The 288,358-nt window shown below is 35.0% G+C and overlaps 5 protein-coding genes across 5 annotated transcripts; 2 read left to right on the top strand and 3 right to left on the bottom strand.

Annotated features, from left to right (window-relative positions):
- Positions 1–27,637: 27,637 nt before the first annotated feature.
- Positions 27,638–38,675, top strand: LOC132544753 (protocadherin beta-11-like). Its single transcript, XM_060208402.1, has 4 exons — positions 27,638–30,298; positions 33,669–33,782; positions 37,458–37,566; positions 38,147–38,675. Exons 1-4 carry the CDS (start codon positions 27,638–27,640, stop codon positions 38,653–38,655), a joined length of 3,393 nt encoding a protein of 1,130 aa, XP_060064385.1. The 3' UTR covers positions 38,656–38,675.
- A 12,631-nt stretch (positions 38,676–51,306) lies between these two features.
- LOC132544785 (mucin-3A-like) lies at positions 51,307–65,063 on the bottom strand. The gene is made up of 2 exons (XM_060208430.1): positions 63,327–65,063; positions 51,307–52,143 (listed from the first exon to the last, which is right to left on the bottom strand). The coding sequence occupies exons 1-2, from the start codon at positions 65,061–65,063 to the stop codon at positions 51,307–51,309; spliced, it is 2,574 nt and encodes an 857-aa protein (XP_060064413.1).
- On the top strand, positions 56,702–178,693 carry LOC132544711 (uncharacterized). The gene is made up of 28 exons (XM_060208352.1): positions 56,702–57,117; positions 78,223–78,479; positions 119,183–119,423; positions 123,967–124,098; positions 124,445–124,570; positions 126,358–126,514; positions 127,657–127,789; positions 128,248–128,382; positions 130,169–130,272; positions 130,756–130,880; positions 131,476–131,723; positions 131,977–132,177; positions 133,185–133,352; positions 135,530–135,715; positions 153,123–153,327; positions 159,324–159,455; positions 159,944–160,087; positions 161,703–161,952; positions 162,277–162,412; positions 162,694–162,932; positions 167,234–167,358; positions 167,645–167,889; positions 168,219–168,419; positions 169,178–169,351; positions 169,904–170,045; positions 172,549–172,704; positions 174,082–174,332; positions 176,524–178,693. The coding sequence occupies exons 2-28, from the start codon at positions 78,228–78,230 to the stop codon at positions 176,635–176,637; spliced, it is 4,722 nt and encodes a 1,573-aa protein (XP_060064335.1). The 5' UTR covers positions 56,702–57,117; positions 78,223–78,227; the 3' UTR covers positions 176,638–178,693.
- Positions 178,694–209,560: 30,867 nt separating this feature from the next.
- Positions 209,561–216,960, bottom strand: LOC132544735 (methylmalonic aciduria type A protein, mitochondrial-like). Its single transcript, XM_060208385.1, has 7 exons — positions 216,905–216,960; positions 214,735–215,297; positions 214,322–214,444; positions 213,236–213,406; positions 212,455–212,541; positions 211,153–211,301; positions 209,561–209,916 (listed from the first exon to the last, which is right to left on the bottom strand). The coding sequence occupies exons 2-7, from the start codon at positions 215,264–215,266 to the stop codon at positions 209,629–209,631; spliced, it is 1,350 nt and encodes a 449-aa protein (XP_060064368.1). The 5' UTR covers positions 215,267–215,297; positions 216,905–216,960; the 3' UTR covers positions 209,561–209,628.
- Positions 216,961–226,934: 9,974 nt separating this feature from the next.
- LOC132544736 (glutamate receptor 2-like) lies at positions 226,935–286,670 on the bottom strand. The gene is made up of 18 exons (XM_060208386.1): positions 286,580–286,670; positions 256,762–256,863; positions 254,758–254,907; positions 243,305–243,553; positions 242,198–242,391; positions 240,812–240,865; positions 240,323–240,481; positions 239,234–239,455; positions 238,225–238,437; positions 237,906–237,975; positions 236,841–236,977; positions 236,257–236,609; positions 235,813–236,011; positions 234,191–234,435; positions 231,443–231,551; positions 228,988–229,122; positions 228,233–228,373; positions 226,935–227,603 (listed from the first exon to the last, which is right to left on the bottom strand). The coding sequence occupies exons 1-18, from the start codon at positions 286,668–286,670 to the stop codon at positions 227,532–227,534; spliced, it is 2,895 nt and encodes a 964-aa protein (XP_060064369.1). The 3' UTR covers positions 226,935–227,531.
- Between the last annotated feature and the right edge of the window lie 1,688 nt (positions 286,671–288,358).

Genomic DNA, 288,358 nt, shown 5'->3' with positions numbered 1-288,358 from the left:
AAGCATGTAATTGCTGTCTATGTTATATATTTTGTATTGGGTAAAAAATGCATTAAAGTGATATGCTACCCAATTTTTAGAGTTATCTCCCTTAAAATCAAATTCCTAATTACTACTCATAAAAAATATTAAATCAGTTTTATAGTAAAAAGTATATTTGGTAACAAAATTTATAAACCACACTGTGTAAGCCAAAGGTGTTAAAATTTTGTGTAGTAATTGGTGAATATCTTATCATCACATACATTCAGAAATTCTATACCAAAGTACACTCAATTAATTTCATCGATTCTTTGTCCTGATTACATATGTGATTATTGAGGTATATTTGCCATGAAATTACCCGTAAAATCAATGCAGGGTTTCCATAATTGAAACTGAAACAATATCATAAACAGGAAAACAGATTTTTTTTCAAGTTTTTAATCAGAATGTTCCACCTGTTGAGTTCTTTGTCAGAATGCTGTGATATCGCCATACTGGAGAATGTATGTTTCCCTGTGGAAAGAAGATTGACAGGATAAACATGTTCAATTACTGTTCTGCAGTAAATTAAAAAAAAACTGACCTGAGATTAATAGCATTTACAATTATCAAGGTTTTTCTCTGGTGTTTTAAAATGACATCTGATTAATGTTACTTTTTCAAAATCAATTTTACTAAAAACCAAATAAAAAGAATGAGTCTCTAAAATGTAACTAATTGAATTTTAATTGATAAAACATCCATTACACTTGTACATATTTCTTTCAGATTGTGTTGATTTCTGTTTTAGTAATAAAATGTAACTGACAGAGTCGTGGAAATTGATAGTATAGTAACACAAATGTAACTGACAGAGTCGTGGAAATTGATAGTATAGTAACACAAATGTAACTGACAGAGTCGTGGAAATTGATAGTATAGTAACACAAATGTAACTGACAGAGTCGTGGAAATTGATAGTATAGTAACACAAATGTAACTGACAGAGTCATGGAAATTGATAGTATAGTAACACAAATGTAACTGACAGAGTCGTGGAAATTGATAGTATAGTAACACAAATGTAACTGATAGAGCTTGTTCTTTAATGGACATTTAGGCCATTGCTATATTGATTAATTTGCTTTTAATGAATTTAATCATTAATTTTTTTTCTACAAAATAAGTAACGTACACACTTAGATTACAACACATTTTATGTATATTTCGAAAATAATTTTGAAATTGGAATAATTAAATGAATTTTTTTTTTCAACTTTTTCATTTTTACTTTCTTCACCTTAGTAGTTGTCATATTTATGAATGGATCAGCTTTTGACGAGAAATTATATGAAGTATGATCAAGTCACACAATTTTCGACTTTAAACTATTTAATGATTGGGTTTGATTAACTTTCTAATGTCTATTGAGATTACTATTAGTAAGTTAGTCCTATTTGTTAAGTAGTATGTGTGTAGCTGACAAACCAGGATGCTTGTACCTAATCAGATCACCTGTGATTTTTACCTGGTCTTGGTCCTATCCTACTATTGTAACGTGACAGCTTTAGCCTCAAGGCACCTGTGACCGACCGACTGTGGGCGGAGCCTGTATATGGCTTGCTTACAAGCCTACTATTACAATACCATATACCCTAACCTCTGTAGACTTACACTGTGTATATCTGTGTGTTGTAATATCTGTTACGGTTAGTACATTTTCATGAATTTGTGATTCAAGCTGGGAATTACACTGTGGATGTCACTAAGGTAACTATTAAATAGCACAAATTGTGATAAGCTGTAATTTGTGAAATTTAATCCAAATTTGGATTTTCAAATTCATTGAAGTATTTTTTTTCTCGTTTGGCTTGTTTTTGCTGGTAAGTGATGCTGTTAAACCAATATGAATCAACACTACCTACAATATATCAAGATCAAAATTTAATTCCAAGTTGGCAGAATTTATCAATTTTAACAAAATGTGACATGGTAATTACAGTAAAAATTATGTATTATTTAACGACTTGTAACTATTTAAAATACATTGACAACAGTCAAATTGTTTCCATGTGAATATTTAACTGTCTGAAAAGAGAATTTAATAGTGATATTGAATATCTCTTGCAGAGTTCAGTTTCAGGAGAATGTATGTGATATATCTGATGGATGATTAGTTAAGGTTAGGCATTTAAACTTTCATCGCTAACTTTAAGGTCAAATTTCTGACACAGCAGTTTCCTATAAGATCATTGTCACAAAGTGTCTGGCTCGTACTTGTGACTCTGAACAGACCTCGTTGATTTTATCAGAAACGTTGTTATTATCATAACTCTGTTATTTTGTCGTAAGTGTTCGGAAACAATGACAGCGTTTGTTACTAAAACATGACCTCAAGTTTTAAAAGGACAAAATTTATGACTGTCAGAAATGTTTTTAACGTATGATTGAGTGTTTTGAAAAAAATGCTTTGCTTTAAAATTATGTCAAAACAAAATATCCATATTACTTTCAGTACACTACTTTTATGTAGAAATATGGTTATATACATATGGATGCTATACCAGAAAAAAGAGGCAGAACATTTATCATGAGTTATTCACTAACTGGACCTAAGCAGTATATAAATTGTTGTGGTGGGTAAATATATGTTTCTTGTCTATGTATTTAGTGTTAACAAAGACTTACTTCTGACCTTGTTGTTAGAGAGATATATTTTCCATGGAGTCTGGACACACGCTTTTTTTTCATTATTTTTTACTGTGCCTTACTTACTAGTCTTGTGTGCTGGTTTATAAAGAATTTAGAAACTGACCAGTGTTTAGCTGACCACACAAGGGAAGGTTTAAAGTGATCCTGTAAGGTAACATAATTAACACTGGTTTCATTAATGTTCTCTATCATTTCAGAGAGAATTTTTTCTAATATATTACATATTATAACACAGTGATGTTTTTTTTTAATTTATTTTAAAGCTTCTTGCTGTTGTAAAAATTATTCCTATTTCATTGCAAAAGTTCATTGTTCTGTCTATAATTAGATTTGATAATTCAATTCCACATTGGAACAAATCGGAGATGTTTTTACTTATATTATCAGATTTAGATTCAGCATTCTGATGATAAAATATGGATTACAGAAATAATCTCAGTTTGAATTCTGTGATAAATTCTACGGCTGATGTTACACTGAGTTTGTTTTAATTCTGTGATACGACTGATGTAACACTGAGTTTGTTTTAATTCTGTGATACGACTGATGTAACACTGAGTTTGTTTTAATTCTGTGATACGACTGATGTAACACTGAGTTTGTTTTAATTCTGTGATACGACTGATGTAACACTGAGTTTGTTTTAATTCTGTGATACACTGAGTTTGTTTTAATTCTGTGATACGACACTGAGTTTGTTTTAACACTGAGTTTGTTTTTCTGTGATACGATTCTGTGATACGACTGATGTAACACTGAGTTTGTTTTAATTCTGTGATACGTGATGTACACTGAGTTTGTTTTAATTCTGTGATACGACTGATGTAACACTGAGTTTGTTTTAATTCTGTGATAACGTTACACTGAGTTTGTTTTAATTCTGATGTTACACTGAGTTTGTTTTAATTCTGTGATACGACTGATGTTACACTGAGTTTGTTTTAATTCTGTGATACGACTGATGTAACACTGAGTTTGTTTTAATTCTGTGATACGACTGATGTTACACTGAGTTTGTTTTAATTCTGTGATACGACTGATGTAACACTGAGTTTGTTTTAATTCTGTGATAAATTCTACGACTGATGTTACACTGAGTTTGTTTTAATTCTGTGATACGACTGATGTAACACTGAGTTTGTTTTAATTCTGTGATACGACTGATGTAACACTGAGTTTGTTTTAATTCTGTGATAAATTCTGAGTTTGTTTTAATTCTGTGATACGACTGATGTAACACTGAGTTTGTTTTAATTCTGTGATAAATTCTACGACTGATGTAACACTGAGTTTGTTTTAATTCTGTGATAAATTCTACGGCTGATGTTACACTGAGTTTGTTTTAATTCTGTGATACGACTGATGTAACACTGAGTTTGTTTTAATTCTGTGATACGGCTGATGTTACACTGAGTTTGTTTTAATTCTGTGATACGACTGATGTAACACTGAGTTTGTTTTAATTCTGTGATACGACTGATGTAACACTGAGTTTGTTTTAATTCTGTGATAAATTCTACGACTGATGTTACACTGAGTTTGTTTTAATTCTGTGATACGACTGATGTAACACTGAGTTTGTTTTAATTCTGTGATACGACTGATGTTTGTGTTAGTCCTCCGGACTATTGACTCAAATCATTGGATCTTAGAAAATATTTACAACAATTGTGAGAACAAGTTTTTCCAACATCCCATATGGATGTGTGTACGGGGTCTTTCTGTGGTCAGGCAAGTCACTTCTTACCTTTTAAAGTCCAATCCAGGATTTGAACCCCGGACTTCTAGGTGAAAGGCGAGTTTGTTACCACTGTGCCACCTGACTATTAATCCTCTTGTAGAGGTTGTCTGATCATATGGATGTCAGATTACAAAAGTTGCTTAACTGTACACATTTACAGCTTATTGAGGCTGTGGGTGAATGACAATGAAACCTTGCTGTAATGTTTGGAGTTAGATTCCAGATTGAGCAGGTTTTTGTTTGGACAGGTTAAGTTACCCCAGGACTATCTTACACATCGCTGACTCACTGTTCATGTTAATTTTTCCCAGACATTATGCAAAAAATGTAAAATAATTAGACACAATTGTATCATAAAAATTTAATTGTTGAAATATTATTCAGTCATTTAAAAAGAAAATTGCAAAATTTCTTAACCTTGAAAATTGACAGCTTTACAGTAAACTGCAGATTTGATGAGCAGTTTCCGGTCATGTGTTCATCATCCATTACCACAGACTCCGTTTTTCATGTACAAGAACAATGGAATTGATTGAAATGTATTCTAAACTCCAATATCAAATTTTGTGACCTGAAGTTTGTGTAAACTTTGTCCATGTGTTATATGTAATGGTGGTCAATATTTCTATTATCAAGTCTCCTGAGAAATGTCCACTACATGTTTGTTTTAGCCGTTGGTCAATTGTACTTTTATAAACATTCAAATTGATTTTTAACAACTTGGTCTGTATATACAACAACTTTTCTTTTTCAGAACTATTTTTAGAAATCAGAATTTTACTCTGTTGTAAAGTAATACAGGTCTCGTACGAGATGTATTATAATTTAGAGGGTGAAGTAACATTTGTTAGATAGTTTTGTAGGTCATTTTTCCAGTCAACACATGGACATGAAATCTGGTACTTTGAATGTACTGCCTGGTCAAACGTCCATAACTCGTTATACTCAGGTTTAAATAATTAATGAACCTCTGTTGTAGTGTGGCCTTTGTGGAACAGGTGAGGACAGTTTTATGTAATTGTTTGGTTCCTGAGTTAATGGTTTTATCAGTTACCTCTAAGTGACCAAAGGTCGTAGTGAGAATCAGACCCAAGGTCGTAGTGAGAATCAGGCCAAAGGTCGTAGTGAGAATCAGACCCAAGGTCGTAGTGAGAATCAAACCCAAAGTCATAGTGAGAATCAGACCAAAGGTCTTAGTGAGAATCAGATGTAAGGTCGTAGCGAGAATCAGAACAAAGGTCGTAGCGGGAATCAGACCAAAGGTCGTAGTGAGAATCAGACCCAAGGTCGTAGTGAGAATCAGACCAAAGGACGTGGTGAGAATCAGCTGAGATTCTAAATAAATGAGATTCATGAAAGACTAGTCTGGTTTAGATTAAAGAAAATATTTTCTGATGAACTATTTCATGAATTGCTGTGGTAATAGTTCAGTGTGAATTTTGTTGTGTCAGTTTAGACAGGTTTGCATTTGTTGTGTCAGTATAGACAGGTTTTCATTTGTTGTGTCAGTTTAGACAGGTTTGCAGTATCAAAAACCAGTGTTTCCAAGTTTGTTGTGTCATTTTAAGCAGGCCTAACATAAGGCAAGCTATGAAGTTGATTTAACGTTAAGTGAAGGTCACAGAGAGAGAGAGAGAAAAAAACTGCTCAAGGTCAGCCAAAACATATGCCAAATGAGAGAGATATGTGCAGGGAATAGAAACTTAAAAAGGAAAGAGACTATACATAAATATTGTAGGTAGCTAGAGGTTGTTTTGTAAGCAAAGGCCACAAAGATAATCTGTTTCCTCATGAAGTCATCCATTGAAATGGTAGTTAGACCAATCATTTTCATGGAGTATGAAAACGTGCGTGGATCTGAAATGGTTACTTCCAGAATCAAATTTTATTTCAAGAATTCAATTAAGACATTTCAGTATTAAGAGGTTAGTGTTTTTAGTGCACTTTACCACATTTTTGGTTAAAGTACAACTCTGAAAGTTTTAATTTTCAGACCCCGGATAGTTCAACGCGTTTATCTAATAAATATGTGAGCCTTATTATCATACTGAGAAACATTAATTAATTTTAAAAATGCCTTGCAGCTGTGTTGAGATTTATGCAGCGGTATAATTCATAATTCATCCGATGGTGACAATCTCACCTGCCCAGAACAATTAGAGGACGAGTAAACTAATGGTCGCTACGCTAATATATATATATACCTACCTGACAACTGATTTAATTAAGTAATTTTATCGTTATTTGATTTATTCTGTGACATATGTGTCAAAAGAAACGTAGGGAAGTATTGAAACTATTTCACGTACAACCTGACTTTGGAATATATAAATTGCACTGCTAAGATATCTAAGACAACATTTATTTGACAATCTGTCACGTCTAGTTGTTTATGTACTTGTGTTGAAGCATATTTCAAAAATATTTTAATTCTGGGAAATATGAATCAGGCATCATCAGACTTTGTACAAAGAAGACTGCAGCAGGAAGGATAAGTGGTTGTTATGAAATAGCAGAGTATTCAGTTTTACTTAACAACTATATATTGTACCTGGGCTTATGTCCATATATCTATATATTGTACCTGGGCTTATATCCATATATGGACATTTATTGTTAGATTAATACCAGATATGTCTAGTCATGAAGCATTGTTAATGTCTTAATATATAAAATACAATATGTTTTACTAAATATATCGATTATCATCATGTCACGGTTTCCAGAATTTATATGTGAGTCTGTGGGAGAATTCTAACCACCCAAGTAATATTACACATCACATGATAAAGTCTGTCAGAAATGAATTAAGAAGACTGGTTTTTAGTTCATAGTATATCTCACTCGGGTCTTTCTGCCTAATTTTTATTGACTCGTAACTTCAATTTTTACGACTGAAAGAGAACTTTTACCTTTTTCTACAAAGCAAACTTGTAACTTTGAGAACTAATTTTGAAAATTGAATTTGACACAATGTAGTAGACAGTTGGAGGTCTTTAGTTAAAACACCAGTCACACTGAACAAAAGATAAAATCACTAATTTCTTAGTTCAATTGATCAGAAAAAATGCCAACAAATGTATTTCAACCGTGATATTTTTGCATTATATTGTCCTAAACGGGTCACTCGGTAGAAAGGGGGCAAGCTAGTTATTAAGACTGTTAATAGGGTGTTGCTCTCCGCTCGGTTTGAGATTTGGTTTTTTAAAAATAAACAGTGAATTATGACTATCAAAGTTGTCTTCTGTGGAGTTAATGATCAGGATGTATGTTCTGCAGATTGCCCTTTACAGAATATAACGTGTTTCAATAATAATCATATTGGTTGACATTTTCCAATATCCAGCGGCACCTATAACAAAAAAAAAATTGTTTACAGACACATTTAAACTGGCAGGCTATGACCTCCTGAACAGTCAAGTCCTGTTCTGTAAAACGGTACAGCAGAAAGGTACGGCTATTATTGTGACCCCTCAAGGAAACAGTCATTTAATGTCAATAGTTATCTGTATCAGGCGATAGCCAATTTATTTAATTATACCGTTCTGGACTTTCTTTCATTCTGGAGAGTTTGTATTTTGACAATATGGTATTTTTTTTTTGTATCAAATCATTTATAATGTTGAGAAATACCTTGTATAATGTTTACTTTTGAAGTCTGTATTCTTCACAAGAAAGCTATATGGAATGAGATGAGTGTTGTGATTGATCAAAGTCCGGTTTATAGTCGGATATCTGTAGTAATATTAGATGACACCAAATATTGATATTGAAATTCTACTTCAGCTTTAAAAGATTAGATATTACCGGTAATACTAATATCATCAGGATTTGGTCTCGATCTGTAACACAAATTATTGTTGTGTCATTGGAGCTATAAACAGATAGATATCATTTGATTGACCAATCAGCATATGTTTTGTTCTTACTGCTGGCTGGTATATCTCCAACAGATGTTCATAATGAAGTATTATTTTACCAATCCAGGAAGTTCTCAAAGTTAAGCTAGATTTAGAATCTTAAATTTCACAATGGCATGTTAAACTATATTTTTTATTTTTATATACTGGGTATAAACATTTTTTTTTCAATCTTGTTGTCAAGGATCCTAGAATTTAAAGGAGCAGTTCTCAGACGCTTTGTTCTTTCCATTTGATATGGAAATCACTGATAAAAGGAATCAAGTGCCAGGAGGTTTTGGGTCTTGACTTCCTGGTGATCAGCAATATTCTCTCCTAGTCGGCTCTGCTGGTCTTGATGACAGTGGCCAAGGTGTGAAAAGTCAGTGACTTTGTAATAATGTGTTCTGGACAAACGTTTTAAAGAAAAAATATGGTTTTCTGATCACCTGCAATTCATTGTCTGAAAAATCGTAAAAAAGAAAAGAAAAACGATTAAACATGGCCCACAATAAGATGATCTTTATAGCGACAATTGTCTTGAAAAAGAACCACTCAGTGCTTTTTTGTGCGATTCACATATTTCAGATTTACTTACATTTCCATGCAGTCACCATCTTTTTACAGTATGAAATGATCAGAATTTAACATTAGATTACTCCTGTGGAGTTTAAAGTTTGTATTCTTGGTTAAACACTCGGGCATGTTAACCACTATGCCCCAGCCCAGTATGTGGTGATATCTTACAGATGACCTCTGACCTTATGCGAATCTTTTATCCATACATGCTTTTACATGTCTTCATTTCATAGCGCTTGGTCATAAAAGAAATCAATGTTTCGTTAATAAGACATTTTAATATTTTCTCACCTGTATGAAAATGAATCTCTAGGCAGGTATACTGAAATTGAATCAAATACATATTAATACTACAGTTTAAGGCAGGTGAATTTATCATTATGATATTAATTGGAAATGCTTAGACCCTGCTGTTTCTGTGGGGTGGTAAGTAAAGGACCCACCAACCTGCTGGGTATATAGAAAGCTGAGATTCACTACGGCACGGCCGTGTACCCTCTTCAGGAAATGATATGTCAGAACTCTTTTGTACTTGGAGTTTGACACCTAGGGTGCAACATTACCTCTCTGTTTGACAACCATTAGAATGAAACACTCGTGGCAATTGAAATGGAGAAAAAAATAAAGATTGAATCGGAGCATAACAGAGATGGTAGTTTCCACTGATGACTAAATAATAATGGAACCATTGTTATTGAATGGCAGATTCTAAATAAAATCCTTGTAGAGGAACGTGATTTCGTTTGGTGCAAAGTTTGCTCAGTATTTTGACAAGTATTTCAAGTAGGCTAACTATAGTCGGTGAGTATTAATTAGAGTCAGGACTAAGATATTCACAAAACTTTCTAAAATACACTTCTCAAGTTGGACATAGCTTCACCAGGTGTTTTTAACTAATCATGTCTTTGAGAGGATCGTATCAAAGGTAAAAGTGAGTGTACATTGTCCGTCGACGCAAACGGGACCCACAACAGGAAAGGTTCAAGAGTATCAAAGTTTGAAGAGTTCCGAAAACATACAACGCTTGTTAGACTGTGTTATTATATTGAAATTCGGGTCTCTGTGCTTCTTATCCTAGTGGTATGTAAACAGATGTAAGTGGTATCGCAATTAAAGCTCGAGAGGTTTGTTTCTTACTGATATAGAGCTTCGTACTGCTGGTGATCACTCTGACATGTGTGCAAAAGATGTTTTGTTGTTATCTGTCTGAAATAAACAACAATCAAACAGAATCACAGTTCAGATTCTAGACCTGGGAAGTACAGATAAAAATAATAGATAAAAATATTAAAATGACTGGCCTAACTCTGATCCTAAATCATCTCATTTGTCCATTTGTAAACCTAATGTAACCCTGGTATATTCTAGCCACAATGTACAATATTTAGCTTGATCGTTTGAGTGCAAGACTACAAATTTAGAGGTCTGTGGTTTGAATCCTGACGGAGGCACTGAAATAGGTAATACCCCTGTTACCTTGACATAACGTGATTTAGGAACATGGTGGACAGTTCAGAACTTTCTGTTATGAGAAATAAAGGACTGCTATATTTCATGTATAAGTGATTCAAGGTGTGTCGTAAGTTAGTTGTGTTGACATATATTTTTTTAAACATATGTTTCAGATTTACTTTTATTCTCAAAATTTTCTTCTTCATCTTCTGACTTTTAAACTTTAATATAAATCTAAAATTGTATGAAAATATGTAAGAATAAAATCTAAAATTTAAAATATTTAATAAATGATATTACATGTGTCAGTCCCCTGTAAGAAATGTAAACATATTTGTGAAATCTATTATCAAGAATTACAACTATCTAATGTATGCATATCAACATTTTTTTTATGCTTTAAGAACTTTTTTTATTTGGTCATAAAAACATCATTAACATATGTTATATCATATGTCCTGCATGAGTGTTTTCTTAATTGAATAAAAATATGGAATCATTCTTTTGATGTTTGATATATAAAGATGATAATCTTTTTATTTATATTTTTACAAAAGAATGTGAAATCATTGGTAAACATTGTAAGACAACATTATCTGTTTGATAAATCTGTAGTGTTACAACATGTACCTAACTAGAAACATGTAATTGATTAAAATCACAGTTTATTTACTGATAAGAATCATTAATTACTGTTTAAATGTTTACATATGACATAACAACTGTATCATCCATCTCCTTTTAATCTCACCATACCTGGTCTGTCTACATTACATTTTATTTTCATTAACCTGAGGGGCCATTGCCCCAACACATGGGTGTTATCTCATTGATTGTCTGTCCGAATATGGTGAGATCTTTATCTCCATGTCTGGGAAGTCTTTCCCTGACTTCCACCATTTTCTCTTTGTTGCCTGGAACTTTGTGTGTGTGTGTCGTGAAGGACCTCCAGTAGAACATCATTTAAGACATGTTTGGATATTTGGAGATTTTATGTATATTGTTGCCAAATTGTCGTTCAATCTGGTGAACATCACTTACAAAGTTTATGCAGGTAAAAGTGTAATTAAGATAAATATCTTGTTTACTTCCTGTCCACTACATAACATCATTGATCTATTTAAAACACTTTAAATCTTTATGAGATCTATTTCTAATACTTTGAAATACTACTTCTAATACTTTGAAATATTAGGAAATTTGGTCTAAGATAGAAAATTGTCTTTAACAAATTTTAAATTTAGTTTGTTTTCATTGTGTTTTAATATAAAACAGTGATGTTTTTATAAGCTTGTTGGTTGAGCCAATCTAAGTCTGGTTCACTGGTTCCACTTCCAGCAGCGTTATTGTACACCGTACTATAAATTTTAGTTAGAATGTATTTTGCGCTGTTGTTAGAAATGCTCAGAAAACTTTGAACCCCATGTATTAATAGGTTTTAGAGATTTCACATACTGACAGTAACACCAACAGTCGGTATCAAGCAGTGTTACATACTTTCCTAAAGTCAGGTGTCACACCCCCTTCTATTGAATTATCTCTATAGGTGTGGTCAAGTGTCCAAATTACCCCACAAGTGGACACAAGTAATGGTCAAAATATTTAAGAGGCTCTAGTCAGTCATGGTCATCAATTAGTTGAGAAGACCTTGAAATATCCTGATAGTGGACAGTACCAAGTTGACAATGCCTTTGAAGTAATACTGTCTCATTGTTTTTAGGGCATACTTAATTTTGGTGAATTTGTTGTCTTAGATTCAATATTGACGTTTTTAATTTTCAAATTCATCTTTCTATAGTTTATAAATTTGGTCTTTAATCTTTTTTCCTGTGGAGCTTACTCTAAATTGAAAGTGAAATATTTGACCGTGAATTATTGCACATTAATCAAAAATCTTTAAAAGTTCTTGTAAGAAATATAAAATGTAGCAATGACATATAGTTTTGATACTATTTGGAAAGTAATCTTTGAAAACAAGTTCTGCTCTTTATAGATGATTAATCAATTCTACACAAAAAAAGAAAGAAAGAAAATACAACTTCATACACGGAAGGTTGTACTCAAAATATTTTTCTTTATTTTTTCTCGTTTTAAGTTGTACTGCATACATTCAAAACACTGCATGGTTATACCTTTAATCCTTTCAATTTCTCAGTCGAAATCGACAGACTATGAAATGAAACCAATCTCTTAAAAAAATTTTCATTCCTTTGTAATTTGATACTATTTTTTTGTGAAGAAATGTCTTTTTATGAAAACAACAAAACATAAAATTCACTTCTAAAGGAAGAAATCTTGACAATAATTTATTGAAACTTGATATAAAACCAGGGTGTTATTTCTATTGAAACTGATATTATAAGCCAAGCGGTAGGTCTCCTGTATCGCTGTACCTCTCTATGCCTATATTCATATTCTGTTGATCATGTTGTGCATTTTCCTTTCATTTAAGGTCACTCTTTGCAAGACAGGTGAGATTGCTTTATGGGCGACATGGTGTAGCATCCTTAACTTCGAAGCAGAAGAGTTCCTCAAGCATATGAGCACTTAAAGGGCATCAGTTACACACTATAAAAAGGTACTGTTCTTGTGCAGCCAAGATTTCACTTTGAAAATGAAACATTACCTCTCATCACATTGACTCTGGTATAAATTTAAATCAAGGCTTTTTTAGTATGACAGTAAAGAGTAAAACAAGAAGATGCAGGGGTTCCTTGTGAAAGTTTTTTATGAGGGACAAGTCGTGTGACATCCATTTTATCAGGTAAATTAAGATCCATGTATTGTATTAGGTAACTTGTTTACGTCAAATGGAAGAGATGTTTAGCTGTTTCCTTTAAGGTTTAAGGTTTTGGTTTGGGTCGTTAACACTATAAACTAAGTACTGGAAGGTTTTTGTCAGTGTGGGTTACTTAATTGTTGGTGATGAATTTAGACCAGACTACATAAAAAATACTTTCCTGTCTCCATGAGATCATGCTTATAAAACGAAATTTAAAAAAAAAAGAACAAATACATGAAACAAAAATTAAAATTCAAGAATATACCATCCTAATTGATATGTAAAAGATGTCATTTTTAGGGGCCATCTTGGATTTGTCAATTAATGTTTGTAATTGACAAAATATTTTTTATCCAATTTCTTTATTAGCGTTTTTTAGAAAATAAAGCTTTAAAAGAAATGGAAAATGTTTCTTAGACAAAATTTCTTTTTCACAAAGAATTATACGAGAAATGATCGACTAAAGTGGACACGATGATGACACTTGTTCCTACACAGGTCTGCTGTCTGTCTCAGTCAGTGTGGTCAAGCTGTGAATATGAGTCATTTTTACAGTATATGTTGACTTCATTTGTGGTACAAAGTATTGTGGTATAGGAAACACATTTATCTGACTACAGTAATAATGGCTATTTGTTTGTATAAAGTTAGCATCAAGTTTATAAACACACTCCCTCTGGTCAAGCGGGGTGGTCAAGCTTTGACCACTCTAACTTTAATTTGATGAAGTAGATAGTAGAAGCATGGTTAGCATACATTTGGAAAAAAAGTAAAGTTTGGTTTTGAAATGACACTTTAGTCTTCAATCTTAAATTTTTCTTTTAATTCCAAAAATTGACCGAAACTTCAAGTCTGTATGTCTTTAAAAAAAAAGCATTTGGAGTTAATACAAATTACAACCAAAAATGAACATTTGTTTGTTGAAAATTTGAACGGAAGCTGACAAAACATTTTTGTGGTTGTGATGTTTTGTTGTCTACAGTTACATTTGAGTGTGTCCACTGTCCCTTTGTCCCCTATTCTAGATGTTTGGTTACATTTTACTGGTCAGCTGTGATATTTGCTTCTCCTGATCTATTGTCCAGTTTGTTTCTTTATCTGCCTTTGTCCATCCACGCCGCCTTCATTCTGACCACAAATACCTGGACAAACATTGGTCAGTACTAAGTCAACTCTATCATCCTGTCTTTCCATGCAGAACTTAATTACTTGTAACAACACCTGGTGATGATACAAAACTTTTATTTAAAGAAACAAACACCTTTCCTTGGGTTTCTCTCATTATTGTTACCTGTAGATATTGCTATTTTCTCCAGGTAAATGTTAATTGTACCTGTGTCCTAACTTCATTACCTGACTGACTACATTCCCTTTCACTCAATTATGTCACAATGTGTTTGTTCTAATTGGGGAGACATCTCGGACACCTTGTGTCTGTTAGCTTTCTTGGGTCAATTTTCACAGGTACAATGTAAATTCTTATAAAGACAAGTTCAAAGTGTCATGTTGGTATTAAAACCCCACATTATTGTCCTGACTCCAACAGTAGAAGCTACGGTCAGTGTTTACTTATTTCTGATGTCATCAATACAGTCATGCAGTCATTGCTAATGTTATAGGTAAGATTTTAAATATTTTCATTTGAAATTTTAAAATAATGTCTAAATTTCACACCCAAAATTCTGGTGATTTTTTATGTTTAATTAGAGATTGACGTCCACCAGGATACATGTAATGTATTCCTAAGCTTTAAGTCTATTTTTAAAGCAAATTTCTCAGGTCTTGCCTCAGGAACTATCAAATATTCTTTAATACAAAAATATACATTTTATCGTTTTCTATCAGGGATGTTTCTAGTGTATAATGTCCCTGGTTCTATATGTTACAAACCCATATTTTATTGTGTTGTACTTTTGATTTAAATATGAAACCAAACATCAGAACATTTTTTTATATATCATTATGACTTGTGATCTTCCAACATTTAAGTAGATATAGAAAATTTGATTATAACAAGTCTACATATATTTACCTACAAAACTTTATGATTACCGTAGTAAAACTGAAGATAAAGTAAGCGGTAGGACGAGGCCTAAAAATGATGTAACATTGAAAATGTATATAAAAATTCTACTTTACTGAAATCATTATCGTAAAATTTCTATTACTGAATTACAGATTATTGATATAAGTAAAGATTAAAGTCAAAAGTATTATTACATAAAATAGTTAACTTTTTATTACTAAATGACTTTAAGGAACGATGATTGGATTATTATTGATATAAAGTCTTTAGGTTTAATCTCCCAAACAATGGGTAAGTTATGGACTTTAGTTTAGAATTCCACCATTATGACATAATCGGTGATATTTCATTCGTTCTGATACAAGTTTAAGAGACGATAATCTACGCACAACATATGACACCCTGTCGTGTCATTGTGTAAGTGTCACCTGTTAATCTGTGATAGCTTTTTCTTCCGTTGTCCAGTATAGATCCCTACTTTTGTGTTTAGTGGTCATGCAGTCTTGACTAGCTACATGTCCAAACGAATGGTCAGTGAGTGGACACAATCTGATTAGGTCACTTATTAGTAATCATAGATACATTCATCGATTATTAAATTTCACCGGAAGATTAATACAGATTTGACTTTGAGATTTTGGAATACCTAACACACTGGGCGGTTTAGGAAGCTCTTGACTTACGTAGGGTGAGAAAGCCCATCAGTAAACACTGGTATCACCCGGATTTTGACAGAAGCTTTCCCTGCGGAGTGATTGGTTTGAAGAAGCTTAGGATCATAGTAAAGCACGGATTACTAAATGTTTATATACATATAGGAATTGCACCTGATTGGATGTTGTAAGCATGACGTGCTGTCGTTTGTAGTGTGTCAAAGATATTTTGTAGTGATGCTAATTAATATAATAGTAGTTGCAAGTCAGTTACAGTAAAAATTTTATTTTAAAACTGAAAAGGATTAACCGTTTAGGAACCTAGAAGGTAAGCTTGTCATATTTACAGTTTTCTTAATGTCTGTTTTTTTTTTGTCAAAAAATTGTTACAGAAATTCACATAGGTCAGTGGGATCTCTCTGGTCACTTTAACTTATTATCTTACAATTAAAAAATATATCAGCTTATTCCTTCTGCTAATTATTATAAGTCTGTAATTCTGCAAAACAATATATTTTATTGTAGATATTAATCAGTAAGGTTTCGGTGAAACATTATTGCAATTTTAATATTGTATAGCATTTTAATTTGAATACTTGATAAATTTATCAAAACATTTGTAATTTTGGTTATTTAGCATTTTATCATGTGTAAAAAACAAAAGATGAAATTGTATGGGATGATGTGATAAGATCATTAAGTTGGGTTGTCAGTCTGGAAGTCTCTAGACGAGGTAATTACACGGCCTCTCTCGTGAGTTTATCCTACATTTTTATCATGTAATTCCATCAGTTTTATCTCCTTACCATAATTCTGTCACCCATCTTGTCAACTGTAGGCAGAATTAAGAAACTAAGCTTCCATTTTTACCTTCATGTTCACCTGTAATTAGTAAAGCTCCTGAAGATTTCCAAGGTTATCGTGTAGATCCTGAGTCGTGGAAACTGATGATTAATTAACCTGTCTAGAGAGTGTTTTGTTAGCTTAATAGATTTCTTTTTAATTTTCTGTTTTAAGTATTTGTTTAATATTAAGATTAAATACTGGTTAAAATTTTGGTCTACTACTGTAATAATCTTACTGTCATTCCTCTATTAGTAAAGAATTGAAAAGATTGGAATTAAGATAAATTAAAATGATCTTATTTAAGCTGACTGAGACAGGGACAGATTTATATGTGCTATGTCTCTGCCTTACAGATGCAAGTGGCTAAAAATTCAAAGAAAAAATAAGGACACTACAGGCATCACAAAAATCATTCTAGCTTGATGTGTACATGTGGGCTGTTTTAAAGAACACCAAAATTTTTTTTCTGTTAATTTTAGAAAATTTTGCAAATTTTTTATTCATTTTCAGAAACTTAGTTATATCATTTGCTTTAGAATAACTTATTAGCAATTGTCAATTAAAAAAAAAAACATCATTAGAAATAAAGAATAACAATACAACAATAAACATACAAGGTTTCATTTTTAATACATGACCTTATTTGGTAGGCATAATTTTCTTTCCCACACACATTAAGATCTACCTCGTTTGAGGACTCTAAGACTTTACCTATAATACCTACCTGTTGCTATAATACAGGTAATCAGTTAATACATTAATCCACATGGCACATTGTTATTATGAGGTATTAATAGTGCCTTATTATAAAAACACAGGTATGAGTCATACCTGTTCATTACCGTACAGATTACATCTATATATCTACATTGTATGTCCGTTAAAGTAATTTACACTTACTTCAACTCTCAGGGTCGGTGAAACATGAAACAGCCAGTGGTTTAAAACTTTTAGCCGTTAAGACAAATCCCATTTTAAAATCAATATTAATCTCATATGATTGTGATTTTGGTATTTTTTGGTCTGTATTAGTAACTTTGTAGTTTTGAGCGCACGCAAGGTTTAAACATGTACCAAAAGTTAACCTGGTTTTAATCTTTAATATATAATCTCATCAACTTTTCAGATTAAAACGAAAGAACAGACGATTTAAGAAGCCTGAGAATTATTTTCAGGTTTTTAGGTACTTGTAAATATTGTATTACTTCAGAACTGGTCAATATCTCGGATTCTAGTGTGCAGTTTTTTTTTAGGGGTTAAATTTTTGGCCCTTACAGAAAATATAGAACTTTCTTGATGTTTTATGTAGATAATAGAGTTTTAAATTAAGAGACACATTGTTTCCTGTGTGTATTTAAAGGCTAAGAATAAAATATGATATTTTTATTTTACCAGTAAGCTATTTGTGAATTATGAGACAGTTTCTAATTGAATGTTTTTATTTTGTAATTTCCAAAGTTTTTTTCTAACAGTCAAGCAATCATCTTTGTTACGTGGTTTGAAACTTTCTTCAAGATAAAATACGACTCAAGTATTTAAGGTTACAATTCAGGAAATTTATTTATCAATTAACATAAAATAAAATTGTTCTACAATGAAAGAGTTGTTATAAAAGATGTCAGTCTCCCAATAGTCAGTCCAGTGTAGACTGATGGTCAGTCCAGTGTAGGTTGATGGTCAGTCCAGTGTAGGTTGATGGTCAGTCTAGTGTAGGTTGATGGTCAATCTAATATATGTTGATGATATAGTTGTATGGTATTAAAAAGACCTCAGTTGAGAAATGAAAAAATACATAGTAAAAACATAGACGCTCAGAAAGAAATGTACTTGTTGAGGTTGAAAGCTTTGGTATTGTCAGTTTATATCTAATACTGCACTATATAAAATATAAAAAACAAAAAGTGGAACTTCCAATAAATCAAAGAGACATTTTATATATGGGCCATGTAAGGTGTTTTAACTGAAAATGTAACTTTATAAGGACATAACATCAGTATTCTAACATCCCTTGATTTCAACATCCCCCAGTTGCCCTACACGTAGGTACATCTGCTGTGAAGTGTCACTTAAATACAATTTCTTGTTTGGACGTTCTTTGTGGTCAATTTGATAAAGAAATCTTCATCTTTATGAAGTGGTCAATTATACCACTGACTGAACCTTAATTGAATTTGGTGAATTGACCATGTGACAAATTTGCTGTGAAGTGGAATCTGTTGACCGTGTCGAGAAACTAATATAGCTCTTGTCATGAAAGGTACGTCTGCATGACGATGCATTAAGCTAAGATCTCGGACGTCTTGACCGATGCCCCACAGCATGTCCATACAGCTTCAAATCTCAAGTTGTCGCCAAGTTTTCATCAGATAACCTCTAACTGATTTTTCAGGTGATGAATATGTATTGTAATTTAAATCCACTTATATCTTGATAGTTTGTCTAAAGTCATGATCGTCATGTTTTCTATTCTCAGTAACACTATTGTACTGATGGCTCAGAGTCAATGATTCCAATAGTTAAATGCAAATGAAATGTTCTATAAAGGTTTTTACTTCAATAGGTATTTTCTCAAACAAATTGATATGAAGTTTCTCAAATATTTGGTTGTGTTTCATATTGGTTAGGAAAATGATCAGTTAAAGGGCAATTTTTTTATCACAAAAATGCTGGCTACTTTGTAGATTTTTACACTTGGTATGGAATATCTACAGGTGTTCGTTGGATGAATTATAAAGTTCAGTATATTTGTTTTAAAAAACATTGGTTGAATATTGATAGAAAATGTTGATTATCAAATATAGATAGTCTTTTTAACATCTTTTGGAACAGGGGAGATAACCTGAATATTTAATTACCTATAGTCTATAATTGGGATATAATTGATCACACCTGTCAATTTATCAATATACACCTTTCTTACATACCTGGAGAAATTCCAACACCTGTTTCAATTAGTTGACTTAAAGATTTCCTTCATTTAACTAATCATTTTAGGTAAAACTAATGATTAATTTGTTCAGATATTTTAAAGAGAGAACAAAATATCAGTTTAATTATCTCTTATAATGAATATATGTTAAAGTGTTCATTTTAATAAAAAAAAAACTAATTAGGTAATTATTATTGAATATGTCATAATTTACTGTCACCTGACATATGTCAAGCTGTTTTTACATCTGCTGCTACCTGAGACAATTAGCAATTGTCTTTGTTTGTATAAAAAGAACAATGCATTTAAGTACAAATATAAACATTTCAGAGATAGGTAAACAAAATCTATACAGTGTCTGTCTGAACGGTTCCATATGGTGTCTAAAGCAAACGCTGCCTTATCATTAATTAGGATTTTTGGTGCAGAAAACTTCAAAAATAAAACAAAGCTTTAAACTCTTGTGAATTCTTTTGTATCATGAGCCCAATTTTTGCACAATATATATGTCGTTTGTTCAAAGTTTTCTACAAAGCATTTTGTATCACTGTGTTTGTTCAGATATGTGATGTCAACGTTGAAACACCAAAAATTAAAACAACATATTGTCATGTTTTGTCAGCTTTGTTCTATCACTGATGTAAGCTTAATTGTGAAAATCAAAAGAAAAATCGAAATTTGAGATTTTATGGATGAAAAATATCATATTTGACAGACGAAACAAAATGAAAATTTGTGACTTAATCTATCATTGCTTTGTGGCAGTTTGTTAAAGTATCACTAGAACACATAGAAACTAAATTAGAAATAATTTGATTCTCATCTCAAAAATTGTAACATAACATTAATGTGTGTTATTACAAATGTGAAAACCCATTTTACAATCATTTTCAAGCAAATTTGAATATTGTTGATGATAAATTGTTAAACTATTTGGAAATTAATCTAACAATACTTAGGTCCTGGGATAGATTTGTGTTCTTGCACCTGATGTTCCTCTCCGGAATAACCATACACAATTGTTGAGGGAACAGAAGATATATTTTTTGAAAGACTTGTTGAAAAATAGCATAAAACAAAAAGATAAAAAAAACACTGAAAAAGATGCTGGTCAAGATATAACAGTTTAGATTTAGGTGTGATATGTTCTACTGTTTCAAAATTATCTTATGGTCCATCTCATGTCACGCACGAAGGGGACGAAATGTTCACAGCTTTTGTCTTAATCAGTATAGATGTTATACATTGTTGTCACTGTATTGTCAAATTCATTGTCGTGATTCAGTGGTCATGTGTCGTCAGTCTACTGTTTATTGCGTCTGATCCATAAGATTGTGTGTGTGTTGAAAACCGCTCATAACTGACTTTGTGACGGAGCGTGACGTTGTAAATGTGACAATAATACAAGAAGTTTGGTTGATAGCGTGAGACAAAAATATGCTTTATCAAGGAGGTCTGCGCTCTTCTGCTTTTTAGGCTGTTTTTAGTCATTGGGCAAATGGTTGAGTGTTTGGTTGTGGGTAATTAGCTCATTATTTGGCTATATTCCACTTCTGTTTCGATGACAAGTCTCATGATTTTGTTTCATCTAAGGATTTGGTAAGTGTTCGTTACATTTCCTAAGTTTTAATATTAAACATTTTTGCAGTCATTTTGAAACTTTTTACTATAATTTGAAAGGTCTGTCCAATGGATAACATAGACAGTTAAATGATTATTGTATTGCTGATATTTTTCCTCATTGCCAGCTTTAAGTAATATTTATCATTTAATTTTTAAGCAAACTTCAGGAGGACCTGATCCATTCCTGATGGCTGTGTGATATAAAAGCATGTTAAATGATATTCATTATCATGTGTGACTGTGGTCATAGGTTTGAATCCTAGCCTCACTTTAGCCTGTGAGATACATAAAAACTAATATATACAGCAAAATTTATAGACACAGACTTTAATCATCATCTTTTGAAAACAAAAGAAGGGTGTTTAGGACACTACCTTGTTGAAGTCCATGCAGGCCCATCAAATAGAGAAGTGGTTGTTTCTGAATATATTTCTTTAAAAAAATTTAACAAATTAAATTATAAAATCTCTGGTATAGCTGTACCAAATTATCTTACTGATATTGTATATATTATAATGTTGTCACATGATGTATGGAAATGTAATAAGTGGAAAGGAGAGAAAGAAGTGAGTATTTATGTGAACATTACGTGAGTATCCATGCAGATTTCACTGGTAAAAGCTTACAACCTCTGGAAGCCTTATAAGGTCGGAGGGAAATCTGATTTTCAGGTTTTCTATACAAATCTGGACAGGAATGGATGATATGTTGATGTATCATTTGATAAAACATATCTTATATAAGATTAAAACATAGATGGTTTACTGTTTTTAATTATGAAATATGATTACTAGAGCACTTGTTGAAAGGTCAAAAAAGTGCAGGGTTTGGAGACAGGTAGATAGCTAGGTATATCCTGTGTGATATAGGTACGTGGTTTTTCTTACCAGTGTCTGTATTGTCTGGAGGAATAAGACTTTCAATGTCTGACACAAAAACATATACCAATAACTTCCTTTAATGGAGCTGTCTCATTTCAATGCTATTTAATATTAATTCATTGTCAGAAAGCAGAAAGGATCTAGTTTTGTCTGGTTGTTTGTATACTATCTTAAACCTTAATGTCTGATTGTCCATTTAAAAAAATGGACTCTGATAATGTAACTCCAGTAAGGATGCAGTTATTAGGGCTCGACTGAATCTGATTTAACACAATAGGCTTTGTATTCATATAATTATAACATTATATAGTAAGATGTATTAAATCTTTAATGGAGAATCTATCCTTTACTTTTTTTGAGAACTATACTGTGTACAATGACTATCTAATTCTACAAACACTCAGGTTTAATTTCCTATTAGTGCAGTTAGATTGTTACACCAAGCAGCAAGTCTGTTGTGAAAATCTGGATTTCAGAATCAAATTTATCAACTGAATTACACACTTTTTTTGTGTCGCAGTTGGTCATTCATCCTGGCTTGCGTCTGGCGACACGTTTGGTGATAATTCGCTCACGTCTGTTATTCATATGAAATAAGTGGGATGGACAGTCGGTGATGGTTTATATGCAGTGGGTGTCACCTTTTATTGGACAGCCATTTGTGGAGTCTTTGTAGGATGTCACATTTTAAAGCCAATTTATGGCTAATTGACTGCTGCACTCTGTCGGGGCTGAACTCATCTTTTCAGATGAAACAGCCAATTTTCACGAGGTTCATTTGATTGGTCATCATTGATAGAAAGGACTGAATGGCAAGGGGTCAGTTTCAGACCCTTTCAGTAATACTTCAAATCTCTAACACATCCCTCGGGTCTAAGACTAGTTAGGATGCCTGTTAAGGAGAAGAACGGAAATTTGAATTCAGAATGCATCCTTACATACGAGAATACAGGTTGGGGTCATATTTCTTAAGGTCAGTATCCAGAAAAGAAATGTTGTCAACTTACCTAGCCAAAATGGATCTTTGATGCTAACACTTAAAAGGTTGAAGGGGTATATTGTAAATCAGATCTGCAATATAGATAGAACCTTAAGGCAATGCATGGTGGCATCAGGCTATTGAGAATTAGGGTGTCTGGTGCTAATCCCTTCTTGTCACTTCAAAAGATAAATGTTTTTTAGGGATTAGTGTTAAGTGCAGTGTTGTAAAGGGTAGTTAATCCCTAGTCCCTCTAGGTGGACCCCAAAAGGGACCATCCAAGCTGTCATCATTAATCTTGAGGAATTAAGGTTCACTTTCAATTGCCTTATTGTATCATTGTGATGTCCTTCAAAAATCAAAGTGTTTGTTCAGAACTTCTGGATTTAGAATGTGTTTCAATGTGATGGGGTCTATGACAAGCTGGAAACAGATATGCACTTTGTGGAAGGTAGCAGATGACAGATTTGAAAAATCTTTGAATCATTATTTGTCAGAGAATGGATTTGTGTCAGAAATGTAAGTTGAAATTTGAAGTGTCAAAAAAAGAATATATGTACATAAGTTATGATATGATGAACAAACATTTATTGGAGCCAGATCGTCAGCACGGTATACACACAGGTAGGGTCTAGTTTGTACAGCTATACGTTAATTTGGTTAAATATTTGTATAACTTTCGGCCTCTTTGTGTATCTTACACAGCAACACTAAAGTTTGATATTTTATTGACAAATTTAAAGTAAACGAGACAGTAACACATTACTTGCCAAAGGGAAAATTTTAAGTAACTGTCTTGTTTGTGTATATTACTCATTGACAATAGCTGAGACACTTTGCTATTATCGTAAAGTGACCAGGCAAGCATGCACGATGAACGATTGTATAAAAACGGCCTGTCTGCTTGATTGTGGTTTTCTAACCTGTCATTGTCACAGATTTAGGTCTCTTAACAGGTTTTTTTTATCATGATAAATTTTGATAAATATTGTGTAAGACAACTTCTTAGTAAAGTCATCTATTTTGTAGTCACTGTTTTTTACTACATTTATCAACATGATAAAGAGAATTTTGTATCACGCATATATAAGTATGATGAATATATGTGACCTTGATATTCATTAATGATTTAGTAATTTATTGAAATAAATTGTATTTTTCGATTCTGGGTCTGACCCATATTTACTAAATGAACTTTTAAATAATTCAAATTTAAGCTAATTTATTGATAGTGTAAATATATCTGGTATATTTTAATCATTAAAATGGGTTTATGGAAAACTTACATACTTAATCTGTTTTAAAAATTCATAGAGTTTTGGAGGTTTCAGATTTTCTCTCAGTTTGAAACTTCATGAATAAGATCAGATGTTAAAACAAAGCAGACATCTTAATCACAGAGCTCCCTCCTTGATAACACTGACAACATTTTTCAGTTTTATTTGAAGTTGGTTTTACACTAATCACATCATGTGTTTACTTATGTAGAGCTGTGTAAAGATGCCTTTCTCCCTTTCCATGCTATCTCTGTCACAGGAAGGGCAGACAACCATTTACCGGGTAGTGTTACATAACACGGTCAAGCCATGGGCTGCTGGGGAAACTAAAAAATTTCAGGACCTTTGTTGGACTTAGTGTGGTGACAGAATGACGAAGTTCATGTGTGCTTGTGGAAACGAATGTAATCCCCTATTTGTATGTCTGGTCCCTAAGATTGTTTTCTGATGACCGTGGATGAGTAATTAGCAAGTCTATTGGGGAAGGGGAAGGTCCTGTTATCAACTGTTGATGAATAAGATGTTATTTTACCTCCATGTAGGGTTCATTAGGAACGCTCTGTACTGAAGATTTCTGATGATCTGAAAATTGAAATTTGTAATTAATATTGTACGATTGATATCACAAAATTGCTAACAATTTGATAATCTTTTGACAAATCATCTTCATTTAAGAAGTAATTAAGTTGTTTCATTCTCTGACTTGTGTGTTTCTTACTCATGTTTCCACTCAACTTGTTGTGATTGTGTAGCTGTCTGATGTTTTCTTGTCACCGATAATCACCAAACTTTCACTGTTGGTATAATAGCTGGCTATAAGTGGCCGAAAGACGGTCGTAATTATTGTTTCTTTTTTAAAGAAAACAAAGACATATACCACCACTGAGATGAATTATTTCTGGTGACAAACAATCAAACAATTTCCTCAAGTGTGTTGGATCAGAAAAGAATATTTAAAAGTGAAGAATGTTGTCAGGTTAACAGAAAGGTTGATTGTGAAACAAACACTTGAAATAAACAACTGATAAGCCTTGAGATTTGTTGACGGAGTGACCGCTGGTACATTCTGCCATCAGCAGCATGTATCCGGCCACGTATGACCACAGGTATCATGGTTGGTCAGTGCTGGAATACCTGTACCTGTACAGGTAAAGTTGTGGCTGGTGTTCAGGTGTAGCTCGTTACCTTTAAGATACACCTGAGAGAGCACAAGACGAATCATTCAGGTACACACAGTACAACACTCAAGGAGGACATACAGTTGTGTGAAGGAGTGGGGATGTATTTGAAACACACCTATATTTCCATGTAAAAACAAATAATGTTTCTCAATCATTTTGTGCACAAAGGAAATTGATACTAGTCAGATGTGTTCATACAAGAGGCTGTCTCTTACTATCACGGATACCACAGGTATTTACAATCAGAAATTTATTTACATACATACAGCTGTGTTGATATATGAAATGAGATTTCAGCCAATGTTCATTGCATCTGTTAATGGTATATATGTCATGACAGTTGGAATATATTTCATATGTGTTGCCATGGTATTACCTGTAAATTAATCAGTGGAAATGAATGTTACATATATAGATATTTACTTATGATTCCAGCTGATTAATTTCAAATTTGTGATGTGGAGATGCTGTGTAGGATCATACAGGCTTTAATTATGTCCATGCTGTATACAGTAACATCAATGGCTTGTCTCAGAGATCTTTGAATTATTTGATCATTGTTTGATGACATCAAAATCAGATGGTTTTCAATTAATGGTTGCAAACATTATTTGAAGTGAATTTTGGATTGTTTAGAATAAACAGGTAAATAAATACAGGGTATTTAGAGAAACTGGAAGGGTTTTCCCCTCTCATGATTATTTAGACCAAATTTCAAAACTCATGTTTTGAAAGAAAGAATCACTGAGCAGTTTAAAATTGTAAAAAACGTAAATTTGACACTCAATAGATGTAGTTCATAAATCATAAAATAATTTACATTATACACATGTATATTTGGAAGTGCTTTTTTAAAATAATTTTTCTTCAGATATTTCAGTTATTAAGAAAATAATAAAAAAAGTAATTAAGAATTGTTAACAAATTTAGCATAATGTTATAATCTATAAGATTATACTGTGTACTGTAATGATGTTCTTAAAACAACCATAGTATTATGACAGTTTATACAAATATATCTGATCATTTAAGGAGATACTCTCACATTTGGTTGCTAATAGTGGCAATTTTTAGGTTTATTGTTCAAAGTTTTATTCAAATTTTATTGCATGAAACACAGTCTGTTGCTTTGAAATTTGTGATCTTAAGTGAATGACAGAAAATTGCCACAGTCTCAGTCCCCTTCTTCCCTCGTCCTCCCCCTCATCTCCCCCTCCCCCTCATTTCCCCCCTCCCCCTCATCTCCCCCTTTTTTCAGCTTATGTTTAGTGTTTGATTTGACCAAAAAATCAACAAAAATTACCTGGGAAAGTTTCATTTTTTCTCCAGAGAATTTTGGACATTAATTAGCCATGAGTATCGTTACTCGATCTGTTAGCAGTTCTAACCCCCAAACTAGTCAAGTGTTTACACTGCTAACGACACTTATATGGATTTCTCACCCTGTGTTTCGCAGTCAACAAAACGGAGCAAATATTGTCAAATAAGCTTCTTGTTTACCTTCAACATACAAGAGCATCCTCTGTAACTACTACAGTTCCGTCGAATACTGTTTCTTCTTTTCAAATTTTTGTAATTGCCTTTTCTATCAAAATGACCAAATGTTGACATTTTTAAACCCGAAACAAACTTGGACGGTTTGGTGTTAGATGTATCTGTAATCACACAGAGGGATTATTCACCATTTATAAAACCTTTGTGTCGATAAATCTAAAGCTGATCTGAGTCATCGGTGCGTTTTGAGGTATTAAGAAAGGGTCAGCACTTTACAAGAACACTAAATAGAAGTTTCTGTTATTCCAAAAACTGTAACTTAGAAGAAAATATGATGGATTTTCAATAAATTGAATTATTTTAAGTTGTGTATTAAAAAATAGAATTGATGAATTATAAATCTTTTTTGTTATTATATAAAAGTAAACAAATTTGCTTTTTCTGTTCTGAAAAGGTAATTAGTGTTTATCTGATTTCTAAACCCTATTTTCTTTCTTCCACAGGAATCTGTTTTGATGAAGGAGGAATTCTCTATGAAATAACAATGCTAGAAACTCTGAGGTCATGACCAGGAAACACAGAAGGAAATAAAAACATAACTGGACAAAAAAGATTAAATATGGCTAATATTCATATATTCCTCCTTTTCTCGATGTTTTTTTGGAATCGGTGTCTGGCAAACCAACCAAACATTACATTTCCATTGCAAGAAGAAATGCCAAATAATACGATGATTGGGAGCATCATAGAAGAACTAGATCTAGCAACCAAACTGGAACCCAGCGTCCTTGATAGAATCCAATTTAGATTCATGGATGGGTCTGCCATTCCAAATTTATTTCGCATTGAAAGCGATAGCAGTAAGATTTTTACTACAGGAGTTATAAATCGTGAAGATGAAAGCGTTTGTAAGTTTAAAGTAGAGTGTTTCTTTGATTTCGAGGTATTAGTTGGAACACCTTCATCGTCCGATTATTTTGAAATTATTACCATCCGCATCAATATCACGGATAAAAATGATAATACACCAACATTTTCTAGATCATTAATTGTCTTAAATATTTCGGAATCAACTGCTGTACACAAAAGTTTTCTAATCGAAAGTGCACAGGATTTAGATCGTGGTGTGAATAATTCTATACAATCGTATGAACTTGTTTCTCTACAAGCACAATCTGACTTTGTTCTCCACCAGGAAGCAAACGCAATAGATTTCATTTTAAACTTGGAGGTAGACAAGGAACTTGACTACGAACGACAAACAAATTATGAACTTATCCTATTGGCAAGGGATGGGGGTGTTCCATCCCGTACTGGAACTCTCACTATTCAAGTTAACATTTTGGATGAAAATGACAACAAACCTATTTTCAAAGACCCCTCTGTGAACATTACAGTTACTGAAGATCTTCAGCCAAACAGCCTCATTTTCACAATGGATGCTACTGATAAAGATTCTGGAAAACTGGGTGAGGTTTTTTATCGGTTACGGAAATCACAGCCCCAGGAAATATACGAACTCTTTGAAATTGGAGAAGATGACGGGCAGTTAACGGTGAAAGGAACCTTATCCTATCAACCAGGAAAGGTATACACAATAATAATCGAGGCCTCAGACAAGGGCAGTAACCCTCTTGTGTCCTCTGCTGTTGTAAGACTAACAGTGCGGGACTCTGGAAATAATGCACCAAAGATAAGCCTCAGTTTTATATCAGATAAGTATCCAGACAAGGTTGAGATCTGCGAATGTGCGGAATTACAAATGTTTGTCGCTCTCATCCAGGTTTCTGATATAGATACAGGAGCTAATGGTGAGGTAACCTGTTCTACATTCAGTACATATTTCGGACTTTCTAGTTTTGGAAACCAAAGATATAAGGTCATAGTTCAACACAAACTGGACAGAGAGTCGATTCCAGAACATAATATCACAGTTACATGTCGCGACAAAGGAACGCCACAACTGGATGGGTCAGTTACTTTCACAGTTATCGTATCCGACGACAATGACAATCCACCCAAATTTTCGCAGCATTACTACAGCATTAGCATGGAGGAAAACAATGCTCCTGGTCAAGAGGTTATCCAGGTTTCTGCTACAGATGATGATATTGGGGAGAACGGCGTTGTGAGTTATGCTATAGATCCACCTACAGATCTACGATTTGAAATTGATTCAATTACAGGTGTGGTTCGTGCCAACATGGTGTTTGATAGAGAGGCTACTGCTCATGTGACCTTGAGTGTCATTGCTATGGACAACGGATCAGCACAGCTCAACGCTACAGCAACTGTTGTGATAGATATCATTGACCAAAATGACAGAGATCCAGAATTTCTTAAAAGCATTTTCCCATTCAGAATCTCAGAAAATCTCCCTGCAGAAACACCTGTTGGTTCAGTAACTGCTGTAGATGAAGACCAAAGTTCCAATGGTGAAGTGAAGTACAGATTTCCACCAGGTTTTGATGTCTATTCTGTTCCATTTGTTATATATCCTAGTGGTGAGATCAAAACCACAAAAGAGCTTGACCGTGAAGACCTCAGTCGATACGACTTTGCTGTCGAAGCCTACGATCAGGGAAATCCATCAAGAACTGGGTCAACACAGGTTGTAATTACAGTTACTGATAGCAATGACAATACCCCACAGTTCATATTTCCAAACGAGGAAAATTACACAATCTCCATCCCTCACACAACTCCTGAAGACAGTATCATCGCTTCCATTCAGGCTTATGATATGGACGATGGTGAAAACGGAAAAGTCATGTTCTTCATCAGAAGAGGGGATGTTGATAATATGTTTTATCTGAATCATGAAACTGGGAGTCTTCATATCCGTAGGACTTTTGAATTTCACGAGGATAAGCAATATACTCTGACCTTAGAGGTCAAAGATCGTGGGTCACCCATTGTTCAATCCAAGGATCGTGACCTCCACATTATAGTGAGATATGTTAACACTACAACGATGGTGACGACACCTCAGGACGCTGATAAATTTGTGCTCATTGTCGTTTCTGTTGTGTGTGTAACTGTCGTGCTCTCCATTGGCTTAATTGCAGTAATTTGTGTGCTACGTAAACGGGAAAAAGACAAAAATAATAATCCAGAGTTATCTTTCCCTACTCAGTGTACAAGTATACCTAACCTGTATGACGAACCTAATCCATCGTCACAAGGGAAATCAAAGGCGAAAGCAAAAGTGAGCTTTTCTCTGGATTCAAAGTCTCAGTTCACGAAGAATCAGCTGTTACAGAAACTGACAGGCTCACCAGTAAGTATACCTCTTCCTCAGTCCCACAACAATGTTATAGTGTCAAACAGATGCCATGAGAGTAGCCTCCCCTCAACATTGTTATAGTGTCAAACAGATGCCATGAGAGTAGCCTCCCCTCAACAATGTTATAGTGTCAAACAGATGCCATGAGAGTAGCCTCCCCTCAACAATGTTATAGTGTCAAACAGATGCCATGAGAGTAGCCTCCCCTCAACGATGTTATAGTGTCAAACAGATGCCATGAGAGAAGCCTCCCCTCAACAATGTTATAGTGTCAAACAGATGCCATGAGAGTAGCCTCCCCTCAACAATGTTATAGTGTCAAACAGAAACCTTGAGAGTAGCCTCCCCTGACATTTCACTCCTGCTGTGTAGTTGTTCCGTCAATGATGTGCTTTTGTAAGAGTTTTACAGAAATAGTGTTACTAACCATTCTAAGAGTATAAATCTAACAGAAAAGGTTTTAATATAGACAAAATTTGTCATTCAGCTTCCAAACTTCGTATATCAATAAATAAAAAATATTTCAAAATAAATATTGGTGTAGAGGTATATTAATGCTTAGAAAATGTAATGACAGAATGAACAGACAAGAAGTCTGCTTGAATTCAATATTAGTTTAACTACAATTATCAAAAAAATATTTTTTTAGATAAAATTATGACAGTTTGAATTTATTGACATTTGCTTTGTATAAAATAACACCTTCATGTTTGTAGAGTAGTCAAAGGTGGTTTTTATCTCATATCATTACTTTTCTTTTTCTAATGCTATGTAAATGGAAAACTGGAAAATTGATAATTTTTTGTAAATAAAGAAATATTGTTTTGGACAAAAAAAAATGTATAAGTCATCGGAAACATGACTAAACGCAACCTACGCCAAACAGGAAAGAAATATGTATCGGAAAATCTTTGAGTGTAAAATATACACAATAGTTTTCATTAGTACAAAAGGTTTTTTTTTAACACATAACAATACGTCTCTAACACAAAAGGTGTCGACAAAATCTGCTGGCGCAAAAAAATAAACCTTCATATGTGCGAACAAATCTTGAATACGGTGTCAAAGATTTTCTATCTAGATAAAGAATGGTGTGAACGATCCAACTTGATGAACCGAACGATGGATTACTTTGGTTCTCGTAGGGCGACTCTTTTGTCTACTTCTACACAAGTCATTTGTGACTAACACAACGAGACAGACTGAAATCTCAAACTTTTGTCTTCCAGTAATAAGTGTTGTTCATTTATTGTCTTGTCCAAACCTCCCAACAAGAAATCTAACACCGTCTTGTGAAGTATATTTTTCTCAGAGATAGGTGTACAAAATAAATAAAAAAGTCCAAAGATAAATTGGCTGTTAATTAGATTACTGTCTTAAATCAAGAAATGGGTTTTCCCAATAATAACTGAATTTCTGTATTTATGCCTTTTAATGTCACTGTTTGGTAAATATCACATTTTAAGGACAAGTGATATGAAATAGACTTTGTTGTATTTAGAATGTTTAGATTATGTCTTGTGTTAGATACTTGGTAGAATGATTGCCTTAAAGAAAAGTGTTTTATCTCAAGTTCAAAGTGTATACTACTACTGTATCAAATATCCTTAATTTAAAAGTACACACTTTTGTATTGTTCATTACAACAAAACCCACACACTATCATTTAAAGTCAAACAGTTCAATACTAAATATAAGTAGGCGTGTGAGTTTTCCTCACTAAGAAGTGGATTGAAATCATTTTTATAATGACAGAGAAAATAGATAAAATGGCCTTGTTAATTCATGGAAACTCTCTAGATCTTCCGTCCGTTTCTCAGGAACGTTAGAAACTAAACGAAAAACATCAAAGGAAATACTGTGTAGAGTTCTAATTTATTATACATGAATGTGTTTAAGAATTTTCCAGTATTTTGATAAACAAAAGTTGAATATATACACAAATAAAAAAGTATATGTTAGGAGACCACCAGCCAGGATATGTCCTATATCAGTTTAATACAAGGAGGCTATGATGGGTACAACAGTTGCCTTCCCACTTGTCGTCAGGTCTGACCGATCACAAACTTGTGGTCAATATAATATATATCAGAACCTGAGATCTTGGGGATGTCTGGAGGACAAAAACTTATCTAAAATGGTTGACCAATCAGATTCATCGTGGCCAATAACCCATGGCAGCTGAAGCTTTAAAGATAAAATAGACGAACGTTTTGTTTGCTTGGAGCTGGTCGACGTCAGTTTCAGTTTTCCTCCGGACACTTCTCCTTTTTTATCTGCCTATTTCATCATCAATAATTTGCATATCTTTCCGAGATCTTGCCAGAGGATACGACAAACAATAGAGATGTTTGTTTCGGCCGTAATGTTCCCTTTTTTTGCATATTTATCGTGTACAATGAAAGTCAATACGGTGTTGCTATGACAATGTATTTTTAATAAATACTTACCGGAGGGTAAGCCATCAAACATTTAGGTGATCTCGAATGGATTGTCCTCTGTTGTTATAGGGAATAAGTAGAAATGGACATAATTTAAAAACGTAGAATCACAATTTTTAAATAGTTCTTTTGAAAATGGTTGGTTCATTAGAATTATAGCTTGCTATAAAAGTTTTTCTATAGATAAACAATGTTTACTTGTACCAAAAACTTGTTCCAATGCAAATCGATGAACGTAAAAATTACCAATGAAATGTTCTCTGGGGATGGCTCGACTCAAACCATATAGACTGTTTGTTCAATCTATACAAGGTACATTAACGCTTCCCATCCCACCAGATATGTCTACTTACCGTCGTATAATTTGAGGGAGTTTCCTGCCCATTGTGTGAATGTACACGGTTGAGGATTACTTGCACAAAACGCTCTCTTATATGTTCTTTTTGAGAAACAAAGACGCGTGATAAGCTATATTGTAATGGAATTGGAGACAAGTAGTAAAAGCATTGTTGTTGAAATAGAACAGTTTGGCTTTTTGACCTTCCCTACTCATATCTTCATCTTTAAGGTTTTCAGGATAAAATCTGGAGCTTTACAAAGGTGAAGATGTCTTTGTTGTCTGTTTTCTCATGTTTTTGTTGTTGATTACCGTGGTGACTTTACGTTACTAAGTTGCCGATTATTTGATAAGAAGTGTTAAATAATATGCAGTGTCCTGTTTACTCAACCACGACCCCTTTCAACCCAGGGTAGCGATTTGAAACTTCTCCGAATCTAAAGAGAAGTGATGAAAAACAAAGATATTGTTTCAGGGTTTTCCCCTCGATTGAACAAGAAATGGTTTGAAAAAGAGAAAAGAAATGTTAGAGATTTTATTCTTGATAGCTGTCAGTAGCCAATTGTCTAATTTTGAATTGTTTCAGACTGGGAACAAGCCAGAAGTAAAAGACACAGAGAAACTCGTAGTACACCTACCCAGTGGACAGAAATACCCGCCAAGTCACCCAGAAAAACTCAACAACTACCACCAAAAACAGGTAAAAATGGCAAAACTTACCCCGTGTCTGCCCGACCTACCTGTACCCTCCACCCTTCAGACTTTCTGAATAAGCTTACCCCATATCTCCCTGACCTACCTGTACCCTCTACCCCTCAGACTTTCTACGTAATCCTACCCAAATGTTGCTCAGAATTGTCAGACTCTATAGATCTAATTTTAATAGAAATAAATAAATAAATAAAAACATAGTACTAGTAATCATACACCTTCATCATTACACCACCATGGACTTCTTCCTCCTACACCATCCTCCTCTCCCCATTCTTTGTCACCCCCTCCCCAACTTGCCAAACTCTTAAAAATAAGAAAAAATGTCCATTATAACTAGAATTTCTTGACATATGTCAGCAGTGGAAGACCAGGGTCTCTTGTTCTGCTATACACACTTGTGATTGACAATCTGATGTGAATTGTGACACCACAGCAGGTCAGATTTCAAAATATTGCATGTGTGTGTCGTTTGTATATATCTGCAATATCACATATCTGTTGAGTTACATAAACCAGGCAACATCTGCCATGGCGACGTAGGATTGTTAAAAAAAAGTGTTTCATATTCATTTGTCTGAAATAATATATGAATTTCAGCAACAGTAGAATTTCAAACTCAGAAGAATTTGTTATAAATATAGTTTGTATAATTAGTTAACTGTTCAGCAAAGGTATCCTTTCTTTATGAAGTTACCAGTGTGACAATAATTATGTTTTAAATTTGTCCACCTGAACTGATTGTCAAAGAAATCTGCAATATAATTGTTTAATAAGCATATTATATTAAATTTTATTGGCAATATTGAGTAAATTGGCTTAAATATTGTGTCAACAAATTAAATTTAGCCTTCTTTCTCTTGGGAATTTCTCTGTGTACATAGCTTATTTTTACTGACCCCTAAATCGTCCATTTTATGTGATATTGTGTACGATAAAACTACTATAAAATAGGGATTGAACATGCATCGATGTACCTGTCAACAGACAAAGTACTGTCGCCGTAATAAACCACCTGTGGATCCTACGAATATTACACGCAGATTAAATGCGGAGACCTGGTTTTTTCCGGTTCATTTCTGATCGCATCTCGTTTAAAGTAATTCTGAAATAGACTATTAGATACAGTGGATATATTCCATTGTTATCTGGCCATTGTTACCTCTAGATGTGATTTATTTCTCATGATCTGCTGAAGGAAAGTCAAACATGGTTTCAAAGCATATGAATGAGTGAATCTCTAGCTTCATAAAACGCCGTAATCTTCCCTTGTAACATGTGGTGAGAGATCTACAAATATAAACATTCTGTCAGACGTGTACACTTCAGTGTTTAAGTCTTGGTTGATGGCTGTATAAACCTTAAGTTATGTACTTTATTTGTGTGTTAATGGTTTCCTTTGGAAAGTTCCCTTCAGGTATTGTTTTAACCTAATTAACACCCTGATTTTTTAAGCAGTGAAGAAAAATTAGAGTGGTGATACATAACTTTTTTTTTTTTTTCAAAATCTTTCATCATTACATAAATTCTCAATTCAAATTAATCATCAGTATTTAGAAATGGATGTTTTTTTTTTTGTTTTTTTTTCAAAATTGTTTATCAATAAATAAATTTCCTATTCAAATAAATCATCAGTATTAGCTTTATTCAGTATTGAGGACATTAGAAAAAAATCATAGATACTGATTAGGTTAAATATGGTAATATAGGGTATTCATTAATTAGGTAATATGTTAATAAACTATTTTCAGATTGTTCTAAATCCTATTTTACTGTAGGCAGATGTACATAAATAAGACTTATTTCAAAACAACAACAAAAGAATAAGCATTGAAAGACTTTTAAAATCAAAACACAAAACTGATGAAAGCAGGTTAAAAAATGTGTAGGTCTGTTGAACAAGAATGGAAAATCAATGGAGTGTTTATATTTCATTTACTGAATTGGATTTTTAATTTTTTTGTGACAGACTTGAGTTTTATATCACATACTTTTCCTTTACAGAAGTATGGAATTCTAATTTAGGTGTAATAAGTTGCAATATATGAACAACTATTTGATAACAGAGATAAGATATCTATCTGTGGTTTCATTGAGAGGAAGAACGTGTGTTGATAAATCCTGTTTATTTGTCAACATTTATTGATATCTAAATATGCAGGCAGGCCGATCCTTTATAACGGGTAAACAATTTGACAGTAGGCTCAATAATGTGGTGACATTTTCAGGGTAAAGAAAGTTTAGATTAGGTCTGTAAAGTCGGAGAGGATTTCAGGCTTTAGATACTGTGTTAGAAATATTGATCACATTTTTGACAATACAGTCAGTCACTCTGCTCATGTTGAATATTTCCTTAATAGAAATCGCGCTGTGATCTGTAATGTGGTTTATCATCTCTGCGTTGATTTTACAAGATGGTGTTCGTGCTCGTTGAAATGTTCAAGTACCCAATGAAGACGTGATGATTCAACTAGAACTGTGTAACTTTGATTCCGAATTTTATCTCATATTGAATAGGATAAAATAGAGTATTTCTTTGCTTAAATACAAAGATAGACCAGAAATATATACAAGGTTCTTGAGAAGAAAAAAGAGTGATATGTTTTAACAATTTATTTACTGAATTGACTTTGTGACTTTTCATGTAAAATGGAACTGTCCTTTCTGTCTTTTGATTATTTATAACAGATTAACAGAGGAGAATTGAATGTCATGCTCCATTAATATCGATGTTACTCTAAATGTCAATGATGGCGACGATAAAAAAAAATACAAAATCTAATATTGATATAAACAACAATATGTATAAATCAGACATCCATTTGAAGCTTATGCTGTTGTTAAAAAATGATCAAGAATGCTTAATGTTCTGTTGCTAGTCGTTAATACTTTGTCGTGCCATTTCATCCGGAAATGGAAATCATTTTCCCCTGAATGTCAGTGCTGGTGACTTCCTCGGCTATCTCCCCATATTAAACGAAGGATAACGGGATAAAAACCTAGCATTTCCATAGCCTACTTTCCTGTCCAGTGTAATTTTGCACCTGAATGATTTTTCATAACAGGATAATTTCACAAAATCAATGAAATTGGTTAAAAGTGGGGAAAATGACATGAAATGGACCACAACATTTTTCGCTTAATTCTGTCGCGGCATGATACTTAATTCCCGTAAATGTGATGGATTTAGCCATCAATAATCTTCAGGTTATATGTGAAAAAGACATCCCAGGTGTCCATTGACATAGGTTAGAGGTGATTACAGCACCCCTGTAGTTTGTATGGGGAGGTTTCGGACTATGCCCACAAGGGGAGGTTATTAGAGGTCTGAATTCATCATGGAGCATCCAAGGAAATGTGCTTCACACTTGGGGATAGATGAAGTCTTGATTGTCAAGGGAAAATGAATAATATGTAAAAATGCATTTGATGTCAGAATCGCATGCTTATATAGGCATTTCACTGAGAAATTCTAACATATACTCTGTATACATAGATTACAATTTTGTACTTGTACTTTTCAGTATAAATTCAAAGATCTTGAAAAGAAGATGTCCCAAAACAGCAATTTTTTTATGTGAAAGAGAAGGATCTTCATAAAAATTCTCTGTTTTATATTTCATATTAAGTTGTTTTTTTAAACAATCTTTTTGGTGTTTTTCAGGTGGTAGTGTCCAAATCTCACCAAGAAGAGAGTTTAAGCGAGTCGTCAGGGGAGACACTTCCATCAGACAGTGGACATGGAGGAAGTGAAGAAGATTTTTCACATGCAGGTATGTGTCTCAATTTATTTTGGATAAAATTGTCTCTTACCTGTGTTAAAGTTAAAATTACCCCCTTGAATTAGATTAAAATTCAGCTTTATCCTTTCATGGATTACTGCATGACACATTAAGACAAGATACACCCTTAAGTTTACTTACTGTGAAATCAGATGTTTTCATGGGTCTCAATTTTTGTGGTTTTTGTAAAATATTACTACTTCCTGAACATTTGATTTTGAAGATCTACATGAAGCTCAATATATCTACTTAAACTAATTGAATCAGTTTGTAAAATATGATGAAATATAAATTGTATTTTCAAAATTAATGAAAATAAATCTGCTACGAAAATGAATGTTTTGAAGGTAAATGGAGTAAATAGATAATAAAAATGTAAACACCATGATCTTAATTTACTTAACAAGTACCTGTCTCAAAGTTCAATGGAACCATACGTCATTAATAGTGCTATAATTGTCAGAACTTCATACCTGTATTATATAAAGTTCTCAGATCCAGTAAGTACTTACAGTGATGTATTAATTGATCGGTTGGGATTATTTTTCATGTGAATGATGTCTATTTTCAGATAATCAAAATACTTTCGAACTGAATCCACTGTTTGCCCAGGGGAAGGACACGCCTGGAATATATGTGATACGACAACATAGTCATGGTGGCAATTCTGACGTTCCTATTACAAAACCTCTGAAAAATCACAACCGATACTCATTGCCGCCAGGCATCAAAGTGCCAAGTGCTCCTGTAAAAAACTCTAATCGTTACTTAGACGACAGTTTATTAACCTCTAGTGTGAATTCAACAATGTGCTCTACAAATCGTAGTCAAAATTCACATAAAAACAATTCAAATAATGTGAATACTTTGCCTACGATATTTGACTTGCAATCAAAAGGCCATTCCAGTTTTGATTTTGGGAGTGGTTCATTGTTTTATGGTAAAGATTTAACACTTGGCAGCCAAAGTGCACACAGTAGAGACGATGATGAGGTCACAACCACGTCAGGGAGTTATACGATAAATCCTGACGAATTAGATGAGGATTTTTCCATTCGGCCAAACGACCTCTATGTATGAAGGACAGTATTTGTGAAATAGTGTGCTATATATTGGTTCGGGTCATAACAGTTTGGAACAGATTTATGGAATGGAAGATAATATGGTGCAATATTGGATTAAAAGTTGTATGATGTCTGGAAGTCATAATCGATACGGGAAAATACAGCAACAATAACGCCTACCTCAGGGAGACACAATCCAGTCAGTAGATCGCCAGCCTTGTTGAAACCTTTCCAAGAAATACTGATGGTAAGATTACTATAATGTTTAAAAAATTTCCAAGTTGAAAGGAATTTTGATATCTGATTTATATTAATGGAAAAAGTAGATAACCAACTTCAATCGCCAGATTTCAAAGCAGTATAAACTGGTATCCCTTACAGCTGGTTGCTAATATGATCAGATCTGCTAGACAGGCTGTTATCAGTGCACAGTTCACATGCTAAAATCAAGAGTGACAATATCAGGAGTGACAATATCAGGGGTGACAATATCAGGGGTGACAATAAGGGAAAATTCATATTATAGATATTTTGATATTGTGTTAATAAAAGGCAAAATTGTTAAGAAAAAATAAAAGGTAGAATGAAGGTTTAACATGGTGTGGCCCTGAGTACATTTTTACACCAGTTTAGAATAAATGCTCCTTGAAGTATGAAAGTACCATGACAATTGTTTCTGATATTAAAATATAACAATTATTTTGTTTTATTTCAGATAACAAATACATTGGATGACTAACCAGGATAGAAGTATGATGTAACCAAGAAAATTTCATCACCCTGCAGAGAAATGCACAAGATACTAATGTGTACATATATTGAATTAAAAAATATGATCAATAAATGTAGAAGTTCAAGACTTATATAAGATCTCTAAGGAAAACTTCCTTTCATTTTACAAGAAAAATGTGAAATTTACATTTGAAAATGATTATTAGGAATTTCTTCATAAACTGGAATTGTCTATCTAAAAGTGATGGATTAAGTGAACAATGTGCCATAAGATAGTGCTGATGAGATAATTATATATAATCTGTCACATTTCTAATTATCATTTATATAAAATCCTGATGTTTATACCTGTAGATATTAATTGGAAACTGACAATATTGATTTAGTAAAGAAATTGCTGAAAGTAAGAAAAATCAATATAATATCCTGTTTTCAGTTTGGTTGGTGCTGCTGGGATGATAACTGAAATTTGAGGGGGAAATGTTCCAAGATGATTTATGTAGAAAAAGAACATAGTGTTGGGGCTGTATGCATGACAGAGAAAAAAACCAGAAATTTAGTCAGAAGGAAAAAGTGAGCACATTAGATGAAGAGGAAGAAGACTTTAGCACAATGAATTGAGATCCAGCAAAAACCAAAGTTATATATGTGAATGTGATATATGAATTATCCCTTTTTTTACTGTATTACAAATGTGTTCAAATATTTATCCTTGGTAAATGTTGGGTGATTAATACCCATAGCTTCTGTGTTCTAATATGGCTGTCAGCTTTACTTACTGTGTTAAGTATACTATTTTTATACTGCCTGTCCAGTAATGGGTTTTTTCCTTTACACCAATTTGGGCAGAAAATTATAAAACATTTATATTTATAAAATGTTTCCTAATGATGAGACATTTATTCAGGATCATTTGGATGACTGACAAAAAAGTACCAAATACAAAGTTTTCAGATAATTGGAAACAAAAAAAAAAAATAAAATTTTGTATGTAAAAAAAGAAATAAGGAACACCATTTACTTGTGTTGAAAGAGTGAAAGATAAAGGGATCTGAAAGAGAGAAAAATTAGAGTATTTTTGAAAAACATAATTTTCTATATAGTAATAGTCTAACTGTTATTGAAAGAGTGGAGGAAGAAGAAAGAGATAGACAGACAGACTTAGACACTAAAAAGACTGAATGATAGACAAAAAGATATTTGATTAGGAAATCTTGATATCAGATCTTTCAATATTTGTACAATTTCATTGGTCAGTGTTGATATCATAACATGGCTTTCAACCAATGAATACAGTTCGGGCGGCTATATATATGTTTTATATCATATTTCTTTTATTTCCTATAAGAACTTAATATGACTTATGAATCTGTTACATTTTCGTATATTAATCCTTTGTGTTGGAGAAATTAGTTCTGATGTTCCAACTCTTGTTGTTATTGTTACCAATACTGTACGTGTCAATTTATTTGTGTTAAAGCAAAATTTTCGAAGAAGATATGCAATAAATTGCAGCATGTGCATGTATTATATAAAATTACAAATAAAAAAAAAATTTAAGAAAATTACAACAATAAAAATTTATAAAACAATATCCGTCAGCTTTGTGTTGTTTGTTGATATCATTGTATTTGTTGTTCAGGTTATTTTTTTTTCTCCACAGCTTCATTAGATGTGTCAATAAAAACATTTTTCCAAACATCAATGACAATTTTCAATTTACCAATGCGGTCTGATTTTAAACTGTAGCTGTAAAATAGCAAGGAGTAATAAGGATATCCTAATCATGATGGAGTTCGAACTTACAACCTCTAACTCTCCGAGAGCACCTGAAGATGTAGCGTTAGCAGTGAAGGAAAACAATAATATGTTTAGCTGCAATTATTGAGCCCTTTCAAATTCAGTGCAAAATTCAATAAATATTTCTACTACAAAAATACCTGCTGGACTTTTGAATCTGTTGACCATTTTGCATACCAAATGTTTGTTAATCTGATATTTGATAAGACCGTGTTGCGAGTATGTACTCATCACAAGAATATTAATTAATAGTCCACAGAAAATACATTTCACTTAGAAGTGATTTTCTTCTGTAATCAAATAACTAGTGAAGATTTATGCAGATTGATCTGTAGATTTCTCTCAGTATCACTCCTCTGATGGTTCACTTCGAAACAATAAAATACCTGTACTGAGGACTAATCACAAGATCTATTGTTAGTCATATATACATACAGACAGCATAATTGGAGACAGGAAAACAGGTGTGTTAATTCTCAGTAGAGAAGGTACACAGGTTCTACAGTAATGGAAGTATAATTTCCTTTAGGACTGTTTGCTGTTAAAATCACCTGTTAGAACTGCAAGAGAACTTTGAGGATAACGTGCAACGACTGAAGAGGAATTTGAAGAAAACTGACTATCTATAGCTTTAACATTGTCACATGGTCAAGTCATGTGTTTTCATCATTGGATACAGATGAACCTCATTATCTCTACCTCACATCAGTCAAAAATATGTTTTTATAAGTCAAAGGCTCTGTGTATTCAAAGAACTTTGTTGGTCCTGGTCAGTAAACTTTACATCAAATATTCAAACTCACTTATGTGGAATACTCAGATAAGTTCTTCCACAATCCAGGTGACTAGGAGATAACAAGGTTGGTATATCTAATCATCCAGCTGGCATTGAAATAATCACAGAGAATATTCACAGAAAAGTACTTTTTCTCTGCACTGGAACACAAATGTGAAAGATTAAAACTATGGTAGAATATATATGTAATCCAGAGATAGGTCAGGACTGGTAGAGGTAAGTCAGGACTGGTAGAGGTGAGTCAGGACTGGTCAGGACTGGTAGAGATAAGTCAGAACTGGTAGAGGTAAGTCAGGACTGGTAGAGATAAGTCAGGACTGGTACAGATAAGTCAGGACTGGTCAGGATTGGAAGAGATAGGTCAGGATTGGTACAGATAAGTCAGGACTGGAAGAGATAAGTCAGGACTGGTAGAGGTAAGTCAGGACTGGTAGAGACGAGTCAGGACTGGTAGAGACAAGTCAGGACTGGTAGAGATAAGTCAGGACTGGTAGAGGTAAGTCAGGACTGGTAGAGGTGAGTCAGGACTGGTCAGGACTGGTAGAGATAAGTCAGAACTGGTAGAGGTAAGTCAGGACTGGTAGAGATAAGTCAGGATTGGAAGAGATAAGTCAGGATTGGTAGAGATAAGTCAGGACTGGTAGAGATAAGTCAGGATTGGTAGAGATAAGTCAGGACTGGTAGAGGTAAGTCAGGACTGGTAGAGATAAGTCAGGATTGGTAGAGATAAGTCAGGACTGGTCAGGACTGGTAGAGATAAGTCAGGACTGGTAGAGGTAAGTCAGGACTGGTAGAGATAAGTCAGGATTGGTAGAGATAAGTCAGGACTGGTAGAGATAAGTCAGGATTGGTAGAGATAAGTCAGGACTGGTAGAGGTAAGTCAGGATTGGTAGAGATAAGTCAGGACTGGTAGAGATAAGTCAGGATTGGTAGAGATAAGTCAGGACTGGTCAGGACTGGTAGAGATAAGTCAGTATTGGTAGAGATAAGTCAGGATTGGTAGAGATAAGTCAGGACTGGTAGAGGTAAGTCAGGACTGGTCAGGACTGGTCAGGACTGGTAGAGATAAGTCAGGACTGGTAGAGGTAAGTCAGGACTGGTAGAGACGAGTTAGGACTGGTAGAGATAAGTAAGGATATGTCATGATTACTTCTATATTATGTTTTTACCAATCAAAGAGAGGCAATTCATTTGGTTGCAAAGAAAAGATGTATTTTTGGTTATGATATCCTGTATTTTGATTTAGGTTTAACTTTCCTCAATTATCAATGGCCTCCTTGTTTGTCCCGATATGAGGAACAGATTGATTAAAGACACCGGTATCAATGATGTGAACAGTGGAGACAAACTATCTCAATGTTAGGTGATCTGTTAACTTTTCAGATTATACTTTTATGGCACAAAACATCACAAATCAAGAGCATCTTATATAATAAGTATTTGTGGGACATACCAGACATTGTGTCATGGAGGGAAAGCCCAGATCATGTTCAGTCTCGGTTTTAACTTTATGTGGGACATACCAGGCTTTGTGTCATGGAGGGAAAGCCCAGATCATTTTCTTTTAACGGTTTTAACTTTGATTAATCATTTCGCAAATCAAATTTTGTTAAATGGTAGCATGGGTGTAATGTAGCCAACACGTGAACAATCATGGTGAGATTTTATCATTTACTTCCACGTATTGACAGCTAAATGTGATTAAGGGGAAATAACTCAAACAGTCTTTACACCACTACACTATGGAATAGTACCACTACATGGGGAAACATTAGTTGTATCCAATGTAATGCCATTATAATGCTTAATCTGTTACGTTACATTAGTAAATATATCATATTGAACTTGTGCCTCAAATTTTAACATTCCGATATCATCACCTTTTCCAGATTATTAGACATAAATCAAACCAAGTAGATAGCTCGCGAGACGTCTGTAATAACCCGACTAAAGTACATCCACACTAAAGAAAAACCTCCGCAACAGGAACATAGCAAACTTCGAGTTTTAAAATATAGTAAGCAAAAACTCCCGAGAGTATAAATAATCGCGAAAATGGAAATTCTCCCAAAATAGAATAAGCAAAATAAAGATAGGTTCACGAAATAGGAACGCTACAAGTATACAAAAATATCCCGAAATAAGTACCTCAGAGTGAGCTCCCAAAATAGATTCCTTCACGAAATATTAAAGTGCAACAAGTCTAAGTAACATATATATTGATGAAAGGACAATATAAACAGCCACTATACACGGATGATTCAATTGCCTTTATTATAAAGAATTTTGTAACTGGTGAGTACACTGAATCACGGAGGCGAAAAATCCGTCAACCAACCAACAGTCGACAGAACACTGACGGTCGTCGGTGAGACGATACCCGACATGGAGGAGTCGCGGAGACGGAAAACCTGTCAACCAACCAACAGTCGACAGAACACTGACGGTCGTCGGTGAGACGATACCCGACATGGAAGAGTCGCGGAAACGGAAAACCCGTCAACCAACCAACAGTCGACAGAACACTGACGGTCGTCGGTGAGACGATACCCGACATGGAAGAGTCGCGGAGACGGAAAACCCGTCAACCAACCAACAGTCGACAGAACACTGACGGTCGTCGGTGAGACGATACCGGCACACGGGAGGAGTCACGGAGACGGAAAACCTGTCCACCAACCAACAGTCGACAGAACACTGACGGTCGTCGGTGAGACGATACCGGCACACGGGAGGAGTCACGGAGGCGAAAAACCCGTCAACCAACCAACAGTCGACAGAACACTGACGGTCGTCGGTGAGACGATACCCGACATGGAGAGTCGCGGAGACGGAAAACCTGTCAACCAACCAACAGTCGACAGAACACTGACAGTTGTCGGTGAGACGATACCGGGACACGGGAGGAGTCACGGAGGCGAAAAACCTGTCAACCGGTCAATCAATCACTTATAAGACACGTCGTCAGAACAATGACGTTCGTCGGTGAGACGATACCCGGAGACGGAGGACATGGAGACGGAAAACCAGTCAATCAATCTTAGATTAGATACCCTCACTAGAATCACGGAGACAACAGGCAACGTGGACCTGTATGTTCATCATCAACAAACAGTATTACAGAATAGGAGATACTATACTATATAGGAGAAACTATAGCTAGTGTCCTTACATCTGATCTCTTCGGTACTGAACCACCAATCTCATAATAAAAATAAATTGAAAAAAAAGAGATGAACTGTCATTCGTCTTATAAACTTGCACATTTACTTACAGGACGTAATAGAAAAGACCTTTGTAATCTAGGTAAATATTTACAATCAAGTTTATTATTACGTTCAACTCAAGTCTAATATTTCTGACTAGTATTTCTGTCAAGTCTAATATTTCTGACTAGTATTTCTGTCAAGTCTAATATTTCTGTCTAGTATTTCTGACAAGTATAATATTTCTGTCTAATATTTCTGTCTAGTATTTCTGTCAAGTCTAATATTTCTGTCTAGTATTTCTGTCAAGTCTAATATTTCTGTCTAATATTTCTGTCAAGTATAATATTTCTGTCTAGTATTTCTGTCAAGTCTAATATTTCTGACTAGTATTTCTGTCAAATATTTCTGTCTAATATTTCTGTCTAGTATTTCTGTCAAGTCTAATATTTCTGTCTAGTATTTCTGTCAAGTATAATATTTCTGTCAAGTATAATATTTCTGTCTAGTATTTCTGCCAAGTATAATATTTCTGTCTAGTATTTCTGTCAAGTATAATATTTCTGTCTAGTATTTCTGTCAAGTCTAGTATTTCTGTCATGTCTAATATTTTTTCACGTTCTGTAAAATTATATGTCCGGCACAATTAAAATAATAACTAATATATCTTCATACCATTATGTGTATTTATCTGTCTGCCAGTTTGTCGGTGTTTTTTTCCTATCTTGTACGATGTATGTCTATCGAATATCTAAATGTACATTGCATTCTTTTGTATTTTACTGATAAAATTATGAGTAGTAAGGCACTGACTTAAATATTCAAAATCTGCACCAAAAGTGAATAAACAATATGATACACAAAAGGATAAATAGTTATAGAGGACAGTTATAACAAATAGAGTCTAATCACCTGATCCAAGAAGGTGTCATTTGATGGAGAAGTAATTAGTCTCCGGGACAGAGACTCGCAGCAGAGTGTAGAAAGGGGGACAGGTAAAAACACTGAACAGATTCTCTCCAGATCCGGGGCAGAGACTCACAGAAGGGTGTAGTAAGGGGGACATGTAAAACCATATAGGTTCTCTCAATATCCGGGCCAGAGACTCACAGCAGGGTGTAGAAAGGGGAACAGGTAAATACATACAGTATCTCTCCAGATCCGGGACAGGGACTCGCAGCAAGGTGTAGAAAGGGGGACAGAACATACAGGTTCTCTCCAGATCCGGAGGCCATTTTAGGCTCCCGTCATTTCTATTTCTTATAAAGTAAATGAAATGTTCCTTGTGATCTATAAGTCACCACACGGACTTATATATCTTCTAATCTGATCTGATAGTAATTTGAGGTTATGTTTTACTTTCTAAATGACATTTTAAATTATGGGACAGTCGATGTTGTGATTTTCTGACTACGCTCCGAAGAAAAAATATAGGTCGTCATCCTAAGCGGGATAAACATGCTATAAAAATTGTGTATAATTATTGAAATAATTATCACAGTTTTGTTAATTAATCAGACAAAAATGTGGCTCATCAGATATAATCGTCATTCGGTAAAAGATAATGATATTCACGCCTTGCGGAATGATACACCGAATGAGAAATCCAGTACGACACGAGCGATGTTAGTACTTCATACTGACTGACCAATGACGTTTGTTTTAAAACGTATAAAGATTGGTGTTATATAATCTTCATTGTCTATTAGGCATGTCCATGATGTCGACATGTATTGTACGTAGAATTATTTGACATCAGCTAATTAAACAGTAGATGTCTAATATTCGAGACGGAAACAGGTAACAAGTCATGTACACGTGAATTTCACGCGTGATTACAAATATGTCGGTGGTCATAGTGCTTAATTCATACCTATATATATGTAGTTCTTGATGTCATCAGGTAAGACCAATACTTTTAAGCAAAAGATTTGACACTGCAACATAACCTCTGATGACATTTTTTCTGTCCTGAACAGGTTGGGATCGCACGTGATCTGGGGAAGTCGAGAGTATCTCGCTTTCGCGAGAATTCTCTGTATTTTACAAGTGATTGAACACAATATAAAACCCCAAATTTTCCGAATGACGACCCTTTACAGGTAAGTGATAAATAGTACACAATTTGACTCACCAGTACAAAAATCTATATACTGAGAGAATGTAACGAAGTTTCAGTGCATTCTCACAAATGTAAACAGATTAATTCATATGAGTAGGATGCAATTGTACCCATGCATTATCACTTACCAAAGCCAAGAAAGGTCAAATTTCGAAGAAAAAAATATCAAATCGTGTTATTACGCCAATAAGAAATAATTACACCTTTCAAAGGCTTTAGTAAAGAACTGAACAGAAGCAATGCAATTGTATTCTTACCTGTAAAAGTCATTATAACAACTTTTTTCGCGGTAATACGACCTTTGAAAGGCTTTATTATGACTTTATTCCTGTTGTTATGCGTTATGCTTTTATTCACGTAATAACAGGATTTTATATTTTTTTTCTTTGAATTTTGACCTTTCTAGGCTTTCTAATCACTTCTGTCAGCATTACGTCAAATTTAGAATTCTTGGCTGCTACCAATACAAAGATCTCTATAATGTAAACAAAGTAAACGGGACATCTATAGTTATCCATGTCCTATATACCTGGTCATAGGCAGGTTTCAATTCATATGAATATGATAAATCGTACCCCTGCATCAGCACACCTGTCAGCATTACGCCTAATTTAGAATTCTTGGCTGCTTAGGACTCGCTAGCTAATCCTCATTTTCTATATTACTTAAATGCATCCCTGTGCTCAGAATGTTGATTAATATTTCCAATGTGCAGTAAACTCGTTCAACATGGATATTATGGCTAGCTCTTTTAACATTTAATACTATTTCTTCTTAAGGTGAAATTTGCATTTAATTTATTTCACTTCTGTTTATAATAATAATAAATAATAATAATGTTTAGTTCATTTTGCCTTAAATTGAATTAATTCTGTGGATTATGTTTTTTTTTTTTCACCAAATAAAAGTATAAAAATATTCCCTTAAGAGGAAATAGGATTAAATGTTTGGGTTGCCATAGTATGGAGTCAGCTGACCATCTCAGTACATAGATACTAATCCATTAGTGGCTAATGGAGTTTTCCCATGTAATGAATTGGATTCAATTGTTACTTATGTAAAGGTGAAACAAAGACATGATTTGTTAATCCCATCAAAGCCCTGAGAAGGTGAAACAAAGACATGATTTGTTAATCCCATCAAAGCCCTGAGAAGGTGAAACAAAGACATGATTTGTTAATCCCATCAAAGCCCTGAGAAGGTGAAACAAAGACATGATTTGTTAACCCCATCAAAGCCCTGAGAAGGTGAAACAAAGACATGTTTTGTTAACCCCATCAAAGCCTTGAGAAGGTGAAACAAAGACATGATTTGTTAACCCCATCAAAGCCCTGAGAAGGTGAAACAAAGACATGATTTGTTAACCCCATCAAAGCCCTGAGAAGGTGAAACAAAGACATGATTTGTTAACCCCATCAAAGCCCTGAGAAGGTGAAACAAAGACATGATTTGTTAATCTGTGTATGCAGTCACTCAGGGGATCTGCCTTATGGATAAATAAGTGAATTTAACTGCTTTTTCTCCAAGTCTTTGGTAGAGGGGAGGCAACTCCAGCTGACTCTGATAATGAACCAAACTTGTGATTCTCTAGCCCATCAGGTGATAGGTTGTTCCAATTACTGCCCCTTGTCTGTCATTCTTCACTTGCTGTCTTTTGTAGACAGTTCTTGTTATATTTATTGTTTGATAAGTACTAGATGAGTCATTCCCAAATATGTACACTCCCCATTGTCCCTGGTTGTCGATCAGACTGATAGGAAAAACAAAATTTCGACTGCTGGCCATATTGGACTTTTGAAAGGTGAAGTTTGTCTTTGTTATTTCTCAGTTTGTAAGGTACATCTTTGTCAAATTTCATAAATGAACTCCCCTCGGTCCCTAGTTGTGCATTGTCCAATTTTAGACTCATCTGAAAAACAAAATGGCCACCTGTTGGCCATGTTGGATTTGAAAGTTGAAGTACGTTCTTATTCTCAAATTTCATATGAAGAGTCTCCTTGGTCCTCCTTTATGCATTGTCTATTATGGGACATGCAGCCATATTTTATTTTGAAAGCTGAAGCTTGTTACATATTACAGTATAAATCTATATATAGACCAACCTTGGTCCCTAGTTGTGTATCTTAAGTTTTTGGACTGATCGTGATCACGAAAAATTATGTCTTACCAGATGGCCACATTGAATTTTAATGGTTGAAATTTGTTATCATGTTTTCTTGGACGAAGTGTGTGATTGAAGCGTGTAGGAGATCTAGCTGTGGGAGTTAACTGGAGTACCTGGGGAAAACCCACATGGTCGGGCAGGTGACCCCATACCATTTCACATTCATACCGGGAAATTGAACCATAAATGCCTAGGTGTAACAAGAGTTTGTTAAACACTATGCCACCTGACCACTCTATTAAGATACATAGGTTCCCCTTGGTCCCTAGTTTTTCATCTTTGATTTTTGGAAGATGTGAAGAAAAAAGAAATTATCGACTTGATTAAGAACTAGTAGATATAAGATGGTGGGCCTGAAAATCCTTCCAAGTACACTGGATAATAGTTTGATGGTATGATGTATTACAAGTACCTATACACTCAAACACATTTACTAGGACTTCATTAGTCTTCTTAAAATTCAGTCCTAGTTTCTGCCATGTCGCCAGATCACTGACGTTTGTAGGTGAGACAATGACTGGAGATGGGGCAAGTTGTCCACTCTGATTCAGTCGCGTCTCCATGTCGCCAGATCACTGACGTTTGTAGGTCAATGTCGCTAGAACACTGACGTTTGTAGGTGAGACAACCTCTAGAGGTAGGACAAGTTGTCCACTCTGATTCAGTCATGTCTCCATGTTACCAAAACACTGACGTTTGTAGGTGAGACAACGACTGGCGGTGGGACGAGTTGTCCACTCTGATTCATTCACGTCTCAACGTCACCAGAACACCAACGTTTGTAGGTGAGACAACGCCTAGAGGTGGGACAAGTCAAGGTGATGAAAACCCATAACCAACCAAACGACCAATTCATTGATCACAGTTACCATACTTACTTGTGATCCCAGTAATCATTTAACTTGATGATTTACGTGTTAGATCACAGAAATTGTCTCTGGTAGAACTATGATGACTGTCCATTAGGCCTCTTGAATTGACCCAAATTTGATTTTTGTAAACTTACATTGGGACGGTCTTTAAATAAAGTTATTAGATGTACTTAGAGTAACACAATTGAATTATAGATGAGATTTTGTTGAACATGATGTTTAAACGACCATTTTCACGACGAGTTTGAGATAGGTATATTGATGAATGCTGTTGGGTTTTACTTGTTCCTTGTCTGCAGTCTCAACACAATCAATGCCTGGTGGAGCAGTCTTCACAGCTTTGAAGCCACAATCTTGTCTTAGCATTCAATGTTGAAATCAATATTCCTGGCTGCATCTATAAAACTTCATTCAACAACAAAATCTCGTAATTAGATACTGAATTAGAAATGTACTAGATAAGATCAATATTTTCGATATATTTAGTGTAAATATGTTGATGAAGTTGATTAACATTTTTTTGAAATAACTATATTTTTTGTGATTTTATCATACAGAAGAAAGCTGTTGCTCTTTTAACTGTTACTATATAACAGCTGTGAAAAGTGAATGTCCGGAGATTACTTATACCCTCGCACGGACCGTGGAGGGATATAACGTTATGTTCAAACATATGTATGTACCTATGACGTATGAATATATTGTATGTATATATGTATGTATGTATATATATATGTGTGTGTGTGTGTGTGTGTGTGTGTTGTTTTTTTTTCTTTGTTTGTTTGTTTACTTTTTGTCATTGCTCTAGCAACTTTATTCTGCAACCAAATATAGTAAAACTTGAAATACTGGTTTGAGTTTAGGGTGCCAAGGTCAATCTTAAGGTCACTGTTACTACTAATAGAAACTCTTAAGATGCAACACAACTTCATTATAAATGGGAGCGAGGGATTTGTATTGTTTCCAATGTCTTGTTATTTACATATGTGTGTTATGGACTGGGTGGAACTGGTCTGGGTGGAACTGGTCTGGGTGAAACTGGTCTGAGTGGAACTGGTCTGAGTTTGAGTAGAACTGGTCTGGGTGAAACTGGTCTGAGTGTGAGTGGAACTGGTCTGAGTGGAACTGGTCTGGGTAGAACTGGTCTGAGTGGAACTGGTCTGGGTGGAACTGGTCTGGGTGGAACTGGTCTGAGTGGAACTGGTCTGAGTGGAACTGGTCTGAGTGTGATTGGAACTGGTCTGGGTGGAACTGGACTGAGTGGAACTGGTCTGGGTGGAACTGGACTGAGTGGAACTGGTCTGAGTGGAACTGGTCTGAGTGTGAGTGGAACTGGTCAGAGTGGAACTGGTCTGGGTGGAACTGGTCTGGGTGGAACTGGTCTGAGTGGAACTGGTCTGAGTGGAACTGGTCTGAGTGTGATTGGAACTGGTCTGGGTGGAACTGGACTGAGTGGAACTGGTCTGGGTGGAACTGGTCTGAGTGGAACTGGTCTGAGTGGAACTGGTCTGAGTGGAACTGGTCTGAGTGTGATTGGAACTGGTCTGGGTGGAACTGGACTGAGTGGAACTGGTCTGGGTGGAACTGGACTGAGTGGAACTGGTCTGAGTGTGAGTGGAACTGGTCTGAGTGGAACTGGTCTGAGTGGAACTGGTCTGAGTGTGATTGGAACTGGTCTGAGTGGAACTGGTCAGAGTGGAACTGGTCTGGGTGGAACTGGACTGAGTGGAACTGGTCTGAGTGGAACTGGTCTGGGTGGAACTGGACTGAGTGGAACTGGTCTGATTGGAACTGGACTCATTTTCCTGTTTCTAGTATATTTGATGATTATTACCAAGTGAAGCCCGTGATAAAGTGAACTGTAGTTCATTTCACTATTATAATGTATTGAACCCCACTATGGTAAAGTGAACTGTGGTTCATTTCACCATCATAATGTATTGAACCCCACTATGGTAAAGTGAACTGTAGTTCATTTCCCCATTATAATGTATTGAACCCCACTTTGGTAAAGTGAACTGTGGTTCATTTCACCATTATAATGTATTGAACCCCACTATGGTAAAGTGAACTGTGGTTCATTTCACCATTATAATGTATTGAACCCCACTATGGTAAAGTGAACTGTGGTTCATTTCACCATTATAATGTATTGAACCCCACTATGGTAAAGTGAACTGTGGTTCATTTCCCCATTATAATGTATTGAACCCCACTTTGGTAAAGTGAACTGTGGTTCATTTCCCCATTATAATGTATTGAACCCCACTTTGGTAAAGTGAACTGTGGTTCATTTCACCATTATAATGTATTGAACCCCACTATGGTAAAGTGAACTGTGGTTCATTTCACCATCATAATGTATTGAACCCCACTATGGTAAAGTGAACTGTGGTTCATTTCACCATTATAATGTATTGAACCCCACTATGGTAAAGTGAACTGTGGTTCATTTCACCATTATAATGTATTGAACCCCACTATGGTAAAGTGAACTGTGGTTCATTTCCCCATTATAATGTATTGAACCCCACTATGGTAAAGTGAACTGTGGTTCATTTCACCATTATAATGTATTGAACCCCACTATGGTAAAGTGAACTGTGGTTCATTTCACCATTATAATGTATTGAACCCCACTATGGTAAAGTGAACTGTGGTTCATTTCACCATTATAATGTATTGAACCCCACTATGGTAAAGTGAACTGTGGTTCATTTCACCATTATAATGTATTGAACCCCACTATGGTAAAGTGAACTGTGGTTCATTTCACCATTATAATGTATTGAACCCCACTATGGTAAAGTGAACTGTGGTTCATTTCACCATTATAATGTATTGAACCCCACTATGGTATAGTGAAGCCACTTTACACTTTGTTTTCAGTTGATGTTTCTTACTGTTTTATCAATTTACTTTTGATCTTTCATACATAATAAAACAAGAAATTAACAAGGGTGGGGACCAATGGTTCACTTCACCATTATGGTATTCTGACCCCGGTTCATTTCACCATAATTCACAATGCATCAGTGTTGAAACTCGGTTTGGTAATGAATTTTTCCACTCCTATTACTTATGTAGATGTTGCTGGCGAGACTTGTGAAGGACGCACGGTTTGTTACTACTGATATCAGGGTGTGTTTCCTTACAGCAATCAATGCTCCTTCTCCAATAACCAATTATCATTTCATCTACCACTTATTATTATGACCTGGTGTACAGGATCTGTACTACAATGTAATTAAGATAATTGTAGGATTGTATTGTGTAACCTATCATTTGATGATTTTCTAAGGAGGAATGTTTGGTCCACCATCGAAATGGTGAGCTATACAAATCACACGATGTCCACGGTCCGTTTGTCTGTAATGAATTTCTGTTGTAGCTATTTCTTGAGAAGTACTTGATGGATCTTTTTCAAATTCCCTTGATCCCCAGTTGTATTCTTTTTTTTTATTATGGGAGTAGTCAGAAAAACAATATGGCTGACAGGTGGCCACCTTGGATTTTGACTTGAAAGATTATCATCACTTTTTCTTAAAGTGCAGGATCATTCTCAAATTTCGTATTAAGGTCCATAGTTGTGCCCACAGGATTTTCAGGACTGATCAGAAAATCAATATGTTTAACAGCTGACCATTTTGGATTCAACAGATATTATTTTAACTTGTTTTTGAAAGAAATTTTCAAATTTTGTTTGATTAAGAGGAAAGAATAAAGAAAAGAAGAGAAAAGATTTTGCCTGTATCAGATCCTTGTGGATTAGTCTACAAGTTGTCTATATACATGCTGACCCTAATTGTCTCTGAATTCTTTTCGTGATATGATACTTTCTATTCTGGCCTGGAATCTCTTAACTCCAGTCATTTTATGTGTTTTGTAGGTTGGGATGTAGAGACTTAACATTCAAAAGGAACTTCACCTGGTAAACTACATTTATATCAAAGTTTTATTTTCAGTACATACTCAGCTCTTATTGTTTGTGTCTAGCATTATCTCCCCTATTAACTCACTAAATACTGAAATAATATCGGTATTTTTCCAGTATTAAGTTTAGGAATTGATGCAGTATATCTATATCATAGAAGATGCAGACATGTAACAGTAGCTTCGTTCTCATTGGGTACAGTAAACAGATCTTATTTGATTTGATTTTTTAGTGTAGTTGTTATTTGCGCAAATTCGCATGATGATATATAAATAACTTTCAGAAATTACAATTAATGTAATCAAATTTTAATAAAAGTTTTCAGCAGGAAATTTAGCTAAATGAGATTAATGCAAATTTACATTCAATTTATTAATTACAGTATGTGAATTTTGTTTTGGATCAAATTTAGGAATTTCAGTTTTAAGGAAACCTTTATACTGTCATTTAAAGTTGGGGCTGTTAAATGTTTCATTGTAACCTTTCAGACATTGTCCTTGTCTCTGATTAGTAAAAAGTAACCTGTGTATTGGGACAACCTCAGTATGCGGTCCACCTTCTGTTCTCAATATAGCAACATCATTCCAGGGGGGTAAGATAGGTTTAACTCAGGTGAACATATTATTGGTTATATCTGAAACACCAGAGGGACTGTAAGCTATGTTAAATCATTTCCAACAGTACTGCCAAAATTGGAAATTAGGAGTGAACACAGAGAAAACTAAAATTGTCATTTTTTCTAAAAGAAAGAATAAATCTAGAAATAGTTTTTTACTTTACAATAACAAACTTGATATACAAAGCTCGTTCCCCTACCTAGGAGTTCTTTTTAATTACAATGGTAGTTTTGCCGCGGCAAAAAACACTTGTCTGAGCAAGCTCGAAAAGCCCTGTTTGTAGTATACCGAAAAATCAGAAATATTGATTTACTGCTTGATTTGAAATTGAAATTATTTGATGCATTGGTATCCCCGATTTTATTATATTCAAGTGAAATATGGGGATATGAGAACTGTTATCTTATTGAAAAGATACATTTACAATTTTGTAAGAGAATTTTGGGGTTGAAGAAAAGTACAACCAATTTTATGGTCTACAGAGAAATCGGAAGATACCCTATTACTATAGATACTAAATTGGTACTCACTAATCCTGAATGAGAATAAATTATCAAGTTGCATGTATAAATTGATGTATTCACTCAACGAAACAGGCCAAATAGAATTCAAATGGATAAACTGCATCAAAAATATTTTAAACAGTGTTGGATTAGGTCATGTATGGATGTTTCAGAGAACTTAATTACCACATATCAATTTTTTAAAATCTGAAGTTGCTCAGAGACTGAAGGACCAGTTTGTCCAATCTTGGTTTGACGAAATGGAAAAATCGTCCAGAGGACAAGTATATAGTATTTTCAAAAATGAATTTGGTATTGAAGACTATTTATTACGGTTGAATAAAAAAGATGCAGAATTTATCTGTAAATTCAGAACAGCAAATGTTAAATTACCGGTAGAATTAGGTAGATGGAGAGGGATACAACATCTTGATCGAGTATGTCCCATGTGTAATAATGGTATAGGAGATGAGTTTCATTTTTTATTTTTGTGTAATAATGATGAAATAAAACAGCTAAGACTGAAGTATATCCGGGGATACTACTGTAAATATCCTAACCAATACAAAATGAAAGGGATGTTCACAGTCTTTAATAAAAAGTTATTGATGAATGTAAGCATGTTTATCCTACGATTGTCATACATTTTATAATGCGACTGCGTTAATTGTTAGCATTGATTGTCCTAGATGTTTGTTTGAGCTGCTTACAATGTATGTTTTCGGAAATCAACAAATATATAACATGTTTATAACTATGGCTGCCTGTCATGTACTAAAAATGTTTCAATATGTATGACCTCTTGTCACACATTGTTGTTGTCTGAGAGAAATAAAAATCTTGAAATCTTGAAATCTTGGTTTTATATTTGTGCCTCTGATATACACAGGTATATGAAAATGATGGTAAGAATACAGAAGTGTAGTATTTACTTACTGTCCTTATTGTTAGAATTACTACAACTTCACCATATTTTTATTGTAGTAGGATGTTAGAACACATATACACTCTCATTCAGTAATTTTTCCATGTAGACCCCCAAACAAAACCAAGTAACTGGATTTTTTTCAGACTGAAATAACCTTTCTAAGAAAATTGGTAGTTATTTGGTACTTTATGTGCATGGATTAGATAGAATTGTGATAAAGTGATTCAGAATATAAGATAAAAAGCTGTCTTATCGGTAAATATTTACAAGGATTAATACGGCACAACAAGCAGCATTGGGTCTGAGCATTACTTGTTGCATGTACACACACAGGGTATGGATTATATAAAAAAACAATAACAAGCTGACACAAGTGTCTTGCAGTACAAGGATATGTACAATTCTTCCAAGAGTCTCGTGTAGCCTTGGAAAAGCTACACCATCATCATTAATCCAAATATTGAATAGAAGACATTGCTATTGAAGCAGAGATGTTGTAGAGAATTTCCCTATAGCTCAGCAGATTTTCAGGATGTGGTACGTGTAAGGGATGACTGCAATGAAACCGTCAGCCAGCATATGTTGGTGCACCACGATGACTCGCCACAGGAGTAGAATTGTAGATGTCATCATGAGGTCATCAGTGTTTCTGTGTGTGTGGCGAGAGGCATGATATTTCACTGTAGCCACTGGTCAACATAAACAGGGCCAAGATATCAGTACAGTCGCAATCATGTAGGACCAACAGGTATCCAGGTGTCACTACAACATCGTTAGACATTATCCCAGGAAACACAAACCAGGTAAGATATCTTGTGTTTTTACCATGTGACAACATAAAGGTTTAAATCTAAAGTATTTTTTTAATGTTGAACGGGGAATGATCTTCATAAGTTATTGTTTATCTATCTTCATGCAAAACAAAATCATTATCATTAAAGATCTTAGCAGTTACTGTATATTTGTTAATCTTATAGATTAAAACAAGGAAGGATAGTGAAGAAAGATGTGTGAGGGTGGGTGATGGGGTGATGGGGTGGGGTGATGGGGTAGTGTGAGGGTGGGGTGAGGTTGGGGTGAGGGTGTGTGATGGGGTGGTGTGAGGGTGTGTGATGGGGTGTGATGGTTTGATGTGAGGGTGTGTGATGGGGTGGTGTGAAGGTGGGGTGATGGGGTAGTGTGAGGCAGGGGTCTGGAAAAATATTTTAAACCACTAGGCACAGAACTGGTGGGATGCAAAATTTACTCATCCGGATTTGAAATTTACTCGTCCAAATTCAGCTATGAAATGGCAACTTAATCAGCAAGGATGTGACATGTGACTTTTTTTCTATTTTTATTTGAAGTTTTAGTGAAAACAATTATGCATTGATGGCTGCTTTGCGTCAGACCTTCAAGATTTATGCCTAGCCGTAGTGTTTGTTTACATCCCGACTGACTCGATGCTGTTAAATACAGACCGGTACATGTTGGTACCGCCTGAGAGCACCTGACATCAGTATGACCAGGGGAAAATGACTAAGGTATTCTGAATGATATATTTGACGTCATGGGAGTTCTGGTGTAATCAAAAGTTAGAGTGCAGACTGGAATATTTTGTTTTTGAAGTACTGTAAACACGTTTCTTTGTTTTAAATCTTCTTTACATTTTTATTGAAATTTAAGTTGTAACATTAATATCATTCGAAAAGAGCACTTGTCCGACACACGACTGACAAAGATAAATCCATGACGACTGGGACTCCTATGTGAGGGTGGGGTGATGGGATGGGGTCAGTTTGGGGTGATGGGGTTTGGTGTTGGAATGGTGTGAGGGTGGGGTGATGGGGTGGTGTGATGGTTAGATGTGAGGGCGTATAATGGGGTGGAGTGATGGGGTGGAATGAGGGTGTGTGATGGGGTGGGGTGAGGGTGTGTGATGGGGTGGAGTGATGGGGTGGGTTGAGGGTGTGTGATGGGGTGGTGTGAAGGTGGGGTGATGGGGTGGGGTGATGGTTTGATGTGAGGGTTGATGATGTCATGGTGTGAGGGTGTGTTATGGGGTGGAGTGATGGGGTGGGGTGAGGTTGTGTGATGGGGTGGGGTGAGGGTGTGTGATGGGGTGGTGTGAAGGCGGGGTGATGGGGTGGGGTGAGGGTATGTGATTGGGTGGAGTGATGGGGTGGTGTGAGGGTGTGTGATTGGGTGGAGTGAAGGGGTGGGGTGAGGGTGTGTGAAGGGGTGGAGTGATGGGGTGGGGTGATGGTTTGATGTGAGGGTTGATGATGTCATGGTGTGAGGGTGTGTGATGGGGTGGAGTGATGGGGTGGGGTGAGGGTGTGTGATGGGGTGGAGTGATGGGGTGGGGTGAGGGTGTGTGGTGGGGTGGTGTGAAGGTGGGGTGATGGGGTGAGGTGAGGGTGTGTGATGGGGTGGAGTGATGGGTTGGTGTGAGGGTGTGTGATGGGGTGGAGTGATGGGGTGGGGTGAGGGTGTGTGAAGGGGTGGAGTGATGGGGTGGTGTAAGGGTGTGTGATGGGGTGGAGTGATGGGATGGGGTGATGGGGTGGGATGATGGGGTGGGGTGAGGATGGGGTGATGGCTTGGGGTGAGGGTCCTTTATTTTGGCATCCATTTATTAGACATTTAAGTATTGTCTAAACATCTTTATAATTTTGTGTGTATCATCACAGATATATTGAAGGTTCCTTCTACTTGTACTTTCTTTGTTCAGGATAGAAATTTGACAAGGTGTTGGATACTGACAGAAAATAAGACAAAACCTTTGTGTCACTAACAGCCATCACAGATAAACGTAAAACACATCATTGTGAGCTATGTCGTAGATATGTCTTGTATTTTGGCTGCGATGTCCTTTTAGTCAATTAAGCCTACTACTGTAATTACTATACAGAATTTTTGGCAGTTGTTTACATTTCTGCTCCACTGTAATGAATACCTACAGACAAATGAAATACATAACATTGTATCGGATGGGTCGTAATAATTGTAGTTTGGCTCCTATAGAGGATATCTATAGCCTTTTGTACATGTCATGTTACTAAATTCAAACTAACATTTTATGGTGTTGTTACAAGTAAGTGCCAAGATAAGTAGCCAACACTTACCCCTTGTGTGTTCTTGATGTCTTTCTTTATCCACATCAACATCCACAGATGTTACAGCTGATAAAGAATTTGGTTACAAATTGTGTTCTGATTGAATATGCTAAAATATCCTTTGTGTATTTAGCATTAACAACTGAACACAAAGCTGAACAGTCAACTTACTTAACCTTTTTACAAAGGCCACCTTTTTGGTTCCCATTGTAATGCTGTTCAGAGTAACTGAACCTCTGTATGAAGGTTACCTGTGTATAAGGTCACCTGTGTATAAAGGTCACTTTTTGTAGACAGGTTTGACTGCACATAGTATTTAATCTAAGAATTTTTCATCAATTATGTCAACTCAATTACGTCAATATAAACTTTATTTGTTTAACAACAGTTGCAAAACAAACTTGAAGCTTATCTTAAGCACTCTAGTTGGCCGGGGTGGAAGCTTACATAGGGTCTTTCCACAGGAAGAAACTGGAGTACCCGGGGAAAACCCACATGGTTGGGCAGGTGACCCCTTACCTTTTCACATCCATTCCAGGAACCAAACCCTGGACGGCTAGATGACAGGCGAGTGCGTTACCACTGCACCACCTGCCCACCCGTTACCAATTACATAATGGTGGTTGAGTGATATTATACAATAAAATTAGACGTACATGATAGTGCACATGCAGATGTCAATAATAGACACAAAAGTTATGTGTGACAAAAGAAGGATGGTAAGTACCATATAAATCAAGAATCAGCTACATGAATCACTCTTAGAAAGTATCTTTCCTGCATTAACGTCTTTTACAAAGCTTTTAATAGGAAATCGTTACAGAAATTGTGGCAAATGTCCTTCACCGAGATATTTTTCAATAATGTTTCATATGGACAAAGTTTGTAAAGACAAATGCTGTGCAAGTAGGGTGTCATGGCAATCTAATTGATCAATTCCAAATGGTTCACCTGGCAAAACATCACTTTTGGTTCAAGTGTTGAAAAATGGTAGGTCAGGCTTTGAGTTGTGTCCCCTGACCAAGATGAAACCAATGTGTATAAAGTTAGTATGTGCTGTTCTCATCTGACATTTTGCTTTATCTAAAGACTGTCTAGCCTATAAAATGTGTCATGCTACTTTTGTCATACTTCAAAGAAAAACTGTAGCATTCTGATTGGTCAGATTACAACTGTAAATGTCGCTTCTACTAGGGTACACAAAATAGTCGAGTCTGACAGGATATATCTGTAAGGTTCCCTGTTATGTTATGTACAAGCATGAACCCTTAACATTAAAACATTTATTTACCATGTCAGAATTCACAGTTTTCAAATCTGTAATTGTAAGCAATTTTTTGTTGAATGGTCCCAAAGGCTTAAAGCCTTGCATTCTGCATTCTAAAGAAGTTCCATAGTTACAGAAAATGATACTGTTGATGTTAAAAACTGAATGATGTTAACTAGACTTAGATTCTAAAGAAGTTCCCTAGTAACAGAAAATCATATTGTCGATGCTAAAAACTGAATGACGTTAACTGGACTCACATTCTAAAGAAGTTCCCTAGAAGTGGAAAATGATGTTCACTATGCCATCCTGAAATGTAGTACATGAGGAAAAATTCCACAAAATGTTATATTAAGCACCCCACTTTGACTCTTAGTATAACTCTATATAACCAGGTATATAAAACACAAAATTCTAAGATATATTTGATGGGATTTATTTTATGTTTCTTCTAGTCAAACATGACTTTTATACACATACACAACCCTAAAAAGCAATGAAGAAAAAAACCTGAACTCTAGCCATGTTTGTCAAAATTTTAAATCCTGTAAAATTTATCAAGCAAACTGCTTTGAAAACCTGATAATCTCAATATGAATGATCGCTACAACCAGTTGTCAATGTTCCATTGAAAACCAATTCTGAAAACATTTGTCACAATTCGTTTGCATTTAAAAAATAATTATTCATGAGTGCTGTTGCACGCTCTGCCAGTAATTATGTTTGCTATATAGTGTTGCTGTTTGATGGTAGATATGATATTGTTCCGTCAGACCTGTGGTTACAATGAATGACAATATAGTGATGTTGTAACATTCAGCCACATACATACGCTAGCCAACATTATTTACACAATAAAAGGAGAAATTTGACATTTCACATATTTTCCATGCATTCACAATTTTTGTTATTATTTGTAAAAAAGATAAGAATGTACTCATAATAATTAGTGTGCTCCTAAAAAGAGAAAGAGGGAACAGATTTGTAAGGATGAAGACGAGCTTTTAAAAGTGGCCCAATGGGCCTGCACAGATTACTACATCATCTTTTAACATCATTGGTATTTATCCCAAGAACCTACTAGCTAAATATGATGTTAAGTCCTTTGGGATCAAACAAATTTGAACCCTTTTACTTTGAATGTAGGCCAAGGACATTTCTTTCCTAGAAACCTATCAGTCAAGCATCCAAATTCTAGGTCTTCTTGTTCAGGAGAAGAAGTTGTTTTAATGCTTCTGAAATAAAGAATGTAGGTCAAGGTCATTTCTTTTCACATACTTTCTTGGCTTTATCATGGAAATCGGTCATATATCAAAATTCAAGGCCTTTTGTTTATGGAGAATAAGTTAAAGGTTTTCAAAATTAAGCCCCAGTGAACTTGAGTATAGGTCAAGGTAATTTCTTTTCTTTTCTTTCAGAAAATTGTTGATGGCGCTGGAGTGGTTTCATTCATTGAGGGAATTTCAACAGAGTTCACATACTTATAAAGCACCATAATATCATGTACAAGATTAAGTTTCAGGGTTATGGAGTCGAGGACAAGGTTACAATTTCAATTTACAGAGAATGGCTTCATTCCTCACAGGATTTTGATCAAACCTCACACACTTCCAAATGAATTTCTGGGATGTTGGTTCAAGGTGAAGGACATTTACTATTTTTAGATACTAATTGTCAGTTCTCTAGCAGTTTCATTCCCTGAGGGATTGTCAATCTTCACACACTTTTCATTCACTTAACTATTTTGAACAATGTTGAGTTTGTGAGTTGTTGGGTCAAGGTCACTAACTAATTCACTTCTTAAGGGATTCAATTAAACATGACACATTTCTGAAGCATCCCTCCTACTACATCATTACAGTGTAACAGCTTGTAGGGAAGGGAGGTAGAGGACATGTATAGTTTTACTCAGTAACATATAATGCTTGATTCTCCAACTGCCCATCCTCCATGTCTGAATCTACCACAATACTCTAGTTGTGTACAGATAAACATGTATAGGAGTGGATGTTAAATGGAGCCCAATGCTGCTTTGGTATTTTACCATTACATCACTGACTGGCAGGGATAATTGCTTCGATTTGTTGTAGCAAGACTTTTCCTCATAAAAAGTAAGGAGATCTGACTAATAGCGTGAGTAACTAAAGAATACATTTACAAGTGATAAAATTCTGACACTTAAAAGCCAGTGTAACAAGTGAAACAATCACTATCTGATGACAATTACACTTCTCTCATATTTCTATCATGGTTGTAGAATTTTTTCTTGACAACCACCTATAATATAACTAATACCTGTGTATAACAGCTGCCTATGATATAACTTATACCTGTGTATAACAGCCACCTATAATATAACCAATACCTGTGTATAACAGCCACCTATAATAAATACCGGTGTATAACAGCCACATATAATATAACAACTACCTGTGTATAACAGACACCTATAACACCTACCAGTGTATAACAACCTATAATATAACTAATACCTGTATATAACAGCCACCTATAATATAACTAATACCTGTGTATAACAGCCACCTATAATGTAATTAATAACTGTATAACAGCCACCTATAATAAAACTAATACCTGTATATAACAGCCACCTATGATATAACTAATACCTGTATATAACAGTCACCATGTATCCTTTCTCTGTGCCCCACAGGGTGTCAGAGCAGTAAGGTTTCACCATGTATCCTTTCTCTGTGCCCCACAGGGTGTCAGAGTAGTAAGGTTTTACTGTGTATCCTTTCTCTGTGCCCCACAGGATGTCAGAGTAGTAAGGTTTCACCATGTATCCTTTCTCTGTGCCCCACAGGGTGTCAGAGTAGTAAGGTTTCACCATGTATCCTTTCTCTGTGCCCCACAGGGTGTCAGAGTAGTAAGGTGTTACTGTGTATCCTTTCTCTGTGCCCCACAGGATGTCAGAGTAGTAAGGTTTTACTGTGTATGCTTTCTCTGTGCCCCACAGGGTGTCGGAGTAGTAAGGTTTCCCCATGTATCCTTTCTCTGTGTCCCACAGGGTGTCAGAGTAGTAAGGTTTTACCGTGTATCCTTTCTCTGTGCCCCACAGGGTGTCAGAGTAGTAAGATTTCACCATGTATCCTTTCTCTGTGCCCCACAGGGTGTCAGAGTAGTAAGGTTTCACCATGTATCCTTTCTCTGTGCCCCACTGGGTGTCAGAGTAGTAAGGTTTTACCGTGTATCCTTTCTCTGTGCCCCACTGGGTGTCAGAGTAGTAAGGTTTTACTGTGTATCTTTTCTCTGTGCCCCACAGGGTGTCAGAGTAGTAAGGTTTTACTGTGTATCTTTTCTCTGTGCCCCACAGGGTGTCAGAGTAGTAAGGTTTTACTGTGTATCCTTTCTCTGTGCCCCACAGGGTGTCTGAGTAGTAAGGTGTTACTGTGTATCCTTTCTCTGTGCCCCACAGGGTGTCAGAGTAGTAAGGTGTTACTGTGTATCCTTTCTCTGTGCCCCACAGGGTGTCAGAGTAGTAAGGTTTCACCATGTATCCTTTCTCTGTGCCCCACAGGGTGTCAGAGTAGTAAGGTTTCACCATGTATCCTTTCTCTGTGCCCCACAGGGTGTCAGAGTAGTAAGGTTTTACCGTGTATCCTTTCTCTGTGCCCCACAGGTTGTCAGAGTAGTAAGGTGTTACTGTGTATCCTTTCTCTGTGCCCCACAGGGTGTCAGAGTAGTAAGGTTTCACCATGTATCCTTTCTCTGTGCCCCACAGGGTGTCAGAGTAGTAAGGTGTTACTGTGTATCCTTTCTCTGTGCCCCACAGGGTGTCAGAGTAGTAAGGTTTCACCATGTATCCTTTCTCTGTGCCCCACAGGTTGTCTGAGTAGTAAGGTGTTACTGTGTATCCTTTCTCTGTGCCCCACAGGGTGTCAGAGTAGTGAGGTTTCACCATGTATCCTTTCTCTGTGCCCCACAGGGTGTCAGAGTAGTAAGGTTTCACCATGTATCCTTTCTCTGTGCCCCACAGGGTGTCAGAGTAGTAAGGTTTCACCATGTATCCTTTCTCTGTGCCCCACAGGGTGTCAGAGTAGTAAGGTTTCACCATGTATCCTTTCTCTGTGCCCAACAGGGTGTCAGAGTAGTAAGGTTTCACCATGTATCCTTTCTCTGTGCCCAACAGGGTGTCAGAGTAGTAAGGTTTCACCATGTATCCTTTCTCTGTGCCCCACAGGGTGTCAGAGTAGTAAGGTTTCACCATGTATCCTTTCTCTGTGCCCCACAGGGTGTCAGAGTAGTAAGGTTTCACCATGTATCCTTTCTCTGTGCCCCACAGGGTGTCAGAGTAGTAAGGTTTCACCATGTATCCTTTCTCTGTGCCCAACAGGGTGCCAGAGTAGTAAGGTTTCACCATGTATCCTTTCTCTGTGCCCCACAGGGTGTCAGAGTAGTAAGGTTTTACTGTGTATATCGGTGTCCTGTATATTATGACCAATAAGTGTAAACACTAGAATGACCTAATGATATATATTTAAAACAGTCCTATATAGCCCTAAAGTTTGTAACAGTATAACAGTATATATAGATAGGCTCCTATTTTGTAAATGTCTGAGGAAGATTGTGCCCACATAGCCAGATTCAGTCCCGAACAATTGATCACCATTCTCTAATGTTTCCTGCTGGTGAAATTTGCAAACACCCAGACATTTTGGTTACATCAATACTGTCGATAGAAGTAAATCATAGCTTCCCAATATTGCAGTGACAGCATTATCTTGCCAGAAATTTCTCATGTTCTGTGAAGATGGCAAGATGGTAAGTGGTGTCCTTCATCCTCCCAAAAAATTCCTGCTGCAACATTTTGGTTCAACATGGGTCTAATTTCTACTTTAAGGTATTACGGATGTACTGTGAAGAATTTTAAACTTTAACAAAACATGAATATTTAAGATTCTTCATCTTTTAAAAAATTTCATGATTTTTTTGTCCTCAGGTTAAAAAAATATAGGTATACGTACTGCTATATCCTCCTACACTTGATTCTACTCCAAATCCTTAGAGGGTTCACTATCTAGAGTGACATTTTCTAAAATATAAATTGCATTCACTGAATGTTTAATTTCAAAACTTTCTAAATTAGTTTGAATTTTCAAATGAATTAATTGTGTTGTGTTTATAGTTGATATTTGTTAAAAGAATGATTAATGTCTACAGTCTGACCGTGTTAAAAGAATGATTAATGTCTACAGTCTGACCGTGTTAAAAGAATGATTAATGTCTACAGTCTGACCCTGTTAAATGAATGATTAATGTCTACAGTCTGACCCTGTTAAATGAATGATTAATGTCTACAGTCTGACCCTGTTAAATGAATGATTAATGTCTACAGTCTGACCCTGTTAAATGAATGACTTCACTTTTTCATCAAAAACAAAATACAGTCAATTCAATGATACCAGAGCTAAATAGGAAGGAAGGATCAGCCTATAAACTACAGCAATCAGGGGTAAAAATTGTATAGAAAGCAAGGAAAATAGTAATTCTATCCACAGATATACGTGTTTAGATTCATCAAAGTGATCCATTCTGCACGTGTGGAAATATGAAGTCTCTTTACATAATCGACCGTATTTGCTTGAACCTGGCTGAGGACACCCTTTACAGTTGTTGCCAAGGCAACAGTCAAGGAAAGTTTGTCAGTTGCACGATTAGGAACACAAGGCTGAAAAAAAAACAATTATTCTATGTTGCAAATTGAATGCTTTAAACACATTTCAACTAGTGGTTAGGTATACTGGTCTCACATTACAAAACTTGCAGGTCTTAAGCCAAGATAGCGAAAAAATGAAAAACTTTTGTTCCTGTCAGCATCCATTGATATCACACTTTTTGAGTAGATGTGGATGCTACATTTTTTTTTTCTAGGACATTGTTATCAACACAAAGATCTAATCTAAGCTTATATCTAGGCCTCCTTGTTTCTATACCAAGATAATCAAGGCAAATTATACATTTTTCTTCAATCTTTCTTTTTCTGTCTGGAATGGCTAGAGACAGCATACAAATTATGGGCACTTACGAATACTGTCAATGTAAATGTGAACCAAAGATGGCTGGGGTCAGAAACCTAGGAAATTTGACTGGCAGTTCTTAATTACACCCCAGCCAAGGAGGCTGTCTGGATTTTTAAAATACAGGTAGATCTCTAAAGCCACAAATATGTATCACTTGGCAAATTAACAAGAGATTCAGAAAATTTCTGAGAAAATTTCCACTTGGTAATAATGCAAGTGTGCTTCAGCTAAATAATATCTAAGAAATACTTGGTGGAAATATCAAATCAAATAAAGCTCAATTAAGTGTGTCCCACTTTAAATACAAATTGATGTTATACAAAGTTTAGAAGTCTGTCACGAAAAAACTGTGACCAATCTGCATACTCAAATGTACAGGTGTAGTTAGCATGTTAACAGGTCAAGTGTGATGTGGCACATTCTATGTGCTTTTTGTGACATCATATCACAGGTAGAATGCATGTGTTTAGTCATTTGAAGGCTAGCGGTGTAGTATGAATAGAGCTTATAAGTATAAAGATTTTCTGACATCAGTTTAGCAAAAATCATAAATGCGTGATATCATGTATATTACAGATAAGTTCATTTTTACTATATGTTAAATAACTTTACATTTTAAATCAAAGGATTTCAGTCAGATTTGGATGAGAATATCAATGAATGAATAGGAAGGGGAACATCCTGGGATGAAAGGGGATGAATTTTGAATTTACAATTGAAGGTGAGACTTCATTAAACCTTGACAATGTGATTAGGAGAAGTGTATTGGAGTGTTTTTCAAGCATTGGATTTGCTATGATTTGGCTGATGTGAAATGAAAAAGGTTGTGTCGTTAACACTGAAAAGTTGTAGAGTGATGAAGGCCCTTTGGGCCTCTTGTCCAGTATATGGTATAGACATGGACAGTTGAAGTAAAACCAGTATATCTAGCTCCATATAGTGTGTAAACGAAATGTCAACATCAAATTACAGGACGGATATATGTCATGTTATCAAGGTTTACGTTTAAAGTTCAGCCTTCGTTAAGTCCTATTGATAGGCCAGCAGTTGTAAAGATGGATAATTGATTAGTAATATGGTAATATTATCATCTGCTAAATTTTCAATTTTTACAGCGTTCATTACAAGTATAACAACAGACTACCAGGAAGTGATTATAGAACAGCTCGTACAACTTCGCTTTTGTCTCTGTCATATTTTGATAAGCAGTTTGTAGGCAATTTCTCCTTGAGATAATGTCAGTTAATTCAGTTGTAACAAAACAAATTGTTATTTTGAAAATTTGGTGATTAGTTAAAATATCAGTAATATAAATGATAAGTGATGTTTACGATAATCCAGGATCAATACATTAGATAAATCTACATTTAGTGATGTTTACGATAGTCCAGGATCAATACATTAGATAAATCTACATTCAGCGATGTTTACGATAGTCCAGGATCAATACATTAGATAAATCTACATTCAGTGATGTTTACAATAGTTCAGGATCAATACATTAGATAAATCTACATTCAGTGATGTTTACGATAGTCCAGGATCAATACATTAGATCAATCTTCATTTAGCAATGTTTAAGATGGTCCCAGATCAATACATTAGATAAATCTACATTCAGTGATGTTTACGATAGTCCAGGATCAATACATTAGATAAATCTACATTCAGCGATGTTTAAGATGGTCCCAGATCAATACATTAGATAGAGAAATCTACATTCAGTGATGTTTACAGTAGTCCAGGATCAATACATTAGATAAATCTACATTCAGCGATGTTTAAGATGGTCCCAGATCAATACATTAGATGGATAAATCTACATTGAGTGATGTTTACGATAGTCCAGGATCAATACATTAGATAAATCTACATTCAGCAATGTTTACGATAGTCCAGGATCAATATATTAGATAGATAAATCTACATTCAGCAATGTTTATGATAGTCCAGGATCAATACATTAGATAAATCTACATTCAGTGATGTTTACAGTAGTCCAGGATCAATACATTAGATAAATCTACATTCAGTGATGTTTACGATAATCCAGGATCAATACATTAGATAAATCTACATTCAGTGATGTTTACGATAGGCCAGGATCAATACATTAGATAAATCTACATTCAGCAATGTTTACGATAGTCCAGGATCAATATATTAGATAGATAAATCTACATTCAGCGATGTTTATGATAGTCCAGGATCAATACATTAGATAAATCTACATTCAGTGATGTTTACAGTAGTCCAGGATCAATACATTAGATAAATCTACATTCAGTGATGTTTACGATAATCCAGGATCAATACATTAGATAAATCTACATTCAGTGATGTTTACGATAGTCCAGGATCAATACATTAGATATATAAATCTACCTTTAGTGATGTTTACGATAGTCCAGGATCAATACATTAGATAAATCTACATTCAGTGATGTTTACAGTAGTCCAGGATCAATACATTAAATAAATCTACATTCAGCGATGTTTACGATAGGCCAGGATCAATACATTAGATATATAAATCTACCTTTAGTGATGTTTACGATAGTCCAGGATCAATACATTAGATAAATCTACATTCAGTGATGTTTACGATAGTCCAGGATCAATACATTAGATAAATCTACATTCAGTGATGTTTACGATAGTCTAGGATTAATAAATTAGATAGATAAATCTCGGTCCATTTGATATTAGTTTTACATGACTTAATATCATGATGAATATTTCAAGACTTGTTAAGATGTCTTGGTTTACCAAACAAGATTAAAGGTGGACGTAGGGGATGGGCCATGATTCAGCGATTATTCTGTAGAGGATGTGACCTTCCCATAGAATTGTGAAGCAATAACAACCAGGACGATGGTTCTCTCCCACTCTGTTTGGAGTTGTTTACTTGTGGGCGTTGTATAGATTATATGTGATCTGTAGGAGTACTGTTTGTCACACACCCCCAGCTGTGGTGGCTTATTATTTAGTTTCAAGTTGGTTGAGTATTACCATCACTAGACAAAATTCAAGGTCAATTAAACATTTGACTGACAGCTAATGTTACTGCACCATTACAGACACACCTTTAGAGATGTTGTGTTGTAGTCCGGAATGATACCATTAAAGAATTGTAATACAGATATTACCCTGACTATTAAATTGTCAAACTTGGGTAAAGGAAGAATTGCAAATAATTTACCAGAATGTCTAAAAGTCAAGCCGTGATATTATTTCTATATTGCCCAAGTTGCCCAAGTGAAACCCCCTTAATATCATGTTCTATTTGTAAGGGGGAAATGTGATAATAAGTGGAATGTGACATTAACAGATGTGACATTAAATAGGTTCCCCTGTATAAATACTATGATAATATTCAGATATCATTGATAATGGAAGTATTTATACGATTATGTAATAGAGGTCTTTATTGATATTTTCTTGCCTCTACTAGCATTCGAACCTGTAACCTGGTTTACTAGCCTAGCGCTCTCCAATTGAGTTAAAGGGAAATTCTCTCTAATCCAGCAGTGCATAACAGTTTCTATTTACCAAGAGAATCTATTTCCCCTCCAGGCATGAATTGTCTGTGTTGTTTACAATGCGTAACAGCAATGCTTACAGTGCTTGCATAAGTACTGTTTCTACCAGTGAACATTATTTATTCAATGCTTCCACAAAGATTTGAACCCGGGACTTCTGCTTTCAAGCATTCATTTGTAACACTGAGTTGAACAAGCTGAGGAGCTAAAGTTCTGTTTAGCTGAATGGTTTAATGTTGCTAGTATGTAATGGAGGGTTACATTTGTGTGAAGGTATTATTGATTTCTGGTATATCTATATCTTTATGTAAAGATATTGATATCCACAGTATTTAAATATTTACGGGAAGATAAAGATATCGATGGAATGTTTAAAAATGTTCGGGACCAGATGATATTTTAGATATTGAAATGTCTGTGTGATATAGAACCAGTAGATATTTTAGATATTGAAATGTCTGTGTGATATAGAACCAGATGATATTTTAGATATTGAAATGTCTTCCCCTGTGTGATATAGAACCTGTAGATATTTTAGATATTGAAATGTCTGTGTGATATAGAACCTGTAGATATTTTAGATATTGAAATGTGTCTGTGATATAGAACCAGTAGATATTTTAGATATTGAAATGTCTGTGTGATATAGAACCAGATGATATTTTAGATATTGAAATGTCTGTGTGATATAGAACCAGTAGATATTTTAGATATTGAAATGTCTGTGATATAGAACCTGTAGATATTTTAGATATTGAAATGTCTGTGTGATATAGAACCAGTAGATATTTTAGATATTGAAATGTCTGTGTGATATAGAACCAGTAGATATTTTAGATATTGAAATGTCTGTGTGATATAGAACCAGTAGATATTTTAGATATTGAAATGTCTGTGTGATATAGAACCAGATGATATTTTAGATATTGAAATGTCTGTGTGATATAGAACCTGTAGATATTTTAGATATTGAAATGTCTGTGATATAGAACCTGTAGATATTTTAGATATTGAAATGTCTGTGATATTGAACCTGTAGATATTTTAGATATTGAAATGTCTGTGTGATATAGAACCTGTAGATATTTTAGATATTGAAATGTCTGTGTGATATAGAACCTGTAGATATTTTAGATATTGAAATGTCTCTGTGATATAGAACCAGATGATATTGAAATGTCTGTGTGATATTTAGATATTGAATTGTGTCTGTGTGATATAGAACCAGTAGATATTTTAGATATTGAATATGTCTGTGTGATATAGAACCAGTAGATATTTTAGATATTGAAATGTCGTGATATAGAACCAGTAGATATTTTAGATATTGAAATGTCTGTGATATAGAACCTGTAGATATTTTAGATATTGAATTGTCTCTGTGATATAGAACCTGTAGATATTTTAGATATTGAAATGTCTGTGATATGGAACCAGTAGATATTTTAGATATTGAAATGTCTGTGATATGGAACCAGTAGATATTTTAGATATTGAAATGTCTGTGATATAGAACCTGTAGATATTTTAGATATTGAAATGTCTGTGTGATATAGAACCTGTAGATATTTTAGATATTGAAATGTCTCTGTGATATAGAACCTTATTTTAGATATTGAAATGTCTGTGTGATATAGATATATTTTAGATATTGAAATGTCTGTGTGATATAGATATATTTAGATATTGAAATGTCTGTGATATAGAACCTGTAGATATTTTAGATATTGAAATGTCTGTGTGATATAGAACCTGTAGATATTTTAGATATTGAAATGTCTGTGTGATATAGAACCAGTAGATATTTTAGATATTGAAATGTCTGTGTGATATAGAACCAGTAGATATTTTAGATATTGAAATGTCTGTGTGATATAGAACCTGTAGATATTTTAGATATTGAAATGTCTGTGTGATATAGAACCAGTAGATATTTTAGATATTGAAATGTCTGTGTGATATAGAACCAGTAGATATTTTAGATATTGAAATGTCTGTGTGATATAGAACCAGATGATATTTTAGATATTGAAATGTCTGTGATATAGAACCAGTAGATATTTTAGATATTGAAATGTCTGTGTGATATAGAACCTGTAGATATTTTAGATATTGAAATGTCTGTGTGATATAGAACCAGTATATTTTAGATATTGAAATGTCTGTGTGTGTCTGTGTGATATAGAACCTGTAGATATTTTAGATATTGAAATGTCTGTGATATAGAACCAGTAGATATTTTAGATATTGAAATGTCTGTGTGATATAGAACCTGTAGATATTTTAGATATTGAAATGTCTGTGTCTGTGTGATATAGAACCAGTAGATATTTTAGATATTGAAATGTCTGTGTGATATAGAACCAGTAGATATTTTAGATATTGAAATGTCTGTGTGATATAGAACCTGTAGATATTTTAGATATTGAAATGTCTGTGTGATATAGAACCAGTAGATATTTTAGATATTGAAATGTCTGTGTGATATAGAACCTGTGAAATGAAATGTCTGTGTGATATTGAACCTGTAGATATTTTAGATATTGAAATGTCTGTGTGATATAGAACCTGTAGATATTTTAGATATTGAATTGTCTCTGTGATATAGAACCTGTAGATATTTTAGATATTGAAATGTCTGTGTGATATAGAACCAGATGATATTTTAGATATTGAAATGTCTGTGTGATATTGAACCTGTAGATATTTTAGATATTGAAATGTCTGTGTGATATAGAACCTGTAGATATTTTAGATATTGAAATGTCTGTGTGATATAGAACCAGATGATATTTTAGATATTGAAATGTCTGTGTGATATAGAACCAGTAGATATTTTAGATATTGAAATGTCTGTGATATAGAACCAGTAGATATTTTAGATATTGAAATGTCTGTGTGATATAGAACCAGTAGATATTTTAGATATTGAAATGTCTGTGTGATATAGAACCAGATGATATTTTAGATATTGAATTGTCTTTGTGATATAGAACCTGTAGATATTTTAGATATTGAAATGTCTCTGTGATATAGAACCAGTAGATATTTTAGATATTGAAATGTCTGTGTGATATAGAACCTGAAATATATTTTAGATATTGAATTGTCTCTGTGATATTGAACCTGTAGATATTTTAGATATTGAAATGTCTGTGATATAGAACCAGTAGATATTTTAGATATTGAAATGTCTGTGTGATATAGAACCTGTAGATATTTTAGATATTGAAATGTCTGTGTGATATAGAACCAGATGATATTTTAGATATTGATATATTTAGATATTTTAGATATTGAAATGTCTGTGTGATATAGAACCTGATAGATATTGAAATTTGTGTGATATAGATATTGAAATGTCTGTGTGATATAGAACCAGTAGATATTTTAGATATTGAAATGTCTGTGTGATATAGAACCTGTAGATATTTTAGATATTGAAATGTCTGTGATATAGAACCAGTATGATATTTTAGATATTGAAATGTCTGTGTAATATAGAACCTGTAGATATTTTAGATATAGAAATGTCTGTGATATAGAAACTGTAGATAAATTAGATATTGAAATGTCTGTGATATAGAACCTGTAGATATTTTAGATATTGAAATGTCTGTGATATAGAACCTGTAGATAATTTAGATATTGAAATGTCTGTGATATAGAACCAGATGATATTTTAGATATTGAAATGTCTGTGTGATATAGAACCTGTAGATATTTTAGATATTGAAATGTCTGTGATATAGAACCTGTATATGATATTGAAATGTCTGTGATATAGAACCTGTAGATAATTTAGATATTGAAATGTCTGTGATATAGAACCTGTAGATATTTTAGATATTGAAATGTCTGTGTGATATAGAACCTGTAGATATTTTAGATATTGAAATGTCTGTGATATAGAACCTGTAGATAATTTAGATATTGAAATGTCTGTGATATAGAACCTGTAGATAATTTAGATATTGAAATGTCTGTGATATAGAACCTGTAGATAATTTAGATATTGAAATGTCTGTGATATAGAACCAGATGATATTTTAGATATTGAAATGTCTGTGATATAGATATAGATATATTTTAGATATTGAAATGTCTGTGATATAGAACCTGTAGATAATTTAGATATTGAAATGTCTGTGATATAGAACCAGATGATATTTTAGATATTGAAATGTCTGTGATATGGAACCAGTAGATATTTTAGATATTGAAATGTCTGTGATATAGAACCAGATGATATTTTAGATATTTTAGATATTGAAATGTCTGTGTGATATAGAACCTGTAGATATTTTAGATATTGAAATGTCTAATTTGTGTGATATAGAACCTGTAGATATTTTAGATATTGAAATGTCTGTGATATAGAACCTGTAGATATTTTAGATATTGAAATTTCTGTGTGATATACAACCTGTAGATATTTTAGATATTGAAATGTCTGTGATATAGAACCTGTAGATATTTTAGATATTGAAATGTCTGTGATATGGAACCAGTAGATATTTTAGATATTGAAATGTCTGTGTGATATAGAACCAGTAGATATTTTAGATATTGAAATGTCTGTGATATAGAACCAGATGATATTTTAGATATTGAAATGTCTGTGATATAGAACCAGATGATATTTTAGATATTGAAATGTCTGTGTGATATAGAACCTGTAGATATTTTAGATATTGAAATGTCTGTGATAAACCAGATGATATTTTAGATATTGAAATGTCTGTGTGATATAGATATTGAATTGAAATGTCTGTGATATAGAACCAGTAGATATTTTAGATATTGAAATGTCTCTGTGATATAGAACCAGTAGATATTTTAGATATTGAAATGTCTGTGTGATATAGAACCTGTAGATATTTTAGATATTGAAATGTCTCTGTGATATAGAACCTGTAGATATTTTAGATATTGAAATGTCTGTGTGATATAGAACCTGTAGATATTTTAGATATTGAAATGTCTGTGATATAGAACCTGTATTTTAGATATTGAAATGTCTGTGTGATATAGAACCTGTAGATATTTTAGATATTGAAATGTCTGTGTGATATAGAACCAGTAGATATTTTAGATATTGAAATGTCTGTGATATAGAACCAGATGATATTTTAGATATTGAAATGTCTGTGTGATATAGAACCTGTAGATATTTTAGATATTGAAATGTCTGTGATATAGAACCAGATGATATTTTAGATATTGAAATGTCTGTGTGATATAGAACCTGTAGATATTTTAGATATTGAAATGTCTGTGTGATATAGAACCTGTAGATATTTTAGATATTGAAATGTCTGTGATATAGAACCAGATATATTTTAGATATTGAAATGTCTGTGTGATATAGAACCAGTAGATATTTTAGATATTGAAATGTCTGTGTGATATAGAACCAGTGATATTTTAGATATTGAAATGTCTGTGTGATATAGAACCCAGTAGATATTTTAGATATTGAAATGTCTGTGTGATATAGAACCTGTAGATATTTTAGATATTGAAATGTCTGTGATATGGAACCAGTAGATATTTTAGATATTGAAATGTCTGTGATATAGAACCAGATGATATTTTAGATATTGAAATGTCTGTGATATAGAACCAGATGATATTTTAGATATTGAAATGTCTGTGTGATATAGAACCTGTAGATTTTAGATATTTGTCTGTGTGATATTGAAATGATATTGAAATGTCTGTGATATAGAACCAGATGATATTTTAGATATTGAAATGTCTGTGTGATATAGAACCAGATGATATTTTAGATATTGAATTGTCTCTGTGATATAGAACCAGTAGATATTTTAGATATTGAAATGTCTGTGATATAGAACCAGTAGATATATGTCTGTGTGATTTTCCGATATTTTAGAAAGAGATATAGATGTGGTATTTTAGATATTGAAATGTCTGGGATATAGATACCAGTAGATATTTTAGATATTGAAATGTCTGTGATATAGTGTAAATATTTTCCGATATTTGTCTTGTCATATAAATTCCGCTATGATATACAAAAAAAAATATTGATTGTCGACATGAACTAAATGGCGGTATTGTAGAATGGTACATGCCGTTTAGACATAGTGGCTGATAAAGTTATCTACATCATAACAATATATAAATGTCTGTGTGATATAGAATATACAAAAAAAAATATTGATTGTCGACATGAACTTATAACTAGATATATATATAGGTGTTTGAAACAACTGTGGTGTTTGAAACATGGAGACTAATGACAGGAGATCAAAACATTATTCCATCCGAATAACAGCACCTTTTTTTTGCACGGAAATCATCGGTACAATACTCTACTACTTTTTATCCAAAAACGTAAATGATTCATGCATGATTTTTTTCTCAAATAGCCGAGGGAATGGCATTTACGAGTCATTATACAATGTGATATTGACCGTTATTTGCAGGTAAAAAATTATCAGAGGTGGTATGATTGTAAAGCCTTGCTCTAACTGCTGAAGAACGTTTCATCTGGAAATCAATGAGATTTCTGATAACCTATAACCAACCAGCGTATTGAGAAATTTTGTTTGGTCCAGTAGAAATCTTTCTAGTGTTCTCATTTATCGATTGCCAAACTTGTACAATTCAGTGAAGAGTTCAATTTACTTGGGCCCACACTGATGGCTTTTGACCTATCAGCAGCCTACGGGAATTGTACATGTAGACAAAATGCCAATTACTTTTGTTCAGGCTTTCAATACAGTTAAAGAGATCCGATTTGCTCTGCTGAAGGATTGGTACAAGCGTTGGATTTTAAATAGTGTTTTCAGGTTCGGTGGATAGCGAACTCAATTTAAAGATTTCAGAGCTAGAAAAACAGAATGCTTCCAGGTTCACAAGATTTAGGTATGGTTAATAGTATACTTTATATTTACAACAGTTTGGTTTTAAGTGAAATATCATGTTCTTGATGTCAGATTTGACAGTAAATGCTGTGATGACATCGCCTGAAGATTTAGGCAGTACTATTCAAGATTTACTTTTAGGATAAATACAATTTATGTGATGTGGAAAATTATCCTATATTTTTGTTGAACTTGACCACAAACCAAATGTATGATAAATGACATTGAGACTCCTAGCTGTCAAATAAATGTTTCTGTTTCTGGAAACTTATGGTTATTTCTTCAGACTAGTTGTGTTGCCCCAGAGGAGAAAACTTCAGTTGTCGTGTAATTTATGTTTCTGTCTAATCCTGATTCTTATAATTAGAAATTTTTTTTTTATAAGGTTTCTGTTACTTTTAACTCCTCTGTAAAATCAACACAACTTCAAAGTTTCAACTTGCTAGAAATTTATAGCTTTCCTGTTGCTATGGTTACTATATTGAAATCTGACCCACTCGTAACTGTCTGTCCTAAGTGTTTTTTACTCCATGCTTAAATTTTGTCATGTAATTGATTGGTAGTTGTTAAAAAACATATTTTAGGGGTGAAGTGGTGAGAACTGTGAATTAAATTATCATGGGCTTCACAACACATGTATACTGATACTAGGTTATCAGTTATTGTATTGTATGTTCAGAAGTGAACTGTTGGTCGACACCACTAGGAAAACTTGTCTGAAAATCTAATTGTTGAAATATACGCTGGCTTATCACTTCAGTCATTGACACTGACAACAGATAACTTAATGTTCTTTTACTGCGCTGGTTATATGTATGGGAATGGTTGGCAGAAAGAACTAACATTTAACACAGGAGTTAAACTACAAGAATAATGGGGAAATGTGTATAAAGTCATTCCAACAGTTTGTTTTGAATAAGGAAGAGGCCCAGCATGATGAAATGTAGAGATAATACCACATGTAATGTTCTGAATGACCTGGACATTATTTCTAGTTCAGTAAGATAGTGGATCATTAATATTTGTGATGTTAATTTGTATGTATACTTTATGTTCCCTAGGAGACATGAAAATCTGTACTGGGAAGGATAGCTGTGTCATGGAGGATAAGACTGGGCTCCCTGGTGGTGACGATCCCCTGGAGTGTGGCGACAAACCTCTGTCCTTCATGACACCTCCCAAGGGCAAAAAACAAGTGACACTCTCTCTGGAGGCTGGTGGAGGTGAAGACTTTCCGGAGGATGAAATGAATGAGTTTGAAAATGATGGTGATGAAGCTTATGATGATGTGTTTTTACCGGATGATTACAGTGATCAGGCAAGTGTCACTTATGAATAGTAATTATTTGTATCTGTTCACTGTCAAGGTCAAAGTTGAACAGGTAAGAAATTTTCAACCTAACTGATGCAAAAAAAGTACTCTCAAGTTTATTTATTTTCTCAGTGCACGACTACAGGTCAAATTGTAATGTTCTCAACTAGAACTTGTGAGTTGCCTTGTTGTCTTATTCACAGATTTGTCCCACAGATTTAAGTAGTTGAAATTTAAATTTAATCAAAACTTGCGTAAGTTATACACCTGGTTGACATCTGACTGTAACACTTGTGATGATGATTATGTCTCCCCATGGTTTATATAATAATGATTACCATTCTTTTGGTTCTGTATATGGTTTATATAATAATAATTACCATTCTTTTGGTTCTGTATATGGTTTATATAATAATAATTACCATTATTTTGGTTCTGTATATGGTTATATAATAATAATTACCATTATTTTGGTTCTGTATATGGTTTATATAATAATAATTACCATTCTTTTGGTTCTGTATATGGTTTATATAATAATAATTACCATTATTTTGGTTCTGTATATGGTTTATATAATAATAATTACCATTATTTTGGTTCTGTATCTTCCAACAATTTCTTGTTCACCTTGTTATCCCTTTTAAAACCATTGAAATTTTTGTGAAAAAACTAACAATATACTTGCATCGTCTAAAGCCAACATGGGGTGCCATTATGTTACTGTAGCCTTGACCTCAAGGTCAGAGGTTAGATCAAAGCAAATTTTTACAATAATATCTTGTCTGGATGACAACTTAAAAGTTATCTTACTGAAAGTTACTGAACATCTTTATCATTGACTAACAAAATGCATTGCTTGGTTATGTGATCATTGGAACATTGATCTCGAGGTCAAAGGTCAAATTTTCTCACAAAATTGAGTAAGAATAGTAAAATGTTTTGATTTTTTATTCTTGCACATCCAACCTACTACAAAAGTGGCTAATGTGCCTAATTGTTCATATTGAGAGACATATGTTTCTTGTTCTTTAAATCAATTCTCGTGTAGACTTAATTAGTAAGGACAATCAAAAATGACCTTTATGTGTGTACTTCTAAGGAGATTCAACATTCCTTCTTAAATATAATAATTGCAACGTTTAAAGTTATTTGTCTGTGAGTTACTCCATAAGAGAGGTGATAGTGCTTTTCTTTATGATACTGAGAGGATGAAATGCCTGTTCTCATGATTATGGGTGTCGTGCTATTGTGTTCAAGTAATATTTCACCTTCCTAAATCATAGAATCTTCATTATCAGCAAATGTTGTTTCCAGGACTTTAAATCTCAAATAAACAAATACATCTTCAGTTTCCATTGTAATCTGCGCCACCTATCATTTTCAATTACCAGTATCGTCTTTGATTTTGAAGTCTTCTGTCAGTGTAGGGAATTAGGCTTGTGTAACGTGATTACAGCAGTAATGAGAAGCAGTGTTGATTGCTGACTTGTAGAAGAAACTAATTATATGTACCTGTGTGTTCAAACACTAGCTATATATATATAGTAAAGACAATCAATCTACAGAATCTCAGAAAGTGGAAGGTGGTAATTTTCAGATCTGTAGATTAGTGTAGGTAACACTTTGTAAGATTCTTACTCTAACTTCACTTTTCTTGTTCTCATAGGCAACAACATTCCGTCATTTCTGGGGATTTTTTTGGTTGCCTGAAAAGGCAACATATAGGATTAATGTAAATACATTAGTAATCAGCTTCCAGACCGGCAATCCTGAAGCTGGAGTTTCCGTGTGATAGTACGTCATGTTCCATGGGCACAGTAAAAGTAGGCTGTATAGTATTTAGTACGTCATATTCCTTGGGCACAATAAAAGTAAGCTGTATCGTATTTATGGTTTCTGAGCTTTCGTGGGACATTGAACCCTTTTGTGTGTTGTCTTTAAATAATGTACAAAAATTTCCAGACAGTATTACTGGTGAAGGATACTTTTTTACATTGTAAAAATAGCAATACTTGTAAGTGTCAATGACTCATTAGAGTTGTAAATCTCAATATGGCCCTCACTTATGTACCCAGTTAAGCCTAAGCAGTGTATTGATGTAGATTTACTTGGGAAGCTGTCTGACTTATGCTTACATGGTGGTCAATTCATTTTGTCTGTACACAATAGTATTTCTGTAATTGTATTCCCTGGGAACAATGAAATTTCTGTGATCTGATTGGCTAGAATAATTGGAGGTTTCCATGGCCTTTGTTTGTTTTACCTTCAGATTAAAATTACTGTGATCTGATTGGCTGGAATAATTTTAGGTTTCTATGTTCCAGCTTTACTTGTTATGTCATCAACTGAAACGCCATCTTCATAATTGACACTTGAGTTGACTTTCTTGTTGCGGTATCTTGTTTTGAAACATCTGGTTATCAGCATTGATATATTTTGAAGTAATGATCAGAAATCTACCTGATATCATGATTACCTCAACCAGCACAATTCATGCATATTTAATGATACTGCCGCAATCTGATCAATAGTGCAACTGCAGTCTATGTTTTGCATTTCATCCCTTCAACATGTGAGAAAAGGAATTCATTTTGCCAAGTGTATACAAATGACATGCACTTTCTTTAAATTCTCATGGGGAATAATGATGTCATCCCACTTCTCGAGATTCATCAAAGCTCTTAAGTGTTTTGCATCTTCTTGAATTTCATATTTTGATTTTTGGCTTAAAAAGAATGCAGTTTCTATCTTTAATATTTATTTAAAGATTTAGCACAACTAAACATTTCAGTAGTCATTCTTTGACTTTCTATAAAAACATCTCATGGGTACAAAATTAAACACCTCATAAAGCAAGGCTATCCATAGCAAACATCTCAGTAACATAGACTTAACTTAAAGCACAATTAATCAAACATCTCAGTAACCTAGACTTAACTTAAAGCATAATTAATGAAACATCTCAGTAACCTAGACTTAACTTAAAGCACAATTAATGAAACATCTCAGTAACATAGACTTAACTTAAAGCATAATTAATGAAACATCTCAGTAACCTAGACTTAACTTAAAGCATAATTAATCAAACATCTCAGTAACCTCGACTTAACTTAAAGCATAATTAATCAAACATCTCAGTAACCTAGACTTAACTTAAAGCATAATTAATCAAACATCTCAGTAACCTAGACTTAACTTAAAGCATAATTAATGAAACATCTCAGTAACCTAGACTTAACTTAAAGCACAATTAATGAAACATCTCAGTAACCTAGACTTAACTTAAAGCATAATTAATGAAACATCTCAGTAACCTAGACTTAACTTAAAGCATAATTAATGAAACATCTCAGTAACCTAGACTTAACTTAAAGCATAATTAATGAAACATCTCAGTAACCTAGACTTAACTTAAAGCATAATTAATCAAACATCTCAGTAACCTAGATTAACTTAAAGCATAATTAATGAAACATCTCAGTAACCTAGACTTAACTTAAAGCATAATTAATGAAACATCTCAGTAACCTAGACTTAACTTAAAGCATAATTAATCAAACATCTCAGTAACCTAGACTTAACTTAAAGCATAATTAATGAAACATCTCAGTAAACTAGACTTAACTTAAAGCATAATTAATGAAACATCTCAGTAACCTAGACTTTACTTAAAGCATAATTAATCAGACATCTCAGTAACCTAGACTTAACTTAAAGCATAATTAATCAGACATCTCAGTAACCTAGACTTAACTTAAAGCATAATTAATCAAACATCTCAGTAACCTGGACTTAACTTAAAGCATAATTAATCAGACATCTCAGTAACCTAGACTTAACTTAAAGCATAATTAATGAAACATCTCAGTAACCTAGACTTAACTTAAAGCATAATTAATGAAACATCTCAGTAACCTAGACTTAACTTAAAGCATAATTAATCAAACATCTCAGTAACCTGGACTTAACTTAAAGCATAATTAATCAGACATCTCAGTAACCTAGACTTAACTTAAAGCATAATTAATGAAACATCTCAGTAACCTAGACTTTACTTAAAGCACAAATAATGAGTATTTCATTAACAAAGACTTTTCAAAACAAACAATACAGTAACCAAGGAATGTTTGCTTTAGATACATGCCTGTTATCACTAATACCAGTCAATCAACCACTGTAAGGATATTCCTGATTTTTATGTCCCTGGTAATTTTCAGAGGGAGCATATTGTTGCTGGTTTTTCCGTCCCTCCTTCTATCTTTCAATTTGTCTTTTTTTGTCAGGAGCTTAACTCTGCACACTCTTAATCAAGGGTCATAAAACATCATTCAAATTAGGATAATGAGGATTGGTCACACTAACAAGTTGTGCAGTGTACCAAATACATGGTAAGCCCCTTAATTACTGAATTGTTTCCCTTTGTTAAAATTTTGTGTTGATTTGACACAATTATTTCCCTTTGAAATTTGTGTTAATAAAACATTGATAATGACATGATTTAAGTGAAGATGTCACTAATCACCAAGTGCTTTAATGTACAAGACACACTGGACAAACAGAAAAAGTAGCATCGTAGGGAATGTAAGATTTCCTTGTCATATCTTAATGTAAAAGAAAAAAAAACATTTGGCCAGATCAAAGCATTGATTAAAAATTGATTGACAGGACTTTAAGACAGCTATATGAAGATGATTAAGCCTGACTTCCGTATTACACAATTGAATTGCCAGAAATTTTCTGATGACATGTTTCTATCATACATGCATTATTGTGAGCAGCTTAATTTCCCAAGTGTGTGATTCTAGACTGAAGAAGGTCATTCCCACGAGAGAGGCACTGAGTTATTTGATTTGAGTCATAAATATTGATTTACAGTTTTCACGTACAGTGCATGTGTGTTATATCCTGCTATAAAGATCAGATGATCAAAAAATGTATTTTATTAAATATATCTCTTGTCAGCAAATCTTATATAAAAAGAGAATTTCTTTTTCTCTCTACCTTCAATATGCAGGGGAGTCAGACGTTTGTGTTGATTCTGTTTCTAATATAATTGCCTTATGAAGTATACTTATATAGTATAAATTAAATAGGGCCTATACAGTTATTTTTGGGAATAATTACAATCAAAATATACAGAAGAACCTGTTCAATCTGAAATAGAAATTCCTAAAGCAATCCATGCTCAGGACCTTTTGTTAGATATTCATTATCTTGTTCATTCATTATTAGCCAATCAGATTGCTGATCATTAGAGAAAGTGATTAGTTTACCAATCAGAATACTGATCAATAGAGAAAGTGATTAGTTGACCAATCAGATTGTTGATCATTAGACAAGGTTATTAGTTATCCAATCAGATTGTTGATCATTAGATGAAGTAATTGGTTATCCAATCAGATTGTTGATCATTAGACGAAGTAATTGGTTATCCAATCAGATTGTTGATCATTAGACGAAGTAATTGGTTATCCATTCAGATTGTTGATGTTGGGTAATGAGGTAAGAAAAAAGAAGGACATAGGTGTTTTCTAAGTTGAGAGAGAGCTGGCAACATCAATAGCTTAATATAAATTTCTTATGTGTGTATTCAACACTGCGGTCCCTTTTAGGTGTACAGATATACCAAACGATGAACTAGCAGTTCTTATCTACTTTTGTTACCATTTTTATCTGGCTTGTAATGAAAAGTCATAGAAGCTAGGCTGAGGCAGTCCTTTTCTAGCCCTGATAGTGTCATCAACATTTCACTTTAAAGTTCAGAGTTTAGATCCAATGCTTGGAAAGTATTCAGTCCAACTTTAACCAACCTTAGCACTAGGACACAAGTGAGATCGCTTGTTAGTTCATGTTTTACATCAATATGTGAACGTGATAACACATCTATATTGTTTACATAATAGGAATTCAAATTAACTGGGAAATTTGGAATTTTGCAGAGGAGACGTAATTTTAATGTATTTTGCACAAGAATTAATTTTAAATAAATTCTGGTGAATCCTGCAGTAAATTAGTGCTGTGGATTCTCCCTAATTAGTTTCATTATAATTATTAACACACTTCAGAACACATGGATGATTCATTTTGAATGCTGCCATGAAAATTGGTTTCAGTATACTGCCTTCCTCCATAGTGGGGTATATAGTAATCATATTCTATCTGTGTATGAGTATGTGCGCTATTGATAACATTTGTACAGGATAGCTTGTGAACCTGTTGATAGATATGGTTCAGCATATTCACACCATAACATTATACCACCAGTGTCTACAACTAATTAGATTTAGTTAGATTTACACCATAACATTATACCACCAGTGTTTACAACTAATTAGATTTAGTTAGATTTACACCATAACATTATACCACCAGTGTCTACAACTAATTAGATTTACACCATAACATTATACCACCAGTGTCTACAACTAATTAGATTTAGTTAGATTTACACCATAACATTATACCACCAGTGTCTACAACTAATTAGATTTACACCATAACATTATACCACCAGTGTCTACAACTAATTAGATTTAGTTAGATTTACACCATAACATTATACCACCAGTGTCTACAACTAATTAGATTTACACCATAACATTATACCACCAGTGTCTACAACTAATTAGATTTACACCATAACATTATACCACCAGTGTCTACAACTAATTAGATTTAGTTAGATTTACACCATAACATTATACCACCAGTGTCTACAACTAATTAGATTTACACCATAACATTATACCACCAGTGTCTACAACTAATTAGATTTACACCATAACACCATACCACCAGTGTCTACAACTAATTAGATTTAGTTAGATTTACACCATAACATTATACCACCAGTGTCTACAACTAATTAGATTTACACCATAACACCATACCACCAGTGTCTACAACTAATTAGATTTAGTTAGATTTACACCATAACATTATACCACCAGTGTCTACAACTAATTAGATTTACACCATAACATTATACCACCAGTGTCTACAACTAATTAGATTTAGTTAGATTTACACCATAACATTATACCACCAGTGTCTACAACTAATTAGATTTACACCATAACATTATACCACCAGTGTCTACAACTAATTAGATTTAGTTAGATTTACACCATAACATTATACCACCAGTGTCTACAACTAATTAGATTTACACCATAACATTATACCACCAGTGTCTACAACTAATTAGATTTAGTTAGATTTACACCATAACATTATACCACCAGTGTCTACAACTAATTAGATTTACACCATAACATTATACCACCAGTGTCTACAACTAATTAGATTTACACCATATAATTATACCACAAGTGACTACAACTAATTAGATTTACACCATAACATTATACCACCAGTGTCTACAACTAATTAGATTTACACCATAACATTATACCACAAGTGACTACAACTAATTAGATTTACACCATAACATTATACCACCAGTGTCTACAACTAATTAGATTTACACCATAACATTATACCACCAGTGTCTACAACTAATTAGATTTAGTTAGATTTACACCATAACATTATACCACCAGTGTCTACAACTAATTAGATTTACACCATAATATTATACCACCAGTGTTTACAACTAATTAGATTTACACCATAACATTATACCACCAGTGTCTACAACTAGTTAGATTTACACCATAACATTATACCACCAGTGTCTACAACTAATTAGATTTAGTTAGATTTACACCATAACATTATACCACCAGTGTCTACAACTAATTAGATTTACACCATAACATTATACCACCAGTGTCTACAACTAATTAGATTTACACCATAACATTATACCACCAGTGTCTACAACTAATTAGATTTACACCATAACATTATACCACCAGTGTCTACAACTAATTAGATTTACACCATAACATTATACCACCAGTGTCTACAACTAATTAGATTTAGTTAGATTTACACCATAACATTATACCACCAGTGTCTACAACTAATTAGATTTACACCATAACATTATACCACCAGTGTTTACAACTAATTAGATTTACACCATAACATTATACCACCAGTGTCTACAACTAGTTAGATTTACACCATAACATTATACCACCAGTGTCTACAACTAATTAGATTTAGTTAGATTTACACCATAACATTATACCACCAGTGTCTACAACTAATTAGATTTACACCATAACATTATACCACCAGTGTCTACAACTAATTAGATTTACACCATAACATTATACCACCAGTGTCTACAACTAATTAGATTTAGTTAGATTTACACCATAACATTATACCACCAGTGTCTACAACTAATTAGATTTAGTTAGATTTACACCATAACATTATACCACCAGTGTCTACAACTAATTAGATTTAGTTAGATTTACACCATAACATTATACCACCAGTGTCTACAACTAATTAGATTTACACCATAACATTATACCACCAGTGTCTACAACTAATTAGATTTAGTTAGATTTACACCATAACATTATACCACCAGTGTCTACAACTAATTAGATTTACACCATAACATTATACCACCAGTGTCTACAACTAATTAGATTTAGTTAGATTTACACCATAACATTATACCACCAGTGTCTACAACTAATTAGATTTACACCATAACATTATACCACCAGTGTCTACAACTAATTAGATTTACACCATAACATCATACCACCTGTGTCTACAACTAATTAGATTTAGTTAGATTTACACCATAACATTATACCACCAGTGTCTACAACTAATTAGATTTACACCATAACATTATACCACCAGTGTCTACAACTAATTAGATTTACACCATAACATTATACCACCAGTGTCTACAACTAATTAGATTTACACCATAACATTATACCACCAGTGTCTACAACTAATTAGATTTAGTTAGATTTACACCATAACATTATACCACCAGTGTCTACAACTAATTGATTTACACCATAACATTATACCACCAGTGTCTACAACTAATTAGATTTACACCATAACATTATACCACCAGTGTCTACAACTAATTAGATTTAGTTAGATTTACACCATAACATTATACCACCAGTGTCTACAACTAATTAGATTTGCACCATAACATTATACCACAAGTGACTACAACTAATTAGATTTATACCATAACATTATACCACCAGTGTCTACAACTAATTAGATTTATACCATAACATTATACCACCAGTGTCTACAACTAATTAGATTTACACCATAACATTATACCACCAGTGTCTACAACTAATTAGATTTAGTTAGATTTACACCATAACATTATACCACCAGTGTCTACAACTAATTAGATTTACACCATAACATTATACCACCAGTGTCTACAACTAATTAGATTTACACCATAATATTATACCACCAGTGTTTACAACTAATTAGATTTACACCATAACATTATACCACCAGTGTCTACAACTAATTAGATTTAGTAAGATTTACACCATAACATTATACCACCAGTGTCTACAACTAGTTAGATTTACACCATAACATTATACCACCAGTGTCTACAACTAATTAGATTTAGTTAGATTTACACCATAACATTATACCACCAGTGTCTACAACTAATTAGATTTACACCATAACAGTATACCACCAGTGTCTACAACTAATTAGATTTAGTTAGATTTACACCATAACATTATACCACCAGTGTCTACAACTAATTAGATTTACACCATAACATTATACCACCAGTGTCTACAACTAATTAGATTTACACCATAACATTATACCACCAGTGTCTACAACTAATTAGATTTACACCATAACATTATACCACCAGTGTCTACAACTAATTAGATTTACACCATAACATTATACCACCAGTGTCTACAACTAATTAGATTTAGTTAGATTTACACCATAACATTATACCACCAGTGTCTACAACTAATTAGATTTAGTTAGATTTACACCATAACATTATACCACCAGTGTCTACAACTAATTAGATTTACACCATAACATTATACCACCAGTGTCTACAACTAATTAGATTTAGTTAGATTTACACCATAACATTATACCACCAGTGTCTACAACTAATTAGATTTACACCATAACATTATACCACCAGTGTCTACAACTAATTAGATTTAGTTAGATTTACACCATAACATTATACCACCAGTGTCTACAACTAATTAGATTTACACCATAACATTATACCACCAGTGTCTACAACTAATTAGATTTAGTTAGATTTACACCATAACATTATACCACCAGTGTCTACAACTAATTAGATTTACACCATAACATTATACCACCAGTGTCTACAACTAATTAGATTTACACCATAACATTATACCACCAGTGTCTACAACTAATTAGATTTACACCATAACATTATACCACCAGTGTCTACAACTAATTAGATTTACACCATAACATTATACCACCAGTGTCTACAACTAATTAGATTTACACCATAACATTATACCACCAGTGTCTACAACTAATTAGATTTAGTTAGATTTACACCATAACATTATACCACCAGTGTCTACAACTAATTAGATTTACACCATAACATTATACCACCAGTGTCTACAACTAATTAGATTTAGTTAGATTTACACCATAACATTATACCACCAGTGTCTACAACTAATTAGATTTACACCATAACATTATACCACCAGTGTCTACAACTAATTAGATTTACACCATAACATTATACCACCAGTGTCTACAACTAATTAGATTTAGTTAGATTTACACCATAACATTATACCACCAGTGTCTACAACTAATTAGATTTACACCATAACATTATACCACCAGTGTCTACAACTAATTAGATTTACACCATAACATTATACCACCAGTGTCTACAACTAATTAGATTTAGTTAGATTTACACCATAACATTATACCACCAGTGACTACAACTAATTGGATTTAGTTAGATTTACACCATAACATTATACCACCAGTGTCTACAACTAATTAGATTTACACCATAACATTATACCACCAGTGTCTACAACTAATTAGATTTACACCATAACATTATACCACAAGTGTCTACAACTAATTAGATTTAGTTAGATTTACACCATAACATTATACCACCAGTGACTACAACTAATTAGATTTAGTTAGATTTACACCATAACATTATACGACCAGTGTCTACAACTAATTAGATTTACACCATAACATTATACCACCAGTGACTACAACTAATTAGATTTAGTTAGATTTACACCATAACATTATACCACCAGTGTCTACAACTAATTAGATTTAGTAAATAACATTATACCACCAGTGTCTACAACTAATTAGATTAACACCATAACAGTATACCACAAGTGACTACAATTAATTTGGAAATGGTTGATCAAGTTGAAGGTCAAAGGTCACTTATGATGACTTGTGACAATTTTTTGCTTTTGTAATGGAACCATGTATGAAACTGGTTACACCTTTCCCTTCATCAGTGACAGGTTTTGTCAGCTTTCATTGCAGGCATCATGTGTTTTATACAATGTTACCCTTATGTGGGTAAATACAACGAGTAATTGGTAAAATATTTTGGATTCAAAGTTGGCATTCTGCATTGTCATCTGACCTGAAGGGCCAAGACAACCTAATGCCATCTTGCTTTGTCTGTCTTCATGTGTCATATGTAACCTTTTACTACAAAATACTTCTATTTCCATATCCCTGAACAGATTTGAACTGAATTTGGTCAGAAATATCACTGGGTATGGCTAATAATCATTTTCATTATTGAAGATATTGTAATTCCCAAGGAATGAAGGGTTGAGGCCAGTCTGGAGATATTGGGGAAATTTGGCTTTAAAATTTTTCTGCTTTTCTATGATTTAACAGATATCAGACAAATACAGCCTGAAACACCATTGAGGAAGGGTTATCATTTTTCAGAATTGCTGAATCGTTCACATATTTTTTAGCCCACCATCATCAGATGGTGGGGTATTCAAATCGCCCTGCCGTCCGTGGTCGGTGGTCCGTCGTCCGTCCGTCTGTCCGTCTGTAAACAATTCTTGTTACTGCTATTTCAGGAAAAGTACTCGATGGATCTTTCTCAAATTTCATATGCAGGTTCCCCTTGGTCCCTAGTTGTGCATTGTACCTTTTTTGGACTGATTTGAATTCAAGATGGCCGACAAGTGGCCAACTTGGATTTTGGAAGTAAAAGTTTGTTATCGCTATTTCTGAGAAAGTACTGGATGGATCTTTCTCAAATTTCATATGCAGGGTCCCCTTGGTCCCTAGTTGTGCATTGTACCTTTTTTGAACTGATTCGAATTCAAGATGGCCGACAGGTGGCCATCTTGGATTTTGGAAGTAAAAGTTTGTTACCGCTATTTCTGAGAAAGTACTGGATGGATCTTTCTCAAATTTCATATGCAGGTTCTCCTTGGTCCCTAGTTGTGCATTGTACCTTTTTTGGACTGATTCGAATTCAAGATGGCCGACAGGCAGCCATCTTTGATTTTGGATATAAAAGTTTGTTACTGCTATTTCTTGGAAAGTACTGGATGGATCTTTCTCAAATTTCATATGCAGTTTCCCCTTTGTCCCTAGTTTTGCATTGTTCCTTTTTTGGACTGATTCGAATTCAAGATGGCCATCAGGTGGCCATCTTGGATTTTGAATGTAAAAGTTTGTTACTGCTATTTCTTGGAAAGTACTGGATGGATCTTTCTCAAATTTCATATGCAGTTTCCCCTTTGTCCCTAGTTTTGCATTGTTCCTTTTTTGGACTGAGTTCATGAACATTTACAAGATGGCCATCAAAAAATGGCATCTTGGATTTTGAATGTAAAAGTTTGTTACTGCTATTTCTTGGAAAGTACTGGATGGATCTTTCTCAAATTTCATATGCAGGTTTCCCTTGGTCCCTAGTTGTGCATGGTACCTTTTTGGACTGATCTGAAATCAAGATGGCTGACAGGCAGCCATCTTGGATTTTGAGAGTAAAATCTTGTTACTGCTATATCTTAGGAAGTACTGGATGGATCCTTCTGATATTTCATAGATGCAGGTTACCTTTGGTTCCCTAGTTGTGCATTGTACCTTTTTTGGACAGATTTGAAATCAAGGTGGCCCACAGGCAGCCATCTTGGATGTCGACAGTAATACAGCACAAGCATATTGTCCATTATCCACCTGTAACTGACTGCTATCTAATAATACTTTGGGATCTTTTTCAAATGATATTTGCTAATAGGTGCTTAATAAAAATATCTTGTGCCATCATTGAGTACATTCAATGAAGACCAGTTCATGAACATTTACAACACCTGTAACAAACAAACAAAAATTAAACAAATCTTCAAGAACTGAAAACAGATCCTCAAATGGTGGGCGCCAAGATCCCTCTGGGATCTCTTGTTTTATTAGCCAACCGTCATCAGATGGTGGACTATACAATACGCTCTGCCACCTTGGTCCGTGGTCTGTGGTCCTTCTTTTTTGTTATTGCTATTTCTTGAGGAATCTCAGATGGATCTTACTTAGATTGCATATGTAGGCTCCCGTTAGTCCCTAGTTGTGCACATTTGATTTTGATACTGATCAAACAAACAAAATAGCCAACAGACAGCCATCTTTGATTTTTTCAATGCAGTTTGTTATCGCTTGTGAGGTACTGAATGGATCTCTCTCAAATTTGATTTTGGGTCTGATAAAAAAGAAAAACAAGATGGCCAAAACAGGCAGCGATCATGGATTTTGACTTTGAAAGTTTATTATCACTATTTCTTGTACATGTGTACCTAATACAGTGGAGAGAGTTACATGTCTGTTTTAGTGAAGTGGGACATATTTACCTTATACAGTGGAGAGTTACATGTCTGTTTTAGTGAAGTGGGACATATTTACCTTATACAGTGGAGAGAGTTACATGTCTGTTTTAGTGAAGTGGGACATATTTACCTTATACAGTGGAGAGTTACATGTCTGTTTTAGTGAAGTGGGACATATTTACCTTATACAGTGGAGAGAGTTACATGTCTGTTTTAGTGAAGTGGGACATATTTACCTTATACAGCGGAGAGAGTTACATGTCTGTTTTGGTAAAGTGGGACATATTTACCTTATACAGTGGAGAGAGTTACATGTCTGTTTTAGTGAAGTGGGACATATTTACCTTATACAGTGGGGAGAGTGACATGTCTGTTTTAGTGAAGTGGGACATATTTACCTTATACAGCGGAGAGAGTTACATGTCTGTTTTAGTGAAGTGGGACATATTTACCTTATACAGTGGGGAGAGTTACATGTCTGTTTTAGTGAAGTGGGACATATTTACCTTATACAGTGGAGAGTTACATGTCTGTTTTAGTGAAGTGGGACATATTTACCTTATACAGTGGGGAGAGTTACATGTCTGTTTTAGTGAAGTGGGACATATTTACCTTATACAGTGGAGAGAGTTACATGTCTGTTTTAGTGAAGTGGGACATATTTACCTTATACAGTGGGGAGAGTTACATTTTATGTGTTTATTGTTTTGTCTAGATGTGATGTATATACACATGTCTGACTGTAAAATATTTTGTGTAATAAAAGTTTCCACGGCTGATTAGAAGTTACACAGAATCTCATTAAATATTGATGGAATACACATAATTGGAGGGGTTTCCTGCATCACAATGTCATGACTAGACCTGAACTTTGGCAAAGATGTAATTTTATCATCTAATATTATCACACTGGCTAGGAAACCTTATAGACTGCAAAATCATTTTCCCCATTGTATGATATAATATTAATCATCAGAAGTATCTTTACAATTTGTATGTCGTGGGCAGTCAGCTTTAAATTTAGATCAACACAGTAAATATTGATTTAGGAGAAGTATCTAATGCTATTTTGTAATCTTCATGATCTGTCCTGTGATAAGTGAATCAGACTTATCAAATTACAATGACATTATAAAGTAAATAGCTCTACAAATACAGATAAGGGTGGGCTTATTAGCAGACATGTGCTTATTGTCAGGTAGATACCTGCTCAGAGTTTAGCACATTATACTTAAGCACATGGAAACTTGAAACACTTACACTAGCATTGTTATAAAGAACATTAAACCCTATGATTGTAATTGGTTCAGTTAAAATAGCTCTACAAATACAGATATAGGTGGGCTTATTAGCAGACATGGGCTTATTGTCGGGTAGATACCTGCTCAGAATTTAGCACATCATACACAAGCACATGGAAACTTGAAACACTTACACTAGCATTGTTATAAAGAACATTAAACCCTATGATTGTAATTGGTTCAGTTAAAATAGCTCTACAAATACAGATATAGGTGGGCTTATTAGCAGACATGGGCTTATTGTTGGGTAGATACCTGCTCAGAATTTAGCACATCATACACAAGCACATGGAAACTTGAAACACTTACACTAGCATTGTTATAAAGAACATTAAACCCTATGATTATGATTGGTTCAGTTTTAGGAAATGCTAAGATAATATTGCTATTTGAACAGGTACAGGAAATGGTTCAGTTCATTATAGTGCATTATGGGATTTTCAGAAAAATCGTTAACATGTATTTTTTGGGTATTAAACAAAAGGTTTGTGTGTGAATATTGATTTGGCGATGGGATTTCATGGCTGAGTGATATACAGGGTAATTAAACTGATACAAGAATATTGATGTGAGACAGGTTCCCTTATCAGTAACACGGCACTGAGTTGTGTGCACTCTGTATACATCACACAGGTACATGGCTACTTCTTGTATAACACTTCAGTATTATTACTGTCCTGTAAAAGGTCAAACTCTAATGTCAAGTGTTTGGTGCCAGTGTTAAAGACATTATATCCTGTTCACTGTATAGGGATAGAGATTCCAGTTGATAAATCCACACCTTAATGCTATGTTGAGGTTTAATAATAAACAATATGAGGTGAGCTTTTGTAACAATGGTTGTACTCTTGTTTGTCTACTTGGCAAAAATTAAAATGAAAATATTTTCAGAATCTATGGATAACCTATGTATGACAAAAAATCTTTTGTGATTTCATTACAAAAAATCTCAGAGTTAAAATCATCAAGTTAAAGGACAAATGTTTTGTCCTGACATTAGATAAATATCAGAGTATATTGAAAAACAGACTTCTGTTGATTGATTAACACATTGTTTCATTACTAAGATGGTTGGTCTCATTATCAAACATACCAGATTTATCCTTTAATAAGCTGAGGTCTCTTACAGGTTCTATCTGTAATAAGCCCAAGTGTCTCAGATGTACTGTCAGTAGTAAGCTGATGGTACACAGATGTCAGTAGTAAGCTGATGGTACACAGATGTACTGTCAGTAGTAAGCTGATGGTACACAGATGTACTGTCAGTAGTAAGCTGATGGTACACAGATGTCAGTAGTAAGCTGATGGTACACAGATGTACTGTCAGTAGTAAGCTGATGGTACACAGATGTACTGTCAGTAGTAAGCTGATGGTACACAAATGTACTGTCAGTAGTAAGCTGATGGTACACAGATGTCAGTAGTAAGCTGATGGAACACAGATGTACTGTCAGTAGTAAGCTGATGGTACACAGATGTACTGTCAGTAGTAAGCTGATGGTACACGGATGTACTGTCTGTAGTAAGCTGATGGTACACAGATGTCAGTAGTAAGCTGATGGAACACAGATGTACTGTCAGTAGTAAGCTGATGGTACACAGATGTACTGTCAGTAGTAAGCTGATGGTACACAATTGTACTGTCAGTAGTAAGCTTATGGTACTCAGATGTACTGTCAGTAGTAAGCTGATGGTACACAGATTTACTGTCTGTAGTAAGCTGATGGTACACAGATGTCAGTAGTAAGCTGATGGAACACATATGTACTGTCAGTAGTAAGCTGATGGTACACAGATGTACTGTCAGTAGTAAGCTAATGGTACACAGATGTACTGTCTGTAGTAAGCTGATGATACACAGATGTACTGTCAGTAGTAAGCTGATGGTACACAGATGTACTGCCTGTAGGAAGCTAATGGTACACAGATGTACTGACAGTAGTAAGCTAATGGTACACAGATGTACTGTCAGTAGTAAGCTGACGGTACACAGATTTACTGTCAGTAGTAAGCTGATGGTACACAGATGTACTGTCAGTAGTAAGCTGATGGTACACAGATGTCAGTAGTAAGCTGATGGAACACAGATGTACTGTCAGTAGTAAGCTGATGGTACACAGATGTACTGTCAGTTGTAAGCTGATGGTACACAGATGTACTGTCAGTAGTAAGCTGATGGTACACAGATGTACTGCCTGTAGTAAGCTAATGGTACACAGATGTACTGACAGTAGTAAGCTAATGGTACACAGATGTACTGTCAGTAGTAAGCTAATGGTACACAGATGTACTGTCAGTAGTAAGCTGATGGTACACAGATGTACTGTCAGTAGTAAGCTGATGGTACACAGATGTACTGTCAGTTGTAAGCTGATGGTACACAGATGTACTGTCAGTAGTAAGCTGATGGTACACAGATGTACTGCCTGTAGTAAGCTAATGGTACACAGATGTACTGACAGTAGTAAGCTAATGGTACACAGATGTACTGTCAGTAGTAAGCTGATGGTACACAGATTTTACTGTCAGTAGTAAGCTGATGGTACACAGATGTCAGTAGTAAGCTGATGGAACACAGATGTACTGTCAGTAGTAAGCTGATGGTACACAGATGTACTGTCTGTAGTAAGCTGATGGTACACAGATGTCAGTAGTAAGCTGATGGAACACAGATGTACTGTCAGTAGTAAGCTGATGGTACACAGATGTACTGTCAGTAGTAAGCTGATGGAACACAGATGTACTGTCAGTAGTAAGCTGATGGTACACAGATGTACTGTCAGTTGTAAGCTGATGGTACACAGATGTACTGTCTGTAGTAAGCTGATGGTACACAGATGTACTGTCAGTAGTAAGCTGATGGTACACAGATTTACTGTCAGTAGTAAGCTGATGGTACACAGATGTACTGTCAGTAGTAAGCTGATGGTACACAGATGTACTGTCAGTAGTAAGCTGATGGTACACAATTGTACTGTCAGTAGTAAGCTTATGGTACTCAGATGTACTGTCAGTAGTAAGCTGATGGTACACAGATGTCAGTAGTAAGCTGATGGAACACAGATGTACTGTCTGTAGTAAGCTGATGGTACACGGATGTACTGTCTGTAGTAAGCTGATGGTACACGGATGTACTGTCTGTAGTAAGCTGATGGTACACAGATGTCAGTAGTAAGCTGATGGAACACAGATGTACTGTCAGTAGTAAGCTGATGGTACACAGATGTACTGTCAGTAGTAAGCTGATGGTACACAATTGTACTGTCAGTAGTAAGCTGATGGTACACAATTGTACTGTCAGTAGTAAGCTTATGGTACACAGATGTACTGTCAGTAGTAAGCTGATGGTACACAGATTTACTGTCTGTAGTAAGCTGATGGTACACAGATGTCAGTAGTAAGCTGATGGAACACATATGTACTGTCAGTAGTAAGCTGATGGTACACAGATGTACTGTCAGTAGTAAGCTAATGGTACACAGATGTACTGTCTGTAGTAAGCTGATGATACACAGATGTACTGTCAGTAGTAAGCTGATGGTACACAGATGTACTGCCTGTAGGAAGCTAATGGTACACAGATGTACAGACAGTAGTAAGCTAATGGTACACAGATGTACTGTCAGTAGTAAGCTGACGGTACACAGATTTACTGTCAGTAGTAAGCTGATGGTACACAGATGTACTGTCAGTAGTAAGCTGATGGTACACAGATGTCAGTAGTAAGCTGATGGAACACAGATGTACTGTCAGTAGTAAGCTGATGGTACACAGATGTACTGTCAGTTGTAAGCTGATGGTACACAGATGTACTGTCAGTAGTAAGCTGATGGTACACAGATGTACTGCCTGTAGTAAGCTAATGGTACACAGATGTACTGACAGTAGTAAGCTGATGGTACACAGATTTACTGTCAGTAGTAAGCTGATGGTACACAGATGTCAGTAGTAAGCTGATGGAACACAGATGTACTGTCAGTAGTAAGCTGATGGTACACAGATGTACTGTCAGTAGTAAGCTGATGGTACACAGATGTCAGTAGTAAGCTGATGGAACACAGATGTACTGTCAGTAGTAAGCTGATGGTACACAGATGTACTGTCTGTAGTAAGCTGATGGTACACAGATGTCAGTAGTAAGCTGATGGAACACAGATGTACTGTCAGTAGTAAGCTGATGGTACACAGATGTACTGTCAGTAGTAAGCTGATGGAACACAGATGTACTGTCAGTAGTAAGCTGATGGTACACAGATGTACTGTCAGTTGTAAGCTGATGGTACACAGATGTACTGTCTGTAGTAAGCTGATGGTACACAGATTTACTGTCAGTAGTAAGCTGATGGTACACAGATGTACTGTCAGTAGTAAGCTGATGATACACAGATGTACTGTCAGTAGTAAGCTGATGGTACACAGATGTACTGCCTGTAGGAAGCTAATGGTACACAGATGTACTGACAGTAGTAAGCTAATGGTACACAGATGTACTGTCAGTAGTAAGCTGACGGTACACAGATTTACTGTCAGTAGTAAGCTGATGGTACACAGATGTACTGTCAGTAGTAAGCTGATGGTACACAGATGTCAGTAGTAAGCTGATGGAACACAGATGTACTGTCTGTAGTAAGCTGATGATACACAGATGTTCATAGTAAGCTGATGGAACACAGATGTACTGTCAGTAGTAAGCTGATGGTACACAGATTTACTGTCAGTAGTAAGCTGATGGTACACAGATGTACTGTCAGTAGTAAGCTGATGGTACACAGATGTCAGTAGTAAGTTGATGGTACACAGATGTACTGTCAGTTGTAAGCTGATGGTACACAGATGTCAGTAGTAAGCTGATGATTCACAGATGTACTGTCAGTTGTAAGCTGATGGTACACAGATGTCAGTAGTAAGCTGATGATACACAGATGTACTGTCTGTAGTAAGCTGATAGTACACAGATGTACTGTCAGTAGTAAGCTGATGGTACACAGATGTACTGTCAGTAGTAAGCTGATGGTACACAGATGTCAGTAGTAAGCTGATGGTACACAAATGTACTGTCAGTAGTAAGCTGATGGTACACAGATGTACTGTCAGTAGTAAGCTGATGGTACACAAATGTACTGTCAGTAGTAAGCTGATGGTACACAGATGTCAGTAGTAAGCTGATGGTACACAGATGTCAGTAGTAAGCTGATGGAACACAGATGTCAGTAGTAAGCTGATGGTACACAGATGTACTGTCTGTAGTAAGCTGATGGTACACAGATGTCAGTAGTAAGCTGATGGTACACAGATGTACTGTCTGAAGTAAGCTGATGGTACACAGATGTCAGTAGTAAGTTGATGGTACACAGATGTCAGTAGTAAGCTGATGATACACAGATGTACTGTCAGTAGTAAGCTGATGGTACACAGATGTACTGTCAGTAGTAAGCTGATGATACACAGATGTTCATAGTAAGCTGATGGTACACAGATGTACTGTCAGAGGTAAGCTGATGGTACACAGATGTCAGTAGTAAGCTGATGGTACACAGATGTACTGTCTGTAGTAAGCTGATGGTACACAGATGTCAGTAGTAAGCTGATGGTACACAGATGTACTGTCAGTAGTAAGCTGATGATACACAGATGTTCATAGTAAGCTGATGGTACACAGATGTACTGTCAGTAGTAAGCTGATGGTACACAGATGTCAGTAGTAAGCTGATGGCGCCACAGAAACATTAAAACAATACTGGTCATACAGCTCTCCAATCTTGTCTTTAAAAGGTTTGTTCCAGGAAACATCAGCTGACTGGAACTAACATGTACAACTTCCTGACAGACGTCACTGTTGTACTTTTGGCATGCTAACTTTTTAACATTCTCTATCAAATGGCCCTGGAACGAGTCCAACTCCAGCAGATGCCTGTCTGTGTTATTAACATCGCAAATTTTTGTCAACCAAAACTTTATACTGTCTTTATTTGCCGATGACCTTGCTCCTGCCCTGCACATGTTTACTACAATACTGCTTGGGATGTTGCATTTGGGTAGGGAATGAATTCCATTTTTGTGCGGTCAGCATAAGCTGCTAGTGTCACTGTAATTTTTGTTTGTCATGCCCTGTACTATAAACACAGACTTCTTTGTCCTCCTGTAATGCTTAGTTGATTGACCTGGCATGATGAACCACACAGGTGTGTCGTCCATATTCTCAATAAACCTGTCACAGCCGCTGTGTCAGGAATACAAAATTTTAAAAACTGTCAATGTGATAGTCAATCAGGGAAACAGCATGTTGTGCATTGTGGGTAGATTGCCTAAATGAAATGTTGTGTCTTTTTTTTTTAACTTTGTAAATCACCCAGAAGAAGTTTTCAGTGACTGGCTTCTGTTTGTCTTATGTACACATAAGGCCTTGAAGTGTAAAGCTTTCCCAGTCACCGGAAACCGGCTTGTCTGTCAGTCAGCCATTTCATCTAGTTTTTATTGATATCTTCATATCGGACAGGCTTTCCACTTCCTTTACAACACTTAGAAGTTTTAGCAAGATTTAGGAATTTATCTTTGTTATGACACCAGTCCGGCATTCATTTTCTGTCTACACGGAACACTTTAGTCACAGCATGTTTTCCCTTTTCTTGCTCATATGCAATAACTTTAACGAAAATGTCATAACTTTTTCTGGTTTCCGACCTGGTGATGGTGTAATGATGAGTTGGGATCATAATGGCTAGAGATTGATAGTATTTTAATGGCATATAAACGTCTCTTGATAGAATTTGATGCTGGGTCTAATTGTCATTTGATACACAAGTATAGGTCATCATGAGTACAAATGACAACAATGTTTAACAAAGTTTGAAGCATTCTCTATGACAATGATGTCTATAGATTCTGTATATATTACACCTAACAACGCTTTGCGTTCTATTAAATGCCCCTTCCTTGGAAAATTGCACGCTCCCGGGCCGTTTTAAGAATAAATACGGCACTTTATTTGTCAAAGTTAGGTTATGAACAATTATGCAAGATGGTGAGAACATCATTATGAATAGGGGGATGCTAAGTAATGCAGTTAAGGATATGGAAACATCCTTTATTAAAATACAGTTGCTGAATGAAGGAACAGGTTGCAACGGTTTGGTAATATTTCAAAATGCATGGTTGTTAATTAGTTTTAATGAACAAGAAAGTCTACATATATAGTGTATTGGATTGATGTCGAGGATGAATGGAAATGGAGGAGACTATAGTTGCAAATTTGATCTAAGGGATTCCTTTGAGTTTGCTTTGAATTTTGAACCCAGGTCAGAGGTCAGTTGAGGGTATTGTATATTACCATCACACTGAGATATAATAATTTGGACAAAGTGACAAAACACATAAGGCTAGGTTACTTTATACAGGCAACAGCCTGAAAGGTGTATAATAGACAGAACCCATTTACTGTGTTACTAGCATGGAAGTATTGGCAATATGAAACACATCAGGAAAGAAATAGAAGTAATTAGGATATATAGACAAAACAGATCCCATGTTTTGATAGTTTGGCTGTGAGCACAAGAAAATCAATTCAGCAATTTCTCAATAGTTGCCTCAGAGGGTTCCTGCATTAGATGGCTCAAAGGGATCTCACATTAGTTGACTCATAGGGTTCCCTAATTATATGCCCATAGCAGTTAACATATTCGTTGCCCTTGAAGGTTCCAACATTAGTTGCCCTTAGCAGTTCCAATATTGATTGCCCTTGAAGGTTCCGACATTAGTTGCCATTAGCAGTTCCCATATCAGTTGCCCTTGAAGGTTCCAACATTAGTTGCCCTTAGCAGTTCCCATATTGATTGCCCTTGAAGGTTCCAACATTAGTTGCCCTTAGCAGTTCCATATTAATTGCCCTTGAAGGTTCCAACATTAGTTGCCCTTAGCAGTTCCCATATTGATTGCCCTTGAAGGTTCCAACATTAGTTGCCCTTAGCAGTTCCCATATTAATTGCCCTTGAAGGTTCCGACATTAGTTACCATTAGCAGTTCCCATATTAGTTGCCCTTGAAGGTTCCAACATTAGTTGCCCTTAGCAATTCCCATATTAATTGCCCTTGAAGGTTCCGACATTAGTTGCCATTAGCAGTTCCCATATTGATTGCCCTTGAAGGTTCCGACATTAGTTACCATTAGCAGTTCCATATTAATTGCCCTTGAAGGTTCCGACATTAGTTGCCCTTAGCAGTTCCATATTAATTGCCCTTGAAGGTTCCGACATTAGTTACCATTAGCAGTTCCCATATTAGTTGCCCTTGAAGGTTCCGACATCAGTTGCCTTTGATGCTTCTCAAATTCCTAACTTCTAAATGTTCCAATGTTAGTTTCTTCTTTCAAAAGTTGTCTCCATAGGTTCCTAAATTAGTTAATTCTGAAGGTTTCCATATTAGTTGACCTTAAAGATTCCGTCATAAGTTGCCTCCAAAGATTCCGTCATAATTTGCCTCCAAAGTTTCCCACATTAGTTGCCTCCAAAGATTCCCATATGAGTTGCCTGCAAAAATTCCCACATTTTGTTGCCTCCAAAGATTTCATCATAAGTTGCCTCCACAGATTCCCATATTAGTTGCCACCAAAGATTCCGTCATAAGTTGCCTCCAAAGATTCCCATATTAGTTTCCAGCAAAAATTCACACATTTTTTTGCCTCCAAAGGCTCCCATATTAGTTGCCACCAAAGATTCCATCATAAGTTGCCTCAAAAGATTGCCACATTAGTTGCCAGCAAAAATTCACACATTTTTTTGCCTCCAAAGATTCCCATATTAGTTGCCACCAAAGATTCTGTCATAAGTTGCCTCCAAAGATTCCCATATTAGTTGCCTCCAAAGATTCCCATATTAGTTGCCTCCAAAGGCTCCCACATTAGTTGCCTCCAAAGATTCCCATATTAGTTGCCTCCAAAGATTCCCATATAAGTTGCTTCCAAAGGCTCCCACGTTAGTTGCCTCCAAAGATTCCCACATTAGTTGCCTCCAAAGATTCCCACATTAGTTGCCAGCAAACATTCCCACATTTTTTTGCCTCCAAAGATTCCCACAATTTGTTGCCTCCAAAGATTCTGTCATATGTTGCCTCCATAGACTCCCATATAAGTTGCCTCCAAAGATACCCACATAAGTGACTTCTGTAGGATTTCTTATCAGTTTCTTCTAAAGGCTTTCACAGTAGTTGACTATGTGCATATGTTTTTTTGATACCTTATGCAATCTCTGAGCCACAAGGTGGATCTTAAATAGATGAATTGAAGAATGCAGAGATTTGTGAAGGATAGTTGTGATTTGGGAGAGAGAATTAGGTTATAGATAATAGCAAAGGGAATTCATTAAAACAGAGGTCAATCCGGGACAGTTAAGAAAAAGAAGAGAGGACTATTTTCTGGTGGGTGGAGGGGTACATGTGGGATGATCAGACTGATGATATCAGGAGTCAGAAAACTAAACTCAGAATAAAAATGCATGACGTTGATTGGGATTATGAGTGAGGAAAGTGGAGGGGAGAAGCTGTAAAGTTTTGGATGCAGATATTACAATAAATACATTCTGAGTGCAGGTGGCAGGTTGATAGTCCCATTAGAAGAAAATGGTTGTGTAAAGCCTGCAATAATGTGGCTTGGAGATGCAAATATCAGGTTCACCATCACATTTTATGAGCAGGATACAAGAATGCGACATGTCTTCTGTACATGTATCTGATGCACCTGTAGTGATAACCATCGTACCTCAGGTAGTCTACAACACATTCCAGGATGTTTCTGTATACACAGTGACTACCAAGTTGTTACAGACACAAGTTAAGATTTTTATTCAGTTGTGGCTGTGATAAGTGCTATAATTTTGGTTTATTTTTTTTTTTTTTTCACTTGATTTTTACGTGAAAGTCTTGAACAAGGACGAAATTGAATCAAAGCAAATATATTATCTGTGTTCTGACCAGATTTCGACTGAAATTTCATTCATGGATTGAGTGTGGTATGAATGTGTACCGGTATAGATATGAATCGTAGGAATGGAGTCCAAATACTGCCTTATGGATGCAAAATTGAAATCTTTAAATCAACAATGAAATGTTATGGATCAGAATGACATTTTGGATTTCAGGTGATGCAGGATTTTAAAGGTTGGATTAAATTTCTTTATTTCGTAATTCTATGATACCTCTCAGTGCTTACTATTTGTACTTGAAGCATTGCGAGTCAGTTTGATTAATGAAAGTATATTTGTGAAGCCTGTGTAATCTGACTTATATTTATATGACTGTTCATATCATTATATGTAAAAGCAGCTTAGTCACTACAGTACATCAGAGAAACCTGTGAAAACTGATTCATATGGCAGACATTTTGTATGAGCTTCGATATTTAAACCAATACATATTTTGTGCCTATTTCAAAGTGTACTCAATTACCTATAGCATCACAGTAAACCTACTTTGTGTTTTAGTCCTAGTTATAACTGTTTAAGTTACGGAGCTTTAATGTCTTTCTGCTTGGTAGAAACATTAAAACAAAGAGGAAATTAATGGGAATATAAGTGGAAGAAAAGGGAAGTGTGAAACTATTGATTAGGATGTGAGTTTATGATCGGGGTTATGACAGATAGCTCATCATTATACTTCTCCATTAGCAGGCTTGGTTACCCTAGCATGTCCATTATCAGCTATTTGCCAATATTTGGCCGCCTCAGACAAAGTCATGGATTTTTGTTCTAGATATATATGTCGTGTACGGAGAGGAAGGAGGCTGGATGATGATTGGTTGGTCGTTTTCCAGAGACTTTTATCATAGATCATTTTTGTCGTGGTAGTATTTATTGGTGTTTGTTTGACATGAGCTGTCTGGGTTTTAAGATAATGTTTCCAGATTCTGACAAAGTCTGGAATGAGGTTTTGACCTACACACTGACCTCTGACCTTTAAATCCGGATGTTCTTACAATTCTGTGTTGTGGTGAGATGAAAGATCATGACATTGGTAATGTTCTGTAGAAGGAGAGATTTTTTTTACTGGTCTACTGTAGAACAAAACAAATGGACAGATTTGACACCTATACTAATATGGATAAAGGATTTCATTGGAATGATTGTTTTACATTGAATTTAGTGACCAAACTCGAGTAACATGAAATGATACAAGTCTTTAAGTGGATCAAACCAACAAATATATATATATTTACACAAATGTTAGACTCACAGGATCACATGATTCATGCTCATAAGAAATGGGAAAATATCACCTGTTAAATTTCGCTGCTGCAAAAAGAGATTTTTTTATTTGATTGTTATGTCACGGTAGTGTTATCACTGTGTAATTTATCACTTAATACATATACAGCACAACGTGTCTAATCTGATACTGTGTACACCACAATGTACTTTACAGATTTACCTGTCTGACACTGTGTACACCACATTGTACTTTACAGATTTACCTGTCTGACACTGTGTACACCACATTGCACTTTACAGATTTACCTGTCTGACACTGTGTACACCACATTGTACTTTACAGATTTACCTGTCTGACACTGTGTACACCACATTGTACTTTACAGATTTACCTGTCTGACCTGACACTGTGTACACCACATTGCACTTTACAGATTTACCTGTCTGACCTGACACTGTGTACACCACATTGTACTTTACAGATTTACCTGTCTGACACTGTGTACACCACATTGCACTTTACAGATTTACCTGTCTGACACTGTGTACACCACATTGCACTTTACAGATTTACCTGTCTGACCTGACACTGTGTACACCACATTGTACTTTACAGATTTACCTGTCTGACCTGACACTGTGTACACCACATTGTACTTTACAGATTTACCTGTCTGACACTGTGTACACCACATTGTACTTTACAGATTTACCTGTCTGACACTGTGTACACCACATTGTACTTTACAGATTTACCTGTCTGACACTGTGTACACCACATTGTACTTTACAGATTTACCTGTCTGACACTGTGTACACCACATTGTACTTTACAGATTTACCTGTCTGACCTGACACTGTGTACACCACATTGTACTTTACAGATTTACCTGTCTGACACTGTGTACACCACACATTGTACTTTACAGATTTACCTGTCTGACACTGTGTACACCACATTGTACTTTACAGATTTACCTGTCTGACACTGTGTACACCACATTGTACTTTACAGATTTACCTGTCTGATCTGACACTGTGTACACCACATTGTACTTTACAGATTTACCTGTCTGACACTGTGTACACCACATTGCACTTTACAGATTTACCTGTCTGATCTGACACTGTGTACACCACATTGTACTTTACAGATTTACCTGTCTGACACTGTGTACACCACATTGTACTTTACAGATTTACCTGTCTGATCTGACACTGTGTACACCACATTGTACTTTACAGATTTACCTGTCTGACACTGTGTACACCACATTGTACTTTACAGATTTACCTGTCTGACACTGTGTACACCACATTGTACTTTACAGATTTACCTGTGTGTGTACACCACATTGCACTTTACAGATTTACCTGTCTGACACTGTGTACACCACATTGTACTTTACAGATTTACCTGTCTGACACTGTGTACACCACACATTGCACTGTGTACACCACATTGTACTTTACAGATTTACCTGTCTAATCTGACACTGTGTACACCACATTGTACTTTACAGATTTACCAGATTTACCTGTCTGACACTGTGTACACCACATTGTACTTTACAGATTTACCTGTCTGACACTGTGTACACCACATTGTACTTTACAGATTTACCTGTCTAATCTGACACTGTGTACACCACATTGTACTTTACAGATTTACCTGTCTGATCTGACACTGTGTACACCACATTGCACTTTACAGATTTACCTGTCTGACACTGTGTACACCACACATTGTACTTTACAGATTTACCTGTCTGATCTGACACTGTGTACACCACATTGTACTTTACAGATTTACCTGTCTGACCTGACACTGTGTACACCACATTGTACTTTACAGATTTACCTGTCTGACACTGTGTACACCACATTGTACTTTACAGATTTACCTGTCTAATCTGACACTGTGTACACCACATTGTACTTTACAGATTTACCTGTCTGATCTGACACTGTGTACACCACATTGCACTTTACAGATTTACCTGTCTGACACTGTGTACACCACACATTGTACTTTACAGATTTACCTGTCTGATCTGACACTGTGTACACCACATTGTACTTTACAGATTTACCTGTCTGATCTGACACTGTGTACACCACATTGTACTTTACAGATTTACCTGTCTGACACTGTGTACACCACATTGTACTTTACAGATTTACCTGTCTGATCTGACACTGTGTACACCACATTGTACTTTACAGATTTACCTGTCTGATCTGACACTGTGTACACCACATTGTACTTTACAGATTTACCTGTCTGATTCTGACACTGTGTACACCACATTGTACTTTACAGATTTACCTGTCTGATCTGACACTGTGTACACCACATTGTACTTTACAGATTTACCTGTCTGATCTGACACTGTGTACACCACATTGTACTTTACAGATTTACCTGTCTGATCTGACACTGTGTACACCACATTGTACTTTACAGATTTACCTGTCTAATCTGACACTGTACTTTACAGATGCACTTTACAGATTTACCTGTCTGTCTGACACTGTGTACACCACATTGTACTTTACAGATTTACCTGTCTGACACTGTGTACACCACATTGTACTTTATTTACCTGTCTGATTTACCTGACACTGTGTACACCACATTGTACTTTACAGATTTACCTGTCTGACACTGTGTACACCACATTGTACTTTACAGATTTACCTGTCTGATCTGACACTGTGTACACCACATTGTACTTTACAGATTTACCTGTCTGACACTGTGTACACCACATTGTACTTTACAGATTTACCTGTCTGATCTGACACTGTGTACACCACATTGTACTTTACAGATTTACCTGTCTGACACTGTGTACACCACATTGTACTTTACAGATTTACCTGTCTGACCTGACACTGTGTACACCACATTGTACTTTACAGATTTACCTGTCTGACACTTTGTACTTTACAGATTTACCTGTCTGATCTGACACTGTGTACACCACATTGTACTTTACAGATTTACCTGTCTGACACTGTGTACACCACACATTGTACTTTACAGATTTACCTGTCTGACCTGACACTGTGTACACCACATTGTACTTTACAGATTTACCTGTCTGACACTGTGTACACCACACATTGTACTTTACAGATTTACCTGTCTGACACTGTGTACACCACATTGTACTTTACAGATTTACCTGTGTACACCACATTGTACTTTACAGATTTACCTGTCTGATCTGACACTGTGTACACCACATTGTACTTTACAGATTTACCTGTCTGATCTGACACTGTGTACACCACATTGTACTTTACAGATTTACCTGTCTGACACTGTGTACACCACATTGTACTTTACAGATTTACCTGTCTGATCTGACACTGTGTACACCACATTGTACTTTACAGATTTACCTGTCTGACACTGTGTACACCACATTGTACTTTACAGATTTACCTGTCTGACTGTGTACACCACATTGTACTTTACAGATTTACCTGTCTGACACTGTGTGTACACCACATTGTACTTTACAGATTTACCTGTCTGACACTGTGTACACCACATTGTACTTTTCATATTTTCAGATTTACCTGTCTGACACTGTGTACACCGCATTGCACTTTACAGATTTACCTGTCTGACCTGACACTGTGTACACCACATTGTACTTTACAGATTTACCTGTCTGATCTGACACTGTGTACACCGCATTGCACTTTACAGATTTACCTGTCTGACCTGACACTGTGTACACCACATTGATTTACTGTTACACACTGTGTATTGTACTTTACAGATTTACCTGTCTGACTGTGTACACCACATTGTACTTTACAGATTTACCTGTCTGACCTGACACTGTGTACACCACATTGTACTTTACAGATTTACCTGTCTGACACTGTGTACACCACACATTGTACTTTACAGATTTACCTGTCTGTCTGACACTGTGTACACCACATTGTACTTTACAGATTTACCTGTCTGACACTGTGTACACCACATTGTACTTTACAGATTTACCTGTCTGACACTGTGTACACCACATTGTACTTTACAGATTTACCTGTCTGACCTGACACTGTGTACACCACATTGAACTTTACAGATTTACCTGTCTGACACTGTGTACACCACATTGTACTTTACAGATTTACCTGTCTGACACTGTGTACACCACATTGTACTTTACAGATTTACCTGTCTGACACTGTGTACACCGCATTGTACTTTACAGATTTACCTGTCTGATCTGACACTGTGTACACCGCATTGCACTTTACAGATTTACCTGTCTGACCTGACACTGTGTACACCACATTGAACTTTACAGATTTACCTGTCTAATCTGACACTGTGTACACCACATTGTACTTTACAGATTTTACCTGTCTAATCTGACACTGTACACCACATCGTAGTTTACAGATTTTTTTCACAAGGGGAAGGTGCTCATTTGTGGTAAAATACGGTATATTTATAATTTATTTGATGCAGCTGAATTCTCTCTTTTAATAAAGCATTTAATTTAAATCTTTTTTACATACCACATTGCTAATGGTGGACCACATGCAGTTGTGATGTTGATGTAGTTATTTGGATGATGGAGTCTGAAGCGAACCTCACTGAAACAGGTTTAATTAGTGCTGTAGGATAAGTAATTAATTAGAATGTTTAGAATGTTCAACATATTAATCAAATTTTGCCTAATTTTTGTTGATTACAAGAACATTTTGCATCACGTCACATTAAGTATGAATTATATCGCTTGAGAATCAGCAAACTGACAGTACCATACTTATACCAGAATAAGCCCATGTCTGATAGTACTGGTATCAGTATAATGTAAGCCCACCCATATTTATACCAGAATAAGTCCATGCCTGATGGTACTGGTATCAGTATAATGTAAGCCCACCCATATTTATACCAGAATAAGTCCATGCCTGATAGATCTGGTATCAATATAATGGTAACCCCACACATATATATACCAGAATAAGTCCATGCCTGATGGTACTGGTATCTGTATAGTGGTAAGCCCCCTTATATACCAGAATAAGTCCATGCCTGATAGATCTGGTATCAATATAGTTGTAAGCCCATCCATTTTATACCAGAATAAGTCCATGCCTGATAGATCTGGTATCTGTATAGTGGTAAGCCCCCCCCATATTTATACCAGAATAAGTCCATGCTTGATAGATCTGGTATCTGTATAGTGGTAAGCCCACCCATATTTATACCAGAATAAGTCCATGCCTGATAGATCTGGTATCAATATAATGGTAAGCCACCCCATGTTTATACCAGATTAAGTCCATGCCTGATAGATATGGTATCAATATAGTGGTAAGTCCACCCATATATATATACCAGAATAAGTCCATGTCTGATAATACTGGTATCAATATAGTGGTAAGCCCACCCATGTTTATACCAGAATAAGTCCATGCCTGATAGATATGGTATCAATATAGTGGTAAGTCCACCCATATTTATACCAGAATAAGTCCATGTCTGATAATACTGGTATCAACATAGTGGTAAGCTCCCCCCCCCCATATTTATACCAGAATAAGTCCATGCTTGATAGATCTGGTATCTGTATAGTGGTAAGCCCACCCATGTTTATACCAGAATAAGTCCATGCCTGATAGATCTGGTATCTGTATAGTGGTAAGCCCCCCCCCCCCCCCATATTTATACCAGAATAAGTCCATGCTTGATAGATCTGGTATCTGTATAGTGGTAAGCCCCCTTATATACCAGAATAAGTCCATGCCTGATAGATCTGGTATCAATATAGTGGTAAGTCCACCCATGTTTATACCAGAATAAGTTCATGCCTGATAGATCTGTTATCAATATAGTGGTAGGCCCATTAATATTTATATTATTTTTTAGTGAACCATTGCTTTTTATGCTCCCCGAAATGTCTGGAGTATAACTTTGCCCAAAGTTAAGCAAGGCTCATGAAACTTAGTGTATACATTGATCTTACTAAGACAATGTTCTTTGTACCAAATCCATAGCCTGCAACCCCTTAATTACCAAATGATTGCCCTTTGTTAAAATTTTGTGTCCAAGAAAGTCATTTTTTGGAACATTTATCACTTTCATTGTTCATCAGTGAAAGCAGTTCACCATGTCCCTCAATTTGTAAGATTTCATTAAATGTCTATGATCTGCCGTGGAAGTTGTGTGAGTAGGTTTGATATCTATAGAAGTCTTAAGAGTGAAAGTGCCAGACACTTTTGATATATTAATATTATAATCATCATATTGAAGTGATTGAGAAGCCTATTTATATATCACTCAGTGTTCAGTTTGATTTATTGCAGGGTTTCTTTCTATCAGTAGAAGGCAATTGGCATTGGATTGGCAATGGAAAGAGGCATGTTCCTTTTCTGTTTTAAAATCTAACTGACTCGGAGCTCTGTCAGATTTGAATTTGATCTATCCCTATGAATGTATAATTGTCTAGAAAAGTGTTCTGACGATTTTCGAACGAGTTGTAGCCTTTACTTATTTTCAGCACTAACGTTCTCTACAGATCTCCTGGCTTAGTATTTTATTGTATTTCTGTGAAACTTTTGAAGCTTTATAATGAATATGTAGTTAAATTTTTCATAAACAGCATCGAGATTTAATGATATATTTAAAGAATTATTGCCCTTAGCATTTCAATTTTGTCCAGATGTCTTTGTTTTTCGCCCTCCTCCGCAATAAGATGTTTTGTTTACCTAAGGCTCCTTGTTGTGTAAAGGATTCTTTCACACTTATTGCCCTAGTTTTTTGCTGCGTTTATCCTATAGCTGCAATAAGTTCAAGGGTCAAGACATTGCTTCTTACTCAGTCAAGTACACCAGAAAATACCAACATATGAACACAATCCAAACAAAGGAGTGGGTTTGTTACAGGACCATGTAGCTGTTGGTTGTTCTACTGTAACCAATAGATAGGGAGGGCTTATTACCAAATATGGGCTTGTCATATTAACACAGATACTATCAATTAACAGATATAGATCAAGAACTTTGGAGATGGGCTGGTGATGTATAAGCTGTTCATATCTAATTGTTTAATGTAAATTCTGGTCAGGGCTACAAAATGGCCACCTGGTAGTCATGTTGGATTTTGTTTTTACAGGAGTGTTTAGTAGGTAGGATTGATCTTTCTGTTATAAAGGTAATTCTACCTGACATCATTATAGATATAAATGGCTTGTACTTATACTTGGGTCATGAAAAGAATTTGCTCTCCCTCGTCAATGGGTACGATGGTATGATGGTTTAATAAATTAACTTCATTTTACAAGAGTTACAAAACAAGCTATCAGCTTATATTGATTACTCTTCTAGGCCTGTACAGAAGTGGTGGTCTTACTGTGGAAGGAAACTCCAGAGTACCTAGGGAAAACCCAATAAATGGTTGTGATATCTTTTCATAAGCACTTAGATAGTGGAACCCTATTGGTCTAGGTAAAGGGCAAGTGGTGATGATTGAACCCTATTGGTCTAGGTAAAGGGCAAGTGGTGATGATAGAACCCTATTGGTCTAGGTAAAGGGCAAGTGGTGGTGATGGTACCCTTTTGGTCTAGGTAAAGGGCAAGTGGTGATGATGGAACCCTATTGGTCTAGGTAAAGGGCAAGTGGTGATGATAGAACCCTATTGGTCTAGGTAAAGGGCAAGTGGTGATGATAGAACCCTATTGGTCTAGGTAAAGGGCAAGTGGTGATGATGGAACCCTATTGGTCTAGGTAAAGGGCAAGTGTGTTACCACTGTTCAGCATTAAAGGACAATATTTAGTAAAAAAAAATGTACAGAAAATTATTTGCTAATGTACGGTGTGGTCAGTTAAGATTTTGGGAAAGCCTGTGCCAAACATAGCAAGAATTATCTTAAAGCAGGAGTAATGTGCCCTCTGGTGGTAACAAAGTTACTTGTAAACCAATTCATACGATGGAGGAACAGGGTGATGACATGGTCATATAAATCTTTCTTGAATTTATGATGTATGTTCCATCTCATATTCTTGTCCAACAGTGATTTCAGCATTTTTCTGCATCCATTAACTGTTTCCATTTGGTGTTAGACCCTATAACTTGTTTTACTTAATCACGTTTTGGGTTGGAAGCCATTTTTGTTGACATTTTGATGGGTTTGCATGTGCTCTTGTAGGTCAAAGAGCGCCTGTATTTCCAAAATGTTTGTTGTATGTTTAAGAATTCCTTACCATTAATTAAAAAGTGTATAGAAAGCATAATATTGTACCAATATAATGACATGTATAGTTCGTAAGAAGACATGAAAAAATATTTATAAAACTTCACTAAATTGTCCATTTAATTAGCAAAGAAGGGCCTGACCAGGTGATATGCAAGCCAGCCAGTATAAATAAACAGTAGAATTATGCCACAGGGACTTGTGAATTATATAGAATAAGTTACATGCAGTCTTGGTGAATGTTGACTGCTCTGGTGTTTAGCAGGTTATTACATGAGGTTAGATTAACATTCAGAAAAACAAAACTCCCTGTGATGTATCTTCCTGACAACAAATAATAGTCTATACAATCAGGAATTGGCCTGTATTCACCTGTAGACTGTGACTACTTCTCAGGTACCTGTGTGATCTACTATATATAATGCATGAGTTGTGTATTTTGTGAGTCGTGGATTTCAATTATCACAGGGTTCCCAGAGAAATAACCTTGTAATACTGGACAACAAATACATACATTTAACTCTTTAAACTTTATCAATAGAGTAATATTTTGACACTAACTGTCTGATTTTAAAATTGTTACATGATTAAATTGAATGAAGTTTTAATGAAATACAAGACAATTGAAAAATAATTATTTCTTTATAAATGAAAGAAGTTAACCCTTAACACCTAGAGCTGCCTCTATTTAATTCTTGAAATGCTTCTGATATTTCTGTTGTCTGTTGGGATATGTCCAGTCCTGTGAAACAATGGCTACAGACGAGGTTTGGGGGGGGGGGAGCATGTCCAGTCCTGTGAAACATCTACACAATGATTTTATTCTTGACTTGCACACACCTCCTTAATTGTCTGTTAAAATGGAAGAAAGTCACTACTGTAATGACTTTACTTGCTTGCTGTTTCTACCCAAATTGTTTGATTCATCAAAACACGTTCAGGTTTCTTGGATTTTGATGGTTTAACAGGAATTCTGTTCTGTGTGTTCTATTGGATTGTCAAAGTGTTTGACAGAAATGAAATCAAGAAAATTTCTGTTTTCTTTACTTTCTTTTTCATTTTTCTTTTTTTAGCCCACCATCATCAGATGGTGGGGTATTCAAATCGCCCTGCGTCCGTGGTCCGTGGTCCGTGGTCCGTCCCTCCGTCCGGCCGTCCAGGCGTCTAGGTGTCCATCTGTCCGTCAACAATTCTTGTTACCGCTATTTCTGGAAAAGTACTGGATGGATCTTTCTCAAATTTCATATGCAGGTTTCCCTTGGTCCCTAGTTGTGCATGGTACCTTTTTGGACTGATCTGAAATCAAGATGGCTGACAGGCAGCCATCTTGGATTTTGAGAGTAAAATCTTGTTACTGCTATATCTGAGGAAGTACTGGATGGATCCTTCTGATATTTCATAGATATTGGTTTCCCTTGGTCCCTAGTTGTGCATTGTACCTTTTTTGGACTGATTTAAAATCAAGTGGGCCACCATCTTTGATGTCAACAGTAATACAGCACAAACATATTGTCCATTATCCACCTGTAACTGACTGCTATCTAATAATACTTTGGGATCTTTTTCAAATGATATTTGCTAATAGGTGCTTAATAAAAATATCTTGTGCCATCATTGAGTACATTCAATGAAGACCAGTTCATGAACATTTACAACACCTGTAACAAACAAACAAAAATCTTCAAGAACTGAAAACAGATCCTCAAATGGTGGGCGCCAAGATCCCTCTGGGATCTCTTGTTTTTTCTGTTTTATTCATGTTCTTTTTTTGCTTTTTTTTTTTTTTTGTTTTTTTGATTTCTTTTTGAGTCATGGGGTTGGAGGAAAAAAAGTCAGGGAAACAGGAAACCATCCATCTTGGATTCCTAATTCCATTCTCAGCAGTTGGTGGATTGGTCCCACTTTAGAATTGCCAGACAGTAATTATTGTTGAATAATTTGGCTCTCTTGTCGACCTTTGAAGATTTGGTAAAATTAGGTGTAATTATAAAATAAAAGTTCAATACAAAGGGTACATTATCTCTTTTATAATTTACCTTCAGTTCCTGTTCAGCCAGAGAATCTGAGGTTAGACTGTCCTTTAATACTATCTCTATAATTAACTGTAACAAAGATGATGAATCAACGACTCGCCAAAAAATCATGTTATGGTATAATGCTGTCGGTTTCTTGTTGTGTGCAGTCAATTTTTGTCTTTATCTTAATGCTCGGCAGTTTGATATTCCCTTTAATTACACATCCTATTTGTATTTGGAAATTGATAGACTAAACATAAAATGTTATAACAGAATAGTATTACAAAAATGTCATACTTCACATCAATTATTCCAAATTAACACTAGAACCTACAACACTTTTCATCATTGTTTAGCTCATCTGGCCCAAAGGTGCAAACATTTCTTGGATGAAGCCCAAAAAGCTTTGCTAAAAGAAATGTCCTTGACCCATATTCAAGGCCGGGGGTCAAATTTGTTGAAACCTTTTAAACAACTTCTTCTCAATAACTAAAAAGCCGAGAATCATGCTATTTGCCTAGGAGGTTGCTTGGATAAGCTGAAGAAAGTTTGCAAAATAGAAATCACCTTGAGTCATCTTCAAGGTCACAAGGATAAAAATTGTGAAAACCTTTGTACAGCATTTTTTATTGACCAATAGACATAGAATCATGGTGTTTGGTTGTAAAGTTCCTTACATGAAGCTAGACAATGTTTGTGAAAAAATGACCTTGACTCACATTGAAGGTTACATAAGTCAAATACGTTAAAACATTTAAGCAACTCATTCTGATTAACTAAAAGAATCTTGATATTTGGCTGATAGCTTCCTGAGGTTAAGCCAGACTTAAGTTTGTGAAAAAGATGTGACCTTAACCTATCTTCATTGAAATAGCATTGAATACCAAGCGATCCATACTTTTGAATTATTTATTTATTTAAGTCTTAACGTCCACTCTTATGGACTTTCAGCTGACGAGAAAAGATAGAAAAATGAGTAGGTTAGTTTGTTTGTTTCAAACGTGGAAGAATACTGATGTAACGGGAAACAGACTTAAAACAGAAATTTTGTACAAAATATATCCCATAATAAATTATACAACAAGTGTATTTGACTTTGGAATCATTTTATTTGTGAATGATGCCAAACCATACTCATAAAACATCAACTGTAAAAGACCGTCTACATCAAGATATCAGCAACAGTGGTAGAATGAGTTAATACCTGATATTGTAATATGAAGTTATATATATATACATTTTGGTGCAGGAGATAATGTCATGCTCCTTGTTATCATGTACCCAGTATATGCTGACCAGACCTCTGTGCTGTCAGTAACATGCCATCTCTTCAAGGACATTTCACAGAGGATCTGTATTATGTGAGTTGTACATTTTCAAATGGGGACACCATTTTAAGTCCCATCCAAAGAACTGGATGCTAGTTGTTAAAGAAGTGCTTCAGTTTATTTTTGGTGTCCATTTATAGGTCATCACACTAGGTTCTTGCTGCTCTGTGGACTTTCCTCGTTAATGAAGTCATTTATTTCAATAAAGCCACACAGATGTTAACAGTGTTTGTGAATCTTTTTAACATTCTGATGTATAGAACAGTGCACTATAAAGTGTGAGGTTTGATTGTGGGAAGGATGTTAATTTGGACACCTAATGGACTATTGAAAAAGATACATTTAATTGATTCCTGACCAGAAGTATGTTAGAAGGTGATTTTGTATTTAAGTAGAGTTAGAAAGAGGCAGTAAAATGAACAATGTAAGGGTGGGCTAGAAGAGGTTTGGAGGGGTCATTTCCTCGGATTGAGGGACCTTTGTAATTGAGTGTTGTGATATATGTGAAGTGTTGTAGTTAGTTTGATAGTGTTGGTTGAGAGTAGAATTTACTTATTCATGTGTACTGTTATAGCAGCAAGCATTTTGCAAAGCCTCTGGGGATGTAACTACTTTCAGTGGTGGGTGTGTTAACTCATTTTATCGAGTCCAAAAGTGCTGCAGCTGGCCATTGATCGTTTTGTTACACCTAACTGCACATTTTTATGTTTGTATTTTACATTTAAACATTTTGTTTTTAAATCTTTGTTTCATACCCATTGATAGGGTTAGCTTCACACCTTTATACCTTAACTTCACACATATACACCATAACTTCACACGTTTACACCTTGACTTCATACCTTTATACCTTAACTCCCAACCTTCATACCTTAACTTCAAACCTTTACACCATAACTTCATACCTTTATACCTTAACTTCATACCTTTATACCTTAACTTCATACCTTTATACCTTAACTTCACACATTTACACCATAACTTCATACCTTTACACCTTAGCTTCATACCTTTACACCTTAACTCCCCACCTTCATACCTTAACTTCACACATCTACACCATAACTTCATACCTTTATACCTTAACTTCATACCTTTACACTTTAACTTCACACCTTTATACCTTAACTTCACACCTTTATACCTTAACTTCATACCTTTATACCTTAACTTCACACCTTTATACCTTAACTTCATACCTTTATACATTAACTTCATACCTTTATACCTTAACTTCACACATTTACACCATAACTTCATACCTTATACTCAACTCATACCTATACCTTAACTTCATACCTTTATACCTTAACTTCACACCTTTATACCTTAACTTCACACATTTATACCTTAACTTCATACCTTTATACCTTAACTTCGCACCTTTATACCTTAACTTCATACCTTTATACCTTAACTTCACACCTTTATACCTTAACTTCACACATTTACACCTTAACTTCATACCTTTATACCTCAACTTCACACCTTTATACCTTAACTTCACACCTTTATATCTTAACTTCATACCTTTATACCTTAACTTCATACCTTTATACCTTAACTTCACACATTTACACCATAACTTCATACCTTTATACCTTAACTTCATACCTTTATACCTTAACTTCACACCTTTATACCTTAACTTCTTCACACATTTACCTTTTCATACCTTTATACATTTATACTTTCATACCTTTATACACCTTTATACCATACCTTTATACATTAACTTCATACCTTTATACCATAACTTCATACCTTTATACCATAACTTCATACCTTTATTTTCATACCTTTATACCTTAACCTTCACACCTTTATACCTTTACCATAACTTCATACCTTTATACCTTTCATAGCATAACTTCATACCTTTATACCTTAACTTCATACCTTTATACCTTAACTTCATACCTTTATACCAACTTCAACTTCATACCTTCATACCTTAACTTCATAGCTTTATACCATAACTTCATACCTTTATACATAACTTCATACCTTTATACCTTAACTTCACACCTTTATACTTTACACCTTAACTTCATACCTTTACACCTCAACTTCATACCTTTATACCTTAACTTCATACCTTTACACCTTAGCTTCATACCTTTATACCTTAACTTCACACCTTTACACCTTAACTTCATACCTTTATACCCTAACTTTACACATTTACACCATAACTTCATACCTTCATACCTTAACTTCACACATTTATACCTTAACTTCATACCTTTATACCTTAACTTCACACCTTCATACCTTTATACCTTAACTTCACACATTTATACCTTAACTTCATACCTTTATACCTTAACTTCACACCTTTATACCTTAACTTCATACCTTTATACCTTAACTTCACACCTTTATACCTTAACTTCACACATCTACACCATAACTTCATACCTTTATACCTTAACTTCACACATTTATACCTTAACTTCACACATTTACACCTTAACTTCACACCTTTATACCTTAACTTCACACCTTTATACCATAACTTCATACCTTTATACCTTAACTTCATACCTTTATACCTTAACTTCACACCTTTACACCTTAACTTCACTTTTACATTTTGATTGTAGATTTATACTTTTACTTCCATATTTTACACCTAGATATCAGTTTTTACTTTGTGTTTTAAACTTACACCTCTAAGTACAAGTTGCTTTTTATGTTTTATACCAAAACTTTACACTGTTATACCTGTGTTCACTTTGTGTTTTAAACAGGCCTCTTGTTTATACACCTGTGTTTTATGCATCTGAACTGAGTTCTTACTTTTACAGATGGACAGTTATGTTGGATCAGAGGGAGAATATGATGATACCAGTTCTGTCACAGCAGGCAATATGGAACAGGAAGAAGAGACCTGTACTCACGAAAGATCCTGTACATCAGGTTCATCACAAGGGGAGACAACTCCACAATGGAGCAATCAGATCGAGTATATCTTTGCCTGTTCTGGGTTTATGACAGGACTTCATGGTGTTCTCAAATTCCCAGAACTGGCTAGAATACATGGTGGAGGTAAGACATAGGATGTACAGATAATTACTGGAAACATGGTGAGATCTTGTCAGTGTGTAACATCCTAGAGATATACTGATTTCTGTACCTACAGGGGTATTCTTCATGTCCTACCTGATGTATATATAGATAAGTGTGTAGAGAATTCAATAGATATACTGATTTCTGTACCTACAGGGGTATTCTTCATGTCCTACCTGATGTATATATAGATAAGTGTGTAGAGAATTCAATAGATATACTGATTTCTGTACCTACAGGGGTATTCTTCATGACCTACCTGATGTATATATAGATAAGTGTGAATTCAATAGATATACTGATTTCTGTACCTACAGGGGTATTCTTCATGTCCTACCTGATGTATATATAGATAAGTGTGTAGTGAATTCAATAGATATACTGATTTCTGTACCTACAGGGGTATTCTTCATGTCCTACCTGATGTATATATAGATAAGTGTGTTCAATTCAATAGATATACTGATTTCTGTACCTACAGGGGTATTCTTCATGTCCTACCTGATGTATATATAGATAAGTGTGTAGAGAATTCAATAGATATACTGATTTCTGTACCTACAGGGGTATTCTTCATGTCCTACCTGATGTATATATAGATAAGTGTGTAGAGAATTCAATAGATATACTGATTTCTGTACCTACAGGGGTATTCTTCATGTCCTACCTGATGTATATATAGATAAGTGTGAATTCAATAGATATACTGATTTCTGTACCTACAGGGGTATTCTTCATGACCTACCTGATGTATATATAGATAAGTGTGTAGAGAATTCAATAGATATACTGATTTCTGTACCTACAGGGGTATTCTTCATGACCTACCTGATGTATATATAGATAAGTGTGAATTCAATAGATATACTGATTTCTGTATATATATAGATAAGTGTGAATTCAATAGATATACTGATAGATTACTGTTTCTGTACCTACAGGGGTATTCTTCATGTCCTACCTGATGTATATATAGATAAGTGTGAATTCAATAGATATACTGATTTCTGTACCTACAGGGGTATTCTTCATGTCCTACCTGATGTATATATAGATAAGTGTGAATTCAATAGATATACTGATTTCTGTACCTACAGGGGTATTCTTCATGTCCTACCTATGATATATATAGATAAGTGTGTAGTGTGTAGAATTCAATAGATATACTGATTTCTGTACCTACAGGGGTATTCTTCATGTCCTACCTGATGTATATATAGATAAGTGTGAATTCAATAGATATACTGATTTCTGTACCTACAGGGGTATTCTTCATGTCCTACCTGATGTATATATAGATAAGTGTGAATTCAATAGATATACTGATTTCTGTACCTACAGGGGTATTCTTCATGTCCTACCTGATGTATATATAGATAAGTGTGAATTCAATAGATATACTGATTTCTGTACCTACAGGGGTATTCTTCATGTCCTACCTGATGTATATATAGATAAGTGTGAATTCAATAGATATACTGATTTCTGTACCTACAGGGGTATTCTTCATGTCCTACCTGATGTATATATAGATAAGTGTGTAGAGAATTCAATAGATATACTGATTTCTGTACCTACAGGGGTATTCTTCATGTCCTACCTGATGTATATATAGATAAGTGTGAATTCAATAGATATACTGATTTCTGTACCTACAGGGGTATTCTTCATGTCCTACCTGATGTATATATAGATAAGTGTGAATTCAATAGATATACTGATTTCTGTACCTACAGGGGTATTCTTCATGTCCTACCTGATGTATATATAGATAAGTGTGTAGAGAATTCAATAGATATACTGATTTCTGTACCTACAGGGGTATTCTTCATGTCCTACCTGATGTATATATAGATAAGTGTGAATTCAATAGATATACTGATTTCTGTACCTACAGGGGTATTCTTCATGTCCTACCTGATGTATATATAGATAAGTGTGAATTCAATAGATATACTGATTTCTGTACCTACAGGGGTATTCTTCATGTCCTACCTGATGTATATATAGATAAGTGTGAATTCAATAGATATACTGATTTCTGTACCTACAGGGGTATTCTTCATGTCCTACCTGATGTATATATAGATAAGTGTGAATTCAATAGATATACTGATTTCTGTACCTACAGGGGTATTCTTCATGTCCTACCTGATGTATATATAGATAAGTGTGAATTCAATAGATATACTGATTTCTGTACCTACAGGGGTATTCTTCATGTCCTACCTGATGTATATATAGATAAGTGTGAATTCAATAGATATACTGATTTCTGTACCTACAGGGGTATTCTTCATGTCCTTGATGTATATATAGATAAGTGTGAATTCAATATATAGATATACTGATTTCTGTACCTACAGGGGTATTCTTCATGTCCTACCTGATGTATATATAGATAAGTGTGTAGAGAATTCAATAGATATACTGATTTCTGTACCTACAGGGGTATTCTTCATGTCCTACCTGATGTATATATAGATAAGTGTGAATTCAATAGATATACTGATTTCTGTACCTACAGGGGTATTCTTCATGTCCTACCTGATGTATATATAGATAAGTGTGAATTCAATAGATATACTGATTTCTGTACCTACAGGGGTATTCTTCATGTCCTACCTGATGTATATATAGATAAGTGTGAATTCAATAGATATACTGATTTCTGTACCTACAGGGGTATTCTTCATGTCCTACCTGATGTATATATAGATAAGTGTGAATTCAATAGATATACTGATTTCTGTACCTACAGGGGTATTCTTCATGTCCTACCTGATGTATATATAGATAAGTGTGAATTCAATAGATATACTGATTTCTGTACCTACAGGGGTATTCTTCATGTCCTACCTGATGTATATATAGATAAGTGTGAATTCATAGATATACTGATTTCTGTACCTACAGGGGTATTCTTCATGTCCTACCTGATGTATATATAGATAAGTGTGAATTCAATAGATATACTGATTTCTGTACCTACAGGGGTATTCTTCATGTCCTACCTGATGTATATATAGATAAGTGTGAATTCAATAGATATATAGATACTGATTTCTGTACCTACAGGGGTATTCTTCATGTCCTACCTGATGTATATATAGATAAGTGTGTAGAGAATTCAATAGATATACTGATTTCTGTACCTACAGGGGTATTCTTCATGTCCTACCTGATGTATATATAGATAAGTGTGAATTCAATAGATATACTGATTTCTGTACCTACAGGGGTATTCTTCATGTCCTACCTGATGTATATATAGATAAGTGTGAATTCAATAGATATACTGATTTCTGTACCTACAGGGGTATTCTTCATGTCCTACCTGATGTATATATAGATAAGTGTGTAGATAATTCAATAGATATACTGATTTCTGTACCTACAGGGGTATTCTTCATGTATATATATATAGATAAGTGTGAATTCAATAGATATACTGATTTCTGTACCTACAGGGGTATTCTTCATGTCCTACCTGATGTATATATAGATAAGTGTGAATTCAATAGATATACTGATTTCTGTACCTACAGGGGTATTCTTCATGTCCTACCTGATGTATATATAGATAAGTGTGTAGAGAATTCAATAGATATACTGATTTCTGTACCTACAGGGGTATTCTTCATGTCCTACCTGATGTATATATAGATAAGTGTGTAATTCAATAGATATACTGATTTCTGTATATATATGTCCTACCTGATGTATATATAGATAAGTGTGTATTCAATAGATATACTGATTTCTGTACCTACAGGGGTATTCTTCATGTCCTACCTGATGTATATATAGATAAGTGTGAAATCAATAGATATACTGATTTCTGTACCTACAGGGGTATTCTTCATGTCCTACCTGATGTATATATAGATAAGTGTGTAGAGAATTCAATAGATATACTGATTTCTGTACCTACAGGGGTATTCTTCATGTCCTACCTGATGTATATATAGATAAGTGTGTAGAGAATTCAATAGATATACTGATTTCTGTACCTACAGGGGTATTCTTCATGTCCTACCTGATGTATATATAGATAAGTGTGAATTCAATAGATATACTGATTTCTGTACCTACAGGGGTATTCTTCATGTCCTACCTGATGTATATATAGATAAGTGTGAATTCAATAGATATACTGATTTCTGTACCTACAGGGGTATTCTTCATGTCCTACCTGATGTATATATAGATAAGTGTGTAGATATACTGATTTCTGTTCAATAGATATATATATAGATTTGTAGAGAATTCTGTACCTACAGGGGTATTCTTCATGTCCTACCTGATGTATATATAGATAAGTGTGTAGAGAATTCAATAGATATACTGATTTCTGTACCTACAGGAGTATTCTTCATGTCCTACCTGATGTATATATAGATAAGTGTGAATTCAATAGATATACTGATTTCTGTACCTACAGGGGTATTCTTCATGTCCTACCTGATGTATATATAGATAAGTGTGAATTCAATAGATATACTGATTTCTGTACCTACAGGGGTATTCTTCATGGCCTACCTAATATTAGTGATGGTTTGTGGTTTCCCTCTCTGCTACATGGAAATGATTCTAGGCCAGTATTCGAGGGGAGGACCTATCACAGCCTGGGAGGTGGTGCCACTGTTTAGAGGTAAGGATGGATAGTTATGGTTCTAGAGATTCACAAAGTGTGTTGTGTATGCTGTAGTTGTAAGTAAAAATTGAACTATATCCAATGATGTTTGAACATTTGGTACTTTTCAGTTTGATTATCCTGATCTTTTAGAAGTTCAGAAAAACAAGCATTCTTTAAAAACAAATTAAAAAATATGCACCTTTTATTTTCCTTTTTTTTTTTGTTCAAAATAACGTTTTTTCTAAATCAAGAACATTCTTTTTATAAAAGAGTTTTAATATGCACAATATTTTATTTTAAAACTGAAAATGGATGCAATTTGGACGATTGTTAATGGTGTATAACATAAATTTATAAACAGGTTTGGGTGTCAGTATGATTCTGGTGTCTATCACAGTCAGTATCTACAACCACGTATCTCTGCTGTATGCTATGTACTACCTGGTCAGGTCACTGATGTCTTTTTTGCCAGGGACATGTACAACAGGTAAGATCTGTATTATTTGATCTTTCTTTTTATAATTATCTGTCTTTCTGTCTTGTCCAGCTTCTAAATAAATACTTAGTCCCAACAGAATTTCAGCAGAAATAAATTGTGCTTCCAAAAAACAAAATAAAAACAAAAACAAAAAAGTTAAAATTTAACAAATTTTTCTTATAAAGGGGAAAAATAAAACAAAAAACAAGCAAAAGGGGAAAAAAAAACATTTCCATAATTTTATCAGAATATGTAGGGGTGAAAATTACCAAAAATAGAGTTATTGCCCTTTATTGTTACCAAAGACGTGGAAGAATAGATAGATTTTTGTTAGAGTACTTTGTCATTTGAAGATGTAATTAACTGTGTTGGTTTTTAGGGTTAAAAACTATATCCTCTTCAGACGAGCCATGACTGTTCTGATATTTATAGAGTTACCCATTACACAGGTCATATAATTGTGGTGTTAGAGCCACCGACAGCCATATTGATACGTCTCCAAGACATCATCAGGATTCTGTACACCTACCTATTGGAAAGTTAACAACATAATGTGTTGGCAGTAAGGTGGTATTGAATGACAGATCATTACTGAAAATGCCGTTGGGATGAATAAAAAGTCTGTTTCCTATCAGAAGAGATTTTAAGATGAGAGTATTTTTGATTGACAATAATCAGCCACAATGTGAATTCCTGAAATATGATAATTGATTCTGTTGTCACTTGGTTTGCAATGAATGACTGTGCATTTATTGGTAACCAGGAATATAAAAAAAGTTACGAGTAGTCACAGCCTAGGAATGGTGTGGTGATTGTTCAGATCAATGATATTGTCTAGGGCCCCTGCAGGCTGAGCTCTTGGTGATTGAAGGTCAGCTACTTGAGATTCCTGCATACTGATTGATTGGTTCACTTTGCTTTTACTAACTTGTGGGCGCATGGATGACATTTAAAGTAATTTCAGTGCTGAATTTCATGGGAAAGGCAAGAATTTTTTTTCAAATTTAAGAAAAAGATACTTCTTTTAAATTTGAATACATGTTGAATTAAAGGGTAAACCTCTTTATTTTTCTCTTTCATTCTACAGTACTTAGTTTAGTCAGCAATATTGTTTTGTATCTTTAACAGTATTACACTGAAATATCTGGGATAAAACATTGAATTAACTCCCTGTTCTATACTGGATCACATTTTACATTATCTCTATTTCATAGGAGACCATGCTAACATTATTATGTCTTAATTGCAACAAATTTAGTGGAGAGGGTTTAGAATCACCTGATTGGTTGTTTGTCTGGTATCAAAGAGTATCTGTCAGATTCAGTGATAAACAACTGAGGCATGTCTACTTTAATGATGAGTTTTAAAAAGATGATGTAAATTCTCTCAGGACATATTAGATGTGACCTCTAGAAATTATCAATAAAAGTAATGTAGTAGACATTTTCATACCAAGGGGAGTAACTCTATCATATGTAAATATTAAAAAAATATATCAGCTTTAGAAGTACAAAACATTGGTAGACAATATTTTCTTCTAAGAGGCATCTTATCAATATTGTGCCCAGTTATAACACAAAGTGTCCCTTTTAGGACTAACAATAGACAAGTAAAGGATAATTTATGAAAGGCCAGTGAAAAACATCAAAATCATAATTTTAACTTGAAGTTGTCGAAGAAGGGTAAAATACAAGTAAAGGTAAAAATTGCACAGTGAATCTTGAGAATGATCTACATGAAAATGTGTATCGAAAAATTCCTCCTGATGAGTTCTTTTTTTTTAAAAATCTATACAGAGAGATGCTGGCCGTATTCCAGCGTGAACCAGTCAGGTCCTAATGGTGTAGGCAAAGAAGTGTTTGACACCTCGAGTTCGTATCTGCTGAACAACGTTTCTACCACACCGAGCATCTCTTTAGATGTCATTGCTGATAAACAGAACCAGTTTTTCTAGTAAGCTGTGTTTAGAAACCTATCTCGTCTTTAATTTGCATTTGTTTATGACCTGAACTTAAGTATAAGCTATCTGATACACTGTTCAGTAAACTTTGGTGAAGACTTTTCAAAAAAAAATTTAGGTTACCTGAGACGAAGTCTCATGGTGACCTGTTGCGATCATCTTCATCCAGCACTGTGCTTCTGTAAACAATTCAACATTTTCGACTTCTCAAAAATTCCTGATCAGATTTTGATGAAATTTTGCAGAAACCTTCCCAATAGGGGCCCCAGAAGGGGGGAAAAGGTGGTAAAATTAGGTAAATCTTTAAAAATCTTCATCTCATGAACCAACAGTCAGATTAACCACTGGGTTGATCATGTCTAAACTTGATACAAATGTTCTACACAAGGTCCTGGCAAGTGTTTTAACTTTTTGGGGCAATTCAAAATCCAAGATGGCCACCCTTCCTCTCAAGAACCACTGGGTGGATCATGTTCAAACTTGGTACAGATGTTTTACACACGGTCCTGCACAAGTGTTGTTACATATTTGCAACATTTTAAAATCCCCAGATTACTGACATATATATTCCTCAGGTGACCGTTAAGGCCCCTTGGGCCTCTTGTGTTTTCTAGCTACCATTTGTTTTCTAGCTTCCAGTTCTAGATTCCACTCTTTGAATGTAAATACAGAACTTCTTTGCGAAACGTGCATGTTTTGGACAATCGTTTTTCAAGTTAGAAAATTAAAAGTTAAGTTTCTCTGAATAAATTGATTTATTTTTTGTTATTAAAGAACCACATCAGAGGACTTACATACTTATTTAAAACATCACAGTTACTCATCAGATGAAAGTTTCAAACTTGAAGGTCTCTAGGTAACTATTTATGGAAAATTATTTGCATGTACTCTGTAGTTGTCTCATCAAACACTTTCAGTCACAAGGTCAAAGGTGAAGGTCATTTACTAAACAAAATACATATATATAATTAATAAACAGTCACATGAAAATAGTTTTGAAACATTTTATTGTTTGGGGGATGGACATTTCCATTTTTGAGAGAAGAATAGTTGAGATGGTTCATTTTAGATAACCAAAACAACTGTATTTTGAAGATAGGATGTCAAAGTATTTATCAAAACTGTTAAACCTTAGTGCTGATGTCCTGAAAATCTCGAGTGGTCTGGCAGTGATAGGTCAGCTACAGTGGCCTCTCATGCTGTGTCTTGTTGGTGTCTGGAGCATCACCTTCCTCGTAACAATTACTGGGCCGAGGTCATTTGGTAAGGTGAGTTCTGTACTGTAAGTTGCTAGCTGTTTGTCTTTTCATGTTGAAGGCATGGTCCTTCATTATAATTGCATCAATAACAGATTTTGTATCTTTTTTTATTGTAACAATCATTTTCAATGTACAAATTTGTCAAAAGTGATAATGAGATAACAGTTTGTTTTGCTATATTTAATGTGTTTACAGTATAACTCTGTTCTGTCAGGATAACAGTGTAAAGGAAACTATGCTGGTTAATAATAGTTCTTAAAAGATTTTGGAATTAGAATAATGAATTAAACATATAGTAACCAATGATATTTATCTATTTTTAGCTTATTTTACCAGACATGGGCTTATTGTTGAATCAAAACAGTTCATTTGTTTTATATATAAAATAAAATCTAAGCCTGTCATAATCATCATATTAAGTTTGCCTCCTATGACTTGCACTATGGCATTTGACCTTTATGTGACAGGTCGTGTACATGACATTTGGATTATCAACTGGTTTGTACTTTTCACTGTTGGTGCGCTGCTGTCTAGAGGAGGGCGCCATCCTCGGCATCAAGTTCTTCCTCAATCTGCAGTGGAGTACGCTAGGTAATCCCCAGGTCAGCCGAAGATAGGGGCAGTATGTTGATATTCTTTATATAAACTCAGTATAATAAACCTGAACAGATTATAGACAAATCATGCTTCATGTTCATTTGAGTGGAATTTTTATTTATTATTCTATTTAAGATTCCTTGATTTTCAATGTTTTATAGATATAACTGTATGAACATATGGACTGATGATTATAAGATCCTACAAAAGACACACAAGTTAAATAGTACATTTTAATACTTTAGAGTTAGATACAGAAGAGCCAAACAATGAATTAAACTGCATCATACAACTATTTCGTCCTTCTAGGACTCGTCAGTGATGTTACATCATACAGCTGTTTTGTCCTTCAAGGACTCAGCAGTGATGCTACATCATACAGCTGTTTCGTCCTTCTAGGACTCATCAGTAATGCTACATCATACAGCTGTTTCGTCCTTCTAGGACTCAGCAGTGATGCTACATCATACAGCTGTTTCGTCCTTCTAGGACTCATCAGTGATGCTACATCATACAGCTGTTTCGTCCTTCGAGGACTCAGCAGTGATGCTACATCATACAGCTGTTTTGTCCTTCTAGGACTCAGCAGTGATGCTACATCATACAGCTGTTTCGTCCTTCTAGGACTCATCAGTGATGCTACATCATACAGCTGTTTTGTCCTTCTAGGACTCAGCAATGATGCTAAGGGCTTAAATTTTAAGCCAAGAAGGCAACTGAGGAAAATCTGAAGTGTTAGAAAAGTAAAAAATGTAGATGGGGAGGTGCACTAGTCCAATTATGTAATAAACTTGGTGATTTTCATATATAAGATAATTTTAGAACAATGACATGTACGTGTGTGTATTCTGAACCTTGCCATTAGTCGACTGAATCAATATGTAATTATAAGATATAAGGGAGTTATCTCCCTTTAGTCATGTTTAAACCTGTGCACAAATCTTTCCAGTTTCAAAAAGTTAAGGAAGAAACATCAATATATTTATGGAGAGAATTCAGAAAAAACAGATAAAAACAGAAATGTGACAAAGATTCCTTGAGATAAGACACATCAGTGTATGATTCTGATTGTCTACAAAATGATGTGTAACTTGAAGATTTAGTCCCGTCATTTCTATACAGGTGTTAAAAAGTTCATTTCCTGCTTCATATTATTTATCACGTAAAAAGACAAACAAATCTGGTTTTTCAATATATATAGGAATGTGTTTATTGTTAAACTAGAACATTTAGAATTTTTTTCCTCTTGTAACATTACAGAGAAGCATTGTACTATCATTATAGGTGATACAGACTGACTATAATCCCTACTGTATACTTACAATGACCTTGTATCTTAAGCTGTTGGTGGAGACTGTCTATAATCCCTACTGTATACTTACAATGACCTTGTATCTTAAGCTGTTGGTGGAGACTGTCTATAATCCCTACTGTATACTTACAATGACCTTGTATCTTAAGCTGTTGGTGGAGACTGTCTATAATCCCTACTGTATACTTACAATGACCTTGTATCTTAAGCTGTTGGTGGAGTCTGACTATAATCCCTACTGTATACTTACAGCGACCTTGTATCTTATTGGTGGAGATTCTTCTGTATAGTTGTGATAAAATTTTTGTTTTGTATCTGTAACTTTCATCTATTAAGAAATTGGCAAGAAGTAAACCACAGAAAAAAATTCAGAATTAATTAGACTTTTTCTCTGTTGAATATGAAAAACAAACTGATGACTGTCTATCTTAACATGGTACATTTTACAATAGTGGTAATAAGCGTTGATTTGTTGCCAGCTGTGGAGGGACGTTGGACAATTGGTGTTCCTGTCGCTGGGGCTAGGGACAGGATGCTTGACAACATTAGCTAGTTATACTCACTTTCACAGTCACTGCTTTAGGTTTGTATATTACTCTGTCTTACTCTTGTCATCATCTGGATTAAGGTCAAAGTCATGATGATGTTGTCTATTTATAAAAGTTATTCCATGGCCTGTAAAATTCTGATGTGATGTTATACCAGAAAAGGTTTCAAGCATTTTTTGAAACCCTGATCTTGTGGAGGAACATCAGACAAGTTGGCCTCTCCAATGGTCTATAAGATATTTTGTTATACTGTGTAACTCAGCAGAAATTGTCATGCTTTAATGCTTAAATAAATACTACAAGACGAAATCAGAAATAGGTCACAGTGACTTATATTTTATGCTTCACTGATTTCGATTAAAATTTAGCTGTAGCTCATTTTCATCGCAGCTTCAATGTGAATGTAAGTTTTAAACAATGTCATTTAATTGTTATATAGTTAAGAAACAGATGAAGTGTATACATTATAGCCAAAATGTTTTAGGTCACCCTGATCGTGTTTCTACCAATTTCCACAGGAATTCTCTAATCATTGTCATGGCCCACCTGTTTGGAGTCATCCTAACTGGATTTACAATGTTCTCCATGCTGGGGGTGTATAGTCAGACCAAAGAACTGGACATCACAAAACTCAACTTTTCATGTAGGTTTTGTAGTAATGTTACTAAGGTACACAGCCTAGACAAATTTTCTATAGATTTTTCATATTAACTCATTTTCCATCCTATAATGCCTTGAATTGGTGCCATTGCACTAATAACTTATTAATTGTTTAAAGATTTTTATCAAGTTTATAGAAAGGTCTTTTCAAGCAGTGATACAAATTTGTTAAAGGATGGCGGCATTTATGTTTTACAAACCCCTTGCTTTATTCTAGCAACTGTTCATGGGTCATAGGAAGATTGGTACGAAGAAGGATTTTAATTTCGTATTTCTTGTAATAAGGAGGATGAAATTCAACCACAATACAGGAACATGTTTATGTAATTTCTAACCACAACACGGGAACTTGTTTATGTAATTTCCAACCACAACACGGGAACTTGTTTATGTAATTTCCAACCACAACACGGGAACTTGTTTATGTAATTTCCATCCGCAACATGGGAACTTGTTTATATAATTTCTAACCACAACATGGGAACTTGTTTATGTAATTTCCATCCGCAACATGGGAACTTGTTTATATAATTTCTAACCACAACATGGGAACTTGTTTATGTAATTTCCATCCACAGCATGGGAGCTTGTGTTTACCATATTCCCGTCAGTGCTATACAAGATGGAGGTGTCTAGGATATGGACAGTGATACTATTCCTGTTACTGGTCCTCACTGGTCTTCACACACAGTCAGTGTATGTAGAGAATGTCTTGTCAGGTATACTGCTCGTGTTAAAAATCAAAAGGTTGTTCCGCTGGAAATACTTGGTACAGCTGTTGACTTGTACTGTCCTGATGGCCCTGGGATTGCTGTTTACTTCACAGGTAAAACGGACAGAAGGACTCCCATTATTATTGTCTTTGATAATTGTTTATGAAAGGAGACTGATACATAATTTTAATTTGTTTTCGTTTGAATATTAATTTCTATCAATATAGATCTATAAACAGTCGATTTTTCAGATAATTTTCTCTTAAATATCTTTTTCCAGATTTCAATTAAAAAAAAATTAGGGGAAATTTTTTTTAAATGGATATCAATTTTCTTTGAATTTAACCAAAATTTCTATATCCCCAGGCTGGTCTGTATCTGACCCATCTAGTGAGCAGTGTTGTATGTAGGCTAGACCTGTTTATGGTCACCCTGATTGAGTGTATAGTCCTAACATGGTTGTATGGCACCCAAAGACTTTCCAACAATGTGGCTGACATGACAGGGAGCGTGGACAGTCCTTGGTGGAAGATCACCTGGCAGTTCTTTACACCATTGTCAATACTGGTGAGACACAACTCTTTACAACACTGTCAGTACTAGTGAGGCACAAGTCTTTACAACACTGTCAGTACTAGTGAGACACAAGTCTTTACAACACTGTCAATACTGGTGAGACACAACTCTGTATACCATTGTCACTACTGGTGAGACACAACTATGTATACCACTGTCAATACTGGTGAGACACAATGCTGTATACCAATGTTAATACTGGTGAGACACAACTCTGTATACCACTGTCAATACTAGTGAGACACAACTCTCTATACCACTGTCAATACTGGTGAGACACAACTCTCTATACAACTGTCAATACTTTTGAGACATGACTATACCACTGTCAATACTGGTGAGACACAACTCTCTATACCACTGTCAATACTGGTGAGACACAACTCTCTATACCACTGTCAATACTGGTGAGACACAACTCTCTATACCACTGTCAATACTGGTTAGACATAACTCTCTATACCACTATCAATACTGGTGAGACACAACTCTGTATACCACTGTCACTACTGGTGAGACACAACTCTGTATACCACTGTCAATACTAGTGAGACACAACTCTGTATACCACTGTCAATACTGATGAGACACAACTCTCTATACCACTGTCAATAATGGTGAGACACAACTCTGTTTACCACTGTCAATACTGGTGAGACACAACTCTGTTTACCACTGTCACTACTGGTGAGACATAACTCTCTATCAATACCAGTGTCTACACTAGTCCAATGTTGATACCATTTTAATTCCGTTATAAATCACAGCAATAGAAAAGGATATACATTTCTCTTACTTGTTACTCCAGACTGGTAAACAGTAGTTTGGAATCATTCATTGACTTTACCAAAGTAGTAAAAAGCTTCTGATGATCATAACACTTTTTAAAAACATATTTCCTGTTCTCTATCTTCACCAACAAACATCTAAAGTAAGATAAATCAAAAGATAAGATGTTGTTTATATAAAACTAGAAATTAGCATTGTGTTAACTATAGGCCCTGTTGGTGCTGACAATAGTGGTTGACAGTCGACTCACCTACAAAGCTTACATGTATCCAGACTGGACAACACCGATTGGATGGATTTTTACCTTCATCCTTATCTTACCTATACCTCTGGAAATGATTAGAGTCCTCCTGCAGGGATCCGACCCATTTATACAGGTAAATAATTACATACGTTTTACAAGAATGTTGTCGAAAAAAAATTGGTTGCGGTTTGGTTACAATGACAATAAACATGAAAAGACTTTGGGAATATATTAATTGGTTTCGCTCTGTTATTTGGTCAGTTGACTTGAAGGGTCAGGTTGACCTATAGCTGTAGTGTTTTGTCTGTTGTTGTGTGCCAATAGATTTAGCTGAAACTGAAATGATCCTGAGATGGTCTTGACCGAGTTTTTATCTTTGGTATTGGTTCAAAATCCAGTGTAGCTGCAATCTTGAAAAACACATTTCAAGCTCTATGGTTCCAGTAGTGTCACTGAACTGAAAATTGCTGAGGATGTTTAGGAAGGGAAGCAGAAAAATGGATGTTATTTCTCAGCCTCATCAAAAGTTCAATATAATAGCAATGGTGGCCATTTTGTAACATGATTTTGCAGTCTCTCCGAACAACACCTATTTCAAACTTCTTAAGTTCCACTAGTGGGATGGGACTAAAATCAATTCGAAAACACATTTTAAATTTCTGCACAGGTTTTACTGACACTATTGCAATGAAATGTTAAAGGACTGTTGAGAAACAGAACTGAGGAGTGTTTTTTACCTTCACTGAAGTAATATTCTTCTGAGTCTGTCCTGCTGGTAGTGTTTAAATATACCAACAACAAGTTGTATTTCTGAGTCTGTCCTGCTGGTAGTGTTTAAGTATACCAACAACAAGGTGTATTTCTGAGTCTGTCCTGCTGGTAGTGTTTAAGTATACCAACAACAAGGTGTATTTCTGAGTCTGTCCTGCTGGTAGTGTTTAAGTATACCAACAACAAGGTGTATTTCTGAGTCTGTCCTGCTGGTTTAAGAATTATACCTGCTGTTCCCTTTGCATTATTTACAGGAGGGTTCTGATCTTTTATCTTTCTTAACAACATTTCCTCCCATGACTCAGCTTTATTTTAGGCCTTTGGGTTATCTCCCCTGGTTGAAACAACTGATTTGCCTGTTTTCAGTATAAGGTCAAGGTTAAAGGTCAAAAGGATGTTTAACAGTATTTAACACTAAAGATGAGTGGATTTAGGGTTTGTTGGTCAAGGTTAAAGGTCAAAATGATGTGTAACAGTATTGAACAGTAAAGCTGAGTGGATTTAGGGGTTGTTGGTCAAGATTAAAGGTCAAAATGATGTTTAACAGTATTAAACAGTAAAGATGAGCTGATTTAAGTGGTTGTTAGTCAAGGTTAAAGGTCATCTTTGACACATTATCTCATGAAAGCCACAACACACTGCTCATGTTCACACCACAGTAAAACAACATCAACAATATAAGACTGCATATTGAAATGTCAACATCTGGATTTCAAGTTTGTTAAAAATTTACTCTTTTCTTACAAAAGCCTTCTCTGTCTTTTAATTAATGTAAGGTCTTAACTACCAGATACAATTATTTTTTGTTGATGTAGATAAATATAAAAATAACCAACTATAGAAAACAACAGTTCCGCTGTTTGATCTTGTTTAAACTTACTTAGTGCTCCGTGACTTCATACGACTTTATGCAAGATGGTCACAGATGGATGTTGGGAAATGCTGAAAAAAAGTGTATGCATACATTTTCTGTTGCTTTTGATGTAAATAATAAGACAGAATTCTTTGAAGAAGAAATGATTTACATATGAAGTGTGTAAAAAGAAGATTGGAATATTTTACTGTTATTAGAAAGGCGTTGAATTGACGCCTTCAGAACTGATCAATAAATCTATATCATCGTCACATTGAGTGGTATATCAGTTTGACGTGGGATTTACATTTTTCGCCTGTGTTCAGGTTATCAGTTTTACATGTAAATATATATCCTTCGTCAGTGGGACATTATGTGATGAGGTCTTTTTGTATATACTGGTATTTAAAAAATCACATGGAGAACATCTTAAGTTCTCAGTATGAACTGAACAAGGGTCCTACACCCTAAAATGAAGAGCTAGTATTCATTCCATATTTCAAGCACTGCTATGGTAGGTAAGAGGCAATCAGAAAATTGATGTCTTGAGCAGAATTTATGATGTGAAATAAATATTGCTATTCTTTTCACCTTACAAACTTAAGGAGAACTGCACTTAATGTTTGCTTACTTTTTGAAAAGACAAATCATAAAAAATTACATTTTATAAACGTCTCTTTTGATAGAGAATAAAGAGGGTGAAGGCCACTCCGATTGGATGGGGTCCTGGACCCTTGGCTAATCAGGAACCAGACATGGACCTACCAGAATATGTCATCTGCACCCCAGATATCTACAAACCTCAGCATGGTCTGGCCTTGATAACAGCTAACCTCTACATACCAAACCTGAGTAACCTGGTCACAGCTGTGGTATGTAACCATGGTAACCACTAATCTCTACATACTAAATATAAGTTACCCATCCTCCACTGTGGTAAGTAACCATGGTAACGACTAATCTCTACATACTAAATATAAGTTACCCAGCCTCCACTGTGGTAAGTAACCATGGTAACCACTAATCTCTACATACTTAACAGAAGTTACCCAGCCTCCACTGTGGTAAGTAACCATGGTAACCACTAATCTCTACATACTAAACAGAAGTTACCCATCCTCCACTGTGGTAAGTTACCGTGGTAACCAGTCTCATCACACCAAACCCAGTAAGCATTGTAGTAAGTAACCATAGTTACTGCTGATCTGTACATACTAAACCTTATCATTTCAAGCATCCATTATAACCTTGTGTACAAGATATCTCACAAACCCTTCAACATATTTTGTCCATATACTCACCATAGTATATCATCAAAGTCTATTTATGGTTAGATTTTGGTGGCCATTGATCACTGTTAAGGGTCAAAGGTCACCCATGACCACTTTGCAAATAAAAAACCTGTGTACAAGATTTAGGGTTGTGGGGTAGAGTTTTGTAAGCCTTTATTCACTTTGTTGGTATAGATTATTTGACTGCTATTTTGGGATGATATGAAATATTATATATATATAGTAAATGTAACCTGATCAATAGATCCTATTGTTATTATAAATTATTAATCTAATTATTAAGTTTGTATGATGTGTGTATATATATAATATTGACAGAGATTTTATCAGACATCTCCCCTAGACAAGCATTTATAATAACACAACTTCCCTTGTATCTAGATCATTCTGTATATCAGACAGACAGCTACACATACCTAACAGCGATAATAATGAGTCAATTATTAATACAATGCCAAATTTGCACGATGAAAAATTTTAATTCACTCTGCTGAATTAAATGTAATTTCCAACTGTAAAATGATGCAATTACTAGTGAGCCGTGAAGTGGTGACAATGGATACTGAAACGTAATGGATCTGTTGGGTATTTCATCTTATAGAAAGGATATGTCACTGATCACGTAAATGTTCACTTATTGGTAAAATGACTGCCAGAGCATGTTCAGTAATAGAAATATGTTTGTTGTGAGGACAATATGTACCACTGTTTTCAAATCCTTCGACATTTGCCAGCAATAGCCACATATCTAAGGTTTGTTCTACTCTTTTGTGTGCGGGTGGCTGGGGAAGGAGTTGCAGAAGATTTTACCCAAATCTAGATATTTCCATTTTCTTATCCCTTTTCAGATCATAAATGACTGCAGTTCTTCCGGGATTTTGTAAAAATTGGTTCTTCAAGGATTTTGTAAAAATTGGTTCTTCAAGGATTTTGTAAAAATTGGTTCTTCAAGGATTTTGAAAAAACTTCATACTATTAGTTGTTTTTTTCTTTTTATTAAATAAGTCTTCTTGATAAGAAAACCAATTTTTTAGTGTTTCAGTAAATTGGTGTTGTGTTGGTCATCTGATGGAATGATGATACTAACTCCAGACTTCTCTTCATTTTACTGGCAGAATGTAACAATGTAAATACTAAGAATAGCTCATCAAATAGGTGTTAAGCAAGTTAAAGGCAGGCTACTCTGATGTATTATACCATTATTGTATAGGTAAATAGAGGGTGTCAAGTCTCTACAGATACAAACCCATATATAACCAATTAGTTTGAAGTAGTCAGTGAGATGGTAGCTGAAGTTTGTTGACATATGTTGGATTTGTTTACATTTGGTAAACAAACTACCATTTAATGTCTTTACATTCTTCAAGGTTGTATATACATTGTCAGTGACATTCACCAGCAACTCTGGTTTACAGAATACAACATGGCATTTGTCAGTTAGTGTAGTTGTAGAAATAAGACTATGATAAATAGTTAAAACTTTCGACAAATACTCTGAAATGAAATGGATCTGAGGATAAATTCTTTGGTTATCTGCATGTTCCTGCAGAGTGTTCCAACATTCTGTATAACCTGACCCCTGGGTATTCTGGAATATTGCTTAACCTGCCCCTGAGTATTCTGATATCTTGCTTAACCTGCCCCCTGGGTATTCTGATATCTTGCTTAACCTGACCCCTGGGTATTCTGAAATCTTGCTTAACCTGACCCTGGGTATTCTGACATCCTTCTTAACCTGACCCCTGGGTATTCTGACATGCTTCTTAATCTGACCCCTGGGTATACTGACATCTTCTTAACCTGATCCCTGGGTATTCTGACATCCTTCTTAACCTGACCCCTGGGTATTCTGAAATCTTGCTTAACGTGACCCCTGGTTATTCTGACATCTTTCTTAACCTGACCTGCTTAATATCTTCAATACAAGGCTTACAAGTTAGCAGAAACTTAATGATAAAGTCTTCTGTGTACCGGGGGGTGAGCTGTAGATCGGTTGTTTGATTCAGATCCATTGGGCCTGTTGTTTGCGGTTTTCACGAGCTTCGTCACACTACCTTCAAAACAAGCTAGTTGATGAATTGCTTTTAGTTTAATGTTTCATAACTGTCATCAGATAACTTTGGATTGGGATAGCTAACCTGATCAGACTAGTAAAAAGCAAGTGAACAAATGACTTTGTTGTGTGACTGTCTCAGAGCCCTATAAATAACTTTGTGAATCGCTGAAACTCATCAAGCTTGAAAATATTGAAGAAAAATATATAGATAATTAATTAATGCCCATTAGTAGTTAGTGGATGTTATATGGTCATTCAATATTTAATGTAACCATGACGATCAATGTTGTCACGTGGACACTGCATCCACTCAAGATAAAAGGTATTACTGGATAATGGTTTTAGTCAACAGTTTTTTCTTCTCTTATCATTATCAAAGAACAGTTTTATGATAGTGGGCCCTGAATATGTAATGCGTAGACAGTGCAAACATATTGACGGAAATGAAAGTTCAAGAAAATACATTCATTCTTAGTCCCGTATGTAGTAAGCAGTTGTCTTAAGAACTTTGACTTATAATGTTCAGTGTGTAAGATCTGATTGAAATGAAAGTTCAAGAAAATACATTCTTTTTTAGTCCGGTATGCAGGGAGCACCTTACCACTTTGACTTATAATGTTCAGTGTGTAAGATCTGATTGAAATGAAAGTTCAAGAAAATACATTCTTTTTTAGTCCGGTATGCAGGGAGCACCTTACCACTTTGACTTATAATATTCAGTGTGTCAACAAACGTCATATAAGAAAAGAATGCTTGGATATGATAACACTGATTATGTTAGGAATAACAGTAACATTAGTGATACTGACTTATTTCACAGATTTAAACTCTACTACACTTTCGGAAAGGTAAAGATTAGTTCAAAGTGAAATAATGGATTTAATTCAAGACACAATACCTCTTGAAATTTGAATCTTTTCTGAATGACTGAAAAAATACAAAAATCTGTCTTAAAAACTTATTAATATGTTATGGCTGGAATTCCACAGGGATCAGATTAAGGTCCTTGTTATTTCTGTTATATAGAATAGAGCTGGAATTCCACAGGGATCAGATTAAGGTCTGTGTTATTTCTGTTATATAGAATAGAGCTGGAATTCCACAGGGATCAGATTAAGGTCCTTGTTATTTCTGTTATATAGAATAGAGCTGGAATTCCACAGGGATCAGATTAAGGTCTGTGTTATTTCTGTTATATAGAATAGAGCTGGAATTCCACAGGGATCAGATTAAGGTCTGTGTTATTTCTGTTATATAGAATAGATCTGGAATTCCACAGGGATCAGATTAAGGTCTGTGTTATTTCTGTTATATAGAATAGATCTGGAATTCCACAGGGATCAGATTAAGGTCTGTGTTATTTCTGTTATATAGAATAGAGCTGGAATTCCACAGGGATCAGATTAAGGTCTGTGTTATTTCTGTTATATAGAATAGATCTGGAATTCCACAGGGATCAGATTAAGGTCTGTGTTATTTCTGTTATATAGAATAGAGCTGGAATTCCACAGGGATCAATCAGATTAAGGGCCATGTTATTTCTGTTATACACCATAGTGCTGATATTGTAAATAGTGACATAAAATTGTTTGCTGATAAAATGTCCTTTAGTGAAATAACAATACTGAAGTAACTAACAAAATATCAGAAAATCTTCGAAATTTTAATGCTTGGTGGTAGATGTTGGACATCAATGTTAACTTCTCAAAAACTGTATCCAAGATATTCACCAGGAATAGATATTGTTTTGATAATGGCCCAGTTCAACCTCCTTGTTTTTTATAAACGCTTTGGTGTAATATTCTCTGAATATTTTCTAAATTTTCTAAATCTTTATAATGTATATTATAAGTAGGAGATAGCATTTAACTTTATTGAAATCACTTAAAAAAAAGGAAATTCAAGAAAAACCATTTAAGAATTGTTTACCACATATGTTACATATTTTGGAATATGTAGATGTACATGTTATTGGACGATTTCATTGGACAATTTTATGGAACAATTTCACAGGACAATTTCATGCAACAATCTAAATAGTTGCTAGAATCTGTTCATTTAGAAACTGCTAGAGTCCAATTATAAGTTATACAAAAACTTGGGAAACTTTTTCTGATGAATATTAGAAACATCAATTAATATTAATGCTTAGGATACATGATGGCGTGAGTACACAGCATCTGTAAGATTTAGTACAGCTGTTTATGTATCATAATACAATGTTATCCATTAAGGACAAATAGATATTTCAATATTCCAATATGCAAAACATCAGACTTCTATAGAGACGTTTTGCCGAGTACATTTAGAGAATTTAACTTGTTTGCTGACAATTTTGATCCAGCCAATGTAAACACTCTACTCCATGTTAAAGGTCTGCTGTTCAAATATGTGGAAACTCTCTCTATTACAAGTATTTTTTTCTACAAATGGAAAAAGTAGAAATATTGATACAATAATTTATGAACTTAGAAATGAAGCCAGCAATTTGAACTCTGACTTTATTCTTGACCATGTAAAAGATTCTCCAACATGCACTTGTAACCTTAGTTACTGCAGAGCATTTTTTTATCTGTCCACTGTTCCACCATTCACAACTGCTGACCACTTTAACATAAACAGTCTACTTCCTGGATGTCGTGGATGTGATGTAGAAATAAAACCATTTTATTACTTTGGTACTGCAAAAACATGAAAAAGGGTGTAGAGCCAACGCCGTGCTTTTAGTAAAGTTTAGATGGGTTCCAAGGTCCCCTTGCTTGGATACCAGCAGGTATGCAGGGCGATTGCAAAATAGTGGGAACTGAGAATTAAGAATCACAACAAGCTAATTGTTCTGAGATGATAATTTATTATATTGTCTACCGGTTTCACCTGCTTAGTTCATTTTATTACTGAGTACATTATCACAAATCTTTAATCAGAGATAACTATATTTGGTGTGGTGTGAATATGTGTTTACTTACTATAATGACTGTATCATACAGAGGTTATAACAAGGTTGATAAAGTCTTTGTCTCAGATGCCCTATCCTTTGGGGTTTTTTTGTTTTGTTTTTTTTTTTTTTTTGCATAAAAGTTTTGTTGAAATTTGAAAAACGTACTCGGATATGTGCTTGAAAAAGTGCTTGAATTTTCCTCACTTTCCTTAGTAAAAATTATTCTTCAGTGTCTGGTTGTAATTATTTAAATCCACTTTCACCTCAACATTTCTAAGATCTGTAGAAATCTCCTTTACATCAGAAGAAATTGCAACAGATTTCATCAGCCCTCTCTGATTTTTGTAGAAGTAACATTTAGACCCCATCCTGTGGAATGAGTTTACATGAGTACAAGTAAGTCAAGAAACTTATTTCAGAAGAATGGAAGTCTAGTAAAAAAGTCATCATTACAAATCCAATTGAAAAAAAAACAAAACAAAGTTGACAAGTCTGCTTTCTGGATCGAGAAATTTAAGATAAAAAGGCTGTATCTGTAAGCCTTAGATGTAATATCAAATAATTAATAGAAATATATGATTCAGGGTTCTGTTTGTTTAGCCAGAACTTTATCAGATGTCACTGCTGATCCTTGTTCGGTTTTTGTAAACAAAAGAGATGTGTCCCATACATCACAGTTCATTTCTGAAAATATCATTTAAGTCCATTGTTAATAGAGAGTACTCTTCTGTATGTCATAAAATATTCATCAGATATATCTGTTATTGGGAGTTTTTCTTTGTGTTTTGTGGAATTCACTGGAAACTTACCCTGTATGTAAACAATGAAGATCATTATGAGGAAGACAGACAGAAGAAAAATGAAGCACCTAAATCAATACCGTAACATTGTCTTCGGCCATTTTATATATAACAGATCCTTACCAAATTCAAACGTATTGATGTGGCCATGTAAAGTGAGCTGGAGATTTTTCCGATTGTGAAGTAGATTTCATGTGTTGTGTATGTACACTATTTGTATTGTTATGTGATCAAGATCATTTCCTGCAGTTCAATATTGGACCAGAAAATCAATTCTACCAACCGTAGTAAGACATGTGTAAATATTTTCAGTGATAAAAAATTGTAACGGAAAACTATGAGCTTCGTATGTATCATACCATTAAATCAGTTGGACACAAACATCAGTACTGTCACTACCGACTCCACTGTATCTGCATCTCCTGTGTCCATATGATTAAATGGTATGTGATACATACCTAACACTTATAAGCATAGACTGTTGTTAGATATTGCTGATTCATACGCAGGTGTTGGACTTAAATCTGGGAAACCACAAACAATTTATATTTGAAACTTGATATTAGCAGTAATATTTCACGAAATAAGATACCAGCTTATAAATTGCATCATTTTGATTGGTCAGAATTACGTTATCTTGTTTTAAATGAAAAAAAAAGTGAAAATTTTGACCTACAAAAATAGGCGGTAATACAGTACTTTTCAGTCAGTATCTATGGTACAAAGTAGGTTAAACTTTAAGGGTAGGGTCAAGGAGGCTCCAGGGATTAAAAGGAGGGGGAATATTTTCGAGGATTGGGAAATACAAATGATAGAGGCCTCAGGTCAGGGCTTATAAATGTGAGAGATCTTGTGTCATTGACTTATATATGTGAGAGGCCTGGGGTCAGGAACTTATAAATGTGAGAGGCCTTGGGTCAGGGGCTTATAAATATGAGAGGCCTGGGGTCAGAAACTTATAAATGTGAGAGGCCTGGGGTCAGGGTTTTATGAATGAGAGGCCTGGTGCCAGGGGCTTATAAATGTGAGAGGCTTCAGGTCAGGGGCTTATAAATGTGATAGGCCTTGGGTCAGGAACTTATAAATGTGAGAGACCTCTGGTCAGGGCTTATAAATGTGAGAGGACTTGGGTCAGGGGCTTAATAATGTGAGAGGCCTGGGGTCAGGGTTTTAATAATGTGAGAAGCCTGGGGTCAGGGGCTTATAAATGTGAGAGGCCTTGGGTCAGGGGCTTGTAAATGTGAGAGGCCTCAGGTCAGGAACTTATAAATGTAAGAGGCCTTCGGTCATTGGCTTACAAATATGAGAGGCCTCAGGTCAGGGCTTATAAATGTGAGAGGCCTTGGGTCAGGGGCTTAATAATGTGAGAGGCCTGGGGTCAGGAACTTATAAATGTGAGAGGCCTCAGGTCAGGGCTTATAAATGTGAGAGGCCTGGTGTCAGGGGCTTATAAATGTGAGAGGCCTTGGGTCAGGGGCTTATAAATGTGAGAGGCCTCGGGTCAGGGGCATATAAATGTGAGAGGCCTCGGGTCAGGAACTTATAGATGTGAGAGACCTTGTGTCATTGGCTTATAAATGTGAGAGGCCTCAGTCATGGCTTATAAATTTGAGAGGCCTTGGGTCAGGGGCTTATAAATGTGAGAGACTTTTTGTCATTGGCTTATAAATGTGAGAGGCCTCAGGTCAGGGCTTATAAATGTGAGAGGCTTTTTGTCAGGAGCTTATAAATGTGAAAGGCATGGGGTCAAATGTTAGGTATGTGGAAGTTGGGTGGGACTTGGGGTAATAAGGATTTATGAGGGGAGGAGATCTTCTGGGAGTGTGGGGTATACAAATAATGAAGAGTTGTGACATCAGGGGCTAGGTGTTAACTCACTGTTGGAGGGTGGAGCTAATGTGTGAGTGTATGTGTGGTTGTGGAGGGATGGAGGTGTTATTTTGGGAGGATGGAAATCTATAAATGTCAGAGGCCAGATCAGGGGAGATGTTGGGAAGAGACTGTGTTAAGGTGTTATTTCAGTTAAATACTACCCAGGTCTTCCTTCAAATAAAGTTTTTTACAGTCAAATTAAGCATTCATTGTTTTTGACAGATTCAATAACCGAAATGCCCAAAAACATATAATTTCTAAAAAAACAAAACATTAACCTAACTGAGATTTGTTCATTGATTTGAGAATTGTTGAAATAACTAGTAGTGACAATATTTAAATTTTAATCTGTCATATTTTATTAGGATTGGGTAGTAACTGTTTATAGGATCTAGCACATATTAAGTTCTGATACTTTAATCATAGCTCAAATTAATTACAGGTGGGCATAATACAGGCCCTGTGGACCTCTTATCAAAAGAATTTAAATATATAGTGTATTAGCACGGTATATGCATATTGATAAAATCTGAACATGCAGTATGTAGGTTACAATTCAAGGTTTGATAGATAGGACTCATTGTCCTTTGTCAGTAATGTGTTTAGGGTGATTTAACGGTCACTACACGTTTTGATTTAAATATGGTATCAGCGGTAAGGTTAGCAGTGTGACAGATATAATATAAGGACCTGATGTTGTAGGAATGTTAACTTACAGCTGGTGTACAGACCAACAATGGTGTTCTTTTAGATTACCGGACTTCTTATAGCATTACTAGTAAATGTCTGTCAGAGCATTCAGTTATGAAATTAAAAACGTTTGCTATTAAATTTGACTTAATTCATCTTTTATTGATCAAAGCAATGAAAAAACAAAAGCAGCGTTATGGTGTTTTTTTCCAATTGCAATAGAGTTTCTCTGAAAAGTAAGTCATGCTGGCGTCCAATATTCCTGACTGTCTGTAATATACGAGAAATACTTGTTATACTCCCAGCAATTAGGGAACTTTATATAGGAATTGACAGGTACCTCTGTCTGTCCATAAAAATTTGTCTGGACAACTCTTCCTAGTCTCCGAAGTCTCTGATTATGTCATTTATCTGATGGAGCTTAATTCTGAGCATGTCATTTATCTGATGGAGCTTAATTCTGAGCATGTCATTCATCTGATGGAGCTCAATACTGTGTATGTCCCTCATCTGATGGAGCACAACACTGAGTATGTCATTCATCTGATGGAGCTTAATGTCGCTCTGATGGAGCAATACTGTCATGTCGCTCATCTGATGGAGCTTAATACTGCGTATGTCACTCATCTGATGGAGCTTAATACTGCGTATGTCGCTCATCTGATGGAGCTTAATACTGCGTATGTCATTCATCTGATGGAGCTTAATACTGCGTATGTCGCTCATCTGATGGAGCTTAATACTGCGTATGTCGCTCATCTGATGGAGCTTAATACTGCGTATGTCATTCATCTGATGGAGCTTAATACTGCGTATGTCATTCATCTGATGGAGCTTAATACTGCGTATGTCATTCATCTGATGGAGCTTAATACTGCGTATGTCGCTCATCTGATGGAGCTTAATACTGCGTATGTCATTCATCTGATGGAGCTTAATACTGCGTATGTCATTCATCTGATGGAGCTTAATACTGCGTATGTCGCTCATCTGATGGAGCTTAATACTGCGTATGTCACTCATCTGATGGAGCTTAATACTGCGTATGTCGCTCATCTGATGGAGCTTAATACTGAGTATGTCCCTCATCTGATGGAGCACAACACTGAGTATGTCATTCATCTGATGGAGCTTAATACTGCATGTCTGATGGAGCTTAATACTATGTCACTGGAGCTATACTGTATGTCATTCATCTGATGGAGCTTAACACTGAGTATGTCGCTCATCTGATGGAGCTCAATTCTGAGTATGTCGCTCATCTGATGGAGCTTAATTAAACTGAGTATGTCAACACTTATGTCATCTGATGGAGCTTAACACTGAGTATGTCGCTCATCTGATGGAGCTCAATTCTGAGTATGTCACTCATCTGATGGAGCTTAATTACACTGAGTATGTCACTCATCTGATGGAGCTCAATACTGAGTATGTCGCTCATCTGATGGAGCTTAATTAAACTGAGTATGTCATTCATCTGATGGAGCTCAACACTGAGTATGTCACTCATCTGATGGAGCTCAATTCTGAGTATGTCACTCATCTGATGGAGCTTAACACTGAGTATGTCACTCATCTGATGGAGCTCAATACTGTGTATGTCACTCATCTGATGGAGCTTAATACTGCGTATGTCATTCATCTGATGGCGCTTAATTACACTGAGTATGTCACTCATCTGATGGCGCTTAATTACACTGAGTATGTCACTCATCTGATGGAGCTTAATTACACTGAGTATGTCACTCATCTGATGTTCCAATATCATCAGATATGTGATAATTACAAAATTTATTGAATTATATGGCTTGTGCAACTCCTCATCTAGATTTTGACTTTTATTTTGATCACTTTTGATTTTCCTCGTCGCTTCCTAGGCTTCAAAATTTGGCCCTTCGCATCACTGCTGAGTCCTAGAAGGAGGAAACAGCTGTATGATGCAGTTTAATTAATTGTTTAGCTGTACTGTAGCTAACTCTAAATTTGAATGAAAAGGTGCTGTTGACTTGTGTCTTTTGTACAAGTCTTTCTTTATATGTTTAGGCCAAGAAAAGTATCCCTCCACATGGTACATTAAATGAGGATCTTTCTTAAGTGACAGCATTGTCTTATAAAGTTAGGCCATGTCGATGAAAAATGGTATAAACCCTTGTCTAAACAACCTGTAACTGACCTCATGCTGATATTAATGAATCTGAGAGAAATCATTTATTCAGTTCAACAATTTTTATGATATGATAATGTACATAAGGATTAGATAACAAGGCCTGTAAAAGTTTTCTACAGACATTATGCTGTAAGTATATAATAAATAATTGTAATGTACTCAAATCTTTTGTGATGACAAAGATCCATTCATAATTCATACTCTTTATTCTCATTCATTCGTACCACATGTTTATACTCTCATTACCTGTAGACTCAGGTGACACAGACACAGTAACCATCAGTAAAAACAGCAATGGATATCAGCTAATTTTAATCTCATATTAAAGCCACTGAAAACAACAAAAAGCTGCTAATTTTGTAGGTGAACTTCCCTGTTATATACATTCTTGAATATTAATTCAAATACCTTGAAATAATTTCTGAGATAGAAATATTTAAAACAATATATGCTTTTTTCTGAAATATTTTTAATTGAAAATAATTTTTGAGTTTCTTGAAATAGCTTTCAAGGATAAGATAATCTTGTACTGTTGCTGTCATATTTGATTTGATGTGAAAACATTATGTATACAAAATATGTAGGAGAACCCAGTAATACCAATACAAATGACTAACAATTTTAAACATAGTGTATTTGTAGGTGAATACTCTCAATAGGGGTTTAGCATGTACCTGGGAGGCACATTTCATGTTGTTATACTGCTGGTAAAAACAGGTCTTTATAATAGATTTTAATGTTGCTTGCTATGTATGCTAAAATATTATGTATTGTTAGTATTGAAGGACATAATAAGTGGGTGTGTGTATACTCTAATCACAGAAGTCGTTTAGAACTCGGGCAATTTGAGGTATGTATTTACAGTGCTAAGTTCTGTGGTAAAATTTAATTACACTACACAAATGTTATATTCAGTTTTTACTAAACAATGACAATGCTTTGTGATGTCATCATAGTATTTATAGATTTGTATCTAGGAAAGGATCAAGTTACATATTCATAATACCAAACTTGTCTTCAATTACAGTTTAGATTGTTTAATGCTTTGATAAAATATATATTGTTGATTATAAAACATGTATCTACCTCAGAGCACCTGTTCTGATTAATCATTCAGCCGTTTTGTCTGCTCTTTTGATAGACGGTCAAACATTATTTATTTCAACACTTGACTACAGAATTTACTTCACTAATATATACCTTAACAATAATCCCTCGTCAAAGTTTTCTATAAAACAAAATCATTTTGCAGGGAAGTGAGAGTTCATTCTCAGATCTTTATCTTTGAGAAGAGATATGCAAACAGAAAACAAATTAAAAAGTGAAAAAAAACGCACATAAAAATGCTGAATTTTGAAACTACAAAGGTAACCATGCTTTTAGTTATGGATAAATCATGATCGTTAGTATAGATCACAACTCATTGTCACATGCTTACAGTGTACAGAAGCTTAAAGCGTATAAAACCAGCAGGTATACTGGGTAGCTGCATCTACCCAGCCCATCGACAACAATATCGTACAAACCACACAGAAGGCTGGGGGACATGTAAACCTGTAGTTAGCACCTGTATAGTCTGTAGGCAATGAAGGGTGGAAACCAACACAAGTCTTTATAAAGACCTAGTATTTACCATTCAATAACATGAACATGTCCCCATTCAGTGTAGGGAAATGGTAAAGTGTGTACGCTGATGTTTATATTTCCTAATACATACACGGCAGCCAGTGATATATTACTGTGTTATACCGGTTCTTAAAGGACCATGGGAAAAGTATTGTTCGATGGTATTTATGACAGATCAGTGCAATAAATGTTATTCTATGAATCGGCTTTAAATCTCAAAGTTAAATATCTCGCGAGATTTATTGTCATATCACTTCACGAGGATGGCTACATTTTATTCTGAAAATGTCATGTGATGATTCTTGGTTGTCAGAGTTTGGATAAATGACAGGAGAATATCATACAGCTGATTGATTTTGTAAGTATAAGTATATATATAGATATGTAACAGACGGTATGATTTGATTATGCATATGAATATTGCTAACTATGGTAAGGATTTATATACACTTCGATAATAAATCAGTCATCACAAGCTTCCATGTTTGACCTCACCTTCACCCACTGACATTTTTTCCGAAAGAAAATTGGCCTATTATTAATTTTTGGGTGGGTGGAACTACATATGCAGTTGGTTATTTGTCATGAATCAACCTCTCTTTCACCTTGTATCCACCCAGGGAACCAGCCTGACACTATACAGATTAGTCAGGGCTATATTTGTGACCTCTGATTTCCACTCTCACCCTCTATATCAAGTACATTGTTGTTTTTCACCTCATATGAACTGCCAGCTTTCTAGGTGCATCACCCTGAAATCTTGGGGAAAAGATTAACTTTTCTGTATTTAGCCAGGGTGAGACCTACCAGAGGCAGTAAGAGATCAGCCTCCTTGCATTGCCTGAACACAGACTTTGGTGGTGGAAAAGTAGATATAAAACCAACCAACCATACTAGGGTGGAACCAGGGACAGGCTAATGGTTGTATCCAAGCACTTGGACAAATATTGTCTTGTTTTTGTTTTAAAGACAAAAAAAAAAAGGGAATTTGACTGATGATACAAAGCTATTTCCATGAAACCTACACAGACAGTAAGATATAATGATTCGTAAGACTGGCCGGTTAGTGTATGTATATACTGACAGTTCCAGGCACATCACTGACACAACCACTGTGACTACATATATACCTGTCAACACTGACCTCTATCACAAATGGTACAAACAAATGTACCAAGTAGGAGATGCTGTAAAGCAGCAGACTCCAGCTGTTTAGTATTTTCAGAGCATGAAAGACCTTGTAAATCATGATGTATTATTTATACCTCATTATTGTAGAATTCTAGATGTTGTAGTACTGTAACTCAGCTGCATTACTGTAGAATTCTAGATGTTGTAGTACTGTTACTCAGCTGCATTACTGTAGAACTCTAGATGTTGTAATACTGAAACTCAGCTGCATTACTGTAGAATTCTAGATGTTGTAGTACTGTAACTTGGCTGCATTACTGTAGAATTCTAGATGTTGTAGTACTGTAACTCAGCTGCATTATTGTAGAATTCTAGATGTTGTAGTACTGTAACTCAGCTGCATTACTGTAGAACTCTAGATGTTGTAGTACTGTAACTCAGCTGCATTACTGTAGAATTCTAGATGTTGTAGTACTGTAACTCAGCTGCGTTACTGTAGAACTCTAGATGTTGTGATACTGAAACTCAGCTGCATTACTGTAGAATTCTAGATGTGGTAGTACTGTAACTCAGCTGCATTACTGTAGAACTCTAGATGTTGTAGTACTGTAACTCAGCTGCATTACTGTAGAATTCTAGATGTTGTAGTACTGTAACTCAGCTGCATTACTGTAGAATTCTAGATGTTGTAGTACTGTAACTTAGCTGCATTACTGTAGAACTCTAGATGTTGTAGTACTGTAACTCAGCTGCATTACTGTAGAATTCTAGATGTTGTAGTACTGTAACTCAGCTGCATTACTGTAGAATTCTAGATGTTGTAGTGCTGTAACTCAGCTGCATTACTGTAGAATTCTAGATGTTGTAGTACTGTAACTCGGCTGCATTACTGTAGAATTCTAGATGTTGTAGAACTGTAACTTGGCTGCATTATTGTAGAATTCTAGATGTGGTAGTACTGTAACTCAGCTGCATTACTGTAGAATTCTAGATGTGGTAGTACTGTAACTCAGCTGCATTACTGTAGAATTCTAGATGTTGTAGTGCTGTAACTCAGCTGCATTACTGTAGAATTCTAGATGTTGTAGAACTGTAACTCAGCTGCATTACTGTAGAATTCTAGATGTTGTAAAACTGTAACTCAGCTGCGTTGTAATTCAGTATGTATCACTGCTGCAGTATTTGTGATTTTTAATGCACATAAGTGCAATATTGAGTCAGTTATAATCTTGATTTTAAATAATTGATTGAAGGATGTCACAGTCTTTACCATCTGGTGTCCAATAAATGTTGAACAAAGACCACACAATCAGTAGATAAATACCACACCATCAGTAGATAAATACCACACAATCAATAGATAAATACCACACAATCAGTAGATAAATATCACACCATCAGTAGATAAATACCACAATCAGTAGATAAATACCACACCATCAGTAGATAAATACCACACAATCAATAAATACCACACCATCAGTAGATAAATATCACACCATCAGTAGATAAATACCACAATCAGTAGATAAATACCACACCATCAGTAGATAAATACCACACAATCAATAAATACCACACAATCAGTAGATAAATACCACAATCAGTAGATAAATACCACACCATCAGTAGATAAATACCACAATCAGTAGATAAATACCACACAATAAATACCACACAATCAATAGATAAATACCACACAATCAATAAATACCACACCATCAGTAGATACCACACAATCAGTAGATAAATACCACACAATCAGTAGATAAATACCACACCATCAGTAGATAAATACCACACAATCAATAAATACCACACAATTAGTAGGTAGATACCACACAATTAGTAGGTAGATACCACACAATTAGTAGGTTGATACCACACCATCAGTAGATAAATACCACACCATCAATAGATAAATACCACACCATCAGTTGATAAATATCACACTATCAATAGATAAATATTACACAATCAATGAACTACATGTTGTGAATTTCCTGTCACTTATCAAAGCAGGAATATTTTGGTGTGTAAGACATATATGCTAAGTTGCTGCACAATCTTTGATGTTACTCTATAGCATGGACATTTCATGGACAGTGTCCATAAACATATCCACGTAGGACATTCCATGAGTACCATAATAAATTTGGGAAACAAAAATAAAAACAGTTTGCCTGAAGATAAAAGAGAAAATGTATTCAAATCATCATAATATTTAAACAATCTTATTCTACAGTTCATTCACTCAGCACAAAGTTTATTTTTGTTATCATATATCCTGTGTTAGTTCTTTGGTCTCATAAAATCTTTCATCTGTTTTGACACTAGAAGTCAACTACTTACTCATGGATTCACAGGATATCTGGAAAAATGGGGGGGGGGAGGCGATGAAGTGAATATAACGATAAAGGATAGCTGGAAAAATGAGGAAAATTGAAGTAGATAAAGGATAGCTGGAAAAATGAGGAAAATTGAAGTAAATAAATGATAAAGGATAGCTAGAAAAATGAGGAAAATTGAAGTGAATATAACGATAAAGGATAGCTGGAAAAATGAGGAAAATTGAAGTAAATATAATGATAAAGGATAGCTGGAAAAATGAGGAAAATTGAAGTAAATATAATGATAAAGGATAGCTGGAAAAATGAGGAAAATTGAAGTGAATATAATGATAAAGGATAGCTGGAAAAATGAGGAAAATTGAAGTAAATATAATGATAAAGGATAGCTGGAAAAATGAGGAAAATTGAAGTAAATATAATGATAAAGGATAGCTGGAAAAATGAGGAAAATTGAAGTAAATATAATGATAAAGGATAGCTAGAAAAATGAGGAAAATTGAAGTAAATATAATGATAAAGGATAGCTGGAAAAATGAGGAAAATTGAAGTAAATATAATGATAAAGGATAGCTGGAAAAATGAGGAAAATTGAAGTAAATATGATGATAAAGGATAGCTGGAAAAATGAGGAAAATTGAAGTAAATATAATGATAAAGGATAGCTGGAAAACAGGGGGAAAATGAAGTAAATATAATGATAAAGGATAGCTGGAAAACAGGGGAAAATGAAGTTAATATAATGATAAAGTTTGTATTGGAAACATGACACAATCATCAATACAAGATTGGTCCTTTGTTTTATGTACTATAGGATTAGGGGTTTTAGTTACTGTTACTTTACTGCCAACTTTGTCTTAATTTGGACTGGAAAACTATTGCAGTAATACAGACTAATCACTGTTAGTGAATGCAGCTTACTTACAAGGTAAACAGGCAGGTGTTTCCATTGCTTGTTAGAGAGGTTTACCTGCAATGGAATAAATGGGTAGAACTGAATGGAGCAGGGCCAACAAATGTTTTATATAAAGTTTTTATAATTCCCTATTACTGCAGTGGTTTTTTATCCCCTGTATAATTCTCATTATAAAGGACTTCATTAAAGGTTTTATGACTTCAAAAGAAATATTGGGAAGATGATTTTATGGCTGGGGATAATTGGTGTATTTAAACACAACATGAAAGGTCAAGGTCATTTGCTAATGGAAGTGCTTTTTTGAATGCTGGTTGTTTTGAAAAGGGTTGAAGGTTATTGTTGTCAAACAGAATTGTACATGTTTTCAGTGGTTAATCCAGGAATTGTCTGTTCTGAAGTTAATATAAAGAATACAACTGTCATTTTACCCCCATCTGTTTCAGGAGACAGAGGATGCTGACATGACAAACGGTTACCTGTCTGAACTGACCACTCTAGACAGTGGTGATAGTGAGGAGCCAGAGGAGGACAGTAATTACCGTGGTAACTGGAGTAGCCGTCTGGACTTTGTCCTCTCCTGTCTAGGATATGTGGTCGGCCTTGGCAATGTATGGAGGTTTCCGTATCTCGTGTACAAAAACGGTGGAGGTAAGTTATGGTAAAGAGTGGCAGGCTGTCAACCGATTCCTTTATTCCTATATTTTCCTATATTTTGGTTTAAAAACCTATATTTTGAAAGACCTGTTGTATTTCCTATATTTTCCAATTTTTTGAAAAATATTCCTATATTTTTCAGGAAATTTGTCACCGATATATGTAGAGATTGCTAAGATTTCTTTGATACTGCTTTTGGCTTCTTTATTTTACAAGTTAGAGAATTCTTAAGTCTTTAACAGAATCACCAGCCACCAGAAAATGATTCAGTGCATCTCTTTATCACCTGTATGGACACCTTGCAAGGCAGTAAAACAGGATATTTGCCTTTTAGGTGCACATACAGATGATTATAATGATGAGCTATGCAGCAGCTCTCTGCCTGGATTATGATGCTGTTGAAGTGAATGGTTACTTTAAGGTAGTTTTTAATCATTGATTAATATAGAAACAGTAAGTGAATGTAGGAATTGTTAGTATAATTGCCTTTGAATGAAACAATTTTCGTTTGGAAAACTCCTATATTTTGCCTCAAAACTAGCAAAAAACTTCTACATTTGATGAGAAAATATTCCTATATTCATCCTATATTTTGAAGAAGACGTTAAGTGTCATAGTAACTATATATTCATACTAGGAAGCAGTCTTAATTCCAAAGAACTGTACTGAACATAAACACTGGCAGAGCAGAAAAGTCAAAAGTTGAACATCAGAGAGGTGTGAGACGGATTCTGTTTGTCATGTTTGACTGATATAAAAACAGAAGTTATATTGTACAGGATAGAACTAAATCTGGGAGGGGGCACATTTGTATAGCTAATGTATTAGTCAGATTTATTCCTAATGTCCTGCTGGACGTGAACCCATCTTTAAGAGTAGAATACAGTTGCCAGCTAGGGTGAATATTGTAGTTTTAATGTAAATTTTTATCGCTTCGTTGACTTGAGATCATGTGACGTTTGGACTTGTCCCCAAAGAATATTATAACGGCTTTAAATATTAATGTGAATCATCTCATTGATCCAAACAGGGAATAAAATTTTAGTCCAGCTGACTTTCTGGATTCTGGTAACATGATCTTTTATCTAAGAATTTGTGTTTACTGTTGTCACTTATAGGATAAATAATAATTATAAAAAGAGATTCTAGAAATAAAGAATGAATACATTATTATGAATTATTTGTAAAAGAGATTGAATGTCTGTAAACTTGTGGTTGTGACATCTTTCTTGGGTGAATAAAGAATTTTCTGTGTGAGTCCGGGTCTGTTTACTGACGTGTTCTGTAAATAAATGAGTTTGTGTATATGTAGTGATTATTTCTGTATTATATATAATGAGCAAAACCTTTGTACCCATATATAATATCGAGTAAACAACAAACCCATTATATATAGGATAACGTCTCTGTCAAGACATTAAATCATCGTTAAAGAAATTTTATGAGGTGGATGACTGACTAATGCTGAATATGTAGGTATAATGATGGCAGACTGGTATTACCTAGACTGATATATATAATGATGCATTTATTATCTGGTCTGATCTTCAAGTATTGTTGGCAGCCATCTGAGACAGATATATATACTGCAGTCTTTGTAAATTAAATGCCTCTCCATGTACATTGTAGTATAAATTCAGTTTGATTTACATTTAATTTCTGAACATATCTATGGATCTTTGTTTAACAATTAGGATATTTACTCATTGCATTTAACCTAACAATTCATAATGTATGTGTTTGCACTCAAATGAGGTTTTATTCGGGAGTTGATTTAGAAATCTCATCACATCACCTTCCTTTTATCCATTGAATTTGTTGTTGTTACTGTCTGGCTTATGTTACTTGTGTAATATACCCTCGAGCAGTTTCCATTTGCTGCGCCAGTCAGAAATCAATTATGATGTCACAATATTAAGGCGCCTAGTTAGGGCTATCTCGCAATCTCCTTCTGTCGACTTCAGGACACTAGGCCATCATGAAACATGGACGATGATGTTATGCAATGAATTAACAATGCTGCAATATAACAGCAGCCTTTGTTTGATTTTGTTGTCAATGTCTGGACTTCAAAACTTGTTAAAATGTAAATTTTTGAGTTATGTGAGAAATAGTATGTTAACATTACACTTGGTCACTTTGAACTTTCTTCAGTTGCATCCTAAGCTTCAAAATTTAGGCCCTTGGCATCCCTTGAGAGCCCTAGAAGGACAAAACAGCTGTATGATGCAGTTAAACTCTGTTTGGCTCGACTGTATCTCACTCTGAATTTGACATTGCTAGTACTTTTATTTCTTGTCAACATAAATTACAAAGATATAGATTTACAATAAAACATATTGATGTTGTCAGATTGAAATAAAAAGTATGAAGATAATGCTGCTAGTGTTTACAAGCCTCTTTCATTCTACCTTTGTTAGTGTTTACAAGCCTCTTTCACTCTGCCTTTGTTAGTGTTTACAAGCCTCTTTTACTCTGCCTTTGTTTGTGTTTACATGCCTCTTTCACTCTGCCTTTCTTAGTGTTTACAAGCCTCTTTCACTCCACCATTGTTAATGTTTACAAGCCTCTTTCACTCTGCCTTTGGTAGTGTTTACAAGCCTCTTTCACTCTGAGTTTGTTAATGTTTACAAGCCTCTTTCACTCTGCCTTTGTTAGTGTTTACAAGCCTCTTTCACTCTGAGTTTGTTAATGTTTACAAGCCTCTTTCACTCTGCCTTTGTTTATGTTTACAAGCCTCTTTTACTCTGCCTTTGTTTGTGTTTACAAGCCTCTTTCACTCTGCAAGCCTCTTTCACTCTGCCTTTGTTTGTGTTTACAAGCCTCTTTCACTCTGCCTTTGTTTGTGTTTACAAGCCTCTTTCACTCTGCCTTTGTTAGTGTTTACAAGCCTCTTTCACTCTGAGTTTGTTAATGTTTACAAGCCTCTTTCACTCTGCCTTTGTTAGTGTTTACAAGCCTCTTTCACTCTGAGTTTGTTAGTGTTTACAAGCCTCTTTCACTCTGCCTTTGTTAGTGTTTACAAGCCTCTTTCACTCTGCCTTTGTTAGTGTTTACAAGCCTCTTTCACTCTGCCTTTGTTAGTGTTTACAAGCCTCTTTCACTCTTAGTTTGTTAATGTTTACAAGCCTCTTTCACTCTGCCTTTGTTTGTGTTTACAAGCCTCTTTCACTCTGAGTTTGTTAATGTTTACAAGCCTCTTTCACTCTGCCTTTTTTTATGTTTACAAGCCTCTTTCACTCTGCCTTTCTTAGTGTTTACAAGCCTCTTTCAATCTGCCTTTGTTAGTGTTTACAAGCCTCTTTCACTCTGCCTTTGTTAGTGTTTACAAGCCTCTTTCACTCCACCATTGTTAATGTTTACAAGCCTCTTTCACTCTGCCTTTGTTAGTGTTTACAAGCCTCTTTCACTCTGAGTTTGTTAATGTTTACAAGCCTCTTTCACTCTGCCTTTGTTAGTGTTTACAAGCCTCTTTCACTCTGCGTTTGTTAATGTTTACAAGCCTCTTTCACTCTGCCTTTGTTTGTGTTTATAAGCCTCTTTCACTCTGCCTTTGTTAGTGTTTACAAGCCTCTTTCACTCTGCCTTTGTTAGTGTTTACAAGCCTCTTTCACTCTGCCTTTGTTAGTGTTTACAAGCCTCTTTCACTCTGCCTTTGTTAGTGTTTACAATCCTCTTTCACTCTGCCTTTGTTAGTGTTTACAAGCCTCTTTCACTCTGCCTTTGTTAGTGTTTACAAGCCTCTTTCACTCTGCCTTTGTTAGTGTTTACAAGCCTCTTTCACTCTGCCTTTGTTTGTGTTTACAAGCCTCTTTCACTCTGCCTTTGTTAGTGTTTACAAGCCTCTTTCACTCTGCTTTTGTTTGTGTTTACATGCCTCTTTCACTCTGAGTTTGTTAATGTTTACAAGCCTCTTTCACTTTGCCTTTGTTTGTGTTTACAAGCCTCTTTCACTCTGCCTTTGTTACAAGCCTCTTTCACTCTGCCTTTGTTAATGTTTACAAGCCTCTTTCAATCTGCCTTTGTTAGTGTTTACAAGCCTCTTTCACTCTGCCTTTGTTAGTGTTTACAAGCCTCTTTCACTCTGAGTTTGTTAATGTTTACAAGCCTCTTTCACTCTGCCTTTGTTAGTGTTTACAAGCCTCTTTCACTCTGCTTTTGTTTGTGTTTACAAGCCTCTTTCACTCTGAGTTTGTTAATGTTTACAAGCCTCTTTCACTCTGCCTTTGTTTGTGTTTACAAGCCTCTTTCACTCTGCCTTTCTTAGTGTTTACAAGCCTCTTTCACTCTGAGTTTGTTAATGTTTACAAGCCTCTTTCACTCTGAGTTTGTTAATGTTTACAAGCCTCTTTCACTCTGCCTTTGGTAGTGTTTACAAGCCTCTTTCACTCTGAGTTTGTTAATGTTTACAAGCCTCTTTCACTCTGCCTTTGTTAATGTTTACAAGCCTCTTTCACTCCACCATTGTTAATGTTTACAAGCCTCTTTCACTCTGCCTTTGGTAGTGTTTACAAGCCTCTTTCACTCTGAGTTTGTTAATGTTTACAAGCCTCTTTCACTCTGCCTTTGTTAGTGTTTACAAACCTCTTTCACTCTGAGTTTGTTAATGTTTACAAGCCTCTTTCACTCTGAGTTTGTTAATGTTTACAAGCCTCTTTCACTCTGAGTTTGTTAGTGTTTACAAGCCTCTTTCACTCTGCCTTTGTTAATGTTTACAAGCCTCTTTCACTCTGAGTTTGTTAGTGTTTACAAGCCTCTTTCACTCTGCCTTTGTTAGTGTTTACAAACCTCTTTCACTCTGAGTTTGTTAATGTTTACAAGCCTCTTTCACTCTGAGTTTGTTAATGTTTACAAGCCTCTTTCACTCTGAGTTTGTTAGTGTTTACAAGCCTCTTTCACTCTGCCTTTGTTAGTGTTTACAAGCCTCTTTCACTCTGAGTTTGTTAATGTTTACAAGCCTCTTTCACACTGCCTTTGTTAGTGTTTACAAGCCTCTTTCACTCTGAGTTTGTTAATGTTTACAAGCCTCTTTCCCTTTGCCTTTGTTTGTGTTTACAAGCCTCTTTCACTCTGCCTTTCTTAGTGTTTACAAGCCTCTTTCACTCTGCCTTTGTTTGTGTTTACAAGCCTGTTTCACTCTGTCTTTGTTGGTAGAGTTACTACTCCTAGGACAATGTCACATGATAAGGTATGACCTTGAGTACTTTAGGGATAAGAAAACATTGTAACTTTGCCCTGATGGACCATAACTTCTGAAACTGATCAGGAATTAAAAGTATTTTACCAACTGAAGCTTTGAAGCTGGTTAATGTTACAATCTTACTTGAGATGTTGTGGTAAATACTTTTGAGTGACTCACAGAATACATGTTGGTATCCATTTGCCAGTGATTTAACTACCCAAGGACACTACTTTTAGACTGGATTATAGACTGGTCCTTCTCCACCCCCATCCACTGGTAACGCATTCATATCTGAAGGGGTCCATTACACTCAATGCTTTTATTTACTATGGACAACATATCTGTCGTTTTATTTTTCAGGAGCCTTCTTCATTCCCTATGCTATAATTTTAGTGTTCTGTTGTTTTATTTTTCAGGAGCCTTCTTCATTCCCTATGCTATAATTTTAGTGTTCTGTCGTTTTATTTTTCAGGAGCCTTCTTCATTCCCTACGCTATAATTTTAGTGTTCTGTCGTTTTATTTTTCAGGAGCCTTCTTCATTCCCTACGCTATAATTTTAGTGTTCTGTCGTTTTATTTTTCAGGAGCCTTCTTCATTCCCTACGCTATAATTTTAGTGTTCTGTCGTTTTATTTTTCAGGAGCCTTCTTCATTCCCTATGCTATAATTTTAGTGTTCTGTCGTTTTATTTTTCAGGAGCCTTCTTCATTCCCTATGCTATAATTTTAGTGTTCTGTCGTTTTATTTTTCAGGAGCCTTCTTCATTCCCTACGCTATAATTTTAGTGTTCTGTCGTTTTATTTTTCAGGAGCCTTCTTCATTCCCTACGCTATAATGTTAGTGTTCTGTGGTGTCCCTTTGGTCTATTTAGAGCTGGCCTTTGGACAGTATGCTAGTTTGGGGCCTATCACTGTATGGAAAGCCGTACCACTTTTTAAAGGTGAGTTTGTGATACAACCAGTAGAATTTGTATATTAATTTGCATAAACAATTATAAATCAACATCAGTAAAAAAACCAGGTTTTTACAAAATCTTTCTGTATCTTATCTAATTCACTTGTGAACTGATGCATTAGTGAGGATTCTGTTGTCCCTCCAGCGTCAATTCCACAAGTTCCTGAAAACAAATTCTCAATGACTAAGAGGTCAGAGTTAGGGTTATGTGTTCTGTTTGTCCGAACAAGTGACCTTGACCCAGCTTCAAGGTCAAATGATTTCAAACATTAAAAACATATCTTCTGAATAATGAAGAGACCCAACCCATGATTTCGGCAGTTTGTATGCCGAGAAGATATGAAGTATAAATTATATTACTCAGTAAAGTTAACTAACTTTGGAGCTTCAGTGGCAGTGGTGAAAAGCAACAAAATTGTAACAATCGAGGAAACATTTTGTTCTTAGAACAGAAAAAATCTGATTTCTCAACAGGTATTGGGATTTCCATGGTGTTGTCGTCTGCCATTGTCTCTATCTACTACAACATGGTCAATGCATGGGCATTCCACTTCTTGTTTGCATCAATGACGGGAGTGCTGCCCTGGCTCGGCTGTAATAACTACTGGAACACTGAGGGTGAGTATTTAACATCAATGACGGGAGTGCTGCCCTGGCTCGGCTGTAATAACTACTGGAACACTGAGGGTGAGTATTTAACATCAATGACGGGAGTGCTGCCCTGGCTCGGCTGTAATAACTACTGGAATACTGAGGGTGAGTATTTAACATCAATGACGGGAGTGTTGCCCTGGCTCGGCTGTATTAACTACTGGAACACTGAAGGTGAGTATTTATCACTGAAAGAACACTGAAGGTGAGTATCTAAATCCTGGGACACTGAAGGTGAATATCTAAATCCTGGGACACTGAAGGTGAATATCTAAATCCTGGGACACTGAGGGTGAATATCTAAATCCTGGGACACTGAGGGTGAGTATTTAAATCCTGGGACACTGAGGGTGAATATCTAAATCCAGGGACACTGAGGGTGAATATCTAAATCCAGGGACACTGAGGGTGAATATCTAAATCCTGGGACACTGAGGGTGAATATTTAAATCCAGGGACACTGAGGGTGAGTATTTAAATCCTGGGACACTGAGGGTGAATATCTAAATCCAGGGACACTGAGGGTGAATATCTAAATCCAGGGACACTGAGGGTGAATATCTAAATCCAGGGACACTGAGGGTGAATATCTAAATCCAGGGACACTGAGGGTGAATATCTAAATCCAGGGACACTGAGGGTGAATATCTAAATCCAGGGACACTGAGGGTGAATATCTAAATCCTGGGACACTGAGGGTGACACCAGGGACACTGAGGGTGAGTATTTAAATCCTGGGACACTGAGGGTGAGTATTTAAATCCTGGGACACTGAGGGTGAATATCTAAATCCTGGGACACTGAGGGTGAGTATCTAAATCCAGGGACACTGAGGGTGAGTATCTAAATCCTGGGACACTGAAGGTGAGTATCTAAATCCTGGGACACTGAGGGTGAATATCTAAATCCTGGGACACTGAGGGTGAGTATTCAAATCCTGGGACACTGAGGGTGAGTATCTAAATCCTGGGACACTGAGGGTGAATATTTAAATCCTGGGACACTGAGGGTGAATATCTAAATCCTGGGACACTAAGTATCTAAGTTAATGTTGAGTTAATTAAACACCTGCTTGAGCACTGTATGCAGTTATTGTTTTTTTTTCCATCAATGTCCAGAGTCATTCAAAGGTACAGTCTTGTTGTCATTGAAGTTGGGTGACTGTAAAAGAATTGGAACACTTTTATCAACTCTGTAATTTTAGGCTGTTTTAAACTTATAAATAAATATATGATAGAAGAAAAAATAATCAACATATATATCTTTATAATTTTGATCTAAATCTGTGTAATGATTCTAGTGATGTGCTGCACATTTGACAATGTTCACCAAGCTCCTAGAATATCAATTCGAAGTCGGGCAGTGTCACTTACAGCTTGAAAGGTGAACCTAGTTGAATGAAAATTTGGATAGATTTATGTGCTGTTTGCATTACTAGCTTCTACATCTTACAGTAAAGAAAACGATGATATTCTGTTAAAAAATGGTCTGCTTTTGTTGTCTACAAGTTATAAAAAAAAAATTCTGTTTTATTATTTCTGAAGAATATAAAATTATATTTATCGATGTGTTTATTTTTCAGCATGCAGTACAAATCAATATCGTGTAAGCAACTGTTCTTGGATTAACCAGACTTTTTTCGATACTGGAAATTTTACTTTAAATAATTCATGTGTGTCGGTGGTAACGAACTGCAGTTACTATGGAAACAACGAAACTCAGTTACTCGAAAACTGTATTGAAAGTCTGCAAGACATTCTGGGAAAAGATGTTTTATTGGACGAACCAAAATATGATGGCTCTCGGACAAGTCCTACCGAGGAATATTTTTTGTAAGTATTCATTTTACTTTCTCTTTATCACATTCAAATTTACAATATTTTGTACATACAATTATTTTGAACAAATAATATTATTTAGGATCAATGTAAAAATACTCAAAGTGCATTAGTTAGCTGGAAAAATGTCGTTTGAATTTGTATCTTGATAATTAAGAAAAGAAAATGTATATATGGTGAGAGGAGGTGCCAGCTATATATTTATATTTTATATCTATAAGAATAAGTAGATTTGATTGGTAAAATTCATTTGTGATATTAAGTATGTTGAATGTATAGTAAATAGATCTGGTACAAACTAGTCTTGTTGTATTTCAGCAATCGAGTGCTGGGAATGACAGGAAAGTCTCTTGGTAATCTTGGATATATCCAGTGGGAGTTAGCATTGTGTCTCATGCTGGCCTGGTTTATTGTGTTTGTGTGTTTAATAAAGGGAATCAGAACATCTGGAAAGGTCAGACATCGTTGTGGAATTTTTACTTTTATATATTCAAAAAAAAAAAAATCAAAGAAGATTTGGTTCTAAAGATTTATCAAGCAAGTTACCGTCAGCAAAAGTACATTGTATAAATGTCATTATCTGGAAAATTCCTTAGCTAGAATTTGTTAAGCTGTAATGTTATTTACAATTCTTCCTAATTCTTTCATTACTATCAGTTGTGTGAAAGATTAAAATTAGAACATTGTAACACACCTTTGTTTCTACCATCTTTATGTTTCACTGTTTTTTTACAGGTGGCCTACTGTGTTGTCACGTTTCCTTACATCATTATTTTTGCTCTCTTGATACGAGCGTTTATGATGGAAGGTTATATGCAGGGAATTAAGTTCTATGTCACACCGAAATGGGAGAGGTTAAAAGAGCCTGGCGTTTGGGCGGATGCTGCTGTTCAAGTTTTCTTTTCATTATCAGCTTGTATGGGAGGACTGACGACCTTAGCAAGTTACAATAAATTCCACAATAATATTTACAGGTAAGTGACTACAGGATCATGCCCTATCAAACCTACCCCACTATGAACGTGAATCATTGGATCTAGTTAGAGGTTACCTTAGAGGCTGACTAAGGATCTAAATCTAAACAATAATGAAATTGACATTTAGCAAAAACTGAGATCAAAATCTTTAAAATACTGAGATTTAAATCTTTAAAATACTGAGATTTAAATCTTTAAGATACTGAAATTTACATCTAGTAATTACTGAAATTGACATTCAGCAAATACTGAGATTTAAATCTTTAAAATACTGAGATTTAAATCTTTAAAATACTGAGATTTAAATCTTTAAAATACTGAGATTTAAATCTTTAAAATACTGAGATTTAAATTTTTAAAATACTGAGATTTAAATCTTTAAAATACTGAGATTTAAATCTTTAAAATACTGAGATTTAAATCTTTAAGATACTGAAATTTACAACTAGTAATTACTGAAATTGACATTTAGCAAATACTGAGATTTAAATCTTTAAAATACTGAGATTTTCTTTAAAATCTTTAAATCTTTAAAATACTGAAATTTACAGATTAGTAATTACTGAAATTGACATTCAGCAAATACTGAGATTTAAATCTTTAAAATACTGAAATTTGACATTCACATCTAGTAATTACTGAAATTGACATTCAGCAAATACTGAGATTTAAATCTTTAAAATACTGAGATTTAAATCTTTAAGATACTGAAATTTACATCTAGTAATTACTGAAATTGACATTCAGCAAATACTGAGATTTAAATCTTGAAAATACTGAGTTTTTAATCTTTAAGATACTGAAATTTACATTTAGTAATTACTAAAATTGACATTCAGCAAATACTGAGATTTAAATCTTGAAAATACTGAGATTTTAATCTTTAAGAGATTTTAAATCTTTAAGATACTGAAATTTACATCTAGTAATTACTGAAATTGACATTCAGCAAATACTGAGATTTAAATCTTTAAAATAAATTTACATCTAGTAATTACTGAAATTGACATTCAGCAAATACTGAGATTTAAATCTTTAAATATTGAAATTTACATCTAGAATTACTAAAATTTTAATCTTTAAATCTTTAAAATACTGAAATTACATCTAGTAATTACTGAAATTGACATTCAGCAAATACTGAGATTTAAATCTTTAAAATACTGAGATTTTAATCTTTAAAATACTGAAATTTTAATCTTTGACATTCAGCAAATACTGAAATTTAAAATACAGTTAAATCTTTAAAATACTGAAATTACATTACTGAAATTGACATTCAGCAAATACTGAGATTTAAATCTTTAAAATACTGAGATTTAAATCTTTAAAATACTGAAATTACATCTAGTAATTACTGAAATTGACATTCAGCAAATACTGAGATTTAAATCTTTAAAATACTGAGATTTAAATCTTTAAAATACTGAAATTACATCTAGTAATTACTGAAATTTAAATCTTTTAAATACTGATATTTACATCTAACAAACTATCTCAAAGTTTTGAAAAATCCTTGATTTTGATTGTAGATGCAAAAAATTCCATTTATCCCACCTCATTTGATTTAAAGAGGGGGGGCATATACATGTACAAAAATAAACCTAAATGTCTCATCCTAAATCAGCTTGAAGGATTTTGATCAAACTATACAAAGGTCAGTTGTGACTACATTGGAAGAATTAGTGTTTCAGGGCTCAAAGGTCAAGGTCACCATTACTATTCATAGAAATTTATCAAATATTTACAGTTATCTTTTATTGTCTAAAAAATCCGTGTTTAATTCCCAGGTTATTTACTGACTAAGTAGCATGGTGAATGCTCAGTTAATTATTAATATTTACAAGGAACAACACAAATCTACATCACCAATTAGGACTGAAGTAATGTCCATACCCATAAGCTTTTTTATTTCAAACGTTACCAAATCCTGCTTTACCACAGATAAAACCTGTTTGTGTTTTTAACTTACTTATAAAACTGTTACTTTACCTGTCCATTGTTGACTTAATTGGTCAGCTCTCACAGTTGTCAGAGGGTATATTGATGGATTTTATAAAATGAAGGTAACATTAGTTATTGGTCAGTAGTCAGATCATGACTTTATACTATATAATACTTAATACAGCTCAAATACACTGAAGAAAAGGTGTGAAATGTGGCTTAGATGGAAGAATAGGTGAGTGGGTGTGACACAAAATTTGATTGACAGCTAAAGATGTGTTATTGGTTGACGTTGCTGGTTTTACTACAACAAGTTTAAGTAACACTATGATGATGTAGTGATTTGGTGCTATAACAAGTCTTGTTTGTGATTTCTGTGTGAGTCCTTAACAATTTTTGTTTTTGAAGTTTTGTTTCAGCAGGAGAATATTAAACACCTTTAATTGGTTTTTTTCTTGGATTGTTTGAAGATGTGGTAAACAATAATTTTAAAATGTTTTCCATAGAGGTTAAAATTATTTCTGTAATTAATTTTGTTTTTTCCTTATCAGAGAGGCACATTTGTATTGATGTTTAGAGAAATTAAATATTTATATATCAATACAAACAACAACATCCTATAAACAAGTGACATGAATGGTTTATGTTATAGGGATAGACATACAATGTTATTAGAGATAGACATACAATGTTATAGAGATAGACATACAATGTCATAGGGATAGACATACAATGTCATAGGGATAGACATACAATGGTTTATGTTATAGGGATAGACATACAATGTTATAGAGATAGACATACAATGGTTTATGTTATAGGGATAGACATACAATGGTTTATGTTATAGGGATAGACATACAATGTTATAGAGATAGACATACAATGGTTTATGTTATAGGGATAGACATACAATGTTATAGAGATAGACATACAATGTTATAGGGATAGACATACAATGGTTTATGTCATAGAGATAGACATACAATGACATACAATGGTTTATGTTATAGAGATAGACATACAATGGTTTATGTTATAGAGATAGACATACAATGTTATAGAGATAGACATACAATGTTATAGAGATAGACATACAATGTTTATAGGGATAGACATACAATGTCATAGGGATAGACATACAATGGTTTATGTTATAGGGATAGACATACAATGTTATAGGGATAGACATACAATGGTTTATGTTATAGGGATAGACATACAATGGTTTATGTTATAGAGATAGACATACAATGGTTTATGTTATAGAGATAGACATACAATGGTTTATGTTATAGAGATAGACATACAATGTTATAGGGATAGACATACAATGGTTTATGTTATAGGGATAGACATACAATGGTTTATGTTATAGAGATAGACATACAATGGTTTATGTTATAGAGATAGACATACAATGGTTTATGTTATAGAGATAGACATACAATGTTATAGAGACACATACAATGGTTTATGTTATAGGGATAGACATACAATGGTTTATGTTATAGGGATAGACATACAATGTCATATGGATAGACATACAATGTCATAGAGATAGACATACAATGGTTTATGTTATAGGGATAGACATACAATGTTATAGGGATAGACATACAATGGTTTATATTATAGAGATAGACATACAATGGTTTATGTTATAGAGATAGACATACAATGTTATAGAGATAGACATACAATGTTATAGAGATAGACATACAATGTTATAGAGATAGACATACAATGGTTTATGTTATAGGGATAGACATACAATGGTTTATGTTATAGGGATAGACATACAATGGTTTATGTTATAGGGATAGACATACAATGGTTTATGTTATAGAGATAGACATACAATGGTTTATGTTATAGAGATAGACATACAATGGTTTATGTTATAGAGATAGACATACAATGTTATAGGGATAGACATACAATGGTTTGTTATAGGGATAGACATACAATGTTATAGAGATAGACATACAATGTTATAGGGATAGACATACAATGTTATAGGGATAGACATACAATGTTCATACAATGTTATAGGGATAGACATACAATGTTATAGGGATAGACATACAATGTTATAGAGATAGACATACAATGTTATAGGGATAGACATACAATGGTTTATGTCATAGAGATAGATGTATATCATGACCAAGGACCAAGGTAAACCTATGTACCCTTGGATTTGAGATGTATATACACGTAGACTCTGTAAACAAAGAAGTGACTTGTTGCTACCAAAAGCTGAAAACTGGTTGTAACACAATGAAAGTATTCTGATAATTTCTTTAAAATCCTTACAGATAGAAATGTATAAAGTGACATTCCTGTTTCAGTGATGCAATACTGGTTTGTCTGGGAGATACCTTGATGAGTGTATTAGCGGGATTCTCTGTGTTTGCCATGATGGGCGTCCTCAGCAACGAACTTAACACATCAGTCGAGAATGTCATAGCCTCAGGTAAACATGTTAATTTAGGTTGTGAGTCAAATTTCCCCATATTCAATGCATGTATTTAGGAAAGAAATTTAAAAATTGAAATAAAAGTTCAGAATTTTTGGGAAATTCTCTCGATTTTCAAAAAACTTGATGCTAAATATTTAAAAAAAAAAAAAAAAATGCAAATAATCATTATGAAAATGAAGAAATAATTTTATGGTTTCATACATTTTCCTGGTGTGTGTTTCTATTATGGTGTAAACACAGTGTATATAAATATTAACCTTTACATCTGTTTGACCTTCAGGTATTGGACTGACCTTTATTGTTAATCCAGCTGCCATGTCTTTCTTTCCGGCGGCCCCTATGTGGTCCCTGCTGTTTTTTCTCATGATTGTCATGCTAGGACTAAGTACACAGTTTGTGAACATCGAGACAGTAATCACTGCTATTATAGATGAAAATATCACTCTACTGCGACGAAGACGGGTACTGATTGTCTCCCTTTTATGTGGAATTTTGTTTTTGTTGGGACTTCCACTCACCACACAGGTAAATCCTAACTTTGAATCTCGCTGATTGATGATTTTCTTTGGAGTTATGTCCCTTATATTGTTACATGACAGTTGTCCACAGTAGTTTACTTAGTTATGCCCTTAAACAATTAATTGTGCTCTTTTGAAACTTTGTGCATTTGATCCATGCCAACACCTTTCTCGTCATTTGTGATACTGAGTAAAAAAGTTTCAAGTTAGTATTTGTTTTCAATAAAAAAAACTGTTGTAATAATAAGTTGTTTTAGTATCTGATTCCATATCTAAGTGAGATTGTTGTAGACGCCATCCTGTCTGAGTATACATGTTATGTACTTCTGTCTTTAGGGTGGTATGTATGTACTACAACTGATGGATGAATATGCGGCGGGGTTTCCCATCCTAATTAATGGTATCTTCGTGTGTATCGCCATCGGCTGGATATATGGGGTGAAACAGTTCTCTCGGGACATCAAACACATGGTGGGACATAGTGTTAGTTACTGGTGGCAGGCGATGTGGTGTGTTATGACACCCCTCATTATAATAGTGAGTATATATAGCTTTCGTGATCTGCTACCTAATCTGTCCAAAATACAAGTAAGCATTTGTCATGTAGGCAGCATCAGGTGTAGGTACGGTTTCAAAACTTTCATTAAACCAATAACCAAAAGGCCCTGGGTGGTAATATTGGGCCATAAGTTACATTCACGGTTGAATGATTTAAAATTTATTTAAATGGATGACCTTGATCCCTTTCAAAATTAAAAGGGTAAAAAATTGAGAAAAAAAATGCAGCTTCTTTTTTGTAACAAAAAGACCAGGAGTCGTATAATATTTGAACAGTAACATGATTTGGCAGAAAATCATCAGGTTTACTGAAATCAACTTTATCAGCAATTTATGTAGAGTGATACAGGCCCATTCAGCCTCTTGCACTAACAGAGGTGATTTCTAATACTAAAGTTTTAAAGGCTTATAGTTAATTCTTTAGAAGTTTATGCTCGAATTCTGTGACAGTGCTAAAGGTTGCTTTGTACCACCACACTGTTCAGAATATTGTTCCTTACTCTCTAGACAAATATCTTTTTAGGCCTGCCATCTCTGAGACATGTGTGAATTTTAATTTTGTAACTGAATGGAATAAGTTAACCTTGGTCTTGCATTAATTTAATTGGATACCGAGGTGAAATAGTGGTGCAATTTAATTTTGTCAACAATAACAGTGAAATTACATAAGATATGGCACTTGTTTCTGTTAGAGAACTTTTTTGAGATGATCAGCTAATGTTTTGCTTTTATTTCAGTTTATTCTGATATTCTCAGTGATTGGGTACAAACCTCTGTCAATAAAGTATGAGACAGAAGCCTATCCTGACTGGGCAGAGATACCAGGTTTTATCATTACACTTACCCCTGTCCTAGCCATTCCAGTGTGTGGGTTATTCCAGGTCATAACCAAACAAGGCTCCCTCTTACAGGTGAGTGTGACTTTGTCGTTATTGGTCAAGGAAGCTATGACAGTCTTATCATGGGTTCTGTAAAACAGAAATGTTTAACTTGTATAGTTCTTGCATAGAAAAAATAGAAAATTAATTTGTATAATAAATTTTCTATTGGTAAAATTTATGTTTTATTTCAAATAATTGAATAGGTGATTCTTGATTCTGTTGTTAATACTACAAGATTTTTAGCCTTGAGAACTAGCATAATACATTCATTCAAGCATGGAACATGTTGAAGTGATAAATTAGTGTATACAGACTTGCTATCTTAGTTATATAATTTGTGACCTGCCTGCTGAAAACTTTCCAAAGGATGGTCAACATTGATGCAAGGATGACAAAACCGAACAATTCTTTTACAAGGTTTAGCATGCCTAGTTAAAGAATTAGGGGTTTAAGTGTTTCTGTGTTGGTGTGAGTGGAACTATACAACATCTAGTTCTCCAACACTGGTAATATTTCCACATCAGTAGTCAGCTGACGTTGCTGCTGCTGAATGGAAAATATGTGGATTTTTTATCTTCACAGCGGTTAAAGAAAAGTTGTAGTTCTGAATCAAACTGGGGTCCTGCTTTGGAACGTCACTGGAAAAATATAGAATACTTTCCTACCGTTAATACTCACACCATGGTAGAAGACATAGAGCATTCTCTTCTCCATACTGTTACAGGTGAGGCATGTATTATAGTCATTGTATAAAATTGAAATTTAGAAAGAATGTTTTTGAAAAAAGTAACCAAATTGATCATTGTTGAAAATTGTAATTTTGAAAAGATTTATTTTCAAAGAAAATATCATGTTTGAAAAGGTCATGCTTCAAATATGTTATGGGGATGTTTGTGATATTTTACAAGTTTTTTGCAACTTCATGACTTATCAAAATTTTTATACTTCAGAATATTTGGAGAAATTTTCCAAAAAAAAATTCATTCATTTTGCAGAACTCAGGACTACTGAACATAGAATATTTTTTAAAGAAAAAAAATATATTTGAAAAATTCTGGTTTTAATAGAAAAGTATCATTAAGACTGAATTCAATAGGAATAATTGTTAGAAAATTGTATTGGGTATGGGATATGTGTTCTACTGGATGGTTAGGGACATGTATATATATTAATGAACTGATAATCAGCATGATTCTAAAATGTTTGGTTAAAAAATGTGATTAATAATGACCTGTCATTTGATTAAGAATGGGGTCCCTGTGGTACAACATATATCCATCATTGGTTGTGTTTTAATAAGGGTTTTGAGCATTAACCATATTTTCTGTATTAATACCAGTAACATTTGAAATAGAAACTGAGGATATTCTCAAAACTCCCAGCAGAGATTAACCAAAGGTGATATTCAGTGTATGTTGTTGACTTTATCGTTGTTCCCATATTATTTTTCTAACAAAATGGAGAATGACAAACATGTTTCACAGGAAAGAGCTGTTGATAAAAATCTGGTGAATACAGGAAATATGGTAGACATGGTCAGTAATGGATGTAAAGTTAAGATTCAAGCATGTTTGAGTTAATGGTGCAAAGAAAACTTTACAGGGAGCAATTGAAAATGTATACCAGTTAGCTAAATGTATACTGTAAACTATGAAGAAGTTAAGCAGTGGAATGTTGAATAAGTTTTCAATTGTATATTAATGCATACCCTAAAGTGTTGAAAATTAACGAGTCTTAAAATTAAGCCATAGGTTCCTAATGAAGGGAAAAGTATGTGGAAAATAAGCCCTGTGTTCCTAAGAATGAGTTGGTACTTTTAATAATCTGTATGGAGACCTGATTCCGCATTTTTTCACCATTTTCTTTGTGACTTGGAGGGCTCTATAATCATTTATGAAGGTTTTGTTTTTTTCTTAATGGAATTGTAATTTTATAATTTTGGAAAGAGTTATTGCCCTTTGTTACAGTTTAATCTTGTCCAAATATTTCCTCTTTCAGTTTGCTTAAAGAATTTTTTTTTCAGTTTTTTATTCATTTACAATAACAAGAATACTATAGGGTGATATTACTACCATTAGAATTATCTGTTTAAAACTTTGTATACTTTATTTATCACAAGAACTGTATTTATTATAGCACTGTTTTCTCTTTTAAACATTTTGGCCTATAACTATCATTTCCATGCATTTCTTTGGTATCGAACATATGTTGTTTCACCCAACAGTATTCTGGTTATTGTTTAGATAATAGAATGTACATTTTAATGGTAATAGTTTCTTGGGAACTTCTCAATAATTAGGCATTCTCAGTTTACAGATAAAAGAGTCTTAAAAATAAGCTGGTCTCAAAAATTTACCATCAAGTTCTTACTGAAAAAGAATATAGTTGTATCTTATTGTCAGGTTTTTAGGGAATGAGTATAAAGTGAATTCAAAACAATGCCTGATATATCTTACTTAAACTTGACTAGAACCAAACTGGAGTAGCTTGTGTGAATAGATTAGGAATCCTAGAAATTAAACTTTTTTGATCCCTATTGTAAACAAACAGAAGCAAAGAAAATACAAAAATTAACAAACTGTCAAATATTATTTGTAAATGATTCAAATAAATATCTCTTTACCAATACTCAGATCAAGACAAGATCAAAAGAAATCTGAATATTGAAGTTGGTTATAAAAGACTTTATTTTAATGAAAACATTAGCTATACACATACATATAGGTGGTATATGAGATTGATCAAAACTCGTCCACTGAAAGACCGAAAGGTCGTAATAGTGGACGTAAAAACCTGTTAAAATAAATGAATTGATCAAATCAGATTCATTGCGCAAACAGAACTGCTTAGCTACTAAGTAAACAGTTGTATTTATCATGTCATTGAACACTCGTAAACAATCTGACAAAATCAACAAAGTAACTTTTGAACAGATAAAATTGTTCTCCAATCAGATTTCTTTGAATTATTATGGTATAGAATTCACTTTGTATATAAAATACAGATCAGTCAGTGGATAACCAGGTATACACTTTCAATGTCTCCCTACCCTGAATGTTTATTGGAATGGAAATTACCTCAACTTTAAATCAAAAACAGTCTTTGAAATATCTGGATGGACATCACACCAAATTTTATAAAGGTGTGATTTTGATCCAGAGCTTCTGATGAATGTTTTGATTGGTTTAGTCCCAAAGTGTGCTTTAATCAGCTGACCCTGTTTGCAGATAATGTTGATTTCACCACGGTTGGTGTTCGTGTTCCGAGTCTATCCCAAACAAGTCTTCTTCCTAAATCCTTGTCCCCAAAGAAACCTCGTGACATGAGGGAGCGTGCAATCCTAAACCATGCCTACAGCAACCCACAGTGTCATCAATCCACAGGTAGGTCACCTACAGATAGGTCATAGGCCAATCAGGTCAGCAATCATCAGGTAGGTCACCTACAGATAGGTCATAGGTCAAACAGGTCAGTAATCCACAGTGTCATCAATCTACAGGTAGGTCACCTACAGATAGGTCATAGGTCAAACAGGTAAGAAACCAACAGTGTCATCAATCGAGAGGTAGGTCAGCTACAGATAGGTCATAGATCAACCAGGTCAGCAACCCAGTGGCATCAATCCACAGTTAGGTCACCTATAGATAGGTCATAGGTCAAACAGGTCAGAAACCCACAGTGTCATCAATGGAGAGGTAGGTCAGCTACAGATAGGTCATAGGTCAACCAGGTTAGCAACCCACAGTGTCAACAAACAACAGGTACAATGTAAGTCAAACATGTAGATCACTAAGGCCACAGGGTGATGTAATGAGGTCATCTTCTGTCAAAAAGAGACCAGTTCTGCATTGGTGACTCCAGGTAATTCATTTTTGAAAGCCATGACATTTTCTGCTGTTCAGAAAAAGTAATGCTTTGTTAAATATTGATTTTGAAGATTGAAAACAGGAGGATTAATCACTATATATTGACATCACAGGTTATAAGTTTGTGGAGTGTGTAGTTTGGTTTTGCTTTATGTGGTGTTGGCTAAGTAACACTTGTGTGTGAATGTGTTGAATATATATTTGCATGATATTTGGTGGTACAAAAGAAAATAAAAACCTGAAATATCTCAAAAGATTTGGTTGTCTTCCTTTTTATCCTAAGTCTATAGTGTTTCTCAAATAAATAACATGATTCTATGTAACCTATATCCCACAGATTATATAAAATAATTTATTGATAGTGAATATAATTTGCCTTTAGTCCTATTTAGCTAAATGAATTGTGGTATTTAATTAATACATTTTCTAAATTCTGTAATGATTTGATAAAAGGGAGACAACCTTATCACTGATTATAACATGAATAAAACTAGAATGCCCAAGGTTAAATAAGAAAGGTTTACAGACTTGTAATGATATTCACAAATGGTGAGATTGGAAACACTTTAACAAGCTGATAGCTCAATGACCGTGCTGTTCAAGTCTTTCTCCAGTCCCAGCAAATTTTTCTGACGTTATGATCAAGTGATTTTAATTCTTGGATAGCTCAAAATTTGAAAAAAATGGTTGATCTGCGTTGTCACTTTACCTGTAATGAACTTAAATACTAACTGTTCTCTGACAAAGCTGTCATTATTAGAGGTCATTAGGATTATTAATGGCTGTGTTTGGCTTAATGTCGTCTGAAACATTTTATATCTGATGTCAACAAAATTGTAGTGCTCTGAAATGTCCTTTCCCTTATCAGATTTTTTCTTTTACTTTTTTTCAAAGCTTCCATAGAAAAAACATCACTCTCTTCAACATCTTCATCAAGTAGTAGTTGCCATGGTGACGAGAAGATCGCCAGTTGTTCTAGTTTCAATGACGACAAACTTCCTTCCTGTAGTCACAATGATAACTTCTTCTTTGGTCCGGATATCATTGTGGTGCCACGGAATAAGACAAAAATCCAGACGTGCAATGCCTCGACGCAAACCGATTTTCCCTTGACCAGGAAAAGATCTTCCAAGAAAAATCCAATGGTAAATCTTTATTTCTAGATTATAGAGAAATTATGGAAACTATGAGGGATGATAGAGGAGTCTATAAATTATGGAAACAGAGAGGGACGATAGAGAAGTCTGTAAATTATGGAAACAGAGAGGGATGATACAGAAGTCTGTAAGTTATGGAAACAGAGAGGGATGATAGAGAAGTCTGTAAACTATGGAAACAGAGAGGGATGATAGAGAAGTCTGTAAGTTGTGGAAACAGAGAGGGATGATAGAGAAGTCTGTAAGTTATGGAAACAGAGAGGGATGATAGAGATGTCTGTAAGTTATGGAAACAGAGAGGGATGATAGAGAAGTCTGTAAACTATGGAAACAGAGAGGGATGATAGAGCAGTCTGTAAGTTATGGAAACAGAGAGGGATGATAGAGAAGTCTGTAAACTATAGAAACAGAGAGGGATGATAGAGAAGTCTGTAAATTAGTAAATTATGGAAACAGGGATGATACAGAAGTCTGTAAACTATGGAAACAGAGAGGGATGATAGAGAAGTCTGTAAATTATGGAAACAGGGATGATAGAGAAGTCTGTAAACTATAGAAACAGAGAGGGATGATTGAGATGTCTGTAAACTATGGAAACAGAGGGATGATAGAGCAGTCTGTAAGTTATGGAAACAGAGAGGGATGATACAGAAGTCTGTAAACTATGGAAACAGGGATGACACAGAAGTCTGTAAACTATGGAAAGAGAGGGATGATAGAGCAGTCTGTAAGTTATGGAAACAGAGTGGGATGATAGAGAAGTCTGTAAACTATAGAAACAGAGAGGGATGATAGAGAAGTCTGTAAATTATGGAAACAGGGATGATACAGAAGTCTGTAAACTATGGAAACAGAGAGGGATGATAGAGAAGTCTGTAAATTATGGAAACAGGGATGATAGAGAAGTCTGTAAACTATAGAAACAGAGAGGGATGATTGAGATGTCTGTAAATTATGGAAACAGAGAGGGATGATAGAGAAGTCTGTAAACTATAGAAACAGAGAGGGATGATTGAGATGTCTGTAAATTATGGAAACAGAGAGGGATGATAGAGAAGTCTGTAAACTATGGAAACAGAGGGATGATAGAGCAGTCTGTAAGTTATGGAAACAGAGAGGGATGATACAGAAGTCTGTAAACTATGGAAACAGGGATGACACAGAAGTCTGTAAACTATGGAAAGAGAGGGATGATAGAGCAGTCTGTAAGTTATGGAAACAGAGAGGGATGATAGAGAAGTCTGTAAGTTATGGAAACAGAGAGGGATGATAGAGATGTCTGTAAGTTATGGAAACAGAGAGGGATGATAGAGAAGTCTGTAAACTATGGAAACAGAGAGGGATGATAGAGAAGTCTGTAAACTATAGAAACAGAGAGGGATGATTGAGAAGTCTGTAAATTATGGAAACAGAGAGGGATGATAGAGAAGTCTGTAAATTATGGAAACAGAGAGGGATGATACAGAAGTGTGTAAGTTATGGAAACAGAGAGGGATGATACAGAAGTGTGTAAGTTATGGAAACAGAGAGGGATGATAGAGAAGTCTGTAAACTATAGAAACAGAGAGGGATGATAGAGAAGTCTGTAAACTATAGAAACAGAGAGGGATGATTGAGAAGTCTGTAAATTATGGAAACAGAGAGGGATGATACAGAAGTGTGTAAGTTATGGAAACAGAGAGGGATGATACAGAAGTGTGTAAGTTATGGAAACAGAGAGGGATGATACAGAAGTGTGTAAGTTATGGAAACAGAGAGGGATGATACAGAAGTGTGTAAATTGTGGAAACAGAGAGGGATACTCTACACTTCGACTCGCAGACTACCTACATAGATATTCAGTAAGAATCACTATTAATACGACAATCAGTATAGTTTGAAATGAGAAATCATATTTGAACATATTTAGTAAGGGTATACTTGAAAAGGTTTTCCTGGAATAAGGATTACACGATGTGCTGTTGTGAGATGGAGATAAAATATACTTTTGTTAAAAATCAGGGGCGTGTTTATCTGTTATTGATGTTATTCTAATTATGAGGGTGATAACTGGATAAGAAGTATATACTATAAAACATTTCAATGTATTTTCCATCAAACAGATGATTAAATGTTTTTTTATGTTCTGTTCATTGGCAACATGTGTTTCCATTTTTTTTTTTTTTGTGTTGTTCTCCAGACATCTTCAAGAAAATCATCAACCTCCTCATTTTCAACTCGGTCTGTTAGTCTCCAAAGTAATATGAACAATGACTCACCAGCAGTCTTGGAAGTGGAAGTCACACAACTTTGAGCATGACCTTTAACTTTCTGATGGAAAGATGTTTTTATTTTTCAGCAGGCTGTCACTTGCCATTATGTGTTACTGACTTAAACTAGATTTTTGGCCTATATAGGCTTGCTGTAACCTTGAACTTTGGTTTGAATTATGAATGACCCTGGCCTTGTCACAAGTTGTGTTCAAATGCAAGGTCTGGGTGAGAATCCAAATTTTGATTTTTTGGAATATATTTTGGTGTTTTATGACAGTTAAGGTGTTTTTATGTTGCTGTGTTTTTTTTTATCCGTAACACCATACCAGTTTCCAGCCATTTTGTTTGATATAGTTTACATTTATATGTAATGAATACTCGTAATCATTTTATAACTTCATGTCCTATTCCAGCAAACAGGAATTATGTGAAAGGTTTTGTATGCCAGGTGTGTAGTTAAAATTTACCATTCTGTCAGATTTCACTGTATATAGATATATGAATTACTCAAACAGCTAGGTCCTGTCCTAAAATATAAAATCAGCCATTTTGTATAACGAGATGGACCACAAGTTATCGGTTAGGACAGCATTTGAATGATTGTACAGCTTGTTGAAAGTTTAGCAAGACTCCCAGTTGAAAGAGAACAAAATCAAGATGTTTTCTTTTTGTCTCAGAATGTTAGTATACTCTGTTTTGAATCTTCAAAGCATTCTTTGAAATCTTTTTGTATTGGTTTTGAAGGGTGATGAAATTTATACCTACAATATATATCCTTATACAGATGTAAATAGTTATTTGAGAGAACAAAAAATGGCATTTGTCAAAAGATGTTGGGCATATGTGATATGCATTTAGTTTTATGTTTACTGTTTACATTAGGCTATATATGGAAACATCTTAAAGATGATGTGAATATCAATTCAGGTGACTAGAATTACATACATGATGTGTAGAATTTAAGGTTTAACTATCTGTTTGATTGATGTTTACATTTCATATTAATTAATATTGATAAACAAGTGATCTATATAGAATAGTTTTTTTATTTACAGACCTAATTAAGTATGGGTGAGGATCGGAAAATGTTTTACACCATTGAAAATCAGATACGATCAAGAGTCAGTAAACTCTGTTTTCTATTTCTAATATTTTGATGTTGTACATGTCATCAATGAATATTTAAAAATATTTAATATTTACAATTACTTTTGATGAAGAAGCTTATGTAAATTGCCATAATAATTGATTATTCTGTTACCAATTTTAAAGCTGAAGTATTCTATACGATCTTTCTGATATGTATACAAAGCTTCACATACATCACTTGTATCACAGTGATACCATTCCATGTTATTAATGATGTCCTCATGTAATATACAAACCACAAACCTGACTTTTACATTCATGTGTATTCCTCATACTAGTATAAATCTACTGTGTCGTCCATCATGTTGCAATGCTGTCAAATCCCCGACTTTGTATCAGAAATATTGGCCAGAGGGTTTGGTATTGATTTCTGGTAACTTTCATTTAGAAAAAAATGAAAGTAAATTTTAATCATTAAATATTGTTAAACATTCATGCTATTAAATATGAAAAGAATTTTTTTCTGCTTGAGAGGGGATATTGCAGCAAGATTTAATCAAATAAAAATGCAGCTTTTGTGAAATTTTGTGGAGCACCCAAAGTTTGTCCAGTATAGATGTGAAATAGCCAATGTAGATTCACTGTTTAATATTTCATAATCTTATTATACATTGACCTCAGACTAAAGAGGTATTTTTTGGTACGTTTTTATTTTAATTGCAATTTAAATTTCCAAATGTACACAAATGTGCATGTAAATGATATGGCATATTGCTATGACTATTTGGTTACCATTGTTACATTGTGTATTGTCAATGTGGAATTATTTTATATTTATTTTTTAGATTTGCAATGGTATAAAATGAAGAAAAAATTATTTATAGTAATTTTGTAAATATGGAATATATATGTAAATATGATTATTGCAAACCATTTGAAGGCACTCAATCAAATGTCTTATTACCATGTTTTAGATATTATATATACCTTTGTTGTTACATGCATATCATAATGACATAAAACTTAGAAATGAACTTTTATTTTGTTCTGTTTTAATTTTGGTAGAGAGCATAGCTAACATTGTTAAATCATCATCAACTAGTCCGGGGTTTATAATCTGCCACCAACCAAGTGGATAATTAGTCTTATACAGAATAATGCTAATTTAACTAGCAGTTCAAATGTGTATCCAAAAATTGCATTAAAGACACAGAGAAATAGTATCCTTTTGGCAACAAAATTTTGTTTACACAACACCACACTTTGGAATTTGAAAGATTTGAAAGGTTTAAAAGATTTGCAAATGAATAGCAACAGATCACATTTTTTCCGTGCCACGTGGCAGTGAGGACAGGTATAAGTATTGGTTTTGCAACTGAAGGATCTGACTGAAAATCATTCAGTAACATCATTCTTAATGGCGATTTCGATGTCTCTGACTGCTCTTTGTACAGTCACTCCCAAACATAGGACTTTTCTACGAAATGTGTTGAATTCCTCAGAACAGCATTTTTTATCCAGCTCTGCTCATACTATTTTGCTTGACAAAAAGATCTTGACCCTTTAAATGACAGACATTGGTGTTGATGGCGATCGGACCGTACAGAAGGTTGCTGAGGACGTACTCATAAATATAGAAAATAGACGTAACTTTTACTGTATGTACCAAGTTTTAAGTCCATGTTTGTTGTCGTCACCAAGCTCAGATAGAATAGTTCCCAGTCTTCTTGTTTCTGTCTGTCTTCTGTAACTCTGGAAAGTTCATGTTTATTGTCGTCACCAAGTTCAGATAGAATAGTTCCCAGTCTTGTCTCTATCTGTCTTCTGTAACTCTGGAAAGTCCGTGTTTATTGTCGTCACCAAGCCCGGATAGAATAGTTCCAGTCTTCTTGTCTCTATCTGTCTACTGTAACTCTGGAAAGTCCATGTTTATTGTCGTCACCAAGCCCAGATAGAATAGTTCCAGTCATCTTGTCTGTATCTGTCTTCTGTAACTATGGAAAGTCCATGTTTATTGTCGTCACCAAGCCCTGATAGAATAGTTCCCAGTCTTCTTGTCTCTAGCTGTCTAACTCTGGAAAGTCCATGTTTATTGTCGTCACCAAGCTCAGATAGAATAGTTCCAGTCTTCTTGTCTCTATCTGTCTACTGTAACTGGAAAGTCCATGTTTATTGTCGTCACCAAGCCCAGATAGAATAGTTCCAGTCTTCTTGTCTCTATCTGTCTTCTGTAACTGGAAAGTTCATGTTTATTGTCGTCACCAAGCCCAGATAGAATAGTTCCAGTCTTCTTGTCTCTATCTGTCTACTGTAACTCTGGAAAGTCCATGTTTATTGTCGTCACCAAGCCCAGATAGAATAGATTCAAGTCATCTTGTCTGTATCTGTCTCCTGTAACTATGGAAAGTCCATGTTTATTGTCGTCACCAAGCCCTGATAGAATAGTTCCCAGTCTTCTTGTCTCTAGCTGTCTAACTCTGGAAAGTCCATGTTTATTGTCGTCACCAAGCCCTGATAGAATAGTTCCCAGTCTTCTTGTCTCTAGCTGTCTAACTCTGGAAAGTCCATGTTTATTGTCGTCACCAAGTTCAGATAGAATAGTTCCAGTCTTCTTGTCTCTATCTGTCTACTGTAACTGGAAAGTCCATGTTTATTGTCGTCACCAAGCCCAGATAGAATAGTTCCAGTCTTCTTGTCTCTATCTGTCTTCTGTAACTGGAAAGTTCATGTTTATTGTCGTCACCAAGCCCAGATAGAATAGTTCCAGTCTTCTTGTCTCTATCTGTCTTCTGTAACTGGAAAGTTCATGTTTATTGTCGTCACCAAGCCCAGATAGAATAGTTCCAGTCTTCTTGTCTCTATCTGTCTACTGTAACTCTGGAAAGTCCATGTTTATTGTCGTCACCAAGCCCAGATAGAATAGTTCCAGTCATCTTGTCTGTATCTGTCTTCTGTAACTATGGAAAGTCCATGTTTATTGTCGTCACCAAGCCCTGATAGAATAGTTCCCAGTCTTCTTGTCTCTAGCTGTCTAACTCTGGAAAGTCCATGTTTATTGTCGTCACCAAGCTCAGATAGAATAGTTCCAGTCTTCTTGTCTCTATCTGTCTACTGTAACTGGAAAGTCCATGTTTATTGTCGTCACCAAGCCCAGATAGAATAGTTCCAGTCTTCTTGTCTCTATCTGTCTTCTGTAACTGGAAAGTTCATGTTTATTGTCGTCACCAAGCCCAGATAGAATAGTTCCAGTCTTCTTGTCTCTATCTGTCTACTGTAACTCTGGAAAGTCCATATTTATTGTCGTCACCAAGCCCAGATAGAATAGTTCCAGTCTTCTTGTCTCTAGCTGTCTAACTATGGAAAGTCCATGTTTATTGTCGTCACCAAGCTCAGATAGAATAGTTCCAGTCTTCTTGTCTCTATCTGTCTACTGTAACTGGAAAGTCCATGTTTATTGTTGTCACCAAGCCCAGATAGAATAGTTCCAGTCTTCTTGTCTCTATCTGTCTTCTGTAACTGGAAAGTTCATGTTTATTGTCGTCACCAAGCCCAGATAGAATAGTTCCAGTCTTCTTGTCTCTATCTGTCTACTGTAACTGGAAAGTCCATGTTTATTGTTGTCACCAAGCCCAGATAGAATTGTTCCAGTCTTCTTGTCTCTATCTGTCTTCTGTAACTGGAAAGTTCATGTTTATTGTCGTCACCAAGCCCAGATAGAATAGTTCCAGTCTTCTTGTCTCTATCTGTCTACTGTAACTCTGGAAAGTCCATGTTTATTGTCGTCACCAAGCCCTGATAGAATAGTTCCAGTCTTCCTGTCTCTCTCTGTCTACTGTAACTATGGAAAGTCCATGTGTATTGTCGTCACCAAGCTCAGATAGAATAGTTCCCAGTCTTCTTGTCTTAAGCTGTTTACTGTAACTCTAGATTGGTAAGTTTTTCTAGTATTCCTTTAGCCTCTATATATATATACATATATATAGGTATCTCACCGAGCTGATTCAGGGTAAACAGGTTTATTGAAACTCGAGTAAAATTTTTACTCCTGATGTCAAATTCTAAATCTGGTTCTGTGTAATGTATACAGTTCGGTTTGTTCTAAGCTTTGTGAGGAGTCTAATGGTTTGGTTTTAATGTGGCATTTTGAATTGACCTTGTCTTGCATTGTTATTAACGTCGATGAGAATCTTTGCGTTCTGAAACAGTCGCCTTTATTTTTTTAGATTGGACTATACACTGCTGTTCAATGGTTTGGGATACTTCGGGTTTACAGGACAGCTGTATGATGTAGCATCACTGGCAAGTCCTAGAAGGACGAAACAGCTGTATGATGTAACATCACTGACAAGTCCTAGAAGGACGAAACAGCTGTATGATGTAACATCACTGACAAGTCCTAGAAGGACGAAACAGCTGTATGATGTAACATCACTGGCAAGTCCTAGAAGGACGGAACAGCTGTATGATGTAACATCACTGACGAGTCCTAGAAGGACGAAACAGCTGTATGATAGAACATCACTGACGAGTCCTAGAAGGACGAAACAGCTGTATGATAGAACATCACTGACGAGTCCTAGAAGGACGAAACGGCTGTATGATGTAGCATCACTGACGAGACCTAGAAGGACTAAACAGCTGTATGATATAACATCACTGACAAGTCCAAGAAGGACGAAACAGCTGTATGATAGAACATCACTGACAAGTCCTAGAAGGACTAAACAGCTGTATGATAGAACATCACTGACGAGTCCTAGAAGGACGAAACGGCTGTATGATGTAGCATCACTGACGAGACCTAGAAGGACTAAACAGCTGTATGATATAACATCACTGACGAGTCCTAGAAGGACGAAACAGCTGTATGATAGAACATCACTGACAAGTCCTAGAAGGACTAAACAGCTGTATGATATAACATCACTGACAAGTCCAAGAAAGACGAAACAGCTGTATGATGTAGCACCACTGACAAGTCCTAGAAGGACGAAACAGCTGTATGGTGTACCATCACTGATAAGTCCTAGAAGGACGAAACAGCTATATGGTGTACCATCACTGACGAGTCCTAGAGGGACTAAACAGCTGTATGGTATACCATCACTGACGAGTCCTAGAAGGACGAAACAGCTGTATGGTGTACCATCACTGACGAGTCCTAGAGGGACTAAACAGCTGTATGGTAAGTTAAAATTCATTGTTTGCCTCTATTGTATCTAACTCTAAATTCATTTGTATTGTAAGATGTTATTTATATGGAATGTCGTTAGTATAAGTATACTCTTTATATGATGTGCACGAAGCAGAGTCAAAAATCACTTAATAGGTTGACCAACACCCATGATTATTTTTTTCCATTGTAGTGGTAGTTAGTGATACCGCAAAACAAAGATGGGACCATTTTATGATTGTCCTTTTAGACTTCTGATTGGCTTTAATGTAATAGGATATCCATTCCTACTGTGACATACTACACTATATTCCACAGAAGATGTAGGTAGAGTACCGCAGTGTCATTTCTTCTGTCAAGTCTCCCAAAGTCTCCAAAAGGCCCCCCAAAGTCTCCCAAAGACTCCAAAAGTCCCCCCCCAAAGTCTCCCATTTCTAGTTATCCATCATTTAAATGAAAAAAGGAATTGAAAAAAAGTATTTTGTAAAATTGTCCTTGTTTATTTCATAGAGAAAGTATATGTCGTCATCATCAATCAGTTTTATATCAAAAGTTGCTTAGCTGCAAATTAATTGTCATTGTCCATTTTTTGATAAATTTTGTCAAAAGAATTCCTAACTACGAATTTTGTTTCGAATTTCCGACGTGCGGTATATGTTATTACGAAAAGGTCAATATATGAAAACTTCAGTTTTTCCAAACGTTTGATTGCTCTTCAAATTCTTAAGTATAGAAGGAAATTGCCATGGGCTTGCGTATTCCAGTAACTTCAGTCTATCTGTAAAACAATTCCTGTTGTAGACTTACGTCATAGCAGAGTCCTATAAAAAGCATAGCACACTGCAATGGATGCTGTCTTCGGACCATAGATATATGCATTTTGAACATACACGTCCGTGTTTATTTATTTTAACGAGTTTCACGTCCACTATTACGACCTTTCGGTCTTTCAGCGTACGAGAGTCGTGTAACGTTCTGAAAAGAGCTGAGCGGTCACGATTAACTGTGACTTAATGCTATAATACTGTGACGTCATCGACAGTTTCATGCTTGAATGCGTTTACTTATTTTAAGGTAAGTTTTTTAAAGCTTTTTATCTCGACACTAGAACCAACCAAATCACGTTCTTTCATGTAGAGAGTGTATTTTTTATCCAGACTGTTATAACGGCAATCAAAACTTACTCATTATAGGAAGTTCTTCTGAAATTGATTCTACTTCTGTTAAACCTTGATATTACTGCACTCTTTACATTCACAATCACAATATTATTAATTTTCAGAATGTTTCAATAACTCTGTAATCATTCATAAAGGGAATTTTTTTTTAACTTCAGTGCATTTCATACTTACATGAATTAATACATAGTTTCACCACCTTAACAGTCTAAATACTGTATTCCCTGCCTAATATACCATCTATAAACCACCGTTTGTCCTCCCATGTCAGTTTGAAATAAATCAGCTGGTATTGAATAGATCCTTTTTTACGAGTACGTATGGAAAGGATAGCAGGGCACAGAGATGATATTCCCAAATCCCAAAACTGACTGACTCAAAGAAAACAAAACAAATATAATTTGACAAACAATGAACAGAAATTCATGTAAATCTTAATTATATAGTTCAGCCCAGATGAAACATTCGATCAATCCTTAAAATAGGATTTCCGTTTTGATGTCGTGTCAAACCGACAGCTATTACCAGTACATAGCCAGGTTGATATTACCATTCCCTTGTCTATTAAGAATATTCCTGTACATTGTTGTAGCGAAGTATATGGCCCTTCTGTATGTTACGATGGTTTATGAGTGTACGTAAATGCCCGTGTCAGAATTGTGTAGATTAACTGCTGTACTGAATTAAGAGATCTTCAGAAAAGCATTGCTAGTTTACAAAATATACAATTCTCATTTTTAAAATACTTAATTGTGGAAATAATAAGCCGATAAAGCGTTATATACTTTTTAAACATAAAGCGGATTTGTAATAGGCTATTGCCTTGTGTCCTATGTACAATACACAGGATTGTAAGTCGAGGGGATTAATGACGATAATGCAGAGGATTAGCGATCATGGATACGGAGAACCGAAATACACAAAATGGCAGCCTAAAGTGTCTCCAGACTTTAACAACATGAATTTCTTCATTGAAAAGACAATAGCGACGATATATAATTGATATTTATCAATGTGCTGCTGTGATGGTAATGTGATGACAAGGATGTAGACAAGGCGACTTTGAGCAGGAGTTGCCCTAGTTCGAGATTCTAAACGAATTCGAACAAGACACTCCACCATGTCAACACTGGTGATATTCCTCCTGTTTGCATGCTCATTTCAATATGCAGGTAAGTTTTACAAATAAACAGGGAAGATGATTTCAAAATCTTCATCATAATAATTATTTCGTTAAATTTGGTAAATGTCTTTGTTATCCTATGAATTGCACCACTCTATCAAACCCCTCATCGTAATTCTATGTTGTAAGATATTTAAACATTATTTATACTACACTACCAGTCTACTAAATCAGCCTGGTTGTCTCTTTAGTAGTTTATAAAAGGTTTTAGTATATCGTGTTTTATCTAAGGTCTTGCCTTTATTAGAAATTAGTGTTTCAATCATTTGATTGGACCTTATCAGTTTTCGGTTACAAAGAAGGACTAAGAGATCTCAATTTCGTCTATTTTTTATTTCAAGCAAATTGTCGTCCATTGTTTGTTATTTTGACTGGTATTCATTTTAATATATCTAAAATTTGCTTCTATTCAGAAGAGTACATTTTAACTCTTCAATTACATCATTACAGACAAATTATGCTAACAGTATTTATAATAAGGTTGTCACTGATGTGACCGACATCCCGAGATGTATTGTTTGATGGTTTTCGATGTCACAAGTTTATTGTAAAGCAGTAATTTAATGCTTTTTAGTATGCTAGCTTAAGATGTTCACTATATTTTGATGCATTGAATGTTGTCTGCAGAACTATGACATTACGCCTTTAACAAAGTAAAACAAAAAGGATCCATCATGAAAATATCTATTATATTTATCCCAGCCATCGCCAAACATCTGTTAGAAATACTACTCCGTAAAATTGTAATTTACAAAAAACTTTACGGAAGTCATTATCGTTATTTTTCTCCTCATACATGTTCGGATCTGAACTTCTGTAATAAATGGTACTAGTTTCGGAAACATATTTAAACCTATCATTCAAATCTTTCAGTCTCGATGTAGTGCTACTTTTGAATCTTGTACGGAACCACTGTCATAACTGATGATAGAATGGTTGTTATAAATTCATAACACGTTAAACATGGAGATTATTTTATCAAAGATTTGTCATGTCTCTCAGATTTGTTGTTGTAGTGTGACAAAAACATTAAAACCTTCAATACAAGTGTATTGTATATGGAAATCAATGAACTGAACGCTTTTACAAAATAAGGCTCAAATGTACAGGCAGGTCGTGTAATTTTGGTATAGCAAACCACACGAAAATTACCTAAAACGCAGGAGTTGTGAGAGATTTACTGTATGTAGATATATTCTAGTGTCTTCATCGTGAGATCCGCGAAAATAGATATGTGTGGTAATGTTTGAAAGTAATGTTTAAATTCTCAGCAAGTTTTGTAATAATTCATTAATTAAAAAGTAAAGAAAACACGATGTTTCTTATTTTAGCCATATCTGGCAAAGTTGATTATATTCTCTGTAACATTAACATTTCGACCGTGAACAATACATAACAGTACATTTAACGTGTTTTCCCCAAACCCTGTTATTAGTTGAATTCTGTCACTTTAAATAATTTTATATAACCAATCCGTTTAGTTCGTTTATCACAAACACAATGAATAAATCCTCTCTTGTATATGTAATCTTGCATATCCACGTAATTCTTTTAAACGCACTGACAAAATATCTGTGATGAAAGTTGAATAATATCGATATGCGTGGCCACTTTTGAATTGTCATTGTCCGGGGCCAGGATAACTACTCTCGAAACTTTGACGAAAAAGCATTCCTCCTCGTGGCATCAGTTCTGTTTTGTTTTTTTGTTTTTTTGGTTTTTTTTCTATCTTTTTCTATCTTTTTCTGTTTGCCTTTGTTATAGCTTGGATATTCAAAGTGGCCAAGTAGAGTTTGATGAGTTGTAATGATATCGGATGTCAAAAAACATGTAATTAACTTGAATAGAATTGCGGTTGCATAAGCTGTAATGGACTGCAGTCTTTGAGGTTTGCCATAACTGCAAATGCAAGGTTTAAATTTTGATTTTTGATCCTATAATAATAATTATAAAATTGATTAAACGACAAGAATATCGCATCTCCCCGATCTGTATTATTACAATTATTTCCACCAAATTTAAACATCCTTGTTTGCTGCCCAGGTTTCAGCTCTTTAGACCCCTAGCATCACGGACAAATAGAATGAATAAAAACGACTGTACGCTAAGATTTTATACGTGTACATTCATTTGTGCTTGGGTTGTACAATCGAGTTGCAGGCATATGAACCTCGCATATGAAAAAGTATAAAATAAGTGTAAGATACTGTTTCAAAATTTAATGGTCTTGCTTTGTTCTTCTACATACTGTGCTAAATGTCATCTACTGATGTCGAATACCGAGTCGTAACTAAAACTAATAAGACCAGGTGTAGGAAAACCACTCCGGTATGTAAATCAACACTACATTCAATTTTGAGACGGAACTTGTAGGAACCATATTTCGTGTTTCCTCTTTCTTATTTTTTGCCGTTATGTTTGTTATCATTTGTGGAGAGGGTTAAATAATGTAATAACTCGTGCCTCGTTTGCTGGGTTTCTTGGCAATAGAATATGTATAAATCAAATCTGCATTGGCAAAATCTTAATGTAAGTTGTCATACCATAGAAAACGGGATTCAAGCTTATTGAATAGTATAAACATCCAAATAAGTTGTCATACCATAGAAAACGGGATTCAAGCTTATTGAATAGTATAAACATCCAAATAAGTACAAACATGACGTCTTAAACATACTTCTATGTCATATGTATTACGTCGGCAATGAATGGTAGTTTCCTGGGTTTTTTTTCCTTTTTTTTTTTTTTTTTTCTTTCCAATGTGAAAAGCCTGGTTAGTTTATAATCATACCACCTTTGTAACTACTTAATTATAAACGAGAATAATCCCCCAACGTGATTTTGTATTTAAGTAGATTAATGACCTGGCCTGTTTTTAGTACATTTTAAATAGACAGTCATTAATTGTTATTTCAATAAATGGTATTATTTTTGTACATTCCTTTTGATATATATTGATATTTTAGATGATAAAGAGTAAGTAAAAAGAACGTAGAGAAATCTATCAAAGTGCAAGTTTCACCTGGGCGATACTTTTTAGTGCTTTAAAAGTGAAACATGTTTCTCGTGTTAGAATCATGTCTTAGTAACATTGTTTAACTATCATTTTGAATATCTGTATCATGCACTGTATATCCGGTTGAGAAGACCGGAGATTGGTAGAGATCAAAAAAGCTAATGACAGATATGATTTCCCCACTAGAGGAAATCGAGAGATCTGATTGGTTAAAAAATATTGTGGAAGAAATCGTATTCGGAATTTTCATAGGTTGAAATGTCGCATTATTTGTTCTTTAGAGTGTACACGACATATAACGTGTTCTGTTGTTATGTCGAATTGTAATGTCGATGTACAATGATTGAAGCATTGACAGGAATAGTTTTTAGCTTCATGCTGGTATGAAAGATAAACCTTTTTGCAAAATGAATTAATGCGCATAGCGCTTTCATGATACTTTTGCAGAAAGGGTCTCCATCTTACTAGCATGGAACTGAACCTATTCCGATCAAAGCTTACAATTAATTTCTTTGAAAGGTTTTCAGTTACAAAAGTAATACAAAAATGTGTAAAGCTTATAAGTTGTTGAAGGATTATTTTATAACAAATCACTACGCATAAGTGCTTGCGTGACATGGTGTGACGTCATTGACAGATGATTCACGCCATTTCAGTCGTTCGAAATTCATTCATGAGTGGGCACGCCACATTCAAACACAAATATGTAAAATGAAAATAAATGAATGAATAAGATGCACAACATATTTTCCTGTGAAAGATTCTTTTGTTTATTATTTGTACCTTTGAATATTTGATGATGTAGTCGGTTTTTGGTTAACATCATTAAATGACAGTGATCCACATACCAGGTGAATATGTAAACAGATATTCTATGTGTGGCGACTGACTCCTCAAATCATTATGAAATGGGCAGAGCTAGACTTTTTCTTCTACACATAAAAACATCGACGAATCAGAAAGCAGCATTTTGTTTACAAACAAAGGAAAAAATAATCCAAGCAAAGTAAAGTGAAGAAAATTTCACAATCATACCATCCCGTACAGCTTACCAAAACTTAGTGTAACAAATATTATCGGAAATATTGACTTGACGTTTCAGATATATATATATATATATGAAGAAACTGCATCATGCAATTATTTCCTTATTATTTTGTTTGTTATGTGTGTCTCTAGACTTAGTTTTGTGTGTTGGTGCTCTTGGTAAATTTTGTGATAATTTATCGTGAATTATTCGCAGTCTTACCTATATATATATCGTTTCGTAGTTTAATATAAATTCTTGTTATTGTTGTTGTATAGCTGGTGCATGCACGTTTCCGTCTGATATACGAGGGACATGGGTGAGCAGCAACAGTGGATCGCTGACCTTCAACTCGAGTCACATGGTAGACTACCCGGTGTACAATCAAGGAAATTTGGCATTCTCGTGTCACACTCTAACTGGCAACTATTACATCCTACTGTAAGTCCTACCTTATTAACCCTGGATGGAGCGAGTCTAGATAAACAGAATCTAACATGGTGTTGTTCTGAATCAGGGATATCTAAACCACGTTATATGAGTTTTTGTCTGGTCAGAAAGAAATTTGCTGAGTGTTGGCAAGCCACACTTATTAAACGAGGGCTGAGGTATCCCTGCCCATGGTACTGACTCATGTCAGATTCTGTTCATTTCATCCTAAACAAAAACGGTATCACCATGTGAAGAAGTTGAAAATGGCCTCTCTTTGTCTATTGTTCAAACAGAGAAAGACGGGTTGGTAAAGAATATGGTCATGTTGATGGTCGTGATTACTATTTCTTTTGAAAGCATACTTTTTTCCTTGGGCGATTTGAACTAAGTATGCTACTGATGTCGTTCTTATTTAGACCATAAATTTGTTAAGGACTTAATTCGCCCTGAGGAGTGTCATCAAGGAGGTATAAACATTTCCTTTCAGAACACATGTTATTTTGTGCTGTGATGTTTTAGGCTGTGGCTTCGTTGGAAATATTTCTTGACAGTGTTAACGATACTATTTATTTCCCTTATTGTTTCTTTAGCAGTTCTGAAATTTTGCTTTATGATTACAATACTGTCGAAAAAATGTTGGTTGATTTTTTACCATCTCGTACACTCTATACTTCAGTGCTAGTACGCTCCACACTGGTCATTTTTCTGACGAAGGTGACCCATGTAGTCATCGAAACGTCACACTCTAATCTTCTACTGGTAGTGTTATAAGATGAAGGTGACCGTGTAGCCATCGAAACGTCACACTCTAACCTTCTAATGGTTGTGTTATGAGATGAAGGTGACCGTGTAGCCATCGAAACGTCACACTCTAATCTACTGGTTGTGCTCTACTATTATACTGAACTTTTGCTAGTTTATTTGTAGATATGATTTCATGTTTTGTGTTTGTCCTCAATTTTCTTTTTCAAAGATATAAAACTTAACCTGAAAACGTCCATTTACTTTATATGTTCCTTATGATAACAAACGCAACACATTTCGTATGAAACTTTGTTTTTCGGAAATGACGTCATTCTGAATTACAGTGTTTAGGATATGACGTCCCAGCAGGCATTTTACGTCAAATTTACGTCGGATTTGGACTTAATCCTGACGTCAAGATTACGTCAAATAATGGTCAGAAATGAAAGTAATATTGACGTAAACGTCTGAAATCTATATTATGTCAGTATTTTACGTCAGATTTTCGTCATTTATTAGTCAGAATTGGTCAGAATCTGACTTCAGATGCGTTACGTTGCGGATGCTTTGAAGAATTAAAAAGTAATATTAATAAAATAAATCAAAATATAGTTCCTCTTACAAATTTTATTTATAGCATAATTGCACAAAAAATTATATATGTATCATGACAACAATCAACAAATTTACAAAAATGACAAGAGCGACAAAAGAAATTATTCATGACATGATCTTCATTGTTTAAATAAAACAAAACTAGTCTTAAAGACAATAAAAACAAGCTTCTGTATATATGAACTCTCGTGTGTAAATTATCGATCAAAGTCATTATATTAACACATGCACAATAGAAACAAAATATTCATTTTCTTTTCAAGATTTTACAATAAACAAGAATTGGAAAAAAAACCGGTTATAGAAATTATTGTAATAAAATATTGAAAACCTAATTTATAAATACATACACAAAAAGCAACCATGAAACATTCCAAATGCACAAATTACAAAATGTTTGAAACATAAAATGTTCATATTTATTCACTGTTAGAGTGAGCCCCTAACAAAATTAATGTATATTTTATTATAATACTAGTAACCCTTCTTAAAATTAAGATTTGAATACCATATTTCCCATGAAAAGTTGACAATGTTTTTCCCAATACATGAATGTCACAATATGTTACAAGAAGGACTTCAAATTATTAAATACAAATAAGAGGAGATAATAAAAGAGGAAGTTTTCCATGAAACTTTATGCCTGAAAATAGGTTTGCAATATTAAATATTGATTGTTGGTACAGAGATTCATGTAAATAAATGTTGATAACATTATTTACTGGTGTCTTCCTCCTCCTCCACTTCTCCTGTCGGGCACATGTTTTAATGTGTACCCGATCACTGCTTCCAGGTCAGCGTCTCTGCAGTCTGTACACCTTTGTATGCTTTCTGAAAGGATCAATGCAATAGATCTTAATACTAATGTAACATTTGTTGTTCTTTATTTATGTCTAGTATTGCATTTAATGTTAAAAAATATTGCAATGGGGAAGAAAATTTATTCCTTTAAAGATTTAAAGAAGAATGTAGAATATGAATATTCTACCCAAGGTGAAGTAGTTTGGGTTATAACTTTTTTTTCAATTTCAAAATATTTTATTGTTAAAAAATAGTATACATAACAAAATATATAACATATTATAAATAAATAGTCTAAACTTAGTATTAACAATGGGATTAAGTCTTTTCACAAATGATAACGGTATATTTTGAATTGATTAATATATTCATTTTTTTTTTAATAATAGGATGGTATTTTTATAATAATAAAGAGAGAATAAAGAAAAGAAAATAAACCACTCACATACTCACTCCCACACTACATCCACAACTACTTAAGTATACTAAATATTTTAACTATAGGATTTGTATGTATATATTATTACTTGTAGATTGAGAATCTTTAAGTTTTTTTAATAAGAACTAGTATGATAAAGTATAAAACTACTAAATTCATTTGACATTCCAATGATACCATAAAGCAAAACAATAAGGTCAACATTTCCTAATAAATTATATACTGAATTAACATGATGTCTAACATGTGAGTAAAGAGGACACTGGAAGAAAAAGTGTATAGCATCTTCAAAATTTGCACCACACAGGAGCCATTTGGGTTATAACCTTTGAAGCCTCCGTTAAGACCCAAACTTATACACCCTTAGGTAGAATATCCATATCACACATACCTACATTTGTACATTAACTATTTTTCTCCCAAAATATCAGCCAATTTTGTCAAGATATTGATGTATGTACAGTAAACCTGGTTAAAAAATCCCAAAACAATTCAACTTGTGAAAATGATTTATAGATACGTTATATGAAAATTTTAGCAAAAAAGTGCTGTATCTCTTTGTGTATTCTGCATGGCTAGAAGTGGAGAAAATACTGCTGGTTATTGCATTTCTTTCACTCGAGTTGGTTATTTTTTTTAAAGTTACAAAAGATACAAGCTTTAGCGAGTTTCTATTATAACTTTTAAAACATAACTAGCCTATCTCGAGTGAAAGAAATACCGTACCGGTTTGTGTAACCTCGTGTAATCTGTTTCCACCATGATTTTTTAAACAGCTAAAAAGTCAACAAAAAACAAAAGTAAAATTATAACGGTGCAAATACAGACATTGAGTGATAAACCAACTCACCTTTCCGAGAATGAAGCAAAATAAACCAGCTGTAGATAGAAATCCAAAAGTAAATGTAAAAAATTCAAAAACCGATGTGACCTCGTTTCCCGCCGTAACACTCGGCGCCCGCTAGAATTTTAAAATGACAGGAAGTATGAACGAACTACTCCAGTGATAATATTCATATCGTTCCATATTTTACTAAAAGTAGTTGAATTTTTAAATTAAAGCATCAAATAGCCAACAAAAGCTTTTCGTTGACACAGAACAATTTCTTATCGCGTAGATGTATTTGTGATGATTTCATTTTTCGAAATTTCGATGTGCCATTAAAGGGAGGTAACAAGAGAAAAAAAAAACCACCGGCTTCTGGTGATGTATTTTGGGATCTGGATTTTAATCAGATTGACATCAACCGCAATATATACCAAGATATTTTTTTCATTTATACAGCTTGGTTAAAATTATGAAGCCGTAAAAAGAACCGCTTATTGAATGATAAAGAGTATCATATCACATGAATGTTGTTTCAATCATGACAAAACTAGAACTGAAGGGGCGGGAGGTGGGACAAGCAGTATTTTCTGTAACAGTACGCTTACCCGAGATCGTTTCTGAAATCAAAATCAACATTTTGTGAACATTTTATTTTCGTCAGGTTTTCTGGCCACTTGACGTACATCTGACGTTTTACTTCTGACATCAATTTGACGTCAGGGTATTTACGTCAGATCTTCGTCAAATACTCGTCAATGACGTCCTGACCATCATTTGACGAACAAATGACGTAAATTTGACGTACAATGCCTGCTGGGGTAATGATAATCTGTTTGCATGCAATTGCTTTGTGATATTAAATTTGTTGTTGGTATCTTGTTTTATGAGTATGGTTTGTCAACCTGTTTGTCGTGAATTGTTACAAATACACAAAACTCAAGCTTTTTTTTTAAGATGTGTTATACACTGCATATATAACTCGCAGTTTTCAATGTTTTACGTATCGAATTGATGGTAAAACTTCTATGATTTGTTATTGTAATATATTCCTTGTTGATCTGAATGTCTTTGTCTGCCACGCCCACAGGTCCGAGGAGTTCACACTGTTCAGTAGTCCCGCTATCGCTGTGATGTGTTTTACCTTCACCAATATAAAGACATCACTGTATCAATACCAAATCCATACCAGTAAGTCTCATGTTGATTTCCCTCTCCTGAGTTTATAAGTTTAGGCCTCTTGTGACACCGACAAGTCCTAGAAGGACGTAACAACTTTATGATGCAGTTCCATTCAATATTTCGCAATTGGAATTCCAATTTTATCCAAATTATTTTGCTAAAAATGACTAAAGTAGAACAAATATTTATGTAATGCGCATAACTTCATATTGATAAAAATCGGAAGTAACTCATAAACAGGATTAGAAATCGAAAATTTCATTTCAATTCAGTAAAAACAAAGCATTTCACAGTAAAAAAATGAATTCGTGTTGATTTTATTTCAGATATGTTGCAGGACGCTGAATATCAGAGAATCAGGTTTGCTGCCACGGGTACCACCGTCGACTCGTCTTTAGCCTGTACAGATTTAGGCAGTACTGACTACTACTTACTCATGGCAGACGGTAGGTTGACCATAATCATTCGTCCGCCATACAAATATATACTTCTCCCTAGAAAGTATACAGGAATTATGTTACCTATATTGAATTAGTCACGTTTAAATTTAATCTACAATGGCCGTATTTTATTAACCTTATTTCAGTCTGTAATGCTTGTGGTGGTTTACTTTTAATACAAAATAGTTTTAACACATACATACCAAAGCAATTATGTGTCGGCATACCGGTTTTTTACTTTGACATTTTAGTGTACTAATGTCATATGCTCATTTTTTTCACGCCTAAGGAAGGTATCGTTAATATTCAACCTAAGGAAGAACTATTTACTCATATCCAGGAACGCAGTGCTTATAATAATAAAACTTACTTGTCTGTAGCTATCAATTATCATATACGTCCTACACTAGTACAAACAAGATATCGTTTCGGCTCTATTGCACTGTATTTCAATAATTACCGTTTGTTCTTTGATCAACAGGTCAGATATCTGCTGTGAAACAACAGTGCCCGGATATTTTCCTCGCGACCTTAAGCTTTTCCTTCAATGAATCGGACTGTGCTAACAATACTGGTTCTCTGGACGTTTGTTCTGACCTCAACACCATGAGTTTTAACTACAGTGACTGTAGCACTGTCCAAGCTTATTCAAGTACGTAAGGCCATATAGTTCACTATGGGCCCTCATAAAGAACTACGGTTTTCCAAACGTAAAAAATGTTAATAATCTTGTTATTTGTTTTCATAGAAATCCGGATGTTGAATTTCCGTTTTTATTTTAGTTGATCGAGTGGGTACATGTACAACATACCATCAAAGCCTCTTGGATACCGAGATGCAAATTATGATTCTAAGCTTGATCATGAAAACATTTTATTTCGCATTTGGGGATGATGTCATTTGGCATATACACTTAGTCACGCTACAGTGACGTAAATATCAGTTACAACTGCATATGAGCTGTGCATATATTAATTGTAAAGTCCAAATTATAGAAAAAACATAAATGGACTAAGGAGATCCAGTTGTGATTTGTTTTAAACAGACGTCATTCGAGATTATCATATGAACTATCAGCAAATATAAGTTCGAATTATTTTCTACAGGTATGTTCCTTAAAAAAACTCATTCCACATAATAGCTATATATATATTTAACATTATTTATTTTGGAAAATTTTTCCACATAATAGCTATATATGTATTTAACATTATTTATTTTGGAAAATTAAACAAACTCATTCCACATAATAGCTATATATATATTTAACATTATTTATTTTGGAAAATTTAAACAAAAGAATATTCCACGAGTAGAAACTACGCCTGCTGGAGTTACCAATGCTACACATGTAAAATATAAAGCATTTATATATAACTAACTTCCAAGGCAAAATACCTCTCAAACAGTCCAAACAAATTGAGAAAATAAATGACAAGATTGTTACATGCATATGAAAATACAATGACTTAAGACTGAGATTCTTTTGTAGCTGGCGGAAGTCTTAACTGTTTGTATTCCACAACGTCTGGTGACGTCACAACTCTCAATGTGTACAACCTGGACGCCACAACAGACGAGCAGACTACCTATAGGTTTACGTGCTATGTGAGTGTGAAGCAAGATTTTATTCCACAATCTGAAGATCGAACTAATTTCAGGCAGATCAGATATAACAATTGAATATCAGCAATAAAAAACCAAAATCCTAAATTAGTTGTTAGTTGTTGAAATATACATTGACTAAAAAACCTGGCCCCACTTGTATAAAACATCTCAACTTGAGATTTCCTCAAGCCCAGATTTTCCTCAGCTAATATCTCCTTGAAAATATCTTGTATAAAAATTCCTCAAGGAATTTCAGGACATCCTAGCCGATGACTTCCTCCTGTTCCTTGAGAAAATTTTATACAAGCCGTTTTTGAGGAGATATCAGCTGAGGAAAATCTCGACTTGAGGAAATCTCAAGTTGAGATGCTTTATACAAGTGGGGCCTGATGTGCTATGTTAAGTAATGTTGCATTCTTGGTAACAATTTGAATATGTCTACCAGATGATTGAGCAGACCTCAGGCTCTAGTAACATATATGCGACCCAGTACCCCCAGAGCTGTCATATAAATCAGACATCCACGTATGTTCCCGGCCCTGGGGCTAATCTCACACTGGTTCCAACTGGTGAGTGTCATTTCTTAGATAAACCATTCGTATCTTGATTAACATTATTTTTTAGTAAATTTTATTTACATCAGACAATAAACGAATATTTTATCACCAATATCTTTTTTATTATAATATCTCATCAGTGAACGACAAATATAATCATTCACTCCTGATGTGATACTAAATAGAGGGAAAATTGCCATAGTATTTACATATTTTAGTAAATGTTGTTGAAATCTTTAATATTTATCTTCTGTTTATTTTTTTCAGTTACCTGCAGTAAGTAAACAACCCACGGCATTTTATGTTTGTTATAATAACTCATGAGTTAAAACACGGCTAAGTAAAACATTTATCTCATCAGTTCAATCAGTACATATGACATTTAATTCAAAGTGTAAAGTGTATATTACAGTGACAAAAATTATTCTATTTTCCTATTATTACATATATGTATATATTATATTATTATTTCAACTAATTAAACCTTGATTTGGTCTTAAATGTTTGCTTGGTTACAATTACTTATGGTTTTAGCAGTTACGTTACCGAGTCCTGATATAATAATAAACCATGCTCTACAGATATAGATAATCTGTTTTTAAGAGACTTTATAGATGCTCTAAGATCTCCAAAACAAGCTAACCTCATAAATCAGCCTATCATGATAATAACCCTGTGGTTTGTGGTATATATACCTTGATTTGCGGACTAGTAAAGAAAATAAGACAGAACTTAGTTTCCCGTTTTTATGGCATGTTTTTCACTCGATGTAATTCCTTTAGAAGATGGAGGGATCAAGAACAATTATTGTATTACATGTATATTTCCAAATGTTGTTCTCTTTATTACTTAACCATTTGTGATGTCTCTCTAGATACCTCTTCCCAAATTACCTCGATTTCCTTTTATTCTTTAACAATTTTGCAAATACATGTCATATTGGTGTAATTGGTCATAGCAAAGAGTGAGTATGAAATGATTTCACACATTTTATCGCTTTTTATACAGATACACTGTCTTTAACAAATTATAGCCAACACTAACAGAACCCTGTATATTTTTCTTGATGATATGCGGTTGAATATTTGTTAGAAATTGTCACTAATCTAGATCGAGATCCAAGTAAGAATGAAATCTTGCGACAAACGAAGAAGCTATTAGTAAATTATGTACATGGTCATTCACTCATATCAAAGACATTAATATATTATTTATAAAAACTTTCGATTCAGTTCCTTCAACAACCACGGTGGCCACAACAGTGTCGCAGGCGAGTTTGATCGCAGGTCTTGCTGCTGGGTTTATTGTCCTACTGCTGCTGTTGCTGCTCATCATTTGCTTCTACTGTTACAAAAAGAAGAGCAAGGTTCAGCCAGCGGGGAAAGCTCCAATTGATACAGGTATGCGTCTTATTGACGAAAAACCTTCCAAAGACCCTTCCAAAACTGGAGTCAAACCCAAAGAACCTAAAACAATGTTGCCCGGTATGGCTGAGGAAGGTAAAACCCCCCGTGGCGCTTCTAGTTTTGATCGGGAGGCTACAGGAGCCGAGAGCAATGTCACAGCAACTGCTCTGCACGTTTCTGTTGAAAACCCATCAAAACTTCTGCACGATGCTGTAGATATTGAGGTAGATCCTCAACGAAACAAGTTGCCTCCATTAGAAGAAACAACAGGAAATGAACTTTTCCCTGAAGATGCTGAAAAAGATGCAAAGCCAAAAACACCAAAGGCACCACCGAAATTGCCGCTTTCTTTGCCAATACAATAGCAGCCTTAACGAACAATCTGACGACATGTACGGCTTTTTGTATATGTCCATGCGCTCGGCATTTCCCCATGGAAAATAAGAAAAAAAAATCGAAAAGAACAAATATAGACTAGTTTGGTCATATTTTTCGTCACTGTTAAATTTCAAATACCCATTAATACCTATTAATACCCTATTATGTGTGTGGTCATTCCTTTTCAGAAGAACAAACCAATCCGCATCCCAAAAGAGCCTAACATACCTCCGTTTTATACGTACCTTGTGTTACCGTACTCGGACATTCCAAAACGTACTTCACCCTTTTATTATAACAACGTCTGAATTCAAGCTAAAATTACCGTCACTTTCATATATTTCTGACGTTTAATTCTTTGGAATGAGCTTGTCTTTCAGGAATATCTTGATGCGTTACGACTGTTCGTCGCATGCTTGTCATTTATTCTGAGATTCACCGTAATGAGATAACCTTAATACGTTTTCAGACTTAAGCTCCTCCATGTAGCCTCCAAGACATTTGGTGCCTTATGTCGTTCCTCCTCAGCTAAACCGTTCGTACATAAATTGTCTTTCTATCTTAAAAACACGTTCCTATCCCGGGTTTGTTCTTCAGATTAACTTTGTCTTTCGTACGCTGGCAATTATTGCCTTTCTTATATGTATTGCGTTAAATGTCGCTTAAAAACATTTTGCGATTTTTCAAAACTTTGTGACTACAAGTACAGCGAAAAATAGTATGTTTTCTTTTATTTTGACGCTGTATATTGCTCTATATATGAGATAATACATTTCTGCGACTGGGAGATGATGTTACTTTTAAACCTAGGTTGTGCTTTCTTACACATTGTGAATATGTTTATATTGAAATATATTGTGTTACTCTTTACTTTCATAAAATCTTACGCTGAACACTATGCTTCTTGTTTTTGCAATCAATTCTTTATTTAAAGACATACACTATGTCCGAAGATTCTCCTTGAACCCTCCCCTGAATCGGATCTCCGCTTTTATTATCAGACCCCGGTGAGCTACACCCAGACACAACCTGTGCTGAGTCTGCGAAATGTACCACTGAACCTGTTGAACTGGAACAGGATACGTCGGCAATTTTACACGACACTGACTTAGATATTCCAGTAAATAAACAACAGAAATCTACCGTCGATGCAAGTATATCAGTAAACGGGAACAGAGATAACAGCAATGCGCAGGTACTGAAACGTCGTGATCGACAAGCTCCCGTACGTTTCACCGTGTCGAATCTGAAGAAGAAGCAGGTTAACAGGAGAGCAAAGACAGAGCCGAAAGCAAAACCATCGCCCAAACCCAGTGTTCCAAAGAAAAGGCTACCATGGCCAGCTTTGTTTTTAAATCCAGAAGAAGACAAACGGAAAGTAAAAGAGCGTGGGAAAAATGAAAAGCTGTCCACGGGGCCTTCAAAAAATTCGCTAGTAACGGTGTCACAAGATACAAATATAGAAAAATTGGAAGAAAGTATGACAAAAGCGGAACAAATTATATCTCACGATGTACTCCAGAAGGACGAAGATACAAGCAAGCAAACAGCGCTTACTGAAGAGGATCGAATGGATTTGAAGCTAAAAGAAAATGAGCAATTTTCACCTGATTCCACAAATAGCCCGCACGTAACATCATCTGTTGAATATGAGAAACAGTCTCCAGGAACTGTTTTAGAATCTGTAGGCGATGCTGTTAAATATGTAAAGGAATTATACCCAATAGATGTTCTCCAGCAAGACACAATAAGTGAAACAGAACAAAATGAAATGAAACTCAAAGACAATAAAGATTTGTCAATTGAATCCCAAGATAGCATGAAAGAAGAACAGACTGTACTGGAATATGAGACTACAAGAGTAAATGATCTGTGTAAAAATGAGATAAATAATGAGAAAGATGAAGGGATATCGGATGGAAATCTTACGAAGAGTGAAGATGCAAACGTGCCCAAGACACTGATTAAAGACGATCGTACACAGCATGAACATACAAACGTGCTCAAGACACTGAGCGAAGACGATCATACACAGCATGGCTATGCAAACGTACTCAAGACAATGAGCGAAGACGAGCGTGCACAACATGAAGATGCAGACGTGCTCAAGACACTGATTAAAGACGATCGTACACAGCATGAACATACAAACGTGCTCAAGACACTGAGCGAAGACGATCGTACACAGCATGGCGATGCAAACGTACTCAAGACACTGTGCGAAGACGAGCGTGCACAACATGAAAATGCAGACGTGCTCAAGACACTGATTAAAGACGAGTGTACACAGCATGAAGATACAAACGTGCTCAAGACACTGATTAAAGACGAGCGTACACAGCATGAAGATGAAAACATGCCCAAGACACTGATCAAAGACAAAAGTGAAACAACTATTGAAATGGTGCAGGAGAGGAATGATATTCTAACTGGAAATAGTACTGTGGCAGATTTTACTAGAAAGGACAGTGCGACCGACAGTGGTGTTTATAGTAATTCAAGTTCTGTTGAACCGAATACTGTTTTACTTAGTCATGTTGCCGATATTTCTTACAACAAAAAGGACAATATTCAAATATATTCTGCTGCAGATACTCTGCAAATAGATGAAACGGACCTGGCGCCCAGTAAGCAAAAAACAACAAATGACGTTATTTCAAAAGCGGAACAAGATGAGCAATGTTCTGTATTGAGTAGTGCCTGTAATAAGAACGACACTCAAAAGATATCTGTCAAAAAATCACCTGTATGTGGTCAATCCGTTGAAAAGAAAGATCCTATTCTCAATACAATTGACCATGAAAAAAATGTTTACGTTGATATGCTTAAAGATCTTACTTCAGACGAAAGCAATTCAAGAACTCCTCGAATGAAGCCTGTTCTGATCGATCAGAATCCCATGTCGGACGATATTCAAAAAGAGGATATTGTGACCGCTCGCCATGTAACGTTGACGCAAGAGGAGGACATTACCCAAGAAGATAGATTCTCAGGAAAACGAATGACAGATAAGGCAATGAGTCTGGAAAGAGAGCGGACACATTATTCTATAGAGAAAACTCCATTGCCATCCATTGGTAAACAAGACTATATTGAGAAATCCAATAAAAAAGAGAGAATGAGACATATAAAGGAGAAAAGGCTTCATAACAAGAAACACAAGAAGGATAAAGGAAACAGGATGGATCAAAGGGAACATCAACCGACGGAAATACTTCATTCTACTGAGCCTCTGCCGACTGAACCGTCTGATATCCCACAGTCATATGACAAGTCTGATGATGAAACACTTCCGAAGTTAGTGCGTCCACCTCACAAAATTCACGATGATACAATGGATAAGCATTTGCCTGTTATCAATACTGAGGCAGTAGAAACGCTCACAAACCACGAACGAAAGACAGGAGAAAAGAACAAAAAGAAAAAGTTTTCTTTCCTGCCGACAATAACAAACGCCTCAATGTTTGCAAACGAGTTTACAAATACTGACGGTGAAATTTTACCGAATGTAACCGATTCATCGGAAATTATAAATGATTTACCTCTACCTGTGGAACCGAAAGCAGAGGAAAACATCAAATTAGAAACATTGAAAGAAGTTCAACCGAGTAAAGAAGCCGATGATCAGAAACCAGAACCTGAGGTTGCTCCAACTTTCAAATTACCAGATCCTGTCACTAAAACAAAATCGACAAAAATGAAAAAAATAAATCATAAGCCGAAAGGACTTACACTTCCTAATCTTACGGGACAAACACGACATTCAGCTCCTGAATTCAGACTACCAATCGTATCGTCAGATAACAAGGAAAAGTCTCGAAGACCAGATTCATTTAAGGAGGCCACTAACACGCAAATTGTTCCACTTGTAGCAAATCGTGCTTTAGTGCTGGGATCCTCTGAGGATGCCTGGGTAGAAAAGGAGAGTACCAACAAATCAAAGAAAGGACGCAAACACACAGACAAAGTTACAGGAAAAGAAAGTCAAAAATCTAAAAAGGCAGCAAAAATAAGTGAGAGACCTAAAAGAAAAAGGAGAAGGAAAAGGAGAATAGAAGCAGCTGAGGACGAGGACGATGTAGACACGTCCAAATATTTCGATGATAAAAAGCGAGCTGGGAAGGTTCGGCCTGGCGATAAGGATGATCTACAGGGGTTGATAATGCGTATAAGAGAGAATACTATAACAGATTTCGGTTTCCAAAACAACGATGGAAGTGAAAGTTCAGAATACGACTGATGCCGCTATAAATAAGATATGACTTCTACTGTTAGACATGGTGCGCTTGGGATCCATGTCTGATACGCACTTCGCATAATTTCATTATACATTTGTGTAGAATCAGAGGCTGTGATTCCGTCCTTTATAAAGTCTGATGTTCACAATGACATAGCCACTAGAGTAATACAAACACTTCGGATATTATTTAACAAGTACCTGTACATCTTTTAATGTCTAATACTTATATACTGGCGTAATCTGAATTTAAACAGCTCAATTTATCTTTAGAAACTATTAAAAATGTATGATTATTGTAGTGATTCAAAACGTGGTGAAACCTTTTATCGGTTCAAAAGAAGGCCTTCACTGATTGTGATAATAAGCATTTTTCTTTAAAAAAGACGACACATTGGTACTATATTACAGGACTGAAAACCTCAAATACCTTTTGTAATAGTGGAAACTGGTTATGGTTACATTTAATCTTCTGAGACGGCTCAGCCAGAATTCTGTTGAATACCTTGTGTATAAAGTTCTAAATCAGTCAGTTGTCAGGAACAACGAGCACCTGCTGCGGTGTATAATCGATATCTTTAATTATCTACCAACAGTGAGTGTAGAAAAGTTGATCTCGTGATTTTGATATACATACTTAAAGTACTTTTATATTTCCTGTAGTAGATTATGTAAATGAAGTATTGGAAATATAGTAAATAAGTGATATTAAGGGAATAAGCACGGTGTAATTTATTGACTTCACCATTATGTGTTCATACAAATGTGTTTATATGTATATCGCAAAACGTAACACAAATTACTTAATGTCATGTTTTTGTTTGTCACTGAATTGGAGCTTACCGTAGTCGTATAGTAAGGATTTGTCTCAAGTTTATAAACATGCTTTAAAATGCAATAATATTTTGTCAGGATAGATATATTCCGATCTATTTGATAATTAATGTGGCTAAAAAACGAGTTTTGAACCGTAGAATCATAAATAATAATGCGCAAAAATACTTTTCATAATTTTTTATTTGCCAATAAAACGATGTGGTGTATTTTTGTTGAAACTAACGATGATAATTTACGCTTGAAAAAAAAACAGCGATCGTTTGTGAGATGTGAGACCTTGAAAAATCAGGTATCCTAATTTTTAGTGTATTTCTTTGTACGAATGAACGGATGATTGCACAAAGAAAATACATCGGACTTATGAATAAATTGGAGAAATCTTACTGTATTTGTTTTTTCTGTCAAAGTGTTATCTATATAAATATGTGTCACAAGAATTGGACGGTAAGTTATTACGATTATCCCTTTAAACCTTCCCCTGATCAAATTTTCAAACCAAACCTTGATTATCCAATCCGCTTCCTGATTCTACCAAGACCCATTCCGCCAAACCGATACCTTGTTATCACCAAACATTAAAACCCTATCCGCCAAACCGATACCTTGTTATCACCAAACATTAAAACCCTATCCGCCAAACCGATACCTTGTTATCACCAAACATTAAAACCCTATCCGCCAAACCGATTCTTTATCATTACCAAACATTAAAACCCGACCCGCCAAACCGATTCTTTATCATTACCAAACATTAAACCCCGATCCGCCAAACCGACTCTTTATCATTACCAAACATTAAACCCCGATCCGCCAAACCGATTCTTTATCATTACCAAACATTAAAACCCTATCCGCCAAACCGATTCTTTATCATTACCAAACATTAAAACCCGACCCGCCAAACCGATTCTTTATCATTACCAAACATTAAAACCCGATCCGCCAAACCGATACCTTATCATTACAAAAACATTAAACCCCGATCCGCCAAACCGACTCTTTATCATTACCAAACATTAAACCCCGATCCGCCAAACCGACTCTTTATCATTACCAAACATTAAACCCCGATCCGCCAAACCGACTCTTTATCATTACCAAACATTAAAACCCTATCCGCCAAACCGATACCTTATTATCACCAAACATTAAAACCCTATCCGCCAAACCGATACCTTATTATCACCAAACATTAAAACCCTATCCGCCAAACCGATACCTTATTATCACCAAACATTAAAACCCTATCCGCCAAACCGATACCTTATCATTACCAGATTTTCGATCCATCCCATCATGTTGATTCCACATGACTATAATCTATTGTACAAATCCATTACGATAACGGTTGTACGAATATTAACGTTATCTTCCATTTATCTGCAATTCTATAAATTCCAAACATTTACAATTGTCTTACGAAATTTAACTTAATGTGTTATATATGTGGAATATATTCCTGTTGAACCTTTTCAGTCTCCAAAAGTTTTTATTTTATTTCTTACTCTACAACGGTGTTAGAGTAATAAGTATAAGAACATACTCCTTGTCTTTCAAATCATAGAGAGATTTTGTCACATCAATTAAATATCCAAATTTATTCCTCAAATACCAGAGCAGGTGTTTGTTAATGCGCGAAGGCTTATAAAGCTTCGGTAGCTAATGAATTCTAACAAACATTTTTACAATGTAACGGATGGATTGTATCAATGGTGTTATTTAGTTTCTTCCCGTACAGATCTCATTTTCATCCTTTTTGCCTTATCTGTATTGTAATTGTGTTTTTCCCTCCAGTTTGCCTGTGCTTTCGGTTATGACATCTGATTTAGAACATGCCATACCTTACGACTAGATGTGTTTGTTATAACACCTGTCATGATCCGATAATTTCTTACTTTTAACGGTTTTACTAGTTACTGTAAATGTTGTTATTTTCTAGTTTTATTTTCCTGTTGTTTTCAAGGATAAAACATTATGAGAAATTAATAAACGTTATGGGAACTATAGTCTGATTCATAATTTACATGAAAAATATATCTAATTGAAAAACTAATTAGAACAATCGGGAGTAATGATTTTACATTAATATTCTCAAATTATTTCAAATTGATTTCTGTTTAAAATTCTATTTTTATAATCCAATCCGATCAAAGTATGCATGACAACATGCGAGAAAATAAAGAATGCTTGTTGTCTGATCAAGTCTCCTTTCTGACGTCGATAATATCAAACATCTAGTCTTGCTATCTAACTAGAATTCGATGATAATCAGATGTATGCTAACAGTTATCTTCTGTTTCACTTAGCCATGCCATACCAGAAGGAAAAAGAACAGTTGGGGGATTTAGAGCTTGAGGAAGCTCACACTGAAGTACCTCCGCGTTCTACAGAGGCAGAACCGCCAACAGCAATAGGCCATTCCAGGGCAGATGTCAATAGGGCTGGATCAAGTGCCGCTCTGGAAAGACAAATGTCCAAGGAAATCACCATACACTTCAGAGACCTTAAGGAGTTAGAACTGATGAAGGAGAGGGCCAAAATGCAGTCACTGGTGGATGAATGTCCCATAAGTAAGTTTAAAATCCTGAATGTCTCATAAGTAAGTTTAAAATCCTGAATGTCTCATAAGTAAGTTTAAAATCCTGAATGTCTTATAAGTAAGTTTAAAATCCTGAATGTTTAATAAGTAAGTTTAAACTCCTGAATGTCTCATAAGTAAGTTTAAAATCCTGGATGTCCCATAAGTAAGTATAAAATCCTAAAAAAAACATAAGCTAGGCCACCTATCAAATTGAAAAGTATAGATCCTGACTACTGGGTATAATGAAAATACAAAACTACAAGCATTTTCTTTTCAAGCGAAAGAGAAAGATCACCACTGGACACCAACATTTGATGGGTCAGTCCGACCAAGACTGGAACTGACTTATGTGGAACCAACAGATTACAAAGAGGTCGTCCACCAACTCCATCCAAATGGTAATGTGGCCAACGGTCATGTGGCCAACGCACAACCTAATGGCAATGCCACGCACGTGCCCGACAAAAACTTGGCGACACAGCCAGTTTACGAGCAGGACGAGGATGAATATGAGTCCACAGATGATGACAATCGTTTCATTTCACCATCTGATACAAACATGGGGCCTGACAAGAAATCGAAATCGAAGAAAAAGAAGAAGAAGAAAAAGAAGAAACATGTTCAAATAAAGGAAAACAAATAACTGAAAACATGAAACCAAAAGATTCCTTAATCATGTAATTGATATCTTCTGTTATAACTCCGAGAGTTCGGGGTAGACGTCTAAGTAGTACAATGTACCTGCGCAAATTACATGGGTGCGGCATTTAAACGTGATCTGAAACGTGTTTGGATACATGTTCAGAGTTCTGATCATTGACACAATGTGTTTGTTTGCAAATGTCAGCTGATGGCGATATGTTCTGATACATATGTGATGTGATTTCGAACGAGCAGATCGGAGCTCATTAATTAACCTACATATCGGTATGCTTGATAGATATGAAACGATTACTAGTGAATTATAATACAACACACTGTTATTTTGATAATAATTTTACGTATTAATATTCTTTCATCTTAATATATTGATCATATGTATTATATATTCATCTATAAACAGCAGTTGATTCTGCAGTAATGACCTAAAAATACTAATATCCATAATTTTGATATAAATCATTCTTCTCTCCAACAATGATACTAGTACGAATGTGAAGTCACTACCAGTTGAAGACCAAATGTCGTTCTCACAGTATACGAATATATTACATATTTTATCTATTAACGCACCTGTTAATGTTGGTCAAAAAACGTTATACGTCTATGTGCATTTCTACATTTTATCAAAACTTTTCCTTTCATGAAGCTAAATTCTTTACTGTTATTTTTTGATATTATATATTCGTCACTTTGCTACAGAAACACCACAACATAACTTTAGATATGACATTTCATCGTCTATTTGACGTCACAAGAACTACTGAGATGACGTCACTCATTCACAATGAAAGTCGATACAAAAGGATCTTGTCATTTGGTATTATGTGTGTAAAAGAGATGACCGATCCAACCTTTCTGACTTCATATGACTAAAGGTTTTTTTTTTTGTACACTATAAGAATAAATCATGTGAAAATTAATTTTAAATCTTCTTATAGCATTTATGCTCTGATGATTTCCATGAATTATGTCATCATGGTCACAATAGTTCTCATACTGCAGTATGTCATTGTATTTCTGAATATCTCAGGCTTATTTAGGTGATTCTGAAGTGCTAGAGACATCGGTTATGGAAGCTTTCAAATGTCACATATGATTTAATGTTCTTTTTTTCCATATATATATATGTCCCACGTATGTGGTCATCTGATATAAAAGAATGTGAAATAATATGTTCTGTTTTACTCTTGCATTGATTTTGTGTCCTTGACCGAGACATTATCATTTTTCTTTTTTTTTAATCTTATTTCCATGATGAACAATGCCGTTGGATATTTGGACTGGAGAGTGGAGGTTCACAGGTATTCTCGGAAAAAATCTGGTAAAAACCATCCTCTAACCTAAATCATATTTGTAACTCAACTCTATAAAACGAGCTTAGTTTCTGGAGATAAGTGTTATTGAATAATAGCCAGAAATATTCAATATATTTACTCCATCCATAAAATTTGTCCATCTGTTTGAAATGTGAATAAACTTATAGATTAGATGTATAGTGTCAAAGGGAACTGAATTCAAAGGATAGAATCTTATATCACAGCAGAACTGGAATTAAAAAAAAACCCACTGATTTGCTCCAAATACAGTAGAAACAGAGACACCCCACCTGAAAAGCAATCTCAAAAAAACCCTTTGGTTAAGAAGCATTGTATGAAGTTTGAGTCAAACACTCCAAAGAAATCTCAAGTAATCACACAAAACCAGTTTTCTTTTTACAGTTACAATGACCTTGATCTTTGATATTTTGACCTGAAATGCATTCCCAAGCAAGTACCTTTGGAAAAGATATTGTACAAAAACAAATTTCAATATATAGTATCAATGACCTTTACATTTGACCTTCAAACCTGAAAAGCACCTTTGGTAAGGAAGCACTGCGTAAATTTTGACTATAATTGTCCAAAGAAAACTCAAGTTATCACATGAAAACCTATTTCCAATACATGAAAACTGTCCTCGACTGTTGACCTTTGAACCTCAAAAGCAATCATAAGGTAGCACTTTTGATAAGGAAGCTCTGTATGAAGTTTGAGGTAGATCGTCCAAAGTATACTCAAGATGTCGGACTAAAATAAACCTATTTATACAGTAATGGTGACCTTGACCTCCGACTTTTGAACATGAAAAGTAATCCAAAGCTTTTGGTAAGGAAGTACTGTATGAAGTTTGATCTTGATCAGCTAAATTGAACTAAAATTATTGTGAAAACACCTTTGTGTTGGATGACAATGATGCCGTTGACACAGTACCACCTAAATGTTGCCTTTGGCAGGCGACACAAAAACTACACCTCATTTGATTTATAAATTACAAGTCACTAAAAACATTAACATTGTATGTTAAATTTGGATCTTGGAAAAATTTGTATATGACAACTAGTCCCTTTTAGGTACATTGTACTGGTCCAATTCTTTTACAATGTCTAAACCAAATATTGATTAGTAGAAATGTGGATTTTTTATAGTTCCAATTTTGTTGTAACTTTTTCAAAATTTATCCATATCATTTTTGAACAGTGGAAAAAAAGACAGAAAAAACAGAACACATTCAAGAAAAATATCACATTTAATAACATTATCATATTATCACATAAGAGCTTTGAAGTATTATGACTAGTTCATCATCTCTCTTTTATAAACTCCTGTAAAAGCAGATCAGCAGCTGCACCAGGAGATATGACACCATCAACAACTTGTCTCTCAACATCCGAGATTTTACATTTCACCAACTTGTGAGATCGAAACAAATCCATGATATTGTCGTGTATGTGATTCCACATCCATCTTTGTTTCTGCATCTGTCTTTTGTTGGTGAACTCCTTAGAATCTATCATTGTGTTTTTAAATGTGTCCATCTTTGTCCACAGGTCCTCAATACCTTCATTACGTAGTGAGGATACCCTCATCACCTGTTGGGGAAAAATAAACTGGAACCTGAATAAACTGGAACCTAAATAAACTGGAACCTGAATACGCTAATCAATAGCTAAGCTAATCAATAGCTGTTACACTGCCATGAAATTATCTAACATCTCCTCTTTAAAATTCCCTCAATAAAGTAAGCTCTTATACATTGTATACATTATGATTAAGGGATGAAAACAAAAATATTTAAATAATTCCGTCTTCCATGAATTTACAAGTATCATTATCTAGATAATGTATGGAAGGATATAAGGATTATAAAGAAGGGGTATCACTCCCATAGAAATTGCAGGATTGCAGATCAAAGACTTTGGATGAAAAAATTTGTTAATAGGACACCATTTTGTCATTATAATTTTCTTAACAGGGGCATAACTCTACCCCCACCAAAATGGCCTTATTGTCTAAAATACCCAGAAAAATATCTATAAATGAATAAGTGGTCAAGAAAAGAAACAAACATGATAGAAAATTGACAAACACAGCTTGATTCCGAGTATTTATAACTAAAGCTGCTGACCCGATAGTTACCTAGTTAGATCAATTTTAGGATTCGGCATAAAGAGGCAGAATTGCAGAAAAAACAGACCATTTTTGTATAATTATGTAATGATTTAGATGTGAAAGGGGCATATTCAAAACATTTTGAGTGATGTTTGACAAATGTGGAAAACAGCAGTTTTTTTTACATATGTACCAACCCAGACAGTATCAAAAACTGATTTACATTAACAGATGGGTGAGATAACCATATGATCAGGCCATGTTTTGTATTATGTTTTCACGTTATTAGGTAACATTAAAGATGCAGACCTGAATATAATCACATGGACAATTTAAAGCCATACACACTAACATGATTTTGGAGACAGTTTTACATAAGTGGCTTCCTTTTAACTTCCATTTGGTAAGTTATTTATGAAAAAATTTATAAGAAGAAAAATAGAAGTACAGTTTATACTGAATCTGTTATAATAAACAAAGCATTGACAACAACACATATTAAAGTACACAACATCCATGATGATGATGGTTCATCGTCTCCATGACTCTGCCCGTCACCGGGCACCGTCCAATTGACTTGAGTCAATTCTCTGGCAACATGCACACAACATTCCAACATAAATTTATATAAAATTTTATGCTCAATGATCTCCCTTTTATCTCTTCAAAGACAGTATGGTAAACAATCTTTGTTTCCTTTTAAAACCTGGGATTACCTTAGGTTTCCAGTTTGGAGATCTTTGTCGCATGAATTTGAGAGCGCTGATGTATTCAGCTTGTATAAGACGAGCAGCACGCACAAAATCTCCATCTGATTTATTTACAACAACCAAATCTGCCTTCTCCACAATTCCTTTCTTTATACCTTAAAATAATGACAAAAAAAAGGAAACATAAAATCAACAGAAGTTGTGTCAGGAAAGCATAGTCTGCTAACAAGATAATTTAATTTTTCAAAACCATTTGGATATTTCATTTGTGTTCTAAATGGCCATAACAAAATGATGCATTTAGTATGGATTGTCATGCCGGAGACCAGGGTTCTATTTCTATCTTGACAAATTCCAGGAGTGTGTTTTTCCTTCATCACATTTGTAGGGGAGTGATGATTTTTCTATGATATAGATGACATCATTTAATAGCTTTGGTGACGTTACACAATAGTAACAGGAGAGGGCTGTAACCTGAAGACAAGAAGTGAAATCAACACTAGCAAAAGTGGAGATATTATAGAGGCTTGTCAATGGTAGAAGTAAAGGTATTATAGAGGCTTGTCAATGGTGATAGTAAAGATATTATAGAGGCTTGTCAATGGTAAAAGTAAAGACATTATAGAGGCTTGTCAATGGTAATAGTAAACATATTATAGAGGCTTGTCAATGGTAATAGAAAACATATTATAGAGGCTTGTCAATGGTAGAAGTAAAGACATTATAGAGGCTTGTCAATGGTAATAGTAAACATATTATAGAGGCTTGTCAATGGTAGAAGTAAAGATATTATAGAGGCTTGTCAATGGTGATAGTAAAGATATTATAGAGGCTTGTCAATGGTAATAGTAAACATATTATAGAGGCTTGTCAATGGTAATAGTAAACATACTAGACCAATGTCGAGGAAGGGCCCCGCATAATACCTACCCCTTATGATTGAGTTTCTTAATATTAAGAAATATATGGACAGGTGTCAAGTGTTGAAAGCAACTTTCATCAAAATCCAATGAAAATGGACAGATGGACAGATATATGGATCAATGGTAATAGTAAAGATATTATAGAGGCTTGTCATAGAGGTTTGTCAATGGTAATAGTAAAGATATTATAGAGGCTTGTCAATGGTAATAGTAAAGATATTATAGAGGCTTCAATGACAAGGTGATTAATAGTAAACATATTATAGAGGCTTGTCGCATCGCGATGCGGGGCCCTAATAGTAAACATATTATAGAGGCTTGTCAATGGTAGATAGTAAACATATTATAGAGGCTTGTCAATGGTAGAAGTAAAATGAATCCTAACCTTGTAGCTCATCACCACCAGCCGGAGGAATGAGAAGACAAAACATGTCAACCATATCAGCGACGACAAACTCTGACTGCCCCACACCTGAGAAAAAATAAATATGCACTTATTGATAAAAGACATCTAAAATATAAACCCTATAACCAGTGGTCTAACAATGAATTCAAGACAACATATTTACCAAGTAAATTTACAGGGCAATTTCTACAATATAAACTGAGGCACAATAAATAAAGGCGAATGTGCAAACATGATAGCATCAATGTTGTGGAAGGCCTTACAATCAGAACAGATGTTCCATGTGATGGATCACAATAGTGATAAAGAATCTCATTCTAGTTAACATAAAGTTATTGACAAGGATTGTAAATATAACCACTGGACTGTCATGTATATGTTTGTTACAAATGACAATGTCATTACCAATGACGAAGTTTTGCAGGCAATTTCAGGTTTGGTTTCTTGTTGCTTTCTATTAATTATCAGGGCCATTAGGACGTGTCACATTTGTGTGGTGGAGTCACTCATGAAGGAAAACTATAGAACTAAAACAAAGTACCTGATGGCTGCCCCATGTAGGCCTTGAGCCAGTGGTAGGGGGCTAATGATAAAAGACAGCCAGCCTCCATCACTACTCACCCACTGTGGCCCCATTTGTAAGCAAACATACCATACAAGGATAATATGATGCTTAATTAACTCCTTTTGACATGGTTGTCTAGACACATTTAAACAATATTGGTGTAACAAGTGATGTGAACATATACAAGATACAAACCTATTGTTTCTATGAGAATGATGTCATATCCAGCTGCCTCGCACACAAGTATTGCCTCATTAGTCGTCCTAGTAACACCTCCAAGTACACCTCGAGCAGGTGATGGACGGATATAGGCATTCCTGTTAACTGACAACTCAGGCATTCGTGTCTTGTCACCGAGAAGACTACCTGTATAAAATACACAAGAGCAGACGTTTCAACCTGGAACAAATTGTGATTATCATTCTTTATGCTGAAACCATCCAACTCTTGAGTGATTTAGAATGATCAGAATAAGAACTATACCTCAACAATCATGAGACAAAACAAGATGATTAGCGACCAGGAAAATGTCAACAAGAACAAGCTAACTTAATCTACCCGATACACGTCAAGTTCAATGAAAGACGTGGTTCATATACTTTGTTTATTGTAATACCATGTGATATAAAGTTGTCTGCTACTAAACACTGCACTAATAACATTCAATCAGTAAGCTATCATACCTGGTCAATGGTCAGTGTCAAACTGAACAAAGGGCAATTACTCTGAATTTGGTCAGACAAACTCTTGAATACTAGGTATATATACAGATTAGGTTATCCACAAACATATTTGAATACAAAATACAAAAATTTGACAGTCATTTTATTGTATTGAAACAAAATAATCATTCCTTTGGATGTTATAAAACACAATTTAAAACAAAATTGTTAACTGCATTGTGAAAGTTATAAAACACATTTTCTCTATAAATTTTATCTTCAACAAGACAGTACATTCTTCTCAATGAATGTGAAATTATATGCCAAGAATGTGTTGTCCCCACCACAGTGAATCCTATACTCCAAGGAAATTTTATCATGTTGATAAACTTAGGAAACTACACAAATGATTCAGGTTTCATTTTTCTTTTTCTAATTCTAATTTGACCTGCATCAAAGAAAATGTCATTTTAATACAATAGTATTACTAGTATTATTAAACATCATAAAGAATACTGGCTGAGACTTGTTTCTTTGTCAATATTACCAGGTTAGTGAAACTATTTATTGACCTCATCAAAAGGCTACAACTGTATGATGAAGTCTCTGAGTCTCTTACCTCCAGTGTGTGCGGAGGACGGGTCCACAGCCAACACTGCTACCCTGTGTCCTTGATTTGTTAAGTAGGTTCCAAACACTTCTATAAAGGTACTTTTACCAGCTCCAGGAGGGCCTGATAGGCCTGTATAACAATATGATTAATAAATTGCAAACATGCTGCTATGTTTTTTTTCTTTCTTTTAAATATGTAGATTAAATAAGCTGGACCTCTGGACAAAACATTTAGTTGAAATTTTGAGAAATTTCACTTTGCTTTCCGTCCCTGGAAGAAAAACTTCTGCAAAGTGCAGCGTAAACTTCAGCATATTTAAAAGGGCTACTAAGAGTTCAAAATGCAGAAATCAACATTTTATTTCTATCTTGATGAAAAAGAAAATTTTGTTTAAAGATCTGACGACTTATTATACTTACCTATTCTAAATGATGAAGTGGTGTTCCCGAGGCATTTTGCATTTTCCTGTAGTATAAGATTCAAGAGTTTTTTTGCCTGTAGTTTCTTAGTTTGATTTGCAGACTCCACCAGAGTAATGGCACGAGCCAGACAGCCTCGATCATTGTTTCGTAAGCCATGGTAGAGAATGTCAACATCGTAGCTGTACCCTTTTGTGGTACTCAGGTGTCTATGGTTCTGAGATGGATACACATTTCTAACATTGAAATGATCGAACAAAGTCTTTGGTCGGTTGTAGTTTCCATAACAAAATTTGAAAGAACTGGAATTTCTTACATCAAGATACAATTTTTTCCTATAGCCTTTACAGCATCTTATTGATTGTGATTGCCCTTGTGATAGCTCAGCATGTGAAGAGTGTATTTCAAAATTCTTTGTGGTGCAGGCAGGTTTAATAAATTGACGAACACAAGTCATTGGTTTAATGATACATGTCACATGATATTGTCTCCATGGAAACATGAAACCTTTCTGTACGCCAGCAACAATCATTCTGAACCTAAAGATCCTCCTGAGACATCACCTGCAACATTTTCAAACACATAATTCTCAAAAAAGGATTTGAAGATGAAAGTAAATTTTATGCAGCCAGAAACTTACAACATGCTGAGTAATGGTAAAAATTAGAAAATTTAATGAGGCAATGACTTTAAAAATCAATTTCAATCAAATTGAAAAATTTCCCGTGGTTTCTTAAAGTATCAGCTTTACAGATTTATGTACTTTCTGTGTTGAATAGAAAAGCCCTGTTTTAAATCAGAAGGTGATTACGTACTATTTTGTACAAATTATTCATATAATGTATTAGATCCTGATTAGGACGAGTTGTTCTGGAACACTTCTTCCGTCCATATCTTCTGTTCATTTTAATTTCTCTCAAGATCTTAATTTTGATTTCCAATTCAAACATGAAAGGAAATGCAAAGAGAAACTACAGCAGTTGATGAATTATCTTAAATAAAAACAAAAAATAAAGGTTCACATAAATTTTTGTTGAAAAATGATTCCAAAATCAGTGTCAGATTTTAGCTCTCAGCAATGAGTTAATCTCATAAACAGAGTTACTTTCCCTTTCATTTAATTTTTGATGATCTAACAATCTGAAGCAGTTGTCAGTAAAAACAGAAAGCACAGCAATAAACACAACAAAAATGTAGTAGAGTTAGAACTTTCCTCATATTACAAAAGAAATAACAGCACACAACAGCATTTTTCTTGTTAAGAATGAGATATTAATTTCATAAGCCACATTTTAATTACAAAAAACTGAAAACATATGATCTAGTTTTTTTATATATATAAATTGGTAAGCCATGTTTATGTAGTGTACAAACCATTATTTAAATCCAGGTCCAACTTAAAAGATATTGCCATCCTGCCTGTTGTTTCAATTTCAAAAGTGCATAAAATTAAAACTTGTAAAAGCAATTTCTGTGGTAACACAGGTATGGATGAACAGGGGAGAGGGAGGTTGTAGTTCATTGTTGCTTCACAACCTATTAACAGTAGAAGTCATTTTAAGCACCAGATTATGTGATTGGGCATTCGAGTACACCTTTGTCTTTTGTTTCGACTCCCGAAGATAAGTTTTGACTCTTGAGTTTGAAGAGACATGACTACAGTTCCCACACGTTTCGATTGTTGTGATCAGACTATTGTAACTGTACGTCAACTAAAAATACAGTCTATACGAGTTGTATTTTTTAAAACCAAGCACAATACATGCTATAATTTGTTTTCATGCGTTATTGACCTCATTTGAGGAGAAAATGCACTCAGGTTCACCAGTAAATATGTGGTACTGTTGTAACAGCATTTACTAATAGGTTATAAAGTCAGATTATAAAATTCAATGTAACAAAATGGAGCAATGTACATTTGCCTTCTCCGGGCATTGGACCCACGACTCACGGCTTACTGGTCCACTACTCTACCTATCGCGGTAAGGGAAATTCTCTTTAGCAAGTCTCTAATTGTACCATTCGATGTAACTCCTCCTTCGCCTTCTAAACGTGTTTGTCCCGAACACCACTGGTTTAGTTAATCAAAACATACCATGCTACAAACAGGATGTTTTAACGAATTAATTGTGAAAGATGTTGTCATGGAAATGCAATTTTAAATACATACGAATTTTGAGGTCGATATTTTCTTCCCGAATGTCAAGTGATCGACACTCCAGCAATCTTACCGGAAGAGCTCGTCAAACTAACGTTCGGAGCGGTAAAACAATATTCCGGAATGACGTGATCAATCGAGTTAAGGTTCGATGTTCAGTTTAATTCCGTATCTGCATATCATGTATCTAAATTCCTAATGTGAAGTAGACACTGTCTAAACGTGAATACCCTTTAATTATTTAGGTGGATATCCATAACAGCGACATTTACAATATAAGCAACCAGAGGAAATCAGGACTTTTTAGTTTCATTTACTTTAATACAGAAAGTTACCAAGATTCACGAACAGGATATCAGATTCACTTTTAAGGTTTTTAAACATATCCATTTCAATCCATTTCTCGATATTTTATTTGTTTATTTTTTTTAATTACCTAATTTATTGTGTTTGTATTCAAACACAGAGGCTTTAAGAATACGAAATTTATTGGCCGCCGTGTCAGTCGTATACGTATATACCCGCCAAAGTTGGAAATCAAGAACACGACAGACTCTTCGTTATCTTTTTCATCTCGATCTTTTCCAACAACGAACCAAAAAGGACAGTTTTCCATCAAGCTGTGATAAGTTTAATTCCACTGTCGTGATTTTTCCATCTCAACAGGACAAAAATTCTCGCATCCCAAAATTATTATATGTGGCATGTCAATATTGAATCGATATTAAAGAGCCTGGTCCCAAGATCACGATTTTCGTGCGAGATGTCAGCAAAAAAACTTAGAACACAGGGTTTCGAGAGACGCATGTCGATGAATGCTATAGTTATTTTATTAAGAAATGTTCTATTTCCGGGCGTGTTTGGTGGTTGTAAGTGTTTGATGGTTGTAAGTGTTCCTGGTGTGTTTGATGGTTGTAAGTGTTCCTGGTGTGTTTGATGGTTGTAAGTATTCCTGGTGTGTTTGATGGTTGTAAGTATTCCTGGTGTGTTTGATGGTTGTAAGTGTTTGATGGTTGTAAGTGTTTGATGGTTGTAAGTGTTCCTGGTGTGTTTGATGGTTGTAAGTGTTCCTGGTGTGTTTGATGGTTGTAAGTATTCCTGGTGTGTTTATGGTTGTAAGTATTCCTCGTGTGTTTGATGGTTGTAGGTATTCCTGGTGTGCTTGATGGTTGTAAGTGTTTGATGGTTGTAAGTGTTCCTGGTGTGTTTGATGGTTGTAAGAGTTCCTGGTGTGTTTGATGGTTGTAAGTGTTCCTGGTGTGTTTGATGGTTGTAAGAGTTCCTGGTGTGTTCGATGGTTGTAATTGTTTGATGGTTGTAAGTGTTTGATGGTTGTAAGTGTTCCTGGTGTGTTTGATGGTTGTAAGTGTTCCTGGTGTGTTTGATGGTTGTAAGTGTTTGATGGTTGTAAGTGTTCCTGGTGTGTTTGATGGTTGTAAGTGTTCCTGGTGTGTTTGATGGTTGTAAGTGTTTGATGGTTGTAAGTGTTCCTGGTGTGTTTGATGGTTGTAAGTGTTCCTGGTGTGTTTGATGGTTGTAAGTATTCCTGGTGTGTTTGATGGTTGTAAGTGTTCCTGGTGTGTTTGATGGTTGTAAGTATTCCTGGTGTGTTTGATGGTTGTAAGTGTTTGATGGTTGTAAGTGTTCCTGGTGTGTTTGATGGTTGTAAGTGTTCCTGGTGTGTTTGATGGTTGTAAGTGTTCCTGGTGTGTTTGATGGTTGTAAGTGTTCCTGGTGTGTTTGATGGTTGTAAGTGTTCCTGGTGTGTTTGATGGTTGTAAGTGTTCCTGGTGTGTTTGATGGTTGTAAGTGTTCCTGGTGTGTTTGATGGTTGTAAGTGTTCCTGGTGTTTTCGATGGTTGTAAGTGTTCCTGGTGTGTTTAATGGTTGCCTGGTGTGGTTGTAAGTGTTCCTGATGTGTTTGATGGTTGTAAGTGTTCCTGGTGTGTTTGATGGTTGTAAGTGTTCCTGGTGTGTTTGATGGTTGTAAGTGTTCCTGGTGTGTTTGATGGTTGTAAGTGTTCCTGGTGTGTTTGATGGTTGTAAGTGTTTGATGGCTGTAAGAGTTTCTGGTGTGTTCGATGGTTGTAAGTGTTTGATGGTTGTAAGTGTTCCTGGTGTGTTTGATGGTTGTAAGAGTTCCTCGTGTGTTTGAGGGTTTTAAGTATTCCTGGTGTGTTTGATGGTTGTAAGTGTTCCTGGTGTGTTTGATGGTTGTAAGTGTTCCTGGTGTGTTTGATGGTTGTAAGTGTTCCTGGTGTGTTTGATGGTTGTAAGTGTTCCTGGTGTGTTTGATGGTTGTAAGTGTTCCTGGTGTGTTTGATGGTTGTAAGTGTTTGATGGTTGTAAGTGTTCCTGGTGTGTTTGATGGTTGTAAGTGTTCCTGGTGTGTTTGATGGTTGTAAGTGTTCCTGGTGTGTTTGATGGTTGTAAGTGTTCCTGGTGTGTTTGATGGTTGTGTGTTTATGGTTGTAAGTATTCCTGGTGTGCTTGATGGTTGTAAGTGTTTGATGGTTGTAAGAGTTCCTGGTGAGTTTAATGGTTGTAAGGGTTCCTGGTGTGATTGTGGTTGTAAGAGTTCATGGTGTGTTTGATGGTTGTAAGAGTTCCTCGTGTGTTTGATGGTTTTAAGTGTTCCTGGTGTGTTTGATGGTTGTAAGTGTTCCTGGTGTGTTTGATGGTTGTAAGTGTTCCTGGTGTGTTTGATGGTTGTAAGTGTGCCTGGTGTGTTTGGTGGTTGTAAGTGTGCCTGGTGTGTTTGATGGTTGTAAGTGTTTGATGGTTGTAAGTGTTTGATGGTTGTAAGTGTTCCTGGTGTGTTTGATGGTTGTAAGTGTTCCTGGTGTGTTTGATGGTTGTAAGTGTTCCTGGTGTGTTTGATGGTTGTAAGTGTTCCTGGTGTGTTTGATGGTTGTAAGTGTTCCTGGTGTGTTTGATGGTTGTAAGTGTTCCTGGTGTGTTTGATGGTTGTAAGTGTTCCTGGTGTTTTTGATGGTTGTAAGTGTTCCTGGTGTGTTTGATGGTTGTAAGTGTTCCTGGTGTGTTTGATGGTTGTAAGTGTTCCTGGTGTGTTTGATGGTTGTAAGTGTTCCTGATGTGTTTGATGGTTGTAAGTGTTCCTGGTGTGTTTGATGGTTGTAAGTGTTCCTGGTGTGTTTGATGGTTGTAAGTGTTCCTGATGTGTTTGATGGTTGTAAGTGTTCCTGGTGTGTTTGATGGTTGTAAGTGTTCCTGGTGTGTTTGATGGTTGTAAGTGTTCCTGGTGTGTTTGATGTGTTCCTGGTGTGTTTGATGGTTGTAAGTGTTCCTGGTGTGTTTGATGGTTGTAAGTGTTCCTGGTGTGTTTGATGGTTGTAAGTGTTCCTGGTGTAAGTGTTTTATGGTTGTAAGTGTTTTTGATGGTTGTAAGTGTTCCTGGTGTGTTTGATGGTTGTAAGTGTTCCTGGTGTGTTTGATGGTTGTAAGTGTGCCTGGTGTGTTTGATGGTTGTAAGTGTTCCTGGTGTGTTTGATGGTTGTAAGTGTTCCTGGTGTGTTTGATGGTTGTAAGTGTTCCTGGTGTGTTTGATGGTTGTAAGTGTTCCTGGTGTGTTTGATGGTTGTAAGTGTTCCTGGTGTTTTCGATGGTTGTAAGTGTTCCTGGTGTGTTTGATGGTTGTAAGTGTTCCTGGTGTGTTTGATGGTTGTAAGTGTTCCTGGTGTGTTTGATGGTTGTAAGTGTTCCTGGTGTGATTGATGGTTTGATGGTTGTAAGTGTTCCTGGTGTGTTTGATGGTTGTAAGTGTTCCTGTGTGTTGATGGTTGTAAGTGTTCCTGGTGTGTTTGATGGTTGTAAGTGTTCCTGTTGTGTTTGATGGTTGTAAGTGTTCCTGGTGTGTTTGATGGTTGTAAGTGTTCCTGGTGTGTTTGATGGTTGTAAGTGTTCCTGGTGTGTTTGATGGTTGTAAGTGTTCCTGGTGTGTTTGATGGTTGTAAGTGTTCCTGGTGTGTTTGATGGTTGTAAGTGTTTGATGGTTGTAAGTGTTCCTGGTGTGTTTGATGGTTGTAAGTGTTCCTGGTGTGTTTGATGGCTGTAAGTGTTCCTGGTGTGTTTGATGGTTGTAAGTATTCCTGGTGTTTTCGTGGTAGTGTGTTCGATGGTTTGTAAGTGTTCCTGGTGTGTTTGATGGTTGTAAGTGTTCCTGGTGTGTTCGATGGTTGTAAGTGTTCCTGGTGTGTTTGATGGTTGTAAGTGTTCCTGGTGTGTTTGATGGTTGTAAGTGTTCCTGGTGTGTTTGATGGTTGTAAGTGTTCCTGGTGTGTTTGATGGTTGTAAGTGTTCCTGGTGTGTTCGATGGTTGTAAGTGTTCCTGGTGTGTTTGATGGTTGTAAGTGTTCCTGGTGTGTTTGATGGTTGTAAGTGTTCCTGGTGTGTTTGATGGTTGTAAGTGTTCCTGGTGTGTTTGATGGTTGTAAGTGTTCCTGGTGTGTTTGATGGTTGTAAGTGTTCCTGGTGTGTTTGATGGTTGTAAGTGTTCCTGGTGTGTTTGATGGTTGTAAGTGTTCCTGGTGTGTTTGATGGTTGTAAGTGTTCCTGGTGTGTTTGATGGTTGTAAGTGTTCCTGGTGTGTTTGATGGTTGTAAGTGTTCCTGGTGTGTTTGATGGTTGTAAGTGTTCCTGGTGTGTTCGATGGTTGTAAGTGTTCCTGGTGTGTTCGATGGTTGTAAGTGTTCCTGGTGTGTTTGATGGTTGTAAGTGTTCCTGGTGTGTTTGATGGTTGTAAGTGTTCCTGGTGTGTTTGATGGTTGTAAGTGTTCCTGGTGTGTTTGAAGTGTTCCTGGTGTGTTTGTGGTTGTAAGTGTTCCTGGTGTGTTTGATGGTTGTAAGTGTTCCTGGTGTGTTTGATGGTTGTAAGTGTTTGATTGTTGTAAGTGTTTGATGGTTGTAAGTGTTCCTGGTGTGTTTGATGGTTGTAAGTGTTCCTGGTGTGTTTGATGGTTGTAAGTGTTCCTGGTGTGTTTGATGGTTGTAAGTGTTCCTGGTGTGTTTGATGGTTGTAAGTGTTCCTGGTGTGTTTGATGGTTGTATGTTCCTGGTGTGTTTGATGGTTGTAAGTGTTCCTGGTGTGTTTGATGGTTGTAAGTGTTCCTGGTGTGTTTGATGGTTGTAAGTGTTCCTGGTGTGTTCGATGGTTGTAAGTGTTCCTGGTGTGTTTGATGGTTGTAAGTGTTCCTGGTGTGTTTCCTGATGGTTGTAAGTGTTCCTGGTGTGTTTGATGGTTGTAAGTGTTCCTGGTGTGTTCGATGGTTGTAAGTGTTCCTGGTGTGTTCGATGGTTGTAAGTGTGCCTGGTGTGTTTGGTGGTTGTAAGTGTTCCTGGTGTGTTCGATAGTTTTATGTATTCCTTGTGATTCCGTTTTTGTTTACAGTTTTCATTTGGGAACGCGACATAACTTACTTGAATTGAAAAGATTCACATCACGGGTGTCGTCGATGAAGCAAAAGACACTTACTCTTCTAGAACACATGATCTGGATTTTTTTGTACTTTTGCAAGAATCTCTGTGTAAATCTTTCTTTAATTGTTAGTTTACCATAGTTTCATATATAAGTATTTTTTTGGTTTTGTTAATGTTATTGTTTAAACACATTGCTTAACAGACCATACCATAAAGCGATCTTGTATCATTCAACATGTATATCGTTAGGTTTTTATTTCCAGTACAGAATCTTAAGTAATCCTCTCCACTGGACTAAATTAACAGCAACCAAATTGATATACCAACCAGAAATCGGAAACCTATGTTTTGATTGACTCTTCTCTCTTGTCATAACATCCTCCGCTAGCTGTGTGTGGAGCACAATGATTTCTATTACCACTTTGCAAATTTTCCAGAAAAACCTGCTTCCACAGAAAATTTTGATATGCAACAATTTGTTCCAGATTTAGCCGATATCGTATTATACAAGTTGATCTGTCTGTCGGCCAGTTGGTTGTGTTGTTACAATCCCAGTCCTAATTGTAATAGTAATGATGCAATATAAAGTTGAAAGTGTTTGGTATTCGTTAGTATGTCTGGTGTTTCCGTTATTGCTAACTGCATTTTGAGAACATGACATTTATCGTTTGGACTGACTCACTTATACATGACTTACGGTTTCGGGGATGAAAAAGAAGACGTTGACCCCTCCAGAACACCAGGTCCTTGTCTTCAAACGCTGCTTAAAATAACCAGTGATAATTGAAAACGTTCAAATATGTGAAACGAGATTGGGAACATTCGTTATCACTCCACAGCTGCAGATTTCTGAGTGATAATTTTGTTTTGAAACTTATAATTTTGTCACCTGCGATATTTTGAATGTTTCACTTATCACTGCTTAGCTTTCAGTAACCTTTGAACAATCGAGACCCATATGTTGATTTCTCCACCTGTATTATAGTTTGACATTCTGTCCCCCTATTTGTCTGTATGACCCTCCCTCCTACAACCCCCCCCCCGCCCCCCAATAAAAAAAGTTATCGTTGACCAATCAGATGTCGTGTTACAACTTAAATAAATTATAATACAATGTTTAACAATGCAATGTCTTTGACTGTTGTAGTAAATTGTTTCCGATGGATAAAAAATGACAAAAAGAAATAAAATTCTTTCTAACATATTTATATGGTAACATTTTGATGTAGTATAACATACAGGTTACAGATATCAATTCACAACGATACTCTCTTAATTGATTAATTAATTGATGTAGACAGCATCGTAGTTAATTAAGACCTTTAATCAGAGTTAATAATTGAGTATAAATAGTTTAATGTTATGTATAACATGTCAGTATATACAAGTGATCATGTTGGTATATATGACAGAGACTGGCATTGTTTTATGGTATATAATAAAATGTAATTAAGCATTCGATGTATCGTTATTATATTAATTACTTTCTCTCATTATCCAAACTACCCGCTAGGTGTAGACATCTTCCGCCGGAATAGTTCTACTTGTCTGGTGTTGATTTAGGAATGAGCATCATGTAAGGTATGATTTCCTCAACATTCTGTACTACTAAACAAATAACTAAAACTCATCTTAAAATTTAAAAAGAAAACTCTTGATGCAGTACTACAATATTTTTCTCATTCTCACAATCAAAGTTATATAAACATTTCGTTCCTTAGACGAAAACTCTCTCATGCATTGTTCTTGTAGGTACATCACCATTAGGTAGTATCTTTCTAACCTGTTTAAACTAACGCAATATTTATTCTTAATACTTCATGATTGTGGTCGGAAGCAGTTTATGAAATCGATTTCAAATCCTGATTTACTGTTGTGTATGTTTCAATAAGTGCTAATATTCTCCATGCTAATTTCTATAATCCACCTCGGGTTATCTCTTACTCGATTAATATCACAATTCAATGTGTCTCTACACCTGTTACTATTACAATTCAAGTGTATCTCTCCTTCATTATCACAATTCACGTGTATCTCTCCATCATTATTACAATTCAAATGTATCTCTCCTTCTGTTACTATTACTATCGAAGAACTTCTATGTTACAGTATTAATGTTATCTTAATTGATTGACAACGCAAAATGAATAAAGAAATAGAAAATAAATAGATAAATACTATGTCCGTGTCAGATTATCTATTGGTTTTACGTCTTTATCGTTTCAACTGTGACGGCATAATGGCGCCAAAAAGTATCACTTGTGTGACGTCATTGCATCCCTTGTGATGAGACGTCATTAAAACATGAAGGACAAGAATGCCGATAAAAATTTTTCAATTCTGTCCGAAAATATGCTTCTACGTGTACGAAAATTGGCATTGTATCTTCGTTTTGTTAAAAAAAAATTTTCAACTCACAAATTGTACGTACCACTGTCTAATTAAAATGAAAAATACTGTAACTGTGTCATGTACATCATATCATGCAGTCATACAGAAGTACAGAAATTCAAGTTCAACAGAAGTTCAATAAGACAGTGATATTATTGGTATGTTAGATAATGTTTTAAACATTCGGTAGAACTTGCCGAACATACAGACTTGTGTCGGTACTTCATCTGATGTTAGGGACGAATATGACGATTTGTTTAAATAAAAAAGTACAAGTCTACATTAATGTTTTGTGGTATGGCTGTTTGAGATTTAAGCATTGAACTGATTTCGCTTGGCATTTATTGGTAATATAATTGTCAAGTGGATAATAAAAAAAGTGAATTAAGTAAAAGTTTCATATCAAATGTATGTATGTCCAGTTGGCATTCATACTGCCCATAAATGTCAACTAAACGCAGGTCAATGGTTATGTTTGATCTTTTTCAATTACCTGGTTACATACGGACATAAATCTCAATTTGTTAACATCGCATGCAATATTTCTGCGATGTTGACAGTTTAGGAGTTTGTAAATAAAACACAACTGACATTGCTAAGGTTACACCACACCGATGCCATTCAATGGTAAATACAGCATTATGTGTGTGTTTCAGTAATGTTTCTACTTACATACAAATAGAACATATTCAGTAACTCCTAATATCTGTTGCCAACCAGAACTTTATGATATACAAAATCCCTCGAATTTCAATAGAATAGATGTTCTTATAACACAACCAGCAGGAAAAACTGGTCGACTCCCCGCCATCCCGTACACTACGTACGCCAGTGTTAGTACACTCCACGCTGGTCATTTGTCTGATGGAGGTGACCGTGTAGATCTCATACACTACGTACGTCAGTGCTAGTACGCTCCGCATTGGTCATTTGTCTGACTGTGACATGTGACTGTGTAGTCATCGTCACACTCTAACCTTCTACTGGTTGTGGTATAAGAGCTATAAGGTGACCGTGTAGTCATCATCACACTCTAACCTTCTACTGGTTGTGGTATAAGAGCTATAAGGTGACCGTGTAGTCATCATCACACTCTAACCTTCTACTGGTTGTGGTATAAGAGCTATAAGGTGACCGTGTAGTCATCATCACACTCTAACCTTCTACTGGTTGTGGTATAAGAGCTATAAGGTGACCGTGTAGTCATCGTCACACTCTAACCTTCTACTGGTTGTGGTATAAGAGCTATAAGGTGACCGTGTAGTCATCGTCACACTCTAACCTTCTACTGGTTGTGGTATAAGAGCTATAAGGTGACCGTGTAGTCATCATCACACTCTAACCTTCTACTGGTTGTGGTATAAGAGCTATAAGGTGACCGTGTAGTCATCGTCACACTCTAACCTTCTACTGGTTGTGGTATAAGAGCTATAAGGTGACTGTGTAGTCATCATCACACTCTAACCTTCTACTGGTTGTGGTATAAGAGCTATAAGGTGACCGTGTAGTCATCATCACACTCTGATCTTCTATTGTTTGTGTTATAAGAACTTCTATTCTATTGACATTACCAACCTGAAGGAAATGTTCCGAAATACAAGTGCTTCCCTTGTATTTCATTTCGTTCTTTAAGTTATATCGTATCCCTTGGTGATGCAGAATTTAAAACTATGTAAATATTTTGGCTAATGTGCTGATAGCAGTTGGGCAGGCATGACTTGATACATGGAAGACATATTGCATTGATTGTCCTGTCTTCCTTGTGTTCCAGAATATCTATATACATAATGACATGACGTCACGCCTATCACATTACGTCACTTTTTTTAATCGGACTCTATATGCACTTCAAAACAATTTATCATCCTTTTGGTTTTCGTCTAATAATCAGTTCTCTTATCCGAGTACAATACTCCAATTTCAGTTGATGATGTAACGTCATTGTCAATATCCTTACATCACAATCGATATCTGACAGCCAATGAAAAACGCTCTAAAGAACATCATACTGGTCACATATACACGGAAATAGTACATGTGTGACTGGATCAGTAATAAGTATAGCATCTTACATCAGTTTTCATTTGAAATGAGAATTTTTGAAAGAAGTCTGAGACTTCAGTTTTGTTTTTGTTTTGTTTTATTTTTTTTTTTATTTTTTTTTTTTTTTTTTTTTTTTTTTTTTTTTTTTTTTTTTTTTTTCATTTAAGCCAACCTTTGGTGAGTATCATATGGTCACGAATTTAATACCTATTTTAGTACATGATCGACTTTTCAATATTGTAGAAAACTGTCATTTCTTGTCAAACTCTAGGTCATGCCCGCTCTATATCTATGGTTTCCGTTGTTACATCACAATGTCATGTGAATGTGACGTCACAATAATCTATATTTCACCTATTATATGCAAAAATTAAGAAGGCAATCACGTGACAAAATTATACAGATTTTAAATGATTCACCGTGGATAGATTATCTAGGAAATTAATACATAAACGATTTTACTATGTCGAATATTTTGTTTAAATGGAACAAAAAGTATTGTCAGGAAAAAGATTGCAACCAATAAACCATCATGATATTAAAACGTGAAAATGACGTAATGTGAAAGACTTGTGACGTCATTATACAATAATTATATCACACCAATATTCGGCCCACTTTCCTTTTCCGGAATATGATAATCTGAAACACACCATGACAATTAAGACTGATAAATTAGTGCTCATCGTGCTGTCATTGTTATCACGAATTTGTGTTGATTGCTGTCCAAACTAACGTGACTGTATTGTGTTGACGATATCAGTTGAAATCAAACATCGGTATGCGTATTTCTATCATCCAGTGCTTCAAATCCAATTAACTGAGGCGTACCATATGTAAACTGAAATTAGATAAAAAAAAAAGACAATCATCATATTATTTACCCTGCCATCTGATATGTCTGTCCTAGCACTACAAGTATTGATCTCCGACTGTATAAGTCTAACTGTTATTTTCCAGATATACACTTTTGTCATATTTTAACACATAGTATTAAAGTTGATTCATAACACATGTCACACATGATACAGTTTGTTAGGATCCAGTACCAATATTGGACCATACCGTGGATATTAATTACTAGATTCTGTCATTCAATATAAACATATATATATAACTTATCCATGTGACGATGAATAAGGAAAGGATCCACGTAGTCAGTTGTATATATATACCTTGATATTACTCACGAACTGATCAGCTTTCCCTTTCCTACTTCTGATACCTTTTTCAATCAGATACAATACATACAGTCTTATCAGGTAAACTCGCTCTTAACCCTATAGTAAATCGCACACTGTAGATGTTTTTAATTCAGTGTTTAGTGATAGGATATCAATTAAATCTACCTCTCCATTACCCTTAGTTGGCCAATATCACCATTTTTTAGATTATTGAACAAACTTCAGTTTTCTATGCCTTAGTTCACACCGCTGATATTTTATTTGATTTTTAGTTATAAAGACTTACCGTTCTTACACTTTTGTCCTGGGAGAAATCAGCTGGATAATGAGGAGGAGGGGCGGCATATTCATTGACGTCACCATTTTCGCGTTCTGAAGGTGTGTCTATGAGTGACGTAGCCGTTTCTGTACCTTTCATGTAGGCAGGCTGTGAATAAGATAGAACATGACACTTATCAGTCAGTGAGCTTTATTGTTTTTTTTATCCTCGATGCCCTCGGGGTTACGCTCTCTATCGCTCCCTAAAGGGATTTCGCTCACTATCGCTCCTACCGGGGTTACACTCACTATCACTCACTACACGTGTACGCTCACTTTTGCTCCAAACAAGGTTAAGCTCATTATCGCTCCCTACAAGGGAACGCCCACTATAGCTCCCTTCGCTTAATTTTGCTCTCTACAAATGTAAGCGCAATATCGCTCTTGGCGGAGGTACGCTCACTATCACCCCATACAGGGGAACACTCACTATCGTCCCTACAGGGGTACGCTCACTATCGCCCCAATTAGGGTACGCTCACTATCGTCCCTACAGGGGAACGATCACTATCACTCCCTACAGGGGAACGCTCACTATCGCTCACTACAGGGGAACGCTCACTAGCGCTAACTACAGGGGGACGCTCCCTATCGTCCCTACAGGGGAACGCTCACTATCACTCCCTACAGGGGAACGCTCACTATCGCCCCAATAAGGGTACGCTCAATATAGCGTAATAATAATAATTAATATAATTTCTTAATATGACAGAAAACCAATACCTTTGGAACAAGGCGAAGTCTTTTCATGCCAAACTCTATGGCTCCTAAGATGACGGCGCTAACTAATCCGCCAATCAGAATATAGAATACTCCGGCTACGTTGCTAAGTGACAGCGACTTCTTCCCAGACGATCCCTGTAATTAATTAATACTACGTCCATTAAAACATACTCACCAAGATCATGTTTATATAGGTACCACGGAAGAGTTGACATTAAAAGTAAGTTGCTTATATTTTACCATTATTTCAACCATTTTGTTTTTCTGTCACCACAACTTCAATACTTATGTTACAAATCAATTATTACACAGATGTAAACAGAATATTTCTATTGCTTTACTACTATTTAAATATCGCGTTTTCAGAAGCGATTCTGAAATTAGCTTACAATATTTCGGTCAAAATTCCTGCTTTATTAGACTCCCAATACGATACTGGAAAATACAATTATAGTTGAAAGGTTAAGGTTTTGAAGTTCTGCTAAACCTAGAAACTTCCATATTGCGATATTAAACATGACCGAACGAAAGAAATATTAGTTTACCTTGCTCTCACTTAGAGATCGTCACATTATACGTATAGATATACGTATATATGGCATAGTTTATATCAGTGTTATGAAAAAAAGACAACATGATTGCCTATTCACCATACCAAAAGTGTATCTCCTTAAACTAATTCAAAGACCCGTAAATCTTGCCTTTTTTTACTTATGCCCACAATTTATCGATTTTAAGTCGAAATAACGGCTTTCTGAAGTTGTCACTATTGTCATTTTCCTATATGTTGTCACAAATACGTATTATTACATAATGTATGACACTTCAGAAATAGCGATTATGTCCCTTAGACCGGAAGTATTACACTGACACGGACTGGTATACTGTATTTCCTCGGCAACAACAAAAAGTTGTCACTTAGACCAGGAATGTTCAGCAACATCAAAAAGAAGAGAAATAAGATTGATCTAAAGTTATGAATTTCTCATTTAAGTACAACTATAGTGCATGCTACATGCGTTCTCATTCTGCAAACAAACAATGCATAGAGAATTAATTGTAGGGACCATTCTAATTTAATAATAATAAAATTTATTTATTTTACAAGGTTTTCCAACTTATATAAATCACTCTTGTTGGCTCGGATGGAAGTATCCATAATACTTCTTCGTTTCATTAGAATTTTTATTTTTTCATTTTTTTGATTGCCAAAAGAATTATAGCCAAATCTATTCATACTTCTCAATACTTAAGAGACGACACAACGTCCTGCAGAAATCGAGATTCTCTCTTACCGACACCCCACCGATAGTGACCTACCTTGTTACCGTCTTGAGTACACTGAAGCATCTCTTACACACACACCACCGATAGTGACCTACCTTGTTACCGTCTCTTACCCACACACCACCGATAGTGACCTACCTTGTTACCGTCTCTTACCCACATCCTACCGATAGTGACCTACCTTGTTACCGTCCTGAGTACACTGAAGAATCTCTTACCCACACCCCACCGATAGTGACCTACCTTGTTACCGTCTCTTACCGACACTCCACCGATAGTGACCTACCTTGTTACCGTCTCTTACCGTCTCTTACCGACACTCCACCGATAGTGACCTACCTTGTTACCGTCTCTTACCCACACCCCACCGATAGTGACCTACCTTGTTACCGTCTCTTACCCACACCCCACCGATAGTGACCTACCTTGTTACCGTCTCTTACCCACACCCCACCGATAGTACACCTTGTTACCGTCTCTTACCCACACCCCACCTTGTTATCTCTTACCCACACCCCACCGTAGTGACCTACCTTGTTACCGTCTCTTACCCACTACACAGGGTTAGTGACGTTCGTTGTTACGTTCTCTTACCCACACCCCACCGATAGTGACCTACCTTGTTACCGTCTCTTACCCACACCCCACCGATAGTGACCTACCTTGTTACCGTCTCTTACCCACACCCCACCGATAGTGACCTACCTTGTTACCGTCTCTTACCCACACCCCACCGATAGTGACCTACCTTGTTACCGTCTCTTACCCACACCCCACCGATAGTGACCTACCTTGTTACCGTCTCTTACCCACACCCCACCGATAGTGACCTACCTTGTTACCGTCCTGAGTACATTGTAGAATCTCTTACCCACACCCCACCGATAGTGACCTACCTTGTTACCGTCTCTTACGGACACCCACCGATAGTGACCTACCTTGTTACCGTCCTGAGTACACTGTAGAAACTCTTACCGACACCCCACCGATAGTGACCTACCTTGTTACCGTCATGAGTACACTGTAGAATCTCTTACCCACACCCCACCGATAGTGACCTACCTTGTTACCGTCCTGAGTACACTGAAGCATCTCTTACCGACATCCCACCGATAGTGACCTACCTTGTTACCGTCTTGAGTACACTGAAGCACCGATAGTGACCTACCTTGTTACCGTCCTGAGTACACTGACTCTTGTCCTGCCACCACTTTTGTTGTAGTTTGTGCAAGAAACCATTTTCTTTCATTGTCAACACTTTTAAATTGACATCATCCCTGAAATCAATAAATGACCAAACAGGGTGCAGTATACGGATATTAACTTCAGTAGTTTTACAGTAAAACGTGAAATACACGAACTAAGCAAATGCATTACAAATACAAATTTGAATCTACTGTTGAAGTTATTTAAAACAAATTTAAGCATTACAATTTTCATCATTTGATATACGAATTAATCACACATTTATCTAAAACTTACGAATATAAGTCACTAGATCTCTTCTGATTAAAATACAATATACATGTAAATATTCGCACGAATGTTTATCTAAGAACAGAGTATGTAACAAATACTATAAAAATGTTTCTCTTTTCGATGGTTCGAATTTCTGCGGATCACAAAAAGTTTCAACCAAAACCCATTTTTCAAAGATTATTTTTGCATGTTCAAGGTATCTTTTTTACGCGATTTTAAAATAGTGAAAAATTGAACCTCTCGAAAATAAAAGCCTCGACAGTAACTTTGAAGGAGACATGAAAGGACTCAGATACAACATTTTACAACCATTCGAATAAAACATTAGTACCTACAGCACCTTCAATGACAATAATATTTGCGAAGTGATTTTTTTTTAGATTTAACATTCAATTTATAAAGCTAACTGATAAACATAATTCACACACATATATATGCATATGTTTATCAAACATTTCAATAAAACATGTCTTTTTCTCATACTGCACTAAATACACATGTATAAGACAAGATGGTTGTATACACATAAAACATGAAATGTTCAAGGCCCTTATTAGGATGGAATATCATGTAAAATCATTTCTCTAGATCATTTTTGTGCATAGACATAGATCTTACATGGAATCTAGTTAATATATTCAAAAAAACAACCAACCATTATTTCTTTCTTATAAATTAAAACTTTTTCATACGAAAATTGTTTCTGAAGACAAAACTATTGTCCTAACCGACCACCATCGGTCTATTTAATATCGACAACGATCCAAGACCCACGATATCCAAAATGATAACAGCTGATGAATTCATCGTTGCATCACTGCTAAAAATGTCTTAGAAACGATTTGAACAATTGTTGAAAGTTCACAGCATTTCTGGATCTGAAATAATCGTTTTTTCGCCAATCTTTCATACTTTATCTGTTTGATGTCAAAGTACTCATGATATAAGATGGCTTCGATGAACACATAGATAATACTACTTAACATAAAGGTACATGCAATATACACTTGTAGGTATAGTAGGTATAGTATAGTTCCGGTATTTTAAAAAGTTCACAAACAGTGCACATGTTTTGATTCTGGGAACATAAAGAGAATTCGTTAGTATAGACTGGTTTGTACTTTTTCTGCTTGTTGTTGATAAATGAGATATAACGTTTACCAACTGTGTAACTATTACACATTTCAATATATGTACATAATCTACACACACGGTCACAAGGGTCGGTAATAAGTTTTATTTAAGTACATTTCTTCTCATCATTCCTGTTTTTTGTATACGAGCGGCCGATAAAGATTAAATAGAAGACTGATGTAATCAATGAACTGACTTAATACTAAAATATCATGTTCTTTTAGAGTCTTTTGTCATTCTTGTCACGCAGTCTATTTCTTTGTTTTATTCAAACATGATAAAATTGAGTAAAATAAGATTAGCAAATTTATTGAAGCCACAAGGAAAATATCGACTTTTCCACAGAATCTTAATTCAAATTCTAAATCAACGAAGCTTGGAGGAAGCATGATATCTTCACAAGATTATTTTTAATATAACGGCGAAAATGGATGTGCTACTGAGTATCTCACAAACCATTCATGTTAAAAACAACGAAAACAACCGATACCAGTGTCAAACAGTCAGAGCAAATTAAAATGCGACATCTTGGAATTATGGATCTAGACAAGTTAATTAAACACCAAACGAACAACACACAGTACATGCTGTTCCTTTCGTATGGTTTTTGTTTATTTATTACCTTCATCGCTTACAGTGCAAATGATTATAAAGTGCGGAACGAAATAAAACATATTTTCAAATCAAGAAATGCTGCAAACTTTAAACTTGATCAGTAAAATACGTTGATGTATAAGCTTCAAATAGCCGCTTCATTCTACTTAAGAAACCATTATTTCTTATAATAAAAACAATATCTAGGTGCCTTGTTAACAGTGATGTGACAATGAGAAACACATCTACAGACAAATGAAAATATTTCATGCGAAATTGAAAAGATATATATTAACTATGATCTATGTGAATCAGTCCATGCACAAACAATGTTCTAGTACCAAGAAATGACTTACCAACCACCATGATAAGGTTTGTCCACTCAGCGAAACAACCGTTACACCCGATTCCGATCATGAATATCGATATTGTCACAATGAATACAACTATTACAATTTACACTAATCACAATAGAAAAGATCCACAGTGCTGAATTTTTTTTCGCAGATCATAACAAAAACGTTTCAAAAAAATTAAAAAAACCAAAAATATTCGCGTTAGTGATATCCCAGAATTCCTTAGTGAGAACACGTACCTAATGATATCCCAGAATTCCTAAGTGAGAACACGTACCTAGTGATATCCCAGAATTCCTAAGTGAGAACACGTACCTAATGATATCCCAGAATTCCTAAGTGAGAACACGTACCTCAGATAATAATCGTTTGGAGTAGCTATCCCAAACCCTTTAGAATTGAGATTTCTGCCCACTCTCATAGTGTCGCACGGTTCGCGACTGTTGATGTATTCGTTGCCGGAAGACTCCATTAAAAATGCATATTTTCCTTTTGAATTTCGGACCCGCTCAATTCCTGCAGCCATATCTCCCACCATTACAGAAGGATGAGTCGACATGAAGCGCCACAGGCTCTCATATATAGGCACTTTTGATGTCTGGTAATTTAAATGGATTATCCTTAATAAAAGTTCTTTTTTATTTCTGTTTTTTCAAAGATTGACAGTTAAACAATATGAACCTTATATATTCAAATGGCAAGTATTTTTGCCCTTTTCAGTTATAATTCAAGTATAGTATAGTATAGTATAGTTTAATTTAATATAGTATACTGAGTTAAGCATAGTAACATACATCAATGACTGATAACATTATTTGTTACATTACTTTCAATACTGAACAGTTCACGAATGAATATATATCATATGTACTAACGTTTCTCTTCATTGATAAAACAATCTCATTAAAAGACTGGATAGTCTGCGGTGTTTTGATGTGCTATTTATTTTCTTTAATATTAGCGTACAAATAAAGGGGAGGTAACTACGGGAAACAATTTTGTATATACCATTTAGATCAACACCAATCGCGAGAGAAACAAAATCTGCAATATGTCATTTTTTTCTAAAATCAAATTTTATATTCAAATTGTTTGGCAATTGTCATTTTACACGAATATTTTCTCACCATTATCATCGATCTACCGTTGAAACATAAGCCTTCCAATCTTGCCTATTTATAATGAAAAATACTTCCGACAATACGTGTATCATATATATCCCTGATAACATTTCAGACATCTGAAATAATTTCGGAATAAATTTGCTGATTTCAGAATCACGGCTTAAATTTGTAAATAAACTTGTCTGTACGGTTTGACATTCCAGTAATTTGTTACAGTGTATTTTCCTGTCAGTAACTGGTTAGTGTGGTAGATTGGTAAAAACAGCGATATTTTTTTAAGTTGCCACACTGCATAAGGTTACACTATGCCATGTGTGTGCAGCATTGTAACCAGACGGTAATTATGTAGTCACATATGTCGGCACGATGACTGATGTGTGTAATTATTGATTTTGTCTTGTATTTTGTGTTATGTAATTGCTTGATGTGTTTATGTCTGACGAAATTGCGGGTTGTCCTAGCCATGTGATATTTTCCGTCTTTGCTGTCGTCGAGGGTTGTATAAAGTATCGACAAATAAATATACAGAGTCCGTATCATAGTCATAATTGAAAATTAATAATACATATTATGAATTAATGATAAACAAAGGTTATTGGTGTTTTTCCAAAGGGACTACAAATTGTTGTAATAGTTACCTCCCCTTTACAGGAAGGAATTTTCTGAACTGAGCTGACAGTGGAGGAGCGGTTAGCATGGTATTGACTGAGATAACACTGAATCCGGAAGGATCGCTTTTCTGTGTTATTGTCTGATTTGCATAACAAATTATCAGTGTAATGCAAATCTAATCACAGGCAATACAAAATCGTGTACGGAAAAATAAGCAGATTACTTCTTCAGTAATTTACCTCGAAAAATTTCCTCGTGGTCCCAGAGGAAATAGTTCCGTACTTGATTTCTGTCTGTTTCGCGAGATCATCAGCAGACTCAATGGGTGCTACCATTCTCTCAACCGTCAAAAACGCAGCCAGATTAGCGGTGTATGTCGATATTATTATCAAGACGAAAAACCACCAAACTGTTCCAATTATCCGTCCAGAAATGGACCTGGACAGAATCAAGTTTTTTTTCAACATAGACAGAATTGATATATACTCCCTGAAACAAGAGTTGCTGAGAAACTGACATAAACATATCTTATATCTCTACTAGTTGTCAACAATTCACAATAATTTACTAAATAGGAGCTAATTTTCTTATGAAACTAATGGAAAAAAGTCCGAATTTTATCATTTACCTGTTTATCTACGGATGATTGACAGTTACATGACAACCACTTCTGGTGAACTTACCGCGGACATGTATCGCTTCCTTGTAACATAAGTGCTCCGGTGGAAAACCAAAACGAGTTTAAAATAGAGAACTCGTTTTCGTATTCTCCTTTTAATGCTGCAACTTTCTTCCATTCATAAGGACTGCATCTGCTGACGAGGAACAGCCCGACACTTACAGCAGCGTAGGCTACCAGAATACAAATCCATATACCAAGTTCAAGGGGCTGCATAAAGGAAAATACCCCCGGCTTCTCAATATCAGGCTTTTTTATCATGATACTTATGCCTATGTTCATGAATGGCTTCGTGAAATCCACGTCTTTTTCCCGTTCAAAAGTGATGGTCAGAGGAGCTATCGCGAGATCTGCTTTCTGTAAAAAAAAAAAGGTTCTTAATATTCAATAACTGGATTAAATTCCAACATCGGTTCCGTAATTTCCATGAAATTTCTAGTGACTTTGTCAATTACTAATTCAAACACGAAATATATAATCTCTTATTATTAAGACACAAAGCTGTGCTGTTATAGGTTTTTTTAATGGCATTGGCATACTCTACTTACAGATCCTTGGTATAAACATGACGTACACAGGATTACATACCCTGTTCACAAGTTGCCCTATCATTCCATTCCACGAACCATTAACCTTGATACCATAAGCGTTATCAGGTACCTCCTCCAATGTAAAATTAAAACCGAGCAAATCCGCTAACCTGTTCGCCATATCTACAGCATAACCTATTGAATAGAAATTTCAATATAATTTCACTGACGTTTAACGTTCAAAAGACACACAAGTGAATAAAAACATTGCATCTTTTTTACAAACTTAGAAAATTAAATCTTAATTTGACAATCCACGTGAGTTATACCTGAAATGATATGAAGTGCCATTCAGATCAATGTTAGTTATACATGTATTTCCTTTTATGGTAATTAGTACGCCGTGAAAAGATCGTGTAGATTGTGCTACAAGTATATATGTACAGTTTCAGTACATCGTCCATAACTATAATGTATAATTTGAGACTGTGACTCCGCTATCACGTGACCACTATAGTGACGTCATCGAATGCATTGAGTTCAAACAAATGACACGGACTTTAACACATACCACAATCTATTAAGTAGATCAGGTATACCTACCGACATTCGCGATTTCGTATCATATATGTAGTTCACTGCGATAAATTCTCCACTAATTTCTACGAAACAGACTATATCATACAGTGTTACACCATCATCGTTATCGATTTTTCCTGTCTGTATCAGCGACAATCAACTTTCATTCAAAAACAGGTTATATTTCCATTGTCTTCATAAATGGAAAATAATTTTCGCGGTTGTTTTTATCGCGAAATTTGCGAGTCGGTTTTAGGCATTTACAGTTAATTGGACTGTAACACCATTTGCTAGAATACTCATTGTTTAAGTAAATGTATATAAGTACAAACATGTCTTAAGCATTCTTACAGATTCCACTCTCTAATGATTAAGCTGACAAATTTAGTCAATTGTATCGGATGCGATGTATCATCTCGTGTTTAGATCAATACTCAAGCTTCGTTTTTCATATTGTTAACATTTTAATGCTTTCATAGGACAAGAATAGAAACCAACACTCCATGAATCTAAGTTAGGTGTACTTAAATGGTAAACACCATACCTATATATCTGTCATTTCCTATTAAAGGTATGCCATCTTTGCTTTCCTTCAGCATTAAAAACGGTTGAGACTTTAAAGAAAGAAATATGTGTTAATACATATCACTTTTGATACCAATATTTCAAACAATGTTATACAGAGACATTTTAAAGTCACAAGGGAAACATCACTGTTTTTACATTTTACGTTTTACATTTCAAAATCAACCCATATTCCAATCCACTAGAACATTTGATAATTCGATTGTAATGATGACTTGAGAGGAGACAGAAGCAGAGATGTGTATATCTTTAAGATGAAATTAAAGCTGAGTAATTACCAGTATAGTGGTGATGATTTTGACCTTTGAGTGACTGACAGGACGGAGATCTGGCGGTTCTTGGTCTGGAGTTCGGTAACCATATTCCGGTGTCCAGACACCTATCCGGACGGGGCCATGGTCTTGCCCTACTGTACTTACGTTAAGAGTATAGTTGCGTCGGAATCCCTCAAAATCAAATGATATGTGTCCTGTTAGACCTTCAAATTCTGCCTGCAATCAATAAAGCACGCGCATCTTATTCATCAAAGCAGGAATGAATATTCTGAATTTCCTTCTGTTCGTTTTTTGGAAGATTGATCAAAAGTGAGCAGTATTTTGAATGTGAATTCCAAATCAACTCTTCTTTATTCCGGTATAAACAAATCCTGTAACACGTGATCGAAATAAAAGATGCTGGTTGAGACTGGCTTCAAAACGTAATGTTAAAATTGTATTAATCTTTAGAAGGTATTTTGATGTATGGTTATATTGATGAGTAATGAATGTCGTTCCGTGGCCTTATAATAATTAGCTAAGTCATTTAATGTTATGCTTATTTAAAAATTAGATTGAAATCTTAAAATAAACTGTTAAATGACCTTTGGGTATATTTTGGAAAGTGTTTACAGTGCAGAATTCTTGCAGTACTAAAAACGATTGATTTGTTCCGAGTCGGACTGCTGGTTTGTAGTATACACTTAGATTACTGCAGTTAAATTGAATTTTTCCTTACGTCTCTGAAATTCGTATCGCGAATTTAATATTGCAGCATGGCTTTGTATTCAAGGAGTTATTTCTCGCAAGTAAACAGTTCCACAGCTGCAGACAAGTCACCTATAGTTACACTTTAGTTCTAATTAAATTTATGCATTCTCTGTACATTTGGTGTATCATTATAGCAATTAGAGAGCGTGAAACAGATAATTAGAATCGTTGAGGGCAATTAACCCTTCATTAAGACTACACTTAGGCTCCTCAAATATCGTTTGTATCCTTCAGCGCCATAGGATATGCAATTGTTCCAAACCTGTTTTAGGAAATGTGTGATGTTTTCGCCATGCATCCAGGGAATCGGTGGAGGGTCGTTCATCTGTAGTCGATTACAGGGTATGCCCTCTTTACTGTAATTGCTGTTATATACTTTTCCACGCCGAAAATTGGGTTGGAAGACAAGCTGATTGTGTTTCAACATCCGGGAAAATGTGTCGACTATCAGTCGTAGAGCATCAACGGCCATAGCCGATTCCGCCTTCAAGGCAATTTAGGAAATTGAATAAGCATGATCTAATAATATGAGAACGTCGGAATTTCGTCAAATATTCTAACTTATATTGAATACATATTAGTTTGAAATGATTAATCTTATAAAGAATTATATGATTTATCTTGATATGCGATATTATACATCCATGCATCCTACTACTTTGTCATACTAGAGTATGTAACATATGTATTTCTTTTCCTCTATTTTGATTGGACAAGAGATCGTCACGTGCAAATCGATATATAGCATACATGTTTGAATCTCATGTTTCTAATTCTAAAACAGAAAATAAAAAATAATATGGACCCCGAAAATATGATAAACATGTCGTTAAAGATAATTTGTAATATTGTAAAATCGTAATCAAGAGTGTAACATTAAATGTTTGCAAACTATTAGAATGTGTATTAAAGCATTTAAAAATAACATCGATTCGCCAACATTTCCTCTTAACATGTAAATGTATTGAATAAACCTTAGTGAAACATGGTTCTGTCAAGATCTTTAAATTAGCTTTATCAAGTATTTCTATGCACTTTTTCGCCAAACATGATAAACATCTTTAATTTCAAAACCATTGTGAAGCTATTTATATCAACTTATACTAAACACTGATATTAGCTGGAAGGGAAATGTAATGAGCGTTCACCGTGAAAAGAATTGAAGGAACCGAGAACACTTATAGCCGTGAACGTGACGCCAAATAAACTGTTTCGTTTAATATTTACACAATATAACCATGATTATAGAAAGCCAATAAATTTTCTAAAGTCGGACACGAATTTTTTTGTCAATGTGAAGCGAGTGAGTTGATTTCCACTGAAATACTTTCGTCCATAACTAACAACTTACAGTAAGTGGGGTACCAGCTCCAGCATATTCAGTTTTTTTCGCACTCATCCAGTGCTGATTGAATTTCCTGATTTCTTCATTATCTTCCGATACTAGGTCAAATCCGGTTAGATTCACACCGCCATGCAAAAATCTTTGAAAGTCGAGTTTGGAGAAATCCTACAACAAAGGGATGTAGGACAAATCAACAAAGTTAAATGTCCTGTAAACACATAATATTTTGAATATCAATTAAGTTGAAATATAACAAAAAGAAAACACTGACATATCAACAAAATCAAGTATAACTTTTCTCATAACTGTTCATAACATTTGTTATCTCCGTAGGGGTTTCCAAATATAATTTGTGATACCGATTAATAACTTTCGAACCAACTTGACCCGAAATAGAATGTTTATTATGTAAGCCTTTGTTGTTCCTTACATAAGTAAGCATTTTTGCGTATTTTGATATTATAAGTGTAGATGATGTCCTGGAAACATACATACCAGTGTTGCCAGCAGATAAAAATAGCTGTGCTTGTTCATCCCTACCTCAGCAATCTATGAAAAGTTAAAAAAAAAAAAAAAAAGACATATTATTTATTGGTGTTATATAGAAGTCCTGGACAATAAAGATGATTTGAAACAGTCTTATTCAACTCGAACCTACTTATGTGTTATAATATATTGTTCATTGGTGATTTTGTATTCTGTAACCATGATCTTGTTGTGTGTTATTATTGCATATATACCGTACAATTCTTCACCAATACATATAGCAAACTAGGAAACCATCTACCACATAAGATGTATGTAACCCAATATATCCTATATTCATCATGCATTGGCTTATAATAGATTTATACACTCCATGTTCTATTCAACTGTAATTTGTACATGTATTAAAAGGTGCTGTTCACTTGTGTGTCTTTTGAACATTAATCACAGCCTTTCCCTGTGGTTGCTTACTTACAAGGATATTGATAAAATGTATGTATATACAAACCACATGTTATATACAAATCAGTAAAGTTAGTAATTAGTTATATGAAGTCTTTATGTCTTTATGTGTTAAAAATATATATAGCGATTTTTAGTTTTGCTTTTATTTCATATTTCCTGACTGAAGATTAATAATACCAGGTAGCTACACGGGTTAAACCTTTATGTAACTTGTGTGGTTGATATGTACTCATACTATTATATCTATTTTATAGTGTCTACGTTCAAACGAAAAGAAAGGAAAACGAATGGCCATTGAGTAACCGAAATCGATGTATATCTTCTGGAGATATTGTGGTAACTTGTAGCCCTGGGAGTTTGAGCATTGAACGATATAAAACGACAAAAACAAAAGTAGAATTACTTTAATTATATTCATACTACTGAGGCGTTTCCATCCTACTTTTCAAAATTCCGTCTCCGGCGGAAATTAGTGTTTTCAAAAATACATAAAAGCACAAGGAAACTCATATCTATTTGCCAGTTTATTTTTATATGTACAGAGATGTTTTTGTCAGGTCTCAAGATCAAATGACTGCACAAATGACACGCGAGTAATGGACATTACAACACGACACGAAACTATTGAAACTTTTGTAACTATCCACTGAATCTTAACAACTTTATTTAAAGTATTCCTTCTTTATATATATATATTTTTGACCCATTTTTATTCTTTGTAGTGGCTTCCTAGGTTTTAAGACACCATTAAGGGTTTTATTATTACTGTATGTCATATTTCACAGGTTGCCCAGCAACAAACTTTTTTACAGGAATGATGAAAGTTTAATTTTGTCAGACCCACTGTTTTCTAAAGCCATATTACCATTAGAAGTATAAAAGTGTCGCATATGGATATATATATATATATATATATATTAAATTCCTTACCTGTTTTAAAAGGGATTCATACGCCTGTTGCGACGTAAGATCCAATACAATAGCTTTTTCTGGATGATCTTTGATGAACCTGTCCAGGTGTTTTAACTCCTCGTGAGCGTGATGTACGTCATTAAGGCGACGGAATCCGATTTTTAAACCTCTTACTTTTTCAGATTGATAAATTTGTTGAAGCCGCTGCAGACCTGTCAAAATTATTGTTCAACAAGATATTATCATTTAAGTTTTATCATCATTTTCATACTTTTGAAAGCATTTTTATTCACACTTTGTTTTACAGACATATCGAGATGAGATAAATTATATACAGAATTAAAGCATACAGCTAATTCAAGGTAAGTAAAGAATCATTTTGCTGAAAAAAATCAGGTATCAAGTATGTTACCAATTGAAGCTAAACTTATATCTCCTTCTAGAGAATTCGAAACATATATTCATTTTGCATTAAAGTCACTTTGAGGAAAACGAGAAATATTTAAAAGCTTGATAGAACGATTTGTAACCATGGCTATAGGTGACAGAGCTTTCGTTCCTGTCATCACAGGGATTCTGAACCCTTCACGTACGGTATTTTGTACAATAAATTATATCTGATTTGATAGATCTCCCAGTCAGTAATTCAATAATATAATTAAATCAAGAACAAAAGCTATCGTTATGTTCCCTTGAAGTGTTGATCTTTTGATCAATTCGCGGTGATTACCACGGACACACCCCTACCGTTTCCACCAATCTTCCCTCCCTAATGGAATTTACCATATTCAATATTGGATTAGACCCTGTAAATAGTTATATGGGAAGAATACGAGTATAAGACAAGATGGACGATGGCCTTGACAGCGAAAGACTTTATAGGTCAAATAAATTCGATAAATCAGAAACAAATTAACATTTACAGCCAATCCCGTATACAATTAATCATTGCTGCGTTCCAAAATGACTTTGACATATACCGGTATAAACTATACAGAAATCAAATGTGCTGGTTGGTTGAACTTTAGAATATAAGATATATAAGAAATTGAGATATGAAAGGTACACTAAGTCGACATATTGAAGCAGATAAATTAGAATGATAAAATCCGGATAACAATATACCTTCATCCGAGTCGTAAAGGAAATGTACAGCTTTCCATTTATAAAATCGGATCATGTCTACAATGGCCATGGTGTAAGAAGGCTTCATGTGAAGTTGGAATGGTGCATCGAATCTGGTCACCACACGAGACAGACTCGGGGATATGTAAGGCATATGAAACCGTCGTGTATAGGATTCCACTATGTCCATCGAGTTGATGTCCTTCATCCCATAGAACAGAAACACGCCACTTGACATCTGAGTGCAAACTTAAGAAAAAAGAGAATCACAACATAACAACAAATCTGGAATTGTAGTCAACGTCGAAAAAAGTGTATGATACTCAATAGGTTGTAATTAGCGACATTTCTAACATTTTTTTGCTACTTTTAGTGAATCAATAAATTACGTAAAATAGTTTACATTGAAAATTTCAATATATAGAGAATTTCATACTTCATTTAATTAATTTCGTAGAAAAAATATGTTATTTTTTACTCGACTTGTTTTAAACGTTTGGTAAAACCACAAATATATAATAACGATTTTCACAATCTCCCAAGAAGTTACATTACTGTTCTGCACGTGTAACAATATTAATATGCTAGTAATTTGTCCGGTACGTAATACAATAATGTATTTTAGAAAATTCGTTAAAAATAAAGTAAGATGTTAGGTGCCTTTGGCAAGTAAATATTGAAGAACAAGACAATGAAAAAATTGTAACAATAATAGCGTTATTTCGAGAAGAGACCGAAGAAGGGAAGTCCGATGAAACCAGACTTTACAAACAGTGTCAATATAAATTCAATAGATGGGTTCAAAGACAGACAGTGTTTCAATAAACTGTACCAGACTGCAGACAAAGTTGGCCACGGCTTTCCTTGACTGTTTTTTGTGTACCTAAATGGAGAGTATATCAGCCAAAATATCATTAGTCGCGCGCTTGAGAAATGTTATGTGCTTGCTAAAGCTGAACACGCTGTCTCGCGCCAACAAATAGGTAATATCAAACAGCGAGAATGTCCGTCTAGCCAATATCGTAAACTGTAGCCCCCGCCTTAAGGAATATTGGCTATTTCCGGATAACGACGTGCAACCCTTGGATTGTTAAATGGTATTGGTGACTGACTGATAGTTTTTATTTTCTCTTGATATACGTTTTTACTCACAATCATAACACTTATCAACTGAAAAAAAGAACGGAAAACGCCAGTTTAGATTTTATAATTATCATTGTTGAATATGGTTATTCTGTCCTGTAATATTGATGCTGTGATATTATATGACCTGGTTTGCTGATGTATTTGTAATTGCTCGCTGACGTTTTTTCTTGTTTCGACCAAAGAGGTGAGTGTTTCAGATTAGTCTATTTCCTATCGACGTTCTGTGGCATTTTGTTATTGCGCGCTGACGTTTTGGCGTGTTTCAAACTAGGAAGTTGGTGTTTCAGATATGTCTTCTTGGCGTTTTGGTATATCTTGTTCTTGTAATTTTGTGTTGAGATGTATATCGGACTTTCGTATTAATATTATGGCGTATTTTATTATCTAGAATCATTGTTATGGTGTATTTTTTTGTCGTGTGCCTTAATGTAATCATGTATTTTGTTCTGATATCGGTTTGCTTCATCCTTGAAGGTGGTTGTTGTCATGTGTTTTCTTGCTAAAGTGTTTTAATTTTATGACGAATTTGATTTTTGCATTTCGTTGATGTGTACCATCCGTCCTCATGATTTAGTTTACATGTATTGTTTAAGATGTGGACGTTAAGACTCATCAAGTTTGGATGTACTGTACACGGTTTCTCTATGGCTTTGATGACGCTGAAGTACCATTTCGTCTAGGACGCTTTAACCAATGTCGATACTGTTTTATAAATATGAATGTCTGTTTTTGTTATATTGAAAACCACGGTTTTTGTCTTCACATCAATAATTTTCAACTGAATAAGGAAGTTTAAAATGAACATTAACGAAAGACGTAAAAAGACAGTTATCCTGTGTTTTGGACTGATTTGCTCATTTTACTGGTAAATCTAAGGTATTCTCATGTACAAGAAATGTTTCAATACAATTGTTAATTGTGAATTTAATCATTTGTATTGTGATCACATACATTATCTACGTAAACAAGTATGTTTATGAGGACATCTTGATAAATGGATTTTACTGGAATATGATAAAAATTAACACAAAAATGTAATTAGCACACAGGTTCAAATTTCGTTACATTGCCAGCATGTCAGTATAGCAGTTGTTTCGATATTTTAGGGCCTGTTCCCATTATCATGATTTTTCGACAATCCACGGACAAAGTCGTAAGACGGGGACTAAAAGATGCAGGTTGATGAAATTATGGGGAAGTTTTATGGTCGTCATAGTGATCTTCTAATTTCTATTTCTTTGTTTCTGGATGTGTTTGATGCTCTTTAGTTTGCCTGTTGGTACCGTTGTGTTATATAAAGCTGGATGCGTTTGATGCTCGTTAATTTTCCTGTTGGTTCTGTTGTACGATATAAAGCTGGATGTGTTTGATGCTGTTTAGTTTGCCTGTTGGTTCCATTGTTGTATACTTGTTCTCATAACTAAGTAGGATTGGCGAAGGTTTACTTCGCGGTTTATGAAGCAGAAGACGCTTTCTCTTTCGAAACGCTTGGTCTTATTTTCCTTTTACTTTTTCCCATGAGTTTCCATATCACCCGTTCTTCTGTTCATATTCTGCCCTACTTTTATTGAATTTGAGTTAAGATTAATATTTTTGTCACGAGTGAAATGTATATTGAACTACAGAAGTTAAAACTTTGGATGCAAATACATTTCAGGATATGGTTTCAATTCACAACAAAAAGATGTAAATTAATTTGTTATTATTTGTATGTGTATAAAACACTGTAATACAAATAACGATATGACGTGCAATTTTATAATATATTATTATGCCTTTATTTATTGTTTATTTTTTTCATTTTTTGTTTTGTTTTTTTGTTTTTGTTTTTGTTTTGTTTTGTTTTTTTTGTTTTTGTTTTTGTTTTTTTTTTTTTTTAGGACCATTATATATTGACAAGCTAACTAAACTTTTTAACATTAGAGGTTTTGGTTCCCACACAGATAGTTTCGTGATTTAACTATAAATGAGATGAAACTAAAACCACATCTTAAAATAGTGAATTATTGGCAAACTCGAAATGTTTGCGTGTTTGTGTGATCTTAAAAATTTTATGCGCTGAGATGGAAGCAAATTTGATTCAACGCGAGAAATCAATACCAGCCATATCTAAATTGCGATAATAAGATTGGCACCCAAAGGGCTTTTATTTTAGTGTCACATTTATAAATATTTATAACAATATCGAGAAAACGTGTTTTATGTCAGTCTTGATTCCAACTGATTTTAAAGTTGACTTGTAGGAGATCTGTAAAGGAGGATCTTATTCCGAGATTGATAGCGTGCTAATGATAGCTGTTGTTCAGTACGAGCTTAATGATAGCCGTGTTCCTCAACCATGGAGAAACGATAATACCTCCCTGTCACCTGGAATGCCCAGTTATTTACAGGACTTATCTGCAGAATTCTTGCTACGACACGAGAGGAATGGTACCGAAAAAAAACACGTTCCCGTGCTTCCAATGTTCCCAGATGCAATCCAACCTTAATGAATGTCATCACATTCTACTCAACGTGAGCGGGTAAAAGACATCAAACCAAGCATGGTGTGGTTGTCCTCAAATTCTTCCCAAAAATGTAAATAAGCGCAAGTATCCTTCGATAAAAAACATTTGGAATGTTTGAAGTGAGATCGATTAGATTTCATTCTAAAAAAATTCTAACGCAGTGTTATTAACTTGGTAAATATATTATTAATGTTTTCCAGAAGAATGTGCTAACAGTGTGGTGTAATTATCCTTTACACATCTTGTGGTGCTCGACGCTCTTCCCTTAAGACATTCGCAATTGCTTTGTATGGTCAATTAGAAAATTTCCATGGTTGTGTTACGTATTGGCGAAAGAAGAGGCATGGAACGAATTTTGAACTTCATTCTTGAAAAGGAAACTGACTATGACGCCGATAAAATATTGTTTAAAAAATATAAAGACTGAAATTGGAATAATGTTTTTGTAGATTGTGTTGAGGAAAAAAAACGGATTGACGAAATAGTAATAGTAAAGTACATTGGATTTATCCAAACTAGTAAAATAAAATAATTAATTTCACGTCGTATTATGTATTCATTTACTTGTGTGTCTGACGAAGATGTGTGGAATCTTCGCTCTGATGACCAGGGGACATTCTGTTTTAATTGCCAACCAAAAACAGACTAAAGTCTTTTAGATGGTAACATTTGGAGATATTCGCAACAATTTGTTACCACAAATCCAAGAGTTGACGAAAAATAGTAATAACAAATGGATTCACAATATCTGAGACATAGGAAAATATAATATCCGAAACAAATGGAAAAGCTCCCGTAATATTCTCTTGTACTTAAATAGCAGTAATGGAATGTATTTTGTCAATAGTGATGGTTATCAAAATTAATTGTATGACAATGTCAATAGTGATGGTTATCAAAATTAATTGTATGACAATGTCAATAGTGATGGTTATCAAAATTAATTATATGACATTGTCAATAGTGATGGTTATCAAAATTAATTGTATGACAATGTCAATAGTGATGGTTATCAAAATTAATTGTATGACATTGTGTAAACATGTGGGAAGCAGTAGGGTGTATCAGATCGTGTAAATGGTGGTTGTAGGTGAGAAGTGATGATACTATGTTGTGTGAACAGTGGGTAAATGTGTTGGTAGCAGTAGGGTGTATCAGATCGAATAAATGGTGGTTGTTAGTGAGAAGTGATGATACTATGTTGTGTGAACAGTGGGTAAATGTGTTGGTAGCAGTAGGGTGTATCAGATCGAATAAATGATGGTTGTTAGTGAGAAGTGATGATACTATGTTGTGTGAACAGTGTGTAAACATGTGGGAAGCAGTAGGGTGTATCAGATCGTGTAAATAGTGGTTGTAGGTGAGAAGTGATGATACTATGTTGTTTGAACAGTGGGTAAATGTGTTGGTAGCAGTAGGGTGTATCAGATGATCGAATAAATGGTGGTTGTAGGTGAGAAGTGATGATGATACTATGTTGTGTGAACAGTGTGTAAACATGTGGGTAGCAGTAGGGTGTATCAGATGATCGAATAAATGGTGGTTGTAGGTGAGAAGTGATGATACTATGTTGTGTGAACATTGGGTAAATGTGTTGGTAGCAGTAGGGTGTATCAGATCGTGTAAATGGTGGTTGTTAGTGAGAAGTGATGATACTATGTTGTGTGAACAGTGTGTAAACATGTGGGTAGCAGTAGGGTGTATCAGATCGAATAAATGGTGGTTGTTAGTGAGAAGTGATGATACTATGTTGTGTGAACAGTGGGTAAATGTGTTGGTAGCAGTAGGGTGTATCAGATCGTGTAAATGGTGGTTGTTAGTGAGAAGTGATGATACTATGTTTTGTAAACAATGTTTCTTGGTAAGCAGCAAAAGTGTGTGGCAGATTTATAAATAGTGTTTATAAGAGAGTTGGGATTGTATATGGTAGCCAGCAGCGATCGGCTTGTTTTGTATTCAGATTCCACAGTTGTGTGGCGGAAGCCCCATGACACCCATTATTTTCCCTGTCAAATTTCCACCAACCATGATTTATAGTAGGTCTACACGAATATTGCATTGATTTCATGTTGCAATACAGGAACGTTACTGGCACAAATCCGTTGTCAAATTCTGCTCTATCGATCGTTTGGAAACACAAAATGAAAACCAATGCACCTCGCTTTTCCGTCTCTATGCTCAGGCATATCAGATCACGGAATAAGTTGGTCATACAAATGCAATACACGAATTTTGGGATGAAACAGATAGTCCTACCATTCTCGAGAGTTCCGTGTTATTCCTGCTTACTAAGAAGATGGGTTTGTATCAGCGGTGCTGATTTACATATTCCTCCCCTGTATACAGTTATCGATTCTCTAGTGGAGCCTAACACTGGCAACTAACTTACAAGCGACTGCTGTTTACTTACACATGACCTTGTACAACAAATTGGTGATGTTTCTGGTCTGTATTTAAAATGATCTTATTTCGAATACAAATGATTCTCATTTTGAAATCCATATAAGTTTATCAAATAAAATGCTGGTTAAACACTGAGGTTTATAGAAAAGTATAACTTGTAATATCTTTCCACTAGTTGTTCGTGTGGCATTGTACAAAAAAAAAAACAATAACAAAAAATAAAAATAATCCTTTTATCTCAACTGGTTAAATCGGATGTTTCAAAAGCATCATCACCATCACATATCTATGTATTTGTAATTCATAATATAGTGAAAAGGTTGCCTTTACCGCAAGGCACAATCTCAAGAATCTAACATTCTGAAAACTATGAGTGTGAGTCCTGTTGGTGAAGAAGTTAAAAGATAAAACGAAACACGGTTTATCACAATCCGGCAGAGTGAGGAGGATCACATGAACGACGCCATAAAATCACAAATACACTCTGGGGAATATATCTTTCCACATCACGAATAATAGTAAATCGATTCGGGAACCCATAAAACAAGCTACATGTTATACATTGCAGAAGAATTTGACTGTTTAAACGCATTGTTTACTATATGATGCATTGCGTTGTACAGGAGTCGCGAACCACATTAGCTCTACGAGTGTTTACGTCTTCCCTTCATGACAAAGATGTGGGTTTTATGTTTCTGCCTTTCTCAGCAAATCTAGATTTTTTTTGCGCTAACTTGGTATTAGATTTTACTCTTACGTCTATGTTTCACTGCAGATTGGAATACGTAATTTTACACGATATTGGACGGGAAATGAATTATTCAAATAATTGTCACTAAATGAGTCATTTCACATGTTTTTCATGGGATCATTCATATCTGAATCATCACCTATATCAGATGAAAATATTCTTTATGTATTCTAAACTTTTAGTTTAAATTAACCTATACTCCATGATTTTTTCCCTGAAACAAATTCCATGTGTATATATCCCCTATCATATCTAAAATAAAAGACCTTTTACACAAAACCGCTAAACATCAGATTTTTAATATCAAAGCTTTTAGTTCTTAAGAAGCACTTTGCATTTAATGAAATTACGTTAAATAATACATATTCAATATGTTAATGTTTTTCACTAAAATAACTGACACTTATTTTTCAGATACTTTCCAAAATAACATTCAGTAACATGTTCACCCAATCCATAAAAATACATTCATTTTGTTTGTAAAGCTTACCTGTAACATTCCATACTTATCATAACTGACATTCATGATGTCAACAATAACTACATGACGTGTGTACCTTACCCAATACCACTGTCATCTCCCTTGTTTTAAATCTTCATTAAAACAAGGCATAGTTTGTGCTTGGCGTTCGTTTGAAATCATGCAATATTGTAAATTAGGAAATTTGTTTTGACGATTCTCCGTATCTATCTTATGCCATTCATTTCGATCGTCTGTTTCCTCCTTAGCTTCAACATCCAGGCTATAGCGTGTCCTAGAAGGACGAAACAGTTGTGTTGAGCAATTTAATTATTTATCATTTGGCTATAATGTATCTAATGTGGCATTTACCTATAGGTCTTTTGTAGAATCAAAAAGATATTTCTATAAGGAAAAAGTATCAAGCATTGCTCTGAGATAGGACAATACAAGCGAATGAAAAACAAATATATAATCTTGTGTTCTCATATTGTGCTTCTGTTGAACAAAGACAGACATTTTAGTAGCAAGAGACAATAAACCTACACAGCTATATAGAGTGCCTATTCAATTACAATATCGGCCGACGTTTGCGTTGTACAAGTAATGATTACGAAATTAAACGTTTTACTTCTTTTTGTCGGCTGCAGTTTGGAAAAGATCAATGATTAAATTTCCGAAAAGGTTATTGCGATTTTTTTAAGAATGTACATTCAATTTGTTTTTAAATGAGTTTTACAACGGAACGTTTGGTTAATATAGTTTTGTATTATTCTACTGTCTACTGTTTTATTTTCAGACATCTTATCAGAAAATAATCTCAAGTCATAAAGAATGGTATTGTTGAAAACCAATACAGGATTTTGTTACTTGTACGTCGACGCTGTATATATACCTTATATCATCGCTTAGATAGGTCTCAAATTGCATTTCCGAGTATGTTATACACATCATTTCCATTATTCGATTTAAATCTTGTTGCATGCAGTTAAACTACTCGCATTCGATGACAGTGATATATTTTTATTTGTTCAATATGGTTTGTGATATGGTGTGTGAAACGGGATCCCAACGATAAGCTCCTTCAGTTTAAAAATTCGACAGAAAAGAATCGAAAGAAATATGCGATAGATATAATCCTTACATATCTGTCATGGAGTCCATTTATGATATCGAATACATAACTTGATGATTTCTCTATTTACATCTATTTTGAGATACCTAATCTTAAAATTACTAACATGTCGTATAGATATATATTTGATTCTTGTATAAAAGACTGGAAAAGTGAATAGAACATTTCAATAAAAATTAAAACCAGATGCAGTATGCACCCTGTTTCGTCCTTCTAGGACTTGGTCGAAACAAATGTTGAAATACAGATTAGGAGGTGTACTCCTTCTTTCGATAGTGGATATTTTGAATCCAGCACCTTGGGGGTACCAAACATCGGTTTTCATATCCGACAAGGAAACAGAATTTTCTCCTATAAGATCTTAATAACAACAGTTAAACTTCCTCATAATCTTCATCATAGCTCATAACAGACAACTGCAGAATGACTTAAGGGATTAACTGTGATTTGAAATGACACAGTATGACATAAAAAAAAAACTTCAAAACAGAACGAAGCCGAAATAAATGGTATTTCAGCAATTAGAAACAAATACAGAAATCTCAGAAATGACACAAGGCTATGTCTGTTCAATGACTTTGTTCTCAATTATTTTTATCCAATGGACACGGTGTTTTCAGGAAATGATTTGCAAATCCTTAACTGAAGCGAAGCCTCTCTTATAATGTGACCTTCCATTGAAGTACACTGACAATGGTATTTTGTTTTAATTTCACAAATTCTTACACATACGACATTGAACTAATTGGTAATTTCATTTTGATTACTGAAAACCTTCCTTATGTCAGTTTGTTTTAAATCCTTCAAAGATGTAAGATTTTTGAAATTTTAATTGCAGAAATGTGACATGGTGTGACTGGGAAATAAAGAAAGGTAGGAAAAACAATCTTATTTCGCATGTTGATGGAATCAATTCACGAAAAAGTGCCACATATTTCAAAATATCACTAAAACTGTGAAATAAGAGTTCTTTGTGTGTTCGTATTGTAACAAACGTTAAAGTATGTTGCCGCCGTGATATTTCTATCTGTAGGCCAAATTGTAATACATCAATATCTTTGACGATTTAGATATGTTGGACATTGCAGCATGCGTTTTGGTGTGTTGGCAAAGTTATATTTGATTTGATGTATTGACTTCGTGATATATAAAAAAAGATAATATTGACGTCGTGAAATAAACTGTCCTGATGTTTTGACATTGTACTCAAACATGTCTTTGTTCAATGACAAAGCGGTTACTATAAACAGCTTATATTCATATTTTTATGGCAAAATCATTCGCTTTGCATCCAAAATCGATTAAAATTTCCAAAGAATTAAAAATTTATTGATCCAAGGCGTTTCATCTAAGAATCGGAGACATTTAGTGAGAATTTATAACCAATAATTTGTTCTTAAACACTACAATCGTAAACGGGACAACGATTACGTTTTGAAATTAATTTCAAAACTAATTTGTTTAAGTCCACGAGTGAGCTGATCAGATCTTTACTTGTGAAGATTCCAGCATTGGATTTCAGTTAACGCACTGTGATTACAATCAGGTAATGTTGTGTTACAACTGATTTAGGATGTTTTTATCTCTAGATCTAGGGAATCGTCTACATAAAATCGTGTACATTTACATTTACAGGATTTAATTTCGAAATAGTCTCGCGAGACTGAGGTTCCGAGATAGAGACATGTCATATCGATTCTCGTGTAAGATAAGGTATATGTTTTATCAAAACCAGACATCGCCATTCCCATGTAATCCCCTAAGAATAAAAACATCTAATGTCTTTATATGATATATATTTTTTTTTCATTTTCATTTCATTTTCCAGCAGCAACAGCAACAAGACCAGATTGACAAAGTCAGCTAGGTGGTTAAATCTATTTAGAATTATTTCATTTTTAGCTATATGACAAAAATGAAATATATATTTTACCACTGAGCTGCTTTCAGTTGGCATTCATTGGAGATATGATTAAAACCCGAACATGAGTAAATTCAAAGAAGCGCGAAACGTTATGTCTGAACTTGACTAAACTCAAATGGCATTCTTTAATATCAATGCAATAGCTGCAGTTTAACATTTTTGTGTATATCATTCTCATTTTGCATCCAGTAATAAGGAAGGATAACCTCAGTTTGTTTATATTACTTGCACTACTCCTAGTCTGAGTAGTAGCAACTTTTGTGGGAAAAACATATAAATAAAATCTATCACATAAACCTGTGAGAAGCTCGTTAGTTTTAATTTTGTGGTTGTTCTTGCTACTTATCCAAACCTGGTCTCTCGTTTTAAGTGTATGAGGTAGTTGGGTTTGGGTTTTTTTCCTGCTCAATACGACCTTTCTACTACAATTATGTTTACAAAAGGACATGACATTGCCGATTACTGTATTTTCTTGTTACGTCATCAGTTCTTGTGAAATGGATAATCGTTTTTTGTGTAATTCTGTCCCGAATTAATCAAAGTTGCCATTTATAAGTAATTGAGTATCATTTAAATGAGGACAATTAAAAGTAAAAATAATTGGTTCTTCTGTTAATCATATTTTGTTGACAAAGAATCAATTTGAAGTGGAAAGAAATAACCGCAGATATTTACTGCATGCCTTCTCAGATAAATACAAGGAAGCCTGTTATCTGGCATACAGTGAATTACGAAATTCAAGCTTGACTATGCTTCCTCTCAATAACTCTTAAAATATCAAGAATTTCAAACAAGATAAGTTCTGGTAGAGAAAACTGTTATTTCAAATTAAATCCATTAGTGTAACGCAAAAAACACTTCTTAACTCGATTTTTCGTAACAAAATACCGGAAACTTGTTACATTGTATTAGTATTTCCACAGGATATCCGGTTTGACTAAGCACCCGCATTCCATTAAATAGTCTTTTTAGTACAATTCACCCCAGAGAAGAAAGTTTATGTCTCCGTTAATATCATGTGTCTGAATTTAATATATTTTATTCTTCTGAAGTACACTCGACCCTAAAAGAAATGTTAAACATGTCAGGTGCAATCATGTATGTAAGTGTTGTTTATTGGTACTTACGAGCTGTAGCGAGTTGGAAATTGTCAGCAACTTCAATAGTTTTAGTAGACCAGGCCAACTCGAATTTTTTGTCCTGCCTCTGATTGTATAGATCGCATGCTAAACGGAAACTGGAACGGAGTTGTTGATCTTGAGCATTGAAAATAGTCCCTGTGAGAAAGGAAAAGTGCAACATAAGATAGATTGTGTGAATTGCGTGTAAACAGTTCATACATATAATCGATATGAAATTGAATTTGTTTCTAATTTAAGAAAGTTCTGTAGTTCGATATGCCGCAATGACGTGCTCAGTAATTACATTACATTAAATATGTTTATGGAATTATTTATATAATCGACTTTTAGATACCAAAGAAAATGTAAAACACAAAAACCAATTTACTTTAGAACGTATTGGAAATACGAAAAGTCATGAACAAGTGGGTTTTCTTTCAATGACACTGAAAACTGTTTATTTTTGGGGGAACTTTATTTTCCGATGATTTATTGGTCACCTTCTCTTGTCTCCAAGAATTCATAAACATTTCAAAATCAAGATGAATATTCATTATTTATCAGAAGCCACTAAAATACTTTTTACAATGAAATTTAAGGCTCACGATAAAAGATAACTTCACAGTATTGTTGTATGTCGAGGAGGGTCTACATGTATGATATAAATTCTAGTAGGAAACTTTACCTTCTCTTCTGACAAGATTCCGTTAATTGCAATGATTGAATGCTAAAATAACGTGTTGTAGGACATATCGGAACCTGTGGCTTCGCTAAGTAATTAAATTACACATTTTCTTGGCGTCGTAGTTCTGTTAAAAAACGAAGCCGAACAAATTTGTTAGTCTTGTCTAGGTTTTGTGTTTAGGAAGACGACATATATTTTCCTCTGTTAGCCAAGACTAACACCTTTCCCTCCCAAAGATATTGGGAACACGTGCTGTCGGTATTCCAGCCATAATTGGTTTTAATGCAACGTAGCATTCAGTTGAGAGCCGATGACACACATAAGGCAGACATGGTATGACCTGTTTCAAACGGTCGATATTTCAGTATGTAAATCACAAAAAATGGTCAGCACCTATTGTATAGTCAGATCAAGGCGTGATACGGGTAATCTGCGTCATAAACAATTTCCAAAGATCGTTTCAAGGCATGCGTTATATCTCTTTAAAGAGTCTCGGCGTAAATTTGTCTTCAGAATTCAACCAGGAGGGATTTTGTCTTCAGATTGCATTAATTAACTAGGACGAACGAGAGATTTCAAAGGGATTTGCCTTCAGAATTCATGGGTTAACAAAGTAGAACAAGCGATTTCAGTGGGATTTTGTCTACAGAATTCATGGTTAAACAAGGTAGAAGAAGCGATTTCAGTGGGATTTTGTCTTCAGAATTCATGGTTAAACAAGGTAGAAGAAGCGATTTCAGTGGGATTTTGTCTTCAGAATTCATGGTTAAACAAGGTAGATTAAGCGATCTCAGTGGGATTTTGTCTTCAGAATTCATGAGTGAACGAGGTAGAACAAGAGATCTTAGGGTGATTTTGTGTGATCTTTACTTGTTCCTTATCAGATACGATTCTTTTACTTCTGTTGTTGTCATTCTCTATTTGCTCTTGAATATATGAAACGAAACTTGAACATTTCTCTGAAGAAATAGCATTGATAATATTTAACAGCCAAATCAAAGATGGTAATTTGTTGGTCATTTTGCTTTTTCTGAATCAAACGAGCACAACCAGTAGGACCAAGGGTGGGGGGGAATCCATATTTCTATATATAAATCATTCTGAATATCTCTAGAGATAGCGATAACAAATATTCATAGTAAAAATCAAAGGTGACAGCTGTGAACAGACGGGCGAAGAACGATTTAATTAGCCCTCCATCTGATAATGATGGTCTGTAAAATGAAACTAATATAATTTGTGTTAATTACAGTTCTTAGGTTGTATATTCTTTTGATAATCACTATTTATGCATGTATTAGTGTAGGGATATTTCTCGTACTTACCTATAGGAAGCGTCAATGGACCGCCAGGCATATTTGTTGTGTTATTGACCGCACGGATATGCCGTAATCGATGCTTGTCTTGGTAAATGTTAAAGCCATCATCTAAAAAGAAAATATGTTTTTTTTTTAGTTAGGAATATTGTTTGAATTTACTTAATTTTATCAAACAGCAATTACAAAACTGTAACCATATCTCTACCGTTTTATGTATTGTTTTGGCTAAACTAATTACACCTGGTTATCAATGAGAATGAAATCATTCGGATTGTGGAATGGTTTTGAATCTACAAGTACTAGGTGTCTTCCAAAATAATTAAATATTGAAAAGTATGAATTTGATATTTGACATTTACATTGTATTTTTACCCATTTTGATTTCCTTCAGTCGCCTACAAGGCTTTAAGGCCATCAGCTTCACTGACAAGTCCTGGAAAGACGAAGCAGCTGTAGGATGTAGTCTTGTTTAATATACTAGGCTATATTGTGTTCTAAATTTGTTGCGAGATGTTCCATTCACATTTGCGTCTTTAGTACAAACCTGTCATCAGAGACTTTGGTACAAATGTCTTTTTAAAGTGTCTTACCTCATAATACGTTCCAAACCCTAATCAATGATGGCTAAGAGATAAAGAACAGTTAAGATATATCAAATTCAAATGTGTGTGTCTGTTTTATTTCAACTCATCTGAGTATTCCTTCTGGAAAAGTAAATTAGCGCATTGTAATCAAATTATAATGTTATTGTGCGTGTTTCCATCACATTACCTTTTTTCCCATAACACAAACTATAGCTGTGCTCAGTTCAAGTTAAACACGGAAAACACACGAACAATCTGTGTACAGAAACAGAACTGCCTTTCCTGGGAATACAAGATTATCACGAGTGCTAGCAATGTCGCCCGTGATTCCGTATTCTATACATCACGTGTAAATCTCAATCCGCTGCACAGCACCGAAAGCAATCTGTAAAGCCAGCATATTTGTACGGTGTGTGAGAGATGCTGGACAGTTTACATGTAGATGGTTGTACTTTAATTTTACAAACCCGGTGTCAAAGTGATTAGACGCCTGTAAGCTCGCGGGTTGTCTGATTACTGACACAGTGTGATTACCCCTTTGGAAATACAACACAAATTCTAATGTCTCTCGTGCCCTTTATTTTGAGATCTCTGAGACGGAACACATCAATTTTAAGTTGACGATTGGTTAAAGGATTTGTAATGCTAGGATTGCTCTAAAAAGACCATGAATTGTGGACCTAAGAATTAATATACATACAGATATATATATATATAATCAATCATTTATAATACGCTAATTCAATATGCTGATATTTTTCCCTTAAGTATGATATTTCGGAGGGGGATTTCTAATCATTCCAACGCCCATACATTGAATGTGTCTTACTATCAAAATAGGTGTTTATTCCAAATATAACGCCAAACCCATTCATGAGACAAAAACATATTGCTTGCATGACAGAATGTATTATCATGTAGAAGGCGTCTACAGTATAGAATAGCTGAGCAAGTACCTGAGCATCTTGTTAACACACTAATGTGTCGCCACATTTCTGAAAACGAGCACTAGAAAAAATTAATGTAAGTATATACAAGGCACGTGAGTGAAAATAACGTGTCAGTATGATCTGGACCAGGAAGTCAAAAACTAGAATGGGAAGGAGATTTATATATATTGATATGTCTATCCATTTTGGTTTTTAATGTTCGTGTCAAATGGAAGCGTTTCAATCAACTGAAATTAAAGACCTTTTCTTTGTTAAAAACGGAGACTTTTGTTATAGAGGTCTATATAAGTAATCACTATACATAGCAGTGATACAATTATAATATACAAGATATATATGAGGATGGTACATTATGAGTAGGATGTACTCAGGTTTACATAAAGGATTGTCTGGAAAATTGGTTAATACTGCTAGAAGCATGCTGAATACAACTATAATAAATATATATTGATATAATATCTGTGTACTTTTATCAATATTGAATGCATAGTTAAATATTGTCAACTATGGATAGAGACAGAGATCAGTACAAATTTGAAACAGTTTTGCCTATATTTATATTAAAAATTCAAAATTCGCTGAATTATGCGGCTAGAACAACTTCCCATCTTTCCGTTTTTTTTTTTTTTTTTTCTTTCAATCTCACTGTATTTTCCTCATTAGACTCCTATGTTTTAAAATGTAGTCTCTTAGCATTACCGAAAAGTTCAGAAGAATAAAACAGCTGTTTGATTAATTTTATTCGATTGTTTAACACCATTGTACCTAATTCTAAATTGTGAAGAAATGTGTTATTCACTTGTAGGACTTTTTTTTTTACAATCTTCCTATGTATTTTATAAATGTGCTTATATGTGTTATCATTTGTCAGATTGACATAGGTTTCTGATTGCATGAATTTCAAAAACATAAACTTCGTGAATATTTTAACAGATACTAAGACGAATTCCTGAGAACGTGATACACACAAACTGATGATATCACAATGTAAAAAGTGATGATGTCATGTGATAAAGATTCTCTTAGACATTCCTCAATGCCTCTGGCCCCGGTTGTTACAGTGCTGGTTTGTAATGCCTAGTGGCCTGTGATAATATGCAAAACGAATCAGACAAGATTGGTAACATTTTTTAACATCCGTAAATATGTTGGGACATGCCAGGTCGATATATGTTGAGTGTTAATTTTGCCTTTATTGGTCTGGGTCGTGCTTTTTTCACTATCTACTAACTAACTCTAACTGATCTTTGAGGAAACATGACCTTGTTTTTCAGTGTCTTCTCAGTCCCTATCTTGGGTTTGTCTATTGTCTTCCCAATATGCTTCATGACCTGAAAGTACTGTTTTCAGGTTTTTTCCAAAGCTAAAAAATATTAATTATACATTCTGTAATCGTTTAGTGATTATTTTCACAATAAAAGACTGTATTTGAATCTGGTGAATTATATTTTCTCATAAAATTGACCCCATTTTCAGACATCTAAAGACCCGTAAACATGCATATAGAATTTTATAGCATGTCGCCTTTGTGATCATAGCGCCATGCTAATCCAGCGAATCAGAAGTTGGTAAAAGCTTATTGTACATATTACAAAAGAACACATCATATTTCCATATGAATCCCATCAATCCTGCCACCTTCACACTTCGTCAAATTTGAATAGGTCTTAATGTCTGCAAAGTATTGGCCAGATACAAATACATGTCAGCTAACAACATGAAGAGAGAAAAAAATTGCTTGTTTTGGATAAATGAAAATGGACACTCAACATGCAGTATGTAAGTCTTTGGACCAGTCCAAAAGACATCTGGACATGAAGAAAGCAATGCTTTGGGTCAGTCCAAAAGACACCTGGACATGAAGAAAGCAATGCTTTGGGTCAGTCCAAAAGACACCCGGACATGAAGAAATTAATGCTTTGGGACACCTGGACATCACAGCCCATAAGTTTGGATGAGTCCAAAAGACAAAGCATTGCTTTAGGACATGAAGAAAGAAAGCAAAGGTTTGGGACAGCCCATAAGGAATCTTGACTAGAAGCAAAAAAGCTTTGGATGAGTCAGTAAGGAATCTGGAAATGAATAAAGCATTGCTTTAGGTAAGTCAATAAGACACCTTGTCATGAAGAAAGCAAAGGTTTAGGACAGCCCATAAGGAATCTTGACTAGAAGAAAAAAATCTTTGGATTAGTCAATAAGGAATATGGAAATGAATAAAGCATTGCTTTAGGTCAGTCAATAAGAGATCTGGACATGAAGAAAGACTTTTTGAGTTTTGGTAATCGAGTGTCATATTTTAAAAGTGGTAAGCATTTCAGGTAGGGAAGGTATATAGTTTGATAGTGATACGAATTCGTACATTTCTAGGCTTATATTACTTTAACAGACATGTGAGAGTCTGTTTTTGTAAAACAGTTAAACAAATACTGGCTATGATCAAGTACAGTTGAGTATAGACTGAGCATCAAGCACCAAGAACATCAGTGGTAAGGAGATTATTGGTGGTAGCAGACAATTCACTATGGAGGTCAGAGTTCCATTCTCTGAAAAGAAGTTATACTATATCAGTCAACCCTCTCCTATCATAAAACATCGTTAGAGTTAAAATTGAAAATAAATTTTGGCGGAAAGATGTTTGATAATTGACAAGGGTAAGTGTTTTATTGTTGTATCTATTGAGTTTTGGCTATGAAATGTACGCAAGAATGCTTACGTAGCATTTTAAGAAATCGGCTACTTCCACGTGCAGTGTATGCCTGCAGAAACAAAGAGAAGTTGTCGGCAAGTAAATGTGATTTGTGGACATGTACAAACCAGTTGAGACTAAGTACAGATGGGTCGAAGAGTGCAGGTAACGTATGTTCAGGTGAAATAAGAAAATATAATGTTGAGTTTCTAGTTAGTACATGCAAGTTAGGAAATAAGGTACAATCAGACTGAATGAAGTTCAGATGAACTAGAAATCTTGATTTGAATATCATTAGAGTGAGCTGAGTAGAGAACAATAACAGAGGAATAGTTATACACAGAAACACATGGACTATTTGCTTTAGTTCATTGAGTTCAAAATAAGTAGGCGTACTTTGTTGATGAATATAGATTTGTGAGACAACATAGCTTACGTCTGTGGATGGCTTTGGACACTTTCATGTCCTGATAATTGAAAAAGCTTTTCGCCATTATTCTCTTACTTTCCTTGATTTAAGTATTTCCACTGGAAACATAATGATAGAGTTTCTAGTCTAATTAAATAAATTGAAATCAGTTAACGAGAATGTTATGTTATGAAAATCCAATCTATTGACAAAACTGTAACTGTCTTAACGATCACGCATAAAGTGTCCCACTGCTATTTATCAACTGATACATTACATTGAAAAATATCCTTCTTCTACTTATCCCTTGAAACATGATATTGAAAAATATCCTTTTTCTACCTAAATCCTTTCAAACATCATACTGCAAAATATCATTCTTCTACTTTATCCACTTGAAAATCCTATTGAAAAATACCCTACTGATACTTATCAACTGAAACATCATATTGAAAAATACTCTACTGTTACGAAACCTCATATTGAAAAATACTCTACTGTTACTTAACACTTGAAAATCCTATTGAAAAATACCCTACTTTTACTTATCAACTGAAACATCATATTGAAAAATACCCTACTGTTACTTATCAACTGAAACATCATATTGAAAAATACCCTACTGTTACTTATCAACTGAAACATCACGTTGAAAAATACCCTACTGTTACTTATCAACTGAAAATCATATTGAAAAATACCCTACTGTTACTTATCAACTGAAAATCATATTGAAAAATACCCTACTGTTACTTATCAACTGAAACATCATATTGAAAAATACCCTACTGTTACTTATCAACTGAAACATCACGTTGAAAAATACCCTACTGTTACTTATCAACTGAAACATCATATTGAAAAATACCCTACTGTTACTTATCAACTGAAACATCATATTGAAAAATACCCTACTGTTACTTATCAACTGAAACATCATATTGAAAAATACCCTACTGTTACTTATCAACTGAAACATCATATTGAAAAATACCCTACTGTTACTTATCAACTGAAACATCACGTTGAAAAATACCCTACTGTTACTTATCAACTGAAACATCATATTGAAAAATACCCTACTGTTACTTATCAACTGAAACATCATATTGAAAAATACCCTACTGTTACTTATCAACTGAAACATCATATTGAAAAATACCCTACTGTTACTTATCAACTGAAAATCATATTGAAAAATACCCTACTGTTACTTATCAACTGAAACATCATATTGAAAAATACCCTACTGTTACTTATCAACTGAAACATCATATTGAAAAATACCCTACTGTTACTTATCAACTGAAACATCATATTGAAAAATACCCTACTGTTACTTATCAACTGAAACATCATATTGAAAAATACCCTACTGTTACTTATCAACTGAAACATCATATTGAAAAATACCCTACTATCCCCTGCTAAATTCACCGAAATAATAAAGGCCTTTAAGGAACAGTCGTACCATTATATAAATGGATTACCCTCTTACATCCGTTTAACAAAACATGCATGGTGTTCAGACCTATGTAATCTATCTTGGTGGTTTACGTTTCAATGAGCAGAATGTCGTTTTAATGTGTGTTTACCATTACTTGGTTACAGGCCAATAATGACCGTGTCCTTGTATAACTTGTCTAGCAAATTACAATCGAATCTCTGACAACAGAGCCCAGCTTCCCGTATTTCCTTAATGACAATAGTTAATTTAGTCTGTTCGGATAGCTACGTCTTTTAAAATTGATTACTTTTTGGGTTGGTGTGTGTGTTTTTAGAAAACAAATTTGTTTTAACGCGTTGAATTGGACGCAGAGGCACTAATATTCTAATTCTGCATGTTAACTATTCAACAGTTGCCATGTTTTTTTGTTATACAGGCTCCTCAACATACGTACGCTAATGTGTATCACCCTTACAGGTGGCATATATCTGGAGCAGCTGGTACTGAAACGTGAACAGATAGTATCAATTACAACTTTTACCTATTGGCCTTAAAACAAATTACATCAAAGGAAGAGATCATGGATTGTGGCTGATACCAGCAGCAAGAGAAACGGAGAGATTTGAAACGACAGCGATTTTTTATTAACGAAAGACTAGATAATAACGACTTCTAAACATGATGGTTATCTCCCTTATGTGGGTAGCACAACACCTTTCTCTTCATGTTGTTTATGTGTCTTTTGAAAATATATTTGAATTAATAGTTAAAGATGTTTGTGAACTATTTCGGTGTGAATGTTGTTTTGTTGGAATGTATATGGAATGTGTGGAGTGTGAGACCCCTCCTGTGTGAGGACACATTTTCTTAACATGAAGGCTAACCACAGGGCTCCAACCCTGACAGATGAAAAAGGACAATCTTAAAAAGGGAAAATAACAAACCTGTAAATCTTATTCAAAATCGGTGTTATGGGGGGGGGGGGAACGGGTGTTAATGTACAGCTATCAGTATAACAGCAATTGTGAATATGACCAGAGGTGTGTCTGATGGATAAGCAACCTTCTTTCATTCACCAGAGTTTTTCTGGACGGGTGTTTGTCTGTTTTCATGAATGATGCCTGAGATATAATTCTACGTTAAATTAATTCCAGGTTATCAAAATGATAACCGTGGTAGTAGGGACCAAACGACATGAAAGAAAGACCATCTAAGAACTCAAAAGTACTTTAGAGTAAATGCATTAGTTGATATACAAGTTGATCAATATCTTACGGACTACAGTTCGGTAAATACCTTCAACAGTCCAGACGCACGTTCAATGAGGAGCAAAGCTACATGCAAGAAAGCGAAATAAAAGTACAGATGATGAATGTTGACTGGTGCTTGCTCGTCAGTGCATTACCATTAACAAATGTAACCTGATGTACAAGTCACAAACCATTCAAACCTTCCATTATTATTGTTGGAGATAATTATCCTATTTCAAATACATTTGTGTTTCCTAAATTTCATGTTGTCAAAATTGATGTCTACAAAAGGATTCTCTAGAGTCATACAAATACTGTCTGTAGCGACCTTCTGTTCTCTCGTTCTGTATGGTAACAGCCATCGACCTAAGTCAACCGTACATTAAGAATCACGATAGCTGCACGCAATGTTCGATCACTTACAATTATATAAAGTTCAATTATTGTTACATGCCAGACAATACGCTATACACACTTACAGGAATTCAAGACGATCTGAAGAGTTCCAACCATAAATATGTAACCATAACAATAAAGCATGGCCGACCGGAGATCAAGCAGTAGATTATAGTATAGTTAGCGATCGTAAATTGTCGTTCAGAATTACGACCATTTCTATAATACAATGAATTCCTTTTACACTAATTACATAGAATATCTGGAGAAATAACGGACAATGAGAGATGTACAAATTGTATTCTGAATGTCTTTTACATACAAAGACAAATGTCAAATACTAACACAAAACAAGAAATACCCCTTCACAGTTTTGATAACAAATGCATACTGTTGCATGAGAAGCCATATGCATTTTGCCAAACGAATGTTGTGTATTTAGTCGAACATTTGTAATTATGACTACATAATGTCGTGATATGGCATATACGGTCGTTATAAATGACAGAGCCTTCCGGGTAAACAACCGTATTGCGCTAAGCCTGCACAACTCTGTCATTTATAGGCTATAACCTTTATCAACGTGTAAATCTGACATTAATCAACCTGATCATCAGGGTGTAAATCTGAGATTAATCAACCTGATCATCAGGGTGTAAATCTGAGATTAATCAACCTGATCATCTAGGTGTAAAACTGTGATTAATCAACCTAATCATCAGGGTGTAAAACTGACATTAATCAACCTGATCATCAGGGTGTAAATCTGAGATTAATCAACCTGATCATCAGAGTGTAAAACTGACATTAATCAACCTGATCATCTAGGTGTAAATCTGAGATTAATCAACCTAATCATCAAGGTGTAAATCTGAGATTAATCAACCTGATCATCAGAGTGTAAAACTGACATTAATCAACCTGATCATCAGGGTGTAAATATGAGATTAATCAACCTGATCATCAGGGTGTAAATATGAGATTAATCAACCTGATCATCAGGGTGTAAAACTGACATTAATCAACCTGATCATCAGGGTGTAAATCTGAGATTAATCAACCTGATCATCAGGGTGTAAATCTGAGATTAATCAACCTGATCATCAGGGTGTAAATCTGAGATTAATCAACCTGATCATCAGGGTGTAAATCTGAGATTAATCAACCTAATCATCAGGGTGTAAAACTGACATTAATCAACCTGATCATCAGAGTGTAAAACTGACATTAATCAACCTGATCATCAGGGTGTAAATCTGAGATTAATCAACCTGATCATCAGAGTGTAAAACTGACATTAATCAACCTGATCATCAGGGTGTAAATCTGAGATTAATCAACCTGATCATCAGGGTGTAAAACTGACATTAATCAACCTAATCATCAAGGTGTAAATCTGAGATTAATCAACCTGATCATCAGAGTGTAAAACTGACATTAATCAACCTGATCATCTAGGTGTAAATCTGAGATTAATCAACCTAATCATCAGGGTGTAAAACTGACATTAATCAACCTGATCATCAAGGTGTAAATCTGAGATTAATCAACCTGATCATCAAGGTGTAAAACTGACATTAATCAACCTAATCATCAGGGTGTAAAACTGACATTAATCAACCTAATCATCAGGGTGTAAAACTGACATTAATCAACGTAATTATCAGGGTGTAAAACTGACATTAATCAACCTAATCATCAGGGTATAAAACTGACATTAATCAACTTGATCATCAGGGTGTAAAACTGAGATTAATCAACTTGATCATCAGGGTGTAAAACTGAGATTAATCAACCTGATCATCAGGGTGTAAAACTGACATTAATCAACTTGATCATCAGGGTGTAAAACTGAGATTAATCAACCTAATCATCAGAGTGTAAAATTGAGATTAATCAACCTGATCATCAGGGTGTAAAATTGACATTAATCAACCTGACCATCAGGGTGTAAAATTGAGAGTAATCAACCTTATCATGAGGGTGTAAAATTGAGATTAATCAACCTATTTATCAGAGTGTAAAATTGAGATTAATCAACCTGATCATCAGGGTGTAAAACTGACATTAATCAACCTGATCATCAGAGTGTAAAATTGAGATTAATCAACCTGATCATCAGAGTGTAAAATTGAGATTAATCAACCTGACCATCAGGGTGTAAAACTGAGATTAATCAACCTGAGTCATCAGGGTGTAAACGGAGATGTGACAACCTAATATATTTGTAAAAACGACTTCATAACTGATCATCAGGGTGTAAATTTTACTAAATATATGTACATCAGGGTGTAAATCTGAGATTAATCAACCTTCATCAGGGGAAACTTTAAGGTAACAGAGCATCGAATGAAGTGAGTTTGAATGTTTTGTGTAAAGTTAATCAACCTGATCATCAGAGTTAAAAACGCTTCATTTTTATACAAGTTCGATCATCAGGGTGTAAATCGTGGTAATCAACCTGATCATCAATTGTAAAACTCCATTAATCAACCTGATCATTTTACATTGTGTTACAACCTAATACTTGGTAAAAGTTATATTAATCAACCTGATCATCAAAGGGTAAATAGGTGATTAATCAACCTGATCATCAAGTGTAAAACTGACATTAATCAACCTTCATAGTGTGTGGAAACTTGTTAGATTTAATCAACATTTCATAGTGTGTGGAGGAGCACATTGTTAGATTTGATCAATATTTTAGTGTGTGGAGGAGCACATTGTTAGATTTGATCATACATTTTAGTGTGTAAAACACATTAATCAACTTGATCATCAGGGTGTAAAACTGACCAACCTGATCATCAGGGTGTAAAACTGAGAAATCAACCTGATTTTCAGGGTGTAAAATGACATTAATCAACTTGATCATCAGGGTGTAAAACTGCTTAATCATGTCATCAGAGTGTAAAATTGAGATCAATCAACCTGATCATCAGGGTGTAAAATGACATTAATCAACCTGAATCAGTACAATGTAATTAAATCAACTTATCCCTGTCTCCTGAACATCAGCCACAGGTAACTGGTAACAAGGATGTCTCCTGAACATCTATGTTGGAACTCTGACATCAGCCACAGGTAACTGGTAACAAGGATGTCTCCTGAACATCTATGTTGGACTTCTGACATCAGCCACAGGTAACTGGTAACAAGGATGTCTCCTGAACATCTATGTTGGACTTCTGACATCAGCCACAGGTAACTGGTAACAAGGATGTCTCCTGAACATCTATGTTGGAACTCTGACATCAGCCCCAGGTAACTGGTAACAAGGATGTCTCCTGGGCATCTATGTTGGAACTCTGACATCAGCCCCAGGTAACTGGTAACAAGCTGATCATCAGGGTGTAAAACTGGGACATCAGCCCCAGATCATCAGAGAGTCTGGGATTACTCAGGGTGTAAATCTGAGATTAATCAACCTAATCATCAGGGTGTAAAACTGAGATTAATCAACCTTATCATCAGAGTGTAAAATTGAGATTAATCAACCTTATCATCAGAGTGTAAAATTGAGATTAATCAACCTGATCATCAGAGTGTAAAATTGAGATTAATCAACCTGACCATCAGGGTGTAAAACTGAGATTAATCAACCTAATCATCAGGGTGTAAAACTGGGATTAATCAACCTGATCATCAGGGTGTAAATCTGAGATTAATCAACCTGACCATCAGGGTGTAAAACTGAGATTAATCAACCTAATCATCAGAGTGTAAAACTGGGATTAATCAACCTGATCATCTAGGTGTAAATCTGAGATTAATCAACCTAATCATCAGGGTGTAAAACTGGGATTAATCAACCTGATCATCAGAGAGTAAAACTGGGATTAATCAACCTGATCATCAGAGTGTAAATCTGAGATTAATCAACGTAATTATCAGGGTGTAAATCTGAGATTAAGCAACCAAGAGTTTCAGACTATATGACGGAGATGTGACAGAGCAAATATATTTTCAAAAACGATCTTCATACTATAAGACGAAGATTTTACTAAATATATGTACATACGAACTTCTTTATCTCGAACTCGATTGGACCTTGGGGAAACTTTAAGGTAACAGAGCATTCGAATGAAGTGAGTTTGAATGTTTTGTGTAAAGTTAGACAGGGACCGACCAAAGGGTTCGAATTAAACGCTTCATTTTTATACAAGTTCGAAATAACGAGGCTTGACTGTGGTACCAGAGATCTTCACAATTTTAGACCTCCAGGTCGATGAGACGAACATTTTACATTGTGTTACGAAGTAATACTTGGTAAAAGTTATATTTAAACATCCGCATAATAAAAGGGTAAATAGGTGATAACAGCGCACTGTTAGATCTGATCATACATTTTAGTGTGTGGAGGAGCACATTGTTAGATTTGATCATACATTTTAGTGTGTGGAGGAGCACATTGTTAGATTTGATCATACATTTTAGTGTGTGGAGGAGCACATTGTTAGATTTGATCATACATTTTAGTGTGTGGAAGAGCACACTATGAGACAGGAACTTTACGTATGTAGCTTCATACAATAATCTTAATCCTATCGAAGCATGCTGTAATGAATTCGTGAAATGTAGATTTTGTATGTAGCTAATATAGTAATCCTCACCCATAGCATGTACTGCTGTAATATGTTCGTGAAATGTTTGCGATCGATACTCAGAACATCCTTGTATAGTCAATGCCGGAGTTCCAATAAATCAGTACAATGTAATTAAATCAACTTATCCCTGTCTCCTGAACATCAGCCACAGGTAACTGGTAACAAGGATGTCTCCTGAACATCTATGTTGGAACTCTGACATCAGCCCCAGGTAACTGGTAACAAGGATGTCTCCTGAACATCTATGTTGGAACTCTGACATCAGCCCCAGGTAACTGGTAACAAGGATGTCTCCTGAACATCTATGTTGGAACTCTGACATCAGCCACAGGTAACTGGTAACAAGGATGTCTCCTGAACATCTATGTTGGAACTCTGACATCAGCCCCAGGTAACTGGTAACAAGGATGTCTCCTGAACATCTATGTTGGAACTCTGACATCAGCCACAGGTAACTGGTAACAAGGATGTCTCCTGAACATCTATGTTGGATTTCTGACATCAGCCACAAGTAACTGGTAACAAGGATGTCTCCTGGGCATCTATGTTGGACTTCTGACATCAGCCACAAGTAACTGGTAACAAGGATGTCTCCTGAACATCTATGTTGGATTTCTGACATCAGCCACAGGTAACTGGTAACAAGGATGTCTCCTGAACATCTATGTTGGATTTCTGACATCAGCCACAGGTAACTGGTAACAAGGATGTCTCCTGGACATCTATGTTGGACTTCTGACATCAGCCACAGGTAACTGGTAACAAGGATGTCTCCTGGACATCTATGTCGGAACTCTGATATCAGCCACAGGTAACTGGTAACAATGATGTCTCCTGAACATCGATGTCGGAACTCGGACATCAGCCACAGGTAACTGGTAACAAGGATATCGACAACTATGGTGTTGTCGCCGGTGTCTCACTTAGGTAGATCATTCATGTAGGACTGTGAACATCAAAACAGGCTTTAGAAAGGACGACGAAGACATGGTTAATATGATGACTAACCCAGGGAATCCATAAATGTTAAACTGTTCATAACATATTGTGCTTGTTGTGTAGAAATGTTCGTTGTCTATTTTTGGGGATGTGCGCGTGATATAACAACGAATATAAAACACAATAAATAAAGCTTCAAATGGAAACAATACAATGAGACGGTTTTTGCTAGAGTTTCATTGAAAATTGGGCTCCACCAAAATATATTATTGTACAGTAAGTGTGTAGTATTCTCCATGAGAGTGGTTTACCTTAAAAGTGATGTCTAACGTTTTAACGTCGAGAAAAAATATATGTACCATTATGAAAATTCGCCCATTTTACTTGAGACTGTTGTACAAGAGGATGCAATTGTACGTGTGCAATCCTTTTTATTCCTCATGCAAGTAGTTTATGGGATACATTTTCTTACGTCTTATGGCTTTCCCATCGCTTTATTAATGCATTTCAATTCCATACATCCAACTGTATTCTATCGATCCAAGATCTTTATAGTAAAAAGCCAATATTTTGTGCTTTTGCATATGGCACTTCCTTCAGAACGCAAATCATTGATCTAAAAATGCATTACCACAAGTTGATATTTCAAATCTTATCCCAGCATCTCAAGAAATAAAAGTCTCTTTAAAACATGTAGAATATTCCTTTTGTGTTTAATGGTCCATCTCACAAATGTTCATGGCATCAGGACGATTCCTCCTGGACTTCCGGTTCCTACTTACATAAGAGTAGAGTATGGTTCATTTCGTGTCTTAAATCATCGCGTGTACCACGGCATTTATTCCAGCAGTATCAAATGTCCAGGGAAGGATCACGGCTGGCTATCGCAATTACCTTATCGCGTGAAGCAGCGCTTATTTGTAAAGTTTGTATGCGTTGATCAGGCTATCCTTGACATCCGGAATAGGTGGTAAAGACAATTGTATTAGTAAATAGGTAAATGACATACGAAGGTATAACGATTTCTTTACGAATTCTTGAAACCTTAATCACCTTCTTTATCTATGTAGGTATTGCATCTAAAGTGTCTTGAAATGCGGACAAATAGTCTTTCGATAATAAGGTGTTATTCATATCACATGAGAACGCAAGGACGACATGTTCACGTCAAAATTATAAAGTTTCGTTCCATTCGTCAGAAAGGAGGCCATTCTCTTTACCTAGCATCAATATACATATAATACCGAAGTTAAACTCCCGATTGGTATCGACGTTTATACAAGGCTGACCTTATTGAAGAGCTTATCAAAACAGTTCACAACGAGAATTCCGTAAAATATATTGTTCAAAATGTATCAATAGTTCAACCACACTATGCTTCTTTTTTTAAATATATAGTAATCGTATTGTTGTTAAATAATAAACTAATTTTGGATGCTTTTAAAATAGCGATTTGAAAGATCGTGGCATTATTTACGCAGAAAATTGCCGCTAGAAGGCTCTAACTCTTTTCGATATTTCAGCCAATGAGAAGGCCAGGATCGGAAAATTTTGTCTGAAAGGCCGTAGCAATAGGCTATGCGTACTGAGTACGTTTAGCCTAAAAACCTTACAAAGTTGTTTAGTTTCACCTTCAGATAAATTGATGACGTCTTTAGATAACAAAGCATTCATTGATCACTTCCATCGTATACACCCACCAGAATGAGAAATCAGAGACGCAACTGACTCGTCTACATCAACCGCTTATCTCGATCTTTTCTTACTTTGAAACGAACAATTTTCAAACATCTCTGCATTTTCAACCTTTCGTGTTTACATGTCGCAGCTGATTCGATATTCAAGGGCTTGTTCAAATTTGATTTTCGTACAAAAAGTCGTCAACTGTCGGACAAAGTCGTAACACAGATTTTTAAAAGATGCAGGTTGATGAAATCTTGGAAGGTTTACGGTCGTCATAGTGATTTAATTGAAAATTATGTTATTTCTTCGTTTGTCTGTTTGTTCCGTTGTTGTATACCGTCTTCTCACTCGAGAACGTGATATCACTTACTTGGACTTACCAATGTTTATATGGCGGGTGTTGTGGATGAAGCAGAAGACGCTTACTCTTCAGGAACATCTGGTCTTTTTCTCTTTGAACTTTTCAGGAGTCTCAATGTAAATATTTATTTTGTTCATTATTTTGTCCTAGTATCATGAAATTCGAGTTTGAATTATGACTATGTTGACGCGTTGGTATTTTCTATTGTTTGTATCCGACAGTCATGATTGAAAGCATTTCGATACTATCAATTTACTCATAAAATTTCCAATATGTATATACATCATAGATAACACATCAACAATTTTTTTCACAATCATCCCCCAGTCGATGAAAATTAAAAAAAATCGTTAATATTTTGGAAATATATGATTTATTATATTTTGTAATCGTTGCGCATTTTAGGACTTTTCAAGGACTAGTGGACTTCGTATCTGTTCATTTTAGGCAGACCTCGTAAACATCTCAGAAATTAATATTGTAGACAACTGCTAAAATAACGCGCATATGTACAAAAAATGTAGGATTAAATTCTGATTTAATAAACTAGAGTTGTTTTAGGTTTACATGCTTTTACTTCTACCGTCACTGATGGGTGCTAGAAAGGCAGAATAGATGTATAATAACATCAGATGAATGCGGTTCCACTCTATATAATCCTACATTTATGTTTTGTTATACAATCATTTCTATTGTCCCGTTGGCCCGGTTCTTTTGTGAAAAGCTGAAGTTAATTTTCACATGAAGGAGGCAATGACTTTTCAGCATCACAAAGAACCAGTAAAAACTTCAGCTTTAATGGAAGTTTAACTACGGTTATAAGATGAAAGTTCGAACAGACCATAACTCGGCTTTATACATAGTAACGAGAGCTTCCATGATCGCGTGCCATAAGTTGGCAACAGGAGTGGCTCCAATGCCATTTACGACCAAATAACCTATATTTGGATGGAGTCATCTTGCAAAGCTATAAAATTTTGGAACGAAATGTTAATTTAAGATGCTTAAAAACACACTTTACATTGTTTTGTTTATCACAAATCTTTTACACCGTGTCATAAACATAAATGTCTGGTAATAAATAAGTGAATGTGAGAGAAAGCAGAGGGTATGAAACGATTAGTTTAATTATCATTGGTATAAGATCAAGAACGAACTATTAGTTTGGTATAAAAGGAGTAGCGTTTAACACGAGATATATATATATATATATATATATATATATATATCATGACGGCAATGCAGCCCTGTGGCGTATTTTTATAGTCCATCTGTTTAGCTATATCTAAATTATGGTATTGTTAATGTTGTAGATATGTTTGTACAACATTGTTGTACAATATACCAAAAAACATAGCTCCATTCGTGACTCAATTACCGGGATGGAAATTATAACATAAATTAGATCAGTTGTTTTATATAAAAGTGATCTATCCTGCTGCTAGTTAGTTATATACAAAGCGAATCACAAAAGGTTATATCACTGCTTTAAAAAGAAATAACCTCAATCAGAAATAGATAGGAAAAACAGAGATGAAAAACAGAGATGAAAACCAGAGATAAAAACCACATCTTTCTTGGTTTTTACTGTGTAAACATGATGTCGTGTTGTTCGCTGGTATTTACTGATGATTCTACAGAGATACAAGCACAGTAAAAACGTATCGCCATGACCCCCACCTCTTGTCATGCTATACAGCTCGGAATCTCTTGTGCATAAAACTCATCAGCGCATTGATGCTTTTCATCGGAATATTTTCCGTTCATCCTATAAGACAGTTCATAATTAGTCGAAAGTGCCTCGGGGATTGAGATGGCTTCGTAACATCACGGCCAGTTTTACCACAGAAATTGGTCAGTACAGTTGTTAGTCAGAAACTCTCAACAAGTTTACGATACTGAGATAAGGACAGTGTAGTGATATACAATCAGTATTTCTACACAAGCTTACGATACTGAGATAAGGACAGTGTAGTGATATACAATTAGTATTTCTACACAAGCTTACGATACTGAGAGTAGAACAGTGTAGTGATATACAATCAGTATTTCTACACAAGGTAGTGATATACAATTAGTATTTCTACACAAGCTTACGATACTGAGAGTAGAACAGTGTAGTGATATACAATCAGTATTTCTACACAAGGTAGTGATATACAATTAGTATTTCTACACAAGCTTACGATACTGAGAGTAGAACAGTGTAGTGATATACAATCAGTATTTCTACACAAGCTTACGATACTGAGTATTTCTAGGACAGTGTAGTGATAGTGATATACAATTAGTATTTCTACACAAGCTTACGATACTGAGATAAGGACAGTGTAGTGATATACAATTAGTATTTCTACACAAGCTTACGATACTGAGATAAGGACAGTGTAGTGATATACAATCAGTATTTCTACACAAGGTAGTGATATACAATCAGTATTTCTACACAAGCTTACGATACTGAGAGTAGAACAGTGTAGTGATATACAATCAGTATTTCTACACAAGCTTACGATACTGAGATAAGGACAGTGTAGTGATATACAATCAGTATTTCTACACAACATCGACATTGACAGAACGGATTTTTTTTATTTCTGAATGTTTCACAATTGTACGAGTGAAATTACAAATCATCTCGATTGTATCGATTGAACCTAATAAGAAAATTGATCCGAAAATAATTCTACCTTAGATATCCATTGCGAAGCGAAGAGTTCCGAAGGCAGTCCAATTACTCTACGTTTGGATAAAATGAATGCCCATTTGTCCCATGACGTGCACAGCGCAGCACTTTTACATGGACTCGTATAGTACAACAGTGTTTAGTAGTTGGGTTGAATGACTCGATTATACAAGCCATCATTATGGAGAGCGGTCGCAATGTCGATACGCTGATGAATCATAAAGGCATTAGGTCGAAATGAAATGTTTCTCAGATCGCTCTTTGTAAATCATAATGTTGGCATACACATGACAAGGCATCCTGTCAGTGTAGACAATAAATGAAACTTATAAAACTCTTACATCTTTTTTCTAATTCTTAAATGATATAAGTGCGCGGCCCTTTTGAATACCAACAGTGATATAAGCAATAGAAAAATAATTCAATAAGGTTAAGTAATATCTGTATCTATACAGAGTACTTCGGGATATCAAAATCATGTTACCAACTGTCATTAATAAGAAAATACCGATATGTGAACATGACTACAATCCAAACTCAAATTCAATAAAACTAGGGCAAAGTATGAACAAAAGAAATATTTTCATGGCAGAGAAAGACTAGGGTTCATGAAGAATAAGCGTCTTCTGCTTCATCGACGACACCCGCCATGTAAACCTTGGTCAATCAAAGTAAATAATGACACGTTCTCAAATGAGAACAAGGTTTACAACCACGGAACAAGCAGGCCAAGTAACGAGCATAAAAAATCCAGCTGCATAATTATCTTGTTGTACAACTTTATGTTTTTCCAGCCCTGAAGTCACGATGATTAATGTCACCCTTCTGAGAGCCGAATGTTTATAATAGGATGTATTCAAATGTCAGTATTTGTCAGTTTTTAAATACAAATGATTTACTAGATGTGTCATTACTATTACATTGTACCTCCACGTCAAATAAAGCATTCTACACATATCATATTAATATACATTGAAATAACCTAACACTAATCCTCCCACATAAATCATAAAATCACATGAACTTAAACCAACATAAACTCCTACGCAATTGACACTGGTATGCACTACCGCTTCTTCACTCAAGCGTAAAATCTGACACATATCACCCGTTCTACACACCACTATAACATCACAACAAACCAGACACTTACAAATAACGCCGATATGTTTTCTCTAATCATACACTTGACTGTAACATCATTTGACAAACTGACATATTGTATCACCTCATCTTCGTGTCCTCGGAGAATCGTGGACGACATGAGGCCACACGGAGTATTGATCTTATTCTAACGGACTCGAGGTATGTAGATAGATCAGATTCCTAATATAAAATGATCTGTTACCGTCTGCTGTAAAATAGTTATAATGGATGTTTACCTTACGGATAAAGTTTCACGAGTAGTTTTGACGATTAGGGTTTTTATGTCAACACTATTGTGTCATATTACACTGTTTAGATGGAAGAGCGCAGCACACAGATCTAGAGGGATCACTACTAACAAAACTATGAGAACAGAGTATCTCGTTCTGGTATGTTCATGTGAAAGAGAATGAACAAGAAGCATTAGTTTACGCAAACATGTGAATGATAACACCACAATATATAACACCAGGATAAACGCGCCCAATACCGCAATATTTACAAATTCTTGTTAATGTCAACACCTAACATTGCCAACGAGTTCTAGTTAATGTTCATTATAAAATTATTAAAGTCAACACTGTATTTACGTCACCGTGGTTATTTAAAGAACAATTCTATTTGTTTTGGCTTGTGTCTTTTGTTTACTACACAATAAATTGAAATGTAACTAATGGAGTACCGCTGAATACCAGTTGATAACTTTGGTCTTACACTCCTTGTACTATCCCAAGCTTCTCCTGGTAGATTAGACCCTCGTACTAACCCAAGCTCCTGGAAGATCATATCCTTGTACTAACCCAAGCTTCTCCTGTTAGATCAGACCCTTGTACTATCCCAAGCTTCTCCTGGTAGATTAGACCCTTGTACTATCCCAAGCTTCTCCTGGTAGATCAGACCCTTGTACTAACCCAAGCTTCTCCTGGTAGATCAGACCTTTGTACTATCCCAAGCTCCTGGTAGATCAGACCTTTGTACTATCCCAAGCTCCTGGTAGATCAGATCCTTGTACTATCCCAAGCTTCTCCTGGTAGATCAGACCCTTGTGCTAACCCAAGCTTCTCCTGGTAGATCAGACCCTTGTACTATCCCAAGCTTCTCCTGGTAGATCAGACCCTTGTACTATCCCAAGCTCTCCTGGTAGATCAGACCTTTGTACTATCCCAAGCTCTCTGGTAGATCAGACCCTTGTACTATCCCAAGCTCTCCTGATAGATCAGACGCTTGTACTATCCCAAGCTTCTCCTGATAGATCAGACGCTTGTACTATCCCAAGCTCTCCTGGTAGATTAGACCCTTGTACTAACCCAAGCTTCTCCTGGTAGATCAGACCCTTGTACTAACCCAAGCTTCTCCTGGTAGATCAGACCTTTGTACTATCCCAAGCTCCTGGTAGATCAGACCTTTGTACTATCCCAAGCTCCTGGTAGATCAGATCCTTGTACTATCCCAAGCTTCTCCTGGTAGATCAGACCCTTGTACTAACCCAAGCTTCTCCTGGTAGATCAGACCTTTGTACTATCCCAAGCTCCTGGTAGATCAGACCTTTGTACTATCCCAAGCTCCTGGTAGATCAGATCCTTGTACTATCCCAAGCTTCTCCTGGTAGATCAGACCCTTGTACTAACCCAAGCTTCTCCTGGTAGATCAGACCCTTGTACTATCCCAAGCTTCTCCTGGTAGATCAGACCCTTGTACTATCCCAAGCTCTCCTGGTAGATCAGACCCTTGTACTATCCCAAGCTTCTCCTGATAGATCAGACCTTTGTACTATCCCAAGCTCTCTGGTAGATCAGACCCTTGTACTATCCCAAGCTCTCCTGATAGATCAGACGCTTGTACTATCCCAAGCTCTCCTGATAGATCAGACGCTTGTACTATCCCAAGCTTCTCCTGATAGATCAGACGCTTGTACTATCCCAAGCTCTCCTGGTAGATTAGACCCTTGTACTAACCCAAGCTTCTCCTGGTAGATTAGACCCTTGTACTATCCCAAGCTTCTCCTGGTAGATCAGACCCTTGTACTATCCCGAGCTCTCCTGGTAGATTAGACCCTTGTACTATCCCAAGCTCTCCTGATAGATCAGATCCTTGTACTATCCCAAGCTCTCCTGATAGATCAGACCCTTGTACTATCCCAAGCTCTCCTGATAGATCAGACCCTTGTACTATCCCAAGCTTCTCCTGGTAGATCAGATCCTTGTACTATCCCAAGCTCCTGGTACTCCTGGTAGATCAGACCCTTGTACTAACCCAAGCTTCTCCTGGTAGATTAGACCCTTGTACTATCCCAAGCTTCTCCTGGTAGATCAGATCCTTGTACTATCCCAAGCTCCTGGTAGATCAGACCTTTGTACTATCCCAAGCTTCTCCTGGTAGATCAGACCCTTGTACTAACCCAAGCTTCTCCTGGTAGATTAGACCCTTGTACTATCCCAAGCTCTCCTGGTAGATCAGACCCTTGTACTATCCCAAGCTCTCCTGAGAGATCAGACCCTTGTACTATCCCAAGCTCCTGGTAGATCAGACCCTTGTACTATCCCAAGCTCTCCTGGTAGATTAGACCCTTGTACTATCTCAAGCTCTCCTGGTAGATCAGACCCTTGTACTATCCCAAGCTCTCCTGATAGATCAGACGCTTGTACTATCCCGAGCTCTCCTGGTAGATCAGACTTTTGTTAATACTTGTTCCATAAAAGCGGTTCTCCTTACAGATGAGAGTTTTTTTATTGTGATTACCTTGAATTGTCATAAAACATAGATCTTTTTACTGAATGAGCAGTTTAGTCATTTCTTGAAATGTAAATAAGTTTGCATGTCTTTAATACCGTGCAAGACGATGAAAGTTCAGATCTTAAATGAATCTGCGACAACTTACAAGCTTATCACCCAGTAGTATTGATTGAGGGGTGGGAAAAGAGGGACGTGTATTTGAGGATATATCATGGACTTTATAAGTGAAGCAATTTTCTATGATTTTTAGTATTGTATTTGTGATATCAGAATAGCAATCAATATTGTACAAATAAATAGAAACTACAAATTTACATTCAACAGAGAGCATTCTGCTCAAGAATATTCATGACACAATACAGAAAACACATTAACCTGAACTGATGTATACGTATTGCACTCAGAGATAGGGAAAATATCACCGTGAGATATGACAAAGGTTTTATTTTGTCATAATTTGGGGGGAAAACTTTAGTGATTGAAAGAAAGTTGTGAAGTTTGGAAAGATAAATTGCTATTTAAGCAAAACATAAAAAAAACCTAAAAATACAAATAAAACAAACAAGACTAAGTTTGTTTTTTATCAATGGGGTTGTTATGCACCATTAGTGGTTGTCCTGACCCAGTGACATTAACTTACTTTGGTAGTTGGAGTGTTTTAGGAACCATTTAAGGTCTGATTTTTTCCGTACTTTTAACTGAATCTTGTAGCTATTTATTATACTTAGCACTTCTCCTGATACAATTAACCTTATTGTCCTCGTTATAGAATATATGTTACTTGTGTACGGTGTTGGATGGTATTTTAATCACTGTTTAGTCATGCTTTAAAAGAAAACTTAAAGTAGGTCACCTTTTGACCTTAGCATTTCCGATTTATTCACAAGGATCACGTGATATAAAGATAAGCAACTGGTCTAATAACGATAATATCATTGTAACATTGATCAATATTCGCGTGATGAACGTTTGATGATATCGATATTACAAAAATCTTACTTAACCAAGAACACGTGATAAAGTGACGTCATGATATCTTCTGACCAAGGAAATGGCGGGAAAAAATGTTAGAATGATTTTGAAATCAAAGATGACTTCATCAAGATTATCAGTATATAAGGATACTGAAAGCCCTTTTCTTTTTCAGACTTGTGCAATGCGGAATTCTGTATATGTTGATGTTGCTATGACAATGAATACCTCACGTGCATGTACCGTTGTTAACAAATAACAAAATAGGTCCAGGACATTTAACATTATTATGTTACTGTATTTATCAACACTGCGTCACAAAACACCAACTTATGTGTCCAGTTGCTGCCATATCTCTCATAGAATTTATTTTGATTTGTATTAAATTTTTTCAACAAACCGATATGTTCTTTGTTCATTTATCGGACATGTCTTTCCGACCATTTTTTGCTCAAGAGTACTTCTACAAAACAAAATATTCTGACCACCATTTACGAGAAATGAATCTTGACTCTGTGATTAATGGATCCCTTGTTTTGTTGCATCTACTAATAACTTGATATTTACGAAAATTGACGACATTTTTGCATTCATTCCATTAGAAGCTTGCTGAAATTAATAAAATGCCGGTGTTTTTTTTTTTTTTTTTTTTTTGGTTTTTTTAGTGTAAAAGAAATGAAAACCTAGCCGTTCCAGATGCCAATTTCATAGTATTTTAAGTTATTGTTTAACAGGTCGATCAAGAAAGTTTGTTTTCTTGTCAAAATATGATATTCATTAATCAAATTTAGGTACGAAATATGTTAAAAGAGAGCGTGTTTGTCATACACAGTGACAAACTTTCCCAAAGTCAAAATACTAAGTCTTTGTCATGTATTAAAACAGTAATCATATTACCATAGAAACAGCTCAGGGTATCTGACCATCCTCTGTAAACACGCTCACTGAAAAATGATATTTGAGCAATTGAGCAATTTATGTCCCTTAATTGTGACGTCAGCTATTAAACTTTCAGCATTATCCAATTTCCGCGTTTTTAATTAGCAAACACACGTGAAATTCTACTAATTAACTATAAGGCTTAAAAGAATGCCAAGATATATCAGAAGAGCGTTACAGGGTTGACGCGTAGGCCTAATGTATAGACTTAATTATAACAATGTTACACCATCATAAATTCGGAAGATAAAGGAAATTTCATAAAGTTCAAATTCTATTACGCAAATAATATTTGGGAGAACGAAAATGATATCATTGTTTTCTCGTTACCCTTTTGTTTCCAACAATTATTTTCAACTTTGACGTTAATAGTCAAAACCTGCTTCTATGTGACTGTAAATCACTTTCATTGACCTTGGAATTTACGTGAGGAGAGATTGAAGAACTTTCGACCTAGTAAATCAAAGAGCTTGTTTAAATTGGGGTCCCCTTAGTAGATGTAATTGCTCAATGACGTAAAAATTTACTTTGCGTTGTAAAAGCGGGATAATTCAATGATACCGAGACACATTAACATGGTACATAAAGTGTAATTATATCGTTAACGGGAAGCTAAGGGGAAAGACCTATTTCACGAGGATAGCTACTGTTAAGAATTGGTTGTTGAAACACTAATATTTGTAAATAAACGTTGAAGACAAATTTCTACATGAAGTCGTGAACTTTTTCTGTGCTCTTTTTTTTATCTTGTTTTATTGAATTTTGACAATTCAACAATTCATAAGTAGGCTTTGATTAATACCACACAAATAAACATGGAAGATATAATAAAAAAAAATAGTTGCTGTTAATTCGAACCCGATAAACTCGAATATCCCGCTTAACTCGAAGCACTTTTCGGTCCTACAAAATTCTCTCTCCGTTAAATTACAAATACTCGACAACTCGAATTCGGAGAATAAGACCAGACGTTCTACAATATTGAATTCTCTGGTCGATCAAAGCAACGCCACGTTTTTTATTTCCGCTGACAAAAAAAATCTGCAATGAACCACGAGAAATTTGAACAAACATAAACCATGCTTAAAATCATTGAGCTGTCAATGACTCAACTGAAAGTAAACACGGAAGCAAAACATACGTCAGTATATATAGTACCGTAGCATGCATGTTATTCATTCGAGTACTGGCACTGTTCAGAATATACACAGGTAATGGACGTTCTTCTAAACATATCACCGATATGCCAATGAAGAAATTTACTTTATCATGAGGTTAGAGCTCACTAGTCAACAATTTGACTTTTTGGATATCACTTTGGAGTTTCCTTAATCGCCTCCTAGGCTTCCGAATTTAGGCCCTTGGCATCACTGACGAGTCCTACAAGAACGAAACAGCCTATGATATGACATAACTGACGATTCCTACAAGGACGAAACACTTGCATGATGTAGCATCACTGACGACTGTTAGAAGGACGACACAGATGTGTGATGTAACATCACTGACGTGTCCTAGAAGGACGAAACAGCTGTATGATGTAACATCACTGACAAGTCCTAGAAGGACGAAACAGCTGTATGATGTAACATCAATGACGAGTCCTAGAAGGACGAAACAGCTGTATGATGTATCATCACTGACGAGTCATAGAAGGACGAAACAGTTGTATGATGTAACATCAATGACGAGTCCTAGAAGGACGAAACAGCTGTATGATGTATCATCAATGTCGAGTCCTAGAAGGACGAAACAGCTGTATGATGTAACATCAATGACGAGTCCTAGAAGGACGAAACAGCTGTATGATGTATCATCAATGTCGAGTCCTAGAAGGACGAAACAGTTGTATGATGTAGCATCAATGTCGAGTCCTAGAAGGACGAAACAGCTGTATGATGTACCATCAATGTCGAGTCCTAGAAGGACGAAACAGCTGTATGATGTATCATCAATGTCGAGTCCTAGAAGGACGAAACAGTTGTATGATGTAGCATCAATGTCGAGTCCTAGAAGGACGAAACAGCTGTATGATGTACCATCAATGTCGAGTCCTAGAAGGACGAAACAGCTGTATGATGTACCATCAATGTCGAGTCCTAGAAGGACGAAACAGTTGTATGATGTACCATCAATGTCGAGTCCTAGAAGGACGAAACAGCTGTATGATGTACCATCAATGTCGAGTCCTAGAAGGACGAAACAGCTGTATGATGTACCATCAATGTCGAGTCCTAGAAGGACGAAACAGCTGTATGATGTACCATCAATGTCGAGTCCTAGAAGGACGAAACAGCTGTATGATGTACCATCAATGTCGAGTCCTAGAAGGACGAAACAGTTGTATGATGTACCATCAATGTCGAGTCCTAGAAGGACGAAACAGCTGTATGATGTACCATCAATGTCGAGTCCTAGAAGGACGAAACAGCTGTATGATGTACCATCAATGTCGAGTCCTAGAAGGACGAAACAGTTGTATGATGTACCATCAATGTCGAGTCCTAGAAGGACGAAACAGCTGTATGATGTACCATCAATGTCGAGTCCTAGAAGGACGAAACAGCTGTATGATGTACCATCAATGTCGAGTCCTAGAAGGACGAAACAGTTGTATGATGCAATATAATTCATTGGTTGATTCTACTGTATCTAATTCTGAATTTGTTTTAACAGGTACCATTCAATTGAGTTTCTTTTGTGTAATCTTTCTAGCACCAGACAGTGAGGGAAGGGGTTAAAACGTGGACACTTTACAAAGCGCGGAAACCAAACAAAGCTGTAATTTGTTGTTGACTATTTGATAAGTTCTCCACATTACCACTTTTTGAATGTTAAACAAGACTGCTTCAAATTCAAAGGAGACGTAGACCACTATTTCATGGACATCCCAAAACGTGCACACGATCACAGAATTTACATATTAAACCATACATTTCAAGAATTTTTAGATTTTGATTAAATCCGTATTAAAGGGTGTTTCTTCTGTACAAACTTCCATGTCTATAGAACCATCACGTTATGATACACTACATTAAAGTAAAATTGACGTCTTGTTGTTATCACCATCTTCTATAACATTTTATAAAGTTTGCTGTAAGTAAAAGCATTGTTGTTGATACATAATAGAAATATGTCGGTTGTTCATTCGTTGTTTGAGACCAAGGCTAAAAGTAACAAAGATTTGAATTATATCAACTTACATTCATAAACGTAATTTTTACCTTAAAATGATGATTTCATACAATTTGTTAATTTCGTGACAGTTTTTAGTAGATTAGGAACACATATACGACGAAATTGTCGGCGGTGTGTTGTTATTTTAATATAGAAAATATTATGTAACATTTAAATCAAAATCAGCTGTAATGAAAAAAATGAGTAACTCTGTCATTGTTAGTGATGTTGAAATTTTATCACTTTTCTCGACATCGCTGATCATAAAATTATTGATTTGTCAGAATTGTGTCATTTAATTAATTGGCACTGACAGAATCGACAGTAACCTTGAGGACATCTGACCCCTCCCCACCCCAATTACAGAATAAGATGGAGGGATTCACTATGCATCACGACATGCTTTACCAACAATTATAAATATTGATTTCGGGATATGGGGTCGGATATTTCGAATACTACCGTAACTGCTGATTGTTGTTACACTTCAAGTAGAAACCAATAATCTGCTGCTGAATACTATCTCTGTATAAAAGCCTGCTATACACAGAAATCCATTTGTTAATTCATCTTATAGCAATAGACTACAAAGATATTGTAGTTGTAACAAAACTATAAAGTAACGCCACTTCAGCTTTAAGTTTACATAAAATGACTCATATCGAGAGGATGGCCACCAAATATTCCACAAAAAAACTACAACGTCATCGAAAAGAACAACTACCTTTAATAACGCTTTTTCTGTAAATAGCTGTGTAAATGGCGTCAACGATCGTTCCGACAGCTAGTCACATCCTATAAAAAACATGTCAGATGATGGAGTCTTCCGAGTGGTATTTTAAAGTGTAATCACACCGAAATAGCTTGGTGTATGTAAAATAATACAACACTCACATCGGATATACGGATTAGTGGCTTACCCTTCCCTGCTGTCGAGCAGAGGGCGTCGAATTCCAATTTCAAAAGACTGTGGATTGTACAGAACCCATAACCTTCGCCAAAGTGGAAAATGAATGGCACACTAACTAGTATTGAACCTCGTTATCTCGAAATCGTGTAACTCGCAGACCTCGTTTACTTTGAAGAAGTTAGATTGTCCAAGTCAACCTTCATACCAAATATTCCAATTCGATTGACTTAAATACACGGATAACTCGAAGGTTACCCACAGATCCACAGACTTCGAGATAACGTCATGAGTACAAATTAATAACAATCCCTTGTTATAAAGTTTCATTCTGATCAATGTTAGTTTACAAATGTTATTCCTGAGTGTGATGCCATAAGGACATAATAATTATGTCTTATCAATCTTCAATTATGCTATGCTTTGTTATAAGGATAATTATCATCGAAACGAAACAAAACAATACTAAAAAAATCGAGAATCTTTTATTTAATGCTAAGTAACCAAACAAACATGCATTGTACGTGTTTACATTGCTGTAGATTGTGTGACGTTAACGTCGCCTTAACGACGAAGATGCTATGTCATTTCTGAGTATAAAGCAGCATACATTGTTTATAGAAATTGATTGTGAAACACTATATTATATGAGCATGCCATTTTAATTCTTATTTCTTCTTTTTTTTTGTTTTGTTTGTTTCAGTTAAAATCTGGAAAATGTGCTGTAATTATAACATCGAACATAGAAACGTCTTACGATCGAAATAAATGAGAACATACATCATTCTCGATATCTTGCGATGAAAGCTAAATATCCATGAATGTCAATAAAATCCTAACGAAAATGCATCATTATCACCTGGTAAGGATAAGGTCTGTAGCAGTAAACCGACTTGTCCATGTAGCAAAGGAAAAACTATTCCACGTGCTAGAGGCAGTGATCCTGTTTACACAGACTTTGACCATGAAAAATGTATACATGTCGTACGGATTCTCAATCTTATCTCAATTTATAAAATTACATTCAGATATAATTTTTAAAAATCACCTTAAAAACATTGCTAATTAAACTAATTAAATTTTTTTTTTGAGTAAGGCAATTTCCACAAGAGAACGAAATCCATTTATCAGAGCGCAATCTGTATAAACCACGCCGCTTCAGTTAACACTGGTTCTATCGTAGGCATTGTTATCTAATACTGTCCTCCTGGAAATGTCTTAGCGTCGTCAATGTGTCAAGAGAAGATACGTACTTCATGTCAACTGATTTGTGTTGGACGGTTACCAGTTGTTTAAAAGTATGATCAACTTCAGGAATTCATATAACAATCTTGAAACATATATTTTTATATGTCTTAAGTTTTACAAATATTGATAATGTTTACGGTATAAAAATATATTGTACGTCGACACAGCAGTTAAAATTATACTATCAGTATTTGTAAAATCGGACCGAAAGAAAAGATTAAACATATGTTTTTTAATGCTAAGCAGACTTAAAGCTATTGCGCCCGGACAGAATAAATGGCTTCATACACGACATACACAACGTTGAAGGCGTGTCGGTACCGTCATATGGATAAAAAGTGTAACATTTCACAGGAAGGCCAAGATTATCTTAGAAGTGCTAGACATACTATCTACACATTTAAATAGATATTGAACTTTTCTATGGCACTACACAGGCAGATATCAGTCACAAGGATCAACGTACCTACATCTAGCAATGCCAGAATGTAAAGATGTTTGATGTCTTGGTTGATTCTGTGTAAATCTGGACCTATATATCTTTAATCAATATGTCTAACATTTTCCAAGTAAAAATATCAAGAAAAAAATATTCATATTGATTACTTAATTGTATAAGATAATTTTGGGCTGATTGTTACTGACCGTAATGTTTAGGAGATTGTTTTTTTCTTTCTAACAGAGTGAAATTGAAGCACACTTACCATGTATGCACTGTTTTGATGAATTCAGGGCCAAAACTGTCCATACCGAGAGATCCCAGAGAAAACAGACTATAAAAATGAAATTCTGCATGTTATTTAGTGAATCTGGAACAGAACACGGATGGAACTGTTAAAACCAGAGCAACACTACACTGCAACTGGATATCAGCACCTAGCACAAAACACAAAATGTTTGACACGAGTGGAATCCATTAGCACACATTGACTTATCCACCTAACTCATCTTCTGGTATGTTTAAGCAAGCCTACCACCAACAAAACGTCTGGAGTAATTCCGGGTTATTATCCTGAGTCTTTAAGCCGACACCACATCCGCAAATGAGCGCGAGAATTAGCTTTCCGAACAGCACTGTATTGATTAGTCACTAAGTGTTCAATGTTGCGAATCCGAATAGACAGTAACTAACATACATAGCGCGTTCTCTGATTCCAAAGGGAGAGTGGTCCTGTCATGCTCCGATCATTCCTAGCGATGGAGATCCCTACATTAAACAGATAGTCACGTTATTACTGGAGAAATTGGATTTTCCATGTAAATTCAAAGTTGTCTGACAGACCGATTGCAGTTTTTCTCCAATCAATAACGTAACTCAATGGGTTTTTTTGCTAAACAGTACAAAACCCTTGCAGTATGGTGGCTTCGAGACCGTCGTTCAAGGGCTTGCTGGTTTGTACGACTCTCGTATTCTTCAGAGTACTGTTTTGTCAACCTAACTGACTTAACGTGCTAACGGGGAGTCGTACTTCAGTTTCATATAGAATACATCACATCTAATTAGATATTAAAAATCAATACAGTGAATTTGTCAAGATTAGTCGCTAACTTGAATTAAATTGAAGTCAGAGGTGTCTGTTAAGTGCTGTGATCATATCACTCACTAAAAGGCCCTCACATTAGTAATAGTAAAAAAAAAGTACAAAAAAACATCTTCTGGAGATAACTACAAAATACACCAGCATATATGTCCAACCTGGTGATATCGTGCAGGAAGCAAAAATATCATTCGGAAACTTCTCGACGTTGTTGAGTAATTACCGCTGACCGCCTATATACTGTCTATTCGGAGCAGATTTCCGAGTACGAATGTCCCCTATGTAGGCTCCATCTCGTGATTCTCTACAAAGGTGATGACCCGTATTTTTCAATCTTGTCCACATTGGATGTGATGGTTTATCTCCCTTGACATAAGGGATCTATTACGGTGTCTGCTGCCGAATGATGCCAACGCAGCAAAGCCACGCAGTCAATTTCCTGTCATTGAGCAGACGACACGAGCGATTTCGGGGGTATGATAAAACGACATTTACACAGACGGGTAATAATACACACGCACATAGAGCTAACAGAGGTCAAAGCACCAGTGAAGTATCGATTCAAGCTGGGACAAATTTGAGACGGAGGTGTCAATATCCTGGAAACCATTTCCAATGATTTATACAATTAGAAACAATATTATCTATAAATAGATTGAACGAATACAAGCAAATAATATATTGTTTTCCAGGGGTTTAAATTTGCTACCATCTAGACAGTAAGACCACATCTAGACGGTAAGACCACATCTAGACAGTAAGACCACATCTAGACAGTAAGACAACATCTAGACAGTGAAACCACATCTAGACTGTAAGACCACATTTAGATAGTAAGACCTCATCTAGAAAGTTTGACCACATCTAGACAGTAAGACAATATCTAGATAGTAAGATCACATCTAGACAGTAAGACTACATCAAGAAAGTTACACCACATGTAGA

The sequence above is a fragment of the Ylistrum balloti genome, unplaced genomic scaffold (assembly GCF_031769215.1).
Source record: "Ylistrum balloti isolate Yb309-2 unplaced genomic scaffold, AGI_CSIRO_Ybal_v1 Utg369808, whole genome shotgun sequence".
NCBI classification, from domain to species: Eukaryota; Metazoa; Mollusca; class Bivalvia; order Pectinida; family Pectinidae; genus Ylistrum; species Ylistrum balloti.
This window is presented reverse-complemented; position numbering and strand designations above follow the sequence as displayed.

Bases quoted from the DNA above. Each gene is read 5' to 3' on its own strand.
- LOC132544753 (XM_060208402.1), top strand. From the start codon at position 27,638: ATGGCTAATATTCATATATTCCTCCTTTTCTCGATGTTTTTTTGGAAT. The intron at 33,783-37,457 runs GTAAAAATGGCA...GGTGTTTTTCAG, and splicing joins ACAACTACCACCAAAAACAG to GTGGTAGTGTCCAAATCTCA. The intron at 37,567-38,146 runs GTATGTGTCTCA...GTCTATTTTCAG, and splicing joins AGAAGATTTTTCACATGCAG to ATAATCAAAATACTTTCGAA.
- LOC132544711 (XM_060208352.1), top strand. From the start codon at position 78,228: ATGAAAATCTGTACTGGGAAGGATAGCTGTGTCATGGAGGATAAGACT. The intron at 135,716-153,122 runs GTATGTAACCAT...CATCTGTTTCAG, and splicing joins GTAACCTGGTCACAGCTGTG to GAGACAGAGGATGCTGACAT. The intron at 162,413-162,693 runs GTCAGACATCGT...GTTTTTTTACAG, and splicing joins GAATCAGAACATCTGGAAAG to GTGGCCTACTGTGTTGTCAC.
- LOC132544736 (XM_060208386.1), bottom strand. From the start codon at position 286,670: ATGCAGAATTTCATTTTTATAGTCTGTTTTCTCTGGGATCTCTCGGTA. The intron at 239,456-240,322 runs GTAAGTTGTTAG...ATTGCCTTGAAG, and splicing joins GAGCTGGTACCCCACTTACT to GCGGAATCGGCTATGGCCGT. The intron at 237,976-238,224 runs GTAATTACTCAG...CTTTCTTTAAAG, and splicing joins AAATCATCACCACTATACTG to TCTCAACCGTTTTTAATGCT.
- LOC132544735 (XM_060208385.1), bottom strand. From the start codon at position 215,266: ATGATTGTTGCTGGCGTACAGAAAGGTTTCATGTTTCCATGGAGACAA. The intron at 213,407-214,321 runs GTAAGAGACTCA...TATTTTATACAG, and splicing joins GTCCTCCGCACACACTGGAG to GTAGTCTTCTCGGTGACAAG. The intron at 209,917-211,152 runs GTAATCCCAGGT...TTTCCCCAACAG, and splicing joins CTCCAAACTGGAAACCTAAG to GTGATGAGGGTATCCTCACT.
- LOC132544785 (XM_060208430.1), bottom strand. From the start codon at position 65,063: ATGGTGAAACCTTACTACTCTGGCACCCTGTTGGGCACAGAGAAAGGA. The intron at 52,144-63,326 runs GTGACTGTTATA...CAAATATACTAG, and splicing joins GCACAGAGAAAGGATACATG to AAACAGGAAAATGAGTCCAG.